The sequence below is a fragment of the Crassostrea angulata genome, chromosome 7, assembly GCF_025612915.1.
Source record: "Crassostrea angulata isolate pt1a10 chromosome 7, ASM2561291v2, whole genome shotgun sequence".
In the NCBI taxonomy this organism is placed as follows: Eukaryota; Metazoa; Mollusca; class Bivalvia; order Ostreida; family Ostreidae; genus Magallana; species Magallana angulata.
This window is the reverse complement of record NC_069117.1, coordinates 37,320,684-37,609,041: the sequence shown is the minus strand read 5'-3', so window position 1 is coordinate 37,609,041 and position 288,358 is coordinate 37,320,684. Positions and strand designations below refer to the sequence as shown.

The following is a 288,358-nucleotide window of genomic DNA, read 5'->3' as shown; positions in this document are numbered from 1 at the left end:
GTGATTCTGGAGAATTAATATTCATTGGATTTATTCGTGTGGATCATCGAAAAGAGTGTCCGAATTGTTTTGCTATGTTTTTGAAAATGGAAAATCGTCATAAAATCTTTGCGGACAATGGAAAAATTATTAGTGAATTCTACAGATGTCCGTTTTGTAAGTGCAGGATCAAGGCACACAGTGATTAAACAGAGAAATATTTCGATTGGAATTTTGTGATGTGTTTTGTGAAAACGTCTGTGTTGAAAAATGGATGAAACTTCTTATTCTTTAATGGATATGGAAATGACAAATTGTGTCAGAACTCCGAAAAGAAGGACACCAGGATTATTTTCTAATTCAGGAAATACAAGTGTGAAACGAAGATTGGAGGATTCATTCGAGGATGAAAATTTGCAACATAGGAAACCTGAGGAGGAGGATTTAACAAACTCAAAATGGAATTTCTCTGTGTTAATATGGATTCTACTATTGACCATTGGATATGTTTTTGTTCTTGGATTGTATCATTATTTTCCGGGATATATGTTTCTGTGCTTGACCAAGGAATTTCTTATTTCCTTTGGAATTGTTACCGTGTGTGCGTTGTTAATAAATGTGATTACGAAAATTTCTACAAATCCAAACAAACCGATAACTACACCAGAAATCTATGGCAATGGAAAAGAACGCAATCTTGGAACACCTTATTCAGGAACTACGCATCAAATTAATGTCAAGCGTACTTTTAAAGGAGATGGAAATGAAATTTGGAGTGAATTCATCCGATATTTTGAAAATGTTGCTGTTCTTAATAACTGGAATTTGGATCACAGAAGACGGATTTTATTTACAACTTTCAGAGGCCAAGCTGAAACATATGCTTATGGATTACCAGAGGAACAGAGAAATGATTATGAAGAACTTGTTAAAGCAATGGACAACAGGTTTGGACATAAGGCAATGAAAGAGAGTTATGTTGCTGAGGCAAAACTTAGAAGGAAGAAAGAAGGTGAATCGTATAGAGATTTTGCCCAATGTCTGGAGGATTTGTATCGACGTGCACATCCTGAGAGCAGAGAGTATGTTCAAGAATGTAGTCTAAAAACATTTCTTGATAACTGTAGTGAAATGGAAAATTTTAGACTTGCAGTTAGACGAACTCGTCCTAAAACTCTACAAGAAGCAGTAACCGCAGCAATGCAAGAGGATTGCATACGGATCAGTGAGAAACAAAACAAAGATCCTAGAATTTTCACAAAGCCTAGAGTTTTCCAGGTTAGCCAATGGAATGATGGAAATAACTATATTGACAACAAAAGATCAGGTGTGAAGAAGACATGTTATAGATGTAATTCTACACAACATCTTATTAGGAATTGTCCTGTCAACAGTAATTTGAAAACAGGCAATGCAGTGGAAGGAGGCACACGATTTGATAAAAAGCAGTTAAACAGCGGGAGACCGAGGCAGTAGGCCGTGCGTTGGTCGCTGATATGAATAGGCCTAGTACAGAACCAATCACTCACAATAATTTGCAAGTAGTTAATAACAGGGCTCATGATGAGGAACCGTGCAATTCTGATTATACGGTGGAAAAGCTCAATGAAAGTAAATATTGTGATGTTGAGAGGAAAACAGAGGTATGTGAAATTTTAATTCCAGGAAGAAAGGAATTTTTGATTAATGGTTTGATTCAGGGAACACCGTTAACATGGAAGATTGACACTGGAGCAAGGAAAACATTTATCACGGAGGAAACGTTTTATAGAATTCCTGTGGATAATAGACCTGTACTAGAGCAAGTGAAAAGTAAATTTTTATCAGCTGATGGACGTAAACTGAAAATTTTGGGAACTGCTAAAATGATTCTTACTTTGAAGGACATTGATATTGAATTTCGTGTATTTGTTGGAGGAGTCACACATGATTTATTAGGAGAAGATTTTATTGTGAAGTTCAAATGTAATTGGAATTATGAACTTTGTGCTTTGAGTTTGGCTTATAATCAAGAAGAAGGCGCATATGTAAATGAAGTTTGTCCAACAAGAAAAATTTATAATTTGGATTCTGTTTCTATTCCTGGAAGACATGAAATTGTTGTGAGATCTGTGCTTAAGAATGCAAATGGAGAAATTGGAATTCCAATGCCGTTGACAGTTTTTGTGAATTCGTATAAACTAGGAGTTGCGAGAACACTTATCGATGCAAAGAATACAGAATTGTACATTCGTCTCTATAATCCAGGAGATCGTGAAATTACTGTACCAAGAAATACTGAAATTGCATTGTTTGTGCCAGTGACATATGTGAGTCAACCATTTTGTGACAAAGATGATGTTGTAGCAGCAATTAGCAAGAGAGATACTCAAGAACTACCAGAGTATTTGAAACCAGTCTATGAAAATGGGATTGTGAATTTAAATTCTCAGGAGTCTGAAAAGTTTAAGGAATTTCTCTATGAAAGGAGAAATGTGTTTGCTGACCCAGATGGAGTTTTGCAGAGAACTAGTGTTGGTGAGCATAGGATTAAGTTGAGTGATGGAATGCCGTTCAAGGAGGCGCCGCGGAGAGTTCCACTATTTAAGAGAGAGATTCTAGATCAAGAAATAGGGAAACTACTTGATCAGGGAATAATTGAGAAATCCAGCAGTCCATGGTCGTCGCAACTTGTTCTTGTACAAAAGAAGGATAAAAGTTGGCGAGTGTGCGTGGATTATCGTAGACTGAATGCAAAGACGATAAAGGATGCATATCCGATTCCTAGGATAGATGATAACCTGGATGCGTTGGCTGGATCAGTTTGGTTTTCGTCATTGGATTTGAATATGGCGTATCACCAAGTGCCTATGTCAAATGAGGACAAGGAGAAAACTGCCTTTGCTACACCAAGAGGAGGGTTATACCAATACAATGTTATGCCCTTTGGATTATGTAATGCTCCAGCGACTTTTCAGAGAATTATTGAGAGAACATTAAGTGGACTACAGTGGAATGTGGCTGTACTTTATCTAGATGATATAATTGTGTATGGGAAGAGTTTTGATGAGCATTTGGAGAATTTGAAGAAGGTGTTAGATAGACTGGATGGAGCTAATTTGAGGCTTAAGGCAAAGAAATGTTCATTTTTTAAGAAAGAAGTGTCATTTCTCGGATATGTTGTTTCTGAGACAGGAATCAAGACAGACCCTGCTAAAACTGAATCAATTGAAAAGATACCAACACCAAACAATGTCACAGAATTGCGAAGTTTTCTTGGATTAGTATCTTATTATAGGAAATATATAAAGGATTTTGCCAGTATTGCAAAATGTTTGCACTCTCTAACGAGCAAAAACAACAAATGGATATGGACAGAGGAGTGTGATCGAGCTTTTGAAGAACTAAAGAGGAAATTACAAAATGCACCAATTCTAGGATATCCAGATATTAATGGTGGAAGTTTTATTCTAGACACAGATGCAAGTAATGAGGCCATAGGATGTGTTCTTTCACAAATTCAGAATGGAAGAGAAAAAGTTATAGCTTATGGAAGTAGAACATTGAGCTCCGCTGAGAAAAACTATTGTGTAACCCGAAAGGAAATGTTGGCAGTGATTTACTTTGTGAAATATTATAAGCATTATTTGTTAGGAAGAGAATTTATCTTGAGAACGGATCACGGATCGTTAACTTGGCTTCATAAATTCAAAGAACCAGATGGACAAATATGCCGATGGTTACAACAATTAGGACCATATAACTTTACAATCATTCATCGGGCAGGAAAACAACATGCAAATGCTGATGCACTTTCAAGATTACCCAAAGAAGGATCAACTGAAGAAATGTGTAAACAGTGTAAAGAAAATCATAAAGACTATGATGGTGATTATGTGACACGTGTGAAAGATCTGCGGGAAAATTCAAATGAGACCAAAATGACAAACGACATCATATGTGATATTTTTCAGCTATTCAATGTGACAAATGAAGAGAAAATTGATTCTGAGCCTGAAGAAGTAACAACTAAGAAAAGGAAACAAAATCGTCCACGTCGCGCAAAACAACGAGAAATACCTGATTTACAACTTACTTATGAGGAAATCCGAAAACAACAAGAAAATGACACAGGGATTGGACCTATTCTTCAATTATTTGAAAAATATGGATCTGAGAATAAACCACCTACTAGTGAAGTGACAAATTTTGACCCCGAGTGCAAATTTTGGTACAACAGATGGGAAATATTGGAAATATATCAACGTGTTTTGTGTATTAAGTGGGTTGAAATTGAAAATGTGAAATTAAGGATTTGTACACCAAAGAATATGCGTGACGTAGTGATGTGGTACCTACATGATTCGCCAGTTTCTGGACATCTTGGAATTCAGAGGATTATTCGAAAAATGAATCAAAGTTCGTATTATTGGCCAAAAATTCGAGAATTTGTGACCGATTATGTGAAATCGTGTCATGTGTGTGAGGAAAGGAAAAACCCACAACGAAAAAAACGAAGCGCTATGGAATCATTTATAACTGGAGGACGTTGGGAAAGAATTGCAGCAGACATCGCTGGACCGTTTCCAAAATCTGAGAGTGGAAATGTGTATATTCTTGTGGTAGCAGATTACTTTACCAAATTTGTGGAAATATTCCCGATTCCAAATATGGAAGCCGAAACTGTAGCCAATGTTATATTCAAAGGATGGATTAAACGTTATGGATGCCCTTATGCTTTGCATACAGATCAAGGCCGACAATTCGAAAGTCAACTTTTTCAAAACTTGTGTTCATTACTTGGAATCCATAAAACACGTACAACTCCGTTTCACCCAAGATCAGATGGAATGGTAGAAAGGTTGAACCGCACAATAAAGGATATGCTGTCAAAATACATTTCATTACATCAGAATGATTGGGACAAATTCATTGATGGAATTTCAATGGCTTACAACAGTACAGTGCATGAAACAACTGGAATAAGTCCATTCAGAATGCTATATGGATCAGAAATGGTGATGCCTGTGAATTTATTCTGTGATCAGGATAACAGTGTCGTAAGTGATCAAATCAACTACCATAAATATGTCCGTGAGTTAAAACATGACTTAGAACAGTGTCATGAAGTTGCGAGGGAAGAAACAAAGAAAAACAGCCAAAATCAGAAGAGGTGTTACGATCTTAATGTGAAAAAAATTAAGTATTGTGTTGGTGATACTGTGTGTCGTTTCCAACCACAACAGATACTAGGAACAAAACTTAAATTGGCAAGAAATTGGAGTGGACCGTGGATAGTGACTAAAAAACTTAGTGATGTGTTATACAGGATTCAACATTCTATTTATTCTAAACCTGTTGTGATTCATGCAGACAATCTGAAACCATTGCAAGTGAATAAAACTGTGTATTTGAAACTTCAGCGTATAATTCGCCAGTGTCCGGAAGGTGATTCTGATGTCATTATTCCAAATTTATATCCCAGTGATGAAGTGGCAGGAGAGAACAATGAAGACCATTCAGACATTAGTAAAAATTCTGAGAGCAAAACCACCTTGCCAGATACAGATAAGATGCAGAAATTACTGTTAGAGAGGAGCAGGGAGGAGAATGATGGACATTTGTCACCACCAAAACAGATGGAACAAAAGAAGACAAGACATGGCAGGATTATAAAAACCCCAACCCGATTCAGAACATAAACATTTGGATATGTACCCACAGAGATGTACCAATGTTTTGAATGTAACATAACTTATAAATACAAAAGGAATTTACAAAGACATTTAGAAGAACGTCATTTTTCGACAAAGAAAATTTTCAAATGTGATATTTGTGGAAGAATTTTCACCAGGAATTCTAATCTTAAAAGACATTTCTTTAATCAACATAGTTTAACAGAAATTTTAGACGATTTAGAAGAGTTTCCCATTGAAACAGGATTAGTTGTAAATTCAACCATGGACTATCCCATCAACAGTGAACTTTATGAGGACATTTCGTCTGATGAAGAATCATTTGACAACGCTGAAGAATTTGTTTCCGAGTGTGAGGAAACATCCAACATTCCAACTTCAGAAATTCCAAAACCCGAAATTCCAACACCAGAAAGTTCAACACCAGAAATTCAAACATCTGAAAAGAAAAATTCGATGACCATTCAATTAATTAAGAAAACAGTGTCATATGAAGACGGAAGAACTGAAGTTGTGAAAGAAATTAACTTTTCTTACACAGAAGAAATGAGGGAAGTTTCTCCATATGAAGTATTTTCAAACTTTTTAAACGACTTTATGGATGAATCGTAAAACGTGCCAATTGTGATTTCTGACTCCATAAACTAATTCCGTAACCGGTTTTTTTTTTGCTTAACCTGTCGACTTACCATGGAGTGACTTCTGTAAATAAACTGTAAACATAATGTGAAGAAAACCAAAATTATGAACTGTAAATATTTGTTCTTATAATGTTTTCGTAGAATTGTTAGATTTTTTTTTCTTTTATTCTTGCTTATTTTATAAATGTATTATTTTTGTTTTTGATTTTTTTACATATTTTTGTATATTGATTTTATGTTTGAAAGGCATATTTTATTCATGCGTATCATTTTTTTTAATTTGCATTTTTCTATTTTGAACGGTGTGCAAAATCTAAGTAGGGGGAAATGTAGCATTATTTTAATACTTTTCTATTTTTTATTTCATTTTATTCAGTAGATTAGTGTGTTTTCATTATTTCATGTGTATCCATTAGCTTAGATTAATTGCTTTGTTAATCCTGACTGTGAACAGGTCATGGGGAGCAGTTAATTGCATTAGGAGGAGAGTGTTAGATAATAGATAGTGTGGGGAGCAAGGGGAGTAGTGATTTATAGTCTTTAGATTTATAGCTTAACCTTAGGAAAGTTCATGGGGAGTAAAGGAGGAGTGAGAGGAGTAATTGGGTATACAGTGGAGCCTCAGATATCCGGACGCCAGATATCCGGACGCTTCACATTCCGGTCGATTTTTATTGGGAACGGAATTTTTACACAATAATTTGTCTCGTTTATCCGGAATTCCGCGTTCCGGATCCGGACGGTCAAATTTTACCACATAATACAGTTTTCCTTTAAATTTTTACCTCATTTAACCGGACGGTCACATTTAAGTGTTCGGGGGCACAAAAGTTTTTTATGCGCAAGTGCAAATTGGTGTTAAAACATCTGACACTGGTTGCTCTTTTAAACAATGCCTTCGTCCGGTAATCGGGGTCACCTGTGTCACGCTATGTACTCGCCCGAGGATATTACGATAACCATGGATGCGACATGTTTAATTGTCGCCATTTAACTTATGAACTGTTATTGTTTGATTAAAATGTCATGAAAATTGTTTAATTTGTGTTTAAAAAAGTCATCTCTTGATTGAATTAAAATTCTATTAATCGTAGTGTGATTAGATCGTTCGTACGCCTATTCATTTTAATACGTAATTGAAATGAAATATTTGATAATTTGAGTTCTGTTTACGATAGTTATTAAGACCGCTTGGGATGTTCAGGGTATCGACATTAATTTTATAGTTGGGGTTCAATTAACAGTGTAATAATAATTTATGCCAAACATGGCGTGGATGAGTGTTCACGCTACTTGTAAATATCGCTTGGGTGCAATTAACTCTATAGAAAGATGGATACGTAAAATTAGCTTGGGTAAGTTCTGTCAATGAAAAAATAGCTTGGACAATTATCAATAAGGGAATATATACAGATTTTCACCCATTTTCAATCATCAAATGTTGAGCAGCTTCAAACATGTCAACACCACCGGCCAAAGAGCGAGACTTGCGATCACCGCTAGCTTGAAGAAAAAGATTTGTCAGAGTAAAGTGGAACACCGACTTTCTTCTCTTCGCTTTGTTATGCGAATGTAATAAAATTATCGGTTTAATACAGTGATTGTTATGTACATGTACATGTACATGTGTTGCCTTGTAGAATGTAGTGCTTGGTTTCCTGTGGAAAAAACATACCTTAAATAATGTTTTTAACAATATTTTGTTTTGTTAATTAAGGAAAAAAATACATTTTTTTGTAGTGCTTATGGCTATCAAATTTAATTGTATAATTAATTTATGAGTTATGTTTCCATAAATATTAAAGGTAAATATCACAATTCAGATATCCGGACGCTTCACCTATCCGGACGATTTGGCCTGGGGACAAAAGTGTCCGGATAAGTGAGGCTCCACTGTATATAGCCGGAATAATTAGAGAGGGTGAGAGAAGTGAGAGTAGAAATGTTTTGATTGTTTAATTGGATTTTAGTGCCTTTCATTCATTTACACGTATTTTGGATTTATTATGTGATTTTCATTTGGATTATATTTTATTCTACTTTTGGATTTTAAATAAACATTTGTATCTTTTTGAATTGCGTTTATCTTAAAGAAGAAATTAATTACTACAAAGATTTACATTACGCTACCAAACATAAGGAAATTATTAAAGTGGATTAATATATAAAGCTCGGAAACGCTACATCCACTAATATGAAAAATGTCCAGATTATCTGTTTTGAAACACCCCCGCTACCGCTTCAGGTTTCAAAACACATCCCAAAATAAAAAGTCTACGGTAATTTTGCATTGCTTCAGTCATTAATAAGCCCGAATGATAACGTTGAAAAATTGCGCGAGGTATCCCGAGAACTTCCGAATGGGGAAAAGATGTAAATATTTACTATTATAAATCTCCGTAAGAAATTTGTTTTCGTTCCTGTGAACTTTTATGAGTGAAAAATGACAATTGTTCAATGAAAATATCTTGGAAATATTCCCTTTTATCGATTTCAACTGTATTTCTTTCACATGTAAGTGTATTTTTATTAAAAATCATCAAAAAGCAATGGAAGCAATAAATTGGGACAGACTATAGTGTAAATAACACTCAATTTATTTATGCCATAACACTTTTAAACAATATGTGTTAAAAATTGGTCTAATAATATAACATATATACACAAGCTAAGATGTATCGAGGTACAGAATTTAGATTGATAGATGTAATGTTTATGCAGTATCTGTATTTAATATAGCGAAATAAACACCAAAGCCAAACATTCAACGAAACAGGGAACATTTAATTAAATATCGTTTTCCGGATCTACTATTATTATTAGATATCAAATAATTCATTGGGATATTGAATGGAAACAAACTCGTGAAAAAATGAAGATTCTAACTAGAATATTGACAATAAAGTAAACAAGCATAATGAATAATAAAATGATTTACTCGTATAATTGATTTGCATTTAAATGATGTACTTAGATTTAAATTAAGGCATATAGTACTCGTATGCTGCTTCGTCACCGTTAACATCGTTGAACAGGTGAGCCAAATGGCTTAAAGGGACTTGGACACGATTTGACTTAAAATTTTCAAATTTTATTTTTCCATTTTCAATGTTTATACTGATAAATATAGAAGTTTATAATACTATGTCAAAAGTTGAAAGTCAAATGTCAAGTTCTAAGCACGATACAGAGTTTATAATTCTTTGTTTTGTAAACAAAGCTCGAATTTTGTCATTTTATCATTTTCATTGTGTTGATGTAAATCTCAATCAAATGTAACTTTCTTTTGTTGATAAGTATTTAAGAGGCAGTCTACCATAGAACCATGCAAATGGCTATCAATGGAAGTATATCGAAATTTCATGAGACTTGGCACAGATATTCATGATAACCTAGCTTGATTATAATGAGAATGATTTTTATTACATTACATCAGTAACTATGGAAACGGATGGCACTTGGGTTTTCCCCTTGTTCTATTTATAGAACTTTTGAAAAATTAGACAGCATACAATTCTTTTTAGTTTACTGGAAATATTACACACTGCAATTGAATGAAACCCGTTTCTTCACATTGTGAAAACCCATAGGTATTCCGAATAATAAGGAATTTAAATTTCTAAACACAATACACAAAGATATGTGGGCCTTAACTTCATGAAAATACTGAAATTTTACCAAAATTGACCTATTTGCACTAAAACTGGCATAACTGCCCAAGAAACGCATCAATTAATATAAAATTTTGTCAGCTTATATGGTCTTTATTTGTCTTTAATCTGGTTGAGGGAATTTGGTTGCAAATGAAATTCAGTGGAAATTTTTGGGGGTGGGTGGATTTGGGAGGGGGTTGGGGTGGACATGGTGCACTTTTATCTAGGGTAAGAAAAATGCTATTACATAATTATTTAGATTTTCCTTGCCAAATAAAACAAGTAGTAATGGAGAATTAAGTAGTCTTAAAAATTAAACACACAAAATTACTATGAATTGCCCTAAGGCGGGGGGGGGGGGGGGGCTGCAATTGAAAGGAAACTTGGACCATTAAGTTTGTCACCTAACAGCGACGCGCAGTGGGTTAGAGGGTGTACTACGAATCTGTAAGTCATGAGTTTGACTCCCGCTCTGGGTTTTTACAATTTTTACCTCTCGAAATATTTTTAAAAGCTCTTTTTTGGTTAAATATTGTAAAATTTGAAAATTTTAAACCGGTGAAAGTATTTCAATCACAATGTACATTAATCCATATTAAAATCGAATTATGTCCCACAGCACCTCAATTTATATAAGCATCCACTTTGACATAAAACTGTTAAAATACAATAACAATTGATTTCATGTTACATGTATTCAAATTTAAATGAATGTACAAATCAAACATTTTTTTTATCATATACATTTGTATTTTTGAGCAGAGTTTACAACATAAGTATATATTGTTAAGATGATATCTGAGAAGAACACAGCAAATAACAATCTTTAACTTAATAAATAACCTGTTTAATATTCATGGATTATTTGTTACAGTTATAAACTTCAAAATGTACATATAACCACCTGATATGAAAAAAAAATCCTGAAAAGCCTACATGTAACACTCATTTATAAGAAATACTTGTAATGAGCCTTTGCTTCAAATGGAGCAAAAAGCAAAGACCAAATTATTGCAGTTATTTTCATGAAATATGAAAAGCCATTGTTTACAAAGCTATGAAATAAAATATGCAATACAACCAAATTTCAACCTACAATGAATACATCGGAAAGAGAATTTTAATTTCAGAAAAAAAGATACAAAATCAGTGAATTGAAATATTCATTATTCAGTTACATACGAAAAAAAGACAGAGATGTGCAATTAATTTAAATTTAGAAAGTTATCATCATCAATTAATACATGTATCCCTATTAGCCAAATAACATCATCAATAATACATGTAGTGCTATTAGTCAAGTAAAATCATCAATTTATACATGTAGCAATAGTGGACAACTATTATCAATTAATACATGTATCACTTTTGGCCAAATAACAACATCAATTCATACATGTAGTGCTATTAGTCAAATAAAATCATTAATTTATACATGTAGCCAACTAAGACATCTATTTTCAATTCATACATTTAACACTGTTAGACAAATACATGTATTACCATCAATTTATACATGTAGCACTAATAACCAAACACCAACAATTCACACATGTAGCACTTATCTTTTAGTCAAATAAAATCATAAATTCATACATGTAGTGCTATTGAACAACCTTTATCATCATTCATACATGTTGCACTAAAAGCTAAATAACATTATTGATTCATACATATAGCACTGATAACCAAACAACATCAATTCATACATGAATCACTATTTGCCAAATAACATCATCAATTTAAACATGTAGCAATTTAAGACAACAATGATCATTAATTCATGTATGTACATGTTTCACTATTGGCCAAATAACATCATTAATTCATGTAGCGCTGTTAGCCAAATACATGTAACCTCATCAATTCATACATGTGGCGCTACTAGTCTAAGAACATCATCAATTCAAACGTATAGCACAATTAGCTAGCCAGGTAACACCATCAATTCACACTAGTGCTATAAGTCAACTTTTATCATCAAATCATTCATAAAGTTTACATCCTCAATTGATACACGTAGCGCTATTGGCCAAATAACAATCAATTCATTCCTGTAGCGCTATTAGTACAAAAACATTATCAATTCATATATGTGTAGTGCTAATAGAGGACTAACATCATCATTCGTACATGAAATGCTATTATAGAACAGACAACATCAATTCATATATTAATTATGTAATGTTTTTAGCAAACTTACATCATCAATTCCTTCTTGTAGCACTATTAGACAAATAAAATTATCAATTCACACATGTAGCACTATTAAATAACTAACATCATTAATTCATACATGTAGAGCTACTAGCCAACATTCATACATGTAGCACTTTTGGCCAAATAACATCATCAATTCATACAAGTGATGTTAGACAACTCTTATCATCAAATCATTAATGAAGTGCTATTATCTAGCTTACATCCTCAATTGATACATGTTCGTCTATTAATGGCCTAAAATAATCAATTTATACCTGTAGCGCTATTAGAAGACTTACGTCATCAACTCATACACATGTAGTGCTATTAGAGGACTAACATTATATAAATAGTGCCTGTTTGGGAGGGTAACAGTTGAAATTGACACCCCAAGGACACCATTGTCAACCGACGCGAAGCAGAGGTTGACAATGGTTTTCGAGTAGTATTTAACATGAAAATATAATAATATGAATTCATGCATGTATCACAATTCTCTTTGAATACTGAAGTTGATCAAGATTCATAGATGGCTGTGATTTTACAGGGGAGTACTTTCCATATGACAATAATTTCACAGCTTCATTTAAGATTTCATGCTCTGTTCTTTCATCTTTGGACTGATCAGACCCCACAGTTTTCTGAGATGACAGAAGATCAAAATCTGAAAATAAATATATACCGGTATATTCATTAAAATATATGTATTCAAAGTATTAGACTAAACTCAGCTGTTGGATACACACATATATGTACCACTATAATACACATGTAAAGCATTGACAGCTTTAATAACAACTATATGACATTTCAGAAAAAATTATGCATTGTAAAATTTACATATGATAATCATTTCAAGTGGCAGCCAATCTTTGAAGGACCTCGATCCCTAAGATGATCACAGTGACTTTTATCTACATTTAGCATTGTCCTTGTGCCTGAATCACATTTAAACTCATTGAACTGTAAAACTGAAATTCAACCATACAGTTCAAGAAACATATATACCACCCATGCGGCAATAATGAAAAGGGTCAAAAAATTCATATTTGGAATATCTATGATAATCTATGATAATAATGCCAAGTATGCGTCATTAATCATCTTGTACATCATGTAATATTTTTTCACTGTTATACCTCTTGGGTTAGAAAAAGATATATCAGCGTCCATTGCTTCAGAATCTGTAGTTCTCTCTAATAAACAGCATATTTCTACAAAAGAGTACATTTAATGTATATCAAATATACCGGTAATGTATATGAAGTCTATATATTAACAAAAATATAGCCAAATCTTATTTCTGATTTTCATACACAATATCTAATGTACATATACAAATATCAATTGGATATCCCAAATGTTGATTAGTTGAACTCTCAATAGACATATTGTAAAATAACTAAATATAAAGTGTAGATGATTAAAGATTTTTAACCATTAAAAGACACTGTTATTATCAGTTAATCTAATGTTGTCCAGCTAAATAAGTTTTTAGCATGAATACAAACTATAATGCTATCTTAATGGGACAAATACATTAACCATTTGAAATTCCCTTTGATTTTTAAGACATTTTTATGCATAAACCTGTTTTTCTCTTAAATACTTAAATGAAAGATCCAGGCCTGGCATGCCCCCCCCCCCCTAAATATCTTTGGACAACATTTGTTCTTACATGTAGTACTCCTCAACTCCTTTGTATTTATATTTTCTGTTTCATATGTAATGTACAACAAAGTTTTATGAGTTGAATACATCATAATAATTCAGTCAATCAATTGTGTAAAAAACACACCTTTCAACTCCTCCTTCAGATCTGTATTAATCTTGACACAGTTTTCTCTCAATGCGTTTTCTGCGAACACCTATTAATGGTAAAATTCCAAACATCTGATCATTCTGATGTGTCCATTATGCATTAATTTCCCCGTAAACGTTGGTTCATTTAACAGAGTTTTTGTTCATAATCAAAACAATAATTTATCAGTGACAACAGGTAAGGAAATTGAGATCAAGCATGGGTTTATAAAAGCACTAATTCATTCCTTGAATAATAAAAATAGGTTTTCAAATTTGTATGAGTATTTCAACAAGTAAATTTTAAGTTTAAAACACTATACCACTATAAAAACTGAACTGTATATCTTTTCCATAGATATCTAATCAAATTGGGAGGGGGGCAGTTTTAATCTGATATTGATGTGCATTTATTTTATGCATACATACATGTAGTTTGTCCTAGCAATATTTACTGGTACACATAAGAGTACTGTTATATAAATATTTTTGGTTTGTTAAGAATTATGTCATTGGGTAAAGGCAATTTTTTCTTACCAGATCAAGTTGGAAAATGTGTGCTCAGCTTCATCCATATCTCTCGGCTTTGAATGAATGCAATTCCACTCGCGATTATGCCAGATTGAGATTGTTTATGTAGTGAATGACAGCATGTTCTCCTTTTCCTTTTCCACTGAATTCCATATTCCTGCCTGTGTTTAGCACATGTACGCCCGCTGAAAATTGACAGCCTCAACCCATGCACACCAGCACGATGATTCTGGTATTTGTACAAAATCTGACTCAGATGTACATTTAAAAAATCTCAAGTGTGCTGAAGTGTTTTTCTTACAATCCTAAAGTATATTATCTGCTTTCTCTTTACAATTTTCACCAAAACTACATTTCAAACCATCCATTTTGTTGACATCTGGCTTTCTCCAATCATTCTTCTTTATCTTCTTTACACGAGAGTTCCACAAAGGGAGATAATTTAATTTGTAAAAATCCCGAATTTAAACACCGGAATATAAGCTTAATATTTATTTGCAACCAAATTCCCATTCAAATATATTTTTTTATGGACAATTCTATTGTTTGAACCAAGAAACTCTAAATTTAAAACGTTTCTTGAGGTTTTATATCCTACTAAGAGAAGTAGTGTGTTTTGGACATTACCTATCTTATTATAATATTTGATCATCTATAGCTTAAAATCAACGAATGAATTAAAAAATATGTGTACACCAAATCAAAGGTATTTGTATCAGATGTTATGTGAATCTGACTCCATGTATGATTAAACTCTATTTAATACTTAAATGACTCTATGAAATTAGCCTTATTCATGCATGAAATTTATTATGAATGATGAGCTAAAAATAGAAATGGTCTTATCTGGGGGATTTCAGTGGTGCAGATAAATTTAACCATGAAAATTTGATAAAATAGACAATATACTTTAGATATATCCAGATAAACTATGAAAATTAATCTACACCCTTCATTATAAAATTTTGATTTTGCATGGTTCTATCGTAGACTGCCTCTTAAGAAGATATTGAATTAGTTTAAATTGTTTTTTACATGTCATTTTGTCGAATAAATTGTAATTCTCTACATTACATTGTTTTGTAAACAACTATAAGACTCGAGCTTTGTTTACATAACTATCAATTCTTACCTCTGTATCTCGCTTGTAACTTGACATTAACTTTTAATATTTTGGTAAATCATTTAAAATGCACCAATAAACCATTTTATACATAAAAAATAAAAATAAAATTTTTGATCTCACATCGTGTCCAAGTCTCTTTAAAGGTGTATCTAGTCAATTGACCCCTTTGATTTACAATACTTTACAGATTTTTAAAAATCGAATTTTATCTTTATTATAGTTGATGAAAAAAAAATACGGAGAGAGAGAGAGAGAGAGAGAGAGAGAGAGAGAGAGAGAGAGAGAGTAAACGTATCCAAAAAATTCCGTTATTTAGTTAGTTTACTTGGTAAAATACACATATACTAGAACTAACAATGCTATCGTAGAAAAACCACTCCGAGGAATTAAGTAACATCCTCGTTATTGCTATCAAAAAAGTAAAACAGATACAAATAATGGAAAAGGGAAAGTTGGTGTCGTCTGCGGGTGGGACAGGAGTTGTTTGGACACTTTTAAAACAACCAATGTTCATTAGATAGTCTATCAACTCGAAATCAGTATTTTAAAAGTACATGTAACAGCATTATCGGTGTATCTATCATCCCACTTATATCCGCTCGGACGGTTTATAGTACAACACAGATATATAAAAGATGCCCAAAACCTCCTCATTTCCAACAAAGTTTGGGCCATGAAGCTTTTTGAAGTGACCGTGATTTTAGCTAGCCTGTTGGCGGTGGGTGAGCCACACGGGTACATGATAGATCCGCCCCAGCGATCCTCCATGTGGAGGGTTGACCCAAAGTTTCCCCATAATTACAACGACATGGAACTTTACTGTGGAGGACGAGAGGTAAAAATCACCCCTGCGGTATTTTCAGGCCAAGGTGCACATGTAATTTATTCTATAACAGGACTTTTATAAACGCAAAAGACCATGTCCGAAAAAACATCTTGAGGATTTATTAAAAAAAAAAACCACATTGATTTACACCCGAAGTCATTCAAGAAGTAGCTTAATTAAAAAAAATTGAATTCTTTGAGTGTTCATCCTCGTAATTTGTTCCATAGAATTTATCTACCAGATGGAGTGTCTTTAACTTTAGCTTTTACTTCCCAGCTACAACATGCACTGCTTTTATTCAACAATTGATGGTGTATTTACATTTCTACATGCATTTCAAAGCGGCTATGGAATGAACTAGATGGTAAATGCGGAACATGTGGAGATCCTTACGATGCAACAGTTCGAGAAAACGAGGCCGGAGGAATCTATGCTACAGGAACGATTGGTCGAACATACACACGTGGACAAATTATTAAGGTATGATACTAATATACTACATGCTTGATTTTTATGACTTGTAGTTTAAAGTGTTCTCTAATGATTGGATACTTAGATTGGTTTTTTTAGTTAATTATGTTTAAAACAACTGGGTCTGCCGTCAAAATGATAAACCAAAATAAATTCTCCATTATTTTCTATCTTGATTCGATGAACTTAAAAACCAATCAGTGATTTTATACAGGTTAAGATAGTATTAACAGCATTCCATCTGGGACACTTTCAATTCAAAATCTGTCCCCATAATAACCCTGCACTACCAGTCTCCAAAGATTGCCTGGACCAGCATCTACTCACTTTGGCGGGATCAGACGAAAACACCTACACACCTGATTACAGCTCGGACGGAGAGTACGAGATAGATCTCCAACTTCCGCCTGATATGGTGTGTTCACAGTGTATTCTTCAGTGGACCTATACCACGGGTAACGAAATTTAATACCCACGTATTCGTGCATTACACGAATACCAAAACCGAGTACTCTTCAGAAAATAATGCCTTTATGCTATAATAAAGTAACTAAAGGCTTGTCAGTTTGCGAGTATATTGAAAGAAAAAATAAATCGCTATTTATATGTAAAATGCATATATTTTGTTCGATTTCGCTTTAGTATTAACATTTGCTGAACTTTTCATATTGTGACTGTTCTTTAGATATCTTAAGAAAAATTAGATTGTGATTTTGTAGGTAACTCTCCAGGATATCTACCGGAAATGTTCGTCAACTGCGCCGATATCGCAATATCCCCCGAAGACAACAACATAATGGAACAAACAACTTTCACGTCATCAACAAGTGACCTAACAACAACAACAACAACAACAACAACAACGCAGGCTGGTATACTGTCCTGCTCCACTGGTATCCTAATGTGTGAAGGACAAAGCCCGGACGATGAACACTTTTGCACCGAGCACTGTCGAAAGTCCACAGCCTCCTGCACACCAATGCGGTGTAAATGTCAGTGTCGACCTATCGAGTGTAAAGCAATTGGTCCTTTCGAGGGTCAAACCGCCATGGATAAGAGTTGTCAAACAACTTGCACCCTGACTTCTGACCTCTGCAGAACGACAAACAGTGAAATTTGTTTTTGCAGTTCAACAGAGTAGTTTTCTTGACGATCACGTGCAATGTAGATTTTTTTTAAACATAGATATTGATGTAATTCGTTATCAAAATATTAGATCTATAAAATCAATTTTGCGAACAAGTACTTGTTACACTTATGAAGTCAACAGAAAATTTATTAATATATGATACGATAACAAAAGGTGATCTTTTTGTTATCGAATACCGAAAAGCAATTATTGATGTGTATGTTATATGCTACTAGAAGGAGGACAAATTGGCTTTAAGTTCATCCAGTTTTCATTAAATCTACTCAGTAAGACGCGTCTTTTCATTTTATTTCTATTAAAACAAATTCTAACCTAAAAAAAAATACAGAAAAGTAAAATTTCCCTATGATGTGAGTATATCTTGATAGAATCATTACAGGTGTACGATACATGTACAATGCCATTTCAAAATATAAACATTCATTAATATGGCACGTACATTAAATCTACATTTATTGTCTCCGAAATAAGTTTCCATACGACAAAAAAGGTATAAGCTTTAGAGAAAACACAATTTTGTTCTCGAATTCTTAAAACATCTTCACGCTAAAGTCCAGAAAATTACAAGTAATCAGGTAATGACCAATGCATTAGAAATACATGTGTATGTTGTCATTCGATAAGTAGAATAAAAAAAAGGGTTATGAAAAGACTATTATAAACGTCTTCAAACTGAAATGAAAGTCGTTAATTAACTGTGAAGTTAATGATGAAAAGGTGAAGTTTTCTGTTTTTAACAATCCCTGGCTATTGAATGGAAGAAAAGAATTTAGATCTCATGTACCCATGTGGCTCACATACCGCCAATAGGCTAGCTATTTTTAAAGAACCCCTCCCACTCCCACCCTCCAAGGAAAAAAACTGCAAACTGGTCTTAGGTATATAAGATTAAATAAGTTATTCTACAAACTCGTGATCAAAGTAAAATACGCGTCGCCATTACAGTTGATCGTGTATCTAACGAAGAGAGGTTACATTCTACTTTTGATTTTTGGCCGATTTAAACTTTAGATATTTTATACATCTTTTATGGTTTTAAAGATAGCAATAATGAAACTTACCATAGAAAACATTATACATGTATAGATTGCATTTTTTGTTGATATCTCTCTCTCTCTCTCTCTCTCTCTCTCTCTCTCTCTCTCTCTCTCTCTCTCTCTCTCTCTCAGTAGTGGTTTACAACGAGTAAACCTTTTTCTTTAGAAAAGTCATTAAAGATGATGGAACGTAACAAACATTGCATTATTAGGTGATATTACCAATAAGTAGTAGATATGCAGATGTATGCCTGTACAGTTTTTTAATGTTTGACTCAATGACTTGTGTGTGATACAATTGCATTATGTCTAAATAAGTTTCACCTTATTGCGTTTGTAGTTTATAACACTGAATTTTGCATTGCAGTAACGGTTACAATAGAAAATCGACATCTGTCGAAAAAAATTTTTTATCAAGAGAGAATTATCATGGACATCATTACGGAAGCCCTGGGAGGACATTGACTTACTTCTTAATTGTTATGAGCCCAGGAAGGACATTTTGACTTACTTCTTTATCAGTATTAATTTTTATTTATTTGTTACATTTTAGGTACAGTAGACGAATTTTTAAATTTAAACATATTTTATTGAATAAATAAAATTGATTGGACAACAGGCATAGCCTATGCATACCCTCTTCTTGTATAATAGGTCATGTTATATAAATTTTTAGAATTATATAGGACACTATACTTATATAACTATCATCATGTATTTAAATAATAACATATTACGTATATTATTTGTGAATTACAGAGCTATAATAATATATGAGGATATACATTATAATATAGTAATACAGTAGACGAATTATGTAGTTAGAATTAAGCTGCATTTACCAATAACAGTCCGGCTGTTATTGTCAAATTTTATCTTTATTGTATACATCATGTAAAATTTGTTCCAAGAGTTTTACAGGATGATAGGGGAACAAAAAATAAAAGTGTTAGTTGCTTGCAACCTCTTTTTTAATTCCATTCAAACGATTCTATGGCTGCATGGTGTTAAACGTTTTATGTATGGAAAAAGTACGTTCGACCAAAGAATAGAGGCGTGGTGTGGAGTTCTTAAGAAGCTTGGGATTCAATGGTGGATTAATTCATTTGAAGATATCGTGGATACTGAGATGTTCGACTTAGACAATTCAGTTGTGAAAGAGTGTCTGCAATTTTCTTCATGTACGTCTTGCAAACTGATTTGGAGAGAATAGCGAATCACAGGAATTATCATGGTCAAGACATCATCTACACATTCTAAAGTTTAACCTCAAAAGTACATCTCAAATGATAAAAAAAGATAATAATCTAAAAAAAAATGAAACGAAGTAAATAAAATATCAGGAAATTATATCAAAAATAAAAATAATTGTACTACACTTTGATGACGAATAGCAAAAGCTGTATTCAATTCGGAGCAAACAAATCAAATGAAATTGAGCTGTTTCATGCCAAAAATTATACATCTTGTCATAGCTCTCATAATGGCGTAAATTTGAATTAACCAAGCGATTTATCTTGATTTATTCATTGTTCTGTGATATTTATGAAAAAAATGTTATCAGATTCCTCTTTCTGAAAATAATAAAGAACTAATACAGTAATTTTCAAAATAAATTAAATGGATATTACATATATATCAATATATATCAAATTTATTTAAAGTCAATCAGGACTCAAGCTATATACTTCTTGTTTCTTGCTTGTACTTATTACTTACTTGTTGTTTTTTAATACTTACTAGTTATTTATTAATTCTTAATACTTACTACCTATTACTTAATACTTGCTTGTTAATTGTTAAATTTTATTTCTTAATTAATTGTTATTACTTATTATTTACTGGTTATTTATTAATTATTAATACTTATTTGTTTTACTTGTTGTTTTATAGTTATTTCTAATTTCATTTTAATTTTTCATCTCTACGACAATCAGCTCCAATATCATGATTAGAAATCCAAATATTTAATTAAGACTTACTTTGCCAGTTTACTATTAACTGATATAAGCATGTGTTTCAACTTGAACCTAAATACTCCTGGTATAGAAGGTCTTTATACCTAAACGTGTGATGACAGTCCAAGTTAATGAGTATTTCAATTTAATTTAATGGCTGTCTGAAAAGTTATAGATATAGGCATATGTATTTTGTATCTTAGAATAAAAATGTTTAAGTAATAATGCATGTATTATTGTGGTTTTTTATGTTTAGAATTTTCAAATACATCTCATTTGGATAACCAAAAAAAAGCATCTTTCCTGTACGAACCAACTAGTAAATGTATGCATAGTAAAAGTATAAATTTTTTGAAAGTACAGCCCATTACAGTTTTACCCAAAATTATGCTTGGAACGATTTTTTACTGGAGGTTGGCTTGGAGTCTAATATCTTTTTTAGTTAATTTACTATGCAAATTTGATATTTTAAATTTTTCTAAAGGGAGGGTAACTTATAATCTTAAACTGTCTTATGGATCTTCAACCTTCTAGATACATGCATGCAAAGTTTAAAAATAACGCTTAAAAAATATTCATGTATGATAACCCCTTTTCTTGGGTATAAAATGTTCTGGGTTGTTTTTTTATCTTTTGACTTTCTAATATTTTTTATCCTTGTTTAAGAACTTTTCAAAATATTCAAATGAATAACTGTTAGTCAGTGTAAATAATCATTCAAGATTTTGTAAAATAAATGCATATACAAGTAAATAAAATTATCATAATATATCATGAGCAGTTGGTTTTTTACATATCAGCTGATTTATAAGCTAGACAAGATCCTGAATGTAGAGCAGTTACTGCTTTTTTACCCTCAGAAAGTCAGCAAATTCAGATTTTTAACAATTTGAAAGAATAATATTAAGATGAATTTGTATTTAACAAAGTGTCCCAGAAAGAAGCCATCTATATATATAAACAAGTCAATACCAAAGACAATACTAGACTGTATTCACATATGTACGGCAATACCAATCCCGAGGTTAAAGTTTAATAAAAAAAATTGAATTTTACCCATTTAAATCTATGTACGCGTAGAGAATATTTTTTTGCCCTCAAAATGAGCAAAAATGAAGACCGGTGTAGTATAAAAAATATTTCAGTTCTCATACAAAATTTTACTGTATTTATTCTAAAATAAAGGTAAAGTTTGTTGGCACATGACAGTGACAGAATTACGGATTGAATTATCAAAACCATATATGTCCCCCTATAAAATTACTTCGATCTCGGGTGCATTTATAAAAAAAAATATTCTTTATATCAATAAAAAGCAATCTTCTTTGCTGGAATTAGTGTTGGTATCAGTGTCCATGTTGAGCGGTACACCACCGCCACGTGTTATTCATTGCTAGAAATTCAAATTTTTTTAATCAAATAATAGTTACATGTTTGTCATAAAAAAATAAGTCATAACAATTAAGAAATAAGTCAATATGTCCTTCCAGGGCTCATAACAATTAAGAAGTAAGTCAATGTCCTCCCAGGGCTTCCGTACATCATTGTTAGCATGTCCCCTTAAACCTGCAACTTAAACTGATCGATAGTCATAGAAGATTTTTGAAAATTCTAAACTTAGAATGGACATGTTTATTCAAATTTAAAATCAGCTACGAAATATCTTTCATTCCATACATAGTTATTTGTGTAAAAAAAAAAATAACCAGTAATAAGTTAAATTCAAATTGTTATTATAAAACTTTCTTTTCTTAAATTGTGAAAAGTTCTGGGGGTTAAAGGGTTAAACTGATTGATAGTCATATTAAGATATTTTGAAAATTCTAAACTCATAATGGACATCTATATTCAAATATTCTTTGGATATATAGATAAAGTAAAAAAAACAAAAAACAAAATAAGGATCTGTCTTTAACACCGTCTTTAACATTGCCATTTGATATGCAGTGTTTCTCAGAAACGACTCTGATAGAAAATAAGTTACATCATTTTTGATAAGCTTGTGTATCATCATTGTAAGTATGCCATTGATCGAATTATTCTACTTTTATAATGGTGATTGTTTTCCAAAAGAGGCACATTGCTAAATGTTCTCCATCCCTCTGTACACTTATAAATTACTGTGCTTTTACAGCGATAATGGTTTTCCAGTGTCAACCTGGGCCCCCTGTGTGTCCGTTGGGACGCAGTGTAAACGATGTCATTGTTCATGAAAACGGGTCTGACGGATAGTGCGTTATCATTGTGGATATTAAAAGAATTACTAATGTTCATTGCTATAAATGACTCTGCTATGATTCCAAATCATTTTTAATTCAAGGTAATTCGTCTTTCTTATTCATGTAGGTCAAACTTTATTCCGATCAACTCCTCGTGATTTTTTTTCTCATAAACACTTTTAAAAAATGCCAAACATAAAAAGAATCTGTATATTACGGAAGCCCTGGGAGGACATTGACTTACCTCTTAATTGTTATGACTTATTTTTTATGACAAACATGTAACTATTATTTGATAAGATTTTTTTAAATTTTTGATAATTGCAATGAATAACACGTGGCGGTGGCGTACCGCTCAACATGGACACCGACACCAACACTAGTTCTAGCAAAGAAGATTGGTTTTTATTGATATAAAGAATTTTTTTTTTAAAATGCACCCGAGATCGAAGTATTTATAGGGGGACATATATGGTTTTGATAATTCAATCCGTAGTTCTGTCACTGTCATGTACCAACAAACTTTACCTTTATTTTAGAATAAATACAGTAAAATTTTGTATGAGAACTGAAATATTTTCTATATTACACCGGCCTTTATTTTTGCTCATTTTGGGGGCAAAAAAATATTCTCTACGCGTACATAGATTTTAATGGGTGAGATTCAAAATTTTTTATTAAGCTTTAACCTCGGGATTGGTATTCCCGTACATATGTGAATAGAGTGTAGTATGGTCTTTGGTATTGACTTGTTTATAAATATAGGTGGCTTCTTTCTGGGGCACTTTGTTAAATACAAATTCATCTTAATATTATTCTTTCAAATTGTTAAAAATCTGAATTTGCTGACTAACTGCTCTACATTCAGGATCTTGTTTAGTTTATAAATCAGCTGATATGTAAAAAACCAATTGCTCATGATATGTCATGATAATTCTATTTACTTGTATATGCATTTATTTTACAAAATCTGGAATAATAATTTATACTGACTAACAGTTATTCATTTGAATATTTTGGAGAGTTCTTAAACAAGGACAAAAAATATTAAAAAGTCAAAAGATAAAAAAAAACAAGAACATTTTTTACCCAAGAAAGGGGTTATCATACATGAATATTTTTTATCGTTGTTTTCAAACTTTGTATGCATGTATCAAAAAGGTTGAAGGTCCAGAAGACAGTTTAAGATTATAAGTTACCCTCCCTTTTGGAAAATTTAAAATATCAAATTTGCATAGTAAATTAACTGAAAAAGACATTAGACTCCACGCCAACCTCCAGTATAAAATTGTTCCAAGCATAATTTTGGGTAAAATTGTAATGGGCTGTACTTTCAAAAATTATATACTTTTACTTGCATACATTTACTAGTTGGCATATACAGGAAAGATGCTTTTTTAAATCCAAATGAGATGTATTTGAAAATTGATTCTAAACATAAAAAACCACAATAATACATGCATTATTTTTTAAACATTTTTATTCTCAGATACAAAATACATATGCCAATATCTATAACTTTTCAGACAGCTATTCAGTTAAATTGAAATACTTATTAACTTGGACTGTCATCACACTTTTAGGTATAAAGACCTTCTTAACCAGGGATATCTAGGTTCAGGTTGAAACACATGCTTATATAGTTAACTGGCAAAACAAGTCTTAATTAAATATTTTGGTTTCTAATCCTAATATTGGAGCTGATTGTCGTAGAGATGAAAAATTAAAATAAAATTAAAAATAACTAGAAAATAACAAAATAAACAAAAATGAATTAAGAATTAAAAAAATAACCAGTAAATAATAAGTATTAACAATTAAGAAATAAAAATGAAAAATTAACAAGCAAGTATTAAGTAATAGGTAGTAAGCATGAAGAATTAATAAATAACCAGTAAGTATTAAAAAACAACAAGTAAGTAATAAGTACAAGCAAGAAACAAAAAGTATATAGATTGACTTTAAATAAATTTGATATAACATCCATTTAATTTATTTTGACAATTACTGTATTGGTTCTTTATTATTTTCAGAAAGAGGAATCTGATAACATTTTTTTCATAAATATCACAGAACAATGAATAAATCAAGAAGTATCGCTTGGTTAATTTAAATATTGCGCCACTATGAGAGCTATGACAAGATGTATAATTTTTGGCATGAAACAGCTCAATTTAATCTGATTTGTTTGCTCCGAATTGAATACAGCTTTTGCTATTCATCATCAAAGTGTAGTACAATTATTTTTGTTTTTAATATAATTTCCTTATATTTTAATTACTTCATTTCATTTTTTGAGATTAGTATCTTTTTTTTATCATTTGATATGTACTCTTGAGGTTAAACTTTAGAATGTGTAGATGATGTCTTGACCCTGATAATTCCTGTGATTCGCTATTCTATCCAAATCAGTTTGCAAGACGTCTATGAAGAAAATTGCAGACACTACTTGATTGTCTGAGTCGAACATCCCAGTATCCACGATATCTTCAAATAAATTAATCCACCAAATGAATCCCAAGCTTCTTAAGAACTCCTCACCACGCCTCTATTCTTTGGTCGAACGTACTTTTTCCATACATAAAACGTTTAACACCATGCAGCCATAGAATCATTTGAATGGAATTGAAAAAAGAGGTTGTAAGCAACTAACACTTTTATTTTCCGTTCCCCTATCAACCCGTAAAACTCTTGGAACAAATTTTACATGATGTATACAATAACGATAAAATTTGACAATAACAGCCGGACAATGTTGCTTAATTCTAACCACATAATTCGTCTACTTTATTACTATATTACAATGTAGATCCTCATATATTATTATAGCTCTGTAATTCACAAATAATATACGTAATATGTTATTATTCAAATACATGATTATAGTTATATAAGTATAGTGTCCTATATAATTATAAAAATTTATGTAACATGACCTATTATACAAGAAGAGGGTATATATAGGCTATGCCTGTTGTCCAATCAAATATGTTTAAATTCAAAATTCGTCTACTGTACCTAAAAAGTAAAAAATAAATAAAAATTAATACTGATTAAGAAGTAAGTCAATATGTCCTTCCTGGGCTCATAACAATTAAGAAGTAAGTCAATGTCGTGTATTATTTTATCCTGACCCGAGTTATCTCCCGCTTCACATGTTTCTGTCGTACATTTAACAGGTTCAGTCCAATCGACCAAATGGGATATAATAGCCTGATTTGGATATAATATCCCAAATGGGATAACACATCGATAACAAATTGAAGTGTAAAAAAAGAAGAAATTCTGTATTTTGCTAAATATCCGCATTAGAATAGATGCAATGTAAGAACTTTTCCTGTAACCGTTCTATTGCAGAGATTGATCCAAAACTTCTTGGGGATCAGTCTTATAAACTTTAGGATTATAGGAAAACTTGTTAACCAAATTAAACGTTGTTGCAATTAATAAACATTAATGCGGATTTATATGAAAAACTACCGAATAAAAAATTCATTTTTTGCACTTTTTGAATTTATATTCCATTTGGGAAATTATATCCTACAACCATTTGCTGTGAAAAAGTTGAATCTTGGTCATTTGAGCTTTTTGGTTAATTTTTGGAATAAACAAGTCAGCTCAAGAAATGTTTGCATTTTGGTCCACATATGTACAAGATGACCGGACAACCCCCTTCAAGATATTTTTAAAATAAAATAAGATAGATCGACCCATCATCCGAAAGCAAACCTACCGGGAGTAACCATTAGTTTTAAAAATATTTAAAAGAACTTTACATTTTAGAGCATGAAATTAAAACTTAAGTAGTTGTTATAGTTGGTTAAGAAATAACAAAAAGTAAGTATTCTCGTAACCTGTCATTTACACGTTTAACTTGAGCCTTTCTGCTTTAATTGAATCATGTTCTGAAGGAGGGTCGATCGTATAAAAAAAGTTCAAGGAACAAGATATCACAGATTAGAAGACAGATGAAATGGTTCTCTAAATATCCCTATTTAATAATTCTGGTATTCATGAAATAGCGCATTAAAACGTGGAATTGCGGATAAATTAAAATTAAATATATGTGTAGAAAGGATGTACATTTTTCGATACGCATACTGGATTCTAGCTGTTGCACTTTCGGTTTTGGATGTGAAAGTGAACAGCAAACCCAATAATATCTAGTGATTGCGCTCTACTATCTGTCCCCGTCGTCACCAACTTTTCTCAAGTTAATTACAAGGCATCCGGTATTTTAAGGTTTTGAGTTGAGAACTGAGTAGGATGATTTGAAAATTTTGGTGACGATTGGGCTAGAATGATATCTTAAAAAAAAGATTTTTTGAATTTACAACTATTTTATTGCAGAATTGAGTTCACAGTGAGATTGTTTTGTTAAGCAAACACTGGTCCCGCAGATGGTCCCGTTATGGCGGAGAAATAGCGATATCAGCGCAGTTTATGAACATTTCTGGTGGAAACCCCGGTGAATTACCTAAATAAACAAAAATAAAACAGTATTAGTTCAGGTCTGCTGAGAGAAATCTGTTAATTAATAAATCAATCAATCGTTATCAAGGAATTTGCCTAAACATTCATACTAGTTTACACCTGTAATATAGTGCCACTGAAGAACACACTGCGTACACTCCATGTTTCGGGGGAGTTGAAGGTCTATATAGTATACCCCTGACTTGGTGGGGTAGAAGAAGTATTGGTTGGTTCCCGCCAGAGTCAGTCGATTTTGATCTAGGCAGGCCTGCGAAACGCGCCGTGTGGGGTTGTTGTGGGGACAGATTTTAAACTGGAAGTAACCTTTATGGTATGCCGTTAATACTATCTTCACCTGTTCAAAATACAATAAAGGATCATGTGTACCTTTTTACAATCCAAAGTTACGTTTACATATTTATGTATATAATTGATCAACTTATCTAAAATATTATCATCTGTAACTTTATGCAATATTAGAGTCATTGCAATATCAATGTGAAGTAGTTAAGGTCTTCCGTTTCCAACGGAAGACCTTATAGTTTTCGTACGATTTCTTCTTATTATTATTTTTTCCACAAATTTTGTGCACGCGATTTCTCGAAAACTATTCGATCGATTTCAATCATTTTTTCACAGAAGATGGGACTTGATGTAATCTTCATACATTTTTGAGATTTTTTCTGTCGTCACTTCCGGTACCGATTTATCGGCCATTTTGCACATTTTCACGACCTATTTTGTGCAGAGCTGATCTCAGAAACTATCAGAGATATGACTATGAAATTTTCAGGATAGGTAGTCTATAGTTTGAAGTTGTGCACTATTATGTTGTTTTACGCCAGTGGTGCCATTTCTTGGAGCTCGCCTGGGCTCGAAAATTGAGTACGAATTTTCATTCAAAATTTTCATACGTTTTCATCTGTATCTTTTTATCAGTTGGTAGTTTGTTAAGACATATATAACAAAAGTAGTAGATAATTAAGCGTTCTTTCCAACAAAATCAAGAAAAAGGGGCTGGCCTCTTAAATTAGGGGCCAAGACACTCGTAAACTCTATTACAAATAACTTAAAAACGATCAAAATTTTGTAATGCAAGATAGAAGCAAAGTTGTTGATTGTAGCAATATTTATCAGGTAAAATCATTTTCACACCCATTTATGACGTAATTAGGGATTTTAAGGGACCAAAGTACTTAAACTTTGATGCAATATATCTTGAGAATGAGACATATTTTGTTAGGCAATGTAGAAAAGAAAATGTTTGCATTGATGATTCTAATCGATTCCACTAATCAAAACTCTAAAGTCTGTCCCCATTAAGGATCTAGAGGGCTGGCCCCTAAAATATTCAATCATTTGTATCTCAAAAATGAACAACAATTTTAGATGGGTGTAAAAACAAAAAAATGTTAGTATTCGTGAGACCTTTCGATTGAACTCAAGAAAAAGGGACTGGCCCCTTAAATGAGGGGCCAAGACACTCGTAAACTGTATTACAGATAACTTGAAAACAATCAAGATTTCAAATATCTTTGGTACCTAGCCTTTTTACAAAATTGATACCAGCGAGATTTTAGTCACTGTAAGTGATTGAGACACAAACTTTTATAAATGATAGACAATCGATTGAAGATATATTTAACGGGTTTTCTTTTGTCAACCGTCACTTCCGGTTCTCACCAGAAGAGTTCAAACAATTTATTTTTTTCACAAGTTTAACTGATTATCTTTGGTGTTTCATCTTCCATGATTAACAGTGGTGTACACTAAACAAATGAATAAAAAAACCTAGTTTTTATTTTCATAAACCTCTTTTGTTCGTCCGTTTTCGGTCTCGAGACAAAAACCTAGATTCACCAAGATCGCAGATTTGGCAGAGAATATCGATATTTCATCGTATCATATGAAAACAAAATCGGGCGGAAGACCTAATCGTTACTCGTAACGAGATCTAGTTGAACTAAACTTTTTTTTATCGAAAGAAAAAAATGAAAAAACTATTTTTCATTATTTTTTTTAAATCTTGGCCTACCTTTATAATATCTCCTCGTTTATATCTTTTACCGATTGCTCCTGTAGCATATATACCTCCAGCCTCGTTTTCACGAACTGGTGCATCGTAAGGATCACTGCATGTTCCACATTTACCACCGAGTTCATTCCATTGTTTCTTCAGAATGAAATAAATTGAACAGTGTAAGTTGAAAAATTGTATATTGAACGTCTGTTTTCGAATTTTAGAATATTGTTATGAAAAATGTTTTACAGTCTTTATGAAAATGATAAAATAAAAAGTTTATCATATGTACTGCGTTGCCACAATTTATACTTGCATTATGATTCTTCAGTTCAATAACGATTTCATGACGATTATCATGAGTCATAAATCGGATCACTTTTAAGATACTAAAAGAGAAAATCATCTGCTCAAAAGTCAACGTAGATATAATTGTTTACCTCTCGTCCTCCGCAGAAGAGTTCCATGTCGTTGTAATTTGGAGTAAACCCTTGATACACCCTCCACATGGAAGATCGCTGTGGTGGATCTATCATGTACCCGTGTGGCTCACCCACCACCAACAGGCTAGCTAAAATCGTGATCAAAGTAAAATACGCCATTACAGTTGATCGGGTATTTGACGAAGAGAGGTTACATTCTCCTTCTTTTATATTGTTTGCATGACGTCAATATTTTTTATGAAGACAGCGGATCTAGGATATAGGAAATTTAGATAGAGAGATAAAATTGAGTTAATGTACTTTTAATCTGAATCAATTTTATCTTTACGTCATAATCATATAGTTTTGTTCCACGCCAAAAGTCGAACAGGAGACCCATGGATTGAAATCAGCAATCAGTGAAGTGTGTCCGATTCCTAAAGTGGATAAACATTTATTGTATGATTTTTTTAACCAGAAAATTAAACAGCGTTTAACGTACTCAGAACTTTAAGGTTTTACAAGTCGTCCGGAAAATACATTCTTTGCAGTGTGAACAAGCCAAAATCATATTCAAAAGCTCCAGAAATAATATTTAAAGCTTTTAAAGAAAAAGTCGCACTGCGTTGTAAAGTATTTGGGTCGCATAGTTTCGGAGCTGATATTTTACATATGTTGTAGATAGGCCGAGAAAAACGTGTCTCAAAATCTTCACCACTATTATTAAAAGAGAAATGACATTTTCCTCCAAAGATTATCATTCATACACTACATTTCTGTAAATTACATCTTATTGCATATTGGAAACATTGAGCGCTGATCCTCTTTCTTACTCCATTGTTAAAATACCCTTAAAGTTTACAATTGATTAAGAAACTTGTTTCTCAACAAAGTATAAAATGATGGAATGCAGCAATAATTTTGCCCACAAGTATTTATGATATAAATTTTATGCCTATAAAGTTCATCATAGTTCTTTTCTATTTTCATTCACTCATTTCAAATATTATGTTTGTTTTTTGTTTGTTTGGTTTTTTTTTTGGGGGGGGGGTGTTTGCACGTGTTTAGTTTTCTGTGTTTTATTTGAGGTATAGCTTTACAGAGGTAAAAACTTTTCCAAGAAAGCAAGAAAGACAATGTCATTTCGATCAACCCGCCTCGAATACGTCCTACAATTGGTTTTCAATTGGATAATTAAATTGCATGTTTGTGCTTGAGAATGAGTTCATATACAGTATTTTGATTAATTTTGTTGTTTAAAAACATTAATTAATAGTGCCTTAATTTAGCGTTAGTCCGTTCGGATTTTAACGTATCCCATAAGAATCTTTCAAAATGACGTCATTCCGACGTCGAAAACAATTTAGCGATTTATTCTTCTTTCCACAGATTGTTACGTGTTCCTTTAATTTCTCTTTGCAGTTGTGCATTTACCCAAGTAATAAATAACCGATCAAAGCGATAAAAAAAAAATAATGCTATATTCAATTAAGTTATTTCTAAAGTCGTTTCAAAGTCGTTAGGTATCTCATTCACAATACCGTAGTATTTAGTTTTACGTCGTATAGACGTTGCATGCCTGCTTAGATGTAGTTTTATAAATGGCATTGTTCATATAAATGAGTCTGACATTTTGTTGCCATCATTGTTGATATTAATCTGTGCATTCATAAATTACTCCCGAATTTAAATCCTCAACCAAAAAAATTTAAGAAAGAGTTATCTTTGTTACTGCAAGAGGAACCGACGCATCCACGAAATAACATCCCCGCGAATGAGCAAAAAGGTCAGAGTCCACGAAAATTGGCCCCCACAAATTTAAATAGTTCAATAGTAAAGGGTTTTTCCAGAAGGTGGTTGGGTTTCTCTTTGGGTGCGGTGTTAAGTATGCCTCTGTTTGTAGTGGATATAACATTGGTTGATATTCATCATCTTTAAGTTCTCTTATAAATAATCAATTTAAAAAAAAAATGAATTCAAGCCATCACTCACATCAAATGGTCATTAAAGTCAAATTCTTGGTCATCTCCAACCTATCAAAAAGAACCATTAGTCAATTTTAGTTCTGTGTAAAATATTTTTCTTTTTTTTTTCTAGTTTTAAAAATATTATGTGTCAAATTTTGTGTCTCCTTTCTTTGTTGTATAATAAACCTATTTTTCTAATACCACTTATTCTAAGGTACAGGAATCATTGTGTAGATTCTTTAAGAAAGCATAAGATTATTTGTAAGACTTGTGTGATGCTAGATACATAACCATTGAAAAAATGCCATAATGGGCATTATTTTTCATTGTTATCTAACGCGACTAGTTACAAATAGCAATTCTTCTAGACTGACTTTTGGTAACTAAACAACCATTTTTGTTATCCCTCGATTTTGTGAACTATATATAGCCATGATCATTTAATGACCTTCTAACAGGACAAATAGCAATTCTTCTAGATTTATCTTTAAAAAAAAAACCAATTTTTTTATCCCTCGATTTTGTGAACTATACCTAGGCTAGCCATGATCATTGAGCGCTCTTGCCTTAATGGGACACGTTAGGGTTGTCTCTCGTAGGGCACTATACACTCAAGTTTTTCATGGTACTTTTCTGGAGCAGATTATTGGGAATTTAATGTGGATAAGAGAACATAATACTCATTTCATTTCTAAAAAAAAACCCAACCTTTTATGAAATGGTACTTTTTAAACTATAAAGTATATTTTTCAAATTTCTGCTAATAATCATAAAAATTGTAGTATCTAATCGGTGGTTTTACAGATCAAAACTAGATGCTGTTCAAAACCAGTTGCACTACGCTGTTGGACAAAATTGTAGAAAAAAACAAGTAAAACTTGTAGTTTTTTCTATTGTATTGAAAAGAAAAGCACTGAACACATTTGATATTATAATGTAATATGTTAAGTTTAATTCTGTTTCTGTATAATGGAATTGTCTATGACCGTAAATAGGTCAGCCCAAATTTTCCAAAAGTGCTGCAAACCTGCAGCTGGATGTAAAAAAAAACCAAAAACGAAGTCTCGCATATGTAATAAAAGAAATAAAGAATAAATAAGAACACAAAAATGCATGTAAGTATAATTGACATAGAATCAATGCGATTATCTGCAAGGCGGAGAAGATCCAGATCAAGATCCAAAGACAAGATCCAGTGGTCCAATTACACCGACAAAGCAAATTACAAGTATCATGAAATCAGTCTTTAGTAAATGAAATGTATAAACCTTTAACACTGTTCACGTCATTAAATCTGTATGTCCCTCAAGCATATACGTGTATCACGTTCGATCAAATTGCCTTAATCGATAAGATAAGGATGTTAATAACTAATATTAACTGTTCCCAGTGTCTTTATCTGTGATAACACTACGTATCGATTTTGTACTGTATAGTCCAATAAATTCAAAAGACGTATTGTTGGGGCGCCAGCTACTTTATATTTTAATTTTTAATCGTACAATTGCTGAAAAATATATAAATATAAGTAAAAGGAATTATTCTTTGAATATTATGAGGTAATATTTCCAAATATAAATATAAGTAAAAGGAATTATTCTTTGAATATTATGAGGTAATATTTCCAAATATAAATATAAGTAAAAGGAATTATTCTTTGAATATTATGAGGTAATATTTTCAAAATTATCACCTCATAATACTTAAAGAATGATTTCTTATTCCTTAATTATGCATGATTATTTCATGCAAAACATTGCACATTACAAAAGGTAGGGAAAAAAAGTTTAGTACCTAGACTAATAATTTTAAATATTAATACGATATACCACCATCTTCTGATTTCTAAGATTTTTTTTATACAGCTCCTAACAAAAAAACGAACTACAATATAATCGCTTTTATGGATGCAGTAAAAACCATTGCAGAAATTTTTGTCATATATGTAACTTGATTTTTTTTCTGCTATTGTTTCTACCTTAAACCGCTTTTATAAAACTTTAAAGAAAATATCTATTGTGTTTATGACATATAACCTTGTAATCAGTGTAGCATAAAATATTTTTAAACGAAATTATGGAACTTATTTATGATATTTTATATAGATTTAGATTACAAGGTCACTTGATGAAAAGGGATGATATTTCCTTGAATTTTGTATTTATGAGTATTTCATACAAATGAAACGGTAGAAATGAACTTGTGAGCTGGTTTAAAACAGAAAAGAAATACATTTAATTAACAGGGTGCTTACATAGTCATTTAATCAACTGGAAAAATCCAGGTTTTTTATCATACATCTGTAAATGTTCGTCGGTGTTCTTCGCAAATAAAGGAGTAAATATTTTACGGGGATTAAAATGTAGTAAATGCGATGTTTTGTCCCCTTGTCCCAGCTGTGTATAGCAAAAACGTTAAATATAGTACGCTTTCGATATTAATACCCATTATATCTATATACTCACAAAAACACCTGTTTCTTATTATCTTGTACAGCAGAAAATTAAAATAAATGGATGTACACATTCAAATATTAACTGCGTAGTAAAATTTGACATTCTAAATCGGCATCTATAATTAAATTTGGGTCTATTCTGGTTGTTTGCTCTGTGAACTATCGAGATGATATCTGTGTAATTTAATTGCCTAAGTAGTTATCAGGGTGTATTGACCACATAGTTCATTCATGCGTAAAAAGAAAATATGGAATACATGTATATACATGTAGTAGTGGGCGTTTTTTGAACTTTGTTGTTGAACTTTGATATCTTGAACACTGATATCTCGAATACTATGGATATGTCGAAGTGATTTGTAAATCCAAACTACTAATTTTTTAAGTATTTTACTCTCGGTATCTCGAATACTTGGATATCTCGAAGTTTTAAACAGTCCCATTTAGTTCGAGATAACGAATTTTGACTTTTCTTTGTTTTTTCTTTCGACTTCTCTACAATTCTTTTTAACATACAATTAAGCAACACAGTTATTTGAGTCCAGGGGTTTAATTTTGTTGAAATGTTATATGTATGAACAAAAAATGAATAATGCAAGACATTTTGTAATTTAGGAAAACTGCCTTTCAAATACAAAAGATGTAATTTTTTCATAGTTATATGCAACAGAAAAACCTGTATAATATTTTGAAACATATAATTTATCATTACATAGCAAATATATATATATATATATATATATATATATATATATATATATATATGTATATATATATATATATATATATATATATATATATATATATATATATATATATAATCACCAGATGGTTTTTAAAATTGTAATCTGTTTGTTGGTGTTTCATACTATATTTACATATACATGCACATTAAAGTTATACAGAATTTTTATTGCATCTTTATGAGAAACATTATACTACTTAAGGGCAAATCGACTTTAAATTCATTGAAATTTTATACTGGTGATATGAGTAATATAAATACAGGTACCTAATGGATACGCCTGTAAGTGTATAGGTACGGCTTTACATGTATTCACTATCAACTATCTTAGTTTCATGTCAATCATGTCATGCCAGGTTTTGATTTTTTGTTTTGAGCCTGAAATGCAATCAAGGTCAAAAACGATTCTGGTACTTTGTAGCGGAATTTATGAACATTGAGTAAACTCCTGAGTCTTTTATTCCTGATGGTTGATTTTTCTTATTGTAATATTTACCTATTTTTAATTTCAAATTTAAATGCTTTAACAGGATATACAGGATGTCCTTGTATAAATTTTGATTTTGTAACCATCCATACATAAGTAATTCTTTGTGTGCTATTATGTTGTATTTTAACATGCATTAAAATCTTATTAAAATCAAATCCAGCACTGCATTATGGATATCGTTACAGAACTACAGTGCTACAATTAGTGATATAACTATGCAAACATCCTTAAGTAGTGTAGAATGATTCTAAATTGTTTAAACTGTTATACCTCGGCCACTTGTACCCAAGAGGGGTTCAAATTTCAACATAGAAATGTATAGGGAAAATGTTTAAAATTCTTCTTCAGCGGAACTACAATGCTACAATTTGTGAGATTACTATGCAAGCATCTCCAGATTGTGTAGATTGTACTAGTAAATTGTTCAAACCACGGCCTCTTAGCTAATACTTAGGGGCCCAAGAGGGGTTCAAAGTTCAACATAGAAATATATATCGGAATGATGCTTTAAAATCTTTTCGGGACGAAAAGTTATACTACGTATGCTATTGTAAACTGTACAAACCATGACCCCAACGCCAATACTTGGGCACCAAGAGGGGTTGAAAGTTCAACATAAAAATATAAAAAGGGAATATGACTTTTAAAAAAATTTCTACTCAAGAACTAATCCTACATTTAGTGTTATAACTTATTAATTGTTAAATTTACCCCAAGGCCAATACTGGGGCCTCTGATGGGGTTCAAAGTTCGATGTAAAAACATATAGGGAAAATGTAAAAATATCTTCTTCACTTGGCTATTGTTTGAACATCTTTTCCTGAAGAAACGCAATGCTACGTTATTTTACTACGTAAACTTTATCGAATGTTCATATCCTCTTACAAGGTCACAATGACCTACAGTCACATTTCCTAATTATTTATAGGTCATTTTCCAAGTTTCATTTCTTTGATAAGTTGATATATTTTTCTTGTGATAATAAGAATTGTCAGTTGATGCATCTTAAAGGGACTTGGACACGATTTGAGATCAAAATATTAATTTTATTTTTTATGTATAAAATAGTTTATTGGTGCATTTTAAACTGATTGACCAAAAATTTTAAATGTTAACGTCAAGTTACAAGCGAGATACAGAGGTAAGAATTGATAGCTATGTAAACAAAGCTCGAGTCTTATAGTTGTTTACAAAAAATGTAATGTAGAGAATTACCATTTTTTAGACAAAATGACATGTAAAAAAATAATTTAAACTAATTCAATACCTTCTTAAAAACTATTATCAACCAAAGAAAGCTACATTAGATTGAAATACAAGAATACAACGATGATGTAAAAAATGACGATATTCGAGCTTTGTTTACAAAACAAAGAATTATAAACTCTGTATCTTGCTTATAACATGATATTTGAGTTTCAAATTTTGACATAGCATTATAAACTTCTATATTTATCCGTATAAACATTGAAAATGGAAAAATAAAATTTGAAAATTTTAAGTCAAATCGTCTCCAAGTCCCTTTAATTCCTAGGATATGATGTCCAAAAAAGTAGGCGTCATTTTTAGGGTTTTTATATTAATTGTTTTATGTGTTGTTAAATCTTGGAAAATAAGATCCGTTTAATGAGGTTAATAACATTCAAGAAAATTCTATATTTAAAAAATAAGAAAGAGGTGCAAATACTTTAGCTCATGTAAGCGATAAGGCCTATGGACCTTTTGTTCATTCGTTTTTATATATTATGATAATAATAAGTTTCTAATATTATCTATTTAGAATCATAATGCAATAAGACGCATGACGTTTTAAACGTTTTCAATTGTATTTCAAATACTTGCAGACCGCTTGCATGTATTTATGATGAATATGATAAATAAACGTTGTAGAAATCTTTTCGAACTATCTTTATGATGGTCCAGATAGTTGTGTATTTTTGATATCAGGAACGTATCAATTTCTAATTACCCGACTTATCAGGCATTCCGCTTCAGATCCTACATCTAATTAAGATGAGTATCACATCTGTAATGGCCAAATGAAGCTAAGGCGGTGAATAATATATAAAGCAGCAGTCTGTCGCTGTCCTCACAATGCCCAACCATGAAGCTCCTGAGTCTGTCAGTGGTTTTAGCTAGCCTGTTGGCGGTGGGTGAGCCACACGGGTACATGATAGAGCCACCCCAGCGATCCTCCATGTGGAGGGTGTATGAAGGGTTTACTCCAAATTACAACGACATGGAACTCTTCTGCGGCGGAGTTGCGGTAAGATTAACATGCTGATTTAATGCCCCAGTGCTACAAAAGTGGTATATTAAGTAGTTTTTATATTACGGTATCTTGAACGGATCCAGAAAATGTTTAAGGGGGGTCCAAGGGATAATTCTTTTGAGTTTTCCAGATAGGGGGGGGGGTCTGGACACCGACTCTCCTCTAGATCGGCGCATGGGTATATCCTACATGTAGCAGGTAAAACTTTGTATACCTTAGTGTCCTAGAGTCCCCATCTACTGAACTTTCTTTACATATAATATGTATCAACGAAATCTTTTATAAGTGAAACATGAAAAAGTTAAATAAAGCTAAATCTTATCTCATAAAAGGGATACCTCTTTTCCCTGCTTGTGGTTAACGGCGGAAATATTTATGATTATAGATTTTGATGTTACATGTTTTGCAAAAGTCAAAATTTGTCTACTGTACCCGAACATTTGCAGTACGCGCAGAAATCCGTTTCAGCAATAAACCGAACACAATTTTCAAGAACTATTTAAAATATAAAACATCGAAATAATCTGCTACTTTTGTTAGAAAAATATACATTCATTTTTACGTAAAATGTGTCATCTTGATAAATTTAGTAATTCTAAGGCCAGGATAAAGCGATTAAGTATGTATATACAATAAATCAAGGTAAACGTGGGAATGATGCGGCGTCTTTAATATATCCGTACCTTGTCAAACACATTCTTGTACTATACAGCCTTCAAAAAATTTCTAATTTTATAACCAAGAATTATAATTATTTTTGCACGTTTCGCATACAAACATGAATAGATAATAGGTTCTTTATACTTTTATGATATATATACTTGTATGATATATATATATACACACATGTATAATACAGTATTTGTCACTTATTTTGATTTTCACCTTATTGTATCTTGTACATGTTTCTCAAAGTGAAATCTCTTTATCAGCAAAAGTCTTATTCGCAATCTGAAAATCGATCAATCACCATCAATTAAATGGATATTTCTGTGCAGAAAGCTTTTGTCTTTTATCATAAATCATAAACGAATTTTGCACGTTCAATGAAGTATTCCTGAATGGTTGATTTAAAGTGGACGAGTTTCCCAACATGGACCAAAATACTAGACTTGAGAATAACCTCCTGTAAAAATTATTGGATGCAGCAACCAAATTATATTTTACGAAATAAACTTTGATTTTTACGCTACTTTCACAAACTTCTATTTCAACTTTGCAAGTATTTACATTTGTAAACAAGTGGCAGTAATAATTTTGAATATTTTTCTCCTTGCTTGTTTCACATGCGTTAGGGTATGTTTTTTTTTATATGAATAAATCAATAGCGTTAGCGGGTTATGTAATTTTTTTGGCAATGATCGCTACCTTCATAACCCGCATGAGTCATCAAAGAAAGCATTTTATTGTTTATATCTTTCTGATAACTAATTATTAAATTGATTGTGAAAGTAAAAAAAAATTAACTAAATTACAGTAACTGTTAGTGAACAGCAGTACGTTAGCTGTGAGTCTTTGAGCCTGACATCATCATCGTTATTTCGTGCAGTGCGCGATTTTTCTTAGGTCGTTGAAGGTTTCGACCAACCGATAAACGGGGGCGTGTCGATTTCAGTCCTGTCAGTTTCTTGTCAGTTTCAGCCTCTGTAGATTTCGACCAATCGGTTGATTTCAGTCTGTCTGTTTCTAAAGAACTGTAAGTTTCCGTAAGAAACAGAGGGAATAATACCCGGTAAATAAAAATAAAAACCTTTGAACAGTACTTACCTTGAAAAAAATGGAGATGAAATACAAATATCAAACGTCAGTGTGCACAATTAGAAAGTAATGTTTTGTTTTAAAAATGCGTTCTCTTTCTTTGAAGAGAAATAATGGGCCAAAAAGCTCAAGAAAACTTACTTGTGCATGGTGTTGAATAATTTTTCATGTCAAATAATAGTACATGACATTTTATTTTAAAAAACGCAATTTTTCTCTTTAGGCTCATTAAATCAGACAATATCCCACTCAAAAACTGAAGTCGCATCTTTCTTATCTTTTCCTGCATAATGTATAGAATTAATTTTGGCTAACAATACTAGTTATCAGACCACTGTTCAAAATGGATCAACAGCAGGTACATGTACCGGTACTTGGCCGGTTTTTTTGGTCTGCGTTTATACACTAACATTATACTCTAAGGAGACTGAATTATCAAATCACCAGATCTATCTCTAAAAATTTGAATATGATATTTTGGACCAATTAAAACTATTATGTAGTAAAGAAAAACTTTAGATTATTTTTTTTCTATTTATTTATCAATTAGAGCTGAATAATTCTAAAAATGGCTTTGACCATTTAGCCCTTTCAAGAAGAGAATGTTTGAAAAGAAATCAGAAATAAAAGCAATCAAGTCTGAGTGCAAACACTTCTGCGTTTTTCTACAAATAGGTCAATATATACGAATTGCTGAAAAAGAGAGAAACGACCAAAAAAAAAAAAAATAAAAAAAATAAAAAAAAATCAGTGTTTGCTACTTCATATAATCATGAGATGTCGAGAGAAACCATGTTTTATTAAGGAAATGAATTTGTTCAATATATAATTTATATAACCGTCTGAATAAATTAACATGAAATTATCGTTAGGATTCTTTATATGTATATCAAAAGCATACTTTGATGATAAAAAAAAAATAAAGCATAGATTTATAATTAAAAGGATCTTTGACGTTTTAATTTATATTTACAAAAAAATAAAGAAATGTTTAAATAATTCAACAATGTTATCTTGAGTGATAAAACATCATAATTTATAAAAAGAAGACCTGTCCCGTTCTTCTCCCGATTTCTACGCTTTACAATTGTTTGGTGTTACACATGTTTATTATACAGGGTTTAGTAATCTCTCCAAAAGGAAAAACAATTTTGATTTATTTTCCTAAAAAGGCCGCAAGCATTTTTTTTTGGTGATATTAATGATGGATATTAAATTATAACGTTTTCATGGCTGTAGATAAGAAGAATAGACAGATAAGTATCTTTAATTATAATTCGCCTCGGATTATGATGGTATCGGAGTCATAAAGATAAAAATCTCCGCTAAACACACGCACCTGTAAATAGAATTCTACACGTAAGCGCTTCGCATGTCAACTGTTTTACGCTAACGGATCTTAGATTTAGAAATTTTATTACCGTTGTCAAAGTTCAACTGAAACTGTGCGGGAAATATCCCGCAAATATGTATTTTTCTCGAAATAAATTTCGAATAAAATTCTTAATTTGCCTAAAATGAGTGCACATCCCCATACTTTCTTTGTGACTAAAATAAAGAAGTATATATATATACTCATGTAGCTATAGATCATAATGAATTATACAGCATTTAGTAACCAGTCAATGAGTAGTTTATAAAACGATTTAAAAAGTAAATAGCCACTTTCAATTAAATAATGCTTAACAATTGCATGGAAAAAAAAACCCTCGGAGGGACAAAAATAAGTATTTTAAAAAGACTAACGTAGAAATGATTAATGAAGAAATTCACATGGTTAAAAATTCTTCTTCGTGTCATTAAGCTGCACAGGGCCGGTGCTATTCCGGTTTCAGTGGTGCTTAACGAATCCATGGGGGGGGGGGGGTGCTAAAATAAGGCGCAGGCATGTAGCATTAGGGGGGTGGGGCAAAGATTTTTCTTAAATTTACATACTGAAAATTTAATGAACATGACGTTGCCCCCCCCCCCCCACTTTTATGGGACCATGTAAAAATTGAATTGAAAATAAGAAATTGAACAGTGAAATTGAAGTTAAAGGAATACTTGTCCCCAAACTAACACCCAGCATATGCCGGTACCCAATTTCATCTGGATGGACTGATACCAATAATGTAGATAAAGTGCCTTGTCTAAGATCACAAAACAACATCTATTGACCACAGCGGGGTTTAAACCAGTGACCTTTTGGTTACTGTCCTAGCGCCTATGACATCTGAGCCATGTGCTCCACGTTTGATTAAATAAAGTACAAGAAGATTTCATTATTTCATTATTTTTTATTCATTGAATATCCCCTCCCTTAATTTATTGACCAATTATATTTTCACTCTAACTTTTCCTCGCTCTTAATTGTTAGAATTGCTTAATTAAACTACACTGTAGTACACCAAAAAATAAATCTTTATAAAAATGCTAGTGGTCGGTTCAAGTTTGAACTTGATCTAATAATAGTTATTGTATGGAATATTTAGTTTTCACAATGTCTACCTTTGATTTGTCAAAATGTAATTCAAATAACTGACATTTTTTTAAAAAGAGTCTTTTGAATTTGTAAAGGAATAATTGTCGATTGTCTAATTTCACAAGACTTTCATATCAGTATTTTTTACACAGAAACAATGGGATGAAATGGATGGGAAATGTGGAACCTGTGGCGATGCATATGATGCAGAAGTTCGTGATAACGAGGCTGGAGGAATCTACGCTACTGGCGTGATTGGACGAAATTACACACGTGGTCAAGTCATCACGGTATTTAAAAAATAAATTAAAAACATTCATGCAGCAGAAAACCTCTAAAGTTTTTGTGGGGAAATAAAATGTCTTTTCTCTCAACTCACATTTTGACACTGAAAAAAAACCCACTCTCATATTTTTCTACACGGGTACCCTTGCTATTGTTTTATTGTGTCATATTTGTATGCTTAAGGCGTCATTCGTTATATGTAAAGTTACGCCAAGTTTGTATTGCCTTAAAAATTATACACATTTCTTTCAATTTTCAATGTTTTTTTAGGATTAAAGAAGTACAAACAATAAATCATTCAAAATCTGGTCCTAGTAATAAACATGTCATGTGTTGGTGTGTTTCGATAATTACGGTTTGCTTTCAGTTTCAAAATAAATCAGAGACACGCAATATCTTTGTTTAATCAGTCATTTATATTCTTGATTCATTGGAGAATGTCCATATTTGTCAGATTACACAGCTCACAAATTGATTTCTACTAAACCGGTCAGCAACGTTAGATACATATAGTAAGATACATTGTACTATAAGATCAATTTAAACACATGTTTAATTTGCTCTCTTTAGGTACAGATTCGGCTAACAGCATCTCATTTAGGAAACTTTCAGTTCAAAATATGCCCCCACAACAACCCAAAAGTACCTGTGACCCAGGAGTGCCTCAACCAACACAAATTGAATTTAGCGGGAACAGACGAGCATCACTTCTATCCCAAAGAAACAGGATATTACGACATAGATCTCCAACTTCCGCCGGACATGGTGTGCTCACAGTGCATTCTTCAATGGCATTACACTGCAGGTAACTGCTCAAACTACACGTATTAAAAATGATGCACGGTGATCATAGATGTACGAATTAATTAACAGATATTTTTAACATTAGAAACGGTTTTTTGTGGAAGTGAGTTTTTTTGGAAGCTGTTCAACGACCTTATTTTATTTCAAAGAGTACATTTACATTTACCGTTAGTTAATGGGCTTTTACTAAATTAGTACATGCATGTTTTAACATTTTATTATTTATTTTAAACAATAAAATTCTTTCTTTGGTGATACATGCGGGATATGAAGGTGGTGACATTGCAGAAAAAATACATAACCTGCGTTAGCGGGTTGTGTAAATGTTTTTTGCAATGGTCGCTACCTTTATAACCCGCATGATCGAGTCATCACAGAAAGCATTTTATTGTTTATATTTAGGCTACATCTTTCTGTTAACAAATTAATAAATTGATTGTAAAAAGTAAGGTAAATTAACTAAATTACTGTTAATGTACATCAGTACGTTAGCTTAAAGGGTCATTCAAATCGTTTCCCGTGGGCCCTTAAGTCTGCCATTTCTACAGAACTATGAATTTAACAACAAGTTTCAGTAAGAAATAGGGGAAATCATTCTCGGTAGATGTAAATATTGATCTATAAAGTGATTTGATTGATGTAGTCATATTTTGTAAAGAACAAAAGAAACATTCTAATTTCATTACTTTCGAATTTGTTGTAAATCTTTTGTTCCAAGTATAAACAAGTCAAAACCGCTTATGCTGATACCCCGTCCCCCTTAAACAAAAACCACGAAAAAACAAAAGATTCATCAAACAAAATTTAACTTTAACTAAAAGAGGTAGACATTTGTTTTATCATATGAAATTTACGTTATAAATAGAGTTTTTTAATCAATTACTTTGGACTCTTCTTAATGTAAATGACATCTACTAGAGATATTTTCACGAGTTTTTGTCGTGATTTGATTTTTTTATCGAAAAAAAAAATGAGTTAAAGTTTCCATGAACCTACAACGACTTTGACATCTTGATTGAATACTTCTCATAAAGGGTCAAACGTAATCCTCAAGATTTATATATAAAATTTGTTAATTTATAATATTAAACACTGTCTGTTTGATTTATCTACTGAAAAGCCATTAATTATCTTCTGTCTGTGCGTAGGAAACACGTGGGGTTGTGCGCCAGACGGGGACTGTTGTCTAGGGTGCGCCTCAAAACAGGAGACCTTCATCAACTGTGCTGACATCGCTATATTTGACGATGGCGGCGTGGCACCGCCCACCTCTGGGCCTTCCACTGGAAATCCCCCAACTCAGGCGCCGACTACGGCACAGCCCACAGAAAGACCGACGACCCAAGCCCCACCGACAGCGGCCCCTACAACTCATAGTCCCACCACACAAAGCCCAACTGATGCCCCCACGACACAGGGCCCATCCACACAGTCACCGACCGACGACTGTGTGCTGATGGAGTGCCCAGTGGGCCTGACCTTGATGTGTGATGGCACAGGAGATCTTGCTGGGGATCTGACTAGGCAGCGATTTTGTAACGACCACTGTCGGCTGCAAACGGCATCGTGCACTACTCAGTTATGCTCGTGTACGTGCAAAAAGATAACCTGCAAGGCTGTTGGTGGCTACGAGGGCTCTCCGACCCACGACGACTGGTGCCAGACGATCTGTACTCAGGATTCGAACCTCTGTCCAGATCACAGGGACCAGTGTCAGTGTACGGAGGACCTGTAAACAGTTGAGATTATGATTGTATATATATATAACCGCTGTCGATATGGTCTCTTCTATAGTTTATTGACTTAAAGGAATTCTTGTTTTCTTTACATGGGTATTATATTCTGTCTTTACTTTACTCTAATAAACAGGAACTGAAAGCGGTGGATTTGTTGAATAACCTCATAGACATAATAAAGTTGAACCATTTTAAACCATTGATTATTTAGGACTGGTGAAACCATTACCACCTGACTATAATTGACGTCCAAAGGAAGCAAGCTTTCGTAATGAGAGAACAAAACACAAATAACTCATCAACCAATGCTAAACATGTTTAACTTCAATGATTATTCTTTTGATTCGTGGGGGTTAATATTATTGGAGATCGCAATTCTTAAAAGCATTTTTGAGAAGACAATTTCGTAGATTTGTTTTCCACGTAAATTTGAAACGGACTGTTTTACCCTTAATTCGGGATGTTAATTTGTAGATACGGAATATCCTCAAAATTCACGAAAAAAAAACTAGGCAGGGCATTAATTTAGCTGACAGTTCAGGCTCCGCCGTCACCAATTTTGTGGATTATTCAACTCAGACCTCAACACAAATCCATAGTAGGAAAGTACATAAATTTGAGGAAGAAACTCTGACTTGAGGCTGAGTATTGACTTGGGGAAAGTTGGTGACAGCGGGGCCGAACTAGCCTGGTTTTGAATATTTCAACTAAATGACCATGAGAAATCCTCGAAAATATCACTTATTAATCAATTTTCGTTATGATTTGCAATTTTCTAATTTCTAAAACTGCAAGGAAATGCGTCATTGAATAAAAAGTATAAAAAGTATATTTTATTGAGGAAAATAATAAATTAATATAACAAAAAGACTGAAATCACACATAGAAAAATCAAAAGCTTCCATAGGAAAAGGCACCAGTCCATATAAAACAATGAAAGCACTAGAGTCAAAGCATATTTACATCATATTAATGCACTCTGAAGTCAATCGGGCTCTTGTTAAGCTGTAATCCCGGGAAAGCGCCCTGTCGTGATTGTTGCTGCTGTTTAGTCTGTCCAGACATTGCAAAGCTAGGATTAAAGACCTGAGTTTTCTGTATAGAGTTTTGATGTGGGTTCCACAGTTGATGGTTCTGTAAATTCAATGACTGTTGGAGTTGTTGTTGTTGGTTTCCTTGTGCCCAGCCTTTTGGTGGTTCGCCCCACTTTTTGGGTTCTTGAATTGGATTCCAGTTTGGCTCTTGCTGGGTATGTTGATCATGAAGCTGATATGGTACATGTTGTTGTTCTTGTGCTGGCGAGTCTAAGACAACAAGAGCTGGTTGGCGAGAGTTGGATGACTGGAGTGAGTTCATGCTAGATAGAGAACTCATAGAATGAACCAGCTGGTGATTTGGAACATCAACACTCCTTGTCTTTTCAAAATGTCCAAAAGGTATATCCAATTCCCTCTGCATCATTGGATTATAATGTGCAGCAGGAGGGGGAGGAACGTAAAGTTGTTGTGGTTGCTGTTGGTGCTGTTGACGTTGTGGTTGCTTTGGACGAGGTTTTACTGTTGCTTCTTCTTCATGCAGCGTTTTCATATACTCCGGCTTGAATGCATCGAGGAGGTTTCTGATCGTGTTTTTCCTAAAGGATTCACTAAATCTATACGCTGGGTTGACGTTTGCCGATATGACTGGTAGATCTTTACGTTGCATTGTATTTGTTCTAGCCGGAGGACTACTTGGATTCACATTGTATGAACTTTGTGTTTCAGTTCGTCTTTTGGTCGTTGGCTTTTGTGTTGTTACAGTTGTTGGTTTTCTAGTTGTCATCGTCGTAGTTGTTGGAGCTTTTGTTGTAGGTTTTGCTGTTGTGCTGGAGGGAGTTGTTACTTTCTGTGTTGTTGATGTCGTCGTTGTTTTGGGTTGTGAAGTTGTGGGCTTTGTAGAGGATTCAGTTGAAGGCATAGTCGTAGCGTTGGTGACTGCGACAGGCTTTTCTGTTTTTGCAGGTGTAAAGGGTGAGTAACCCGTTCTGAACAGAGGCAGAAGACCTCTCCTTGATATTGGTTTCAATGTTTTAAAAGTGGTGGGTGCGGTCATGGGTGTCCCAGTTGTTTCTGTTGTCGCTGTTGTTGTCGTTGATATAGTTGTTGGTGCTGCTGTTGTTGTTATTATGGTTGTGGTGGATGATTGTGTTGTTGCCGTTGGCGTTTCTGGTTGCAAACTAGTTTCTGGTTGGACTCTATTCACGGTGCTTTTTAATAAAGAACAAGAGACGATAAGGTCTTAATTTGGCCCAAAATACATACAAGATTTTGAGTTAAAGATTAACTTCAGAGTTGTTGATTATCATATGACGTCATTATTGTTTACTCTGTGTTTGAATAAAATATTCTTCAACATACTTCTGCAGCCATGAACTAAATTTTGATATAAAAAAGTGCGATACAAATAATGACGTCATGTAATAATACACAAGATATTAGCAAAAAAGAATGTGAGAAATAGTGAATATATTTTGAGCAAAATTGCCTCATTATGGTCTCTACCTCTTTTTTACTGGGGTCGACGTTTCGGAAGCTGCTGTTTCTGAGGCTGTGAATTCATTCGCAACTGTTTCTGGAGGTGCTGTTCCAGTCGTAGACCTTTTCGTCGTTATGGAGGCATTTATCGTACTTGTCTTCTGACTGGATCGTTCGTTCTTCAGTGCGTTTCTTTCACTTTCCGTCAAGAAATTTCTTTGAATTCCTCTTGATCCAAAATCAAATGGAACTTTACCAAAGATTATATCATCCAGAGTTAGGGCTTCTGTCTTTGTCATTTCCTCGAGTCTTTTTGTGTCAATCAGGTCCTTTGGTGGTTCGCTTTCTTTGGGTTCCGTAGAATTATTGGACACTGTTCTCATCGCTTTTCTGAAAGCAGACGACGTCACTTTAAGTTCAATCGGAGAATTAGGCAGAATGGAGGCTGAGGTGGGAGACACAAAACCAGTTGTTGTCGATCTAGAGGAAAACGTGACTGGTCTAGACGAGTATTTCTGAACTAGTGGTACAGACGTTTCTTTCTTGATCTCATAGCTAGTTGATTGTTTCTTGTTACTGCCTTTGTAGTTGAAAATGTCCAGTTTGGGGTCGTTTTGAACTTTGAAAGGGGAGTCCTTCAATAGTGTTGGTACTGTTGGAACTTTAATCTCTAGACTAGCTCCAGCCTCAGTCGTAGTTTTGAAACTAGTCCCAGAGTCTGATTTTGGTTTAAAGACAGCTTCGAAATTTCCAACAGCAGAATATTTTTTGGCCGGGTTATTAATGGGCGAACAGGTGCACTCACACTTCATATTTGAGTTAGGGACGTATGCCAAACCACAAGATGTTAGCGTCGCTGCCAGCAGGAATAGCTTGTATGTCAACCACGCCATTCTAAACGAACGACACCTTCAACAGAGATATACAAAGTAAACCATTTGCAAAAAGACGCTGTTCTAACTCTTGCCTGACATATAAACAAATGAGTTATAAAAATAAAAGAGGATGTCGGGTTTTTTGTGTGTTCCTGAGTAAGTATGTCTTAATGACATCGTGATTGTCCATAAAGAGAACTTTTTTTGGAAAAAAAATACATACTAAGAACATTACAATTAGATTTTTTTTTTTATCAAACTAAAAAAACGATTGATATTAAAGCTGAAAAAATAGTTGGGAATTTTTTTTCTGTAATATTCTTCTATATTTTCAATTTTAAAAATAAACATACCAAAGTACCAAAAATGCGTATCAAATAAAAAGCATCTAATAATAAAACGATATTCTTATTTTTTTTTAAATTTACAATATATTAAATATTGAAGTTTCTCTTCAAATTAGTTAAAGAAAATAAAGTAGTGGAAACCTTAAACTTCGTAAATTGGTCTAGATTTGAGGTTATCTAAGATGTCTTACCTGTTACGTTGAAATCCGTCTGCTCCCTAGCGATCCGAACAGTAAAAGACACTGGGACTCATTTGTCCAATTTGAAATTCATAAAGAGGCCAACTGGGGCACGCAGAAATCCGTCATTGTGTCACCATATCAAAATATTCGTTTGTCATAAGGGAAATTAAAAAAAAGAGTATGTATATGCAGTGATTTAAGGTATGATTGAAATACACTTTGGTCGAGCATCTTATAATGAGGGGGGAGGGAACTAGCGGCCCTTTGGGTCCTCTTTTTGTGTGGTACATAAAGTGTCGTCAGTCTCAAATGATGAGAAAATATTTTGAAATTAATTAAGGCCGAATTTCATTATTAAAAAAAACAAGTTTAGAATTTTTTAAAGTTGAAGTGTCCATGCTAGATGCATGGAAATGAATTTTATTATATGATCACTGACGTCATAGGAGAACCACGATGAAGAAGATATTCAACACTAGAGGGATCCAATTACGGGAACAAAATGTGTATTGTTTTCCTTTTGCGTCCTATGAGAAGGCAATATGTCAAGTCTATTTAAACATTTCATTTTCCAATTTGGGCTTTGTTTTAGTGTAAAGCCAATCTGACAACGCCTACCGCACCACGGGAACGCGGTTTTTGAAATCTTCATTTCATAGACGTTTGCCTTTTACTTCAGCAATTTGCTGATGGGAATTTGGGCTTCTTGAAAGTTTTTGAATTGGAATTTTAAATGAAACCTTAATTGATATTTACGCATTTGTAAATACTAGTATGTATCATTCTAATGGTCTACCTGTGCAGGTTATTTTAATATGTTTTTTAAAATTATGTTTTCATTGATTTATTAATGCATGTTGAATGTATGCGGAAACGACTGCTAATCAGGTATGTAAATTTGTATATAATTTTTCCGCTCCCAGACAAAATTTTCACTACTGTTAGTTTTAAGTGGTCGCTCTAAATTCAGACAAAATGAGAAATAAGACTGGTAATATTTTCTCGGACTCTTTATTGTTTTAAAACATATTTTGAATTAACTATATGATACAATACTGTGGATTTTGATAGTCTATTTCTTTTTCCTATATTCTTTCAAAACATGTTTTCAGTTTCCAATTTGTTCAATCATGATAACTGAAGAATCTGAATGAAATTTTAACTATGTGTTATATTCCGGCAATTCATTTATATAAAGTAGGTTGCTTGTCGAAAATGAAATAGGATCTCTGTGTAGATTTAAAAAAAACAATTGATGAATTAGAATGGATTGGTTGATTCGTTGAAAAGAATACCAAAAATAGCAATCATCGAATTCAAATGATAATACATGTAAGTGCATATCTAAACGGTTCGCATAATATTAGTTTAGAAAATATAACTTTTCGTAACTTTTAGGGTATTTACTGTGTCGCAAATTCATTCCTTAATATTTAAATAATTCATATTTATAAAAAGAAAGTGTTTTCAGTTAATGTTTATTGTGGGCATTATCATATGAATTATCACAGAGGTCTTGTCGTGATTTCATTCACTGTAAATCTACGATCATATCCGTGACATCAATTATTCTAAAAGCCAACTTTTTGAATAAACATCAAAAACTAGTGACCTTTTTCTGAAATATTGAAATTGCACGAAAGAAATTAATGCAACCGGATGTCGTTATACCATTGCACGTTCGCATTTCTCCCCTTCTAACTATATGTTTTTTTGTGTCCATAACGTAAATGTTTTTAATAAAATTGCAAATAATTGTAAAGGACACCATAGTAAGGGGAGAATATATTTGCAAATCGCTGGCCACTGACTTTTAGTATGTTTTGTTACAAGTAAATTATTAATAATGGATTAATTTTTTTTCTTCAAATTATTCAGACTTCTCTCAAAAAAAAATGCATGAATGCCTGATAATGCTCTTAATCACCTCATAAGATAGAAATCTTTGGCACACACCTGTAGTTTTGCCGTGCAAAGTCGTACAGCACTGATCAAACGTCTGCATGTGATAGTTATCGATCAGAAACGCTTACGTCAGGTGACAGTCGAATTAACACGATTGATATTTCATCAATATACTGTCTTTAGTTGATATTAGCTGATTTCTCTAACATAAAAATCTCCACAATTTCAATGGTTGTTTGTTGATTGAATTCTAGTAACATTGAAATAAATAATGGATGACCACTGTGGGGTTTTTTTTATATGTGTGATTGCTTGTAAACCTAATTTTATTGTATATAAAACGGTCTAATAAATCATACAGCCATTAGCAATTAAAAAATACATGGTGAAATGGCTTGAAGATGTTAACCACATCCAACAAATTACATTCTACACGTCCCCTAAGTAAACAAAAATAACTTCCAACGGAGCAAATTAGATTGTCTTTATTTTTTTTACATGAACAAATAACCAATTAAGTTTTGCAAATGGCACCTTGCATGTAATTAGACAGATGACATATTACATGTGAATACGTAATGCTAGGAGTTGTTCCATTGTGCATAATCTTCACAAAAGAGGTTGGTTTCACTAAGTTGACAACCACAGGTAATAAAAACGTACAGCAAATTCTCTTCGAAACGATACACTCTACACAGCTGTTCAAAGTTATTTTAAGACAAAGGTTTCACTAAAGATACAAACAAGTTTAATAGGAATCAAGATTTCTTTATGTATTACAAACCCACATAGGTAAATAACACCAATCGAAGTTTATTTTGAACCATTGAAACACGCGCAACGGAGATTTTGAGATAATTCAATGATGGCGATTGGTCTTTCTCCATCGTTTATTTCCTGTTGTCAAATATTACTTAGGAGTATAAAGTGTACTTTATTACAAGAGCCCATCAAAATATTAGGTGCGCTGTAGAAAAGGTATGATGATAGAAATATATTTGGTAAAATAATCGACTATGTTCAAAATTGTAGTCGAATTTTTTAAAGTCTTGGAATGACCAGCAAATTCGCATCCAACTGTCGTTGTTTTGCCGTTGTTTAATTTTGACGCGAAAGTTTGAACGTGTGTTTCCCTAATCATTTATACTTCACCATTGCAGATTTGTGGTTAAATTATGACACATATTATTCTCTCCTTCTAGCTAATTGCTGCATATAAATTTGAAATAAAAATTAACAACACCGTGGTACACTTATAGCCGGGACTCTCGTAAATTGGCAAAATGGAAAAAAAAATACCGCGAACAAAACTTGTTTCCACAACTTTCAAATTTATTAATTGCTGAGCTAAGATAAATGGTTGTCCTTTTGCCAACTAGATCAATGATAATTTTATTAAAACCGCGGTTAGTTTAAGAATCCATGTGAGTATTATCTGTTAATACACAGTTTTCCTTCGAGTAGTTTGTAGCATATATTCACGTTCAAATCCCACTACAGCGTAAGATTAGCCGGACTTGGGATCCTTGCTATTCTAATTGAGGAAGTGGCGACTGTGGTTTAACGTTGTGGTTCCGCTTATGACACAGTCTGGCAGTTTGGATGAAGCCGGCAAGTCCGAGGACGATATCACATACAGAAATCAACAGTATGATGATTTGGAGAGGCAATGAAATCTCGCCGGAGTCTCGTCGGGTATATGTCTCCGTGAAAATAAAGAGAGCGTTACAACAAGAGGTAACCTTAAAGATGGCGAGAATCCACAGCCGATACACCGTCTTTAACTCATTTCTGCAACAACACATGTTAATAAAGGTAATAGAGACGATGAAGGAAACACAGAACGCTATCCAAACGAAGAACAGCAAAGTTCGAGCGTCCGAGGAAAACTGTATGATTCCTGTTTTCCATATCAAAGCTAACTCTAGCGAGTCAAAACTATAACCAATCCATATTCGGAAAACTAAGCACATTCCCGGACAACATAGTGTGGGGTGCTCCTTGAATTTTTGACTGAAACAAGCGAGTACGGCTCCACAGGCAAAGATGGTGAAATCCGTAGGTTTCTCGAAAAATTCTTTTAGCATGTTGAGAATGATGCTTTCTAAGTGTAGTCCATTTGTCCTACGATGACTGCTATCTAATGCACCTATCAGTCGCGTAAATGTGAGGACGATTTTCACAAATAACGTCCATTACGCAACCTTCTGACAATGTGGGAATGAGAGTTTAGGAATGGTTAACCGAAAATGAGACGACGATAATTGTATCGAATTCTGGCTTTATTGTTAGTAACCTCAAAGTCAGCAAAATCCTGGGTAACGGAACTATAATAAGCATCACGGTTACATGTCGTGTTTAGATTTATAGACTATTGGAACCTTTTGAAAAAGAAGAGATTTGTACCACGACCAAGAAAATTAAGGAATTTTAAAGCTAAAATATATTAGTTATTTATTTCCGACATCAATTAAGGCGGACAAAATATTCAGATTTTTTTACACCCACAATTTAGATATTTTTCTCTCAAGATTTCATTCTTTATTTGAGAAAAGCAATGAGATAAAATGAACAGGAACCCCAGCACTTCGCTTCTTTTTAACTTAATATAATCAAATGGACAAAACAATTTAATATCCCCCCCCCCCCCCCCGGTATAAATACAGTGTAGATATGATAATGGCTCTTCCTTATCTTTGTTAGCCAATGGTTTGTGATCCGCTTCTCTTTCTCTCAACGTAACAAAGACGGTAACTCGTATTCACAATCTAAACATTGTTTGTGTACCAACCCTAACTCCTAAATCAAAAAAAATATATATTATAATGCCTAAACCAAGATATTAAGTTGATTTTAATAGTTTTTACACCAAAAATGTCATTTTGCATGAAAAACTACTTGAGAAAATATAACTCTAGAACACGCGTGTAAGAAGTACAAGGAAACCATTATACGCCATTTCCATATGTGTAATGGCTTTTGTTTTATTTATTTCTTAAAAAAAGAAGTATTCCAAATTCTTTGTTTATGACTTTTAGACCAATGATTAATGGAGGTTTTCTTTACACCTTTTCAATAGTTGATCAAATTATCGAGGTGCGGTTAACCATCACAAAGACAACAAGTGGATCATTTCCTTAACAAACAAAAATCTTTTCCCCTTTTTTTTGTATTACGCTTCGGTCCAATAAACGCTAGCACTTTCCACAACCCTCTCCATTCCATAGAACTAGAACAGAGATCTGTGTACTCTATTGTTGTGGACCTCTTACCTAAACGTTGCAACACAGATGTTGGCCGACATCGCTCTTAAATTCACCATTTATTCCCTCGTAATTCGATAATTAATGACAAGTCCATGACAAGATTAACCAAAGTTTGATTTACGGTTTTACATTAAGTGTAAGGCGTAGATGTTTTAAGATCCACTGAAACTTCAGCAGTAAACTATTTAGTCATGTGAGGCTTAGAGGTAAGAATCCAGGAAATTCTTAGTAGCATGCAGGTGAGAAAAATTAAATCAACAAACGACATTAATTGCCTGAGATGCAGTTACAATTCTTTTCTTCCCATTTTGAACCATCTTAGTTTATTAGCCAAGTTCCACCTTTCTTCCCAAAAACTTTTTTACGAGATATTATACTCGATTCGAAGCAAACCATAAAGACCCCGCTTGAGCATGTGTCCCCTTCGTATATTTTGTATATTTCATAAGTCATGTATTTGAGTGCGTGGTTTTTTTTTTTTTAAATGTCATCTATATTTCGAAAAAAAGAAGAAGAAGAAATGAACAGTGTACATGTATGTACATTCACGGAGGTGGCTTGGTTGCACAAACAAGAAAACATGACACAGTGTACATCGATCAATACAGATTTTTGCCTTTAACGATTTGAAACCTAATTATTCCAAAGTCTTGTGTGAGAGTTGGTCTACAACGAGAGTTAATTAATAAAAGTCTCATTAGAGTTTGATAAAGGTCGTGTTTTTCGGTCACAAACATTCCATTCCGACTTGTTGTACACACATAAATCATCAATAATGAGCACTCCCAGAGGAAAGGAACGCAGAACCGTACTAATGTAAACAGGAGCAGCCCAGAGAACAAGCCAGATCCCAATTAAACATCTTCAGAAGTTATATTCCTTTGTGTGTCCCTACAATATTTAAGGAATAAGGAATCATTCTTTGAGTCCGGTATTATGAGGTGATAAATTCGGTCGGGGGCGTAGACTGGTCAAATCCAATTAAGTCCGAAGGGCTTTATGATAGATTTGACAACGTTCCGACCGAAATATGATATTCAAAGTATGACTCCCAATTACCTATATTTATATTATTTCCAATTTGTACACTTTAAAACAACGTTATTTTAAAACAACTATTTTTATGTAGCACGTGCTATGTATTACTACGCAGCGCAGCCAATGCCGTTTCTCGGTTATGCTATTAGGGCACGCCCATTTTGTGTCACTCGAGTTTTATGAAGTTTTTGGGTTTTAGGGTTAAAAATTGATTAGTATTGTTATCACAGAGAATGACAGTTGAAAATGCAAATATACTTAATCTGTAGTGAAGGGTAAACAACACAGATGTTGACTTGGATTCGGGCATATGATTTGTTGGACCTTAATAGTTTAGTTAACATTGATTCACAGGCACCTGCTTTTAAATAATATTTTTCTCATGATAAAAAAATATACCTTCTACCTGTAATATTATTATAAGGTAGAGGGTATATTTTTTTAAAGAAAAAAAAATTAACATTAAGGGCCTGTGCATTGATTGAATGACAAATGAGAAGATTTCTAGAGAGCACATATATATATGCAGTAACATCTGCGGGTATTTTATACCCTCCATGTGAAGATTCATGAGGCTTCCGGAGAAGACTGATAATTAATGAATTAAAAAGATTTATTCATAATATATTTCCCACGAGCATTGTTCAAAAAAATATTATTTTTCTCGGAAAATAAATCTGCGTATCTTCCGAACTTTCATGGATGATGCAATAAACTATTTATCATGCCGTAATACATACTGTAACCGCTTAAGTAAGTTTTAACAGTTTACCACCTCTAAAAGAGCAACAAGTGAAAAGCTGTCAATGTGACAGCAAACCGGGTTTTCTTTTATGTGAACTGTATCCATAATCCATGTCAATCCTGAATTGATAAACACTACCTACCGTATCCAGTGAAATAATGGTACCCTGGCCTATATGCAATATTTTGCCAAAAAATGACTAGGTTCAAAAGCTGGTACTTTTTCAATAAATTATCAGAAATAAAACTCCTAGCAATATGCACACCTCTAATATATACAATTGATCTGCAAAAGAACAACTTCCTATCTTGAAAACTGTAGGAGGAGTTATCCGTACAATGAGGGTACCCTTTTGGCAGCCGCCCGCCCTCCACTTTCACCATTTTAATAACGGGATTTTTCCATTGGAAAACCCAGTTAAAAACGTACATGTATTTTCCAGTTTCTAAATGCAAAAGTTGAAAGCATACAATAATCAGGAAGTACCTTAATTAACTCGTCCTTTAAGCTCCCAAATATACATAGTCTACTGTATTGACAGTACATGTATTAATTAAAAAAAATAAACCATTACATGTTTGTGTTTAGTTTATTAATAAAAATTGTTTTCATACTCCATACTATAAAAATCATCATCAGATACTTATAATGCAATCAAGATAACCTGAATGTCGTTAAAATGTTCACAGGGTAATCATGTACAAGTATGTATGTACAACATTTTTGTGAAGCAGCCGAGCGATACATGCAACACATGTACACCAATGAACACTATCTACAGATTACTCATTCAAATATACATGTACGAATAAATTATTCACATGGAAAAAAATCTTCTTAGTTAATACAATGTAGATATACATAAAGCAAATACAAAGAACCCAATAAAAGACTTTGTGAAAAAAAAAACCACAAGATAAAAAAACAAAACCAAAGAAACCAAAAAACAAATGCATTATACAAAAAAAGAAAAAGAAAATTTGTTCACCAAAAAAACATGAAAGTTTTGTAGATCAATGAATATAAAAAAAATGTAACTTCAGTCTCATGATGGGTTATGTATGTGACATATGACATAACAGGCAAATAACAGACGTTTTGGTACATAAAGTATTTCTAAAATCTATTTCTAAATTCCATTTGATTTATAGGTCAGCTATAGATAATAAGTACACTGGTAGGTTCCTGTAGAACAGAGCTACTTAGATATGGAAAATACCTTTGGCCCTTGGTTCGCAGTGTATTGCCACTATTGAGTACCATCAAAATCCTGTACGAAAGATCAGGCTGTTTGATAAGTAACAATGTGCAATATTTGACAGATGAAAATGACAGACAACATGCCACAACATTGTCAAATGCCACCATGCATTCCTCAAATGTTACCCAAAGCACTTAATTTTCTTATCTGCATATTTTATTAATATAAGATAAAGTTGATAATTAATAATTGGTTTACCTTGCTTTCTGTAATATCACAAGAAATGAAAGGTATGTTAAAACAATCATGATTTCAAGCAATGGTGTTGGTATGTAGCATGTCATTCTATTGAAAATTGCAAAAAGTGCATTGTTGGAAACCCATGGCCAGTCTCGCATATGGTATTCAAGACTGCATGCCCATGGGTTTCAAATGATGGCAAAAATGATGAATGAAAACCTCTAGAAAAATATCAGTATTACATTTAATAAATAAGGTTAATACAAAAAGATAAACCACACACACACACAAAACCATGCAGTGATAAAGTTGCATTTTATGCATCGTGTGTAGACATTACATTAATTCTTTAGATGAATGGAGTGGTATGAGGAAAGAAAATCTACATGTGTGGAAGCCTCATTTTTACAAACAAAAAATGTCTAATAGGTTCATTTATTAAATTTTTCATCTGTGAATTGTTTCCATTTCTTAACATCAGGCAAACTTTTAAGGACATCAAAAGGAGGCCAAGAGTCAAAAGCACTAGCTGACAGTATATATATATATATCAATTAACAAGACCTGGTAAAAGATTCTTTTAATCATCATTTGACGAAAAACAATACATTAAGAGTTGAACTAGTAGGCAATAAAATGATTAAAAATTCATAAAAGCTTACAAAACATGCATGTACGTCCTTTGGGACTATATAGACTTAGAAAAATATTACCATCTCTTTCTCATGCTGTCATACTAAATGAAATTCATAAATAAAATTCCTGAACATGATGAGTCAAAATATATGATTAATGACAAGAAAACTATAATGCATAAATAAATACACAAACAAAATAATCATCAGTGAAAATAACAAACTACATACTAGTATGTTAATTTTTAATGGATAAGTCTTCATGCATTCTTATTTAATAAATACTATGTCATGCTGCGTTACAATATGATAAGTTTATTTATAAAATGAGATAAACATAAAATTATAGAAAAATTTAAAAATTATCAAAATTTTCAATAAAGACTAAACCTGAAAAAGAATGCGTATGAATTTTTTTTTAGATGTCATTTAGGACAATTCCAAAAAATATGATAAACTGGAATGTACCGAGTAATTCGTGATAGATTCAACTTAACAGGACTGAACTGTAAAATGTTTGACAATTAATTGCCTGCCAAGAGGATTTTATACCAGTAGGTATGAGCTAGTATATACACACGTGTAAATCTAAGAGGGGGGAGGGGGGCTTGGAAAATTCAAATTTCTTAAATTTACATGGTAATATTATCAAAAACATGCCTCAGAACACCGTTCCCCTTACCTGGCAAACTTAAATATCCTTTGACCCCCCCCCCCCCCCCCCAAGAATATTTTCTGTATCTGCACATAATACATGTATTAATTGTGTCAGTGTGTGAGCTAATGGGGGTGGGAGGGTGAGGTATCGTTGATAGGAATAGAAAGGGGAACTCTACATTTATTAATTGAAGTTCAAAACCGTATTTGCTACAGGAAGTTTAAGCAAATGATTAAGATATACTCTAGACTCAATTAGTGATGATTGATCTAAGAAAAGATAGATCCAAGAAAATACATTCCAGTGTGTTATTTGCTTAATTTAGACTGAGGTTACACTTGGTTTTTAATCGGTGAATAACCTTTCGATGTTTATAAATGTAAAACACAAAAAGTAAATGTTCATGTTCATAAATTAACCAATGGTTGTCTGTATTCACTATTTTCTATAATTTTAAAGATATTTAAATGTAGTGTTTATAAAATTCTTGTAATTGGTACAGTATAAAAATATATTCCATACAGCAAATCTCTGCAAATCATGATTACTTAATGAGAGAAAACTTAATATACAATATTAATATGAAATTAATAATGCTGCATAAACTTTAAATTACATAAATGCATTTATCAAGGTTCAAAATACTGATATGGTACACTCGAGCTCATACTGTCACTTCTAGTACTATTCATCAAAAGTGTCATTTTTACTTGTCATTTTCTCAGGCAGCTAAATCTTAAACAGGATCAACTACTTGTTTTCTATTCACATTATGCATTTGAATGATGGAAATATCCCACAAATATACTGAAATAATAAATAAATAAAAATAAAACAGTTACAGACAGAAAAATCATGATTATTTGATTCACACCAAATTTGTAAAACGTATATTAATTAATGGAGCATGGTCACGATTTTGGTCAAATTCTATTTTTCTGTTTTCAGTATTTACAGTGCTTTAAATAAAAATGCATTTGATGATCAAATGAAATTTGAGAGACTCGTAGAGTTATAAGCAAGATAATTCACAACTCACAATTCTTTGTCATGGAAACAAGGCTCATATGCCCTGTTTTTGTTTTTAAGTATAAATAAATAGTTCCTAACATTAAGCACATGCATTTTAGGTCTAAAACTGGAATTTTCACTTCAATATTCAAAATTTAAATAAAAGCTTTGTTTACATAGCAAAGAATTGCAAGCTCTTTAACTTAATTGCTCATAACTCAACGAAAGACACTCAAATTTTGGTTGTGTATAACAAAGCACTGTAAACCTTAAAATCCCCCGTAATAATTTTTTTTTACCGAAATCTTGACATTGCCCTTTGAGAGAAGTTTAGTAAATTTATATGTTTTGATTAAAAAGAAATAACTTAAAGGTACCTGGCAATTAACCATGCATATTTAGTTTTGATATATGGTACTATTTTTTTGTCATGCTGTTTTAATAAACTACATTTACTATTCATGCACACAGTAATGTTAACTAAAAATATGTTATATAAGAATTTATCATAAATACAAAATGAAATTATTATTAAAGATGTCAGAAGACTTTTAACTTTCAGCAGTTAAATATGTCAGCCCATTTTGTCTGTAACATAGAGTGAATTTACAATGTATAAAAAGAATTAAATAAGAAAACTAATTTACATTTTAGTAATACATGTATATAATAGGGTGCACCATTTTTTAGTATCATATAATACCAAATTTTCAGACTATTAGATCAATAATGATCAACAAAGATTGTCTAAACATACATGAATAAATCATACAAATACCGGTAATGCAATGGTTACCGAGAAACGATGAGTCAAAAATTACTACCATTCATAAAAATATATGCATCAGACAATACTTTTCATTCAAGGTCAACAATTGTACATCAATTAAAACTCATACGCTCTTCATTCTAAGACCCTGTGTTTACTGAATGTTGGTATCTGTTCCAAGGTGACCTCATAGTCTCTCAGCCAGCGTTTACCCTCCAGAACCATCCCCTTGAGGTCATCCTTCCACTGACCTTTAGGTAAATATATGTCAATCTTGGTCACCCCCGGGAATACGACGGGGGCCACAAGTAAGTCATTGCCCACCATAAATTCTGTATCAATTACGAGGGCGATGGAATCTATGGGGTCTATCCACCATAACGGCCTTATCACAGGAGAACCTGAAAAAAAAATTACTTAAAAATCATACCGACGTCTACTACCATTAATCTTCATTATGCACATGAAGCTTACAACAGTTATTCTAACAAAATTCATTGTGCTAAACTCTGTTATGTTTAGAAATCAGAGATACTAAATGTAACAAACACCTATTCAAATCCCTATTTATTAAATTGAAGATAAATATTAATTGCAACATGTTTCCTGAATTATTGCATACATATTGATATAAGGTGCATATATATAATGTACACAATTATTACAAATAGAAGATAAAATTCTTACATCATATTGTAATTAACATTGTGAGACAGATTGAGGAAGAATTTTTTCCTCAGTAATTATAGCTTAATATATATGCATTATTTAGTTTTGTTCCACATCGAGATAAAGAAAGACAACTCTTAATATTGTGATAAAAAAATATTCATTAACAAAAAAACCCAGCTATAATTATCTCATTTCAACTGTACCGGTATATGTTAGTGTAATGGGATGGGAGAAAAAATGACAGACCAAATGGGATTCAAACACGGGCCCCCTGAATCTCTAGTCAGGTGCTCTACCAACTGAGCTATCAGGCGCTGGTATTTAAAAATTTGTACCAGTCAGACTGTCACATTCCTCCCCCTTAAATGATCTTCGTACTCCAAGATCACTATAGGCTCTTTCTCCTGGAAGGAGTTGAGCTGTTGGTTATAGGGCTTGGCACAGCACCAGATGTAACGGGATGAGAGAAATAATGGGGGACAAGACTGGGAAATGAACCCAAGCCCGCTAAATCTCTAGTCAAGTTCTTTATGGTCTACCAACTGTGCTATCTAGCTAGCTGGTGCCTGTATTTGAACCAGTCTGACATCACATTAGAAATATACACTAGTATGCCGTTAACCATGCTAAGGATTTCATTTGAGATTTGCATTTATCAGTCATTTTCATAACCAAGTTTAGGAGATTAAATAATAAATCTATTTACAAATTGTAACTTACCATTAGTTTCAGCCTCTTTAGCAGCATTTATCAACAGTTTCTTGATTTCCTGCCTTCTTTTCAAAAGACTCATGGCAATGTTCACAACTTTGGCATCATAGTCCCAAGGAACAAAGGAGAATTTGAGTACAGGCATGAATGTAGCCATCTGTAGCCATCTAATGTAAAGTTCCCGACTTGGAGGAGATGATGTGTTACTGACAACACCACTCCCCCCGACCACATCAGGGATAACAAATGGGTATCCCAGAATTCCAAGTGTCAAGACTGCAGGGATCACACTCTGAAGTCCATTATCAGCCTCCCACTTGGACTCTTTCCTTCCCAACTGCACATACATGGAATGTTTTTGAGATTTATAAGCACAAGTTGTTTGTAAAAGTTGTTTCTCTTGATGCAAATTGCCAATTAAAGACAGCAGGTGTGTGATGTATGCCCCAGGATTTGCAAGCAATTCATGGCTGAGATGATTTGGAGGTAGGTAGTTACTTTCACATGCATATAGCTTTAATCCATCGATGCCATATTCCTTCATCATTGTTGATAATTTGGAGTGAAACCATTTGGAAGCTTCTGGATTTGTTACATCAACAACACCTGCCATTCCATAGTGCCATTTCACAAGAGCTAACTGTTCAGAATTTTTATTTTGCACTAGAAACTCAGATTTTGTGTCGAAATGATTTGAGTCTTTACTAATTAATGGCGTCATAGACATGAGAACCTGATATCCATATTCCCTCATTGTACTGCATACCTGATGTGCATTTGGAAATAAATCAGAATCAATGTCAAAATTACCAAATTCAGAGGAAAACTTGCCATCAAATTCAAAAAAAAGTTTCTTGATAGACAGAGCTTTCCCCATGTCATCCTTGAATTTCTTCACAAATTTAAGTAGAACTCCTTGTGTCATGTTACTTTGAAACCGAGGTATGGAAGACAGAACCGGATATTGTATCAAGTCGAGGCTTGGTTTGTCTTTCGGTGATTCAAAGTGCTTCATCTGCATCATTTCATAAGTCTCTTTCACATTCTTTTTCTTACAAATGGTATATTTCAGTAGATGGTTCCCTCCTGTTGGATATCGCGGGTGATCAGTATTGGTTGTGAAGCACAGGAGATTACTGTTACTAGCATTGAAACTAACAAACAAAGGTACAGAGCTTTCAACTACAATACCCACACCTTTGGAGTTGAACCAAAATCTCTCTACAACATTTCCAAAGACATTGCCTGGTGGCTTGTTGTTTTTCATTTTATACATCAAATCATTTGGAAGGTATGGCTGCAAAGGAATTGAGACATTCATCAATGGCCATTTCTGGTGATAAAATTCACCACCTCCATACCATATGGCGTTCCGTAGAGATATGCAGTCTTGTGGCAGAAAATCACGACTGGTAGGTTTCCAGTGAATTTCATGACATTTATCATCTCCACCAAGAGTTTTCACCTGAAGTATTAAGTTCAAAAAATCTTATTCAAACATACATACCAGTAACATCACTAAAATGCCCTATTAAAGACCAGCCATTTTATTTGCAGCAATATTTTTATAGTAACCACTAACCAGTGCTGATTTTAAAGGATTACTTTGTTTCATGATGTCAAATACCGATATCCTAAAGTGAGCTAAACCATACATTAAGGTAAAATGTGCATATATAAAATCATAAGGTTCATCAGTCCAAAACTAGCGCATGTATCTGTGCACAATAAATACACATTTTTATATCAATTGGTGGCACTGTAGCTCCCTGGTCGTCCATCAGATTTTTTTCAAACTGGGAGCTACAGACCTGCATCTATCACTGAATCTTCACCCTTCAAACGGTCACACTGTAAAACATTATATAAATAGTGCCTGTTTGGGAGGGTAACAGTTGAAATTGACACCCCGAGAAAACCATTGTCAACCGACGCGAAGCGGAGGTTGACAATGGTTTTCGAGGGGTGTCAATTTCAACTGTTATCCTCCCAAACAGGCACTATTTATTTTGTTATACTGAATGTCTTTTTTAAAATTTTTAAGAAAATTTTACTGCTTTTATATAGGAATAACGTGAATTCTACAGCGAACCGTACGCGCATAATTTTCGCGCATGTAACATTTTTTAATGTTACCCGTTGCCAAGTGCGTTGCTAACGCTGAGGGTAATAGTAAATATTATTAACTGCGTCTTAACCAATCAGATTTCAGTATTTAACATGAAAGTATAACAATAAATATTATTATACTTTCATGTAAAAAAATGAAATCTGATTGGTTTAGATGCAGTTGATAATCTGTTCTATTACCCTCAGTGTTAGCAACACACTTAGCAAAGGGTAACACAACGAATTGTTACATGCGTGTAAATTATGCTCGTATGGTTCGCTGTAGAATTCACATCATTTCTATATAAAAGCAATATAAAAATTCTCTAAAATTAAGACATTCAGTATAATAAAATAGATAGTGCCTGTTTGGGGGGATAACAGTTGAAATTGACACCCCTCAAAAACCATTGTCAACCTCCGCTTCGCGTCCGTTGACAATGGTTTCCTTGGGGTGTTAATTTCAACTGTTACCCTCCCAAACAGGCACTATTTATAGCGAGTGAAGCGAGCTCTAAGAACCAGTGTGCGCAGGAAAAAGAACGAGCTAAACCTACAGTTCATCAAACAAAATTTTTTGTCTACGTCCCATAATGCTCTCTAATGTTTTCACCCGTGGTGCTGTGCCAAAAATGGCCGACTTTTATCTTGTAATTTACGGTGTCTTAAGGTTTGAAGACACGTTTAGAGTACTGCATATGCTTTGGCGAGACTCAAGAGATTTGTTAGTTGCTTCCATACCTTCCTATTGAGTCGAGAAACGTAAACAAAGACGAACAAAGTCATGGATGACGTCACAGTGCTCTAGCGCTATATATCCCGCGATAAATTTAGAGGTGGATCAAACATCTGTTATGCATGTACTAGCTATTTCAGTATAGACTGCGATACCTGTCTCATTGACATATGATTTGTTTGGGTTTTTTTTAATATAGAGATTATTTAAATATATACTAGCAAGAGCCATACTTAACTGTCATATCGATGGATTCATTTTTAAGCTAATTGTGCATGCATGTACAGTAGGCAGGTAGTATATGAGTATATCAGTAGGGAGGAAATAAACAATTAGGATATTCTGAACTAAATAAAAAGGAATAAAGAGAAAAAATAAACAGTTAAAAAATTTATGTAGATATTGCATATAGTCAAACCATTAAATTTAAAAGTGGGAAATTACACACCTACAAACAGGAACCGGACTCTCTCTCTCTCTCTCTCTCTCGGGAGAGGGGTAGGAGGTTGCGCTGTATGTATCATGACCATTAAAATTAGTACATTTGCCTCGGCATACTTATTGTAGAGAAATAATCTCTCAAAAATTCTTTGACGTTCGTTGATACCTAAATAACACTATAAGTTGACAATGATGCAAGGTATGTGTAATTCTTGCTGCGCTCGCCAGAACGGTAGCACCGTAAAACATATTATAATGTTACCTCAAGTTCTGTATATCGATGCCATCGCAGACATAAGTAGTTTGGGTTATTTTGATCGGGTCTGCATTCTAAGGCAGCAGTAGATCTCAGTGTCTCTGACAACAGGCCTTGCAGGTATATGTCCTTGTTCTCAATCAACGAGAACATACCAGTAGAAAAGTCATATCGAATATGTCCGATTGTTGCGTCAACTACCCCGTTGGCATACATCGGTGTCACTCTTTTCTTAAACGTCACTGCAATGTACCAAACAATTATCAAAACTATGAAACAAAAGCATCCCACTTTAAGTAGGCGGAGAGTACTTCCCCTTAACTGTCTCATTTTTGGAAGGTTTTGTGTTTATTTAGAGTGCGTCATGGTTATGATCGTAGCTCGGCATTTATCATCTCGGAAATGAAGTATGTGTCGCTAAATTTAAAGTTTTAAAATACCGGAGATCTTTTTCCCGAAATAAGTAATAAAAACACAGAGTTAAATTCATTTATTTAAACTTTATCAAAATAAATCGTGAAAATCTTAGGTACGATATACACAATTAAATAAAATGGCCAAATTTTTAGAAAGCATATAAATACATATAAATAAAAAAACCCACTTTACAATCCGGAAAATATATTTTTCCGTAACTCAAATTGGTATAATAAGATTTATTTCCTGTTTGATTTTTAAGAAGGTCATGGAAAAATGAACAACAATCACAATCCTCCAACAGATCTGGAAAAAGGATTTATTTCTAGATGGAATGACAGATTTAACCAGTATCTCCATAGAAAGGGATGGGTGAAGAACACTCAAGTTAAAAATTACCCCTTAATATTTGTCGTGTACACCTTTGTTGCAGCATATATAGGCAGATCAATTTATAATTGGAACTCTGTGTATAAAGCAAGAAAAGGTGGCAAATCGTCCAAATGAAGCTGTTTAAACTACAAATCGGTCATTATTAGAAAAGTAAGTTAGATAGGATGAATGTATGGATAACCATGGACGTATATACACTACATTAATTGGCAACTATAGTTTGTTCCAAGTTATTGTTTCCATCACTTTTTGATGATTTTTAATAAAAACACACTTAATACCTGTGAAAGAAGTACAGTTGAAATCGATGAAATGGAAAATATCCAAGATATCTTCATTGACAAATTATCCCTTTTCACTCATAAAAGTTTACAGGAATGAAAACAACTTTCTTACGGAGGTTTATAATGGGAAGTGTTTACATATTTTCTCCTTTTGGAAGTACTCGGAACACCTTGTGCAATTTTTTAATGTTATCATCCAGGCTTATCAGTGATTGGGATAAGCATGAGCCCTGCGCCATAGTCGCATTTAATAAAATAATGGCACATCAATGTTAAAAATGTTGCGCCCTGCTGGCGCAAATTATATTATACTGTGGTAGAGTCAGGTATATGGCATTCCTACTAGCTCTGGCTAGCGGGTTAACCCTTTAGCTCGATCGGTAGAGTGCTGGACTGGCTTGCCAGAGAACCCGGGTTCAAACCCCAGCAGAGGCAATAAGTGTCTCTGTTAAATAGTAATACATACTATTACAGTACATACTTTTCAACTTTGAGCTTTCCCCTATAAACGCTTAGAATCTCTTTCGCTACAATTCTTTAATGATCGCTGTTATTTTACAGAATAGAAGTCAAATGTTGTACAGCATGATCATGACTTTGTTTGGTAAAGTGTTTTTGATTGGTTTATACTGTCAGTTTGATATTTAACGTGCCAGGTCTTAATGTAAGCAGCTGCCATCATATCACTGACAAAAAATTCCCCATCCCAAAAAAGAACAATTTTTTCTGATATATAAAAAATCAGATAAAAATGAATGAACAGATAAAGCAAAACAGGTGGCTGAAATAGCGAATGGAGATGCTAACGGTAAGACGGGTGCAACCATACTAAAATTCAACTCAAATTGGATGAAATGAAGAATAAAAACAAAGAATTGAAAATAAATTATGGTTTTCATTGCTAAATTAAAAATATTTTTGGTAGCTTTTTATTCAGTGTCATTCAGTAATTTGACAATTGCAATGAAGTCTTCTATAAACTCATCAAATTTTAACTTGTCATTTTACAATGTCCCATAAAATTTCCATTTGGTGCATTGATTTTGGAAATGTCACATTAACACTGTCTTGGAACATGCCATTGTCACATTTGGCCAATTGCTTATCCCAATCACTGGGCTTATTAATAACTGATACAATGCAAAATCCCTGTAGACTTTCTATTTTGGGATGTGTATTGAAACCTGAAGCGGCAGAGTGGGCGTTTCAAAACAGATAATCTGGACATTTTTCAATTTAGTGGATGAACATAGTTTGGTACAAATGTATTTATTATTATCAAAATATCAAGCAAAAAGTTGTGGAAGCAAAAACTTGGGACAGAGTATGGTAATTAGTATATACGTCCCTGGGATAACATAACACGTAATATGTAAATGGTGTGACCACTAGGCCGAGCACAGATTTTTTTGGTTTGAAACGCAGACAGTAGGATCTGCCTCCCTTCTGCCAAAGTTAAATTAAATGTTGCATGCTCAGTCTCAATTAAGACTTCATGTTTTATGCGTAAAAGTCACCTCTTCGGAAAGAGCTGAAAAATGAATGTGGTTCTGAAAGTTTTTTATTTCTTCTTTCAATGCTTAAATCTATTTCATAATTTGACAAATCTTCTATTTATACTTTATTCAGTAACTAAAAGATCTGTTCCTTGATGAAATGTTTTCATTATTTTACATCTATTAATTTGATAACACATGGGTGAAACTAGTCTTTTCTCCTGATTAAAGCACTGTTGATAACTTACTGTTTTGTAAAGTCAATTGTTTTCATTAAACTTACTCACAGCCCATTGAAAACTTGGAAAGTTATTAATAGAGTTAATGGACAATAAACAATTTAATGAATGAGTTAACTTTACCGAACAAAATAGCAGCCAATATGGCGGCGCCCTTGAGCTGGAAATTTTTTTTTTCAGTTCTGAGTAGCCCTGATTCAACTTTGATTTTTCACTGATTTTTTTATACATTTGTATATACATGTCACCATTAAGACTCGCTTTCCCAGCCTATCGCTGCACTGGTTGTAAACAGATTGGTATCAGGAGAAGACGTACTCAAGAGAAAACGTACCCATGAGAAAACTTACCCATGAGAAAACTTACCCAATCCCTAGGGCATGTTTTCTCTAGGAAAAAACATACCCACGTATCCTAGGAAAATCATAAACATAATGTTAAACAGTTTTAAATAATATCTTACTGCATAAATATAGAGAAATACAGGTATATGGAATTAATAGATATTTGAATTTCATAGAAGTAATTATTTTGTATGAGTCTGTTGAATATATATAAAAGACCTAGACATATTTAATTATTATTACATTAATTATTTACATTCCACATATTTTTTGCTTGTAGTATAGCATTAAATGATTTATTTTTGATGTTGTCTTGTCAATAAGTGCCGTCAGATAAGCAGACAAATTGAATAACGAGTCAAAAAACCATCAGAAAGCACCCATATGTTTCTCCAAAACAATAATTTATCGAAATGGGACAATCTTCATGACATCATTTCTGCATTATGATATCACTGTAGTGATCACCTTTTACACATTTACTTTCATGATGATTTTAAATTTTCTCAACCTTATTTTTACAGCTTTTCATAGAACTTTTATTTTTGGGGTGAGAAATGCATATACATGTAATACCGCATGTAGTCCTTTTATGTTTTTACTGTATTTTTATGTAATTTGATGAATATTTATCTTCAGCTTTGCCTATGGAAAATGAATAAAAAATGGTGTAAAAAGTTAAAGCATTTGATTAAAGATGGTAGATCAACAAAGTTGAAATCATACATTGAGAAGCATGAAATCAATATCCAGCACCTTCAGTACAGCAATGGGAAAACCCCTCTTCATTATTGCTGTAAATATCTGAACTTTAATGGATTTAGGTAACATTTTTATTATCCCTTTACTGAGGCCTTTACTTACAAGAAAATTTCTTTTAGTTTTCAAAATTAAAAAAAAAATATTAATAATTTCATTAAGATAGAGATATCTAATATCTCATTGCCTTAAAATAGAAAAGAGAATGTGGTATGCATAAAATAACTGCATATTCCAGTATATGATTCAGTGCTAGATATTAACAAAACATCAAATGATGTGTTTTTAGTTTATTGGGCATAGATTTCTTGTTTATTTCCCCTAGATTTTTGATTGAGAAGGGGATAGATGTGTCTATTAAAGACGATGATGGAAATACCGCCCTACATATTGCTTTGAAGGAAGCCATTAAGACCCAATCAAGCTCGGAAGTAAATGAAGGTATTCACAATTCTGAATTTTCATATGTAATTTACCCCGTTCATTTGTACATCAATGTATTACACAACCAATTTGTTTAAAAAAATTTTTTCTAATAATGATCATAGGAGATCAATCAATGGTAAAATGACAATGTTGTAAAATTAAATTTTCAGAACTGCAAACGAGCTGTCCAATGGTTTGCATGACACACTGTGGTGTCCAAGTGTCTCTAATCTTTTTGTGCAGCTTTAAGTTTGCTAAAAGTTACCCATAACAGACATAGTAGAATGTGACACATAACCAGAGACAGAGTTTGCAAAAATTATCAAAATTAATTTCATCTCAGATGTATTATTTTAGCATTAAAAACATAACAGAAGTTTAAATATAGCATGAAAGATGTTCATAACCTGAGGATTTTGCCAATCTTGCAGTCCTTGCATAATTAGATGAGGATATAAGCTCACAAAAGTTTACTCTGAAAAATTACTAATATTTATTGTTATACTTTCATGTTAAATACTGAAATCTGATTGGTTTAGACGCAGTTCATAATCTGTTCTATTACCCTCAGCATTAGCAATGCACTTAGCAACGGGTAACATTACGAATTGTTACATGCGCGAAAATCATGCGCGTACGGTTAGCCTTAGAATTCACGTTATTACTATCTAAAAGCAGTGATGTTTTCTTTAAAATTAAGACATTCAGTATAACAAAATAAATAGTGCCTGTTTGGGAGGATAACAGTTGAAATTGACACCCCTCGAAAACCATTGTCAACCTCCACTTCGCGTCCGTTGACAATGGTTTTCTCGGGGTGTCAATTTCAACTGTTACCCTCCCAAACAGGCACTATTTATATAGTGTAATTTCCGTAACCTATGAAATAGAAATTACTAAAAAAGTAAATATTTATTGCATTAATATCCATGTATACTTCCAGTGTACCAGCTGATTATCTTGCCAATCATTGAGAAACGTCCGGAGTCACTGAGATGGAGGAATCACAATGATGTTACATGCCGAGACCTTCTAGATCAACTCAGAGAAAAACAGGAGGAGGAGACGCAGGTAAAAAAAAATAAAATCATATAGAACCTACACAAAGCCACTCCCTGAAAAAACTTTTTTTTTCTATAACCTGAAGGTTATTATTAAATCAAAGTACTGAAGTACTGACGGGAGTTGATTTTATCAATTATTATTTATTTTTAAATCAACTTATCTTGTGTGGCAATTAGTTTCTAGTCTGTTTTTAAATTACGCACTTTTTTATAATATGAAATTTTATTAGACTTTTCCGACAAGAAATTAGAGAAACCCCATATGAATCATGTTGTGTAATATTTAAAGATAGATTTCAAACTATGTATTAGTAATCAAAACAATTCTTAAAATTGTATGGATCTAAGCACTATTGATATCGAACTCTAGTCTCGTTCAACCAGGCGCTCAGCTGTCTCCGTTAATCTCCACCAAGCAGCAGAGCCTCTCTGTTTGTCGGAGATTTACGGAGACAGCCGAGCGTTTGGTTGAACGAGACTATATTAAACTCTGGCGTAGGAATACATGAGACTACAAAAATAGCTAAATTGTTCGTATTATATAAAATCTGACTATTTTCAAAGTGTTTATAGATAAGTTTCCTTGAAAAACAATGCTTCAACATACATTACATCGAATTTTTGTATTATTTTTAAGAACTAGAATTTGTCAGTGGTGATGATTTGTGCTTAGGTCCAAACACTGTTTCACTTTTGGTTTGCCAGAGTAACTGCATAGGAGAGTTGATTAAAGTCATCTCCCAAAAACCAATTAAGCTCTAAGAGAATGGTTTTTTTTGGTAAATGCATGTAAAGTGTTACTTTTCATATATTGTAAATGGGTCAATAAAGTCACAAATAAGGTTCATGTACAATATTTTGTATCATACAAATGAAAATTTAATAATTTTTAGAATGTAATTTATGTAAATGAAGTTATCATTATTACTTTATTTGTATCATTTATTTTTATTTATACATTGTACATGTAAATGAAGTCACCTGTAAATGATGACAATCATTTCTTCAAAAAGTTTGAAATGTCAATGCTATTAATGTCTGCAGACTTCAAGAACTCCAGAGAACTGGGATGATAAACTCGCTGATGAGGTTGAACATGAACATCACTGGGAGTGGGGCAGATACTCGGGGGGTAAGTGTGTGCCAGTGAGAAGAACTCTTTGTATTAACTCAAGAGTTTTTTGAAATTACTAAAATTCTTTATCAAACTATAAACTGAAACTATACACTTAAAAGTACAGGGAATTTTTATTTAAAAAATAACATCCTACATGTTTTTCTTTATATAGGTCTTCAAGATGAAGAAGATTTCACTGAGAGCTATGAAGATTGGTCCAAGAGAATGCAGCAGGAATATCATTGTAAACGGAGGCAACACTCATCATTACCAAGGTCAACAAAGAAAGCAAAGGTCGAAGATGACTTTGAAGCAAAACTTAAAAGAGACCGTGAAAAAATGAGACAAAGGTATGAGGAAAATCAGAAGAAAGCACAGCATAATTTCAAAAGACACAAGAAAGACCGATATGAACGTAAATGGGAGGAGCTAAACGCAAAAGCTGCAGAGAAGCCTTTGTGTTTCCTAGATATTCCGTGGCCTTTTAAAGATAGTGTTAGTGAGTTGGAAGACTTTCTTTTACATGATGTTACAGACAGTGATGTGAGAAAGAAATACTTGCGAGATCAGATGAAAAAATGGCATCCGGACAAATTTGAGCAAAAATTTGGCAATTGTGTTGTTCCATCAGAGAAAGAGCATATATTTTTAAAAGTGAAACAAGTATCCCAACAATTAAATCATCTCTTTGAAAAACTGAAAAATAACTGATCATTGTGTTGGATATTGATTTCTGTTTTATTTTCATGCATGTTCATTTGCGTTTTGAAATAAAATAAATTTAGTATTTATTTGTACATAAATATACATGAACATGAATTTGTTTTCCCATTTGTCAATTTTTCCTGGTTTCATTTAGAAGGTTGGAATAGGATCTGCACTTTTTTCTCTTAACATGCTGAAGTAAGCAATTTTTGCTGAGAATACTATTTTATGTTTACTTTTTTGAATATATTTCCTAATATAAACCTGTGGAATAACACAGATGTTCAATTCTGTATCATGATGTCTTAATGATTACCGTAGCACTTATCATTTGACCAGGGACGTATATACTAACTAAATGTATACGCGTCCCTGATTTGACAGTTGCATTATTGTAAGAAGAAAAACAGTTGATAATTCTGAACAATTTCGTAAATACATGTACAAGTAATAAACAGCAATGTATTAAAAAGTTCAAAAGGATATAAACCTGGATGATACCTGATCAAATCATCTGAGAAGCCCTTGGACTTCACAGAATTTTATCACATGACTAACCAAGTTTATATCGCATTGAACTTTGTAACAGCTAGGATTATTTATATCTTAAGCACAAGAAACACAGTCCTTACTGGGATAATCAGGGTACAATACTATATGTATCTAAGCAGGATGCAAAATGAAATGGAAACTCCATAACTCAGTTAAATGAATGGGTTAGATGAAAAAATGGTTTCAACTGTATAAATATGTTTGGACATCAGTTTGAAATTATTGTCCTCATTTTTAGCTTAGTTTAAGATTATGTAAACAAAATTAAGTATTAGAATTATTGATTGCTGATTAACATATCTATATTCTTGATTTTTATTCATTAATAGTAAAAAAATAAATACTTTAAAAAAATCCGGAATTTACAGCTTTGGTTTTAACTTAATACTCCAACAATAACTTCCGGTTACTATCTAGAAAGGGAAAACAGCAGTGAGCAAAAGATCAATGACAAATTGACAATTGTATTGCATAACATAATGTCAGCGCTTGATATAATAAAGTTTTTGTGATCAGGTTTGTTTGAAGAAATCACGATGAAAGGCAAAAGGAAAGCAAGATGTCTGTCGAGAAAAAAATCGGGTGCGAATGAAAATGATAAGAAGCAGGTGAGGCAAAATGAAGATCATTTCCAAAGCCTGTCTTTGGAAGTTATTTGTCACATTCTTGGATACTTACCTCTGAGATACATACTGAGGATGGATTGCATGAACCATAAACTCAGAAATGCCGTTTCTATGTATTTACGTATACAGAAAGAAATTGACATGTCGGAGAGGGAATTGTATGGATGGATGTGCGACTCCATCACAGATAGTACACTTACAGCGTTTCTAAAGCGCTGCCATGATGTGGAGTATCTATATGGTTTCCACCCGGGTTTTATGACATTAAGACGTCAACGGGGTGTCGATATGCTCACTCTCCCAGGAATCATTGATGCTCTCTCAGAATGCAAAAATCTGAAAGGCATTGAGATTTCAGATATTGCGCTCTTGCATGCAATGATGGACTTTTTTCCACAACTAGAGATTTTAGGAACATTCAAGAATAGAAACGGAACATTTCCTATCAATTTCCTATCATCTCTGACTTTGGCAGAGAATGCAAAGATTACGTCATTGCATCTTAATGGAATTGTACTTGAAAATCTGCCAAAAATGTACAATTTGAGGCATCTTCAGCTTCGTTGGGTACACTTTCATGAGTCCCATCCATTTAATGAGTTTATGGCACCAAAGTTGCAGACATTTGTCATGGCACACTGTTCTGGACCAGCCAGTGCAATAAAGTATGTCCCACTTATTGCAAGTCTTGCAAGTTCCAGGTACCTTTCCAGACTTGAATTACTGCGCGTTCCATTTCTAGGTTAGTTCATATTTTTTATTTTAATTAACTGGATTATCATATGAATGTTTTTTCAATGTACATGTATATGTCCAAGTTCTTGTTGCAACAAAACTGTCCTTCCTAACTTACAATCATGATTCATTTCTGCAATCTTTTTCAGGAGGCTTAATTCATCATGTGGTACAAGATGGATGGCAAATGAATGCCTTTCGTCAGTTGCGCTGTATCAGATTTGGAGGGTGTCGCCATGCCCTTGAAATGGATCTGGGGTTTCTCATTATTACAGCAGCTCAGAAGTAAGTTTTATTAAATTTTTATACCACCATTTCTTTTATAATATTAATAGATTTAATGATTTTGTCTTCAGCGTAATGTTGCTGGCTTTTACTTTGAAATTGATTACCGGTAAATACAAGTATGAAATTGATTCATTAAATCTTGTACATGTATTTGATTACATATATATACTATATAGATGATTATTTTGGCAATGCTTACTTGGTAGTTAATATAACCCTCAAAATTGATAAGATATTTAAATGCCAATTTTTTTTTTTTTGGGGGGGGGGGTGTTTTTTCATGGGCTATATTTCCAAGTCAAGAGTTTCTGATCCTCTCTACATTAACCTTTGACCAAACAGACAAAACATATGTGGGTTTACAGTTGCACCATCTAGTGAGAGTACAATGTACTAATTTTTTAACTTTTGTGACATCTTACTCTGACCAATCAGAAAATACGTATAAAACAGAGAAAACTACAGCAGTATGGCTCTGACGATGAACAAATTGATTATAATATTCAATTTGTTGAAAAGATGGGTTAACTCTGACCTAAAACTGATAGCATTAAGTCAATTACTTTCCAGTCTGTCCTAAATTCATTTGACAGTAGCTCAACATTGATCAATGCACAATAAAACATTCTTGAAACATTTCTTATTGGATCACTCACACTTTATTGAGACCAACAAAGAAACAGGGTTTTTAACCCCATCAAACTCTGCCTATGTGGTCAAGGGTTTTTGTAGAGTGGAGTGGATCAGAAACTCTTGTCCTTGGAAGATGCCATGGGCTAACTTGGCTCAAAATCATCAAGATAAAAGCTATAATTACAATAACCCATATTTGGGGTTCTTGTTACAAGAATTCATTTGAAACAAAAACCATTTGAATTAGTGCAGCATTTAAAAAAAATCATTGAACATAAATCTTGACTACAGACTAGAAGAAATCAGTGTGCAGCCCTCTTTGACTAAGGATAATCTGTTTGTTGCCTTGGTGATGGCTGATGTATCCTTTCCTCTGTTTTCAACTTTACATCTTGGATATGTAGATTCTTTCCCAGCACCAGGTAATTCAACATCTATTACAATTTACTGATAGTTTTTTATTCTCTTTTTCTTTACTCTAGCTGTGATAACTCTAAGTGATTTTATTATGACAATATCAATAATTTTAGTAATGACTGAAATGCATGTTACACAACCAAATTCAGAATGAGACTTTTTGCACCATTATACATGTTATGAGATGTCTTTATTTTTTATTAGATAAATGGGACAATGAGGATTTGATTGTGGAGGGTTTGGCTAGTGTGTCAGAGGCCCCTGCAGTCATCACAGACATCGGCATGAGGGCTGTGGGGGTGTGCTTCCCTCGAATCAAACACATGGACATCTACAACTGTCCACACATTCTGAGACCCACTCAGTGGTTCACTCAGGGTAAGTCAACCCAACTACACACTTGTACAATCAAAGAACAAATACAAATAGCAACATACTTTTCAAGCACATTGTAAAATGGTCTGGTCTTCTTTACTTACCGTAATACAGCTTCTTAAGTACCATATTCACATACATGTATGTCATTGTTTATTTACACATCATAGTAAAAACAACAGGTAAAACAGAAATGTTTTTTTTTGTCTGAAGGGTTGACGTGTTGGGACCAGCTGACTGAATTGTCCATGAAAAGATGTCATGCCCTTAAGCTGGAGGATTTCTGTGAATTCATTCCAACTCTTCCATCTCTACAAACTCTCCATCTGGAGCAAATGTTCAGAGAACCACCAAAAGGATGCTCAAGGTAATGTAATCTGTGTATAAATGTACCCATGTGATTTAAAGACTTACATGATACATGTACATGTAATTTGATTGATGTAGGAAATGATGTCTTACTGTATATACACAGGGTTGGATTGAGTGCTGGCACAGGGATGGGTCTTTCCTCTGCCATGTTGAATCAGCACTACCAGAATGCCCCACCAGCAAATCCTGTAGTCAATAATAACAATGTTCACAATGATGGAGCCAACCAGAATGAGGGAAATGATCCATTAGCCGATCAAAATAATGAATTGGATGGAGCCCAAGCAAATCAAGCCAATCAGAATGACGAGAGGGAAAATCTAATTGTTGACCAAAGTGATGAAGTGGGAGTTGATAATTCTGCTCAAGAGGACATGGCACGGATGGATGTATCGTCAGATGATAAAGTATCTGAGATGAATGAGGAAAACAATTCTAATGAAACGCAGGAAAACAGTGAAGGCAGCCCAGATTTAGATGGAAATAATGAAAGAAAACTGATTACTAATGACTCTAATGGTGACCAAAAGGAATCTGAAGAGGTTGAGACAGTTTCTGTCGGGATGGAGACTGTTGTGTTGTACCCAGGGAAAGAGCGCAAGGAAGAGGAACAGACGTACAAAGGACTAATTATAACGGAGACATCAAACATGGAGCAGGAAACACCCCCAGATCTCAATCCAGTCGTTGACTTAAGTGTTATAAAGCCAGACTTGTCAAATGTGTCTGTTACAAAGTCTGAACATTCAGACAGTGAGGTTGCTTCATCGGTGCCCACTGAGTCAGAGAAAATTCAGGAAATGGAGACAGATTCAAGTAGTCAAGAAACTGTGATATTGAGAGAGAGTGGAGAGGCTCCTGATGTTGTGTCTATTCATGAACCAGAATATTCTTTTACGAAGGAAATCAAAGTTGAAGATGGTGTAAACAGTCCTCAGACTTCGACCACAGCAGAAAGTGGAAACACAGGAACCTCTGCGTCTGTTATACCTGAAACAAGACCAACCAGAAGTTGTGTGAAGCATCAAACAACTCAGAGAGGAATGGAGGAGCATGTAACAAGTTGTGGAAATTCATCACAGGCTTATACAAGCGGTAGTAATGGTACAAGTACTTCAAATCCAAATCTAGCCGAGGGGCCAGCCAAGAGAGCTCTCAGTGATAAGAGTGATACAAGTTCTAGTTCCAAGGTAATGAAGATTGACACTTCACAATGCTCCAAGTGCTCATGCAAAAGAAGTGAAAAACAATATTTACGAAGAAGGAGATCAAAACGTGTAGGAAGTCAAGGGAAGAGGGGATGTACAGCTAAATGTAAATGTGAGTGCCATGATAAGGACCAAACAGAAAAGCCAAGTAAGAATGGAGATCACACTGGTGGTGGTAAACCTGTGTTAGAAAGTAGTGATGGATGCCAACCTCAGGATGGGGAAACACAGGGAGCTGATGGGAGTTGTAAGGTGAAGGAGGAACTGCCCGGGGAGAGGGTCGAAATGGTGGACAAATCTTGTGAGGCCAAACCAGAGGATATCAGACAGTCTTTGTTAAGGGAAGAGAACTCCAACACAATGAGAGGTATGACACAGATGTAGACATATATCAATTAAATATATGATACAGTCTAAATCAATGTATCTGGAAGAATTTACCAAAACAGGAATGGTAAATAATAAAATAAAAGTCAAAGGTTAAAGATAAAGCTATTAAAAATGTCTGTGTATGTCGGTACATGTATTTCAAATTCATAATGAATATGAATTTTTTGGGAAAATTCTTCACTTTTACATGTGTATTATGTTAGGGAAAAGAAAAAAAGGAAGAAGATCATCAGCAAAAAGTACCGAAGCTCCAAAGTGCAACATGAAAGATGAGTGCACAAGCACTGGAGATCCAGTAGTGGAGAAGGATCATATTCAGGTAGCACTTAACCACTGATACATGTCTTAACATGCAAAAACTGATTAAAAAGGGATATTAATTGATATGATATTGTCTTATGTTTTTCAGATTTTGAAAATCAACTCCAACTCATTAGTCTCGCTTTCCCTGAATAATGTTGGAATCACAGGTTTGGTTCTGGACAATTGTCCTAACCTCAGTAAACTCTCAGGTACTGATCAGGACTGTGTTTACTGCTTAGTACTTTTATATTAAATCTGCATTTATGATTACAGTACTACAATAGGTGACATAATCTTACAGACAGAATCGATGTATTATAAAAGTGATGCCTTTTGCATCCATATTGGTTTGCATCATGCCATTTGAAAAATGGGAAACACAACAATTTAGCTTAATGTTTGAAGGTATTTTAAAAATTCTTCACTAAACATTCTTTTAAGAGAAACAATTATCCCTCAAATTTTAAGAAACTTTAACTGAATACTTGAACCATCATGTGTTCTTTTATTGATCAAATTACAGGTCATGCCTGCAGAGTTTTAAAGGATGTGAAACTAAATACAGTCCCAAAAATTAGAAAAGTAGAATTCACCCACTGTGCCAAACTTATAGAGGAGAACCTTGCATATGAAGTTGCCCTGCAGGAAGATACTTTGCCAAATGGTCAGGCCAAGCGATATAACAAAGCTGTATTCTTAAGGCCAATGCATCAGGTGACTACATAAAATTCCCATTGTACTGTGAATATACATATTGTGATATAACATCTTTATCTCAAGAGATGCAAATTGATGAGTACCTAAAAAATTTTCATGATGCTGGGGTTGCTTTCAAAACGCAACATTTTTTGCATCTGTCTGCTATGACATCAAGTTCATGTATTTTTTCAGTGTTGGGTCCATGTAGTAACTGTAAATACCCAGTTCATTGTCAACAGTTTAAGGATAAAGATTAGCACAATTAACATGCAAAACAGTGGATTATTATTTGTTGATTCAATGTAATCTTGCCATAGGGAAAAAAATAGAAATCAAACAATGATTTTATACATCTGTAAAAGTCCAGATAACAATAATTTTGAAATAGGTTATTGCTGATACATTTTTTATAAACCTTGTAGATTGAAAAAGAACTCCTTGAACGTTTGCTCTTCTCCAGTCCTGACATTTTCTCCGATATCTGTGTGATATACGACTACAATGACAAGGCCTGCAGTAGTTCCTACAACCACATGCGGGTGTTTACCTGGGGAGAAATCTTTACACCTATGGCCAGGTAAAATAGTGCCATTATTCCGAGAGTTATCATGGTAAAATAATTGATGAAGAATCAATGAGACAGTCATTGCTGGTAAACTGCCTGATTCATTTATTTCACAGGTGTTCACCTTTCTTTTACAGTGAGCTTATAGATGTCTATGGTTTTCCTGAATGGAGTACGAAAGATTGGAAACCTCAATATCCCTGGGGCCGTGACATATTCAGGATGTATGGTTGGTAAAATTATGTATAAATGAACCTGAACTCAGCTTGTACATGTATTGTGTGGAAGATTCATTTTATTTATTTTCTGAAACAGTGAATCTTTTGTCCAAAGATATACTAATGAAAGCTCTTCTACATCCTTCATTCTTTTTTTATACAAAGGTGATTTGTATTAAATTTGTACTTTGATTGCTTTATACTTGCAGAGAGGAATGGTAATTTGAGTCGTCATGAGATGGTAACAGACATGACTCTGATGAGAATTTTGAAAGAGAGGCCAAGACTCCCAGAAAATCAGATTCACAGATTTGATCACGCTCGTAAGTTAACCTCCATGATTGTTTTTGAATAGGCTTAAAAAAATTTGTCACTCATTTTTGCCTGCAGGCTGTATTTTCTCGAACTATTAAGCAATTGTTCTTAAACATGTACTTGTATTCATCCCCAGTTAAACAAAAGTTGCCACTACATTTTTAGCTCACCTGAGCTGAAAGCTCAAGTGAGCTATTCTGATCACATTTTGTCTGTCGTCCGTCTGTCCATCTGTCCGTCCGTCTGTCCGTAAACTTTTCACATTTTCAACATCTTCTCAAGAACTACTAGGCCAATTTCAACCAAACTTGGCACAAATCATCCTAAGGCAAAGGGGATTCAAAGTTGTGAAAATTAAGGGCCACACCCGTTTTCAAGGGGAGATAATTAGAAATTAATGAAAAATTTCGAGAAATTTTCAAAAATCTTCTTCTCAAGAACCAGAAAGCCAGGAAAGCTGAAACTTGTGTGGAAGCATCCTCAGGTAGTGTAGATTCAAAGTTGTGAAATTCATGACCCCCAGGGGTAGGGTGGGGCCACAATGGGGGGTCGAAGTTTTACATAGGAATATATAGAGTAAATCTTTAAAAATCTTCTTCTCAGAAACTAATCAGCCAGGAAAGCTGAAACTTGTGTGGAAGCATCCTCAGGTAGTGTAGATTCAAAGTTGTGAAAATCATGACCCCTGGGGTTAGGTTGGGGCCACAATGGGGGGGTCGAAGTTTTACATAGGAATATATAGAGTAAATCTTTAAAAATCTTCTTCTCAGAAACTTAACAGCCAGGAAAGCTGAAACTTGTGTGGAAGCATCCTTAGGTAGTGTAGATTCAAAGTTGAGAAATTCATGACCCCCGGGGGTAGGGTGGGGCCACAATGAGGGGTCGAATTTTTACATAGGAATATATAGAGTAAATCTTTAAAAATCTTCTTCTCAGAAACTAATCAGCCAGGAAAGCTGAAACTTGTGGGGAAGCATCCTCAGGTAGTGTAGATTCAAAGTTGTGAAAATCATGACCCCTGGGGTTAGGTTGGGGCCACAATGGGGGGTCGAAGTTTTACATAGGAATATATAGAGTAAATCTTTAAAAATCTTCTTCTCAGAAACTAATCAGCCAGGAAAGCTGAAACTTGTGTGGAAGCATCCTCAAGTAGTGTAGATTCAAAGTTTTGAAAATCATGACCCCTGGGGTTAGGTTGGGGCCACAATGGGGGGTCGAAGTTTTACATAGGAATATATAGAGTAAATCTTTAAAAATCTTCTTCTCAGAAACTAATCAGCCAGGAAAGCTGAAACTTGTGGGAAGTATCCTCAGGTAGTGTAGATTCAAAGTTGAGAAATTCATGACCCCTGGGGGTAGGGTGAGGCCACATAGGGGGGGGGGTGTTAAAGTTTTACATAGGAATAAAGAGTAAATCTTTAAAAAATATTCTTATCAGAAACTAATCAGCAAGATTATTCTTTATAATTGTTAAGACTTTGGCTCCAGGACAATTCTTCGGCCTCACAAAAAGGTTCAGAGTTTGATGTAGCTAAATATCCCATGTATAAACAATTGTAAAGGATCTTTTTGAGAACTGCAATACTCAACATGTGATATGACTATAAAATATACTATAAACTATAAAATTGAAGCAGGCAGCTATTTTTTCATTAGAATCTTTTTGTATTACTGTTTTGGGTTATTGCCCTTGATTTATTGATTCTTGATTATTTTAATTAATGCATCCACTGTTAACCAATTATTGTGATGATAATTTTTATACAATTATAAATATTCAATGTATATAAGTTGTTCTGCATAAGTAGTTTTGGGTTAGGTTGGATTAGTTTGTTTATTTTTGATTTCCAATTTTTAGATACTATGAATTATTTTAGGCCGGCACATATATAGGGACAGTGTCTATTACATTGCAATGAGCGACTGTTTGGGGTTAAACTTGAACAGATATGGAAAGATTGAGGGTGTTGACATCCCTGCTCTATCTATTTTTCTAACCAACGATACAGAATGTGCGGTCATTTCTGCCCTGTATCGCATTAATACGAGTGAGAGGTCATACCTGCTTGTAATGGTGGTGGTTGAGGCGGAGCACTAGTGTATGGTCATCCCTGTTGGTGTTCTGGCCTTTCTAGCGTAAGTGTGCGGCACTCCCTGCGTTAGGTTGAGCTGTTGGCGCAAGTGTGCGGTCATCCCTGCTTGCGTTAACGTTGGTACCTGTTGAGTTGCATAGGTGTGCGGTCATCCCTGCCTGCATAACGTTGAGTCCCTATATATGTGCAGGAGCGGTGATTAAAGTCTGCTCTTGTAAATATTGGCAGCAATCAGGGCTATCCGAGTTCCAAGGGGGAAAAATGGATTTTATTTATACAGGATCTACATGTATTAATGTACATTGTCCAGATTGTATTATGACTCCATTAAGCTGACTTTATCATACCTATTGTTCCTCAGGTGAGCGATGTGGCCCATGGGCCTCTTGTTTTTAATACTAGTCCTTGGATTACATGTTTTGTAAAATTACTCCATTACTTAACCCTTAATACCCCCTCAATAAGTCAACTTTAGCTATTATTAACTCTTGATTCTATATTGGAAGACAACTAACCCCCTCAGATGACAAAAATATCTTTAAATTCAATCATTATTCAACAGATCATACTGGAATGTTTTTATTGTTCAAAATGATAACACCACTTAAATTACTTACTATGTGAAAAATGAAGAGACCGAAATTCTTAATGTTTTGTTGTTTTATTAAGGAGGAATCTATTGTCCCAACACTAAAGGACACTACAGTGCATATACAGCGTTAGATTCAGTCCAGGAGGAGTTAGCCGACAGGTTGTGTGCAGGGATGAAAGTTAAAAGACATAGCTGTGTTTTCTATATCAACTTCAGTGATGTCAATGGAGTTCCAACTTATGATCCAGAATTCTCATAAATGTGGATGTGACTAGAATTTAATACATACAGCTTTGAGAGAGAGAGAGGGAGAGAGAGAGAGAGAGAGAGAGAGATTGGTTAAGACATCAACAGATTTTTAACATGTACTGTAATATTACATCAAATGATCTGAAAACATGCTTTTACTCTTAAAATAAAAATCAAGTTTAATTCCTCACAGAGACTTATTTATTAATTGTTATTGATATTTTGCACATCGTTACTATATATATAAAAGCTCAAATTCTAAAAACCTCAATGAATAATCCAGGTTTACATAAAGAATTACAAAATACTTAACAAAAAACCTTCCTATTTCACTATTTTCATCACATTGCACATTTAAATTCGATCCAATTAACTATTTGTATTGTATTCAGACACAATTGTAGTCAATATTTCTTTTCCAATCAATGATTTTAAATTTATCTACTACATGTGCATACAGTAGGTATCAATATACAAGAGTACCGGTATAACCACAAATTCAAACAAATGAAAACGTTCCCTACATAGTCCCTATATACATGTATACAGTTACTATTTTTTCTCATCACTGATCTTCTCCGTTAGTTCCTGTATGACTTCCCATGCAAATTTCACATCTTTTGACTCTGTCCGTGAAGCACACACAGCAAACCTCAAGAAGAAAGTGTCATTGACTTTGGATGGCACCAGGTGTATACGACGATCATCGTTAATTGTCTTTAATAATCTTTCGTTAACTTCATTTGAACCCTAGAACATGGAGAAATACAGTTATTGTTGATGAGAAAACAAGAAAATCATAACATTGTGGTTATGAAAATGAGAAGCGTCTTAAAGTATTAGATGTAGTAATAAATTCAAGTGCGGTCTCGTGCTTACTTTAATTCTAAAACAGACAAGGCCCAGCACTACTTCTCCAAATATTTCAAATCTCTGGTCAGCTTTTACCAATTCCTCAAACTGGTGAGCAAGTTTAACATCCTTCAAAAGAAAAGTGATTGTATTGTTTACATTATATATAAACAGTCGTTGTATAGGGGATAGAAATGGCCCTGTCATTGTAATGCTAACCTTCCTTATACATTCCTGTAAACCCTTGATTCCAAACAACCGCAAAACAAACCATAACTTCAGTGACCTAAACCTTCGCCCCAGTGGAATGTGCCAATGCTGAAGTCAAATGATATTTAAAGTAAGTTTAGATTTTAAAATGTTCTTTGTGAAATGGATTTTGTAAACAATATATTGGAGTTCCTCTTACTCTGAAATCTGGTATGGCTCCTTGGTTGTCATGTTTGAGGTATAAAGGGTCAACATTGAATGCATCGCTCAAAAGCCGGCTGTCCTTCACCCTGCATCATATAACAAGATGTCTGATCATGTCCAAACACAAAGCCAGAAAAGACTTTTTTAACTGGGTTTTTTTTTCTAAGTATGTTTGGTTGTACTTACCACATGGCAGAGCAGTCAAAGTTGACTTGTAACCATTTATGAGGGTTAAAGTTGAAAGACATTGCATGCTGAAATATTTTTGTTTGTAAAAATCATTAGCTATTTTCTATACCATATACTAAAGCAAAGGATCCAATTGCTATTCAATATTGATATGACATCATCAACAATGTTAACCCTTTTTCATTTCAGTTGATCCCAACAATTTTAAATAGCAATTTTGAAAATGAATTGATCATTTTGTTTATTTAACAGCTTACTTCTACTCCATTTAATAAAGGTCTGAACTCAGGACAAATAAAGGCACTTCCAGCGTATGCTGCGTCAATGTGCATCCAAAGCCCCTCCTTCTCACCTAGAATATAAACATGTTGTGGTAATGTCAATGATGAAAATGATCAAATAATTAGCTGATATGTAATCATGTAACACCATGAAACACTTACAGACTGTCCCCAACTCCAACACATTATCGAATGAACAAACGGACGTTGTCCCGAGTGTAGCACATAACTGTAAAGAGAAATCTGCATTTGTAAAAAATTGTAATGAGGCATCGTAATTACAACTAATGAACTGTTATAAACAGTTATTACACGTAATCATCTGTAACAGATGATCATGAACTTTAATTTTCTTTAAAGGAACGTTGTTACTTGGACTGTTACTTCTAAGTTGATGTTTTGATAAAAAGAAATAATATGAAATTATTGGGAAATTGTTATGTGTAATCAAGTGGTAACTTTTGAAAGAAAATTGTTATAGGTCACAGAGTTGTACACTTTTAGAAGTACAGTTTACTAGATTTACAGTGTACATGTACATGTGAAACATATGTATCATGTACATCATTTTCAATAACTGAACCCCTTGAGTTACATGATATTCCATCATGTGTAATCAGAGTTCTTCTTTTCTGTGGTATGATAATGGTGAAGTTGTGACTTCTTACAAAGAATGGAATCAGCCCAGCCTCTCGGTCTTTCTCTATGGCTCTCTGTAGAGTCTCGCCCCTCAGTGAGAACTTTTCATCAGTCTCCAGCAGGCGTACCTTGACTGCTCCAATCAGCGCTGCCCTTTCCACTGAGCTGTGGGCCTATACAGAATATACACTGTAGTGTAACAGTAAATCTCGTCTTACATGTACCCTCATCACAATTTTATTCTCAGAAAAGCAAGCGTTTGATATTTTAATTATTTGAATTTCATTAATGAATGTTTTATCAATAATAAGTTGCTGTACTCAATTAGTTTTAAAAATAAGCAAATTTTAAACATTCTTTCCCAGAAATGAGACATGATTGTCCTTTCCGAGAAAACTAGAGTTGTTTAGCAGATGAAATCTTAGATTTTTTTCTGATACATTTTTAATTAGGCGTCATTTAAAAAAGCGTTTCCATAATTCTCAAGTTACAATCATTTGACATATGTTTTTATCAATTTGTTTTGACTTTTATCAGAAACTTTCACTTAAAAATTTCGTCAATATTGAGGTGTTGATGGGGTTTGTTCCCGTTTTGCACACATTTGTAAATTAGGTATCGAAAAAATGTGTGCGAAACGGGAATTTGACCAGATGAGATAATTGCTTAATTGCTATAGCCTATATTACAATTCCTGAGAGGGCAATTGACAATAAAATAAATAAAACATATCTATACTCGCAACTGATATTTACATTTATTTTATGTTACAATATTACTTGCATAAAATCACATTTACATAATAATTGACATCCATATTAATGAATTTGATTTTAAACATCAATTTGGTCATGAACAATTTTATTATTTTTTTAAACATGAATGTTGCAAATATGTAGCGCCTTTGCTTAAATTACTGCCAATAGGAAGCACATATTAAAAGTTTGAAGAGAAAATATCATATGTTAATATTTAATTATTGCTTTTGCTGACATAAATGGAGGGAATGCGTCTAGTGAGAACGCTGCTAAATATTTTTCAGTTATGTTGTGGCTTGAATAATCGAAGAAATAGACAAACTGTATAATGATAAATCGGCAATTTTATATGCTTCAAAAACTGTAAAAATTACTTCACAAAACCTTTCAAATGAAGACTTAATTCATGCATTTTCAACCTTTTTCAGATTGAGGTGTATCGCATCAATATTAAATCAAAGTACTGAAGAACCGACGGGAGTTGATTTTGTCGATGTTTATTTATTTTAAAATCAATGATATGTTACTTTGCTTGACAAGTAGTTTCTAATTTGAATTACGCACATTTTTATAATATGAATTTTTGGACTTTTTTTCGACAAGAATGTCGAGAAACCCCCATTTGAATCATGTTAAATAATATTTTATAAAGATAAAATTAATTCAATCAAACTATGTATCAGTAATACAAATATTTCTCGAAAAATGTATGGATCCAAGCAATATTGAACTCTAGTCTCGTTCAACCAAACGCACGGCTGACACCGTAAATCTCCGACAAGGATTTACGGAGACAGCCGAGCGTCGAGTTGAACGAGACTATATTGAACTCTGGCGTAGGAATACATACGACTACAAAAAATATTTATAAAACAGAACAAAATATCTATATTCTTCTTCTTCTATCGTTAAGGCGCTGATAAAACACACGTAACAATCCAGGTAAAATCTTTGACCGAAAGCAGACTATAATTGCTATCACAACACAAATCACGCCTATTGTTCTATACCCAATTATCAAATGTGTGCAAAACGGGAACACACCGTTGATGGAAAGATATATTTTTTTAATTGTCTGGTGTCAAATGTAGGTATGGTTTGTATTTACATCTACCGAGTATGATTCCCTTACGGAAACTTATAGTTCAATTATATATCTATAGAAAGTCTATACGCCCCGTTTATCGATTGGTCGAAACCTAAAGCGTCAGAAAAACACGGACTGCACGAAATAATCAGGATGATGTCGGACTCAAATTCCTAAAGGAGACGATTTGGCCGTTTCTTTTAGCTAACGTACTGATGTATATTAACAGTAGTTAAGTGAATTTTACTTACTTTTTACAATCAATTTATTAATTTTTTAAAAGAAATATGTAAATATAAACAATAAAATGCTTTCTTTGAAGATTCATTCGGATTATGAAGTACGTAGCGATCATTGCTGTAAAAAAATACAAAAACGGCATTTTTCTTGTATCATATCAATTTGTAAATCAATTTTAAACTGTGATTTTGATATAAAATATTTTTCAGTAAATCTAATAAAATAAAATTTTTAAATTTTACAAACTGACCTGAGCGGAGCAGTAAGCTACCATCTTGCTTATGATGCCTTCATCAGGTGAGTGGCTGAACTTGTCACCGAGAATTTGATGTAAGCGCTGTGTTCTGGCTGACAGGAGAGCCACCAATGTTGCCTCACTGGCTGTTCCCTGTACATATACACCATAACAGTTCATATTAAAAACCGCCGTTCTCTGATCCCCTTACTCTGGTCTAAATTGCTTTATACAATTTTGAAATTATACTAAGGTTACCCATTGTCGTACCATATGAGATTTTGCCACTAGAAAATAATATTCATGTATCCATGGATTTTTGTTAAAGAGGGTTCTTCTTTTGGTCATGTATACTCATAGTCTGTGTTCTGTCGTCAAGGTTTCAAGACTTGATATGTCGACTATAATTATCCTTTTTGCCGTGAAAGGACGAAAACTATATTGACCTTGACATTTAACACCATAGAGTGTAAAAATACTGCACGCTGAGTATATGGTGACCTTGACATGTGACCTTTGAATTTGAAAAGAAATTAATAGGTTCTTCAATTTTCCACCAAAAACCCGTGTACCAAAATAATATAATTGTCCCCCATTTTAAATTTGTTTTCACCTGACCTACAAGGTGTGGACAGATGGACAGAATCACACACAGACAGAGGCACAGAGCCATACTACAATATATCCGTCTATTGATGGCCGTATAAAATTTAAAAAAAACACTTTATGCCCAACGCCCGACCTGTATGACCCCGCCGCCGTGACCTTCACTGGAATGGAGGAAACAGTCTGGGAGCTCAAGCATTTTAGCCAGCCAGTCCAAAACCACCATCTCTAACTCTGTACAGGCTGGACTGGAAGCCTAGAAATACCCATCACATGCAGTAAGCATTAAACCGAGTAACAAAATGTATACAATTTCTTTCAGTTCATTTGTGCTTATCGTAATATTTTAAGCGAGGCCATTGACTGAAAAAAATGAAAAGGTCTTTACCCACGAAAATCCGATACATCCAATAGCGTCTGAGAGAATGTCGGCTACGATGGCTGGGTAGGAGTTAGCAGTGGGGAAGTACGCGTGGAACTGTGGGGAATGCCAGTGAGTTACCTTCAAAATCCAAAGATTTACAGTCAACACTTTAAAAAAGAGTGACTTTTATAAAGTGGTACAGCAAAACCCGGTTAACCCGAATGTTAAGAGACCATATATACACTGTACTAAGAAAACTCCCTTCATCTTACCCCAGGCATGATAACCCGTTCTATGTCCTTCATGACGTCAGGCCATTGCTCAGCTTCATCCGGGGCCTTGTCCGGGATTAGTTCCTTTAGATAACCGGGGGAAACATCGGGAAACGGCTTCCGGTCCCGGATGTTTTCCAGATAATCTGCTACATAGTCCACCATCTGCTTTCCAAAGCGTCGGAATTCTTCTGCGTCCATCTCTGGTGGCCTAGGATAAACAATAAAATTCTCGTTTCTAGAATAAATGATACAAAACTCGTCTCTAAAAAAACTTCTTCATTTTAAAACGTAGAAGATATACATCTAAATTTAAACTTTATTCGGGTCTGAGTTACACAATTAGCCGTAGTGCAGTGTAGCTTGACTTACAGTTTTTTTTTTGTTCGTTTCTCCGTATTCTTCCAAATAACAATTTCCTGTGCTTTCCCTGGCTTGATTTCCTGGGTTGATTCACTGGCTTGATTCTCTGAGTTCTAGGGATCTAATCAATGGCCAACAATTTATCATCCACTACAAATTGCAGAAAAGCATCCCCATTTATTTTTACATTAAACAGTCTTTGATTTGTAAGCGCATAGTGAAATCCAATATATAGCGAAATATCGATAGATGAAATCCGTCAATGCTGTTGGTGCTAATGTCAACACGACAAAAGTCAGGAAAGTGTGTGAAAAATCTGAACAGAACCCGTGAACAATACTGAACGTGAATGGACCTTCATTCCCGCATATTGTCCCGGGTTGACGTGTTTTAGTGACTTTCCTATGTATTGATCCCTGTTAATACCGTACAATAAATCTGATTAATATGTCGCCAACGTTTATTTTTTTTTCTTTCCCTTTTCTCTGTTTTTGTAATTAGTCTTCATTTTGATGTAGAAGTACTTTATTTCTAGTTACGTTTTCTTCCTATTTGCATTCGCTGATTCCGCGACTGTTGAGAGCGCGCTTTTGTTTTGGAAGGTTTGATCAATTAAACAAGCCTCGAAATGTCAGATTGATCGATAAGTACGAGAGGTTCTAATAGCTTTTTCTATGAATAACAATTAGTTTTGTGTCGCTGTCCGCTGCAACTGTGGTCAATCTAAAAGCTGTTCCGATTTTATACGGAACAAGAGGCCCAGGGGCCACATAGCTCACCTGAGCAACAATTGCCTTAATTCTGATCAAATTAGCATTACAGTATCAAACTATCTTGACAACTAATTACAGTAGATCTTGCTAAAGAAATTGAAAATCTACCAATTTTCATCCACCTCTTTTTTGTGGTAAATACCAAGCCCCTTTTGTTGTTGCACCTGTAAGAAGATTTTTCTCTATTCCTATATACCCCCCCCCCATTTCGTGGCCCCACTTTTCTCTAGGGAATCATGGTTTCATCAAACTTAAATCTGCCTACTCTGTGCTTTTACTTAAGTACTGAGTTTTGGACCGAAAACTTTCCCAGAATATTTTTAAAGATTTTCTCTATATATTCCTATGTAAAAATTCAAACCGCCATCACGGCCCCGCCCTTCCACTAGGGACTGTGATTTTGCAAACTTGAATTTACACTACCCGAGGATGCCTCTACACAAGTTTAAGCTTTTCTGGCCAAATAGTTTTTAAAAAGAAGATTTTTAAAGATTTTCTCTATATTTTCCGATGTAAAACTTGATCCCCCATTGTGGCCTCACCCTACCCCTCGACTATTATTTAAACAAACTTGAATCTATACGGTCTGGGGATGCTTCCACTCAAATTTGGGCTTTCCTGGCCTAATAGTTTTGTGAAGAAGATTTTTAGATTTTCTCTATATATAAAAATTATCCCCCATTGTAGCCCCGCCCTACCCCCAGGGACCATGATTTGAACAAACTTGAATCTACATAATCTGAGGATGGTTACACGCCAATTTGAGCTTTCTTGGCCAAATAGTTTTTAAAAGAATTTTTTTTAAAAATTTTCTCTATATATTCCTGTATAAAAATTTATCCCCATATTGTGGCCCCATCTACCCCCGGGGACCATGATTTGAACAAATTTGAATCTACACTATCTGAGGATGCTCCCAATTTAATTTGAGCTTTCCTGGCCTAATAGTTTTTGAGAAGAAGATTTTTAAAGATTTTCTCTATATATTCCTATGTAAAACTTGATCCCCCTCTTGTGGCCCCTCCCTACCCCCGGGGACCATGATTTGAACAAACTTCAATCTACACTACCTGACGATGCCTCCAAGTTTAAGCTATTCAGGCCTAATAGTTTTTGAGATGATTTTTGAAAAATACCAACACATTTTCAATAATTCTCAATTATCTCCCCTTCATTTGAACAAACTTGAATCCCGTTCACCTTGTGGTGCTTTGTGCCAAATTTGGTTGAAATCTGCCCAGAGGTTCTTGAGAAGAAGATGAAAATGTGAAAAGTTTACGACGACGACGACGACAACGACAGACAACGGACAAATTGTGATCAGAAAATCGTTTAACCCCCGCATAAGCCCTTGTTATTTTATCATCGTTTGACTCGAAAACGTTCAATGAAATTAGACTATAATAAATCCAATTGATTGCATATTTACAGAAACAGAACAATGAAGTTAATCGCTGTTCTCAAATTAGCACGTTAAAAGTAAAAAATGAAAACTTACATTTGTTATCCTCTATATATCTCTAGCTTGCAGAGTTACAACATGTAGAATCCTCAAGATGCTGTCTTTATATATACTAGACTGTATTTACATCTACCAAGTATTATTCCCTCTATTTCTTACGGAAACTTATAGTTAATCCATATTGAAATCTGCACGCCCCGTTTATTGATTGGGCGAAATCTACAGCGGCTGAAACTGACAAGAAAGTGACAGGACCAAACTTGACACGCCCAGTTTATCGATTGGTCGAGACCTACAAACTACCTAGGAAAAATCACGGACTGCATGAAATAATCATGACAACATCAGACTCAAAGTCTCACCGGAGACGATTTGGCTGTTTCTTTTAGTTAACGTACTTACGTACATTAACAGTAATTTAGTGAATTTTACTTACTTTTCATAATCAATTTATCAATTGGCTAAAAGAAAGATGTTAATATAAACAATAAAATGCTTTCTTTGATGATTCATTCGTGTAATGAAGGTAGCGATCATTGCAGAAAAAATTTATGTATTTTTTCTGCAATGTCGCTACTTTCATATCCCGAATGAATCACCAAAGAAAGCAATTTATTGTTTAATTGACCCGTGCGTGCACGGGTGGACATTGCATATGGTATCGGACATTTACGAAATACTGAGATACATCCACACACCGTATTGTTGACATTTACAAAACCAAGCTTTTAAGCCTACAATAATGCTATTAATTTCACTTCACTTTGCTTAGTTAGAATAATCTATAACTGTGTCTCGGGACAGGTCTCGCCACATTTAAAATGCCTCCCATATACCCGTAATGTAGCAAAAAATTGCAGAATCGCTCCAAAACAATTTTGGAGAAAATTAATGAAGCTGCATTGAAAATAACAGTCAAATTATTTATAACAAACCATTTTGAGGCTGTAAATACCTTTCATATGAAGAATTGAACACTTATTCACCACCGTTTTTTACTCGAATTTACACACCATGTTGACATTCTGAACTCTCGGGATTTTTAATATTAAATGAACTGAGTTAGAGTTATCTCCGGTATTTCATTTGATGAACAAAATGTATGACAAATTTTCAATGAAAATTTACACGTATTTGTAATATCGTTTCTGCGTTTATCCATGGACATGTGATATTGTGGAAACATAAACTAAAGAGCCTCTTGTGATTTAGCGTGAATGTATACACATGCGCAAGGAGTCCGGTCAAGTCGTACACAGACCAACTCGTATACAGGTCAACTCGTATACAGAAATTTCCGTATAAACAACCAAAAATCAGCTCGTATACAAAAATTCCCGTTTAATGTATGATTTTTACAGATCAAAGTGTGAATTTTACACTTTAAAGAGTGGATTTTACACTTTAAAGTGTAAGTTTTACAGATTAAAGTGTAAAATTTACAGATTGAAGTGTAAAATTTACAGATTGAAGTGTAAAATTTACAGATTAATGTGTGAATTTTACACTTTAAAGTTTGAATTTTACCAATTAAAGTGTGAATTTTACCGATTAAAGTGTGAATTTTACACTTTAAAGTGTAAATTTTACAGATTAAAGTGTGAATTTTACACTTTTAAGTGTGAATTTCACAGATTTAAGTGTAGATTTACACTTTACAGTGTAAATTTTACAGATTAATGTATGATTATTACAGATTAAAGTGTAAAATTTACAGATTAAAGTGTGAATTTTAGACTTTTAAGTGTGAATTTTACAGATTAAAGTGTAAATTTTACAGATTAAAGTGTGAATTTTACACTTTAAAGTGTAAATTTTACAGATTAAAGTGTGAGTTTTACAGATTAAAGTGGAAAATTTTCAGATTAAAGGGTAAATTTTACACTTTAAAGTGTGAATTTTACAGATTAACGTTTAAATTTTACAGATTAAAGTGTAAAATTTACACTTTAAAGTGTAGAAAAAAAATGTGAAGTGTATATTTGGCATTAATACACTTCCGTATAGTATAGCTGTTTCATCAAATTAACATATTATCTATTTTTCATTGCAATGCGTAATTTTCAACTAGTTTAGATTCATGATTTCCATGAATTCAATAGCTACGTCATGTAGCTCTTATTTAATACCTTTGGGACTTGAGGAGCGGGCAATATTAATTCAGAACATTTAAACAATAAAGTGCTTTCTTTGGGGATTCATGCGGGATATGAAGGTAGCGACATTTCAGGGAAAAAAAATTCCACGATCAGCCAGCGGGTTATGGAATGGTTTCTGCAATGATCAAAACTTGTACTTAAGTGGTTTTCTTATATTTAAAGCCTTATTTGTGGTGACAACGTCTTACTATTCATATTTAGACACCCCATTTGGTGTCTTTTGTTGTCCACAGTCGTTTTGTCGGTCGTCAGAGTTTGAACATTTGAAATCAGCTTTTTTTCGTAAACTACGTGAACTAGTAAGTTTTACGTACGTGGCTATAATTTTTAAACAGCTTTGTGTGTAGCATCTGTAGGGAAGAGGAATATAAAGAAGATTTGAGGGGGGGGGGGCACAAATGCCCATTCGGTTTAATCGAAAAAAAAAATAACAATATCAAATTTAATATTTTTTCCAACTAAACATACTTGATAATGTTATTATACAAGTTTACAACATTGGTAATCACAAATTACAAAGCACATCGAGAGGAGGCATAACCTTTATGAGGCATCACATTTATGAGACCATATTTATCATATCATATGAAAATCATACTTTATGATCTTGGATATTCATGGATACTGTTTTGACATAATATCGTACATCATATGTTAAAAATTGTATAACAATCATATGTTCTTATCATACAATATTATAAGATACAATGTTTATCGATACAATAATATAAAATATGATATTGCATCCTATGCTACTTACAATATATATCATTTAATACCATATATTTACATTCTACTGTGTTTTTCCATTAAATTCCGTGATGTTTAAATGCCTCTAAATGCAACAAGTAGTCAAAGGTCAAATTGACGAGTTTTATTATGACGTCACAAACGTTGAACGCTGTAAACTGCAACGTCACAAGCGAAAATCAAAGTTCACGCTTGTGGCTGTTACTGTGGCTCTTCCATTAATGTTAACTTACCCTTAGGATAAGATCGGAATTTTAAGGTATAATTCACATTTGCAGACAAGGCAAGAAGTTAAAAAATGTAAATATAAGCATTAAATCATGATTTTTTTTAAGTATACACTCTCATAACTGCCGCGGTGTGTGCATACAAATTTTCATAACGCGCTAACGCGCGTTATACTCAATTTGTATGCACACACCGCGGCAGTTATGAGAGTGTATACTTCAAAAAATCATGATTCAATGCTATAATAATGTGTAATAAATAATGATGCAACATGATATTGTAACATATAATATGACATTGTATCGTGTAATACATTATTGTATTTAATCACACAATACAATGTCATAATATCAAGTATATTATATAAACCAATATTCATATTATACAATATCATATAATATGATACGATGTTATATATTGCAATGTAATATTCAACAATATCTTTCGATTAAATAATATATAATACAATATCATATCACACAATATTTACATGTATAATAATATACAATACTATATATAACAATATCTTAATACAATATCATATCACAATGTAAAAAAAATTGATACAATATCATATCGTATTATATAACTTTTTATAATATAATATGATATTATATTGTATCATATATGAAATCATAGTGTGTCATTTCATAGAATACTATATCATAGGAATCTAAATCATGTTATATCATTAAACAACACATCTATCAGGCAGGTTTGAGTGAGGTAGGAGATTTTTTTAGCATCCTTGAAAATGGAGATCAGGCTCTGCATCTGCATCTGAAGCTACCTCTGCCTTTCATTCCTATTACAGTTTAATCAATTATGCAAGCAATTATCTATAAAACATGTGACCTGTTCCAAAAAAATTAAACATCATCCAGCATCCGAAACCAATGGCTCAGATTCAGCATTCAAGCATGTCAGGTGCACCTGTATCATAAGACGCACTATCCATGTAATTAAGTTTGGTGAAGTTAAATAAACCTATTCCAAGTAATTAATACATATTTATGGGATATAAATCGATGTTATGATACATGCAAATATACATATTTTCAATAATTTAGAAAAAAATTTATCAGATTTGTTGATATTTTAATTCTATAGTATCTTATCTATCCTCATATAGGCGTTTACACGCCTTACTAGTATATACCAATCTGAGAGGTTCGTATGCAAAACGGAAAGTATACTTTAAGATAAATCAAATACTTTATAGTAATTTACAGTTGTATTAAATAATTGATATTTTAAAAGAGAAAAAATTTAAATTAAAAACTAAATTTTATTCAAGATTTCAAAGATATAGGAATTTATCACAAAAATATCAGTTTAGTTAATTGTGGTTAAGTTCTGAGCCAGCTTTTAAAAAAAAAACATCTTGTAATTATCGTTTTGACATCATACCAAAACGCTTTGTCATTAGCAAAACTGTTAAGATTTTCGTTCCATTGAGGTACTATATAGAACACCAGTTACTGAATTTTTATTGTCCCAACGCATATATTGTCTTAATACATGTAGATAATGGATCATGTCTGTATATGTAAATATATTCACAATATTTTGAATCAAATAAGTCAATACAGTATAAAGATATTATCAATATACTAGTAATCCATATACAGTGTCATGTATATTGCGATCAATTAATTCGAACACTTTCCATAGGTGGGACTACGCCACTGTAAATACTATTTTAGGAAAAGAATGCGGTGTGCAGAGATTGATTTCTTTTTTTAAATGTATACTTCACTATTTGCTTTAAAAATAGAAACCACACATTTTAGTTTCAAGTTATGACTAGCTAATTAACTCTCACCCCTTACCCACGAAAAGCTTATAAATGCGTGCATTTAAAAAAACCAGTTCTCCGCTGTCTTAGCTATATTAAGTAGTTTCTTGTGTTATGTTCTATAAAAATCTTTTTAATCTTTAAAAATTCAGTTATGGACAGCATCCTCTGTAAAACTCGTACACTTCATGTAGATCCGCTCTATTTACATAAATGATTCAAGCTCAGGTCTTGGCGATTACAAAGCTCAAATTCATCCCGGTTCAAATTTTGGATTTTTAAGGCTTATTTTTACTGATAATTCATTAATAAATTAATTGATTAATCAACACTAAGAATTTTATATATTAGCATAGATATCTCAGTTTTAATGAGGGATTTTAAAGCAAAGTCATTATATCAACGGAATGTACAATTGCATATACGAGAACATGTTTAAGCCATTTGTGTAAAACATGATTTAATATACAAAAATGTTGTCAAAGATTAACACTTTTTTCTCTGTCTTGTTTACGAGATGATTTTTTGCATACGAAATGACATGTGACCGCGCGCGTTTTGCACACATTTGATAATTGGGTATAGAACAATAGGTGTGATTTGTGTTGTGATAGCAATTATAGTCTGCTTTCGGTCAAATATTTTACCTGGATTTTTACCTGTGTTTAATCAGCGCCTTAACGATAGAACAAGAAGAATATAGATATTTTGTTCTGTTTTATAAATATTTTTTGTAGTCGTATGTATTCCTACGCCAGAGTTCAATATAGTCTCGTTCAACTCGACGCTCGGCTGTCTCCGTAAATCCTTGTCGGAGATTTACGGTGTCAGCCATGCGTTTGGTTGAACGTTCAATATTTCTTGGATTCATACATTTTTCGAGAAATATTTCTATTACTGATACATAGTTTGATTGAATTAATTTTATCCTTAAAAATTATTTAACGCGATTCAAATGGGGGTTTCTCGACATTCTTGTCGAAAAAGTCCAAAAATTCATATTATAAAAAAGTGCGTAATTCAAATTAGAAACTACATGTACTTGTCAAGCAAAGTAACATATCATTGATTTTAAAATAAATAAACATCGACAAAATCAACTCCCGTCAGTTCTTCAGTACTTTGATTTAATATTGATGCGATATACCTCAATCTGAAAAAGGTTGAAAATGCATGAATTAAGGTAGCTCCATACTCGTAAAATTCTCTGAGGAAAGTTGAAAAACCGAACTGATTTCGACTTAATAGACTTAAATGTCATCAATTGTTAGAAAAAATAAACATGTCATCGCACTTTTTGAGATGCCAGATAAACATACACTAATGCATATTTTAGCATTAGAGAAATGTATTTTTTTTTGTTAGAAGTAAAATCTTGTAGGCAGAAATTTGTTTTTCTTGTTTAATTTTAATGTCAACTTTATCAGAAAACTAAAATTACAAAAATATTTGAAAATTAATCGTTGGAATAAAAAAAACTATAGCATTTAGACATACAACTGAGAGAAAAGTCAGAAAACGAGTTATTTCCCATTTGCATAGATAAAATATATAAAAATTTGGAAATTTAGTATAAAATTAAGTGCGAAAATATCTTGAACCTATCAATAATTCTAATTACATCCATGTGATAATATTCACATAAAATAAATAAAACTATCTTGCACAATTTTTAAAGAATTCAAAGTTTTACAAAAAAGTGTGACATCACAGAACACTGGAACTACTTTAAGTCTTCATTTGATGGGTTTTGTGAAGTAATCTTTACAGTTTTTGAAGCATATAAAATTGCCGATTTATCATTATACAGTTTGTCTTTTTCTTCGATTATTCAAGCCACAACATAAATGAAAAATATTTAGCAGCGTTCTCACTAGACGCATTTCTTCCATTTATGTCAGCAAAAGCAATAATTAAATATTATTATTAACATATGATATTTTATCTTCAAACTTTTCAAATGTGCTTCCTATAGGCAGTAATTTAAGCAAAGGCGCTACATATTTGCAATATTCATGTTTAAAAAAATAATAAAATTGTTCATGACCAAATTGATGTTTAAAATCAAATTCATTAATATGGATGTCAATTATTATGCAAATGTGATTTTATGCAAGTAATATTGTAACATAAAATAAATGTAAATATCAGTTGCAATTATAGATATGTTTTATTTATTTTATTGTCAATTGCCCTCGCAGGAATTGTAATATAGACTATAGCAATTAAGCAATTATCTCACTTGGTCAAATTCCCGTTTCGCACACATTTTTTCGATACCTAATTTACAAATGTGTGCAAAACGGGAACAAACCCGCGCGCGTTGCTTCTCCAACACGCCACCTGGCGTTTATTTTTGTGCGTCCGCTTGTTTTATGTTTATGTCTGTTCGTTTTGCATTTATGTATGTTGGTCAGGCTTGGGGTAATGCTAAATGTAATGGTAATGCATTGCAATGCATTACATGTTTTCAAAGTAATGCTAGTAATGTGTAATGCCACAAAATTAGCATTACAAGTAATGGTAATGTAATTAATTACTTTCCAAAATCTAGTGTAATGCTGGTATTACATGGCATTACTTTGCATTACTATGCTTATTTATGCATGTTCACTTTTTAAAATGTGATAATTAAATGATTAGTTGAAATTGAATTTGATTAAATTCATTTTTAAAGAAGAAAGAAATAATTCTTGAGATTAAAATGTTTTAATTGTATTATTAAAAAAGATTTATAAAAATTCATTTTTGAATTGTTAATACATGTATTACTAAATATAACAGCACAATTTCATAACATTTTTAAGAGTATTGTTATTAAGAGGTTTTAATCATTTAAACAATTTACTCCAATTAGTTTGCACTTCAATAAGAAATGTGTCAACAACACACTATGCCCCCAGGATAATCTAAGTATCAAAACAATCTATTGTTATAAGAAGTGCTAAACACCCCAATCCCCTTCCCTTCGCTATGTCTCAATAGAATAAGAGACAGACATGCACCTTTAAAAGCAAAATGAATGCACTGTCCATCCATGATGAAAATAAATATCACTTCCAATATTATAACCCATTTGAAAATAATTTTACTTACTTATTTCTCTCTCTCTCTCTCTCCTCTCTCTCTCTCTCTCTCTCTCTAGTATACTAAGTACACTGTACATTAGTTTGTACTGATAGAAAATACAAGATTCATGTATTTTTTCTATTATTGCACTTAATATATCCTAAGATAAAGATCGTCAAACAGTGCTTTTTAGTCAAAGCTTCGACTGCCCCTGTAAAACATTTATTTAGTATAGCTGGGAAGATTTTCAAACTAACAGGATGCATTTAAAAGATGAACCCTTTGAAACTTCGATCATAAAGTGCAACAGCAATCTTTTGTCTAAAGAGTCCTCAGTAGAAAGAAATACGATTAAAACAGCGTATCTTAAGAAATATAAATGGGAAAAACCATCTGTTAATGAATCTATACAATTCAGTGTCCAAAATTATAAAGATTTGTGTAATCTTGGGGAAATATCTCTATTTAGCTTTTAATAACCACAACATTATTCCATAAATTTCTTTTTGTTATGCATGTAATTCTGTGTCTCTATTTCGTATCCTACATTGTATCATGCCAAATGTCTATAAATATCATTTTACTTATGTAATACGTATGTTGTTCATAATGCCACAAGATGATTATATATTGAGCAAATAAAGAATGACTCTTGTATATATAGTCATTGAATTTGAACCTGATACTGAGCATGAACCTGTAGATATGTTAAAGAGTGTTTTATATTTGAAACATTTGCAAAAACTTTTTATTAGCTTTGCTTTTTTAAAACAAAGTAATGGTAATGGTAATGCATTACTTTACTCATGTAATGGTAATGTAATGCATTACTTCAAGAAAATCAAGTAATGGTAATGGTAATTTAATGCCCAAATTCATGAAGTAATGGTAATGTAATGCATTACTTTACAATGTAATTCGCCCCAAGCCTGATGTTGGTTTTACTTTTTGTTTGTTTGATTTGTATAAAGACACCTTTGGTTGATTTTATGTATATTTAAATTGCAAAGAAGCTAGACTGTTGGTTTGGCATTTATAGTCATTGATGATATTATTTCGCATTGTTGAATTTAAATTACCATTGATTTTGTAAAAATGTATTTTTTGCCCTTTCCGCTGCCCATACATTTAACGTTAAAGTATCAGCATGTAATGTTGAAGTATCAGCATGTAATGTTAAAGTATCAGGAAATTCAAGTATCAGCATGTATTGAAAATTATCAACATAAGGCAGTTAAGGCGTACCATATTAGATGTCCTACGGACCCGGTTAAATATCGTCTACAAAGACCTGAGAGTAACATGGTCACGGTACATTGTAAGATTATTCTCTCTCTCTCTGTGTTGGAACAAGCTAGGTTAAATGTAAGCCCCCATTTGTAACATTCATTCAACACACTGACAATAGAACAAACATGACAGCCTAGAAATGTGTGTTAATTTAGCGACAAGGTGTGAACTGTGTATTCACAAGACAATATCTCAGTCGGGGTTTGACAACTGTATAAAAACATCTCTTTATTTTAAATGGCGGATTAGCTACTGTTGTCCGAAATCGTAACAGTGTGCATATTGTATACAATTCATACATAACCACCTTACCTGGATTAGCTCGTGCTGTCCGGCGTGGCTTTTAATCTGTCATGTGATATTTTTACGGCATTTAAAATGGTGGCTAACATAGGACACGACAAAATTAATTAAACTGTTTAACTGAATTCCTCGAACCCGCAGAGTGGGTTCAATGGATTCAAAAAGCATACTTTGTTATACCCCGTGTTGATGCTGAGATACAGAACACACTTCTATGCTCAAAGTGTGTGCGTTCGATTGAGTGTGGTCAACAATTGTCGATAGTTTTATTCTGCATCACAAAAAAAATTTCTAGCAATATAGGAGAAGTGTAGATAGAATGTTCTATCGTTAAAATGACAGATGACCTACTGACCATGTTACACAGCCTGGTCACGGTAAGATTATTCTGCTGAAAACAGTTTTATCTTTTTAGGTCACCTGAGTCACTCTGATGCCTATTGCTATTCGTCCGTCGCCTGTTAACAATTGTACATTTCTAAATTCTTCTTGAATACTACAAGGCAAACTGTTTACCAATTTTGCTCTAACTGAGTGATAATGAACTTTATCTATTTTACAACGATTTTGATATAAAACAAATTCTACAACTTAGCGCGAAGGGTTCAATTAATATTTTGTTTTAAAGCATCTACTCTGGGATGAGACGAGGAATCTAAATTGTGAAATTCGTGATCTTGCCAGCCCGGAGCTTCGTGCGCGGGGCCAAATAGATATCTACAAAAATGCCACCTCTTCTCTACTCCAACTCAATCTTTCAAAGAAAAGAGTATCTAATGAAAATATTTTTTACATCTGATTTTACATTCATTGGTGTCTTCTGTGTACTTTTGCTGTTGACTTTTCGTTGGTTATTTCAACATCAAGATGCTTTCTTTGGTGATTCATACGGGGTATATTTACATTCAGTATATATCTTGTTGGAAGTAATCACGGTTTAGAATATCAACTGTTTTTATACACAGAGTTCAACATGTATATATTCATTTCTCGATGCAGGTTTCCTGAACTTTTGACAAATCAGTGGTTACAGACACCATTATAAACTCAGAAACTGGGTTTCGAAAATCATTTTGCAACAGGTACCTGTATATTTTTACTTTCCGCTCAAACACGGGTGTGGGCAAAATAATAGGGGAAAGGCACTGTACCCATTACTGGTAATGTACATCAGTACGGTAGCTAAAAGAAACAGCCAAATCGTCTCCTATGGGAATTCGAGTATGACATCATCATGATTATTTCGTGAGGTCCGTGATATTTGTAAGATTGTTGTAGGTTTCGACCAATCAATAAATGGGGCGTGTAGATTTCAGTCCTGGCAGTTTATATTTGAATATCTACTCCTAATAAAAAAAGATTTTTTTCTCCACAATGATTCTAGATCTGGCATTATTTTTTTTTGTCATGGAAGCTAACTTAATAACATTTTAATATGGCTGTAATATGTTTTATATCCCTGAATAAGAGCGTAAATAATGGCTTTAGAGCGGCGATAAACAATATTTCATACAAAACAGACATCAGTATGAAAATATAAATATAAGCACTGAATGCTTATTTTTGGATGTCGTCGGTCCTATGACAAACGCGCGGTATTCAATTTGTCTGCACCGCTTGGTGTGTCATAGAACCGATAACATCCAAAAATAAGCATTCAATACTTAAACAATTAGTTCTTTGGTGATTCATGCTTAACCCGCGTTAGTATTACTTTAGGCCAAACACATAGTAAATTCTTAAAGTTCTAGTTCTCATAAGGCCTTTAAAAAAATTGCGTGTTTAGGGTAACACTGATGAAAAAATTAGGTTAGGTAGGTAGGGATTTTTTTTTTATTTTATCATATTTTTTTCTGCATGAATCCTATGGATCTTTGTTTGTGTCGTATTTAAAAACGGATTTTCTAATAGAAATAATATAAAATTCACAATCGGATGAAAACAGACATCTAAAAATGGTAGGATCGGGGCATTCTTGTAGGTTAGGTCGGGTTACCCTAAACACACAACTTTTTTTTTTTAGGCCTAATGTATCGTGTTTGAACAAAAAGTTTCACAGTCGTTGTCCTTGCAGTATGAGTTATGAACGATTTTTAAAAAAAAAAAAAATCAGTTTACATTCTATAATACGATACATATGCATGTTCTTTATACGCGTATATTTACAACCAGGGACATATTAGCATTTATTGAAAGTCTCGCGTGACAAGATTTCAGAGGTCGCAAATATTTTGACTCTTTGCGACAAATAATGCACGTCACCTTAGTTTTTCCAACAGAAATAACAGGAAAAGTGATGTTTGCACATGTAGATGTAGAAAGATTTTTACGAGGCGTTCGAAAACTACAATCATTCACTGTACAACTGAATTCTTTTCCGTATTAACAGCTGCATCCTTTGTGTAAGGGAACGTACCTGATGCCGAAATGGCAAGGGGACGGTAACTCTAACTAACCCACTTCTTCCTGCATTGTTGGCTTAAAATGTCACCTATGCACACGTTCTTTGCAAAGAACAAACTGCATCTACTTTGCAGTACTTCTTGTTAAAATATTCAAAGCGATTGTACCTGTAGTTAGAAATTACATCACATTATTAAAATATATTTTAATGGGAATAGATTCAGTTTGAAATTGAAAACATAATAATTGAACATCTGTGCCATGTTATTTTCTTCCTAAGTTGTAGTTACATATTATATCACCAGGCTGAAGCTAGCAGCCACTAACAGCAGCCACTAAGCCCATAGAAGCTAGCAGCCAATAAGGAAATTCATCAAAGTACTGAGAGTACTCGAACAGAAAAATTATATTTCACTTAATTATCGACATATTTTAATTAATATCAAAATGATTAATGCTCAATAATTTTTACGAGCATTGACGACTTCCAAAGCAGTAAAGCTCGCCTGGATAAGAGTTATAAATGCTTCTATGTTGGATAGAAATGAAATACGTCAATACGGGTCATAAGTTATGAAAATAATGTTATCCTAAGTGTAGACTTATTGATACAAATAAAAAAAACTATATGCATCGTATAAAGTGATATAAAAGAAATGATAAATTAAAGTAAATTAAAAGCATAAAACGATACAAATACAATGAAAACCCAAAGCCAACTCAGTGTGGCAAGATGACTTGTGTACATCGAAGTAGAACATGTGCGTGTTTAAAAATTTATCCTCCGGCCTTTTTACTCCCCCGGAAACAACATTAACGAAATTTAAAAAGACATCGTATTATTACGAATATGAGACAGTAGAACACCCAGCATTGTGATTTTATTCTCATCAGAAAATTGTAATATGTCGCAGTCAAAAACAGCGAAAATCATCAGGTAAAATTGGGATTATTTTGTCTCGGCCATGTTTTGACGTGAACCTTCGAATACAACAATGACAATGAAAAGGGTCGGTTTAGCTCACCCGAACTTTGTCATATTTAAGCATTTCACATTGATATGGGGGTTAAAAGTGGTCCATTATCTTCCTTAACTTTGAAGTGTGCATCAAACGAATAACAGGGTAGTGTAGGGGGCATATGGGGGTATCATTTCCCGGTCTCAGATTTGGGCTTTAGGGGTACCACCAAGTGGCTCCCATGGGTTCTGGCTCATTTCAGGGATTTATATCTCACTTGAGATTGACCACAAGAACTTGCAAACACTTGGATTAAGTAGAGGACCTCAAGAGGTATTCATAATAAGCGTTAGAGGGCACCTATGACCCCTACAGGGGTTCGGTTAGCTCACCCGAACTTTGTCATATTCTAGCATTTCACATTGATATGGGGGTTAAAAGTGGTCCATTATCTTCCTTACCCTGTTGTTCGTTTGATGCATACTTCAAAGATAAGGAAAATAATGGACCACTTTTAACCCCTATATCATTGTGAAATGCTAAAATAAGACAAAGTTCGGTTAGCTAACTGAACCCTTGTAGGGGTCATAGGTGCCCTCTAACACCTATTATGAATATCTCCTGAGATCCTCTACCTTAGCCAAGTGTTTCCAAGTTCTTGTGGTTCATCTCAAGTGAGATATAAACTTCTGAAATGAGCCAGAACCCCTGGAGCCACCTGGTGGTACCCCTACAGCCCAAAATTGAGACCGGATAATAATAGCCCTATATGCCCCCTTCACTACCCTGTTATCCGTTTGATGCACACTTCAAAGATAAAAGAGATATTGGCCCACTTTTAACCCCTATATCATTGTAAAATGCTAAAATAATACAAAGTTCGGGTGAGCTAACTGAACCCTTGTAGGGGTCATAGGTGCCCTCTAACACCTATTATGAATATCTCCTGAGATCCTCTACCTTAGCCAAGTGTTTCCAAGTTCTTGTGGTTCATCTCAAGTGAGATATAAACTTCTGAAATGAGCCAGAACCCCTGGAGCCACCTGGTGGTACCCCTACAGCCCAAAATTGAGACCGGATAATAATAGCCCTATATGCCCCCTTCACTACCCTGTTATCCGTTTGATGCACACTTCAAAGATAAAAGAGATATTGGCCCACTTTTAACCCCTATATCATTGTATAATGCTAAAATAATACAAAGTTCGGTTAGCTAACTGAACCCTTGTAGGGGTCATAGGTGCCCTCTAACACCTATTATGAATATCTCCTGAGGTCCTCTACCTTAGCCAAGTGTTCGCAAGTTCTTGTGGTTAATCTCAAGTGAGATATAAACCCCTGAAATGAGCCAGAACCCCTGGGAGCCACTTGGTGGTACCCCTACAGCCCAAAATTGAGACCGGATAATAATAGCCCTATATGCCCCCTACACTACCCTGTTGTTCGTTTGATGCACACTTCAAAGAAAAGGAAAATAATGGACCACTTTTAACCCCTATATCATTGTGAAATGTTAAAATAAGACAAAGTTCGGGTGAGCTAAATGAACACTTGTAGGGGTCATAGGTGCCCTCTAATACTTATTATGAATACCTCCTGAGGTCCTCTACCTTATCCAAGTGTTTGCAAGTTCTTGTTGTTAATCTCAAGTGAGATATAAACCCCTGAAATGAGCCAGAACCCCTGGGAGCCACTTGGTGGTACCCCTACAGCCCAAAATTGAGACCGGATAATAATAGCCCTATATGCCCCCTACACTACCCTGTTGTTCGTTTGATGCACACTTCAAAGATAAGGAAAATAATGGACCACTTTTAACCCCTATATCATTGTGAAATGCTAAAATAAGGCAAAGTTTGGTTAGCTAACTGAACCCTTGTAGAGGTCATAGGTGCCCTCTAACACCTATTATGAATATCTCCTGAGATCCTCTACCTTAGCCAAGTGTTTCCAAGTTCTTGTGGTTCATCTCAAGTGAGATATAAACTTCTGAAATGAGCCAGAACCCCTGGAGCCACCTGGTGGTACCCCTACAGCCCAAAATTGAGACCGGATAATAATAGCCCTGTATGCCCCCTTCACTACCCTGTTATCCGTTTGATGCACACTTCAAAGATAAAAGAGATATTGGCCCACTTTTAACCCCTATATCATTGTAAAATGCTAAAATAATACAAAGTTTGGTTAGCTAACTGAACCCTTGTAGGGGTCATAGGTGCCCTCTAACACCTATTATGAATATCTCCTGAGGTCCTCTACCTTAGCCAAGTGTTTGCAAGTTCTTGTGGTTAATCTCAAGTGAGATATAAACCCCTGAAATGAGCCAGAACCCCTGGGAGCCACTTGGTGGTACCCCTACAGCCCAAAATTGAGACCGGATAATAATAGCCCTATATGCCCCCTACACTACCCTGTTGTTCGTTTGATGCACACTTCAAAGAAAAGGAAAATAATGGACCACTTTTAACCCCTATATCATTGTGAAATGTTAAAATAAGACAAAGTTCGGGTGAGCTAAATGAACACTTGTAGGGGTCATAGGTGCCCTCTAATACTTATTATGAATACCTCCTGAGGTCCTCTACCTTATCCAAGTGTTTGCAAGTTCTTGTTGTTAATCTCAAGTGAGATATAAACCCCTGAAATGAGCCAGAACCCCTGGGAGCCACTTGGTGGTACCCCTACAGCCCAAAATTGAGACCGGGTAATAATAGCCCCATAGGTCCCCTACACTACCCTGTTATCCGTTTGATGCACACTTCAAAGATAAAAGAGATAATGGCCCGCCTTTCGCCCTATATCATTGTGAAATGCTAAAATATGACAAAGTTCGGGTGAGCTAACTGAACCCTTGTAGGGGTCATAGGTGCCCTCTAATACTTATTATGAATACCTCCTGAGGTCCTCTACCTTATCCAAGTGTTTGCAAGTTCTTGTGGTTAATCTCAAGTGAGATATAAACCCCTGAAATGAGCCAGAACCCCTGGGAGCCACTTGGTGGTACCCCTACAGCCCAAAATTGAGACCGGATAATAATAGCCCTATATGCCCCCTACACTACCCTGTTGTTCGTTTGATGCACACTTCAAAGATAAGGAAAATAATGGACCACTTTTAACCCCTATATCATTGTGAAATGCTAAAATAAGACAAAGTTCGGTTAGCTAACTGAACCCTTGTAGGGGTCATAGGTGCCCTCTAACACCTGTATGGATATCTCCTGAGGTCCTCTACCTTAGCCAAGTGTTTCCAAGTTCTTGTGGTTTATCTCAAGTGAGATATAAACTTCTGAAATGAGCCAGAACCCCTGGAGCCACCTGGTGGTACCCCTACAGCCCAAAATTGAGACCGGATAATAATAGCCCTAAATGCCCCCTTCACTACCCTGTTATCCGTTTGATGTACACTTCAAAGATAAAAGAGATATTGGCCCACTTTTAACCCCTATATCATTGTAAAATGCTAAAATAATACAAAGTTCGGGTGAGCTAACTGAACCCTTGTAGGGGTCATAGGTGCCCTCTAACACCTATTATGAATATCTCCTGAGATCCTCTACCTTAGCCAAGTGTTTCCAAGTTCTTGTGGTTCATCTCAAGTGAGATATAAACTTCTGAAATGAGCCAGAACCCCTGGAGCCACCTGGTGGTACCCCTACAGCCCAAAATTGAGACCGGATAATAATAGCCCTATATGCCCCCTTCACTACCCTGTTATCCGTTTGATGCACACTTCAAAGATAAAAGAGATATTGGCCCACTTTTAACCCCTATATCATTGTAAAATGCTAAAATAATACAAAGTTCGGTTAGCTAACTGAACCCTTGTAGGGGTCATAGGTGCCCTCTAACACCTATTATGAATATCTCCTGAGATCCTCTACCTTAGCCAAGTGTTTGCAAGTTCTTGTGGTTAATCTCAAGTGAGATATAAACCCCTGAAATGAGCCAGAACCCCTGGGAGCCACTTGGTGGTACCCCTACAGCCCAAAATTGAGACCGGGAAATAATAGCACCATAGGTCCCCTACACTACCCTGTTATCCGTTTGATGCACACTTCAAAGATAAAAGAGAAAATGGCCCGCCTTTCGCCCTATATCATTGTGAAATGCTAAAATATGACAAAGTTCGGGTGAGCTAACTGAACCCTTGTAGGGGTCATAGGTGCCCTCTAACACTTATTATGAATACCTTCTGAGATCCTCTACCTTAGCCAAGTGTTTGCAAGTTCTTGTGGTTAATCTCAAGTGAGATATAAACCCCTGAAATGAGCCAGAACCCCTGGGAGCCACTTGGTGGTACCCCTACAGCCCAAAATTGAGACCGGATAATAATAGCCCTATATGCCCCCTACACTACCCTGTTGTTCGTTTGATGCACACTTCAAAGATAAGGAAAATAATGGACCACTTTTAACCCCTATATCATTGTGAAATGTTAAAATAAGACAAAGTTCGGGTGAGCTAAATGAACACTTGTAATGGTCATAGGTGCCCTCTTATACTTATTATGAATACCTCCTGAGGTCCTCTACCTTAGCCAAGTGTTTGCAAGTTCTTGTTGTTAATCTCAAGTGAGATATAAACCCCTGAAATGAGCCAGAACCCCTGGGAGCCACTTGGTGGTACCCCTACAGCCCAAAATTGAGACCGGGAAATAATAGCCCCATAGGTCCCCTACACTACCCTGTTATCCGTTTGATGCACACTTCAAAGATAAAAGAGATAATGGCCCGCCTTTCGCCCTATATCATTGTGAAATGCTAAAATATGACAAAGTTCGGGTGAGCTAACTGAACCCTTGTAGGGGTCATAGGTGCCCTCTAATACTTATTATGAATACCTCCTGAGGTCCTCTACCTTATCCAAGTGTTTGCAAGTTCTTGTTGTTAATCTCAAGTGAGATATAAACCCCTGAAATGAGCCAGAACCCCTGGGAGCCACTTGGTGGTACCCCTACAGCCCAAAATTGAGACCGGATAATAATAGCCCTATATGCCCCCTACACTACCCTGTTGTTCGTTTGATGCACACTTCAAAGAAAAGGAAAATAATGGACCACTTTTAACCCCTATATCATTGTGAAATGCTAAAAGATGACAAAGTTCGGGTGAGCTAACTGAACCCTTGTAGGGGTCATAGGTGCCCTCTAATACTTATTATGAATACCTCCTGAGGTCCTCTACCTTAGCCAAGTGTTTGCAAGTTCTTGTTGTTAATCTCAAGTGAGATATAAACCCCTGAAATGAGCCAGAACCCCTGGGAGCCACTTGGTGGTACCCCTACAGCCCAAAATTGAGACCGGGAAATAATAGCCCCATAGGTCCCCTACACTACCCTGTTATCCGTTTGATGCACACTTCAAAGATAAAAGAGATAATGGCCCGCCTTTCGCCCTATATCATTGTGAAATGCTAAAATATGACAAAGTTCGGGTGAGCTAACTGAACCCTTGTAGGGGTCATAGGTGCCCTCTAATACTTATTATGAATACCTCCTGAGGTCCTCTACCTTAGCCAAGTGTTTGCAAGTTCTTGTTGTTAATCTCAAGTGAGATATAAACCCCTGAAATGAGCCAGAACCCCTGGGAGCCACTTGGTGGTACCCCTACAGCCCAAAATTGAGACCGGAAAATAATAGCCCTATATGCCCCCTACACTACCCTGTTGTTCGTTTGATGCACACTTCAAAGATAAGGAAAGTAATGGACCACTTTTAACCCCTATATCATTGTGAAATGCTAAAATATGACAAAGTTCGGGTGAGCTAAACCGACCCTTTACATTGTTATTGTTATATTTTTTGAAGGTTCACGTCAAAACATGGCTGAGACAAATTAATCCCAATTAAACCTGATGATTTTTGCTGTTGTTTACTGCGACATATGATAGTTTTTTATGAGAATAAAATCACCATGCTGGGTGTTCTATTGTCTCATATTCGGAATAATACGATGTCTTTTTAATTTTCGATTGATGTTGTTTCGGGAGGAGTGAAAAGGCCAGAAGATAAATTTTTTAAACACGCACATGTTCAGCTTCGATGTAAACAAATGATCTTGCCACACTGGATTGGCTTGGAGTTTTTATTGTATTTGTATTGTTTTATGCCTTTTAATTTAATTTAATTTATCATGTCTTTTATTACATAATACGTTTGCATATCACTTTATACAATGCATATAATTTTTCTATTTGTATCAATAAGACTACACTTAGGATAACATTATTTTTCTTAACTTATGACCCGTGTAGACGTATTTCATTTCTATCCAACAAAGACGCGTTTATAACTCTTATCCAGGCGAGCTTTACTGCTTCGGAAGTCGTCAATGCTCGTACAAATTATTGAGTATTAATCATTTTGATATTAATTAAAATATGTCGATAACTAAGTAAAATATAATTTTCTGTTCGAGTACTCTCAGTACTTTGATGAATTTCCGTATTGGCTGCTAGCTTCTACGGGCTTAGTGGCTGCTGTTAGTGGCTGCTAGCTTCAGCCTGGTTATTATATCACCCTAATGAATCACCCAAAAGGTTAACGTTTCTTCAAATCATGCACTTTTAAAATTATAAAGCATCCAATACTGTATATATAGTACAGTCATGTTCTGCAACAGATGTACTAACAATATCTTAGTTTGGTCTTGCCTCGATCTCCATTGTCGCAAACAACGTCCATGCACACAAAATATTATGCAGCATCCTCTATCATCTTGAGAGTTATACCTAATTGAGAGATTCTCTTTTTCGAACACGCTTGCAAAGCGTACAGGAGCAAAGTCCTGTAATATGGCTCTCACCTGAGTGAACATTTTTGGGTTTTGCGCTGTTGTTTTGTAGAGACTTTTTAATTAAGGTAACAGTATTACGAAAATACGAGGAAATACGAAACCGTAGATTTCTGTTCGCAGCATATGACTTACTGAAAAATTGCCTAAAATAACTAAAAGAGAAAATAGCCATAATGATAACTAAATTATTGAAACTAATGTACATCAGTACGTTGGATAAAAGAAAGAGCCAAGTCATCTTATGTGGGAGTTTGAGTCTAACATATCACGATTTTTTCGGCAGACTGTGATTTTTCTTAGGTCAATGTAGGTTTCGACTGATCGATAAACTGGTTAGAACTGGATCGTGTCGATTTCAGTCATGTCAATTTCCATAGAGCTTTGAGATGTAATTATATAATATAATTGTTGTGATGTGTAGTTTTAAGCCTAAAAAGTATGATTGTACTGTTTGATATATATACTGCACGAGCCGGAGGAGGAGGAGGCGAAATTGTTAGTATTATACTGATGTGCCTTGCTAAGTAGCCGTGACACATTGATTCTAGTCCCAAAACTATAATTCTCAGAAAAGCAAGCGTCTGTTATTTTAATTTATCAGTTGGTTTTGATTGATTATTTATTCAACAATTTGCTGCACAATCACAAAAACACATACACAAAAAACTTGAAATAAAAAAAAGAAATAAAAAACTCCAACTTTACTCTTCTGTACTATTCCAAGAGACTTCCCGCATATTATATGTAATTACCGGATATAAATTGATGTTATGTTAAATATATATTGTTTTAAACGATTTTTAAAGAGACTACACGTATCAAATTTGTTGATACATCTTTTTTTTCTCAGTATTTTATTCCTACTAATAGTCATTTTACACATTTTTTACCATTGTTTCTGTGGTATACTGATGAGGCATGAACAGTATAGATTTATAGCTTGTCGATTGCCTGTAAGTTCTGTTGTCTATAGTCAATGAACAACAAAGTCCAGAAAAACAAGGCGTTCGGTATTTCAAAACATTTGATTAAGGTGGAATAACACATCATAACAAAATGGCTGACCGCTGATCGAAACGACATTTCGTTTTATTAAAAGGATTTTATGGACTGAAACATGTAACTTACTCCATAGCCGAATGGATAAAACGTCGTACTTTTGATCCGTACATCCCTTGTTCGAATCCTGCAGGGGCTTGGTTAAGGCACTATATATATACATATATATAATATGTAAACGGTGTGACCGTTAGACCGAGCGCAGATTTAAGACGGTGCAGTTTGATTTTTGTAGAATAAAATTTATTTGAAACGCACACAGTAGGATCCGCCTGTTTGCCTATTCAAATCATTAGCCGAAGTTTAACTAAACGTCGCGTGCTCAGTCTACATTATGACGTCATATTTTAGACGTAAAACGTTCAAGTTTTGTCTTCGGAAATAGCCGAAGAGAGTTACGTTATTCCGAACTTTTATTTTATTTCTTCTTTCATTGTCCATCAATTTAATTCATATGAATGCCGCTGTAATAAAATTAAATACTTTATTCGGTATCTAAAAGATCAGTTAATTGACCTTAATATTTTATTTTCCATCTGATAATTTGATAAGACATACATAGAACAAGTCGTGTTTCTTGATTAAAGCACTATTGAAAATTATCTGGTTTCCCTTTTAATTTCTTTTAATTCGAATTACCTTCTATTGAAACACTGGAACGTATTTAATCGAGTTTAGGGGCAACAAACATCGATAAGTACCGATCAATCAATGATCAAACTAACTTTTTAAAAACATAATGGCTGCCAAGATGGCGGCGCCCAGGGCTGGAAGAAATTTTTTTTTGGCCTTAGTACCCCTGATTCAACTTTCACTTTTCACTGATTTTCTTATATATACGTGTTACCATTAATCCTCGCTTCGCGAGGCGGGCTTCGCCCGCCTCTCGCTGCGCTCGGTATAACTAAATATTAGGTGTATATTTCTTTTTATTAGAACCATTTTAACAAGAACTTGGACTTTCGGTTGGATGTAGCTATCGATTTCTTGCTTCAAAACAAGTTGAAAATGACGCGGCATCAAGCGAAATATGCACCACCGATTGCGTAGACTTAGCTCAAAAGCAAGACAAATCTTGTTGATTTCAAAGAATAATGGCTGATTGGCTGACAATGAAATAGACAGACCTACGTCACATTGCTGTTTGACACATCTACCCAAAGTCCAATCTCTTGTTAAAATGGTTCTAATAAACAAATTAAAGTTAAATTTTGTATAAACGTTCCTGATGTTTTTAAATTCGAATGTATATTAGGTTTTGTTAATCATTATGTAATACCGAGCGCAGCGAGAGGCGGGCGAAGCCCGCCTCGCGAAGCGAGGATTAATGGTAACACGTATATATAAGAAAATCAGTGAAAAATGAAAGTTGAATCAGGGATACTAAGGCCAAAAAAAATTTCTTACAGCCCTGGGCGCCGCCATCTTGGCAGCCATTTTGTTTTTAAAAAGTTAGTTCGATCATTGATTGATCAGTGCTTATCGATGTTTGTTGTCCCTAAACTCGATTAAATAAGTTCCAGTGTTTCAATAGAAGGTAATTCGAATTAAAAGAAATTCAAAAGGAAACCAGATAATTTTCAATAGTGCTTCAATCAAGAAACACGACATGTTCTATGTATGTGTTATCAAATTATCAGATGGAAAATAAAAACATTAAGGTCAAGGAACTGATCTTTTAGATGCCGAATAAAGTATTTAATTTTTTTACAGCGGCATTCATATGAATTAAATTGATAAACAATGAAAGAAGAAATAAAAAAATAGTTCGAAATGACGTTACTCTCTTCGGCTATTTCCGAGGACAAAACTTGAACGTTTTACGTCTGAAATATGACGTCACAATGTAGACTGAGCACGCGACGTTTAGTAAAACTTTGGCTAATGATTTGAGTAGGCAACCCTACTGTGTGCGTTTCAAATAAAATTTATTCTACAAAAATCAAACTGCACTGTGTTAAATCTGCGCTCGGTCCAACGGTCACACCGTATATATATTATTTTATTTATACCGAGCGCAGCGAGAGGCGGGCGAAGCCCGCCTCGCGAAGCGAGGATTAATGGTAACACGTATATAAATGAAAATCAGTGAAAAATGAAAGTTGAATCAGGGGTACTAAGGCCAAAAAAAATTTCTTCCAGCCCTGGGCGCCGCCATATTGGCAGCCATTTTGTTTTTAAAAAGTTAGTTCGATCATTGATTGACTGGTACTTATCGATGTTTATTGCCCCTGAACTTGGTTAAGTAAGTTCCAATGTTTCATTAGAAGGTAATTTGAATTAAAAGAAATTAAAAAGGAAACCAGATAAGTTTCAATAGTGGTTCAATCAAGAAACACGACTTGTTCTATGTATGTCTTATCAAATTATCAGATGGAAAATAAAAACATTAACGTCAAGGAATTAACTGATCTTTTAGATACTTAATAAAATATTTAATTTCATTACAGCGGCATTCATATGAATTTAATTGATGAACAATGAAAGAAGAAATTAAAAAGAGTTCGGAATCACGTAACTCTCTTCGGCTATTTCCGAAGACAAAACTTGAACGTTTTACGTCTGAAATATGACGTCATAATGTAGACTGAGCACGCGACGTTTAGTTAAACTTTGGCTATTGTTAATGATATGTGTAGGCAACCAGGCGGATCCTACTGTATGCGTTTCAAATAAATTTTGTTCTACAAAAATCAAACTCCACTGTGTTAAATCTGCGCTCGGTCCAACGGTCACACCGTTTACATATTAATATAAAGTCTGTTCAACTCACGATGAACTCCATTACGTCTGTGAAATATTGAAAGGTTCCACTCTATTCAAATGTGACCCCAAGCATCTGTGGGCTGTATAGCGGATTCGGCACATCTAAATTCAAAAAGATTGGAAACTCTTTACAATCCAAAAATTTTTAAGATAGTATATATAATACATATGGGCCTATGTGTCTTTGAAAATATATTTTACTATATAAGGATATTTGCGTTTTTCCGATTGAGAGTGGAATACTTGTCTTGTTGTTGTTGTTTTTTTTTTTGTTTTTTTTTTGGTTTTAAATGAAAATCTACTAAATATTACTTGCTACAATAATTAATATGCATTGACTGACTTTTCATTTGCCTGTCTTAAAAAAAATCCGGAAATATCTTGTTCAACGAATGGTCTAGATATTATGCTACTTCCTGTCAAGTTAAATGCGCGGGCATGTTTAAACTTCCTTAGTTACGTAATAGTATTGCTATAGAGAAGCTGCGTTTTCGTGACTCTCAAAGATTGATAGTTTGTGAATACTATCAATCTTTGCCTTCGCCCGTCGATTCGTCGAAAGTGTCCGGTGCTTGTGTGTGGTTATACATTGTTCAATTGGAACAGTTTATCAACAGTAAATTTATTTTTATTCTTTAATTAATCCCAGAAACTTGAAAGGCCGTATTTGGATATCTTGGAAATCATCGTGTCCAAAGATGAAGGACACTACGATTGTGACATGTGAAGTCCTGCCCAAGCGTGAACCGATTGTAGTAAATCGGGACGTTTGGTACAGCTTCATGAGCAAAGAGGATGCCGACCCTCAGGCCTGCTGGCTTGAGAGGAAGCGGCAAGAGAGAATGAAAGTAAGTTTTTGCTTATAATATGAACGTAATGTTTTACATGTATTTACAGTTGTTAACAATTAATGGAAATAATTTTTTTTTCATATTTGAAAATCATTTTATTTAAGACTGAAAAAGCTGACCCAGGAGCTTCTACATCTAGAATTTCTACACCTACAAATTCCTCCTCTGGGTCTGTGGTCTTGGACTCCTTGAAATTGAGATATATTCAGCAGAAGGGTAGGGGTTTTTGTATTTTACTTTGTATAGATTTATTGGGTCTGGTTAGTGTTTACTTGGCATATAAAAAGTTTGCTTTCCCTCTCTGACTAAATGACAAAAAAGTTACAAAGCTTTAACTAAAATATTTTTATTAAGACTCATTTCTTTTTGTTATTAGAAATGCAGTTGTTATAGCAAATATATTTTCTAATGGAATAAAGTAGTAAAAAATTAAGTTGTTTAGTCGGCTTTTATTAAATAAAAACAACTTTAAACACTGGATTCAGGATATTAATTAAATTTATTGAAGGTTAGTGGGGGGGGGGCTATTAAAGGATTTTCCTTTAAGATCATTAAATATTTACAGAAATACATTCATTTTTAATTTAATTATTCTCAATTTATAAATCATTTTGAAACTTTTATGAAGGTATCATTTAATTGAGAAATGTATTTATACAATAGTGAACAGAAACCAAAACCAGACACCTTCTCCACCAAGTTCAGTTTCTCCACCAAGTTCAGTGTCATCAGAGGATGAGGTCCCCAGAAACCTTAAAACTGTCTCAGATGATGAGGTTCCCAGAAACCTTAAGAAATCGTCTTCCAGGGCTGAAAATGAAACTGAGAGAGCACCACTCTCAGGCCATATACAGGCATCTAAAAGCAAGCACTATGCCAATATCGGCCAATATTTGAATGAAATCTACGACAAAGAACAGATTTGTGACATTTCATTCAAACTGGGCAACATTATTTACCCGGTGCATAAGGTCGTCCTTGCTAGTCAGAGTCCTTTGTTTGAGAAGTTGTTGAACAGCAAGGACTTTACCCAGCCACCCATCAGACCTAGGCAAATTAGGGTTACTGGTGTTTCGGATGAGGCTATGAAAATATTCCTAAATTGCATTTATTCTGGTGATATCAATCTCAGAAATCCTGATTGTCTGCATGAGGTACTTGATCTCTCTCGGATGTTCGAAGTGCAGCAAATCACACAGATTTGTTTGCAGAAAATCTCTCTGAGTCACCAAGACATGCTTGAACTATTGCAAAAGATGAGGAGGCGTAAAGATGTTCAACTTTGTGACATTCTGATGGATGCGATAGCCAAAAATTTTATGGAGATAAGGAACAGTTCCTCTTTCTACGGCTTAGATGTTGACACCATTTGTATGCTTTTGTCAAATGAAAGGCTTGATGCAAATTCAGAGATGGACATTTTTGAGAGCGCTGTAAGTTGGCTTCACCATCCTGGGGATCGAATGAAGAACCTGGAGAGAGTGATGGATACCGTGAGGTTCTCACACCTATCAAGCCAGCAATTGATGGAATGCTTCGTTAAATGTCCTGCCCTTAAGCAGAGCCCCTATTGTGTTGGCTTGATCACTATGGCTAACTGGTAAGTACATCTGCATGTACTCTTCAATCTTACCTTACTTTTTATATATGAAACAGATAAATCATAGGATTATAGCTTGAAATTAAACAATGAGCATAATCAAATCTAATACCAACATTTATTTGCGACAACTTTATTTCTCGATTTACCAAAGTCAAACTGGTTTGCTGCTAATAATTTTTGCGACAGAGATCATCTGCTCTTTTTTGTTGTAAAAAAATGACAGTGCATTAAAGAATATTTGAATTCAATGCATCTTTTATACGTTGTTGTAGGGTTCAAACCTCCATCAGCCTCAATCAGCAAGATCCTCTGAATCTGGAGATTCAAGAACCTAGGAGCCTTGCCAACAGTGGAGGGAGTGTTGAACAGTATCTAAAGGTGCATGAATAGTTATGTTTCGTTATAACATATGAGTACAGTGTACCGAATTGTTTTTCCTTTTACATTAATTTATGCTGTGTTTTTTAATTAAGTATTTTTATACAGTATTATAAGCAGGTATTACTGGTAGTTAGGTTTACTTCCACACAAAAGATCAGAATTCATGTTTCTATAAATTATAAACGGCTGAATTGACAGCATGATCAGGTTTGCTCCATATGTGCAGCAAATCATGCTTAGATAGATTGATCATCAGTTGATCTGTACATAAAGTATCACCAAAGGTAAGTACATTAATTATGTTAAAAACTCACCCCAAAACTGGAATGAATTAATGGAATGACTATTTATTATAAACCACCTTGAAATTCATTTGATTGCCCTTTTTTGACTTGCAATATTTATAAACTTTATTTCTTTTCAACATTGCATGCATGCATGAGAATTAATATGATTACATGTAATATGATGCCCAGAATTTTATGAAATACACCCTCTTACACAAATTACATAATTATTCATTAGCTGACTTGGAAAAAACAAAAACTTCTTGGAGAGGTGACCTAATATCATTATAAATATATTTGATATGTCATTTCCTTTTTACATGATGCATTTTTATGTTTCAAGGAGATCATGAGAACAAAATTTTCTTTGAGAGGTGGCCTAATATCATAAATATATTTGATATAACAGTATCATTTTCTTTTTACACGATCCATTCTTATGTTTCAAGGAGAGAACAAAAACTTCTTTGAGAGGTGGCCTAATATTAGAAATATATATATGATATAGCTCGATCTAGCTATGTCAACATTTCAGTGCAACATTCCACTCTATGTCTGCTCCACATTCTGACCTATTCCTTTTCTGTCTTTCTTCTTTCTGTTGCCCCTACAGACACACTGTAGCTCTGAGTTCAAGGAACCCGATGTCACTTATGACATTGTTCTAATGACTGAAGATGCTGTCGAGGATTTTAATCGTCATGCCTGTTCCCGAAGTCAAAGCTCATCCACCATTTCAGCACCTTGTGTCAAGCAATACAGGGAATCAAAATGTAATATTTTATTGTCAACATACTATCAAAATTAAAAAGAAATTGATGTGAAAATGATATAAAAAGGAGGATAAAACAGTATTAAAAAGTATATTTTTCCAGGCTCATCATAAGGAAAATTGACTTGTTTTAATTCAGTAAAATTCCTTACATGTAAAAATTAAGACATCTTGGGATAAAGTAATTTTGTTTCCTAATAATAAGTAAGATTATTTATATTTTAACTTTTATTATTATGCCCCCTTCGAAGAAGGGAGGGCATATTGCCGCTGTCCGTTGATCGGTCGGTCTGTCGGTCCACCAACAGTTTCCGTTCATTTTCTTTACAGAGGATGAACATATTGAAACGAAATTTGGTATACAGGTTTATTATGATAGTATCTAGGTCAAGTTCGATATTGGGTATGATCGAGCAATTTTCGACAGAGTTATGGTCCTTGGACGTAGAAAAATTCCAGTTATTTGCAGTTTCCGCTCATTTTCCCTGCAGAGGATGAACATATTGAAATAAAATTTGGTATACACTAGGTTTATCATGATAATATCTAGGTCAAGTTCGATGTTGGGTGAGAAGCAATTTTTGACAGAGTTATGGCTCTTGGATGTAGAAGAATTACAGTTATTAAAAGCAGCAGTTTCTGCTCATTTTCATTTCAGAGGAGTGCACATATTGATATGAAATTTGGTATACAGGTTTATCTAAATAATATCTAGGTCAAGTTTGATTTTGGTATGATAGAGCAGTTTTCAACAGAGTTATACCCCTTGGACTTAAAAAAATTCCAAATATTTGCAGTTTCCGCTCATTTTCTTTGTGGATATTTCCAAGGGGTGGGGCATAAGTGTTTTACAAACATCTCTTGTTTAATATTTAGAGTTTAACAAATGATGGGTGAAATATTAATTTGTATCAAATCAATTACAAGTGTAGGAATCAAATCTTAAAAATATTAATTACCTCAAGTGATCAAGAATATATCCCAAGAAAAAGTTCCATAAATTCACTGTATAAATATGCCACAAAGGAGCAGGAATATGCCCAACAATAAAACATTTTCCTTACAATGAACATCACAATTTAGGCTCCAAGATGAACATTCAAAATATCCCGGATAATATGCAACTCAACTTCCTGTTATGCAGTAATCTTAATTCTTAGAGGTCAGTTTATTTGGCAGAGGCCAAAGAATTCCATTTAACTGCATGCTTCTGAAAATAAATGGTATTTTACTGGGAAACAGTAACATTGAAGTTTAAGTTAAATGGAAAACTGCATGGTGTTTCTCTGAGAGTTGCAGCTATATATAGGCCTTTGAAAATGCAGTCATCTGAAAACTGCTTTTTGACTGGTAGGTCTATATTAAATACTGGTCAGATGAAGACACAAGAAAAATAAATGCACAATCAACGGTATTTCAATGAAAACTGGAAAATCAATGAAAGTTCAATGGAATTTCAATGGGAAAAAGCCAGTTCTTTTCTCTAAGGGTTAATACTTCATTCATTAATTATCCAACTATATTATAATAGTTACTTGTTAGCGAGTTTTAATTACTGTATAGGTGTTTAATTACCTTGGTAACAATTAATGTACTATTTAGGTATATCTTTTAAAATAGCTATTTTATTTGTTTAATGGGTTCATCTTTATGTCACCTTTATTCACTTGATGTATAGTTGCAGGCAAAAGGTCATAGACAGTTGGATACTTTCTAATTTAAGTTGATCAAGGTTTAAACTATAAACCTTATCAAAGTGCACGCATGAATGCTCCTTAATTTTAGACACTTCAAATATTTATTTAGAAGATGTTATTATATTATGGTCTGTCCCAGGGACAGAGTATAGCGCTAGATTAAGCTTCTGTACAAAGAATTTCATTATCAATGTGGAAATTGATATCTTAAAGTTCTGATGTTGAAATATTAATATTAATCACTCAGCTAGATATTCAGGTACACAGAGCTAGGGACTTGCTTCATAATTATATGTACATATGATGACCCTATAGTTTATTATTTTGTAATAATTATTATTGAACTTGCTTAAAACAGCTCATTATATGGTCATAAATTACATATATACCTAGGGTCTATGATGAACGACAACCTGCATTGGGATCAAAATCATACCAAACCAAGCTTAACTGGACTACAAAGCATGGATTGTATGATGGGGAGGAAACCAAAGCAAAAAGATGTTTCCATAGTAGAGGGGAAAAGCAACGACTGTGTCAAACATGTTAAAAAGAAAAGGAGTAGACGATATAAAAAACAGGACCTCTCTGATGGTAGTAAAGAGAATACCAGAAAGGCGATGGTGTGGGGAGGAGACCAGTGGTACATGGTTGGTAAGGAGATACAGTTCTACCTCATTATATAGAATGCCAGTAACTCTTTAGTCTTAATATCATGGACATCTGGAAGGAATTTGGAAGTTCTATCCTAGCTGTGTTTCCCTGTGTGTTTTTTTTAAACTTTAATATGTTTTTAATCTGTGGATATCTTAAAAAATATTATCCTTCCCTTTGATTAACAGTATACAGTTGTTGACGGGGGTCGAGGGCAACAGTTGATCTGTCGGACCGGTTCGCAAACTGTTGCCCAAGGCCGAAGGCCGCGGGCAACAGTTTGCGAGCCGGTCCGACAGATCAACTGTTGCCCGAGACACAGTCAACAACTGTTTTGTTATACCCCTTCTAATCAATAACACGTTTTCGCGGAATGTGACGTCACCGGTCAACAGTCTTTTTTAACAGTCAATTTTAACAGTTCCAATCTAACAGTTCCAGTCCAACAGTCAAAATGTTGGACTTTTTTTCGTATAGAGTTATATAGTAACTGTTTTACAGGGGTATAACAATTCAAAATATTAATGAAGCTTGACTTATGCAATGCTTTTAGTTTTTCATGTCATCAATATAATAAACTAATTAAGGACATGTTTTCTTTCATTCTTTTCTGTGTCTAATTACTTTTTTTTAACTTGACCATATCTTTTAAACTTTAAAATGGAGACTTAAAGTCTTAAATGAAAAAAGTCACTGTTAGAGGTCTATCAAGATTGTAGTAGTAGATAGATCAAGGTGGTCGAATTTCCACAGGACTTTGACAGGGTATGGGGCAAAGCATATCACAAAATCAGCAAAAATTGCAGTTGACCAAAATAATTTTCATTTTGAAGAGAATTATACAGTCAAACTGTTCTATCTCGAACTAGATGGGACTGTTTAAAAGCTTCGAGATATATGAGTATTCGAGATATTGAGGGTTAAAATTTTTAAAAAATAAGTTGTTGGGACTTACAAATCACTTTGACATATCCATTGTATTCGAGGTATCAGTGTTCAATTAGATATTGAAGTTCAACTATATTTTTCAAATCAAATTGTAGGTGGAGCCAGGGACAAAGATTCGGAGTGTCCCTCCCCCACCAATAAAGTATTGGTGTACTCATACAAGACTAAAGAGTGGAGACCAGTGGCTCCATTGAATGTTGCCAGGATGGAGCATTCCCTTTGTGAAGTAGATGGCTATATATTTGCTATTGGTGGAATAGGTGAAGGCAATCGGTATGTACCAGTATGTCTTCACAATTTTCAGGACAAAAAGAGATAAAATATTGATCAAAATTGATGGAAAGAAGTTTGGATGATAACTTTTATTATTATTTTATAATTATTTTCATATATTTAACATCAATTCAGCTTGCTTTCATCGGTGGAGTGTTATAATCCTAGAACCAATTGTTGGTTCTATGTGAAGGCACTCCCTGAGCCCAGGGCTGCTGCCTCTTCCTCGGCTGAGGGGGGCAATGTTTGTCTGAAAGGGGGATACAGTGCAATAAAGAATGGGCAGCCCTCCAGTTCTTTTGAGAACAAAGTTGAATTATTCTACAATATGGAAACCAATAAGTAAGTAAAGAAGTCATAACTAGCTCATCAAAACTGTTCTTGTCTGATAAGACTTGTCTGCCTTAATTGTCAATGACTTTTTGTAAATGATGTACCGGTAAATAATGTGAGAATTTTTTCACATTTTTCTTCCTTTTTGTATTTATTTTAAGTTTTAATTGTGATCAAATCCAGTTTCTCATTTATTCACTGGATTAGTTATACTAAACAGTATTTGTAATTCATAAATGTACATTATGATGATATAGTAATCTTTTCATATCTTTTTGTTTTCAGGTGGTTAAGAAAATACTGAGGCCCATCCATCAAACTGAAATCTTTTCTGAAGTTTTTTTTATTCTTTAAGGACAAATTTAAAATCTGAACTTGATCAAATTTAAATCTTTATTATCAGTGTAATATTTTTTTAATTGGATATTTTAGAAACATTGATGTAAAATGGGGCAAAAGTAATTAAACTGTATGCAACTGTTGGCATTCAATTTTTTTTTCTTTGAATTTATTTTATAAGTTTGCATGTAATGAGTATGAACATTCCAGGCTTTGGAATAGTGCCCACAATGTGGGGGCTTAATTGCTATGGCCAAATGGTCAATACTTGTACTCTTATTGGTCAATATAGCTTACTTTTCAAAAATATTCAAATTGTGATTGTTTTGTGTCTGTTTTAAAAGATAATTGATCTAATAACATTTTTCCGTAACTATTTAAAAAATCTATTTGAAATAATTTTAATGGAATAAAAGTATAAACATGCAGTGATTTTAAAGCCTTTTTTTAAAAACCTTGCTTTAGGGTCCAAAAATCAACAAGATCCTCTGAATCTGGAGGCTTCCAAGCACAGGAACATAGATCTCAGTCACGAACCAAATGTTCAACAATATCTTGGTATATCTTCCAATTAAATGTACATGAATGAGTCTTCAAGATACTTCAGTAATTAATTCTGTTCTTTTCAAAAACATTGCAAAAATTGGTCTACTGCTGGGAAAGAAACTATATGTTTCAATTAAAGTTTATTTTAGAATGAGATTCTGGAATTCTATAATTACATATAATATGATACAGAACTAGGGAAAAGGATCTAAGTGATTTTAATTAATTTGATCTTTAATAAATAATTTAAAGGCCGATATGAATATTATTATCAAGCCTAGTTACATATTACATGTAATTGATTAATTTGTATTGTATTGTATTGTATTGTTTATTGGCTTAATTCAAATGAATTATAAGCTGTTGAAACATATGTACATAATTATAAATATATAATGCTACACTCTATCCAATCAAAATCAAACAATTCGCTATTGACGTTAAACAATATTCTAAAAAAATATTATTCATACATGTACATTCATAGGAGGAGAGACCCTATAAATCAATAAATCAAATGATCATAATAATGATAATAATGATAATAATAGTAATATTAATAATAATAGTGATAGTAATAATACATCAGTTGGATGTACTAGTTATCCGACATCCCGTTTTTTACCTGCCTCACGCAGAAACATTGCGAGATGGCACAATTGTTTGCGATTATGAATGGCAAGGAGTTGAACTAACTTAAACATTGAAGGACGAGACCAGTAATATTTTTTTAAATACAATACCCGTAGACTTTTATAAAATGGACAGATAAGTATGAAATGGAATTCATCCTCGACTTCACCTAAATTACAATATTTACAGATACGCATCGATCTGACAGTTCCATTATAACGGCCTTGCTCTACCAAAAGCATATGCGATGACAGTCTATATTTTGTTAAAAGGACAACAAGGTTTTCCGGAATATTTTTACTCAAATAAAATTGTAACGAAAAAGTGTCAGGCAGATACTTGTACAATAAACATTTAGAGGATGACTCGAAAAATGCGTCTCTTTCCTGAATAAAAAAATCAGACAACCTCTGCTTTACAATTTTTAAGAAAACATTAGTGTTAGCCACATTTTGTGAAAGCCAGACTTCATGCATACCCAGAGATACTAATAATTCTCTGACATTAAAACACCATGTATTTGGTATCAACTGTGAGACCATTTCCTCATATACATTGCGTAATATACAATTTTCTGTTTTAATCAATTTCAACCAATACTTAATGATACGCAATTTACGTATAATACTCATAGGTAGACGACCTAACTCTGAATAAACCATAAAGTTTGACGTACATTTTTTAACTTTCAAAATTCTTTTACAAAAATTTGTGTGAACTCGTTCTATTTCATCACCAGAATGAAAACCCCATATCTCGGAGCCATAGTTAAGAACGCTAGATACATAGGTGTCAAAAATGCTTAATTTAGTCTCAATATTTAAATAAGTTTCATTACATAGTTTTAGAATACCAAACATACATTTCCTACCCTGCATTGCAATTGTTTTCTGTGTAACATTAAAATTCCCATTAAAATTCAAATTGATTCCTAAATAATTGAAACAATTAACAACCTCAACATGCTTTTGGTCATAGGTCCAAAAATCATTTTTACACATTCTACCCGCATGTCGAAAAACAACTATTTTTGTTTTATCTGTGTTCACACCAATATTCCAATCATTACTAAATTGATACAATTGGTTCAACATACCCTGTAGACTCTCCCTTGAATTAGCTATTAACACAGTATCATCAGCATACATTAAAAGAAAAAGCGAAAGGTCTCTGAAGTCAACAGGTTCACAACAACTTCGAATAAAATCCATTTCAAAATCATTAATATATAATGAAAAAAGAAAAGGCGACAAAGCCTCTCCTTGCATAAGTCCAGTTGTTCACGAAAAATAATTTGACAGTTCAGACTTATATCTGACACATGATTTTAACTCACAATAAATATGCTTAATAATACTTAACAACTTTCCCGTGACTCCATTTGTAGCAAGTTTGTATAATAACTTGTTTCTATTCACACTATCAAACGCTTTTCTGTAATCAACAAAACAACAATATAATTTCTTTTTCTTTTTCAAATATAAAGATACTAAACTAGTAAGTGCAAAAATGGCATCTGTGGTACTATGACCTGGCTTAAACCCAAACTGCGCATCGCTTATGATACCATTGTCGTCAGACCAGCGAAGTAATCTATAGTTCAACACTGTGGTAAATATTTTTGCCAGATTACTAACAAGAGTTATTCCCCTGTAATTGTTAACATCATTGGTGTTACCTTTTTTAAGAAGTGGAATTATTACACCTATAGACCAGCTCCTTGGGAAAGTACCTGCATCCAAAATTTTATTAAAAAGTCTAACTAAAACTGGTAAAAAAAAACTCTTTAAATTTAACAAAATATTCATTTAACAGGTGATCTGTTCCGGCAGCTTTACCACATTTTAATTTTTTTAATACTGAAAGTAATTCCTCCTCATCTATGGCTTTATCTAATTCACTAAAAACAGTATCAGTACTCCTCTGCTCAAAAAATGGACTTTCAATGTCTACAATATTTTCATCTACATTACAAACACTCTTAAAATATTGATAAAAAGCATCTAAATCTAAAGAGCTTTTAATTGTTTTTCTTTTCTTGAAAATCTTGTAAAACTGTTTTGGATTGTGCTTTCTTAAATAGTTGAGTTTATTACCTTCGTGTCTGACAAACCTATTTCTAGTTCTAAGTACATGCTTTTTGTAGACACGTTTGTTTTCACATAAAGTGATACGATTTTGAACAGACCTTTCCCAATTAAAAATACGTAAGGAGCTTTTATAAACTTTACGGAGTTCTTTACACTTGTCATCGAACCATGGCTTATTACTACTGGAAGACTTAATGTCAATAGACGAACCACCTAAAAAGTTGGATACACTACAAAAAGGCATAAAAACACTGTTTAATATACTAGTGAAATTATTTACAACCTGATCTATACTAAGGATCCCACAGTCCATTTTTTCAAAAAGACTGTAAAAAACAGACACTTTACTGTGTAAGATAGATTTTATGGACTCAAAAGCTTCCTCATTCCATCTGTACACACTGCCTGCCGTTACATTACTACAGAAAATGTTATGATTGTCATAGCGTTGGTAGTTTTTAACATTATGAATACACACTTCAACTGGAGCGTGGTCTGACCATTCATTAAAATCTTTAACAGTAAAACTCTCGATGGCATCAAAATCATCCTTACCAACTAAAACATAATCTATGACACTCGAACCTAAATGGTTAAAAAATGTATATTTGCCCCGCGTGTCCCCGGAAACCCTGCCATTACATATTCTAAGACCAGAGGCTCGACATAATTCGAGTAATTTACGACCAAAATTATTGACATGTTTGTCTTCCGATCTACGTGAACAAGTATAATCCTTATCATATGACAAAAATGCAGGCATGTTATTTAACAAATTGTTAGCCAAAATATCATATTCAACATAATCTTTTGATTCACCCACACGACTATTAAAATCTCCAGCTAATATGATAACACCCATATCACTGTACTTCGCAATATCGCATAATAGAGTGTCAAAAAGGTCAATATCATAAGTAGTATAGAATACACTGTTTTCATGTGCAATGTGAACAAAACAAATATAAACGTCATTTTTATATATTGTAATATGATGATTAGATTCTATTTTGAATGACTTTATTATGATGGAAAATTCAACATTCGATTTACCATGTAGGTAGTTATACCAAATATATATTAATAAATGTATTCAATTCAACAGATATCATGATTATTGTAAAAGAATTCTTACCTTAAATTTGATCAAAATAGGTTAATCATGCACAACATGTGGGGATCAAGAGGGGTCCCATGCATTGAAAAAGTAAAACTTATTCATTTCACACACGAAAAAAAATAAATATTTCCCCTAGAGCCCCCCCCCCCCCCCCCGGGGGGGGGGGGGGGCTAGCAAAATTCGTAATCCTCGCAATGCCAACAGTCTATTTTTTCAGTACCAAAAAGCAAATTCAGTTTATTAAAAAAAAATAAGGATGACATTTTATTTGCAATGTTTGCAGCTATTTCTCAATGTAAAACGCCTTAGGATCGTTCGTACGTTTAACTTCCAATTTTTCGATTGCGAAAAAGACACGCTGTATATTTATTACAGCGCAAAATTTTACATGATAAATATATGAAAGATAATTCTATTTGCGGTAATTGTCGTTTTCATACATGTAATAAAAATGTATTTAGTTGGGGTTTTTTTCTTTGAGTGTCCTTAATATGCCTATAGGAAAGAAATATTTGATTTCATTGTATACTTTACTTGGACATACAAAATCCATAACTCTAGACGGTTTGATCCCGTTTTGCACACATTTGTAAATTAGGTATCAAAAAATGTGTGCGAAGCGGGAATTTGACCAGGTGAGAAAATTGCTTAATTGCTATAGTCTATATTACAATTCCTGCGAGGGCAATTGACAATAAAATAAATAAAACATATCTACTCGCAACTGATATTTCCATTTATTTTATGTTACAATATTACTTGCATAAAATCACATTTACATCATAATTGACATCCATATTAATGAATTTGATTTTTAACATCAATTTGGTCATGAGCCATCTTCTTATTTTTTTTTTAACATGAATATTGCAAAAATGTTGAATATGTAGCGCCTTTGCTTAAATTACTGCCTATAGGAAGTACATGTACAAGTTAAAAGTTTGAAGAGAAAATATCATATGTTAATTAATATTTAATTTTTTTTTTGCTGACATAAATGGAGGAAATGCGTCTAGTGAAAACGCTGCTAAATATTTATCGCATGAATATTAAAAAATTATTTTTGTCATAATTTTGATGTATTTAACCTCTGATTTGAAAAACTAGAATGTGACCCGCCATATACTAAAGCGGTTCTGTCAGAAGAACTACCGTCAAGGTCGCTACTTCAAAGATTGAAATATTTTGTGATAAAGATCTGTTTCTTTCATAATATTCTTTTTGTTGATACCAAACAATCAATGATAAACATGCGTTTTACATAATTTGGCAATTGCAACTCATTTGTAAAAAGAGACACGGCCGGCCGGGTACCCCATATGGGTATAGTCAACTAAGGCTGTTTAAAATTAATTCTACGTTTAACGTAACCCGCGCGCGTAGGTTTCGGCGAAAAAACAAACAAATCCGGATTTGAAAAAGTCGTTCCGGTTTGGGTTTTCATTTAGCGACTGAATTCTACATCCTGTATGAGAGAAAAACATGCTCAAAGACAGCATTGAGGTATTCAGTTTTCACATTACGAAGAACATGAGAGTCTACGCCACTATTAAAGTAAAAAAACCCAACAATTATGGGTCAGACAAACACATGATCGTTGTTGAACGATGAAGTTGGCAGTAAAAATCTTATTTCGAGATTGTTTAATGTCGGTTGTCAAGTCACAGAGCCTGAACCATGCTGAACCAACTTCCGCCCCAAAAGGCAAAAACGAGGTTTGTTGTATATATTTATTTAAGTGATCCATCAACAAGTGAAATGACTACCCATCTTATTTACCAAAAACTCAGAATGTGTACGGTTAAGTTATTTTTGCATTTTTTTAAGAAGGGAAAAGCTTAAGCAATTTCTTACCACCGCTTTACTGGAAAGATATAAAAAGAGTTTAAAAAATTATACCTTTATCCATAGACTTCAATATTAGCTCCAAGATGTGATAAAGTTTTTCCTTTTTAACTTTTGTTCAATTTCAAAGGTGAATGACCCAATAAAATCATACAAAGATTTCAGTGTTCGAACTACCAATATTTGGTTTGAAATATAATAATTGTGGATGTATATACCTTGAAGTGAAGCAATGCATAAAGTCAGCATAATATACTGATTTAGATAAGAGTTTTGACACGATAATGACTGCAAATCCCTTTCATTTGAAATGTATCTACATTTTTAATAACATGTTCAGGAATAATAATTCATTCTTTCACAATATATAATAGGAAAAAACTAACAGGAGGCCCAACTAAAGTGGAAGAATGGAGAGAAGTGGAATACCTTTGTAGGGTGGCAGTTATTTCAAGAACCCTGTCTTGAGTTCTTAGAAGAAGGTACAGTGAATCTTACAACACAACTCTGATATGTTAAATTTTAAAATGTGTCATTATGAAAATGTATGAAATAATATCATTATTTTGATTGTAGATAATCTGTGAATCACATGTGTTGTGCAACATTTTCCCTGAAAAGAAAAAGTGTTCCCTTTGGTTGCTATGTTGATGTAAATCCATTTGATGTACCACTTGATGTGCTTGCAAGTCACTCCACTTCTCGTCCAGTATACATGATGTACCCACAGAAAGGATATAAACATAAATTACACAAAAGTAAATGCTTTGAAAATGCAAAAATTAACATGGACTGAATCTTACCATATGTATTATATGACAGTGTTGATGTATTGATAACTGAATGGGTGACTTTCATTAAATACACACTTGTTTGAAATTTTTGTTTGTTTATTTTTTTCCTCCCTCCCTCGTAGGTTTTAAATTTTCATGTTACGTTAAACGTAGAATTAATTTTAAACAGCCTAATGCATTTCAATAGGCGGTAATGTTAACGTTATGGTTTATAGCTCCGGTCCTAATTTTCGTTCAGCAACGAGGGACCTCTTGAATGAAAGCTCATCAAATTGTCTCTTTCCTGTTAAAATTTCGTGGCTTGAAGTCAGATTCGTTTTCCGGCAAAATGCGTCTGAATTGAAAAACTCTGAAAATGAAAGTAAAAGTAGAGAATTTCTCAGTTTTGGGAAGGGTGTACTAGTCTGGTACCCGCCCCCGCCACTGCGTTTTCACTCCCAAAACGAAGTGAAAACGCAGTGGCGGGGGTGTACATCAAACGATTTCAATTCTTTTCTTCAAATGATAATTCAATTTTGACACTTGTTTTTAAAATTACAAATCATCTTTTCTGACATGTGTCAAGCATTCTGATTTAAAATGCCCCAATAAATGTATATATACACTCTGCAAGTATTGGGACTATTTTGCTTAAAGGCACTACTTTGTTCTACCGATTCTAAAAATAGTTAGAGGGATATACCCATATACTGTCCATGTAGGTTTCCCCTTCATCATGTGTATAATATCCATTGAATCAGCTTTGAATTAGCTTGGGACCAACAATTTTCCCCCAATTCATTTGGTTTTATATTTAAGGTATATGGACGCGGAAATTGAAGACTTTTTAAATATACAAATACAAATACAAATACAAATATTTTATTGGCACAGACACAATTACAATAATTGGCAAAGGCCCAATGAATATATAAGAACATCATTGTATGTTTACAATAGTTGCATGTACAGTATATATATTTTTACTGATCTATATAGATCAGTTTAACATTTCCTTAGACTAATTGACATCTGTGTTCAAAGCAGTCATTAATGAATTTAACAGTAATATTTAAAATAGTATGTATTTCACTATTTAAACATACATGTAAAATGTATCTTTCTTTGTCCAAGTTATTGGCAATATTTATTTTACTTATCTTATAAAAATTACTAAAATAATTGTTCCTTAGATGAGAATAGGCTTTACATTGAAAAAGAAAATGAGTTTCATCTTCAATTGCACCAGTTTTACAAGCATTACAATATCTTTCATTCCTAATTGTGGCATTATATCTACCACTTTCTATTGCAAGTTTATGTGCACTTAATCTTATTCTACTAATAGAGGATCTCTCAGATCTTTTCCTGAGTATATCAACATAAGGACTTCTTTTTCTCATATATAATTTTTGAAAAAATGAAAGTTTTTCTGAACTAAAAATTTTTGATGATTATCAATATTTTATCAAGTGAAAAAAATGGTGATAGTAATTAGTTATAAAACAGAACAAAATATCTATATTCTTCTTGTTCTATCGTTAAGGCGCTGATAAAACACAGGTAAAAATCCAGGCAAAATCTTTGACCGAAAGCAGACTATAATTGCTATCACAACACAAATCACACCTATTGTTCTATACCCGATTATCAAATGTGTGCAAAACGGGAACACACCCTCTAGACCTACTAATATCTTGCAATAATATTTTTTATGAACCTTATCCAAAAACCGTAACCTCCTCAAGCATTACAAATTTATGGCTCAGATTCAGCACCCCAGCTTGTGGAGTGCAAGGGTTAGTATCACCAGATGCAACATCCATCCGAGTTTGTTATTGAAAGATAGAACCAATGATTATTTATAATCACGTATGGCCATCAAAGGGCAACGGCTTATAAACTATAACTTGCTCCATAAACCCTTAACCCCAATATTCAGCAGCATTGCATTCGTAAAATATAGGACGTAAAATTCATACAAGTTTGTTGAAAATACCGATAAGCTATGTAGATATGGCCATCTTGGGGCACCATTCCCTGCTCAAAAACCCCGAGCTAAATTACTTCTAGCATCTAAAATTAAGTAACACAGATTCTGTAAACATTTAGGTCCGCCGTTGCGCTAAAAAGGTCTGTATTTAAAAAAAAGGTCCGCCTTATATCCAGGGTACAATTTCATATATATTTATTATAATTTTGATTCTTTTGGTACGAAATGTGTGGTATTATTTTGTAATTCGTTTTAATAATTAAAGGAGAATAATCATTTTATTTTACAAGGTTAGTTTTTTAAAAAGCTAAGAAAGCCAGCCAGCGGAATTATTCTCTTTTGAGAAGTGTCTGCCCACTTCTCAAAAGAGAGTACCAGCGGAATATTAATTTTCAGGTCTGGAGTGAATAGACTTTCTGTTTATATATACTGTTTCCAGAACAATCATAACAGCTAGGCGGGTGCACAATTAGTCTGCATACTTATTTTATAACTGTATACATGTGTGAGGAGACAATTAAGCGTGTAACGGTATATCCTTTTTAAAGTAATCTGCAGCAACTGTGCATGTTGTATCTTTGGGAGTTGATTTTAATCAACTCTCCTATGCAGTTACTCTGACAAACCGAAAGTTAAACAGTGTTTGGACCAAAGCACAAATCATCGCCGCTGACAAGAATTAGTTCTTGAGAATACGATTGATAAATTCGAAATAATATATGCTAAAGCATTGTTTTTTAAGGAAACATACTTTTAATGCCTTGAAAATAGTCTGATTTAAAATGGTACGAACAATTTAGATATTTTTCGTAGTTTTATGTATTCTTATGCCAGAGTTTAATATAGTCTCGTTCAACTGGACGCTCGGCTGTCTCCGTAATTCTCCGACAAGCAGCCGAGCGTTTGGTTGAACGAGACGAGAGTTCAATATTGCAATCGCAACTTCTCGGGCCTTTCCGGCAAGTAGTTCTGCCACCACCGTCCACGTAATTGTCTGATAATTATGTTGACTTGTCATATCTTTATGTCGACTAATCACTTATTCACGTGTTTAAATAATTCAACACTTAAACGTTTCCATGCCCAATTCAGGCCATCCAGTTGACCCACAGGGGCATCGTATCCGCTCTACACTCTATGACATATATATAAATAATACATTATTATTATTTATATATATGTCATAAAGTGTAGAGCGGATACGATGCCCCTGTGGTTGACCTGATATTTTCTGACATAAATCGACATAAGAATCGATCTGACAAGTCGATATTATCAACCTTTAAGACCAAACACTTTTAAATTTTGTGAATTATTGTCTATACTTTAAAATTTTGAATCAGTCTGTCCTCCTTGAACATTTGTACTTTTTTCTCATATTTTTTTCTCGCTAATTTGTACTGTACATGTACCTCTGATTCTATACATACATTTGTGTGTATATATATATATATATATATATATATATATATATATATATATATATATATATATATATATATATATATATATATATATATATATATATATATATATATATATATATATATATATATATATATTTGTGTGTGTGTGTGTACCTCATGTACCGTCATGTTGACGGTTTGAGTGAAATAAATTGAATTGAATTGAAGTCATAATCATTATTTGACATATTGACATAGTTATCTGGCAAGTCGACGCAATTATTTGACAAGACAACATAGCATAAGTTCGTTGAACAATAGATAATTATGTTAACTTCAATGTCCGATATTTATGTTAACTTGTCAGATCTCTATGTCAACTCAATAGATAAATATTTAGATCTTTAGGTCGACTTGTCAGATATTATGATTAGAAGTAAATGGCAATTAGTGGAGCTAACACGCTTTGGCAACAGAATATTGAATACTAGTCAATATATGGTTTCCATACAAAGCGAGTTATCTAGCATGGGTCTAAAATATTTGTTTGACGAAAAACTTGTTCAAACCAATGTAAAACCTACAAGATAATTGAGTGTAGAATATTAGATATTTATAAACGAAGTTTGATGTCATCTTTTTCGACATCTCCGAAGAGTAGTTTATATCAGCACCTTGTGGCTAATTTTTGTTTGCAAACTTATCTTAGGAGACCGATTAATTATACTTCAAAAAAATTATAAGTATTTTTCGAACTTCATCACACTCTTTAAATATTATAAAAGGTCGACACAACAAGGTGCCAAGAAATGAAAGATTTTGCAATCATTGTAATAAAAAAGATTTAGAAGATGAGTTCCACTATATACTCATATGTCCTTTTTACGCTGAATTACGAAAGAAATATATAAAGAGTTTTGATTACAAAAAACCAAGTGTTTTTAAGCTAGCTAAACTTTTAAGTGTTAACAATACAAAGGAACTCAATAATTTAGGAAAATATTTGTTTAGCGCTTCCAAAATGATACTACAGATTAAGCTACTTAGCATACATTTATGTCCATTCATATCTTAAGATATGTACATGATTATTATTTGTATTCCGATGAGTTGTAAAGCTCAAGGATAATAAATTGAATTGAAAAAAAAAATGAATTGAATATGATTATTTCAGACCAGTCAGCATAAATACCTGACAAGTTGACATAAATATCTGACAAGTGGTGGCAGATCTATACCGCGCACCTATGTATTATTTTTTGAGAAGAGAACGGGCATAGCCTGGCTATGCCTGTCCACTTCTCAAAAGAGAATACTATGCCACCATACACATGGGTGCCTTTTTGATATTTTTTTTTATGAAACATATATCAGAAAATTATATGTTTTATGCTCTAAAAAAATGGGATTTTTTTTTTTTACATTTTCGTATATGAAAAATAAGTGCCATTTTCTGATATCAAGCTTTCGAATTTTTAAATTACCTTTTCAATTCTATGACATGTTGTGATAACAAACAGTGTTCAAATTCAAAAGCCCAAAAGTCCAAGGAATTATACAAAACAGGAGCAGGGCTAACCTTTAAAAATATAGAGGAAGGATCAGGTGCCATGGAGGAGTGAGCCGACCTGTCACACTCGCCGTGTGCTCTTTGTCTTCTGTGGTATATTTTATTTCAAGTTAACTGGGATATATCGAGTCGACATAAGTATGGAAGTAACAATTGTTAATTGATAATTCCGTCGTCGATAAACCTGAATGTTGAGTTGAAGGCCACATGCAGTGAGTGATTTATTTTTTTCACGCACAAGTTTTATATGTCTGCTAAAAATGGGACGCAGTTGGTACCCCTGGGAATTCCAACAGATTGTCAGAAGACATGATTTCCAAAAAAAAAAACTACTTAGATGTTGTCTACCAAAAACTCAAGCACCTTTTTAATATCCACTTCAGAGTTCTTGTGTGCGCACAATCCGAATGGCTTTTAACAAAATAGATTTTCAAATGACCGGTGATAAGGTAAGTAAATTTACGTGATCCATTTTTATTGAAAAAGGAGTTATAAATGATGTTAAAAAGCCTGGACTTCAATTTATCGTGGAAGATGGTTGTATAAAATGTCGAAAAGTCGTAATTTTTTATTCTATTGATTTTGGTATAATTTTTGGAATTTCAAGTTTTCTAAAAGTTATATAAAATTCATTGGTTATTTTTTAATAATTAAGAATTTATATTCATGTTTTTTTCCCATAAGTGCTTGATAATTCTTGTCATATTCAGTGAAAGCACAACAAAGTTAAGTATCAAACGAAGAAACTTAACTAGTCATCTGTTGTATGAATGATATGAGGATCGAAATAACTAAAACACAACGTCGAAAAGTCGAATTACCCAAATCTACCTAAATAAGCTAAGATGTGATATAAATGTGTCAAAGTAATGTTCTATAGATCAATGGTCGACGATGACGCTTAATTTACACATAACTAACAATCATCTTTAAATAATGAAAAATTTATTAATTATTTAAGATTAACAACAATTTTCATCATGTTTTATAGTTGCACAGGAAATTTAACCCTGTAGCATAAAATATTAATTCTGTTCATTGCAACACTATCTCAGTCATATGTCGAACAAAAATCATTTTAATATTGATTTCAAGGGTCAATAAGCTTTAAAATGCGAAATAGGTCTCTATCTCCGGTCCTGTAGGGCTTTTTGGGTTATTTGGTGGATCTGACAGTTAAAAAGAAACTTCCGGTTCCTTGCGAGGTAGAAGGTTATGATAAACAGATGTTTATAAAAGGCCTAATGCTTTGTTGATATACATCAAGTTAGTTTTATTCTGCAGATAGTTACCAATGAAAATTGTACAAATCATTTTCATAGGATAAAGACGTTAAAAGAAGGAGAAATTCCACGTTCAAACGTAGATTCCGTATCTACATGTTTTGGCAAGATATGACACACCAGGAGTAAAAAGTCAGAAAACACAGATATAGTGTTTAAATTCCGAACTGGAGGCTATCACTGTTTAAATAAACTATGTCGACGACAGTGGATCGAGGTACGGCAATGGATCATGGCCATCTTCTAGAAAAAGAAACAGAAGCCAGACTAAAATTTGAAAAGGCTTGTCAACAAATAGCTCTGTTGGATCAAAAGATCAAAGACTTGGAAGTTAGGTACAAAAGAGCCGTGAAGAATAAGAAGAACTCTTTCAGATACAACTTGAGATTAAGGCTTTCTGTTGTAACTGGAGTCAAAATGATGTATCACCACCATGCCAGTACAAAGGCAGAAGAGTTGACACGAATAAGGAGACAGATAAACAACTCCATTCAAAGTTCAGAAGCCACTCGAGACAGAGAATCAAGAGAGACCCTGGACTTTGCTCCTGTACGTTTGCGTGCTCGAGAAAGAGAAGCAAGATCAAACCACAGCCGAGCCAGTACATCTGTGGCGGAGGCCTGTACTCATCATAGTGGAGGATGTTGAATACATGGGATAGTGCTTCATTGGAAATTATGCTAACCCAGCAACTTAAAAAGACGGTGGAAATTTAATGTAGTGAAATTGCCTTATTTGTAATGTTTGTTTTTGTTAGTATATAACTTACAATTTATCATTTGTATATCAACAAATAATTGAAAATTGTTATGGATTAGTGTATTCGTAGCATTGGTGTTATGATAAAAAATGGTTCAAAGATATGTAATACACATTTGGTAACATTATGCATGCAAAGGAATGGTAAACTGTTGTTATTAAAGGACTATATATGGTATGGGCCTAAAATGACCCCCTTAAAGTATTATCATTATTTTACTGTAATTCTTTGTTTCTTTGTACAGAAATATATGTGATGTTTTAACTTAATGTTCATTTTGATTCAAGTGCCCACAATTTAGAAATACGGCATTGTAAAGACAGCCTTTTCCCGCCATTTTTGCATTTTAGCATAAAAAAGCTTGTTTTCAAGAGGTTTTTCTCTCAGGAAACAAAGAGCGCATGCTTGAACCAACAAAATATTTTAATCAGAGATGTATCTAGCCAAGACTAATAAGTGACAAAAAAGTTGTCCTGGTTCAAGCATGCGCTTTATATTTCCCATTCGTAAAAAGATGAGAAAAATGTCAATTTCGACTGATTTTGATTAAATTTTTGAAATAGCATCACTTCTGACGTCATATACTTCAAGTGAGTGCAAATAAATCAAACAAATATGTGAAAAATATATTTTATATGAACTCTTCTAAATTATAACATAACATTTTATTGTAACCGAAACATTTAAAAAATGGTGAATTATGGGGGCCAAATTTAACTCTTATCATATATAGTTCTTTTACTGTTTGATTTGACTGAATTAAGTGTTTGCCGAGAGAGAGAGAGAGAGAGAGAGAGAGAGAGAGTGCAGGAGTTCTCTAGAGTTTTGATCACATCCTTATAATTATTGAAATTTTGCATGTTAATAGATTTAAATTAAAATTTAGATGTTATAATGTATAATAGATACAGTTTTTCCTCTTTCGTTGATTTACCTATTACCGAGATGTACAACTGGAATATTCTCGGATTGATTACCTATACGGTATAGTCTTTTTTTGTTTAATTTTGCTACAACTATGATATCCATATACATACATGTAAGGTTATTGGTACATGTTATTGTATATGAATCTTATTTTAACTTTTGAATTTGTTGTTTTATTGGTATTTTTCATGTTTTCAGGTATGGTATAATATGAATTCATATTTTGCTTGAAAACAATGGTGATTTTATTTTTGTCTATATAATTTTCTCTCTTTTTAAAAATTTAAAAATCAAATTTATGAGAACATTTTAATACCATTTTTGACTGAATGATCAAACTTACAGTATTTACATTATTCAGTTGTTGGTCACATTAATTCAATAAAGCTCAGTAAGGATGACAAGTGTTGATTTCTGTCTTGAAAATTATGTGTTAGAATGTATGTAAAGCTGAACAGGACTGGGTTATAAACCCTATAATTTTTTAAAACCAAATTGCACACCTGAAACTCATTGATTGACTTGGAAGAGTTCCTGGCTTTGTATTACATTTTCCACCATTATTTCTTGTTAATGTACATTTTCCCTTTGACGGATATTAAATGCATTGACTTGCATATTTGATGCTATTTTCTCCTGGCTTGGAATTAGTGCATAGATAATCCATCAAGACTGAGTAACATGACAATATAATTATATAAATAGTGCCTGTTTGGGAGGGTAAGAGTTGAAATTGACACCCCGAGAAAGCCATTGTCAACCGACTCGAAGCGGCGGTTGACAATGGTTTTCAAGGGGTGTCATTTTTAGCTCTTACTCTCCCAAACAGGCACTATTTGTTTTATTATACTGAATGTCTAAATTCTAAAGAAAACTTTACGGAATAACGTGAATTCTATGGCGAACCATACGCGCATAATTTGCCCGCATGTAACAATTCGTTGTGTTACCCGTTGCCAAGTGTGTTGCTAACGCTGAGGGTAATAGAACGGATTATCAACTGCGTCTTAACCAATCAGATTTCAGTATTTAACATGAAAGTATAATAATGTAAAATGTACTTCCACACATTCAAGCGAGACCTGTACAGCAAAATTCTTTGAAGAGATCTGCTGCTCATAAAGTTGATATATATAAGGATAGCAACATAGAAGGAGAAACATTCCATGTTCAGTACATGAGTAGATTAACAATTTAGAAATCTTCATATTACAGTAAAACATGCTTATAACGAAGTCCCAGGGACGTTCAATTTTACTTCGTTATATGCGTAATTCGTTATATCCATCAAGTTTACAACATGTAATAAAGTCATGAAAATTACTTCGTCGTAAGCGTCAATTCATTATTAGTGTGTTCGTTATAACCGTGTTTTACTGTACTACTGAGAAAGACAGGTCCTAAAGTGGTATACTTCCTATTGAAATAAATAATAAAATTGAGTATAATTTTGTACAAGAGAATAACTGTCAATGTGACAGCAAACCAGGTTTTCTTTTGAACTATGAACAGTGTATACCAATATCCATTTGTCAACCCTGAATTGATAAACACTACATGTGCATAACCAGGGAAATGGGGTACACAATAGGCTAATATGCAATATTTTGCTAAAAATGACTAAGACTGTCAAATATCAAAATGCTGCAAGTACTAAGAACATCTCTGTACGTACAAATTCTTTGGAGAAAATGTGAGAAGTTTATGCCAACATTGAACAAAGAGGTATGGCCATTTCGTATATGAATTCGCCTTAAATACATTGTATACCGCTTTTGCAAACATTGGGCATTTTCAATATAAAACAATATTAGTTTAAGTATATTCAAAGTAAAGCAAATTACACAATTACCATGTTAAAGGAGTCTCAATTGTACGTCTTGCACAACATCATTAAAATCCTCTGGTTTTGTAAAGGATATATAGGAAAATATGTGACTTAATAAAAATTGGATCTTAGACTCTTTGAACCACTTTAATCCAAAGAAATCCGACTAAAATTAAGTTGTACAGGTATGTAGTAAATGTTTACATTAAATTACTTTAACATGGTCTTTGCACTAAAAATTGGACAAATATTTCAATGAGTGACTTTTCTTAAACTATGATGTATATATAGCCATATATATATATATTAAAAAGACACCCTATGATTGTGTTAGCGTAGCCTAGTGGTAACACATAGGTCTTTTTGATTTTGCTGTCGCTGGATCTATTCCACCAAGTAGTAAGTATTTTTTTCTTTAAATTTTTCTTTTAAATAAGTTGCATCTAATCTGGCAGATTTTTTTTAAAACAAGAGGCACATGGGCCACATCGCTCACCTGAACAACAGTTCCTTGTAACATTCTATTTCCTAGCATATGTTATTTTTATTTTAAACTTTGAACCCCTTTCTGGGGCCCCAGTATTGGTCCAGGGGTCTTGGGGCCCCAGTATTAGTTCGGGGGTCACGGTTTTACCAATTTAGAATCTACAATAGCCAATGATGCTCACATCTCACAAACTGTTGCAATGTAGTTCTTGAGAAGAAGATTTTTAAACATGTTCCCTATATATTTCTATGTTAATTTTGAACCCCTTCTTGGGCCCCAATATTAGTCTGGGGGTCACGGCTTCCACAATTTAGAAACTTTACAATTTGAGAATGCTTGCATAGTAATCTCACAAATTGCAGCATTGTAGTTCTCCTCCATTAGATTTTTAAACATGTTCCCTCCTATCTTTTTATGTGAAACATTGAACCCATTCTCCTGGAGCCCCAGTATTAGATCGCTTCTATAATTTAAATTTTTCATTATTTGAGGATCCAAGTAAAGTAATCTCACAAAAAATGACATTGTAGTTCTCGAGAAGATTTTTTAAAAACATGTTTCCTATATATTTCTATGTTAAACTTTGAACCCCTCTTGATGCCCCAGTATTAGTCATGATTTTAACACTTTAGAATCTACAATTGCCAAGGATGTATACATAGTAATATCCCAAACTGTTGCAATGTAGTTCTTGAGAAGAAGATTTTTAAACATTTTTCATATATATGTTAAACTTTGAACCCCGCCTGGGGGCCCAGTTTTTGCCAGGGGGTCACAATTTTAACAATTTAGAATCTTCACTATACATACAAGCTTATGTATAAACATTGGCATTTCTGGTGCAGTGGTTCTTGAGAAGAAGATTTTAAAACATTTATCATATTTATTTCTATGTTAATCTTTGAACCCCGTTTGGAGCCCCAGTTTTGGTCCGGGGGTCACGATTTTTATAATTTAGAATCTTCACTATATATACAAGCTTTTGTGTAAATATTGGCATTTCTGGTGCAGTGGTTCTTGAGAAGAAGATTTTTAAACATTTTTCCAATGTATTTCCATGTTAAATTTTGAACCCCACCTGGGGCCCCAGTTTTGGTCCGGGGGTCACGATTTTTACAATTTAGAATCTTCACTATATATACAAGCTTTTTTGTAAACATTGGCATTTCTGGTGCAGTGGTTCTTGAGAAGAAGATTTTAAAACATTTATCATATTTATTTCTATGTTAATCTTTGAACCCCGTTTGGAGCCCCAGTTTTGGTCCGGGGGTCACGATTTTTATAATTTAGAATCTTCACTATATATACAAGCTTTTGTGTAAATATTGGCATTTCTGGTGCAGTGGTTCTTGAGAAGAAGATTTTTAAACATTTTTCCAATGTATTTCCATGTTAAATTTTGAACCCCACCTGGGGCCCCAGTTTTGGTCCGGGGGTCACGATTTTTACAATTTAGAATCTTCACTATATATACAAGCTTTTTTGTAAATATTGGCATTTCTGGTGCAGTGGTTCTTGAGAAGAAGATTTTTAAACATTTTTCCAATGTATTTCCATGTTAAATTTTGAACCCCGCCTGGGGCCCCAGTTTTGGTCCGGGGGTCACGATTTTTACAATTTAGAATCTTCACTATATATACAAGCTTTTTTGCAAATATTGGCATTTCTGGTGCAGTGGTTCTTGAGAAGAAGATTTTTAAACATTTTTCCAATGTATTTCCATGTTAAATTTTGAACCCCGCCTGGGGCCCCAGTTTTGGTCCAGGGGTCACGATTTTTACAATTTAGAATCTTCACTTTATATACAAGCTTTTGTGTAAATATTGGCATTTCTGGTGCAGTGGTTCTTGAGAAGAAGATTTTTAAACATTTTTCCAATGTATTTCCATGTTAAATTTTGAACCCCGCCTGGGGCCCCAGTTTTGGTCCGGGGGTCACGATTTTTACAATTTAGAATCTTCACTATATATACAAGCTTTTGTGTAAATATTGGCATTTCTGGTGCAGTGGTTCTTGAGAAGAAGATTTTTAAACATTTTTCCAATGTATTTCCATGTTAAATTTTGAACCCCGCCTGGGGCCCCAGTTTTGGTCCGGGGGTCACGATTTTTACAATTTAGAATCTTAACTATATATACATGCTTTTTTGTAAAAATTGGCATTTCTGGTGCAGTGGTTCTTGAGAAGAAGATTTTTAAAGACATGCACCCTATTTTCACTGTTTCGTAATTATCTCCCCTTTAAAAAGGGTTGAACCCTTTATTTTAACAATTTAGAATCCCCTTTTCATAAGGATGCTTTGTACCAAGTTTGGTTAAATTTGGCCCAGAGGTTTTTGAGAAGAAGTCAAAAATGTGAAAAGTTTACAGACAGACGAACGGACAGACAGACGGACGGACGACGGACAACAGGTGATCAGAAAGGCTCACTTGAACCTTCGGTTCAGGTGAGCTAAAAACTCTCGTTTTATTTTGAGTAAAAATACACCCAATATAAACAGACTTTTCCCAAGTCATGTATTTAGTTTACATTTAACGGCCATTACATTCATTGAATTTTGCTGGAAATTACCACAGTTTAGAATAACATCCGTTTTTGTATACAGAGTTCTACATGTATATATTCATTTCTTGATGCAGGTTTTTTTGAATTTTTGACACAAATTCAGTGGTTACACAGACACCATTTTAAAATCAGTACCTGGGTTTTAAAAATCATATTGCGACAGGTACCTGTACCTATTTTTAGTAAACGGTACTTTTTACTCAAACACGGGTGTAAGCAAAATCATGAGGGGAAAACGCTATACCTCTGCTGATCAGAAAAGCTCACTTGAGCCTTCAGCTCAAGTAATCTTTAAAAAATTAAAAGTTTTTCAGAATATTCAACAACTTTATTAACAATGTACAGCTTTGCTAGCTGAATGCAACAAGGCAAGTGTAACAAAATAATACATCTAGTAATGTACCGGGGTATTTGAAAAAATGCCTAAGAACTAAAATCAGATATAATCAGCATTGAACAGGTACTAGCTGTCTTCTGGGGTTAACGACAAATTACTTGTAGATCTTCATCCTACCCAATAAGGTTTATTGCAGACAAAATTACAGAATTTACACAAATTTTATAGAGGAAACAAAATTAACAAGCAATTACAAGCATATACAGGTGGACTAGCAACATCTCCAGTATCTCTCTGCATGATTGTTTCTTTTCACATGCACGTCCAAGGAGCTCGATATTAAACATAGATCTACATCTACAGTTAACAGGTATATGTTATCACAGTTTGGATTAGTTGGTCAATTTATGAGTGAAGCACCAAACACAGTTAAAATACAAACACAAATTAGACCTCTCTTTACAAAATCATTACTATGTATATACATGTAATACAGTGGTGTAGCCTCCTTTACACAACAACGAATATGAATAGTCTTTTTTTTTGTGTTTTGTTTGTTGTTGATAAAGAATTTTTTGCGTTTTGTTTGTTGTTGATAAAGAAAACATTTCAGAAACTATACACTAATTCTAATTGAATTGAGTAAATTTTCAACAACTGGTATACCCAATTACATATACATGTAGTATTACATAAGAGACAGAATAACAAGTACCAGCTGCATGATATGTACTTAATAATACTAAGTGTTTAACAATATGATATCTGAAAATCTGTACCTCAATACGTGTTTACAACAAATTACAGAATACCGTTTTCAATTAAAAATTTCTTGATCGATTGCTTAATAGGGTATACAATTTGGTCTGTCAGGTAACACAATAGGTCTGAATCTAGATAATGAACTTACTGATCAAGCATAACAATAAAGTAAGTTTTATTTCTTCAAAAATGTCTTGAATTTCATTTTTTAAAAATATATTCCAACCTATTTTGAACAGAATTCAGTGCTGGCCAGCTGAAAATTCTTTTCAAAAGACTATACATAGATTAGCTAACAATAGATGAGAGTGCTGTAGATGTTTTTTGGGGTTTTTTTTTTATGTGCAATATGATTGGGTTGAATATACCATAATAATGTAAACTTGAGTACCCACATGACCTAGAATCAGACCTGATATTAAAGTGATGAAATTATATTACTTGGCAGACCCAAATGTTTAAGCAATCCTGCAATCAATTGAAAAATCTCCTGGTATTCTGGAATTTGTTGTTACAGGAACATTGCTGTTGACATTCACCAGATATTTCACTAAAGTGCATATTCACATCTTCAATGGTTTTGGACACAAAATGAAGAGTATAATTAGCACCATGCAAATGAACACGTGTGACCTCATTATGAGATAAAATTAATATTGCTTAATACTAGGCCAATGTTATACATACCATGATGATGACAAAAGATATAAACAAGCAAATTTACAATTAAAAGTCACTGGCAACAACAACCAAAAATTGACTTTCATAAATTACAACACCCAAGTACAAAATAGTATCAAATCAATTTTTTACCTGAAAAGTCAAAAACAGTTGATAATAACTCCTATATAATAGGACAAATCAGACAAAATTTTCACAAAAACCTCAAAAAAAAGAAAAACAAACCCTAAAATATTCAACACAAGTACTACATGTATAAACATCAAACACACCAACACGAACACAGCTCCTCTCTCTCCCTCTCTCTCTCTCTCTCAAAACATATTTACAAGTACAGCTGTATGACTGGTATTGGTCATTATGATCTTGCAAATGATATGTAGCAGAGTAAACCAACACAACTCTTCTACACATTCTTCAAAACATCAGACAGTCTTCTAAAGTTTCATCCTTGTATGATTTTCATTTGCTCATGAATTTTGTGAATCATTTTATCTAGGTGATCCAAGCCATCTTTAAGCATTTGTCTACAAACACAAGTAGATTCTTAAAAGCATGTAAGAATTCATATTTGTGGAATGTATGATACAGCAAACTTATCTAGATAATTATGTAAAAATATGAATACAGTAAAAATCGGTTATAGAAAAATCCTAGGGATAAATGGATTTACTTCATTATATCTGTAATTCATATAACGAATTCATAGTAATAACTATAGCGATTTCACTATATACATGTTTTCTATCACCAGACTACAATTTTTGTTAATTGAGGCTTAGAATGAAAATACATTTTTTCGATACCTTAAATTATCTGATTGTAAATTTAAGAATTTTAATATGACAATTATGGTAGTGCAAACTATTTAAACTTTAAAGATATTCGTTATGAAAATGTTAAATTTCTCATTCTTTACCTCTACGGGACCCAAAATCAGTTCGCTGTAACCGTAAATTTGTTATATCCCAATTGGTTATAACCATGAAATTTTGGAAAGATTTGTTAAGAATTTTACCAGGGACTCAAAAAAACTTCGCTATATCTGAGATTTCCCTATGTCCATGTACAATGTACGTACTAAACAAGTTTTAATGTATAATGTTTTAATAAAATTAGTTTTTACTACAATAATGAAATTTAACTATTGTTTAATTTTTGTTTAAACACTTCATTCTTAAGGTATTTCATAAATTTCTGAAAAGGGCTTTGCAATAATAAAGTGTAATTAAACTTAATAAAAACTTAAATTATTCAATACCTTTTGCTTTCTATTCCAAATAATGCCTGCAAATTAGTCACTTCCAATTCACCATCCTTTGCCTGAACCACAAAGAGTAGAAATCAAGTAAAATGCATCAAAATAGAGATGTACATGAATCTTAAGTCAAATCAGCTATGCATATACATGTATTAAGGTTAGACTATCAAACTAATGACAACACTGAAAGGCTTCTTGTTTTAATAATACCAGTAATTGGTAAATTATACACAAAACCATGATCTTTTGCTAATCTTACCTTTAGATTTAATCTGATATAGAAACTATTCAACTGAACACACAGCCCATGAACAAGGGCTGCTTTCTCCAGGATTTCCTTGGGACTGAATCGCAATGCCCTGTAAAGTGACATGCAAACATTTACCAGGTACTCATGGCTATATTACAAGATAACGAGTGAAACTGAAAATAACAACCTAAATATCAATAACACTGATCTAAGACTTGGTTCAATTTTTTAAGAATGACATTAATGGTGACTGTGATCTTTAAAATAAATCATGTATTTTAACTTTGAGATCTTGAATACCACACTGTCTCTTTGTGCCTTTTAAAACTATTTGAATTCTTGTGAATCTCATATTTTTTATGTACCACTGAGTTCAATATAAAAAGGGTCTGACTTAATACATGTAGATGGATGAATCAATAAATTGAGCCAAATACTCTCTGTCAAAGCTAACTTACTGTTCATATTCGTATCTGATTGCATCCAGTGCTGGAATGAGTTTTTGGAACACAAGGGACATTTTTTCAAGTTGCTCAGGATCAGTACTGCAATTTCTCCTTCTGTTTTCGATCACCCTTTGAAAATCCTCACTGTAAAACAATTTGTCATAAACTTACTTGCACATGTTACACATGTATTGTATTTATAGCTATCGTATTAGTAATGCAGAAAATGTCCTGATAATAACGCAAATTTCTCCTTACCAACAAAAATACACCACTTCCCAGATATTGGTTAGTTTAGATTCCACATCCTCAACACTTAATTGGTCCACATTGTTTTTATTTTTGTCCATACACATCTGTAGATATTGCAAAATTATTACACAATGTCTGTTCATACAAGATACATGTAACAACCTTACATGTGAATAAATGCAAAAAACCCAAAATTTGTTCTTTCATTCTGTGGGTGCAAGAAACACAAAAACCAAAATTACAAATCAAGAAAGAAAGGTCTCTAAAAACAAAGTTTAAAGGACTCTGGAAAGATTATTTACTTTTATATTAATGCATGTAATTCTCAATGATAACCTTTGTCTTGATGTCAGTCTGCTTTGGCTTTCCTTTCAGATAGTCTTCAATGCTGTTAACCTTGACCCCTCCAGTTTTAAGGTCACGACAGAGTTCTTCACATTTCTTCATTCCAAATAAAGCCTCAGCAACTTTCAGATCATTCCTAAAGAAAAATTTGTTTACATTGATGCAAGTTAAATGAAATCTACATTTCATAAATCTACATTTCATACTACATGTAATAATCTATAGCTAAAAAATAATGCATTAAAAATGATCCAGTAACAAGATATCTGTGAGCCAATGCTCACTAGTGATACCCCCGCTCTGATGTGAATATGCAAAATAAGCAAAGTCGACATTTAACAGAAAGCTGGCATCCGATTGGTACAGAAATATATCCCACAATATGGCATGCCTAAACAAATAGTGTGTTAAAATTTCAAGCATCTGCGATAAACAGTTGCTTAGAAATCTTTGAGGAAAATTTGTTTGGAAATTTTGGCTAAAAAAAAACAAAGTACTCATTTAACAGGAAATTGACATCCGATTGGTACAAAAATATATCCCACGATACGGCATGCCTTAACAAACACTGTGTAAAAATTTCAAGCATCTGCGATAAATAGCTGCTGAGAAATCTTTGACGAAAATTTGTTTGAAAATTTTGGTTAAAAAATAAACAAAGTCATTATTTCACAGGAAGTTTGACGTCCGATTGATACAAAAATATATCCCACAATATGGCATGCCTATACAAATAGTGTGTTAAAATTTCAAGCATCTGCGATAAATAGTTGCTGAGAAATCTTTGACGGAAATTTGTTTGAAAATTTTGGCTAAAAATAAACAAAGTCGTCATTTAACAGGAAGTTGATGCCCAATTGGTACAAAAATACATCCCACGATACGGCATGCCTTAACAAACACTGTGTAAAAATTTCAAGCATCTGCGATAAATAGCTGCTGAGAAATCTGGGACGAAAATTTGTTTGAAAATTTTGGCTAAAAATAAACAGTCATTATTTCACAGGAAGTTTGACGTCCGATTGGTACAAAAATATATACCACGATATGGCATGCCTATACAAATAGTGTGTACAAATTCCAAGCATCTGCGATAAACAGTTGCTGAGAAATCTGGGACGAAAATTTGTTTGAAAATTTTGGTTAAAAAATAAGCAAAGTCGACATTTAACAGGAAGTTTGACGTCCGATTGGTACAAAAATATATCCCACAATATGGCATGCCTATACAAATAGTGTGTTAAAATTTCAAGCATCTGCGATAAATAGCTGCTGAGAAATCTTTGACGGAAATTTGTTTGAAAATTTTGGCTAAAAATAAACAAAGTAGCATTTAACAGGAAGTTGACCTCCGATTGGAACAAAAATATATCCCACGATATGGCATGCCTATAAAAATACTGTGTAAAAATTTCAAGCATCTGCGATAAACAGTTGCTGAGAATTCTTTGACGAAAATTTGTTTGAAAATTTTGGTTAAAAAATAAGTAAAGTCGTCATTTAACAGGAAGTTGGCGTCTGATTGGTACAAAAATATATCCCACGATATGGCATGCCTTAACAAACACTGTGTTAAATTTTCAAGCATCTGCGATAAATAGTTGCTGAGATAAATGCTACAGAAATTTTTGTTACGGACGGACAGACAGACAGACAGACAGACGGACGGACAGACAGACACACAAGGGTAAAACAGTATACCCCCTCTCCTTCGGAGCGGGGGTATAAAAAGCACATGAACAATATTTGTTCATTTTCCAAACCCAAATGTTTTCTTGGAACACATGTACCTACTAATATCTTTTTAAGGTCTAGATTATTTGATGAAAGGAGTATACAGGTTTCTGGAGATACAAGGTAAACACCATGTCAATTCTCCAAAACTGATTTCGAAATTAAATGAAATGGCAAGAAATATTTGTATTTTCTACATACATGTACAAAGTAGTTAACTTATAGCCATTAAGTAAAGGAAAACATATTATGACCTTGTATTAATTGAAATTGTACAATTACATATAAAAGTTATCAAACAATTTTGAAGTAAAATGCATACTACTTGTACCTCCAAACCCTTCCTAAGAATGAGCACACATATAATATTTACATTTTCCAGTGTTTTTGTTTGTAATAACATATGCATTAATTTTGAAATGCATAGTTGCATTCATCAATGACTTCTTTAACATTTAATTGTACAATTACATGTGCTGAAAAAATTTATAAATATTAGTAGTAAGGAATTGTTCTTTAATTATTTAAATATTATGAGGTGACTTAATACAGTCAGGCTTGATCAAATCTATCATTAAGCCCTTCAGGTTTTATTGGTTTTGATTACCCTCACTGTAATTGATTGCCTCATAATACTGAAAGAATTATGGCATTCCTTATTCCTTAAATAAATTATAACTTACTTGTTGTGTTTATTGCATTCCTCCAATAATCCCAGACAGTCATTCAGCAAGTACAGGAGGATTTCTATGCTCACCTGAAAATCTGTTATTTAAAAAAATAAACATGTTAGTAATTTTTAAACCACATTTTTTCAACTTTCTATGTATGTACAACTTGGCATCTACATTAAAAATGTACTTCAGGTTCACTTACGAGTTACAGGTTTAAATCTAGCACAGAGTCTGTCCACGACGCTCACTAAACTTCTCTCGTAGATCTGACCAAAGACTGCAATCCAATGCCTGATGGGAGGAAAAATAAGCTTGATAATAACACCCCAATTCAAAATGACTTAAAATGCATCTTCATTTACGTGCATTTCTAAAACAGCATTTCACATCTGTAAGACAGTGGTTTAGTTTTAATATCTTTCATTTAAAAATACTTTTGCATACATTTATCTGCCAGGCCTGATGCATAACCACTAGTCTAGCTTACACAAATGTACATTTTAACTTCAGTATTGCAATACAATCTTCTACAATTCTGACAGTCATATACAATTGTGTGTGTTGTTTTCATCATATCTAAACTTTCATATCACCATACAGATCCATTATGTACATCTGTACTTACATATCAAAAGAGAGAACAGTAAATCTTTACAAAATACCATTTAAAAAATGCCGGTAAATCTTACTTCTTAAAGCATTCCAAGACATCAGAGAGTGTCCATGGAGGCTTCCTTAAGACAATCTCCATCCTATAAACACATTGCAAATATGTTGTGGTTAAAGTAAACAGCTAAAATTTTTTAAGCTTTCAGAATCACAATCATACTGGGTACAAGAGGAGGGAACATATCTAGATAAATACCGTAATAGATTTATATATCTATTAGATATTATATATCATCTAGATAAATATCTAGATTTCACGGTTTCCATACAAGCAAGATTATGACATGGTTGATAGGTCTGATACAGACATGACTGGCCATCATGGACTCTGCTGGTACTCACCAGATGTCATCATACGCTGCCTTCATTTCTGTCTCCAACACACTGGACAGGGCATCCTTCAGCCACATCTTTAACTTGCAGAGCATTTCATCCAACTACAAAGAGGTGCCACATGTATGTAAATTTACTATCAACATGTTGTATAGAAATATCAAATAGTGATTACATTTCATCCAGCTACAGAGATACCATGTAAATGTGGTTTAACTAATAAACAGATTACATACATGTAGATATACCAAACAAATTGTGTTTTCTATTTATTCAACTACAGAGGAATATCATGGTTTACCATTAACACATTATATATAAGCAGAAGTACCAATGAAATACATGTATAGGAAAATAGCTGCAAACAAATCAATATTGCTTTGCTTAGAGACAAGGTACCGGGGTAACAAAAACCCATTGGTCAAAATTAATTCTAAGGCTTACTGCCATGACTAATAATATTTTGTAAAGATAACTGAACAACCGTATGAATGCTTGTACAGGACTTACTATCTTGTTGTTCTTGTTGGAATGTTGAGTGGGTTGCTGACTTACCAGATGACTGTGATTATCAGGGGGAACATCAACAGGACAACTTGCACCAGCTTTCGACGGCTTCTCTAGGGATTCTTTATGGACTAAGGCTATGGAAATTTAAAACAGTTTGCTATAAATGAATTATGAACAAAATAAAAATTGCAAATTGCACTGCAGTTTGTAGTTGATTATTATATTTTTCTGAACTGCAATTACCATTACTTGACTAGATTTTCAGTATCAAAACTTACTCTGTTCAATCTTGTAGGGACGTTTTGTCTGCAGACATTTTATTCCATTTAATAAACGCTAAAACAGAAAACACAAAAAAGATACAACTATAATACCTGTAGTAAATGTATTAAACTTCAAAACCACAATTATGGTTTTTTTTTCTTTTATAAAGCTCTTTTTCTCTGAAATACTTACAAATCTGTCAAAAGCAGTAATCTTGCACACCCTTGCTTTGTTCAGAAGGTTTTTATCATTACTGAGCAGAATCACAGTGGAATTTAGACCTACAATGTACATGCATGTTCAAAATAAGTCGAAAGAAAGAAATCGGCAAAGTGTATATATATAAACCTAAAATATGTATGAACTTTATATTGTACATGTATCAGGTCTATACACTTACATGCAAATAGAAATTTTAATTCTCAAATAAGTGTAAAAAAGTAAAAGATGATACACATTAAGATAAGAGCTTACGGTTTTTCTGGCACTGCATACAAGTTTGCAGAATTCTATCATCACTGCACTCAGCTTGGAATTCTTTAGATGCTGCAGATGCCTACATTAATTCAGATACATATACTTACATGCACAAAACGACAGCATATCATGAGGGTATATTAACATCATAAAATCTAAGGATTAAAGTACAGATTTTCATTTCAAAGGGAATGCTTTCACTGATTCATGTTTCCTTACCTGTGCTGCACCTTGACCTATCACTCTCTGGTGGTTGTCTTGGAAACACTGATATATGTATCCAACTGCTTCACGAGCACATTTACCAATCTTCATGGACTACACATTCAAAAATGAAATTAATAAAAAATCTCTTAAGGATTAATAAACTGAGTACCAGAGTAATTAATGGCAGCTATGCTTTAAACTAAATAAAAAATTAGAAGTTTATGTACCATTGTAGCAGCTGAAGACTTGTTAGATTTTAAAGCATCTAACTCCTGCATCACAACCCAAGGTATGACTAGCACTGGAAGACCGAAATCTGTGGAAAAAATTAACAAAACATACTAAATAAGATATATGCTCTATATAGAAATATCAATGTTTAAGGAAATACATGTAGCTCACCCAGAATAAATGGTGGCTCACCGTTTCATTCATAAAACAAAAATATAACATTATGCAGGGAAATCTGCGTCCCCTTTTTATTTTCACCCCTTTCAGCAATGTTGTTAGAACGCAAATTTAAAATGGGGAATTACTTAACAGGTTATAAATAACTGTGTAAATTAGAAAGAATTTTAATTTTTATCTGTGTCTGCATTGGCATATTCAAGAAAGGGCAAAAACGTTTGCAAGTGATGAAGTGTCAAAACCTAGGGGCAAAAATAACACTGAAAAGACTAATCTTTAATATCAAATTTAACAAGAAATCTGTGAGCCAATGCTCACTAGTGATACCCCCGCTCTGATGTGAATATGCAAAATAAGCAAAGTCGACATTTAACAGAAAGCTGGCATCCGATTGGTACAGAAATATATCCAACAATATGGCATGCCTAAACAAATAGTGTGTTAAAATTTCAAGCATCTGCGATAAATAGCTGCTGAGAAATCTTTGACGAAAATTTGTTTGAAAATTTTGGCTAAAATAAACAAAGTACTCATTTAACAGGAAGATGACGTCCGATTGGTACAAAAATATATCCCACAATATGGCATGCCTTAACAAACACTGTGTAAAAATTTCAAGCATCTGCGATAAATAGCTGCTGAGAAATCTTTGAGGAAAATTTGTTTGAAAATTTTGGCAAAAAATAAACAAAGTCATCATTTAACAGGAAGTTGACGTCCGATTGATACAAAAATATATCCCACAATATGGCATGCCTAAACAAATAGTGTGTTAAAATTTCAAGCATCTGCGATAAATTGTTGCTGAGAATTCTTTGACGGAAATTTGTTTGAAAATTTTTGCTAAAAATAAACAAAGTCGTCATTTAACAGGAAGTTGACGTCTGATTGGTACAAAAATATATCCCACGATATGGCATGCCTATACAAATACTGTGTAAAAATTTCGAGTATCTGAGATAAACAGTTGCTGAAAAATCTTTGACGAAAATTTGTTTGAAATTTTTGGTTAAAAAATAAGCAAAGTCGTCCTTTAACAGGAAGTTGACATCCGATTGATACAAAAATATATCCCACAATATGGCATGCCTTAACAAACGCTGTGTTAAAATTTCAAGCATCTGCGATAAATAGTTGCTGAGATAAATGCGACAGAAATTTTTGTTACGGACGGACAGACAGACGGACGGACAGACAGACACACAAGGGTAAAACAGTATACCCCCTCTCCTTCGGAGCGGGGGTATAATAAGTGAAAACTTTCCAAAAATAACCAATGCAGCTGCATTGATCTGATTCAGCGATGCCCGAGAAGCAAAGTATTATATTTGTTTGGTGTTGTGTTTACTGCTGAAGAAGTCAACAAAAGAGATTAACACTAACAGTTGAAAGAAAATTACTCTTAAAGAAAAAACATAGTGTATATTTCTGTACACCAACTTTTAATTGTGAGAGAAATTTTTGCTAGGTTTGCGAGAGCCTTGTCGTCGCGAATGTTACTCCCCATGAAAAGGCCCTAAACATCTCTGATTTGTTATTTTCCAGAAAACCTACATCTTGATCACAAAAATGAGTTGCCATGAGCCAAAGGTCTTCAAAACTTTGCAAAATAAATTCGCCCCGGATAAAATTTGGTATGCAGTAATTTTGTCATGTTATTCTGAAATAAAATCACTCACTTTCAAAGCAGTGGTCTCTAAGATCCTCCACAAATGCCAGGTTACTTATGAAGACATTTGTGTCAACAACTATGTATAAATCCTACAAAAGAAAATAATTCAGATACACATATCTTTGTAAACCATGACGAGATATACAAAGTTTAAAGTAGAAAGAAGATTTTTTTAAAATCCTCTTAGTTCTCATCAAGCTATGAAAGCCATTGATCTGAATTCTGTAGTTAAAATAAATTCATTTTTCAGCAATTAATACACAACTATATACCTGGTAATGAAAAACTTCAGTGTTTTAACACTTTCACAAATAAAATGTTAAACTCAGTTGAATAAAGGTGAATGTACTTGGACCTAATACAGGATTTACACAATATTTTTGAGTTATGAAAATGAGCTTGATGGACTTTTGTTTCATCAAACTATAAACATTGCCGATATTTCTTTTATTTGTTACATGTAATAAAAAGAATCATTTTGATTATCAGTCATGAAAGTAACACTTAATATGCACATATACATGAATATACATATGTAATTCTTGATTGGAGATGATATTAACTTTTGGGAATCTTTACTTTATCATCGAAGTCCCTCTGATACAATGACTTGATACTAAGTATTACCTGATCTACGTTATGAATATGCTCTGGTTGGTCGGTTGTAAAGACTTGGGTAAGCTGTCCTATGACCTCATCTGGACATTTCTTCACGGAGTCTCGAACCTCCCTCAGCTGCAATGATATTAATAGAAAGGGCCAATTATAAACAATAAACTCATTTAATAAGTTTTCATTTGTTGCTGTCAATAAAATAATGTATTGCCATGATTTATAACAAACTCAACATATTGCATCTTGTGTTGGAAGTAAAGTTCTATACATGTACTAACATATGATACTACATCTATTTATCAATTATACACTACAAACATCATTCATTGACTAATTATCATCAATGTTCTTAACTAAACTAACTTGACCATTAACAGGTCAAATTTACATCCATTATATAAAGAAATGTACCACAATATCTGACACGTCCATTTCTTCAATCTGTCGTTCCTCCTCTTTATTAAGGACCTGCTGAACCTCGTCGATTTCCATGCTTATTTCTTCTCGTCGATTGTGATGGATTGGGACGGGATTTTCATGCACTCCTGCAATCAAAACTTCATGCTGCATCACATCATGTAAATGTTCCGTAAGTTCTTAAAATATTTGAAGTAGTTGCCCTTTGAAATCACTTTTAAATTAGAGTAGTTACCCTTTGAATTGACATCACATTGTTGTGTCTGGAGAATAATAAATATTTGCTCAAACCTCTCATCATTTAGTTTTTCTCAAACATATATGGGAGTAAAGAAGATTTTTTTAAGATTAGATAAATTTTCACTACATGGCCATATTGGCTCCACCCTAGGGCCTGAACCCCTGTCCCAGAGGTCATGATTGTCACAATTTAGGTAGAGGACTTCATGGACATCATAACCAGGCATATAGTTTTTCACAAATTTATATGGTAGGCCTAGTAAAGAAGAAGATTTTCTAAGATTTAATAGTTATACATTTTCATTATATGGCCATATTAGCCCCATCCTAGGGCCTGAACACCTGTTCCAGAGTTCATGATTCAACAATTTAGGTAGAGGGCTTCATGGACATTATAACCAGTATTTTCCCAGCATGAAGATTTTTGAAAAATTGGCCTTTTTTGCATATTTGGCCCCACCTATGAGACATTATGATTTTCACAACATAGATTTGCTTCACACCAAATGCTAACGATTGGTCTTGCATTTTTCAAGGAGTTAAAAATGTTAAAGCACGATTCACAACAGGGGATAAAGACCAATAGCAATAAGTAACTCGCATGCATGTATCATTCAATGGTGCAATAACAATTACACCAGATTGTTTATCAACAGAGGCATGTACTCGTAAATTGAGGATTTACCAACTGTTTACCGCTCCCAGTCTATCACCTTTTGAATGAATTTAATCTATATGTAACATTTCAGATTATTCTTATTTTTTGAATACACTGAGCATTAAAACGTTCTTCCAACTTGTCAATATCAATGTCTACAGAGGCTGCCATTTACGAGGTACGTATATAGTACAACATCTTTGTGAGAATCGGTGCAGATCAGAAAACCTTGGCTAGCGAAGATGAAGAATCCCTAAGATACCCAAAAGAACATACCGGTATTCATAATAAAGTAATTGAACTACATATGTATACCTTTCCATGGATTGACAATAGCTTTTTTTACAGGGCCATCATTTTTTATTGTCATAGTAATGCCACTTATATTGCTTGTATCTCCCAAAGACAGGAATCCGCTATCATTGGAGTGAAGCATCACTCTACGACTGCTCCTATCCAGAATGAGATTTCCAGCATCTTCTGAATCCTGATCTAGACCTGGATCCAAGATCTCTCCGAGAGAATCTGATGGTACTTCATCCGACTCCAGGTGATTAATCCAGGACTGAATATCCTCGCGTTTCTTGAGGTCACCTAACAGTAAATTGTCTGGGTCTGGGGATGATTCCCTGGGGGAGAGATTAAAGGTGTCCACAGCTGATGATGGAGATGATGCCAATTTTTTTACAACTTTTCTTGAATCTGAGAAATCTGATATTTCTGAAGTTTTCTGTCGTTTAGTGGTTTTACTGCAGTAACTACTGTTAGTAAATGATTCTGCATTTCTTTTCAAATTTGAATGTATGGCTGATGAATGAGATGAAAGCTTTTCTGGAGAAGGTCCAATCCTTTTTTGAAGTCCCTGTGTTAAACCCTCCCCAGATTTAGTCAAATTATCATCATTTGTGGAGATTTTTTTTCTACTTGGTGTTTGTACATCAGAAGGTGATCCATAAGTCTTCACTTTGACGCTATCACTGGAGTGAGGTTGATCACATTTACCAATAGACAATTCTTTCTGTTTGAGTAGCTCAGGTGTCTGACACACAACTGGCTGTGAAGTAACTCTGCACTGATTGCTTCCTTGTCTGGTACCAAGTTTGATATTTTTCTCATGTTGATTAACAACGCTATTTCCTGAACGTAAACTTTCTGAGCCAAACCTCAGTGACTGAACTGAACTAGAAGTATTAGCTCTTTCATGTGGCTGATGTTCTAAATCTAGGCTATCCTCCTCATCACTGTCCTGTGTGGGAGAAAACTGACCTTCCTGAACATCTGTGTGTGGTTCCAGCAGATGAAGCCTTGTCTCTGGTTTTGATTTACTACTCCCAACAGGTTTATTGACATATCGATTTCCGGGTGGCTTCTGTAAAAAAAAAAGTCATTCAGATTCAATAAAGTTTTGTTAACTTACTAGGTTAGTCAAACCGATCAACTTATAATGTACTGAAGACAAAGTGCTGCTACTAAATGACAATGAAGAATGTACTACTGGTACCAGTACATATCATTTTAGGTACTGAATAAAACTACTAATCATATTACCATAAGGTTCCCACAACTTTCTTTAGAACCAAATTGGTGTTACATGTATTAGATAAAGCTTGCTTAGAGTTAAACCCTTGAAAAATTTTATATGCATATTTTGAGCATTAATTTATCAACCCATTGAACTCTTACATCAAAATTTTGCTAATTCATACTTCAAATGGACAATTTTCATTTATCAAGTTTAAGTTCAGTTTATATACTCAAACCAAATAATTTGGTACAAGAGGAACATATATATTTGGAATAAACAAAAAACAAATCATAAGAAGTATACATACATAGCCATGCAGGATAGAAAAAGATAAGTGAAAAATAAATTTACAACAGAAATCACATTTGTATGACATTTTGGATATAAAGGAGGCTATCTCTCCAATTACTAGAGGGTCATTGAGTTTACAGACCAATACATTTGGATAGAGTGCTTTATACAATGAGCACACGGTGATCTATATTACTTACTAAATATGGTTTGAGAACCTCTGGGACTTCCCAAGTGGAAACTCCTGTCAATGTGTTGAAGTAGTAGACTCTTTGATACGACTTAGATTGCTTCACCACCCATCCACTAGGCAGTTCTTGCTTTTCATGTTTTTTGTAACTCATTTTACATAATGAAGATGGAATTGATCTGAAAAAAAATATTCCACAAAATTAATAATTTCATTAAAATCAATCCTTCTGAGACAAAAAAACACTGATTTGATTTCAATTTCAAAAGTAGACAGGGCCTAATTAAACAGGTGTTATTTACCTCGAGTGACTAGGAAAATATACTGTGTATAAATCAATTGGTTCAAATTTCAATTACAAATAAATTAAAATCATATTTTATTTGAGTATTTTTCTTGATATTACTTATAATTTGTTTTAGGAAAAATTATAATTATTATTTGGATTGTCACCACTATGCAGAACTTTAAAAGGAGAATTTTAAAATTTGCTTTTTTTATATTATCTCTGAATTTTTATAACTAGCTGGTATTATATATACATGTAGTTGATGTAATGTTATTCTGTCAGAGTCTGGACAAATCATCTTCAATTATTCTCGAGGTAATGGGTGTACTTTAAACTGATTTCCTTACATAACTAAACTTTACCATTTTAAACTATTTGATATTTATTACAGTGATTGCCTGTGTACGTTGAATAAGATGGTATAATAATGTCTATTGGTTTAACCATCTGACATGATAATGTTCAAGTCAACGAGAGTCGAGAACGTACGGTTGATATATTCTTTGAGGAAATTTGGGATGGTTTTTATGTCATGAACAGATGAAAGAATAATGACATAAGCTTGTACTTCTTCTACAGAAATGTTTCTTTTTTTTCTCTGAGCAATTAAACTGTTAAATTCTCTCTGAGGGTCTTATTCATTTCCAAAAACTAGTTTGTTTCTATGTATGAAACTTTGCATACATTTCACTTCATGAAACAATCATGCAGTGTTACATACCGAATTATTTACAATGTTCATTAATTATATTCAATTGCAAAGAAATAAAAAAAAAACTATGAAATAATTGTACTAAATAAAAGGAGGAGGATGCCCATAAGTATACTGAACTGTTAATTGCTACATACAAACCCAGTCTTGGTGTCCAACTGACACACTTTGCAATTTATTTAATCTGTCAATCAGGGCTTAGGCTAATGTTTCTTGTTTGATTGACATTATTGATCTCAATTTCAATTTTAGCAGAGATAACCCGATTCTGGGGAAATCTGAATATCATATAAGAAATGACAACTAAACGGGATTAAACCCACAAGAGCATGTCAGTGTGAAATGGTGTAATGTGCCCACTGCCCAACCTGAGTATATATCATTACTGGAATAATTTACCTTCAAACAGATCTATAGAGTCATTTTTTCAAAAAATTCCATTTATTAACCTTTATTTTTCCATTGTAACATGACATAATAACCAGTCAGTTAATTAAAATTTAGTTTATTACCAGAAGAACCCGGTACTGTACACATGGACTGAGTATCAACCACTGATATTTTCTTTTTCTAAAGTCAGACTACCATTGAAAGCAATAAAAATACATCATAAATAACAATCATATGCAAATAAACCAATGCAAGCGACGATGCAGTGTTGAAAATGTATGGCAGATAGAAAATTCTCACCAATGCAGCAAAGAAATAATTCTAACAGCCGATAAATGCATATTGGCGAGTAACGTTGTTGATGCAGGTTTTTCTTGCCAGAAACTGTATTTAACAGCAATGATTTCTACAATTCAATATAAAAAACCTTACAGATTTATTTCAAGCAAAACCTCATGTCATGGTATTTCAATGTCAAAATACGTAAACAATTACATAGTGATTAAAAATGAAAAAAAAATATATACATTTTACGACATTCACTTGAACAGTGCTAACCCGACCTAATTTAAAATAAATTGATTATTATAGATATAACGTAAATATTTAGATACAACTGACTATAAATATAAAGAAAGTATAAAAAGAAGAAAATATATAAAGGGAAAAATATATTGAGCAATTTTTTTCATTGTTGTTTAGCATTGTTTAGCTCTAATCGATCGGGATCAAAGTTTCAATGTTTACACGTTCAACTTCCGATTTACTGGAAGAAGAATCTCTGATATATTTACCTATCGAAATGACATTATTATGATTATAGTGGTAGTGCATGTTTATTTAAAATTGAAACAATGTTTGAAGGAACACCCCGTCAAAACCAAATGTCAGTGATCTCGGGATTTGATGAATACAGCAATGGAAAAGATTACAAGAAGAGGCAGTCAATAATTCGAGTTGGTAACTTAGGACAACTTTGATAGTATATATGAAAAAAACGTTGATTGCATGTCATATAGTTTGAAAAAAAGTGTCGACGAATTAGTCTTCAATTTAATTATCTCCCTTACTAAATGATTTCAGAAGCTAATACCTGTCAGCACTTTTTTTTTAATTTAAGCTTGGTTGAGCAGTTTAAACCCAGGCTACTGATTTTGGTTTTAATACAGAGGCTTACATAGTTTTTTCTTACTTTTTGACAACCCCTGTTCTATGAATAAAAATGGGAGAAATCAGAACTAAAAATTGCTATCTCACCTTTTCGTTTATCTCATTTTAATCCTTCACGGTATTGTAATCTACAGGTATCTATAGATCAGGAAAGGTCATATATTTCAGAATTATCTGCAAAATACATGCACCCAAAGTTATGGAATCAAGTGATGTGGTATCCAAACTGTCAAACAGATTTATAATCAATGAGTAGCAATGTTTTTTATATTCATGATATTTGTAGGATAATTTTATATGATTGATATACATGATATAATTGTTTTTATCAGTGGCATATATACACCAAGCTTTAAGATATTAGCAGAGATTTAAAACATTTATTTTATAATTTTCTTTATTCATATAAATAATCAAATCTGACTGTCCTTGTCATTTTTTTTTTTTTTTGTGTACATGCATCCTAGTAAATACTTATTATGATACATAATCATGTACTAATGTAAACTTTTTATCTATGTAATTGCAGTACGTAAAATGTTCTTAAAAAGGTACGCCTAAGGGTTCAAATTATACTTTCTGCTGTACACATCTAAATTTTTACTAATGATCTCTTGAACTTTCATTCTCAAGTAAAGAACTCCTATTTCATTCTCAGAACTTAAAATTTTTCATATTTTAATATTGATAGAGAGCAGCCTAAATAGCACCTTAACCTGGGATTTGAAATGACGGGACATTTACTTAATAACTGACCCTGCGTAATGCTTTATTGTTTTCAATGGTCATCAAGTTATCACTTAGATATTAGGAGGGTTAATTTAAACTGTATTAAATTCTCTAAAGAAGTATTTTAATGCCTGAAAATGCCCTTTATTTATGTTAAAATTCTTTGTGTTGTCAATACTTGTTTAGTTACGACAAAATACTTGAACAATAAAGTCATGTACATGCTTTAATTAGTCAATCAAGGTTACAGTTTGTGTAAATTTATTTCCTAGTATACTTACTGATACTTATCGGTACATGTAATTTAGTTTACATTTATAGAATAACATTCACCACAGAAATTGAGGTTTATTTATTTTGATCAAAGCAATGAAATCCTGAAACAGAGCAATTTTATGAGGTATTCTGGTGTTAGAATGATGAAAAATCCATATTTTCATGAATGTTTAATTTTATTAACATAGGTATTGTACTGGCAGTTAGACCATAAAACTTAAACAGTACATATATATGTATTACATGTACATTAAAAATTTTTGATATCTTTTTTCTTAAAAATATCTGATTCTCCTGACCAACATTATTGTGATATTCGAAGTATGCCAGATAATTATATATATGACAAGCTCCTGACCAGTAAAAATATGAAACTTTTCAGTTATGAATTGTGCTTTAAGGTATTAAGAACATTTGCTATATATTTGACTGAAAATTTCAGGTTTGGAAGAGACTCTCAAGCTTACAAAGAAGTGTGATATGTTTTGTATTATTACTGGGAGGAATCAGTGCATTATACTTAGTGACCTCAGTCCGGCAATTGCACGGAGGAAGGTGGGGACATGCTGGGCCCAGTGACCTGCGTGATTTCCTGGACAGCGACGAGAGACAGAAAATGGAACGTGAGAAACGAGAGTACATTCAGCAGGTGAAACAAAAACTTGCTAAACAGCAAGTCGGTGATATCGTTGTAAGAATTTAAGAACTATCTCCTGTTATTGCTTTAATTAGAATTTACATAGAGTTTAGGAAATGTGCTCCTTTTCCTGCATTCTTATTTTATTTTTTGGCATTGTAGAAAAAGAACGAAGAAATGATCAGGCGGGAGAGGAAAGGACCTCCATCAGGGATGAAGGCCGGTAAAGTAGACCAAGGACTGGATAGAGATCAACCTCCAGTGGAAGATAAAGGACAACCAGTAAGGGACGAGAGATTTCCCAATGGGAACGAAGATGAGGATAATGGAAAAGATGACAGTGTTGATGGAAATCTTGTAAGAGACAAAATCTTAATTCAAACTTGTCCCCTCTTCGAACCAACTTTATTTTGTTTCACTTTGGCAAATTAACAGATGAGCTAGCTGGAATTGGCAATAAACTGGAATTAAGGCAATGCAAACAATTTTTTATGTTTCGTATTTTTCAGAATTTACCTCCAAAATCTGCAGGTGATGATCTCATTGTGGATCAGATGAGCAATGAGCCTTATGACTACTTTAACGGTATGTACATCTACTAAAAAAGCAGCTAATAAACTAATGAATTATCATCCCCTCTCTGTTTTACTGTAAAAAGTAATCAAACTACACCAAGCAATTAATAAATATTAATTTGTCTCTGTAACTTTAAGCAAAGAGAGAGTACACAGAACAACAAAAGGCAGTTCAAGATGCTTTTAAATTTGCGTGGAAGGAATATAAGAAGTATGCATGGGGCCATGATGAGTATCACCCAATCAGCAAGACCCACTCGGAGTGGTTTGGAGTGGGTCTAACCATTGTAGATTCCATTGATACTGCCATCATTATGGGGCTCAAAGATGGTAAGTCAAAACAGCATCTGATTGTAATGCAGAGCACTTGCCCCAGAAATGAAGATTTAGGGAACTATTGTTATACATGTAATTTGAGGTTGATTTTATTTTCAGAGTATTTAGAAGCAAGGGAGTGGGTTGACAAGTCCTTAACCTTTGACAAAGATAAAGATGTCAACTTATTTGAGATCACAATCCGAGCACTGGGTGGACTTCTCTCTGCCTATCACCTAACAAATGATGACGTCTTTAAAGAGAAAGCAGTAAGTTTTCAAACCTTTTTATCATGTTTTTAACATGATTTACATGTAATAGGAGTTCTCTGCTTGCATAAGTAATTAAAAACCTGGTCATGGTAAAAATGGCAAAAAGACCTGGATAGACAGGGAAAAGAATGGGCATACAAGACTCCTGAGGAATGTAAGAATGCAGATGTTTTCTGGTAATTGTTACATAATGTTGTTTTGTAGAGAGACCTAGGGAATCGGCTTCTGCCATGCTTTAAATCTCCATCAAATGTTCCATTCTCTGACGTGAACTTAAGGACCGGCCATGCCCATCCCCCGAGGTGGGGCCCAGACAGCAGTACATCAGAGGTCACAACCATTCAGCTGGAGTTCCGAGATCTCAGCAGGGTCACCAATGACGACCGATACGAGGTCTGATAATCATCAGTCGATTTAATGAAATATGTTACTTTTTCATTTAATTTCCTTCTTGTTTCTGATATTTTCATCGATCTTTTGAGTGATCAAGTTGGGTCATTTCTAAATGGCCTACTTAGGTTATGACATAATGGCTTTGTAATGTTCAAAGAAAAACAGAAAAAATGAGATCTAGGTTTGTATACATTTAAATTAAACAAGCAGTGGCATATACTTTAACTTAATGGTTCCTTGTTCTCAAGTTGTAAAAATACTATGAAACAAAACAAGATTACTGGTACCCTATACAGATCAGATTTATAAATACAAATGAGATTTGATACATATTAAATGATGGTTTATTTCACATGTTTTGCAGCATGCAGTTAACGTAGTTTCTGAGCACGTTCACAACCTACCAAAGAAAGACGGATTGGTGCCAATATTCATAAATGCCAATACAGGATCCTTCCGAAGTTCAGCCACCATAACTTTTGGTGCTCGGGGAGACAGTTATTATGAGTATCTGCTGAAACAGTGGATACAGACAGGGAAAAAGAAGGAGTAGTAAGTACATGTAATTTGAAAAAGAAATTTTATAGAAACATAAACTGTAAGTGTGGATGATTTATTAAAAATTGTTTTCATCATAGATAGCGTGGTCCTGCGCATAAGTAAAAACATGTATTAAAATAAACTTCAAAATAAAACATGCATGGTTATAATTGTTTTTTGCACAGCATAAGTTACATGTCTTGGTGTCATAAATAGTTAATTCATTTTTATTTCCATACCCTTTGTCTTAAAGCTGAACATTGCTCATAAATAGGCATCATCACACCGATACCTGGTATATAAACCATTCTATTTCATTACACCCGATTGCACACCTGAAATTCGTGGCCGACGTGTAGTATTCCTTAGTGGTCTTCCGATTTTATGCATTTATTTCTTATTCTATGTGCATAATCTGTTTGTAAATAATGCATTGACCAATTTATTTGATGTAAGAATTCTCCTGGATTGAAAAAAGTGCGTAAAATTTGATAATTTCATCGCGACTGAGTAACACAGCGAGACGAGATGTATGTCCACACAGGTGAGACCTCTACAGCAAAGTACTTTGGACTGTTTAGAGGTCTGTGCCTTATATTGGGGTTGTAGGGACAGTCGTGATGAAAGAGAAATATGGCTGATAGTTTATATTTATGAGCGGTGTTTAGCTGTAAAGGAAACAAAAATCTGACTAAACAAATTATAATACATGTACTTTTGATTCATAGGGATTTTGTAAACAATGTTACATGTATTAATAGATGTTTGAACATTTGTTTACAGTTTGAAACAGGACTATATGGCTGCAATAGAAGGCATTAAGACTCATTTACTGAAAGAGTCGGAGCCGAGTAAGCTTCTGTACATTGGAGAGCTCCTCGGAGGAAGATCTTTTAGTCCCAAAATGGTGAGTATTATGTACTGTGATGTCACGTAATTGCATGTTTTTAAACATGAACTATCACCTGAATTTAAAATATTAATTATATATAAAATGAAAAAAAGGTAACAAATCTTGTACCAGTACTTTGTGAACTCATGAAATTATGGTATGTGTCCTTGAAGATTAGAAACTTTTATGATAAAAAAATTATTTTCCTTTGCAAAATCATGGGTTTATCAGTTTAAATCACTGTTTTCTGACATATCTCTCTTTGATATTTTCAATTTTGAAAAATGCCTAGTACTCACTTTATGTAGATATTTATTTTGATGGTTTTGTTCCGCATGGGCTGTTCAACTGTTCTTTGGATCATTCAACATTTGGAGCATATGTTCACTCCCCTTTGCCTAATTTTGCTCATACTTCTCCCACAACTCATACTTCTCCCACAAAGTGTCTTTGATTAAAGGGTGTGCATTAACCTTAAACCAAGGCTTTATGTCTAAGATTAAGGTCATAGAAGAATCATGTGTGAAATCTTTGTCTTTCTTTCACTGACTCTCCTTGGCCTAGTATCACTCATAATTCATCAAGATAGTCCAGGTTATATCAGTCCTCGTTAAAATTTTTGTCCAGACTATGTGTTCTCTCCCTTTATATGTCCTATCTGGCTCCTACTTCTCATAAAGAGTGCTTGTGGGTGATAGGTTTTCAGTGATCTTGATCCCTGTTTCTAGATCATTACCTCTTTCTCCTTGGCTAAACCTACTCAGATTCAACCTAAAGACTAGGTCAGCAGTCTTTGCGCTTAACTTTTTTTACTACAAGCCCATAGGGCAAGTGAGGTTACAAAATCTGGTAGCCCAAACAAAATTTTATTAGCCCAAATCAAGAACAATAAAAACAACTTGACAAAAAATGACTTATCATATTAAATTATATGATAATAATATTTAGTTATCCTTTTTATTCAAAAAATTACCTTTCACAATTCATGATTTTTTTTATCTTTGATATGTTGTAGCCAGTGATAATAAGAAATTTCTAAACTGAATTCATGATTATTTCAAATTCTGCATGTTAAAAGCAGAAATGGGTCAATAAATATCTGATTCCTGATTATCAACTCATCTCAGTACTTTGATTCAACACGTTGTCAATGATAGACTGGCATGCCTGCCAGACTGGCAATGCATGATATCGTAGGATAGAGACAAAGGACCAGTATGTTTCAATGACAAAGAAATAAGAGCTATTTGCATTATATCGCCCATTATCAATTCACGTTTGTACTCAAAATCCACTCCAAGAGATCCGATGATAGAAAGGGTCTTCTCGCTTCGCGAGCTGGGTTTTTCTAAAAATAGATTTTATGCTTAACATTGAACAAGGTTTTCCCCGTGTAAGTTGTTGAATTCATGGGCGGCGATTGAACAAAAACTACTTTGATTTGTTTTATTTTGTAAACATCAAGAAAAACTTAAGAAATATATGTGTAAAAAAAGATAAGATTGTTTAAGCATTTCAAATTGACAATCACGCAAACAAAAGAGGTTAATGCATGCACTATTTTCATTAGCGCATGAATAATGTAGTGCAAAATATTCGCAGAAACAGCTATGATAACAAGGATCACTCGCGAAGCGAGCCGACTCAAAAATGGTATCATAATTTCAATTACCGCCGGAAACAACATACTAGCCCATCGGGCATGCGCGAAAATAATATTTGGTAGCCCGATCCTGATTTTACTAGCCTCGGTCATCGGGCTACCGCTTAATTTCGAAGACTGGGTCAGATGTTTGAAGTCACTTTGAACTAAATTAGTTCCAAGTCAACTGCCAATGCAAGTCTCCTATGTCTTAGGTTAAGGTCAAAGGAAAGTTTCCAAAAATGCTTTCCCTCCTACCGTCCTTTATCTTGTGGGGCCCTTTGAGATGGAGGCCATCTTTAATTAATGGTTCTTAGTTATATATTTTATATGATCCAATTTATTGACAGTATATTAATTGCATAAAACTTTCAATAGAAGCTTAAAGATTTAAACTCTTAAGAAAGGCATTAACACACCCACAACTCTGCATGCATGTATTTTTCTTCATTTTTTTTTAGGATCATCTTGTATGTTTTATGCCTGGCACTATGGCTTTGGGCTATCAGAATGGCCTGCCAAAAGATCATATGGAAATTGCTACTAGATTGACCAGAACTTGTTATGAAATGTACAACAAGATGCCTACCAAACTCAGTCCAGAAATTGTCTACTTCAATCAAGCTCCAGGATCCAGTGATGATCTCATTGTAAAAGTAAGTACTATGTCTACAATATATTGCATGATGTTTAAAATGTTTGTCCTATAATTTATTTTATTACCTCTTAGACTTCATGATTGACAAATTACCAGTAAATAGTATTATTAATAAATCACTGAATAAGTACTGAAGAACTGACAAGAGTTGATTTTGTCGATGTTTATTTATTTTAAAATCAATGATATGTTATTTTGCATGAAAAGTACATGTAGTTTCTAATTTGAATTACGCACATTTTTATATTATGAATTTTGGGACTTTTTCGATTAGAATGTCAAGAAACCCCCATATGAATCATGTTAAATAATAATTAAAGATAAAATTAATTCAATCAAACTATGTATCATTAATAGAAATATTTCTCAAAAATTTTATGGATCCAAGCTATATTGAACTCTAGTCTCGTTCAACCAAACACTCGGCTGACATCGTAAATCTCCGACAAGGATTTATGGAGACAGCCGAGCGTCGAGTTGAACGAAACATTATTGAAATCTGGTGTAGGAATACATACAACAACAAAAAATATTTAAACTGTTCGTACCATTTAAAATCTGACTATTTTCAAGGTATTTATAAATAAGTTTCCTTGAAAAACAATGCTTTAGCATACATTACATCGAATTTATCAATTATTTTCAAGAACTAAGTCTTGTCAGCAGCAATGATTTGTGCTGAGGTCCAAACTCTGTTTCACTTTCGGTTTGTCTGAGTAACTGCATAGGAGAGTTGATTAAAATCAACTCCCCAAAAATGAGAGTTTTTAAATTCTTTATAATTAAATGCCAACATTTTAAAACATGAACATTTTTATATTTTCATCAAAATGTACAAAGATAGAAATTGTTTTATACCCCCCGCAAACGAAGTTTGGGGGGTATATAGGAATCACCTTGTCCGTCTGTCCGTCCGTCTGTCTGTGCAATCGTGTCCGGTCCATATCTTTCTTATGGAGAAACATTGGAAGTTCTTACTAAACACAAAGATTGCTTATGACATAAGGGTGTGTCATGACCTTGACCCAAGGTCATTCGGGCAAGGTCAAGGTCACTTGTAGAAAAAATACAAAATTCGTGTCCATCCCATATCTTTCTTATGGAGAATTATTGGAAGTTCTTACTTCACACAAAGATTGCTTATGACCTAAGAGTGTGTCATGACCTTGACCCAACATCATTTGGGCAAGGTCAAGGTCACTGGCATAACAAGTGCAAAATTTGTGTCCGGTCCATATCTTTCTTATGGAGAAACATTGGAAGTTCTTACTTCACACAAAATTGCTTATGACCTAAGGGTGTATCATGACCTTGATACAAGGTCATTTGGGCAAGGTCAAGGTCATTGGGAAAAATAGTGCAAAATTTGTGTCCGGTTATTATCTTTCTTATGGAGAAGCATTGAATGTTTTATCTTCACACAAATATTGCTTAGGACCAAAGGGTGTGTCATGATTTTGACCCAAGGTCATTTGGGCAAGGTCAAGGTCACTGGCAGAAAAAGTGCAAAATTCCTGTGCGGTCATTATCTTTCTTATGGAGAAGCATTAAATGTTCGTACTTCACACAAATTTTGCTTTTGACCAACAGTTTTAAAAAATAGGGCAGTTGTTATTTATAGAAAATGGACGGTGAAATAGATTCATCCAATATTTTCTATAATTGGAAAAATACACCCATTATGATTTTTATCTTTGTGGGGGGTATCAATTGTGAGCTTGCTCACAGTACCTCTAGTTTTTATTACTGGTCCAGTATATGTAGACTTTACCAAAAGAACTGCATATACATGCACATTTACAGAGATCATCTTATTCATATACTGCACAGCTTATAAGTAAGAGATGGGAACTGTTTTCGCTACATTCAAGTAATTTCTCTTTTCTTTCAGCCTTTGGATTCCCACAACCTGCTTCGGCCAGAGACTGTGGAGAGCTTGTTCTACATGTATCGCTTCACCAAGGACAAAAAGTACAGAGAATGGGGCTGGCAAATCTTCAGGGCTTTTATGAAATACACAAAAATAGACGGTGGATTCTCTTCTATCAATAATGTGAAAAGTCCAAGTAATCCAGGGTTCAAAGACAAACTAGAGAGCTTTTTCCTGGCAGAGACTCTCAAATATTTATTCCTGTTATTTAGTGACGACCCCCAACTCATTCCACTGGACAAGTACGTGTTTAATAGCGAGGCTCATCCACTGCCAATTTACACCGAGTGATCAGTGTGCGCTGTCTGTCAGTTAGTGTGTCAGTATGTCATAATGTGGTTAGCGCGAGTGTCAGTACATGGGTGTGTTCGTGTTTAGATATATATTGATTTATGTATGAACAGAATGAGTGTTTTATATGGCTTAGCCAATGTGATATGCAATGAGGACATAATTAAGTTACCCTGAATTTGCTCACTATGATTACAAGTAGAAATGTTTCAACAATGATTGCCAATTTGTTCAGTGTATCATTTAGATTTGTTCATTTGTTTATGAATTTTGTTGTAAATCTTCTTTAGTTCTATATATTATTACTTTCAATTGGATGGATTTTTTTTAACAAGTGTTTTGTATTGCTAATATTTTGTTTTTGTAAAAACACAGAGAAGTTATTACAATTTTATATAATACAGTTGCATGTTTTCCATCTTTGCTAGTCAAGTGGCAGATTCATAATTTTCATCTCAAGAGAAAAGAATAACGAACCAGACACTTGGTTTATAAGCAAAGATGCATGTTTTCATACTTGTGAAAAAATATATACATGTAAAACATCAACTATTACCTCTAAGAGTTATTTTTCTACAAAATGTAACTTTAGGACAGCATTGTAGTGATGGTCTGCTTGGTATGGCCCACTAGAGTTCTGTGATACAGCTTGAGGAGTTGTTTACCTGTGTATAAAATTGTTGTCTTATACATTTATTCCTGCAATAGGACAGTTGTGTAACAAACGATACAAACAGTCAAGATTTCTGTGTGTATGTGTGTGTGTGTGAATGTGATATGTGCAATGGAGTTCAGTACATGTATAACAAAACAGCATTAAACTAATCATCATGCTTTATGTACAGTAGATTTGAACGTTCTGTTATCCCTCCCCCCTTCCCCTCTATTTATGATCTAATACAAGTTCTTCACATTCCTAGTCAGCTCTCTGTGGCGGTTGTTGGTGTATGGGTATATAATTCAGCATCCTTTCTACACTAAAGGTCTCCCTCATTCTACTGTTCACGTTTTTGTTAGTTTTATACATGTATTTATATACATGACCTTATGTTTGTGTAGTGACATGCATGTGTAATGTCAATGCCTTTTAAGTTGTCTTAATTTAAAGTTACTAGAAAAGTTAAAACCAAGATATATTCACTCACATACCTACATATCTGTTTAAGCTTCTGCATTGGACCAGACTCATGCAACAGCTAAAAAAGTTGCATGTTTACAAATGGGCATCTTCATTGTGGATTACAAGTATTTATCACATTTAAAAAAGTGCACTGCAATCATATGTGTGTCCAGTTTTCACTTGTTCTCTGTTAATTATTTCATATTGACTAAGTCTCTGAATCAACTACTCACCATAGTATATTTCATTTACAGTGTACTAGTAGTTAAATGAGTAAGAAGAGAAATCCATTTTTTTCTGATTAAGATACATAAACTGACCATGTGCAAAATACACTGCATAGTACGTGATATGAGCTCGAGTATAATCAGCGTCTCATTGTTAACTATATATTTGAAGAGAGCTACATGTATTTGTGTTCTTTCTGTTAGAAACAACCAGGTGTGCTTATTTTTTACAGCTTACATTGCAATTACATGCACAATGTATATTTTATATCAACCTTCATATGACTAAATGTAATGTGTATTTCTGGGTTGGTTTTTTTTTCATTGCCAGACCAAACAATTCTATTTTGAATAAATAAATGGTATAAACACTTATCATTTGGCTGTCTCAAAGTTTGTTACATAGTAAAGAAACGGGTGCTTTCAAATTGATTCATTTATAAGTGGAAACAAACTGTACAAATACTAAATCATTCATAAAAAAAATAGTTGTTTTCATAGCATAATATTTCAATTATTTTATATAACATACATTGTAAGTTTTATGTTTACACAATTCATTAAGACATTTATTACAAGCATAAATTCTCTGCAAGTTACAACTACCGGTAGTATTTCGTTTAACTTACTAGTGCATGTTAAATTATTGTCATATTTTAGATCATTTGTGAAAAAGTGAGTACATTAGTCTTAAGATTTTAAAAATGTTGTATTAATTAACAAATGAAGTTTGTGAGGAACAACAGTATTCATCATAGTTATTTAACTATCATTAAAAATGTGATAAAGTCAAAACAATTTTTGTGTGTGCATCTTTGCTGCTTATTTTTATTACACCGGGCCCACAGAGGTGAAGGTGGGAATGTAGCAGGAATGACAACTCTGGACAGAGAATGATGGGACACTTCTGGATAGAAAATGATGTGTCAATATAAAAGCTAGGGCCAACCTTTCACATTATCAAGATGTTAAACTGTGGCCAACAATGTTTGATGTCTGTGAAGTACCCGACATCAAGTAAACAGTATTTTCCTATCAACATTTTCAATGTTTGATAACAAAATTCATATACAGGCAACAAGAATGAAATGTCCCCGTATATTTACATTTTTTTGTGCCTTTGTCTGTGATAACGCTACATGTATAAATCGATTTTGTAACAAAGTCCAATGAATTCAAATGACGAGTTGTTGGGGCGCAACCCGCCTGCATAATGATGCTAATATGTAATCGTTCAATTGCTGAAAATTACATACTCGTATTTACCAGTATGTAATTTTCAGCATTTACTGGTATGTAATTTTCAGCAATTGCATGATTAAATGTTAGCATAAGCTTCTTTATTTTTACCTTAAGAATCTTTTTAAGGACTAAACTGTAGATGGTATAGAGCTATATAAAGACCGTGGGTTTGATATGAGGAAAGACAGCTCTTTACTTACACTGGAGTAACAGGTGCGAGATTTCTTAATGTTTTATTCCTCCTTTGTGAGAAAGGGTACATATCATTTTGTTTTGCACTTCTGATGCAGAGGGAGTGAATACATCTCTATTGACTTTCATGTCATATGAGATCAAAGGTCTAATAGAACCCTACATAAAGGGGCATAAAAACAACATAAAATAATGCAGTCTTACACATTTACTTATCATAGATAATGAAACAATATTGAATGTATATTATTGAGATATCCACCAAGAAATAAGCCAGTCTGACTTCAGTGTCGCAATAAATATGATGGTGTTGAAAAGTTAGCTGGTGCCAGAGGGTCTGTAAAAGAAGAAAGAAGGCAGATGGTTAGGACTCTGTCATAAAATGTTTTCAAGTTTTAAATGCAGATATTATTTGTTGTATCTGGAAACAGCATCCGTATTTTGTAAACGTATACAAAGACTTGATCTGAATTCCGATTTGATATACCTGGCTTTTACTACACACAAGGTCATTGTACACACAGGTGTGTGAAAACTCCAGGCTCTGATTCTTTCCTCCAGTTCCTTGATGTAGGCAGTTTAATCACTTTTCGCTGATTGTTATTACAGATGTAAGCATATGCTATAGGGGTCATAAATTACTAACAAAAAAATCAGACTTACTTGGCCCATTCCACATTAAGAATGAGATGATCATATCCAAAACCAGACACACCAGCAATAGCTCTTGCAGCATCTTCCCTTCTGTGGAAGTTGATAAAGGCAAATCCCTACAAAGCATTGGAAAAGCAAGGGGAATGAGAATAAATATTATTTACCATACAAAAAAATTTAATGAGTTTATTTTTAAGTCAAGTGTTCTTATACATCAATTACAGATAAGTTGACAAACCTTAGACTGGCCAGTATTTTTATCTTTTGCCAAGTAGATTCTCTGAATGGGTCCAAATGGTCGGAACAATTCCTGCAGGTCGGACTCTCTAGTATCTTCAGACAGGTTGGTAACACGGATGGTGGCCGACTCATCTACAGAAAGCATCAGCAAAAATTTAAATTCAAGTTTACAAAATTCAAGTCAACATTTCAAATCATTCATTAGGGTATGACAGTGCATTGTAAATTATAAAGTCATCTGATAGACTGACCCCTTTTAGAGGACATGGTTTCCCCGCGGCCTTTGTTGACCCCATCTCGGAGACTCGGGGGCACATATTTGCCAGATGTCTTGGTGGGGGCAGGGGCAGTAGGTCCTTGACTTGTTGGTGGTCCTGGTGCATCTCCAACAGGCGGCTTCTCTCCATCTTGGAGCTTCTCCTAGAAAATGAAAAACAAAGCATGCATCAGTATCACTTTCATATATACTGATATAAAAAAAATCATTAAAGGAACATTATTCAAAATCTTTATAAATAGTGGTAGTCACGGGTTATTTCTTGGACCAGGAGGCGGGGAATTCCCCCACCTATAATGACGTAATTACCTGGCTATATATATTGCATTTTAAATTTGATAAAAATTAAAGTGATATGTAACTAAAAACCAGTCTGTGACTCTGTTTATCTTAGTAATAATCAAAACTGCTGAAAAATCCAAAAGTTAACAAAGTTCTACTTTTCTTAAGTTTTACCTGAAGAGGTCCAAGAGTGTCCTTGTAGGGACATTTTGTAGTCCAGTGATCGCCTTTACAGATACGACAGGATACCAGTTTTTGGCTCTTCAACTTCAGTAATGGGTCATCTTCTTGTTCTTGTACTTCCTGGAAAAGATTATAATTATATATACATTAACAGACATGACTACTACATATATGAGACCCAGCTAGAGTACAGGTGGAGTAGATGAAAGAAAGAAGAAAGCCTACAGAGAGTTCAGTGGCCTTGTGTTCTACCTCGCTCTAGAAAAATACGGTAGATAATTGTCCAACAGCAATATGTTATTTAATAGTGATTTTTCTACAGCCAATTTGAATGTAGGTCCTAAAATATGTACATATGCAATTTTGACTCTTTCCCCTTGCAAAAGAAGTAGATTTTTTTCCAACCAAACCTGTTTTCCCCTCATAAAATTTTTCAGCCAAAGAAAACCCAACAAAAAAGAAAAAAATTATGATTCTCAGGATAAAAAGATTTTTAAAAATACATGTATAGTGTACAGTTACAATGTACAATAGATACAATCATGTAGAATTAAAAAAAGAATCAACATGCATTTCACATTGTAGCTTAAAAAAATCAGCAAAGGACTATATTTGATATGGTCAAAAATCTGCCCCAATTTTAACAAATTTTTAAATGGTATCATAAATAAATCAAATCCTCATAAAACATTATACTGAGGATGTCCATCACTTTAATCTTGATATAAGTCATTAATTGCCCATTAGCTGTTTTTCTATGACGTCACCAAAATGGGCCAATGCCGGCAATTTTGCAAACAAATGAAAATATTGTCCTTTTTTTTCAGATTTTGCCTTCGGAAGCATAAAACGCAGGTCTGTTCAAGTAAATGAATTTTACATATTTTTGTTTGTATGGTTACAAATACACATCATATTTAAAAATGGCACTTGAGCAAGCATGCGCTCGATGTTACCCAGTTAAAAAACTAACAGAAAACACCCATATTTTGCTTCAAAACATTAGTTTATCAAAATAAGACGATATTCATTATGTCATTTCTACATTATGACATCACTTTGGCGATCACCTTTTAAACACTTACTATTAATATGATTTCAACCATCTTCATCCATATTTTTAAAGCTTGTTATACATGTAGAACTTTAATTGTGGGGGGGAAGGGATGTATAATACTGCACATAGTCCTTTGTATGATTTATGAAAAAAAAGTACTTAGATTTACACATATTTACCTCCTTGTTGTGAATAAACTGCATGTTGATTTCCTCCACTTGAACAATAGTATTAGCTGGATTTGGACCAGGTGGATCTCTCTCTGCGGCTCCGAATTTCCTCCATGTCTATAGAAGTTTTTTTTCCAGATATTAATTTAACTTCAAAAACTAGACTGTTTGCTCACCTTAGTCCAATTGTTACACTAGCATATGTTGTATATGCATAAGTTAAATAAATCAAAACAAATTTTTCATACGAACTTGCTTTGTCAACTCTTGAGATGTGATATGGAACAAGTTAACATTTGAATGAAGAAAATTCTTTTGTTTAATTTCACATGGATATTTCTGTGAGGTGTTAATCAAAAGCATGTGAATTCATAATAACAAACAGCCATTACAACATTATCAATAACTATTTTCACAGATAATCAATACACACACAATGCCTGACATAGTCAACTATAGATATTTAACTACATATTTTTCAATTCTCAGATAAAAATAGTGCAAAAATGTTATAAAATTACCTTTCTCTTTGCTATGCTTTTGGGCACCTTTCTCTTTTCTACTCTGTATGTTTTAATGACCTGTGGAGTGTAAGATATTCATATTTTAGTTGAGGAAGAATACTTATCCTTGTCAGGTTATAGTACTTTAATAGTAATTAACTTGTACATGGCCATCATGGCACATATATTGTAATCAACACTACATTTCGAGTCAGTAATTTGCAAAACATTGAAAGAATTTGATTAGCTTAGGATCAGTGGACAGTACCTTGACCATTTTGTTTTCCTCGTTATACTTGAATTCTGTGACAACTTTAATGCCCTTTTCTTCATCATACTGCTCTGATGATGGAGGAAGAACTCCTTAAACCACAAAATATTAAAATGAGTATAAACTGATGAGCATGACCCTTTATTCACATTAAGGTTAACTTGCATTTGATCAGCTTAATCCATGCAATAAACTGGTACACTCAATACATCTTTTGAAATTTCAAAAAGCCCCTGTCAGTAGCTTTCGCAACATTTTCAGACAAAGCATTTTAACTATATTTAATATTGTTATACCCCTGTAAAACAGTTACTATATAACTCTATACGAAAAAAAGTCCAGCATTTTGACTGTTGGACTGGAACTGTTGGATTGGAACTGTTAAAATCGTCTGTAAACATTTCTTCGAACACGTTCCCCTGATTTACCTTGCCTTTTTGGTCAAAAGTCTTGGTGCGTACAATGTTTTATAGGGCTTGACTAGTACCAATCAGAAATTTCCTAAAAATTTTCCAATTTTGGACTCGAAATTCCCAATTTACAAAAAAAGTTTTCAAAATTTCCAAGTAAGACTGAACATAATAGTAAATAATTTCAAGAACTCTAGAAAAAGAAGCATTGTGCTTTTATTAGTATTTAAATAAATCATAGAAATCATTAAATTTCTTTATAATCGATTAAAACAAATTTTCCTAATTTTCCCGTTTTTCACTATAATTCCCAATATTAAAAGAGCCCCAGTCCTAAATTGATGGGAAAAAAAACACTGGCATATTATACAACCGAAGTATGTTTTTAATGCCAAAAGTAGGGGGGTGCACATTATATACAACTATTTTCGTCAAATTGCTGTTATAAAAATTGTCAAATTCCCTCCCCCACCCCTCAAAAAAATATCTTCCTACCTATCTACCTTATCTTGAATAAATTATTCAATATTTTGAAAAAAAAACACATAGCTTTTATTTCAGTATATACTTCTGATATTACAGTATTTTTACAATACTGCAGACTATGTTTGTTTTATAATGTAATATTCATTTATTTACATTGTTTCACATGTTTACATTCTGTTTTTCACAATATGCCGGCATGCCACATAATTATGTCGATATATATCTACCGACCGCACAATATGTCCACTTACCATCCTCCACCTGTTCAACTTGTTCAGCCCAACTAATTGGTTTTGAGCTAAAAGTACAATGAAATGTATATAAATGTTAAATATAACGATACAAAACGATAACAACGGTCATTTTAATGTTCTTGAAAAATTTTAGAGAGACATACTCGTCTATGGAGGGCATGGTTGCTGAATGACTTCCGGTAAAAAATAGTTAATTCTTACGATAATTAATATTTCGATTAAGGTGAAAAACGTATATTATTTACAAATGGGGCTTTTAAAGATTCAAAGATGCGTATTAAAAAATGCTGCAATGATTATACACCTATTCTCCGTAATTTTTTGGGCAACGCGAGGAAATGATTTAGTACAACTTAATATAAAAATTTCAAGATGGCAGCTCCCTTGCAACATTTTTCCTTACAAGATTGTAAAAGTAAGAGAATTCTTCATTTTTCATGCTTGATAGAATATTTAAACTCATTTAAACTATATTTTACGAAAAGATTATAACCGGTTTTATTTTTTTTGTTTTTCATTGTAGCTGTGATCATAACATTTAAATAATGTAAATAGCAAAATTAAAGACAAAACAATAATAAGGATGGTGGGATTTTTTATAAGGACTGTCACAGATACAGTACCGATCAGACCCAACCTAACAGAAAGTAAACCCCAACTAAACTCTGGGTTTACTCTGGGTTAACTAGAGTGGACCCAGAATAAACCCAGAGTGGACACAGAGAGTAAACCCCGGTCAGAAGTATACCCCGAAAGCAGACGCTACATGTGTATTCGGAATATACAAGGGGCAGGGATCACAGGCAGTAAGATGATAAGATAAAATACAAGTCTGCCTCACACTTCAGTGCTTATAGTTGACTCCAAAAGCTATTCTCGAGTAAACCCAAAGTAAACCCAAAGTAAACTCCGAGTGGACCCAAATTTTCTAAAAGTAAACCAAGAAAGTAAACCCGGGTTTAGTTGGGGTTTACTCTGGTGTTAGGTTGGCTCTGATCTGTACTGTTCTGCATTTTAGTATAAAACCGGTTCCTTTTGAATTCATTTAATGGAAATTAAGGTTTAGCTTATTCTCTGAAATTTTTCTCTGCTAGTAAGTCTTTAGAGTTTCCTTTGAATATTCATATTTTTGTTTCTAAATTGAGGAAATATGATGAGATGTGCAGTTACAGTGAAGTACAAAAAGGTTATTCTCTTTCGAGAAGTGGACAGGCATAGCCTACACCCATGTGGATGTAGGCTTTGCCTGTCCACTTCTCAAAAGAGAATACAAAAAGGTTTAATGTAATTCATTTTGAATTAAAGTTTGATGTGTGAATGGTGTGATTGTTGGGCCGAGCACAGACCATTTGGTATAAACACAGTACAAATTAGAGAAAACAAAATTTGTTTGAAATGCACATTTTTCTATCTGCGATTGCATACCTGTTAACCCTTCCGCATTGCGCGGGAGACTCCCGCAAAACGGCTTAAAAATCTAAGATCTCCCGCATCCAACCTATCTCCCGCGCGGGAGACAATTTTCTCCCATAATCGTATTTGTCTTCCCCATACCCCCCCCCCCCCCTCCCAATTTTGAATCTTTACATGCAAATTTCAACAACCACTGCGGGTTTTTCTCTGATTTTGAGTGAAAAAAGCTGCTGTGTAGCTTGAATATATCAAAATCCATCAAAGTACTGTCTACCATGATCATAGTATGACATGTAATAGTCCAGTTTACTTTTTACGATTACTTCCGGTTTTGACTTAAATCAGTTACGTATTTAGTAATGCATAAAAATAAGTGAAAGCTTAAAACATCTGTAACACCAAAGAAAACAATACACAGCCAGTGGTGTCACTTAACAGGTGCACAGGTAAAGCACCCAAGCCACGTGCAGTGAGTCGTGACTAATTCTGTCTGGACAGCACGGTCTGTAAAAATCAAAGTGAGTTTGGAACACTGAGTGTTTATACAAGGTACCGATAAAAGTGAAGCTCGAGAAAAAAGTGTAAAAGCATTTCACAACAGTTTTTAAAGTTTATAGTACCGGTACTATGAATTACAGGGATGCTATAGACATTACAACAGAGATCATTTTTAAATGATACTGGAGAAATACATGTTGTTTTGTGAATTAAAAATCTATCCTAGATATAAGGCAAAAAATAATTTTAATGGTATTTTCTTAACTGGGTTTCACTGCATATTCAAAATACGCAAAATAAATTTTCTGTGTTTACCCTAGATGTCAGCATGCAGTGATGGTTCAATACTCAACAATAAGAAGACTTGATATAAAAAGTGGCACTATTGACTTCTTGTATTGTACTATGCAAACAAATTAATAGTTTTCTGAACACAACACAAGTTGTAATTGCACACTGGTGTTCATAGAAATAATAAAATTTAAAATGATTGCAAATGCATTAATTACAATGGTAAAATAAGGTATCTAACAGTATTTCACGTGAAAAAACGTCGTTTACGCAAAATCTCCCCCTTAGCCAAGTTGGTAAGGGGGAGATTCTCCCACATAGCAGCTTCGAAAGGTTAACAGGTATGGATTGTAGTTGAAGCATAAGCTTAATTTGAACTAAATGTTGGGTTCTCAGTCTACGATCATGACATCATATTTCCTATGAAAAACAAGTTTTGTTTTTTGAAAATCTTATCCAGAGAAAGATGATGAAAAAATTTGTTCTTCTTTCTGTAGAGAACCTCAGAAATACACTAAGGATAGAGGTTGCACACAAGTGACTATGCAGTATGATTGCATATTAAGTTTATTGTCATTTGATAAAGGCACATGGCAATCAAGTTCACATGGCAATCCAATTAAGGTTCATCTTTGCTTGCCCAGGATTTCTAATCTGCTTTTCTCCTCAAAGATAATCGTGCAGATCAAAAACTATTGCAAAGATGACCAAGTTACCATAATGTAAAAATGCTACATGTAACTGGTATTAGGAAACACCAGAGTATGAACTTACTAGAAGATAGAAATCTGTCAAATACATGTACTAAACTGATCAATAGATAATTGATAAATCCAAGTTATATGAGTTCTTAAGACATGATATTTTTTTTTTATCTTACTACATAGTTACATGTATATAGTTATATTTAGAAACATCAAAGGTGCATATTTTGTATATATAAGATATGTGATCAAGTCTCCAAAACAGTTGCAATGTGGTATTACCAGGTATATATTTGTTTAGATTTTTGGACTTCTTACATGTATCTATAGGGTAAATAGAAATTTTTGTATTTTTGTAGATGCGCTTAGTGACATACTTGATGCACTAAAAGAGGGAGAAAACTTTCAACGCTTAGAAGAAGCCAAGCAATCGGCTGGAAATGACATGTTGCGAACAATGCAGATTGTGTTCCCTGTGGCCACTAACATCCAGATGGAAGTTATCGAGAGATATGGTTTCCCATCCGATGGAGAAGGTGATTATTTTCTGATACAACAGTTAGACTAGCTGCAATATGTACAGTGTTGAACACTTTTGATGAAAAATTATCTATCAAGCTGTCAACATTATTTAAGTACTCTTCCCATTTGCCACTAATTATGAATGTTATGAAAATTCTCTATCTAGGAAAATTGATACATGTATATAAAATTAATTAAAGAACGCTATCCATTGTTAATATAGAGTTCGATCCTCTTTATTATGTTTGATATGCTGGATATTTGCTCTGTGGCTTATTAAGATAATTTTATTAATATACCGGTAATATCCAAGTGTGACAAATTTGTTGCAAGACACTTTATTTTTGCCAGACTTTAAAAAACATGTCTAATAATGATAATAGTAATACATGTATTCCAAGAAATTATCAATGATTAAATTCAGATCCTAAAATGCTTCCGTTTAATGGTATGTTGCTACAAGGATTAGATGCTTGTAGCAACATATCATTTAAACAGGAACATTGAGGATCTAAATTTAATGAAATAAGGAAATGATAAAACCAATAATGATTTAATTTCAGATTTTCTCTCAAAACCAGTGCATAACGAGCAAATACTTAATACATGTATGTTTAATTTTGATTTAGGAATCATTCGGTTTACCCAGGCAGTGAAAATGTATGAGAAGCAAGATGAGGAAATCCATCAGCTAAACCAAAGTCTGAAAACTCTCCTCATTCCCTCTGTGACAGTTATACCCAGTGGACCAGAACAGCATAATGGATCCTGACAAGCAAGCCAACCCATTCATCCAATAATCACACCATGTTGTAACACCATGAGGAAGAGATATGGTGTCATAGGCTGAGCAAATTCCAATGTTATCTTTAAAGATAGATATACATGTAGCTTCAAATTTTATTATGGTATCAAGCCTGGTATTTAGCATTTGTGTGTTTGCCTTAGTAGCTCTATGCGTATGTGTCTCATAGCATTTATGTATATATTTTTTATATTTTTTTTTTTTGGGGGGGGGGGGGGGGGGTGGGGGGTGGGGGGGATTGCTGTTTTAAAAAATTACTCCTGTACACATACAATACATTACCTATTATTTTGGTAGGGTGTCATCGAAGGGATGTGACTCATAAGTTAAGGTGTTAAGGGAGGGACACCAAATTATTTTAAAGAAACAATGCTGTTTATATACATGTACCGGCATGTCACGCATCTTATGCATGTACATATGACAGAAGCATATAGTGTTTGCCATGCTGTCTTCTGTCAGTCAATCAAGCTTTAATTTAAGCTCAGTGTTTTGTTAAGTTTCAAGGAAATTGTTCATTATTTTTTCATCAAACTTCATACAAAGGTACAATTCAGTTGTCATAATTTTCTGACCTTGACGTCCCTGTGAGTTTAATTGGTAATCAACTTTCCTTAAAACCGTCAGCCAATATTTCTCATTTTTCATTTAGCTCAGCATCCAAGAAACTTTTTTTTTGAAACTCAAAATAATTATCCTACTGGTATGACTTTACTATTCATTTTGCATATATCTTTTTCTTGAAAATTATTCAAGATGATTTTACCTAACTTAAATAAATGATATAAAATATGAAAATATTATTTCTTCAGTTACCATGTTTTTCTGTCAACTAGGACTTCTGAAAAGATACATGTTTTTTCATGTTGAAGTATTAATGTACCATTAGGCTAGCACTCAAGTACTATGGGCAAATTTTATTGTTTATTATTGATTTTTAAAATATCAAATTTTTTAGGGTATCAGGTAATCAAAGTTTTTGAGTTTGTAAAACAATGCAATTCATTAAAATTAAGTTTCATGTACATGTATTTTGACACCAATAGACCTTAAAATTTGAATTCTTTTAATTAGTTATTTAAGATTCTGCATTTAAAACTGTATTTTATGAAATACTGATTATGATTAAAGATTGTATTTTATAACTTTTTGGAAGTTATCGATTATAACAGAGCAACAGACAGATTACCATAGGTGTTGAAACCATCTACAAATTCCATTGCCCCTGGAAGGTTACCTATAAGTATATGTGAATACTGATAATAGCCATTCACAAGTATGGCAGTCGAAAATCTTCTCTGAACATTAATATTATATGAAATTGAATATTTTTCAACATGGAGATATGATTAGGATAATTTGTATTTTTATGAAAGACATTTGGAGAAAATATGCAAGCAAAATATTAAATATTGTACATATACAACATAATTATACAACTTATATGACATAAGTTATATATACATCACAGTACATGTATATCTCATATGACATAAGCTATATGTCCCAAACACCGTAGAAGAATAATAGAGTGAAATGGCTAATCAGGAATTTGTTTATGTGTGTTCGGTAAGGAGACAATACAGAGATACATGTATTTTTGAATATCTGGGCAATTCCTATTCAAGTATGTTTTTTGGCATTTGAAATTAAATTTTTTTTCATAATTATCATGCATTGAAAAGTCTTTGCATATCTTTTCGTTGGGTTTGCAACAACTTAAGCAAGTTTTTACATGTATTTTAATTATATATTTTAATTTCCATATACATGTATTTTTTTTAATAAGAGACAAACTACGAGGGTTGTCCCAAAATAATGTAGACAGGACACATAATTTATAATCTGTTCACTGCAATTTCATTAGACTTCTATGATTTCTTCACTGACCCTTTGGCAAACAATACTGAAAATTCAGGCGGCGCAATGTGCGACGTCGAAATTTCCAGTTTTACGTTGTTGCTAAACCCTCCACATCGTTTGTGATAACATTTACGTTTTATTACCGAAAATGTCTTAGAAAAAATAATATCTTTGAACATGTACCCTGAGTGCACATTCAACATTTAGAACCATTTTAACAAGAGCTTGGACTTTGGGTATCTATGTCGAACAGCAATGTGACGTAGGCCTGTCTATTTCATTGCTGGCCACTCGGCCATTGCTCTTTGAAATCAACCAGATTTGTCTGGCTTTTGAGCTAAGACTATGCAATCGGTGCATATTTCGCTTGAAACAGTGTCATTTTAAACTTGTTTTGACGCAATAAATACATAGCTTCGTCCAACCAAAAGTCCAAGGCCTTGTTAAAATGGTTCTATTTCTAGTTTTTTGTTTGTTTTTTTTTAATATTTCCTTAGTACAAACGATTTGTCGGCTCCAAACTTGTTGTCTAACGTCCGTCTTGCCGAAATGTGTCGTTCAGCATTTTGACGTCCATTGATATCGTTCGGGGTTTCTTTTCACCACTTATTGTCATCATACTTATTCAAATATTTTAAATGTTGTTAACTACTTATTCACAAAACGCATTTCTAATCGATTTTGTTAATTTCATTTACTTCCAAAGCCGCTTAGGATTTATTTCATGGTCTTTACAGAATTGTATCAGTCACTGCTGCGCCACCTTAAACGCTGACATCGTCATTTTATTGCTAGTTAACTTTTCGACTTGTCACAAAACGCGCTATAAAATAAAATAAAAAAAGTTTTGTAATAGCCAAAACATTTTCTGAGTAAATAATAGAATTATTATCAAATATCAATGTATCTTTTATTTGATTTTTTTTTCATTCAAAAAGTACTTTTCCTCGCAATTTTCTTTTCATTATGTTGATTTTAACTTTTTGTTTTTGACATTGAGCCGCATGTCGAATTTCTGATCTAACATTCTTTCATTTCACTTTAATCTCAAACAATATTTAAAACATTATTTGAATGCAAATTTCTTGAACCCTTTGTGGCACAAATTTCATCTTCCTTTGTCTTCGATTAACTGAATAACTCCACTTGTCTACGCTATTTTGGGACAACCCTCGTATACTAGTAACGGTATGTAGATAAAGACTGTGTTTAATACTGTTGGTGAAAGAGTTAAATGGAAAATTAATTTGAATGGTTATACGGAGAGCAATCTTTCAATAAGCTAATGAATCGCATAGGCTTACTGATTGATGGCCTACTCATTGAATTTTTCTTGTTCTAATGAATAATTTATGCTCCAATCCGATAAGACCCTTTACACTTTCGCGGAGGAAATATCACCAATCCCATTCATGCTTACGCACACATCTATCAATGAAAGAAAAAGTGAGCAAGCTCACATACCCCGCACTCCCCATCAATTGACAATGCTACGCATAATGCACTGAAGGGAACACATTAAAATTCCCAGAAAAATAACGGAATCAGAAATTCCTGGTAATATGCACATCTATACACAAATACCGATAACGTTTTTATAAATTCTGTGCAGCGGTTTAAGAGGAGATGCACTTACTAAAAAAATGGGCCGGGGCTGACAGCTAAAAAACATTATACCCCTCACAACTTTGTTGCATTGGGTATAACAATGGCATGTCATCGATCATAATGTGACAGTCATTTCGTACCTTCAAAAACTAACTCTAGTGTTGCTCTCTCAATGGTGAATTGAAAATAATTTTAGGTATTGATGAAAAAGAGAAAAGTTCCTCATGGCTCTCGTTCAGTAATCTGAGACTGGCCCTGGATTCCTCACAATGAGTAGGCATGCATAAAACCCAAAAAGAAGATGGGTGAATAAAGGGTGTAAAATGCCTATACACGGACAGATAAGATACTAGAAAGTTAAAATATCAATAAATCTGATATTTTTACAAAAAATTATTCAAAGCAATATATATTTATCATATCATCAATTTTTAACCTTTAAATATGTTCAATAATCGGAATATGTTGACTCAAACAGGCATAATTTTATATGTATCAAAACCTCCAAATAGTGTCGTTTTTTAGAACTTCTCAAGGCCTTTAATTTTCTTTTACAGAGTGATCTGTGCTCCATATTTTCCTCATAGTCTAAATATAAGGTTTATTAATGGAAAACAACCTGATTTCAATCAACAAAAACGTGGAGAGGTGACCCATTATACATTAAAAATATCATTTTGTATCCCAACATTTGAACGTTTTGAAAACGTAAATTCGTGGCAAGTGTCACACATAGTATTTAAATAAACACATTACTTCGTTGTGTTTGAAATCATGGCTCAGTGGTTAGGACACCAGACATAAGCTAACCTTATATAACCAGGGTTTTTATGTTGTGGGTTCGATAACACCAAAATTTCAGGCAATATGGTTTTCTTATAGTTTGTAACATTAAAAACTGAATATTCAAAAAATTTAAGCTTTTGCAAACTTGTATTATAATATATTTGAATAAATTTAATTGAAAAAAAAACTAAATTCAAAATTGAATTTCACGACTAAAACGAATGAGCATTTGCGCTATCTTATACCCCATCATCTTTTGCATGAGGGAGGTATGATGAACAAGATTGCCAGGAGGATACAAGGCTTGCATGCATTCTTGGTATCTTTACTATATAAAAAATTGGGCGCGCAAGATTGTAATTTTGCAGGAATCATCAACACGAATCAATTGGGATTTAATTAAACAATAAAATGCTTTCTTTTGTGATTCATTCGGGATAGCATTAGCGGGTTATGTATTTTTTTTCTGCAATGATCGATACATCTTTTTTTTTTTAACTATAATGTGATAAATTGATTATAAGCTGCAATAATGTAGCCCTCTCCGATTTTTATATCTGATGTTTACTGAAGAGCAGCTAATTGATTATGAAAAGTTAGTAAAATCTTATAAATTGATGTTAATGTACATAAGTACGTTAGCTAAAAGAAATAGCCAAATCGTCTCCTGTGAGACTTTGAGTCAGACATCATCGATGATTATTTCGTACAATCCGTAATTTTTCTTAGTTCGCTTTAGGCTTCGAACAATCGATAAACGGGGCGTGTTAATTTCAGTTTCTTGTAAGTTACAGCCGCTGTAGATTTCGATCGATCGATAAACGGGGCGTGTAGATTTCAGTCTGGCTGTTTCTATAGAGCTATGAATTCACTATAAGTTTCCATAAGAAATAGAGGGAATATACTTGGTAGACGTGAATATAAAGTAGTGTTTGAAACAACATTGTCATATCTTTGGGTTTTGTTTTTTTATCCTCCAAAAAATATTTTGAAAAAGTACATAATTAGCCATTTCTGAATCTTCTCTCCATCTTTCTTTAAAAAGCGACATTTTTAAATGTTGACATACGTCATTTTTACACGTTTCAAATTTGTGGAGAGAAGGCCCAGAAACATCAAATCATTTAAAAGCAGCTGTAAATAAGAAGGATTTTGCATAAATTCCGACTTTTTGCTATATTTAGACCCATATTATGATAAACTTGTGACTTTTTGCATTTCGAACATTTTCCACCCATTCCATATCGAACAGAGACCAAATAATGATTATTATTCGAAAAATGTGGAAAATTGATGAAATTTTAAATCATCTTGTGCGCCCAGATTCCTTTCGAATCTACACTTTCTTTAAGAAGTTTGAATTTACCAATGGCACTGGACACCCCTACCCCTTCCTAGGTGTTTGTATAATTACATGTAAAAAAGTAGTTATATACCCTAAGTTAGTTTTTCTTTTTCTTGTCAATGGAAGTATTACAACCAACAAAATATGAAAAATGACAAAATTAAAAGAAAATTAAATTTTAGAATTTTAATAACATCCATCATAAACATGTACATTTACATTCAAAACAACAATTTCACTTGTACATGGATTTCATCCATCAAACTTGTTCAGAGAAACTCTCATTTCAACCACTCAGCACTTACACTAGCACACTATCATCAATAAATAGAGCAGAAAGATCCATATTACTATGATGCAAGTTGCAAGGAATAAGGTTGCATCATCTCCCATGTTGCTAATTTTCCTTTCCATGCTCTCTCCACACCTCTGCCAGAAGAAACAGCTATACAATGGTACATCATGTCAAACTCAAGAAACTAAAATCTGCTGTGGAATACATGATGATTTGGTAAAAAAAATAATTATGCTACATGAGCTTTTATTCTACAATACAAGCACTCATCCAAAAGGAAATGACATGCCCCTTAATTTTATAAACAGAATTTCTACTTATACTTAAAAACTTTCTTGTGGCCCCAAAATTGTTATCAGTGTTTTATGCTGACTACATTTTAGAAAACGGAGAGAAGATATATAAATTGATAGCACTTAACTGAAAGACAAAACATTCATTAAATTTGTCAAAGGACCCCTGATTGATAATGAATGAAAAAAAACTAATGAATTAATGAGAAACTGTCTTTATAACTCGTCCTTCTCATCAGCACCCTCTTCTCCTGATGGGGGAGGGGCACCACCTGCTCCCTGATAAAGTTTGGTCATAATAGGCTGCACAATCTCTTCTAACTCTTTCTTTTGTGCTTTTAAGTCTTCTACTTCAGCATCAGCATTAGATTCCATCCACTTAATTTTCTCATCCACAGCTTCTTCAATTGTCTTTTTATCCTCATCACTCAATTTTCCTCCCAATTTTTCTTTGTCTCCTATCTGATTTTTAAGAGAATATGCATAGCTTTCGAGTTCATTTTTGGCTTCAACCTTCTCCTTCACTTTCTTGTCATCATCAGCAAACTTCTCAGCATCATTGATCATTCTTTCGATGTCTTCTGGTGAGAGTCTGTTGTTGTCGTTCTGGATAACAATGTGGTTCTTGGTTCCTGTTCCTTTGTCCTCAGCTGTAACCTTCAAGATACCGTTTACATCGATCTCAAATGTAACCTCAATCTGTGGGACTCCTCTAGGTGCTGGGGGAATTCCTGTCAGGTCAAACTTTCCGAGCAAGTGGTTATCCTTGGTCATTGGACGTTCTCCTTCAAAGACCTGGATGGTCACAGTTGGTTGGTTATCAGCAGCTGTGGAGAAGATCTGAGATTTCTTGGTGGGGATAACAGTGTTACGAGGGATGAGTTTGGTCATGACACCGCCAACAGTCTCGATACCCATGGTCAAGGGGTTAACATCCAACAGCAGAAGGTCACCAGTGTCTTCCTCTCCACTCAACACTCCAGCTTGTACAGCAGCTCCATAAGCAACAGCCTCATCAGGGTTGACTCCACGGTTTGGCTCCTGCACAAAAAATATCAAACATCAGTTATGTCATTCAACTGTATACTGAATATTTCTAATGATTCAGTTATTACACAAACATTATCAAATATTGTTAATGTCATCTAAGTGTGCACATGAATACTAATATCAAAAATATGTTAAATATGGACTGAATCTTTACTTACTTTTCCATTGAAGAAGTCTTTGACAAGCTGTTGGACCTTAGGGATTCTAGTGGAGCCTCCAACTAATACAATTTCATCAATTTCTTCTTTTTTCAAGTCAGCGTCTTCCAAGACCTGTTTCACTGGTTTCATTGTGGATCTGAATAAGTCCTGCAATACAAAATTTTGTTTAAATATAAGTCCCCTATAGCAGTATTTATCTTCAATATTCTGAATTTGAAGAAAAAATTTCTAATAAAATTTGCCATGAAAATGGCAAGAACAACTTACCATGTTGAGTTCCTCAAATCTGGCACGGGTTAATGTTTCTGAGAAATCTTCTCCATCAAACAGGGATTCAATTTCAATCTTGGCCTGATGCTGGGAGGAAAGAGCTCTCTTGGCTTTCTCCACTTCACGACGGAGTTTCTGAACAGCACGGTTGTCCTTCCTAGAATATTAAGATTAATATCCGTTAGATCAAGTAACATTCAAAAAACTAACATTGAATTCCTATGACTGTAAATCAATGTGCAATATATATACCTGATGTCTTTGCCCTTCTTCTTCTTGTACAGCTTGATGAAGTGCTCCATAACTCTCTGATCAAAGTCCTCTCCTCCCAAGTGAGTGTCACCATTTGTAGCAACAACCTCAAACACTCCATTATCAATGGTCAGCAGAGAGACATCGAAGGTACCGCCACCAAGATCAAAGACCAGGATGTTCTTCTCTCCTTCCTTCTTGTCCAAACCATAAGCAATAGCAGCTGCAGTTCTGAAGAAGACATAATCATGTACCAATGTAATTAAAAATTAAAACTTGCAATTTAAAGTTAAGTTCAATCATTTTATTCCAAATTTGCATCAATTTGCAACATACAAGACTTTTATACTTACGGCTCGTTGATAATTCTCATGACATTGAGACCAGCAATGGTTCCAGCATCCTTTGTGGCCTGACGCTGGGCATCATTGAAGTAGGCAGGGACAGTGATTACAGCATTGTTGATCTTTTTGCCCAAGAATCCTTCAGCAATTTCCCTCATCTTTCCAAGAACCATGGCAGAAACTTCTTCAGGAGCAAAGACTTTCTCCTCACCGTTAGCCTCGACACTGATGTGTGGTTTTCCATTCTTGTTGATGACTTTGAAAGGATAGTACTGAATGTCCTTCTGAACAGATTTGTCATCCCAGGTGCGACCAATCAAACGTTTGACATCAAAAATGGTGTTTTCAGGGTTGGAGGTCAGCTGATTTTTAGCAGCATCTCCAATCAATCGTTCATTGTCTGCTGTGAAGGCAACATAGGATGGGGTGATACGGTTTCCTTGGTCATTGGCAATGATTTCTACTCGTCCATTTTTGAATACACCAACACTGAAAATACACACATAAAATATTTAGGATAGAGAAAACAATCATTGGTCCTGGCATAATTATATGCAATAATTAACCTCTATAGTAAAAGAATCGCATCACACAGGATTGCTAAAGGTACGTGTTACACAACTGTACAAAGCCCCAAGCAATAGTTATGTAACCACTAACCACTTCCTCCTTCTAATCATCCCGCAATTCTTCTTCTGAATTAATTGATCTGCCTAAAAATTTTCCTACCAAGCTGTCACTTAATGCGGCTACTTACCATGAATATGTGGTTCCCAAATCAATTCCAATTACTGTCCCAATACTTTCTTTGTCTTTTTTCTTCTCACCCTCATCATCATCAGCTCTGGACCATGATACCAACAAAATGGCCAAACCAAGAAACAGTAACTTTCTCATTTCTGCAAGAGAGCAAACATAAACATGATTAAACAACTCCACATAGGAACCCAGAAATACGACTGAGCATATGGCTCTTCTGTTACCAGTTTTCAGTTGATTGATGATGTTGTAAGATTCTTTAAAGAATATTAGATATTAATTGATCAAATTTGAAGAAAAAAACTAATACTCCATCACATGAACTTTATTTATTGTAGTTTAGAAACATAAATGGCATATTCTACCTTTTAAAACAAGATACTGCGCATGCAGGTAAAAAAATAACAATAACCCGTTTTTTATAACAAGAGTAGTCGTCTGTTCCCATATAAATGAATATGTTTTATTAACAATTCAACCTCACAATTTCCTTCAAAATTTAATTATATTCAATAAATCTTATGTAGAGAAAACGCCGGTAGAATACCGGCATATTCAGTACAAGCTGTTAAGTACATGTATTTCTTCATTAGTATACGCTAGAAAATCTTGATATCATTGAATAAATACTTACTCTTTAACGCTGAAATATCCTCTGTTTAGTTTCTTCAAAATTTCAGACTTATTTCTTTTCCACCTGTCATATAAAATGCCTATTACTTATACGCGTGTACAGTCACTGGTACACGGCCAATCGTGTCCAAATTTGATTGGATATCGTAATATATTCTCTGCAATTTCATTGGACAATACTCTCATTCATATCTCAAGGACACGTAGCTCGACAAATTACGCGAAATTTCGAGAATGAACGAGAAATGTCTATGAAAATAGATTTCGTCAATATTGTGCGCTCCTATGTTCAATAAGATATCTGACGCGAAATTACATTCTTTTTATTTTTTTTCTAAAGACACTCTGAACATGTTGCACATAAGATGTTTCGATTTCATATATTTCCACACCAAACCACTTTTGTAAACTAGTTTTTAGCAAGCAAAAGCAGTAAACAAAATTATATTTGATATAAAATGCATTGATATCAGATAAGCTCTAATCAGTAAGTTAAAAGAAAAAGGAAAGAAATAACTAAGAACAACGTACTTTTATCCTTAGTACCAAGGCGCATGCCCAAACTAGCACGTGTTACTCCCTGCTTGGAATGAAAGGTGTTGGACAAGGTGGACATGGACATTGGAGAAGACGCAGAAAATACTATTCAGTAGGCACAGGCAGAAGTATAGGAAAGGCAAGTTAAATTGAATTAGAGAAAGATGAAACGAGATATATTGTATTGGAGACCATAATAATCAAGGTTTACTGTAAGTTAACGTTTTGTCTCTGACAATTTTCATAAGTTTTCAGCTTGACCAAGTTGATGTATAAAATTGAGCAAAAAAGTACGTGTTAGACCTAAATTGTGGATGAATGCAAGAACAATATTTTTTCATCAACACAATTTACATTAATTTTGTTGTACTTGATAAAATGGGGGTTGGGGGTAACCACGTGCTCACCGTTGAAGGCGGGAAGTGTTCAAGAGTTGCAATGTCGTGTTACAGATAGTGTTTTGGGATGAAAGCCTTATAATACTGAATTTTATGATGTGCATGTATTATTAGCTCTATCTGATGGACACTTGATTAATGTATTTTGGTCTAAAGATATTTTTACTATAGTGCTATATTGTAATGTCCAATAATCTTTTGTTGCAGGAAATAGCTATTGGACTGTGGGCAGTACATGTATTAAAAAGGTAATATGGAATTATTTGAAAATTTTGTTTCCCTTTATCATAGAGTTACATAAAAAAAAAACTTGTGAGAATTTATCAGCAGTGATGATGAAAATCATTTCTCCATTCGCGGTTTCCACCAGAGGTTTTCCGATGATGGATTAATCCTTCCTTGGATGTCTGAACTGCTTTGAAAATTCTCATATTTTTGATAACCAAAGCGCCTGTGTCACTCTGCTAAATTAATATGGAAATTTTTTAAGTTTGCTTTCTTGAAAAAAAAATTTTATTACCAGTATTTCTGTTGATTGCCCCATGTATGAATATAGGCCAAGAAATGACATTGTATGTTGGGCTTACCTGCGACAGTGGCTCATTTGAGCAATTCTTATCATATTTGTGTACAGTCTTGAAGCATTGTTCTAAAAATGTCCACTTTCCATCCTCTTTAGAACATTGTTAAGGGTATTAAGTTGATTAGATGGAAACCTATGCTTTCAGAAGGAGATGATCACAAGTTGGTGAACTCCTCCCAAGAAAACTTAAACTTCAACATGAAAGGTCTTGATAATAACTGATTATGAAACTAGTTTTACATGGAAAAAATCTGAAAGTACTAAGAAAATTCTTAAAAGTAAACTTTTTTTGGTCATATTTGTATAGTTTAGAATTTTGAAGACTTGTCCTATATTAGTGGAATTAAAATCAGCAAGTCAATCAGTGCCTGGGAAGGACAAACAACTGGTTGGGCCAATAATTGTAGATTGGGCATAATTAGGTGGACATAAAACAAATTGCAGCTTTCATATTAATTTGTGTACATGTTTTATTTTTTCTAAATTTATACTGAAATGATGAAATTCTTGTGGGAATCTCTCTGAATAGAATGAAGAGATTTAAAACAAGTATCTGATTTTCTTTCTAACAGCCCTGCCAAAATTTTGAAGAATTTATTCTATTTTAATGTGTTAATTTTCATTTGTTTTAGATTGAAAGTTGATTGGTAATGTAGTTCAGATAATGATGCAGCTATTGGTAAGTATTGGTAATTGGATTTATGAATCTTTGGCAATCAGAGAACGGGCAGTGGTGATGAAAATCTTTTCTCCATTCGCGGTTTCCACCAGAGGTACTCCGATGATGGACTAATCCTTCCTTGGATGTCTGAACTGCCTTTTAGACAATATGTTATCTTTTTGAATTTTGAATATGAAATTGTAAGCTTATTATGTTAATTTTATAGTAAAATCATTAACTTGTTACATTTTCATAAACATGAACTTGAATGTCATTAATAATCGACCTAACAGATTTACTATCGAGGAAAAAGATGATGATTTTTCAGTTAACCCTGTCTATAAAAGTTCAAAGTAACAGGTTACTTCAGCTTGTGTTTTTTCTTAGTTAAATAAACTGTTATAAAATTGTAATATTTAAAGTAGTTAATTTCCTGTTTGTCTTTTAAGCACTCTTTATTTTTTAAAAGCTTTTTTTTTTTAAGTTTAGCCTCCTATTGGGTACATTTTGTGTAAAGTGTGTGATGACTAGTTTATCTGAGCTCCTGAAGAATAAACTGCGGATATCTGATGCTTGCCACAAAATGTGTAAAGTTTACCAAGTTTAAATTCCCATGAGACTAACAATCAATAAGCTTAAAATGAATTTTGTTAGATCCATTCAGGGGAAGGGTGGGGGGCTTCAAAAGTAAGCATAACTTGCATTTTTATAAATTCAGAAGCACTGCTAATGATTTTTTGTATCATTTTCCTGCTAATGAAATTATATGAATTGATTCTTGGTGCTCTGGTTTCATACTGCTACATACAGACAGATATTTTTTTTAAGTGATTTCAAATTTTATAAAATAGTGACCATTTATATTGAATGCACGGAATATGATGAAAATTTTACGACCTCTCCGAAATAAAATGAGGAGGATTTTATTCTGAAACTGTGCTTTGAATATATAAAGGTATCATTCCATAAAATGATTGTAAAGTGTATCTATTGTCTTGTAGTATAAATCATATGACCTGATATGAGGTAACGATGTATTTATCGAACTTCATGTTTGCTTACAAGTAATTTAACAAGATAGCCCTGAACAAATTTTTATTATTAAGTCATGAATATTATCCCTCCAGAAGAACTATGCAACTTTAAAAGACATATACCAGTATTTTTACTATTGATAGATAACTTTGCAATAAATTATGTAAAACTCTATGGGTAGACTTTTGCATCACAGGATGATTCCAAAATTTTATGTGAGCACAAAGAATATAAATGTAACGTTCACATTTTATTTTTAAAAATTGAACATGGATGTTGATATTGTAGACTCAGTAGATGATGATGATGTTTTACTCTTGAACTTTCTCTCTGATGTCTGTGAGGAAGATTTTCTGCCTGATACTGAGGCAAATATCAAACATACTTGTGGTCTTTTTAAGAAATTGAGTTTGTGTTTTTCAAGGAATCATTCTTCTCTAGCTATTTATGGCCCACTTGTTCAAACACCTGAACCCACCTGAATATTCACATAACATCAGGATTGTACATTAATGGCCATGGTTTGAGATGATGTACTCCCACTATGCCTCAATATTTTAAGGCTTTAAAAAGGGGATTGCTTTATGTTAAACAGTAGTTGTGTACCCGATGTTGTCTGTTAAGTCAGTGACAAACATAGCTTATGATAAAAAGCAAATTATATGTTATTTAATTTTTTATCAGTATTGCATGTAATTTCGCAATGTTGGATGGCTTGCAGTGATGAAATGAAGATATAAATGTAGATAAGGGACATATGATTTTCTATGATATTATCTTCTATCTGATGCACTGCCATCCAATGTCTTAAATTTACATGTAGATATGAGCTTTAATTTCTATATACATGTATATCATTCGTATTTTATAATTTTTTTCAGGAAAATTGACCAAAAATTCCAGCATAAAAGCCAGAGGTTAAGAAATTTAGGAGTCTTTTAGTAATGAAATGCTGTAGACTTCAATTTTCTTTTATCTCTGATGAAAAAATCAACTACCCGGTACTGCCATTCTGAAAATAATTTACCTGGTGTGCTTGCAAAGAAAATGTTGTGTCTCTCTACACATATATCAACAATTTTGACTGAATTTCCTGTGAGCAGCTGCATATATGTAGCAGACAAGCTACTAGCATACGGGAAAATTGAGGTGAAAGTCCTGAAGAGCTACAGTTCTTCGCTTAAAGAAGAGTGTTGCAAATCTATAACTCTTCTATTTTTCGGAAAACTTATATGCTCTCATTCATTTGTTTTTGAGAAAAACTAAATGCATAAATATAATGTTCATGAATCCCTCTACCGAATTTGAAATTTATGTGTCGGGGTTCAGGCCGTTGGATGGGCAAATATGGCCATATACCAAGTGAAAATTTGTTCAATCTTAGAAAATCCCAATCCTCTACTTCCATAGCATAAAGGGAGATAAACTGAATGCATGGTTTTCATGAAGCATTCTACCTAAATTGTGAAAGTCATAACCCCTGTTTTCGGTGTTGATGCCCTTATGTAGGGCTAATATGGCCACATAGTTGAATAAGTTGATTAAGATGAAGATTAGATAATGCAGCTTCAATCACATTCACTTTGAAATAACAAAACACAATATTTTGGAGCGAAAACCCTTGGCTTCTATTTTATCAAAATATAGTGTTTTCCTTCAGCATCCGATGTTGTCTCACAGTCTGTCAGTCTATGATAACACAACAGATCAAATGCAAAGCACTCTGATACAAATATAGGTGATATATTTAATTAATGACTAAATCACTTGATATGATGAAATGTTCAAAAAGCATTTGTTTATTAAAGAATAAAATATTAACACTTAATTGGCACATTGTTTTAATCGATTGGTTGGATGTGATCTATAGTACAGTGTGTTTTATTTGGAACATCCCCTTTTCCATATTGATGTTAAAGAATAAAAGCGTGAGGAACTTTTGGGAGCGTCTCAGATCATGGATTATACTACAAGCTCCTCAACTGTCGATGCTTTATGAGGTGTGTGTGTATATACCGTATATCGGCCGCGAAAGTTAGTCAGTTGCTTTCCAATGGAGACATTCGGGTTGCTCGGACTTCTAAATGATGAATTACACAATGTAGTAAAGTGTTAGTAAAAATGAATAAGTGAAACTACAATTAAAATATGAAATATAATTTATTCTTGGATAGAATTTCCCATGTATCCGCAGTATCTTGCACAGACAGTGTTTTGCTGTCTTGCTTCAGATGCGCATCAAACAATGTCAAATAAGTGTGTCGTTCATACAGAGTGAATAATGTTTGCATCTTTTATCCGTTAATAATTACATCTACTAAGTATGATTCCCTCATTTTCTTACGAAATTAAGATGCACAGCCGAAAAGTTTTTTTTCATCATTAAGATGTTATCTATTTTTCATACGTTAAAAATGAAATGAAATAAAAAAGAAGTACCGGTATTTAGATGGTATCCTTGCATTTTACGGAGTTAACGGGTTATGTGAATTTTTCCTGCAATGATCGCTACCTTCATAACCCGCATGAATCATCAAAGAAAGCATTTTATTGTTTATATTATCATCTTTAACTAATTAATAAACTGATTATGAAAAGTTAGTAAAATCCACTAAATTACTGATGATGTACAAAAGTACGTTAGCTAAAAGAAACAGCCAAATCGTCTCCTGTGAGACTTGGAGTCTGGCATCGTCATGATTATTTCGTGCAGTCCGGGATTTTACCAAGGTCGCCAATCGATAAACAGGGGGGGGGGGGGGGGGGGGGGGGGGGGGGGGCTTGTATGCTTCTAAATCCAACTTTTCAATCTTTCAACATCAATTTAGGAACAATAGTCTTTCCTGTGAGAAAAAGTGGGGGGCTGAACCCTCTTTCATTCTATGTTTCTAATGGTTAGGTATAACTTTGCTAAAAAAGTGGGGGGGCTAAGCCCCCCCCTAGCCCCCCCCCCCCCCCCCGGGGTTCCGACGCCTATGACATAAACCACTATATGAATTAATATCATTTAATTTGAATTATTTAATTTCATGATTTGAACGAAAGTCTTGTAAAATACACTTTACACTGTATCGCATTAAACGAATTAACAAATTTCTGGTATCTTATCTACGAAACTACGATTCTTTATGTGGTATAATAAACATGGTCTCACTGCATGGTCATATGGGTGGTGCTTCGTCTTGGCGAGTTTTTTAGTCAAGAAAACTTATACCCAATACGTTTTATTAGCATTCTTTGAACTCTCAATACAACTTTATCGTTTAATAGAATTTTGACTGAAAGAACTTCAAAGTCACTGCATACTCTTTTTATCAAAGGCACCATGTGGGTGAAATATGAGCCAGATTGGAGCAAAGAGAGAGCAGATATGCTCCTGTCAAGGATTTTTTATTTAATTATGCTATGACCTTCACATTTAACCTTGAAAATTGGTTTAAGGTCGCTACACACCCTTTACTCAAAAGTTCTGTTTATGTGAAGTATGAGCCAAATAGGGCTTAGTGGAAAGTATATATGCACTGAAAAAAAGGATTTATGCCTGGTCCAACATGACCTTGACCCACAAACTTCATTCAAGGTCACTGCACACACTGTGTAGTATGAGCCAGATTGGACCATGGCGAGAGAAGATTAGCCCCTGACGAGGATTTTATATACTATTCTGCTAGGACCTTAATCTTGGACCTAAAACATGGTTCAAGGTCACTGCACACCATTTACCCAAAGCCACTCTGGGGGTGAAGTATGAGCCAGATTTGGCCAATATGATAATAGGCAGGAATCTGGGCACACAAAGAGAGTGAAAATTTCATCAATTAATTTTGAATATTTTTCGATTTATAACCGTTATTTGGTTTCTATTGGACGTGGAATGAGTGGAAAAATTTTTGAAATGCAAAAAGTTTTTATCATAATATGGGTCTTAATACAGCAACACGATGCAATTCATGCAAAATCCTAGTACTTATTTACAACTGTTTTTAAATGATTTTGTTGTGTCTGGGTCTTCTCTCCACAAATTTGAAACGTGTAAAGATAACATATTTCAACATTAAAATGTCGCTTTTTAAAAAAAGATGGAGAGATGACTAATTATGTAATTTTTCAAATTATTTTTTAAAGGATAAAAAACAAAGTCCATTGATATGTCGACAATGTTGTTTCAAACAGTACTTTATAGAGCATATTGTCAAGTCTCGCATGGCTCAGTGGTTTCGTCCTGGTTTAGTGAATACAAACGTGCAGTGTTTTGGGGTCAAATCAAACTGGTGGTCTTTTTAAAAAAATTTAAACTTATTTTTGTTTTAAATGTTTATTATTATAACATAATGTTGAATTATAATATACCGGTATATTTTAATTTGTCGTTATTGATTTCTAGATCTGCTGTATAAACACTATTTTTTTTCTTATTACTAGTTTTTTAGGATATACTCAATATAACCTCATTAAAATATGTTTGCATTAACATTTTTAGCTCACCTGAGCCAAAGGCTCAAGTGAGCTTTTCTGATCACAATTTGTCCGTTGTCTGTCGTTGTCGTCGTTGTCGTTGTTAACTTTTCACATTTTCATCTTCTTCTCAAGAACCACTGGACAGATTTCAACCAAATTTGGCACAAAGCACCACTAGGTCAAGGGGATTCAAGTTTGTTCAAATGAAGTGCCACGCCCTTTTTAAAGGGGAGATAATTGAGAATTATTAAAAATTTGTTGGTATTTTTCAAAAATCTTCTTCTCAAAAACTATTCAGCCGGAAAAGCTTAAACTTGTGTGGAGGCATCCTCAGGTAGTGTAGATTCACGTTTGTTCAAATCATGGTCCCCGGGGGTAGGGAGGGGCCACAAGAGGGAGATCAAGTTTTACATAGGAATATATAGAGAAAATCTTTAAAAATCTTCTTCTCAAAAACTATTAGGCCAGAAAAGCTCAAATTTAAATGGAAGCATCCTCAGGAAGTGTAGATTCACGTTTGTTCAAATCATGGTCCCCGGGGGTAGGGTGGGGCCACAATTGGGGGATCAAGTTTTACATAGGAATATATAGAGAAAATCTTTAAGAATCTTCTTCTCAAAAACTATTAGGCCAGAAAAGCTCAAATTAAATTGGAAGCATGCTCAGGAAATGCAGATTTAAGTTTGTTCAATCATGGTCCCCGGGGGTAGGATGGGGCCACAATTGGGGGATCAAGTTTTACATAGGAATATAAAGAGAAAATCTTTAAGAATCTTCTTCTCAAAAACTATTAGGCCAGAAAAGCTCAAATTAAATTGGAAGCATGCTCAGGAAATGCAGATTTAAGTTTGTTCAAATCATGGTCCCCGGGGGTAGGATGGGGCCACAATTGGGGGATCAAGTTTTACATAGGAATATATAGAGAAAATCTTTTAAGAATCTTCTTCTCAAAAACTATTAGGCCAGAAAAGCTCAAATTAAATTGGAAGCATGCTCAGGAAATGCAGATTTAAGTTTGTTCAATCATGGTCCCCGGGGGTAGGATGGGGCCACAATTGGGGGATCAAGTTTTACATAGGAATATAAAGAGAAAATCTTTAAGAATCTTCTTCTCAAAAACTATTAGGCCAGAAAAGCTCAAATTAAATTGGAAGCATGCTCAGGAAATGCAGATTTAAGTTTGTTCAATCAAGGTCCCCGGGGGTAGGATGGGGCCACAATAGGGGGATCAAGTTTTAAATAGGAATATATAGAGAAAATCTTTAAAAATCCTCTTCTCAAAAACAATTTGGCCAGAAAAGCTCAAATTAAAATGGAAGCATCCTCAGGTAGTGTAGATTTAAGTCTGTTCAAATCATGATCCCCGGGGGTAGGGTAGGGCCACAATTGGGGGATCAGGTTTTACATAGGAATATAAATAGAGAAAATCTTTAAAAATCTTCTTCTCAAAAACTACTAGGCCAGGAAAGCTCAAATTAAAATGGAAGCATCCTCAGGTAGTGTAGATTCACGTTTCTTCAAATCATAGTCCCCGGGGGTAGGGTGGGGCCACAATTGGGGGATCAATTTTTACATAAGAGTATATAGAGAAAATCTTTTAAAAAATTTCTTTTAATAACTTTTTGGCCAAGAAATCTAAAATTTGCGTGTAACCATCCTCAGATGATGTAGATTCACGTTTCTTCAAATCATGGTCCCTGGGGGTAGGGAGGGGCCACAAGAGGGAGATCAAGTTTTACATAGGAATATATAGAGAAAAACTTTAAAAATCTTCTTCTCAAAAACTATTAGGCCAGAAAAGCTCAAATTTAAATGGAAGCATGCTCAGGAAATGCAGATTTAAGTTTGTTCAAATCATGGTCCCCGGGGATAGGATGGGGCCACAATTGGGGGATCAAGTTTTACATAGGAATATATAGAGAAAATCTTTAAGAATCTTCTTCTCAAAAACTATTAGGCCAGAAAAGCTCAAATTAAATTGGAAGCATGCTCAGGAAATGCAGATTTAAGTTTGTTCAAATCATGGTCCCCGGGGGTAGGATGGGGCCACAATTGGGGGATCAAGTTTTACATAGGAATATAAATAGAGAAAATCTTTAAAAATCTTCTTCTCAAAAACTACTAGGCCAGGAAAGCTCAACTTTGAGTGGAAGCATTCGCAGGTAGTGTAGATTCAAGTTTGTTTAAATCAAGGTCCCCGGGGGTAGGGTGGGGCCACAATAGGGGGATCAAGTTTTAAATAGGAATATATAGAGAAAATCTTTAAAAATCCTCTTCTCAAAAACAATTTGGCCAGAAAAGCTCAAATTAAAATGGAAGCATCCTCAGGTAGTGTAGATTTAAGTCTGTTCAAATCATGATCCCCGGGGGTAGGGTAGGGCCACAATTGGGGGATCAGGTTTTACATAGGAATATAAATAGAGAAAATCTTTAAAAATCTTCTTCTCAAAAACTTACATAGGAATATAAATAGAGAAAATCTTTAAAAATCTTCTTCTCAAAAACTACTAGGCCAGGAAAGCTCAAATTAAAATGGAAGCATCCTCAGGTAGTGTAGATTCACGTTTCTTCAAATCATAGTCCCCGGGGGTAGGGTGGGGCCACAATTGGGGGATCAATTTTTACATAAGAGTATATAGAGAAAATCTTTTAAAAAATTTCTTTTAATAACTTTTTGGCCAAGAAATCTAAAATTTGCGTGTAACCATCCTCAGATGATGTAGATTCACGTTTCTTCAAATCATGGTCCCTGGGGGTAGGGCGGGGCCACAATGGGGGATACATTTTTATATATAGAGAAAATCTTTAAAAGTCTTCTTCTCAAAAGTATTAGGCCAGGAAAGCCCAAATTTGATTGGAGGCATCCCCAGATCATATAGATTCAAGTTTGTTTAAATAATAGTCCAGGGGTAGGGTGAGGCCACAATGGGGATGAAATTTTACTTAGGAATATATAGAGAAAATCTTTCAAAATCTTCTTTTTAAAGATTATTTGGCCAGAAAAGCTTAAACTTTTGTAGAGGCATCCTCCGGTAGTGTAAATTCAAGTTTGCAAAATCACTAGTGGTAGGGCGGGACCATGATGGCGGTTTGAATTTTTACATAGGAATATATAGAGAAAATCTTTAAAAATATTCTGGGAAAGTTTTTGGTCCAAAACTCAGTACTTAGTTTGAAAGCACAGGTTATGAGATTAAAGGTAGATTTAAGTTTGATGAAACCATGATTCCCTAGAGAATAGTGGGGCCACGGAATGGGGGGGGGGGGGGGTATATAGGAATAGAGAAAAATCTTAGAGGTACAACAACAAAATGGGCTTGGTATTTACGAAAAAATAAGAGGTGGATAAAAATTGGCAGATTTTCAATTTTTTTTTTAGCAAGATCTACTGTACTCAGTTGTCAAGATATTTTGATACTGTAATGCTAATTTGATCAGATTGTTGCTCAGGTGAGCGATGTGGCCCCTGGGCCTCTTGTTAATATACATGTAACTAGTTATTGGTTTACCTGTCATTGCCATTTTTTGAGAGCTTGTGAGTTTTTTAATAACCGGAATAGCCATGTACTTCGACTCTCAACATAATATATTTTTGTTGAAACCTGTACATAGCCTTTCGAGGTTATAGACATTTAAATCCCAATTAATTCGTGTTGAGGATTCCTGCAAACTTACAATCTTGTGCGCTCACTTTCTTTATGAAGATGAACTCGAGGTGTTCAAGATCTGTTAATGGCACATGACGATATTTTATGGCATGGGATCGTAATTAACTTTGGCACAGGGAATGTAAACCGTCATAATTTCATAAGTGTCTTTTTGATTTCAATGCTGTCATAGAGGGAATGTTTAGCAGAGATGCTCTCATTTTTCCTTCAGTGACCTTGTCTTAGATAAATCACAAGTAATCAATTCTTACCAAATAATTTCAATTTATTTCTAAAAAATTACAATGAAATGAATTGTTTATACATAAGTAGAAAATGTCTCTCTCTATGCCATCAGATAACCCCTGAAATAGAAAAATGTAAAACATTGAGAGTCAAACAATTTATGGCTGACATATACAGATTTAATGTCTAAAATTTAAAGATATGTATTCACCATTAATGGCACCCCTTTTTAAGGGGGATGTGTGGCCATCTTGTACATTTGAGGATAAGAATGTAAACATTTCTTGAACTTGCTTTGAACAGGACATAGCCCTTTTAATCACTCAAAACAGCTGTCGAACTACACAGCTAAATAATTATTTCGAAGATTTAAAAATCTGAAAAAATATGAAGGGGTTTCATTGATGTTCTCTCTACAACCATTTGTTGAGAAAAAGTTGTCCTGTTCTTGTATGCATACTTTTCAAACAAAATGGCATGTAGGACTTTATATTTATTGCCTTTATATCTTTTGGCAATATTTATTGGCCAGTTTATGGCAGAAACAAGCCAATTCAAGAAATGTTTACGTTCTTATCCTCAAATATACAGGATGGCGGCACATCCCCCTTAATATACAAATGAGGCACCTTCCCAAAATAGCTACAGTACTTTAACTTTCTGTATCAGTATGTTATACATCTTTTATAAAACACACATTGATATTACCAACTAAGAAATACTTAAATGTGTATCAATGCAATTACAAGCACTAAAACGTTTTTGCCCAGAGCAAAACAAAAGTTAGTACAACTTACGGTAATTTCATCCTCATGAACACTCTGCACATAAAGAAAGAGATAAGAATGGATATAAATCCCACTGAGATGAGAAGAATTCGGTTTAGGCGAGGCATGGAATGGTTTGTTCTGTCCAGTATAACAAATCCAAGTCCACCAATTGTAAAAAGAAAACTGGAAGCCAATCCTTCCATAATGTATTGACCATTAACTCTGTATGGCATAAAGGCAACCTGGAAAACAAATCAACATTTTTCAGTGTATCATGGTATGATACCATGGTAACAACTACTAATTTAAGCATATTTTATACTTTTGAATAGTTTAACAGAAATGTTTGCTCAGCATTAAAAAAGAATGAGTTGATGTATTTTTCTTACTGGCTTTGAATTTCCCCTTTCATCTGTTGTAGATCCAATACTTGGAGGTTCCACAATCACATCATAAATGATTCCTGTAGGAAGAAAATTCCTTTTAAAAATCAATTCAATTAATTAAGTATAAAATCACAATATTTTCAAAGCCGTGTTGTCAAAGTTTTATCTTTATTATTTCAATCATTATATGCATCCCTTTTTTAAATTCTAAAATAATTGAAAAACTTGTTTTCGATGTTAAAAAGTTAAATCAATAAACTGATTAGAAGAAATTTATACCAACAGAAACGGATAACTAGAAAATACACCAAGTCTTTGGAATTTTATTACCAACATGTTTCACTTGAAGATGCTAATTTTTGTAAAAATGACATTTTAACATTGTATAAGACTATAAGTACCATCTACCAGTTTTATCTTAATCATACTTTAGGTATATACCTCTGATGCCTCTAGTGCTATGACAATTAAAAAGAATGTGTTATGAGTGTTGATATATTGTTAATTTAGTTAATACACTACTTCTATAACTTCTGCCTACCTACTATGTATTATGCCAATACAGACAAGAATAATTATTTTTGCAGGTTTAAAATAATAAACCTTAACTGATGCTAAGGAATACTTAAATCTTGTTTTGAAATGACCCTTTTTTACAGATTTATAAGAAAAAAAACACAACGAGATATTGTTTGAAAAACAACACATATGATAATATATATAGATCTTTACTCTTAAATAAATTGGCTTGAGAATGACAATTCACAAATGTCAATCAGCATAATAATAATAGTGTAGTGTTTTAAATGTATAATGTATGGTCTATGCCTAAGATGTAATTGAGGTTGATAATAGAGAGGTTTAGTTTTAATGTAGCTAATTGCAAATGTTTGGCACAACCCCTCGTTTTTTTTAATAAAAATTTAAGGGCCGTTGCACCAATTGAGCATTGAAAATTTAATTCTCAGATCCATTCAACACTGATTATGGTACTGAGTAGGTAGTCACGTAGTATAATACACGCCCTTTAAGCCAGGCTTTGGAAAATAGTTATACCTGGCAGGTGCATGTCTACCGGCGCCGCGCGGCGGCATACACTTATGCTGACGAGTTAAAAAACCTTACCTCCAGTAACCAAGAAATACGAAAACAGGACCATGGAAAACATGACCATTGCAGACGGTTGTTTCACCCATCCTGGTCGCTTTAATTTAAGGTTTGGAACTTCCAAAACCGTAAATGGAATACTGAATATAGCTTCCATGTTGTGATGTGGCAAAACCGGAAATATTGAAATGAAAGTTGGACGTTTACGATAAGTCGTACGTAAAACGCCATACCTCCCTCTTTTTTCCTTTTTCAGGTCCAGCGATTGATTATGATTTTAAAATAAAAACAAAAATTCTAATATTTTTGTTCTTTCTAAAATAAAAACCAACCAAAAAAAAAAATACCAAAGCAAAAAAAAAAAAAATTAATGTGCTTGGAAGAATGCCGGAGAAGAAAATGTTCCCAGAAGAAGGGGGTGTTACTTATTCATTTATTTTAATCTCAACATCATTGTACAATGGTACAAGTACTAACTAATAAACATCGCATGCGCGTGATAAATATAAACTTTGACTCGTCATAAATACAAGTATGAAGTATGGAGGTTCTAAACCGGGGAGCATTTCGGCATACTTTCCAAAGAAAACAGTGCTGTCGTCGTGGCACTGAACTGAAAACGAAAAAATATATGATCGTTTTGTACCAGACATTATTGATTCAAAACTAATACATGTAGCATTTTTATTTTGATATTTTTTTTTCTAATAAAAATTGAACGCGTTTTTGTTGCAATGAATTACAGCTATAAGAGAGTGATGGAGTACATTTCCAATTTCATGTCGATTGCAACAAGCACAGAATCTAATATTTACCCAATATATCTTCTACTTCAATTGGTAGTTGATAATAAGTTCGAAATCTACAAAAGTAATTGCATTTCTTTTTTGTTAATTATGTCTTAAATGATTCTCAAAATCTGATTTTTCCTCGCTAATTTATAATTTATTCTTATAATTTAAAGCTTGAATTTATCAATTAAAGTAAGTTTTAATTTCCGCTATTTTGTATGTATCGACTCGTTGATCAATCCAAATATTAGACTGTCCACAATTATTCTTTCAAACCAATTTATTAAGCCCCCCCCCCCCCCCATTTCTTTATTCCTACAAATTATGCCTAAATAATAGATTTTTGTATACTTTCCTACGAATATTCTCGTCCAATATAAAAACCATGCGTGGTTTTATTTGAATTTCTATGGATATTTACCAAATTCACCATACATCATTTAATCTGGAACTGATTGTTTTAAATGGAGTAAAAGTTGACAAAATTTGAATTAAATCCTTTCTATAATTGCAATGTTTGAAAAATTCCCATCCACACAACACAATTCACATCTACACAATAGTATGGGCTAGAAATTTTTGTCAAAAAAATCTATTTGACATGCTTTGCATTGTAAGGTTATGGAATCTCCTTTTTAACACTTTATATAATGCTTTTTCGGCTAATTTCTGTATTGCATTCTTAGAAGATCCTCTTCTGCTAAATACGATTCCCATATACTAGTAGTTAAAATCGGTATCAACTTCAATTAGTTTTCCATTATTTTTATCTATATGTTTTCTTTCCGCCTACCTCTGCTAGATATTAATATGTTAGATTTATCGATATTCATTATCAGGTTTCATTTCATGCAATAAGTATGAAAACAATCTAATTGTCCATGCAAATTTTCAGGAGTTTCTGCGAACAGCACAACGTCGTATTCATAAAAATAGTAAACAATTAAAAAAGAAATATTCAACTTATTTCAAACAAGTCATATAAAATTTGGTAAACTCTGAACATAAGATGCATTTGCAAAAATTCATGCAAATCATTAAGGTACATGAAGAATAAGAAAGCTGGCGTATTTTTGTCTGGTCTTACTTCGTTTTCACATTTGAAAGAAATAAAAGTTTCATTATTATATACAATTAGCGAATTAATAAGTAAAGGATTTAGGCAAAGTAATTAAAATAGATATATCACACCCCTAGGAGAAACAAATCCCTTTCTATAGTTGGTAAAAAAAATAAAACTAAGGTATATATTTTCAACTGGAAACCAAACTAAAAACCGCTGTGGAGGATACCAGCATCGATGATATAAAAAAAATGAAACTGAATTATATTCACGTATTTAATCGGTTTTTCAGTTTAATGTACAAACCCCCAAAAATTTACAAATACATTGAACACACATTATGTTTTTATTAATGCATTTCACAATGTGTATACTCGCGGTAGTACGATGCAACGCCACCCCCGCGGACGATCACGACCCTCGCGTTTTGACAGGCAAACCTGAGGTAAAGCACATCATAATTTTTTAGTGTTTTTGTTAGACGTTACCAGATTAAATGCTCCGCAATTTTATTATTGTATGTGCATGCCTTATAGATGCATTTGATTTCTTTGATTGAACGGAACTGTAATATCGCATTGAATAACATGTGTATTGTTTTCTTGTTTATCGATTGTGTATAGATACACCGTGTGTTATGCAACTGTTGTTCGGGTCAAAACAATTATCTTAATATTCATTACATCGAGATAGAAAGAACACACTAGATCACACCCTTTTTGACAGGGTTATTGCCCTTATACAGATAAGTATACAGTAATTGATATGCAATCAATCAATACAGCTTTACCCGTGTTCCCAACAAATAACTCGGCACGACCTTAGCTGGACCAGTTACAATCCATGAACTCAAAAGGTAGTGCAGGGAATTTCGGATGCTCTTTCTGCAATATAATTCTTCGTTAAAATTAAGTAAGCAAGACTGATAACATTCTATGACAAGTTGTGACAAATAATGAATGAATGGATGATTTAATTAATTAATTAATGCAAACAATCACTGCAACAATATCTAATATTTTGTTTTCAGAGTCCAGATATAACTAGTGAAATGGAGAAATTTTTAGTTCTTCTTGTGCTTTTATTCGTTGGAATAAGCCACCACGGCGTCAGTGGAAACCGAGGTAAGAGAGAGAGAGAGAGAGAGAGAGAGAGAGAGAGAGAGAGAGAGAGAGAGAGAGATTAAGTCGTTCATTACTTACGTTCCAAAGTATATTTTATATGATTTGTAAGAGTACGGATTTTATATATAAGGCGTTTCTATGATAACCGTGTAATTAATATGAAACGTGTATTTAGTTTACAATGTAGAAAGCAGTTTTGATCTCTTACATGCAAAAGGATAAAGAGGAGAAACTTAAATTAATGTAGAAATGATGTCATTTTGTTAATTAAACAAATAAATATAATATATTGTTTGATACATATTTCTTCAGCTTAAATTTACAACGATACTTACTTTCAAAGCATTAGGTTTCTTCGTTACACGTACAGGGTTGTAGATAAATAACAGGTATACAGGGGAAATAACAAATACTATTTTAAGGGCATCTGTTATGTTTTCATCCAAAAACCTGATATCGTTGACAAATGAAAATGCAATAATATGTTTATGAATATGATAAAAGATTATAGCGGAAAACTAGTCAAAGGATTATCATTCTTTCCAGGAATTTTTATCAAACCATAAAAGGAATGAAAATTATTTTCTTTTTATCGGTCATCTATTACAATTAAAAGAAAAGTTAAAAATATGAATAAAATTGACAGAATACCCATATAGAAATATTTTAGTGAATTAAACAAAGCTACAAAAGCGTATAATATATTATTCGTTTCCTAGGAGGAGCTCTCTTTGCCTTTCGAGACTTTAGTTCAGCTAGAGACCATAGTTTATGGGTTCTTCCCTCGGCGCCACAGAGCGGGGCAATAGTCGCCGGCGACTTACTTCTGGTGCCCCTGATTCCGATAGATCGCCGGAACTCTCCGTCCAACTCCCGCCCCCGCCGGACCGCGAGCCCGACCTTCCCAAGTGCTTTCCACCTCCTTCAGGATTTTATACGGTCAACGACAGGACAGTTTGAACATTAAAACTTTTGATTTAATTGTAAAATTTACCCATAAAACTATTTGTACGAATTATACTTTCGGGCATGCATCTTTGTTTGTGTTGTTGAGTGATAATTTCAAATAAACAAAGTAAAAACCGTATTTGTCGGCTTTTGTTTTCCTCGAAGTTATTAACTTCACGGCGGTGATTATAAATTGGCTTCTTTTATGACGTAGCAGCCAATGGCCGTTCTGGTCATTTCTTATTCCTCGGAATGTTGTCATCATGTATATGTTAGGCGTGTTATCACCGACAATGGCCTTTCGTTCATTCACCAAACGATTCCAAGAATTTGCTCCAAGTTCATTATATATACATGCCAAAGTATTCAGCAGAAAAAATGGCCGCCTTCTTAACCATAAAACATCAACCTAAAGTCCTCGTACACTATATTAAACATACAATCATGTATTTATTTGTCTAGATTTCAGGATATTAAAAATCAATCCCTCAGCACCATATAAACATCAACAATAAAAAAAAAATCTTACATCTGAAAATCAACACTTATTAATAATGTCCATTTCAATGTTGAAAAGATGCGATGTCCTAACCATTCTTTGAAGAACTGCTCCAGTTAGAGACACATTAGTATAAGTGGATTTCAGTCTCCTGATAGATGGATTTCAAAATCTGGAATGATACTACCCCGAGAGTCACGTGATCACATTTTCTGAATATCCAATGTCGTGTAGACGTGATGAGAACTGTTGGAATTGTTTGTGTCGGTTTTGTATTCGTACACTGGGTTGCTAGTTCCCATAGTTCCATTCAAAGTTCCGTTGCTGTGATCCTTCCCATTGGAGAGGTCTTTCTCGTCTATCTTCTCGGCATTAGATGGATTTAGCTGTACATTTGGAGCGTTAACAAACTTTGCGTGAGCAAACATACCCGATCGTCTGCAAGAGAAAATATATAATCTGCAAATGTGTATAAGGTAGAAATGGTTAAAAAAAAAATAAATTAATATACGAGATTGTTTTTACATATTATAGTAGGTCTAAATCTTCGTGTTTATTCATGCTGTCCGACTACTTTGGAACTGTTTTGGTGAAATATGAAATTTTGTGCTAGGCCTATAATGGTACATGAATATATTATCATTTATGCATGTGATATTGAAATATGGTATTTAAAATTCAGAACAACCCCAATAATAACGTAACAAACCACGGTTTTCAGAGAGATTTGATGTGAATCACTTGTTGGTAACCGACATTGAGTTTATGGCAAAGTTGTGTTTAATTTGGGTGTTTTAAAAAGTTATTCCGTTTTTGAAACAAAAACAAACAAGATGTATGTAATTATGTTTGTACCTCTTGTATAATACAAGGATTATAACGACAATGGCGGCGAGAAGGACGAAGATGACCGCTCCCAGGATCCCCCCGAGGGCCGCCCTGTCTAGTTCACGAGACTCTGTGGAGAAATCGGCCCTAGCGGGACCGTAAGGTTCACCTGTGAAAAGTACAGATAGCGTTATTTTAAGTGCACTGTCCTAGAAAAAAACCGTCACAGAACATAACGAAGCTGACGAGGTCAAAGTATGTAACAAATCAGAAACGGCTGGCAGACTTAGGCAAGCACATGCATTATTAATAAACATACATGTACATGACTATGTATCAACACGATACGGTCTCGTCACATGAATGCATTCATACTGAACAATTGACTTCAAAGACCACATAGCAGTAAATAATCTTGAAATGTTATAAATGTTCATTCTGATTTTTTTAAAATTTCAACTACTTATTCATATTCCTTTTATTAGGTAAAATCCGTGATGTGCATGCAGAGTGATGCACGTCTTTGTCGAACAATAAGTTATTGATAGACATCAAAAAGATACAAGATTTCACATTTCTTCCGTTAATATGCACATTAAATAAGACATTTTGTTAATTTTTTCAGTAATCACGTATGCAGGTCATTGCATTATGGGGCTGTGGTATCATTCTAGATGAAAAGCATGCAATATTTGATGTAAATAATGGCTAAGAAACAATTCTAACTATACTAGAAGTTGCATGTTTTAGTTTCCCAATCAGAACTAAACTTGTACTCACAGAGTTTTTCCATGCGAACACCCCAGTCTCCATTGTAGCTACAGTGTAACTCTTGGTTCGCCATTGCTGGGATGTAACCTTGGGAACAGTGATACTTGCACGTGGTTCCTAGGTAACCGCTGCACTCCACGTCAAACCCCCCATTTGGAACAGTCTGGTTACACTTCTTGACTGAAGCATGAATTCAAATCTTGTGCAAAATGACAAATATTTACACAATGTTTAACAAGTTTTCTTAATTGCTGTCTTATTACATTTTTCAAATTAAAAATAAATGTAATTGCACCTTTTCAGTTAAACAAACCTAAGTTTGAAGAATGAACTTTTATAGAAAAAAAAATATCATTGTATCTTAGATAGTTTGTATTTTAACTACTGTGGTTTCATTAATATTCAAGGGTATCAATTTTCGTGGATAAAGTGAAAATCACAGTTTCAAGGATACATAAATTCATGGCCAATGTCCTATCAATATAAAATGTTGATAAAAATTGCACTTCAATGAACATTTAATTTCATGGATCAACTTAACAACGAAATCCACGAAAACTGGTATTCAACGAATATTGATGAAACCACAGTATCAATATCAAGGATGTAGATCTTAACTATATCATTGCACAATAATTTTATAATCATATTTTTTGAGCTGTTCAATCTAGAAGTTTCGATCAATTGTTATTTTCGATAATTGAGGATACTTCCTAACCTTGGAACCATAATAATCTGTATACCGTGAATAACACTGATTCACAGATCAACAATTTGATACACTTTTAATCAATTAACTATAGATTTAAACTTGACTTCTATATTTATATCCAACCCAGGAAATATACAAGGAAATATAGGATAACCAACAACGTAGCACGTATTTTCCTGGAATTGAGTGACCTCATTTACTCTGGGTAACATATTTGCATTTACGCATATATAGAAGAAACTATTTATAATTCAGGACTGTTAACTAAGCTAAAACCGTTCGTGGAAACCAACATGCTTTCCTTTCGCAGTGTTGACCACATAAATCTAAAGACTAAGGACTCACCCCCTTTACACGTTCTGCCATCTTTCTCCAATAGAACTCCTTCCTCACAAGCACACGTCCGACCGAACGGAGTTGGTAAACAAAACGTACTACACAGACCATTATTTACGGCACATTTTTCGTTAACTGAAAACAATAGCAATGGCAAATATTAAGAAAGAGACCAATTACAAAGTCTTGAACGGAGGGATTTATCAATATATCGACCAATTTTGATAGATCCTATTTATTTGGAAGGGAGGGGGTATTAACCTTTGATAATATTTTACATACCTGGCATGGGGTCTCCTGGATATATGTCCAATGTTTCCAAACGTCCGAATTCCGGCGTTTCACTCATCCAAGAAGAAATAGTTCCCGTCTCTTTGTTCACTTTAGTGATGAACCTGTAATTATATATAAATTAGTTACATTTTTTGACATAAGTTAATTACAGTAGTGTAAAATAAAATAAAAATATATTCTATTCGGTATTTTTTCACTAAGAAATGTGTTGTATATCTTACTGCCTGTTCACAGCAGTGTAGTACAAATGGGATCCAAATATTGCAATATGCATAATATCTGCACGAGGATCATGGGTCAGTTCCCCTCGGTTGGTGCCGTCCAAACCAATATAATTGATTGTATTCATGTAACTATCAGACCAGTATAACTTATCACCTGAAATATAAAAAGGATGTGCTTAACATCGGGGGAACTTTTGAAACTCGCCGTAGAATTGGGTTTTGGTTTAAAATCACAAATTAATTTGTTAAGATTTTCATATCCAATGGGTAACACTCACCTTGGTAGTCAACAGTTAAACCGGTGGGGCTAAACAAATTGGAGGACACGAAGAAAGACCGACTGTCGCCATCCATGGCGCCTCGCCCTATATAAGCCGTGTACTGGGCACCTCCCTTGTCAATCCAGTAAAGCCATCTACAGCAAAGACAACACTAAGAATGTATCCAGAAAAATGATGGAGAAAAGAAATTATCGCTATTATCTTGAAGACATCTGTGTGCCATTCATGTATTCATAACTGAATTGACTTTTATTCACACTAAATAATGAACCACATGATCTTGGAATCTGTACATTTGTAGCATAAATTCTCAACACTCAATTCCATACCCTTTCTGGGGGTGCAGCGCGATGGTTTTGACCACTTCTAGCTGAGAGATCACCACTTTGTTCTGCTCACTCTTTGGTCGTACAACCGCGATATGTGACGTCACTCCCTTCATAAAATCAAAAGTGGTGGCGGCGTAGTAGATATTTCCCGTGGATGAGTCAACCTGAATGGAACCGGGAATGTATGACCCTGAAAGTTACAAAAAAGACAATTCATTAGGTTTTCAGCATGTCTTAAACTATCAACTCCTCACTTTAACACGTATCAATACCTTTCAGTAGAATATACATGCTCCTCCACCCCAACCCCCCAAAAACCAAAATCAAAACAAAACAAACACCCTTACCCCTCCCATCTGTTTTACTTTTCCAGGTGTGACTGACCTGTGTTAAAGACGACTGTTTTATTTTTGCCCCAGATCGTGCTCTCCAGAATCTGGTATCGCTGGAAGTCTGTCCAGTACACGCGGTGACGTTTAGCGTCGTACGCAGCGCTCATTGGGTAGTTAGGCGGCGGAAGATCCACTGCCGTCACTTCGGCATTATTTAGAGAGACCTGATAGAGTATTCCATGAGTGTAGTCCACCGTCAAGGCAAAGTCCTCCATAATTGGAACTGTAAATAAACAAACGAAAATGCAAGTTAACAATACCATGTGCAAACTTCAATGAGTGGATTCCATTAAGACCCTGCTTTTATCGATATAAAAAGAACAACTAAATCTCCCTTACTACTTGAACAATTGAGTCCGTCTGATTTGAGTGTGTATCCAAACCCACAGCGACATTTCTTCTTTCCTGTGTCTACGGTACATATATGTTCGCATCCTCCATTATTGACCATGCAAGGAGCTGAGAAATTACAAGTAATTTAAATAATTTTAATTTTCAACCTTACAAGTAACAAGCAAGAAACTTTTTTTTTAAAATATAGATTCACGTTCTTATACTCACATTTCTCTATCAGTTGAATGCTTTTATCAAACACTGCAATGTCCAAAATTTTCTGAACGTTTGTTAGATTTAAAGAACCCTGCATAGCTTTCGTGTGGATGTTGAGTGTTCGAACAGAATTCTTGATATTAGTAACGAGAGCATAATCCTGTAAGGACAAAAAAAGCTCAATGAACATCATTCTGAACGTTAGTGAGAGGAACCACAGTGTTGTAGTAAAGCGTCTGTAAAACTTACCTTATATACAACAACCTTGCTGTCGCTTCCTACGGAATTCAAAGCTAACAGGCTACTCCCGTCTGGAAGTATACTTTTGAGCTCCCCTTTATCAATGAAGAATAGCCTGCAAAATTCAGATAGTATTTTACCGAAATAATTTATGTCAGTCAGCAGTAAACATATATGTCAGATATAATTGTCAAAGTACATGGTGGTACTCTGGTGGTACTCTGATTTCTGTGGTTAGGTGCGTACATACTTTCTGTATGAATAATCATAAAATAATCCAGATGGGCTATGGAGTGTGGCTTTCTCCGCTATTCTCCATCGTTTCATTCCGTCAAAGCTCCCGCCCTCAATACTGTATTGTCCGTTTTTATTTGATATCCAGTACAATGACCTAAAATATCGAAATTCATCATAGCTTTAAGTCTTCTTCTTTTTAAAGTTCTTCATTCTTTAACCTTCTTCCAACAAAAAATGAGTTACATAAATGGCCTATATGCACTTATTTTATCTCATATTAGAAAACGTATCGTTCTTTTTTCTTTTTTAAAATAAACATATTTATCAAGGTGTTGCCAAAGCTGAATAGTTTCGGTGAACACTAAATCGTACAATATCTCTTAACTAATGAACAGATTCGTATTTACTACAGAATCGTCACGTGTAACCGTTTTTCCTCTTATTAAGAAATCATCTATTTGAGTGATGAATGTCAACTGTCATGTTATGACATGCAAGGAGTGTACAATGGCAAATCATCGACTCATTTAGATTAGGGAATGTGACAGTTGATGCTTCGCTCGACTGACCAAATTGCTTTTAGATATAAATGAATTAGATGATCTAGTTTCTTTGTCCTACATTGAAGTCTGAAGTGTGAACAGAATAAAAACGTCCATCTTAAATCTTCCGGTCAAATTATTTTTTGTGTCGTCCATTAATATATATATATATATAGAGAGAGAGAGAGAGAGAGAGAGAGAGAGAGAGAGAGAGAGAGAGAGAGAGAGAGAGAGAGAGAGAGAGAGAGGTGGGGGTTTGGTTATCTTCATACTCACGAGTTATGTGGGTTAATTGTAAGGTATGTGGGGCGATCAAGGCCCCAGAAAATGGTGGCTTCTTGTCGGACGTTGTCTGCTGTAGTAGTAACCTTAACTTTCCCGGAGTCGTCCTCTGACCAGTATACATCATCATTGACCCAATCGTACACAAGTCCTACAAACCAACGCCAAACCATTGAACAATTCTAAACTTCTAAAATTTAAATTAAACTTTGGAGAAAAAAGAAAGTGTAAATTAATGAAAAGGAGCAAAATTTTAAATTGCACATATAAATCAACTTACACAATACAGTGGTTTTAAATAAATTTTTCTAGGGGAAAACATAAAACGTATAATGAGATTCTTAGAAAACAACATATTTATACCAGATACTGAGGATGTAGTTGCTATGATGGAAGTGACATTGAGTACAATGTCGTGTTTCTGGATCCTCCTGCTTACGTCGTCCGTGAAATAAATCTTGTTCTGGTTGGCGTCGACAGCTAGGTGAGTGATATTGTGTTTCCAGGAAAGGAAGCACCGGGCATCGCTTTCATGACCCGTAATCACCCGGATGTCCAGCATGCACAAGTCTGTACCATTGGCTACCAAGAGCCCTTTACCATACAATGTATGAGAGACTGAAATGAAACAATGTAAAGTTGGGATTATACTACAGACAGGCTGACCACAAATTTTTTCCTAATCGCGATGTTATAAATTATTAAAATGATAATAACAAACATACGATTAATCATTTTTCTTGTTTCACGCGTTACAAGACCTGATTTACCTTTACAGCTTTTACCGTCCCTGTCAAGTTCTTGTCCTTCTTTGCAAAGACATTTAGCACCAGTCGGGGTATTTGCGCAAAATTGGCTGCAACCTTTCTTTTCGCATTCGTCTGAAAAAGAAAGATATTCTTTAATTAGCTTTCATATCATGGAAATTTTTTGAAATTATGATCATCTATCAAAAAAATGTTGCATAATATTTGTACATTATAGTATCTTAATCGTGTGGTAGATTTTAAGAGGTGACGTACGGGGAACTCTTTTCTGTAGGTCTTTGTCGTACACCTCCACACTCCACGGCTGCTGAGTCGCAAAAGTGGTTGACCACACCACGGAACCGCTCCTTTTGTCCAGACACAAAACCTCATTCTCCTGAAACTTTGTTAGGCACACCACATCCTAAAATAAGATATCAAACAAACAATTTAAATTACATATTGTTTTTTTCTCCATGAAGTTGAAGTTTGATGGATCGAGATTCAATACATCTATCATTTGAAGTGAATACTTAAGATTTCCCATACATATATTTTTTGATGGATTTTAATTTGGGTTTCTTCCCCAAAAGTAAAAGTTGCCAGACCTTGTACAGAGTGAGTCCACTCATCATGATGTAGATATTGGTGGAGCGCCGCACCAGTCGTCTGTCGGTGCCGTCATATTTAGCCGTTTCTAGAGCATTCCTGCCGATGTCTATCCAGTAGATCCTTTCTTCCTCTGTATCCACCACTATGTCAGGGACTTTTGAAACCGAGGTAATGATGGTCTTCCGGTTTTCGCCGGCCAGATCGGCACGCTCTATAACCGTATTGGCACCATGCTCAGCAACAAACAAATATCTTAAAAAAATAGATCAAACATTCTTAATTATTTTTACAATAACTGAAAATCTCGAAGCATTTCGATAACCAGATTTCGCTCACTTACCCTTTAATAGGGTCCAAACTCAAAGCTAGCGGGGACCAGAGTCCATCATGCATGATAATTTTGTACATAGTCTTATCCTCGGTATCGACAGGTTGTACACCAATCCAGTTGTAATAGTCATCTGTCCAATAGATGTTCCGAGAAAGCCAATCGAACGCTATCTGGGATGTAGCGGAGTGCGACACCCCCTTATGCATGAGGGTCACGTTTCTTTCAGTATCATTCATCCAGATGTTGAAATGGTGCATCTTGTAGAGACTCTGGGACAGACCATCCAGAACATACATGGAATGATTCCATGGGTCACACGCCATACTAAGAACGTCCGTACGACCGAAGAAATACAAAAACCGGTGACCTGATTTGTCATCCGTCGTGTCTTTAGAGTTCACAAAGTTGTCTACCCTGCCGGGGAATGTGACTATCTCACTGACATGATCGGGGAGTAAGGAGACCACCAGTCCGCGGTCCTCTTCTGCAAATGTATATACATGATATCACTAGATTTAAAAACTTATAGCATGCTAACTTTTCATTTGTCAGTTCATTTGTCAGTGTTACTAGCGAATCTCAGAGAGAGAGAGAGAGAGAGAGAGAGAGAGAGAGAGAGAGAGAGAGTTCTTAATACTAAAACTCGGGTCATTCATGAAGCAACACTTGGATTTTCTACTACTTGAAGTACTGCCTGACTTCTCGCGCCTTATAATGATGACATACACGTGTATGTTCAAGTAGCATGTATAAGTAGCCCTATTGTTAAAACAAGTCAAGTGTATTTAAGATATGAACTGGCTCATTCATGAAAGCTAGATACATGTAATTTAAACTTTGTAAAACATAGATTTGATATGCATGTAGTACAATACTTGATGCATCATTCTACTGTAATGTTTGATGGGACTTGTGTTATGTTAAATAAATATATTCAATGTGCAGTTTTTATTCAATTTACTATGAATTTACTATGAATTAATTATATAACTCTATACAATCAACTTTACATCGTAATTTTTTAATGAGTAAATTGATTTGAATGATGTTTCAAAATGATGCATGTCTTGCATGATTGAAGTACAAAAAAATAAAATTAGCCTTTGTTTTATTGTACGCATTAAACAACTTATACTTTTTTATCACTTTAGCACATTTCGCGTTTCCAATTACATGTGCGTGGTATACAGTCTCTTCAAAAGAAAATTTCAAATAAATTTTATCTTTTTATCAAAGAATGCAATGCTGATCTAATTACCAAAAATAGCCCCGGGGACACTAAGAAAACCAACTCAAAGAAAAATAGATAGCGTTATCGATAGCAAGTATGTTATCAAATCAATGATTTGTGCAGTTGGCTTTACACGATAGGCAAATATTTACATGTGTTTTCACGTTTGTTTTGTGTGTAAATGCAAATAAGAAAGATCCCCAAGGTTGTGTATATGTTATCCCTCCAAGGTCTAATGACATTCTTTTGAACGTGTCAGACTGGAATGAACTAACGTCTTAACATTCAGAAACTAATAGGACAATAAGAACTGAACTACAAGACTGACATAACATTTGTGTGAAAAAAGTCAATATTTCCATGGCTGACCTTTTTAAAACAACTACAGACTTGCAGATTTTTGGATATTTTTGCAAATCACGACTATTGGAATAAATTTCACAGAAGCCTTCAAAGAAAATGATTTTAATTTGATAAAGTCACAGACTTTGTTGTGTGGTCATGACTGAATTTGAATGGCTACAATCTGTTAATCCGTGCAAACAATTAATAAATTAACGGAAAAGCGAACAGTGGCATACTGGTTAAGTAAGGCCAGTGGGCATTAGTTCATCGCCAATCATACATGAAGGTTCTGTCCTCATTTACATAAAAATGCTCTCGACAAAATATGCTGCACGAAATTGAAGTCAAACGACCTGCTAGCAAAAGTGCTGGATATACATTCAGGGCATTTATGTGAGAATAAAGATATATATATCGTCAAATCCCTAGTTACTTATTTCGACCAAACTTCATGGTTTTATCTATAAATAACATTAACTGTCCATAGAAGTATACACTGAACGTCATTTAAATTATGTCTTCATATTTTGAAGTCACGACTGTTTCTTACCATTCAGAATTAAAATTTAATGCAAATATTATACATGTACTTCTGAACTATTTTCACACGCTGCTATTAGTCTTTTCTAGACTAAGTAAACCTATCTTAAAGAAATGGGGTAGGGGGGAGGGGTGAAAGATTCAACAATCCGAAAGAAAAGTCATATTGGGTTAATTGATCAGAAAGAGAGGTATATATTCCCTGAGGCTACCATCAGCTATATTGAAAGGTTAAAAATTCGCTTTGTCCAGTTTCAGTCGAATGACTGTGAATTCAATGCTCAAATACCTTGACCATTGAAAAGAGAATTATTGTCAAAAACGCTAGGCTAGAAAATGAACAGGGGACGAAAATGTCTGTAAATGCTGACATTTGATGGTGGTCGTCTATGATTTTGCACACAGATCTTAAAAATTTTTACAAGTATATTAACGAAGATAAATTGCGACTTATATCATTACGTAATCCTATCATCTAATTTGCACATTGCTTGAGATCTTTCCGTTCTTTATATGAGGCAGTGCCCCAACAGAACGATCACCGTATCAACAGAAGTCTACTATTGGATAACATCGTATCCCTGGGCATAAACACAACTTTTACGGCTAATACCAAAATACTAGGTTGTGGAGTACAGAGCAGACGATCCAATCAAATTCACTTCTAAAACCCAAGAAAACACAGTTTTTAAAATTCCATTTTTTTTTTAAAAGAAGAGTTAAAACTTAGCATGCATAATATGCAGAATGCAGAAAGTTGTATTAAAATTAACATCACGATCGCAAATTAGAGTAAGGAAGTAGTGGCTAATGTTTTGCGGACAAGACAGGTGTGTTATGATCACTCAGTAATAAATGTCAATCATCTGTCAATCAGGACAATAATCATCCAGGTAAAAAAAAAGTATTAAAGGAAAAGTATTAAGTTTCTCTTTTTGAGGATAAAAAGTTCTACAGGTAGGTTAAAAAAAAATACTTTTTTTAATAAAGAAAAAAGAAAAAGAAAAGAGAAAATTAGCCAAAATTACCTTGACATGTGACAGCGATCAGCAAACCAGCAAAGTGAAAAAGAATCTTCCAAATCAATGCCATTTTCCTCTCAAGCATATTTTTTTTATTCTTTAAAATAAACGGTCCTCGACTCCCCCTTTCTTAAATCCGAATCATCCAAGGTCCGTTCTCCGAGTGACCGTTCCGCTTCCTTTTTTTAATGAAATAGCATAGCTCCCCTATGTACCTATGCAATATAACGAACCTTTCCACGGATGAATGCTTTTTTCGGAAGATTTTTATCAATCGTCCTTCTGGCCGTTTCGCCAAAACACGAAAACCAGCGTCATCTTAAACAGTTAGAATACGAACAAAAAAAAACATTTGCATATGTCACTGTTTCAAAACGTCGTGGTAATAAATGAGCGAAAATTTGTTTATCCGACCGGGCAAAACATGATGACGGGTTTATGACATAATGAACTGACACCTCGCTTGTGTGATTTTAAAAATGCGACCTCTACGGCGGTTTTCATTAATTTACAGTGTCTTGAGAGGTCCCGAGTGATCATCTTGGTGAATGAAGGGATGAAAACAAACACTTGTTAGGTTATGTCAATCAAACGCATATCAAGGACGCTTACAGAAGCAGCATACTTCTTGTCTTACATTGTTTCTATTCTGGCAATGCGCGTGTGTCATGTAAATATTAAAGTTCAAAGGTGTTTCATTTCGGACAATGTGTGTATTATATGATGTTTTTTTATTAACGTGTAATATGACATAAATTATGTTTTTTTAGCTGTATGAATAAGCGTCTTATTTAACGACAATGTATCCATACAACAATGTCCAGGAGTTCCTCCTTATATCTACTGGACTATGATTCCCTGTAAATCACAACAACACAGGTGCGCACACATTTTCTGAGAAATAATAACAACAGAAAATTGTGCAAATGACTTTTTTCTTATAAATATAAAAACGAGACTTTTCGTAGTAAATGCCTGACCAGTAAATAGACGAAGAATCGACTTATCCATATTTTGTCTAAAGACGGATATGGCTTAAGGGTTGGCTTAAGATGGCTTCAATTACCCAGTGGCGCGCCAAGCCTATTGAGAATGTAAGATAATCATGTTGTTAAGCCAATTATCTTTGCGTTACGTGTTCATTTTGCTTTGCATGATTGTGTTTCTAAAATTCCATGGCTTCTTATCTTTATATATATCAAACGATGTGAGAACGTTTGTTTTTCTCCATGGTTTGCCCGCGTGCCTGCGTTTCGCGTTTCAAAATGCGTTAATTACTTTTTGGACAAATTCAACGCACTTTGAAAAAAAAAATAAAATAATTTCAAAGTGAGTTAATATCGATATATTAACGCACGTTAAAAAAAAATTGTGCAGGGTTTGGTCGAAATAAATTGAGTCAACAGCAAACTGGAGAAATTGTAAAATAATGAGAAAAGGGATAAGCTTTGCTGATTACAATTATTTCATTAACGGTCTGACCACTAATGCAACTTTATATCATTAGTGGATACTGTATCATTAGAGGTTGCTACACAGCTCATTTTCTCATTATCACTGTACTTTATTAACAGCAAAGCTTACCCCTTTTTGTCGTTATTTTACAATTTCTCCAGTTTGCTTTTTATCATACATTAAGGAAAGAAAAATAAAGTGTAGAGGGCCTTCTTCACATGTAATTTTGAATGATGTGTTATAGTAGTAACTGTATTGTTTATTTGGTTGCCCCCCCCCCCCCCCCCCCCGTTCTCCAAGACATTGATAAAACATATTCATTAGTGTGTGCAAATCGCCATACTATCAACTTATTAATAAGTCGGATCCCAGAATTTGCAATTGCGTGGACCCTGAGGTCCACGCAGAAAATTAATAAGCGAGGTTAAACCGGATGCTATGGAGAAAATTCAGCCTGCGCATGAGCTAGCCTGGTTCCTGTGCGTAATCACTCGGAACTACTCGGATGTCTCGCGCACTCGAATGTTTGTATGGAGCGTAGCGGAATCAGCCGAGGATTGCCGATTGGTGCGTAATGGGTAGCTCAGGGAACCAGGCTAGCACAGTTTTATCTGAATCGGGATCGGGATTCCATGCCATATGCACATGTATGTAAGTTCAAAGGCGCTGTAATTGTAAAGTTGTCGGTAAACAGAAACAAAGTATTCCTTTTAAAGAAATGATTGGCATGTGATATAAACTGTCAGTATTATGAAATAAGTTAAGGTTATGCCGAAACTACAACATGCATCAAATAGCATAATTTGCAATGTTTTGTTATTTTCTGAATACACTATAGCTGAATTTTACTTTTATAGAAGGCGCGGCTAGAGTACTTCCCGATTAAAATTATTTAAGCATTTAAGTATGAGTGAATAATTATGTGACTGTATATAATAAATTTTTGTCACTGTATTAAAGTTTAAATCTCAAGAAAAATGCATCAAAATATGAAATGATTTACACAAAGCTGTCACTGCAAAGTTAACAAAGGTAGTGCGAAGCGTAATGTGCGCAAATAGTAGAATTCGCCGAATGCCTTATACTATACATGCAATCTTCATTAACATAGATCATAATTATTTTAGAAGTATGAACCTTTTAAATTCTGAGATTAAAAGTCAACTATACATATACATAATACAACGTACAAATTTAGTAGTTAAAAGCAGGGGGCTAGAGTTGGTAGAATCTGTGATAATTTTAAGGCTTTCACGTCTTCGTTGAAAACACATGCAAATGGTCCACGTATTGCAGTCCTTTTTTAAAGGACAGCAACTTGTTTATACATAAATGAGTAATTTTTTCACATTACGTTGCCACAGAGCTTATATGAACGTTCGTTATTTGTTTTTAGACAAGCAGTCTAAACAAAGTACTCCATTATTATACAATATTGTTAAAAGGTTCTGTTAAATCTGAATGTTGTTGTACACAAATAACATTGGAGAGGCTACTTAATGTATACGATCAATTTTGTTTAATACTTGCTTACATTTACAAGGAAGAAATATTTGTCTATGAAAGGACATTGAAGAATCTAAAATAGACTCGATAGGGTCAAGATAAACCATGGATTAATGAAAAAAAAAGATTAGCGCAATTTAAAGAGGTTGCTATGGTAATAAAGTGTACAAGATAGAACAATTATGTGACGTACATGTACATGTATATTGTACACAGGCGTGATGTCAAGGATTCTCAAATACACATGTACTCCACAACACTCTACTCTTGTTTACATAACAAGATACGAGTAGATCATAATAATTATTACATTATGTACAAATATTACAGATAGTTTTTATTTTTACTGACTATCATACACCGGCGTTTTAGAGCTACAATTTCTTTTTCTCATTTAGTTATCAATGATTCTTTTAAACAAAACAAAAAGCATTCATTTCCATTAACATCAAAATGATGCAATTACTTTCACTTCATTAACGACTTGTGCTTTTTCACATGATGGTCATTTTCAATTAATCATTTTGACATAGATAATGAATCACATCTAATTAAGACCATGTGAGCAAATTAATTAAGCATGTAAAGTTAACTTGTCTAATTAGATTTGGTAGATTTTGATGAGTTACTTTCATGGGCGACAAAAGGAGTTTTTAAAACTTTACGCTTTACCGCACAACATATTTTCGAAATAGGTAAGAGACGAAACAGTGAGTGGGATAATTCAATAATGGACGGCATCAATTACGAAAAGAAATTTACAGACTAAATTTCAAAGCAAGAGCCAGCGATCCCAAACAATGAACGGTTTGATTTTAATGGAAGACGTTCATAATATAATTGATGTCGTTCATCATTGAGATAGTCGATGTGCTTTTCTTCTTGTTACCAAATACCCAAAATACACAACAGACTTATTCTTTGGCATTGAAAACAACCCAAGTTTGTGTTCGTCAATTTTTCACAATGTCTATAAGACCAATCCACACTTTACATAAGTTATGACCCTTTGGCCGCCATCTTTGGGAAACCCCCCCCCCCCATAGATTTCTCACAGTAGCCTATGTAGTTTATAGGTTTATAACTTTGTCATTTGACATTAAAAATCCGTTTCCCGTCTGTATTTTGATTGCCCGAGGATGGGGCAACACACATATTGAATGAATAAATTAAGTTCCAAACGATTTCATCACAGGACACCCAAATACTTGGTTGCATAAAGAAGGAAAATTATTTTTTTCTCTTTTAACCTTTGGGTTGAGCCTGCAAAGGGAAACAACTTTTGCAAAGTGTGGAATGGACTGATTAAATTAAAATTACATACTTATGTACTGTACTGCATACAGTAGTCAGGTATGTAATATCAATTAATTTTATTTATAGCCGTCACTATGATAACTACTTACATAATAATTCTTTCCTTTTCGCTTTGTACATTTTATTCTATTCTTTTTACCGCCATTCTTATCCATGAACTAGAACATTTAACAGTAAATCACATTTGTCATTTCCAAAAACTAAATTATTTCCAAATTAGGTTAACTACCGAAATTTAAGAAGAACTTTTTGAAATACACAAATTAACATTCAATAATTAGCATGCTTGAATCGATTAGTTTGCACACAACACAGCCGAATAATTATGTCAGCGGCTCAGCACTAAGGTGGTATTTTTGGCACCCGTTAAACAAGCAGTTCCTAAGAAAATCAAATGTGTAAAAATCAAATGTGTTAACATTGTGGTAAGAGTTTATTATTTCATATTTACATGTACATCCATTAAGTATGATTCCCTCTATTTCTTATGGAAATTAATTGTAATTCACAGCTCTATATAGAAACTGACAGGACTGAAATCCGCAAGGTCCATATCCAGCATAAAACACCAAATGGCCATTTTGTTGTTAAAATATTTACATTCACTATATATTTTATCCTACATTTCTCAAACAGATCGATTGTAATTTACAGCGCTATAGAAACTAAAAGGGCTGAAATATACACGATCCAGTTCTAACCTTTTTATCGATTGGTCGAAACCTTTAGTAGCCATGAAAGAAAATCACGGACTGCACGAATTAATCATGATGATGCCAGAATCAAATACTTGGCTATTTCTTTCAACGTACTGATGTACATCAACAATAATTTACTTACTTTTACCTACTTTTTATGATAAAATTAATAATTTGCAAGGAACACATAAATATAAATAATAAAGTGCTATCTTTGACGATTCATGCGGACTATATGAAGGTAGCGATCATTGAAGGAAAATATTTACATAACCCGCTAACTTTTGTTATGCATTTTTTTTTGCAATGTCTTCATATCCCACATGAATCACCAAAGAAGTTTAAACAACTTCTTTTTTCATTTGTCTTGTGGAATATTAATCTTTACCAATAAAAATCCAGTAGGTAAATAATTCCCTAAAATGTGATTTTCCAATATGATAATATGTTTTTTATACGAGATTAAATTACTAGTACTTCATAGCTGTGAAATTCGAAAACAATTCAAACGGAATTGAAAACCAAGTATGAAATTAAATTTCCTTTAGAAAAACTACCTGTTTGAAATAAATGCATTAAAAACCTGTTGGGGAGTTCAGAAATTGTTTTAGAGATATTCTACAGGAAAATTATTTCCCCTTTAGCAAATGTAACTTTCCCATGAGATATTTTTAAAATTTTGATACCCCATCTGTCTTGTAAGAAACACTAAAAGCAAAGTGGTTATATATTTTTTTAGCAATGTACTTTCATATGACATAAATGGACTTTAAGGAAACTGTGCATTAACTAATAATGTTCATGCATTCAAATTATTGGCATAGATATACATGTATTATGCACGATTTTCAATTTTGACCTGCTCTTTTTAAACCATATTAAACTAGAATATTAATATTTTCCAGTGTTTATGTAGGTGATAAAACTTACACGATAATTGACATGTGGCCTGAACTGGGCGTGTTTAATAGCATCAGGTGACTGTTTTGCGCTACAACATGGTTATACACAGTTTGCACGACATGGAAACATGATGTGTTTAGTGACGTACACTGGTGGGGGACCAGGGGGTTTGCATAATTACACATAATGGAATTAGCGTAAAAATTCGGTTAATTTAACCATGATGAATTATTTGATCAATACTGTAATGTAAATATAAGTAATAAGAATCGTTCTTTGACTTGTTTACGGGGAATAAAACACTTTACAGGTCACTTAAAAACCACATCTAAATATGTCGAGTTCGGTAATGAATGGCCAGGTAGAGTGTCAGATATGCCTGATTTTGTGTCTATAAACTCCATAGGTTCTAGATACCCTGTATCGCTGGGACTCTGTGGGTATATCCCAGCCGGTGAAGAGTTAGACTCATGAACAGGTTCACATTCATTTTGTCTTGAATCATCAAATGTGGATGATTCAGGTTGAGTTATAGGTTCACAGCTATTCTGCAGCGAATCAGGAAATTCAGGACAGCCATCTTTTGTAACGTCTAAGTAAAAATTATAACTTGAACACGTTGGAGCAAAACTTGCATCAGTGTCGCCAGATTTTGGACTGCTGTAATTGGGCTCGTTTCGGTTTGCAATAATTTCGTACTTTTTTGTCACTATGGAAACATGTTCGTCTTCTATTTCGTCGTAAATATCTGCAATATCGTAAAGACTGGCGTTATTCCTTCCGTTTTTGCGTTCCGGTACGCTCTTTTGTTTCTGACACTTGCTATGAAGTTGAATGCCTATTATCAAAACGAGAAAAAAACATACAAGGCTTCCGACGATAATTATGACGGACGTCTGTGAGGCATGATCTGGGGGAACGCCCGTAGAACCAGGCATTGGAGTTGCCTCTGGAGACGGTAGAGCCAGGTATGTAGAACTGAACGATCCGGCAGTCCACATTTTGGTGGTGGATTTTAGCAATGAGGAAGACCGTTCCGCCATCATGCGTCGAGTTTTCGTAGTTTCTGTTGTAGAACTTATCGTTGACTGTATTGACTGTTCCGATGTCTGTGCTGTAGTCTGCATTGTTGATTCTGTGTTTATATAGATGTGCATATACTTATAAAAATATACATGCTTAGTCAATATACAGTAATAAGTTATGTTGTATCATAATGTTTCCTGCAAGCATTGTACCTATGTATATTCAATGTTCTACTGTTTCGGCATATTTGTTAAAAACTTGTAAACAAGATAAATATACCATATATAAATAGTAGGCAGCGAAATATTCGCTATTTCTGATTTTCCTGTATCTAAATTTTATAAGTGTCTTAGAGAACCTATCATTGGAAATGGTCATTGATTTGATTGATTTGATTTGAACATATTTTATTGTATATATTTATTAGATACAATGATGTTCATTCGATAGCATGAAAAAATCCAAAGATTTATCGTATAAAACGCTCCCTCTAGCTTGTTAGGTTTAAATACACGGTTGAAAATAAAAAGTCTACGGGGATTTTGCATTGCAAGCGAGATGATAGTACCCGGATGATAATGTTGAAAAAATTGTGCGAGGTATTCCGTGTGACTTCGGAATCGAGAAAAGATGTCAACATTTCCCACTCTAAATCTACGTAAGAAATCTGTTTTCGTTCCTGTGATTTTTTTCGATTGAAATACGATAATATATCAATAAAGATATTTTGGATCTAGGATATTTTCCTTTTAATCGATTTCAATTGCTTTTCTTTTACAGATATAAGCTTCTTCTTTTTTAAAATTAAAAATAGCCCCAATATGCTGCAAAAATATCTTGGGACAGACTGTCCATGTGAATCACCTACCTGGACATCCATGCACGTTGTGACATAGGTGTTGTAAACAATTACAGGTAAATCGGCACAAATATCCATAAGACGGATAGGTGCACGGTGTACAATATCTTCCAAAATAACCTTCCAAGCATTCTGTAAGAGTGGTCAAAAAAGATCAACGATATATGTTCAAGAATTAATTAGGTACCACTAATCTTTGCTAACTTGCAGATATTATTAGAATAGCAGTGAATTTTAGCAGAGTATATTACACTGCAGTTTGTTTTAAGAAAGAAAGACTTTCAAACTCGACTTGCTAGTTACTATAGTATGACAAAACACTAGTTACTTGTTATTCTGAAAATGTTATAAATCATGGTAAGAATAGGATTGCTGTCTTACCCTCGCACGTTCCATTTATACGATGATAATGACTGCAACATACGGGATTTCCTCTACAAATGAACAAAATCGTTATATTACATTTAATGGGTTGAAGGTTTGAAGAGAATTGCTCGTTTTTCAGTAGCTTTGTACCGTTTGAATGTTATTTCTAACCAATTGTTGCCCAAAAAATGTTTCCTCGTGCATCAACATTTTAAACAAAATGTTCACTACTAGGTCCGTATAAACAAAATACAACTCAAACAATCCTTTGTTAAAGGCGTTAAAATTTGTTGGACAGAGACGCCAAGCCTTGGAGGAATATATAAATACGAAAAGGAAATGTTCGGATGGATTAAAAGTATGGCTGGTATAATATTGATGACCAGGAAGGGACTCAACATGGAATTCATAGATCATATTTGAATTAAATTCATTATAAAAAATTTAAATATCTTCTGAGGAACAAAGAGGCTTAGTCTGTTAATCGCAAAAGTTTCAATTATGACCCTTGGAGCCCTTACGATCTTGAGAGAAATGCCATTCTTTTGGAATTGAGCGCTTGAATGAATATTTAAGAATAGAAGCTTTAAGTAAATGGCATGAAAAATATCTTTGTCTCATCCAACCTTGTGAACAGAGGACCACGACCGAGGGTGGCGGAATTGTATTAATTTTTTTAGTGCAAAATGAAAGATATTGTCTGAAAATAATTTGCACAAAAAATTAAGTGTTTAATCAAATCATCAAGGAAATCCAAATTGGGGATGGGTTCAAAAGTAACATAGATGCAATATTGAAGGACTTCTATAGAAATTGGAAACTAATTCAGAAAAATTAGTAAAATCATAAATGAAGTCATTTTACAGTATAAATGCAATGACCCCTCAATTCAAATGTTACTAAATAAACTTCAATATTAACTTGGAAGGAAGCTACATGCAGCATGAAGAAGCACCAAGTTTATTCATACCAGAAGCAATCGCGACACATTTTGGAGGGGGGGGGGGGGGTTCTTAAAAATCTTTATTTAGTACACTTTTATCTTTACCTTAAACTATAGTGTTTTAGAGTTAACATAGCTGGGAAAGGGGCGGGGGTGTTAAAAAAAATCTTCAAGTTGATTTTGTGCGGTTAATCTTTTACTGGATATAAATATTTTCAAAGCTGTCACAAGTTTTCATCAATAAACGACAAGCGAGAGTTTAGAAGGGTCTACAATACTTATAGGGTTTAGAATCTAGAACAGATATAAAACCTACAATGCTTTACTGTTTTGTTGCAATATGGAAACAAACAAACCAGAACACTGGCTAGGATTTGTCAAAGGTTTTCACATTAATTTGTATGTGTATATGATAATGTGAGTCAATTAATATGTAAATTCCTCGTGCTGCAATTTGAATCACTATACAAATGCTTATGAATAAGTTTTCTTGTTTATTGCTTTATAGTGCAGCAGTTTAGAAATTGTATCGTGAAATCATATGATTCATTAACAGTTGGAATTAGATCTCATAAATACAAGAAAGTTTTTTTTTCCAATGTATCTGATTTAAGGTTAAGTCATGAATCTTCTGCTTCAATTGATTTTTAAGTCAATAATTAAAAACATGAATATTTGCATTTAAAATACATTGTATTCATGCATTGTATTCATGCTATGCTATTATCATGTTTTGTGCATAAAGTATAGTGTACACTTAATGGTAACAGAAAAGTACAATATCTATCCATACTGTCTTTGAAATATAAACATAAAACTATTTGTATATATATATTTCCCGGTAAATACAATATTGTTTCCTTAAAATTAAGTGAAATCACTGAACTATTTTAAACAAATGTGAATAAAGTTATATATGAATAAGCAAAAGAGTAATGAAACTCACGCTTTGTAACCACACACGCCGTTTTTGGTGTTCATTTTTACTGAAATGCGGAACTATTTTAAATCAATGCATTCTATATGTACTATTATTAAATAATTTCAATATTTATGCACACAGGCACTTGACAATGTTTTTACGCATATGCTGCTTTGCCGATGATACTTCCAGGTTGTAGACCATCTAATTTCCTGATTACATGTATAAAAATACAACGTTTTTGAAATACATCATAATCAATAGAAAATGTATTAAAGACATTAATTTATTATACAAATTTTATTATATAATTTTTGTAGTCCAGCTAAACTGGAGATTGAAGTAGTGTCCTTTTTTTTTTAATTACATACTTAGTAATATATATACTAGTATATATATATATATATATATATATATATATATATATATATATATATATATATATATATATATATTATATATATATATTATATATATATTATATATATATATATATATATATATATATATATATATATATATATATATATATATATATATATAACACGAAATTAACCGCTGTGTATTATAAAAGGATCACAATAAAGTTGCAGTAAAATTTTCATAAAAACATTAAACGCTTTAACTTGATGGGCTGATATTTGTATAATTGAATGTACATGAGTTATATTAAATGAATAGTTCTGATGATGATAATTCATGGAAATTCCTTGTATTAAACAATTCATCGAGAAGAGCTATCATCTCTGATTATTGTATGTTTTGATGAGGTAATTGAACATCTTTATAGGCTAAGCGGTTTTTAAAAAAATATCCAATTTTCTGATTGGTGATAATTGTAATAGTGACATTTTTGTTTATTTTCCAAAAATGATTAAATATACACAAATCAAGAAAACAAGTTCATGAACTTACATTTATTATAATATCAAGCAATAGCACAAAATAAGTATGTTTACATTTATTATCACAAAAATATTATAATTTATGTACATGTAATTAGTCAAACTCATTTGAAAACTTCGAATATAAGAATCATAAATAAAGATTTAAAGATCATCACAACGAATACCAGCATTCGGTGACATTCCTATCCAGTATTTTGTACCTGATCGTCCGTTATCAGTAAATAAGCAGTTCACCATGTAAGGATGTGACGTGTGCATAAAGTACCTTGAACTGCAAATTTTATCAAGTACTGGTAATTTAAAATAACTTACATAATCAGTTTTGTCCTGTTTGCTTCAGTTTTTATTGTTATTCTACATCGAGATAATTTTCTTTTTGTATGTTTTGCTCTTCATTAACCAGACTTGAATCCACTTTCTGAAAAGCTTCCTTTGGATTATTTTCACCAGTCTCTTCCTGCATTTCATTTCTTGGTGGCGATGCTACAAGATCTGTGTAACCATTACACAGTTTGGCTACTGGATCAATGTACAAATTATCTTGGCTCTGGGTAGGGCTATGACAAATATTACCATCCCTTGTTGTCTTTGAATAAACGCAGGTTGGAGCGAGGTTTTTATTAGGTTTGTCAAATTTTGGACTGATGTTGGAAGAAGTCGAGCTCTCTGCATCATTCTGATTTGCAACAACATCGTACTTATCTGAGACCATTGAGACATGACCGTCTTCAATGTGGTTGTAGACATCTTCCATTTCGTAGAGGTTATAAGATTTTCACCAATTTTTCGCCTAGATGCGTTTTTCCGTTTCAGAAATTTGCTGTGGATTTGGATGCCTAGTATGAAAATGAGAAAGGAACATACAAGACCCCCGACGATGATAATGACAGACGTCTGTGACGTATGCTTTGGGGGAACGCCCGTAGAACCAGGCATTGGAGTGGCCTCTAGAGACGTCAGAGCCAGGTATGTAGAACTGAACGATCCGGCAGTCCCCGTTTTGGTGTTGGTTTTTAGCATTGAGGAAGACCGTTTTGTCATCACGAGTCGAGGTTCTGTTGTTGCTATTGTTGTTAGTATCGTTGGCTGTACTGACTGTTCAGATTTCTGTGCTGTAGACTGATTTGTTGATTCTGTGTATGCACAAATGTGATAAATAAACTCTTTGCATTGAAGCATTAGAATTAAAATTAGATCGGAAGACCGAAAATCAAATCAGATGAAAAAAGTATATGCCAGAAAAGAAAATGTATAGATTTTTTTATGTGACGTTTCTTTAAAACCAGTATAATAATTTATGCCGATTTAAAGCATTTACTGGGTTTTTGTATAAAATATATGACCAGTCTTTTTTATCGCTTAAATTTTAAAATGGGTTTCATGTCTAGATTAAGCATGCCTGTTTGCCTTTTCTGTATTTCCAATACATATCCCTGACATTTTCTGAATTAGATATCATTACTGAATAAATTTGACATTCAAAATCACCTTTGGTTAGTGTAATTTGTCCATTCATTGACTACTCATACGGCACAACTAACAAAAAGTTCACACAAACCATAGAAAATGCATTTAAGTCCTTCTCTAGACCATTGAAAGCAATATTTGTTTTAAGAAAGAAAGATGTGAAAATAAACAAAAAATGCTATCTTTGATGATTTATGCGGGCTGTGAAGGTCTAACGATCATTGCAGAAACCGCGTTAGTGCCATGCCCACATGAATCACCAAAAGAAGGTGTAATAGAAATTCAAATCCTCTGTGAATCGTTTCAATATAAGACACCGTACTTATAAGATAAAAAGGAATGATTTAGTATATTTTTGAAACATAATTTCATTGTTCTACGACAAATAAATCGATAAATGCTTTCAAATATTAATATGGGTTTTCTGGAACTTTTATTAACCAGTATTTTAAAAAAAAATGTTTGGGAAATTTTTCATTTCTGTATGTAAAAAGGAAGATCTGAACACTTTTGGGATAGTTTGATTAGATAATGGTATTGTAATTATGCATTTATTGTCATTTGACAACAATTTTTAAAAGACAAATCAGAACAACAAAAACTTGATATGTAAAAGAATTAAGAGAATATATCCGTAATGAACAAGAAATCATGTGAGAATTTGATATTTTAAAGGTTAACAAAAGGTTGTGTTTTAACACACCCATTGTCAGGTTGTAAAAAGTTTACAAGAAATCTGTTTTGCAAACAACGTGAGAGTAACAAGTGACGGTGTTGTAAAATTAAGCGTTGTGGTCCAAGAATCTCCGAATGAAAAAAAATTGTCAGATTTAATTTTTTTTCTTGTTAAATTCTCCGGGTATAGAGAAAATAGTAAACTCCCTGGACTTTTACTGTCAAAATCACTTGCTCTTCGCTGATAGGTGTATGTATGTGTATATTTAAATGGGCTTGGTCACGATTTGGGTCAAGTTCTATTTTTCTGTTTTTTATTATTTAAAATGCTTTAAGAATGCATTTTTAATGATCAAATGAAATTTGAGAGTCATTCGTAGAGTTATTAGCAGGATACAGGGCTTGCAATTCTTTGTTGTGTAAACAAGGCTCGTTTCCTGTTTTTGTTTACATATGTTTAATATACCAATAAAAAACGTTTTAAATCTTTTTATTCATTTTAAGCCAAAATAAACAGTTCCTAATGTTTAACATATTCATTTTATGTCTAAGAAAGGAATTTTCACTTCAACATTCAAAATGTAAACAAACGCTTTGTTTACATAGCAAAGAATTTCAAACTCTGTAACTCACTTATAACTCAACGAATGACACTCAAATTATGGTTGCCTATTAAAACTGCCTTAATGAAGCATTGTAAATATTAAAATTGGAAAAATTAAAATTGGAAAAATAATTTTTGACCAAAATCGTGACCATGCCCCTTTAAGATATTATTTCTTACCTGTACATATTCCGTCTTTTAGATGGTAATATGTGCAGCACACAGGCTTATCACTAAAAGAAAATATAAACAATACTTCCTGTACATTGAGCAGTACTAGTTAATTAAACATCACCTTCTCGAATTGAATAATATGCTTAAATCATTTTCATTACTTTTTTTTCTTAGATGTTTTTGTTTGATATCACTACATGAATTTCAATTTCTTATATATTATTATACAATTATTATTTTTTTGGTAGTATTTAAAATTGCAATTTCGGTACTTTTAATTGTAACCGACTAAGCATTACTTGAACTACGAATTAGTTTTAAAGTTGCTCGACATTGAGGTCAAAATTGGAACAAAAATGAAAAACGACACTTTAAAATCTTTTTTAGAACAGTAAGATAAAAACAAATTATATGGATTGTTCCTTATAAAACTATTTCATGAACACAATTGTTTATTTGGTTGAGCAAAAAATTATTTGTGGAATATGAATATTCATTTTGAATCTGAAAAGGATTATAAGACCCCAAATGAAAGTTAACGTATTTGAATGGAATTTAAATATAAATATATACAACTTACTTTTTGTAAGAACAGACGCCTATTTTGACGGTCATTTTTGAAATCTAGTCTAGATCTCTAAGTATATCAGCCCAAAAATAAAAGATGTGAACAAAAGTGAATATTGAATACTCTGTTGACTATGTGTTTAATTTCCGTTTGTTGTCATAGGAAGTTTACGTAAGCTGATGCTGCCAAGCAGATAGAAGACCGTTCAACTTCCCTGTAAATGCATTTAGAAAAGGCATGCACACGTATGTTGAAATTATGATTACAAATCTTAATTCTACGTTTACTCTAATTGTTGGTAATCAAGCTTGTTTGATTTTACTAAGAGCGGGGCGCTTTAAATACTTTAATACAGATTTTTAATGTGTTTTTGCAATAAAAAATTACATCAAATTGGACAGATTGAACGTCCCATGAGACAGCTTTCTGGCAGATTGGTTCGTATATCCGTTGTTTACAAGCGAGAAAGCATCCTAAACATGTAGTTACATTATGCATTTGTATAATGATCAACCCAAATTTGAGCGTCAGTCGTAGAATTATAAGCAAGATACAGAACTTACAACTTTTTGTTATGTAAACAAAATTCGTGCCTTGTTTTTGTATACATTCGTATGGTTCAATATACCGTTATTTTAGTAAATAAGTTTTTTAATGCTGATTTTCCCATTTGCTAGTTATTAGCGTTTGTCACATTAATTTAAGGTCTGAATCTGGAATTTTCTTTTTAAAATTTAAATTGTAAACAAAAACATGACCTGGACTTTGTATAAATCAAAAAGATGCATTAGCTCTGTGTCTCGTTTATAAGTCAACGAATGACATTCAAATTTTGGTTGAATAGTAAATTTTTCTGTAAATGTTGAGAAATGACCATCTTGAAAATTGACTCTTTCTATTTTACTAAAGTAACAGGTTTAAGATGAAATACATGGAATATCCCTTTAAGCGGATACAGGAGATTCCACTGTTTGACACATGTTGCATTGGAATTATAGTCATCTGTTTTACCTCACCTAATCTCTTCGTGTCTGCTGGTACATAAGGCCCGGATACACTGCCTCCACCTGTCCCTGTCTTTGGCTGCTGTCCTCGCTGACAGACTGACAGGACCATGCTGTTGAATAATCTTACTTTAGTTTGAATGGAAAACTGACGAGCTTCAGATTTTAGCTCACCTGAATTTAATCGCTTCTGATAAACCAAGAAATGTTTTATTAACACCAATCCCATTAAAACTAGCCATTTGAAATCTTTTTCATACATTTACTTCTTTTGTTTTTATCCAACTTAAACAAAGTGAGAACTCGGAAACTCTATTGCATAAATGTATGTAGTTGGGCAGTTTCCTTTAAACAAAGCAGAGAAACATACCACACATGCTTTCAATCAATGTATCCACCTGAAGATATCTTTCATTTTATGTTCATGTATTTTGAAAGTACTACTCTTAGTTACTACATGTATGTAAATGATTATAACACAAATGTATGAAAACTATAACGCATGTGCTCTTAGGAAAACAAGAACGCAACACAAAATAATTTACTTTCATTTTATGTCAAACACACAAGAAAGACATAGAAACACCTGAAAAAAAAAACAAATTTAGTAAATAGTTATCAAAAAAGAGATAAAAAGTAAACACCCCAGTTACTGTTTATATGAGAAATAAACCCAATAATGATCGACCAACTGCATAAAAATCAAAAAGACAGTTCGTACTTTAAATGACATAATCATCACATGAATCACCGCTAAACCTGCTGCCATCTCAAAAAACTTTACAAAAAGACTTTTTACTCATGTTTCGTGGTTTACATTACACTATACTGTAGACTCATTTTTATGATTGTGGGTAGTCAAAATTTTCCCGGTCCGTGGGGACGTAATTTCGTTGGTAGTGTGATCGCAATAATTTCACTAAATATTAAACAAATAATTGCGTATAGGTTCGTGGGGATAAAAATTCGTGGGCAAGGGTTACCCATGAAAGGAACGTACACTGCTCCCCCCACGAACAATAATGAATCCACAGTACCATTAGTTCTAGTTATTGAAAAAATGTCTTAATCAAACTATACTTAGAGTTAGAGTTTGTAAGTAAATATAATTTATTGCAACTACATATGATATACATATACTACTGTTTTGTACCATTCAGGAATCTATGTGTGTTTGTGTATGGTTCTGCGATTTAAACATTATCATAAATCTTAAAATTGTGCCTCATTTGCATTGTAGAATACATACAAAATATTCACTAATGAACTACTTGAAGATAACCATCTCTATGTATGCTATGTCCTTCATCAAATACCTCTTCATCAATTTCCTGATATGCCCCTCTTGAATTGTTGTCTGCATGTTCCCCATGCACTTGATCATCTGGCGGTGTACCTACCACCTCTGTATAGGCATTGTTCTTTTTGCTGGTCACTGGGTCCACGTAGGCATTGTCTGGGTTCCCAGTTGGTCCTTGATGTACGACATCTAAATACTCTGTGTGATGTTCAGTAATTACTTGACTTGAATCAGAATTTGTATCGTTGTCCATTCGAGATGGAAGTATCGGTGGCAAAACATTTGCTTCAATTTTTAAAGTACCACTATCTCCTTTACTACGTTGAACAACTGAAGACTGAGACTTAATTTTGTCGTATCTGGAAGTATATCCCAGCATGCCAGACTCGTTGATATCGACATACGTTTCTTCCTCTATCATGTTTGATGAACCCTGATTACGATTACTGTAAACTTTTTCTGTCCGACGCTTTTTCAATTTCTCGTGAATCTGGTTGACTATTATTATGATTAAGAACAAAGATAACACTGACCCTGTAATAATGATAACACGGGTGGTACTAGAGTCTCCACCCCCGAGGGTAGGTCCGGTCCCAGTCGTGGTGGATAAGATACTTACTTTGGGTGTAAATTTGGTATTACCCTTTGTTATTTTTTCTATATTAGCTTGAGCTGAACTCTGTAAAAAAGTATCTGACACTTCAGTGGTGGATAATGAAGTTTTCTCCTCGTCGATGTTTGATTTAGTTGTTGTTTGGCTGGTGGGTGCTGTAAAGTATAATGGCAGTTTCTCTTACTCAAATTTGAAATTATAAATGTGAACAAGAAAACTATCATGGGATGTGGTTCTATATAATTTGAATAAATAGTTTAGATAGTTAAGATTTTGACCAAATTTCAACCCATCGTCGTATGCAGTCATGCGTTTACAAAATACCGATATCTGTGTAAAACTAGAATGAATAATTTCTGATGCATACAATTTATCACTTATGTATATAACTTACTTGTGGTAATACTTCTACAGCCGTGTAAAGTGTGACACTCTTCATCAGGCCCACAATTACATTTGAGACCACAGTTTTCTCCATAATGTTGATTTGGGCATGCGGTGGAACAATTATCTCCGTAAGTTCCAGGAGGACATGCTGTAATAGAACAGAAAGGTCATTAAAACCTTGTTGCCTTCTGCAACTAAATACTCCATAATAAAAAGAAATAACGCGATTAAAATATTTTGTTTTAATTTAATATAAGAGAGTATAAAACACCAGCGCATGTTCCGTTGATTAGATGGAAGTTGGTGCAGCATTCGCCCCTGAAAAATAAAATTTTATGAACATTAATTCCTAAATGACGCCAAATTTATTTACCACTTACTTATACATTTATTACACACTCAGCACTGAAACTAGGTACCCGCTATGGTTGTCATACTGATAATTCTTTAATGAAATATGAGTCAATTTGCTGCAACATATATGACACCGAAGGTTTTGGTTATATTTTAGTCAGTGCTTTATTAGCATTTTGCATTCTTCAATATTTTTGCATTACAGATTTGTGTTTGCAATGAATGAAGATATTCTATATCGGTAAGAACATGCCACACAATATCCCTGTACATACCGTTCGTTTACACAGGATCCTTTACTTGTCGTTTCTGCATTTAAGGATATAATTAATAGAATGAGACATTTGTTTTTACATCTCCAGAAATTATGCAGTTTCGTTGGTAAAAAATCATCCATTTTAGTTATTTCCTTGATTAAAATATATTTTCCCAAATGGATTTCATTTCCGTATAAATATATTCTTCCATGAAAAGGGAATGGTTTAATTATTATAACTTCCTACTTTCATCACCCGGAAGATATGAATAAATCATTATACAATTTTCCACAGTATTCCTTTTCATTGAATAAATTAATTAAATAGTATTATTAGATACATTGTTCGTATATTTTTTTTATCAATTACAACTTTATAACAATTACAACTAATGTGAGATTCAATATAATATCGATCACTTACAAACTCAACAAGAACAAACTCATCGGACTTGGACTTGACATTGAGCTGATATGTCACGATACCATGTAAATATTCCTCAGGCCTCAATGAGCACACGAGAACTCATTTCATATACAATAATTATACTTTAAGCAAATTCAATGATATCGAAAACATTTGCCTTTATACTACTGAGAAAGAAAACAAAGGTAGTGACAGTTCTTCACCGGTATTCAATGGAGTAATTCGATCGACCTTTTATTTAAGTAGCTAATGACGTATATAATCTCACACAAAAGGGGATTATATTTAAATACTGGTTTTTATAACACCAGTGTAAGTTGCACATTATCACTTTGTCGTGGCATAAGGTTTTCCAAAAAGAGCTAATAAAACGATGCTGCTTGAAATAGTTTAAAACTAGCGTTTGTGCAAACATGTCATGTTTTAGTACAAGCGGTTTGGTAAACTGTAGTATGTCTTTTTATATCCGTACAGTATTGAGTTAATACATGTATGCCCAATTCTCCAACAATAGCATCAACAATCGTAGAAAATATGTACAACAATTATTCAACAAATGATTTACAATAAGTTATAACGCTTACTTTCCTCCACTGTTTGCACATTCAGTTTTGACGACGAACCTCATTTGGAAACAGGAACTGTAGAAAAGCAAAGTAAACCACATTCCAGTTAAAATAGTTGATACTTGAATAAACACAATGTAAATTGTCTTTCTTCACATTCTAAAGCCGGGATGCCTAGTTATCATATTAGCCATTGCTCTGATTATAAACTATGCATATACAAGAGCTTAACATGTACATGGCGGAAATACTCTTGGAAACAATTACAATCTGATATACTCTATCAATCAGAAAATATGTTAAAAACTACATATAGAAATTCTTCTCGAAAGCTGTACTTGCAAAATTTTCTTTTGATGATGACAGTAAATCTATTTTAGTATCAATAATCATGGTGGCTCCTTGATCATGGAGTTCGTTGGTTCCCCTCATCTCCTCAACGAGTCATAAAACTTGAGAGTTTATTCATGTCTATAAGAAGACCCTAGAGTATACGTTCACAAGACTTTAAAAATGACAATTCAAAAAAATTTACTACGAATTTAATTTTTACGATTTGAGAGTACTCACCAGTGTATCTATACACAATGAAAAATAATATGAATTTTCTGGTCGCAAATATCCGTAAACCAGTGGATTTATGAATCAGGGTCGCAATTTACTGAATTCTTTTACCTTTATTATGATAGAAAGACACACAAAATAAAACACAGTCCTTTATTATTATTATTATTATAGAAACGTTAATTTAGATTTTAGAGTTCAATACTTTACTTGAACAAGAATATTTTGTTGACTTTGAATGACGCCCCACAGCATAGCATATAACAGCAATAATTTGTTATGAATATTTTTTTTTTTTTAATTTTTAATCATTTTATTCAATTTCGTACATGTAGTTTATATAAATATATATATATCTAAATCATACAAAATAAATTGAAAAAAAAACACACAAAAAACCATGTATCTCACAATCTTATAACAATTGTGTTACATTTTCAATCACATCAATTCTTAAGTCACATGAATATTTATGAATATTTAACCAATCGCCATTTTGTTATTTTGTTTAAAACTACAATGAAATACCACTATTCATATAATATTATGTCGTATAATAAAAGTGATTTTAACCGTGGTTTAACCGACAAGAATTCTATCGTATTACATTCACAAAATGTAATTTCTGTTCTTATTATGGAATTCTAAGGGTTTTCTTCTTAAGTAAAGTTAGTCTTTGAATAAAATTTTTAATAAGTGTGTCTGAATTTGAGATTGCCGGGTCCAAGGGTATAATTCAAGTTGTATATATTCCGAAACAGAATAAACACTATCTGTTAATAATTATGGATTATCAAATTTTGTCATCTTTAATTGATTTGAGGGTATTCCATTTCTTTATGACAATAGATAAAAGAAGTTGAACTTGAGTGATAGACCTGTGAACAAATCACCGACATTCTATTAAATTATTATTTTGGAATCATCAAGCGATGAATATAACAGGAAGATTTGTTTTATTGCTGTCGGGAAAAAAAAACAGAAAAAAACAACCCACACTATCTGAGTTTTATTTCCTGAACAATAGCATATCTATTATAATTTGACCTAGATAATTATCAACGCATTGCGTGTAAAGGAAGCAACATAACCAAAGCAAAAATATATATTTAGTACTAATTGATGATACAAAATATAATTAATAAATCCTATCTATTTCAGATAAAGGTATTTATACATAATAATTATTTTAATTGCGTCATGTAACGAATCAAATTAATGCGTATAACACTTTTTGGTAAAATAATCATGTACATAGCCATTAAAAAAAGTACTTTCCGTTAAAGAGATAATGATCGACATTTTCGGTGTACATTAGGGTTCTTTCAAATAAAATCTTTATTTGGATTTGTATATACTGCAATTCACACATTTTTCTGACTCTCATCAATTTCACACTTATGATAAAATTTTCTTTATCTAATCAAGATGACTGCAGACTATTCGACCTTTATCAATGCTTCATGAATATTCTTTAGGCTAGTAAAAAATGGTTTATTTATATTCATCTAAAAACTTGAGATGTGTTTAAGATAGAAACTATAATAAATGTGCCCAAAATTTCTACTCAACCTGATAGCAGCAAGTGATGGGTGAAAGTGTCTCTATTAACAGCGTAGTTAACTTCCGTGATCCCTGGATTTGATTCTAGTAGAAAACTTGAAAATTACGTCTAAATTTTACGGAAACACTACACAACAAATCTAGTTTATCAATTATTGTTGTTTAGTTAATTATAAACGATTACTATACAGTTATTTGAAAGTTCATCCTCTTTTATTACTTTTTAAGTACAACATTTCTGCGACCGCTTTTTTTTCTTAGGAACAACAATGTTTAAAACAACAGTTTATAAATTTATTTCTCCTAAATACTTAAGTGTCATTAATAACATCATTTTGTTGCTGTAATACTAAATGACGACAGAATATGATAAACTCCAGTGAAATACAAATGTAGATGATTTTGGTTGTATTATTTCAATACATCGCTTTCACCATCAGCACTGTTGTCGACAGCCAAACACTGAACAACAGTACTCCTTTCTGATGAACAACACCAGAAGCCGAGGAGTGAGAGGTTGATGATTGTATCATCTCTGTTGTCATACTATAATTGGTCGTGAATGACGTCGGTGCAACAGATGTTGGTTGACTAGAAGTCGGATGATTTGGAAAACATCCGTACTTGGCGTCCAGTATGGCCGTGCCTGATGTGCTAATTTTACAAGTTGAATAACGAACTGAGTTGTTTATTAAGAAAACCATGGTAACTTCCTCCCCCGGTTTACCTCTGATTCCTACCCGCATATTGATTTCGGCGTGTACGATGTTAGTCACTCTACCAGGGGATATTGGGACCCATTTAACTGTTTCTCCAAATATTGTTATAGATGTTCCATTTCTGTAAAGACGTGAAGTAGCTAATTGTAAGCGTGATTAACATGATGGTATTGTTCAGAATGATATATCAGGTATAGACCAACTTACAGGCCAGTTTCGGGTGCACTGAAGTAGTACAAACAAAACCTGTCCTGTGTACAGTTGCTCAGAACCAGTGGATGGTCATCATCGAACTGTTGCCTCATTTCGGGAGATCCAAAAGGAAATACAAGTGATGACTTCAGCTGCAAAGAGTCCCCAACAATAATTATGTTTATCTCTGTAAAAAAAACAGTGGCATACGGGTATTCCCATATACATTTTCTAAAAACTGCAATAATGTAGACTTCCACAAATTAGTTTAAATACCGATATTTAATTCATTAAACTCTTGCCGAGATTTAAAAAAAAAACAACATTACGCTGTCTGGAAAACCCGTGTCTGAGAATTTGACCGTGTATGGAGAGGATAAGTTGGCTGCCATTAAGATACCGAAGTCCCGACGTCTGTCGGAGACAATAGTGGTGTAGGAAGTCCACACCTCTCCGTCAGGTCCACTGGATGAAGGTATTGCAGCCTACAAATAAATGTTTGAAGAAAGGTACAATGCAATAGATCGCTGGATGAAGGTATTGCATCCTACAAATAAATGTTTGAAGAAAAGTACAATGCAATAGATCGCTGGAAGACGGTATTGCAGCCTACAAATAAATGATTGAAGAAAGGTACAATGCAATAGATCGGTTGATGACGGTAATACATGTTTAAAGCAATATACAAATCATTTTTTGAATTCTTGACGTTTGATTGGAATCTATGTTGTAGAGTAACAGCACTTCGAAGCTGCATCTAACCGTTTTATATTTAAAAAAATATTATTGTCAAACTTTTTTCTTTAGTAACTTTATGTTTTCTTTCGAATTTGGAGAACACTATAATTTACACTTGAAGTTCGGTATGTTTAGTAGTTAGTACAAAGACAAAAATTAGTAAAAGTCATTTGACCCCAAGATTTTCTTAGCTCATAAAATGTGCACATTGCGCTGAGCAACCACGTATATTAGTAAGTACTAATTCCAACACTGACTATGGTTTTGATCCATACACGTTTAAAGGTTTATCGCTTTTTTTCAGTCAATGTCTATGGCCTACCTTTATTATCTGTTTGTCAATGGCGGTAGCTGGGTGTGAGGGTTTTAGAAGACGTCCGTTCCCATCACAGCTCATCATCATCAGGAGGACATCCGTGTCATTTATCTTATCCCCGGGTCCCACTGGGCCCGTGCTGAGGGTGGCCACTAGAGCTTCTAGTAAAGGATAAGGCTCCCGAGTGTCTGAGAGAGAAATATACATAACTTTGAATATGAAAGACAACACAAATTGTTTTATGGGGAAAATGCAAATGTGGTTGTAATTTCTTTGCATGTACATTGTATGATTGTTATTGAAAGATTGGCTATATATTATCTATTACACATATGTTAAATTATCTATATTTTATTTTCTTTCACTTATTTTTGTTTTAAAGAAATTCAATAGTACATGTAGATCTTTATTTAAAAACAATAAAATGGTTGCTCTGCACGTTTACAGGGGATGTGAGGATTGCGATTTGATTTCTTGTACACGATTTATTTACACCGATTTCAATTTTTCTCGAATTAAATGATTTTGAAATCATCTCTTCTTCTATACCTAAAATAAAATGTGAATATTTGAGGAGTTATTAAACTTAATTTTTATAAATGATAAAAAAATATTCCATTTGTTCATCCAATATAACCATTTCATATAATTATATAATTTGGTAATACATCTTTGCTCTACCAACCAAAAGAATAAACAAGAATAATAATGGACTTTTACGTGCACAACTTATTACACATAGCTGTTACTCCATTTCAGTCATTTCTGACGACTTATGACCGATGATGCGCACGAAGTTCTGTTGTATAGGATACTTTTGAGCGCTTGTCAAAGTTTTTCTTGATCATTATTTTTTCTATGTCATCTTTAAACATTTAAAAAAGAATATGCCGATTATTTCTGAGAATGTCGGACTATGTCGTGATTAACAAGGTTTTGGCTATCTAGAACATTTGGGAGGGGGGGGGGGGTTGCTGTAGATTGCTGATGGACCAGAGCCATTTTTTAAGAAGTTTGGTTATTGTAAATAAAGACCAGTCTCTGAACTGGTCATCCCTTTTACCTGGGTATAATGGGTTGCCGGGTTGTCTCTCTGTTGTCCAAAATGTGTCTTTTGATGGTGCCAAATTAAGAGCAGACGCTAGTATGGACGACATCCCTATCCGCCATTGTTCCGGTTCCAAATGGTAGTCTTGACTCACTCTTGCCTGTAATGAGTATCTAATGAATACTGTTACGTCCTGATCTACTAGTATATGTTTGTTCATTATTTTTCAACACAAAATGTAAAATACCTTCCATTTCCATACAAACTAGAGATTTTGCGATCACACACATCAAGCAATAATTATCTACCTTAACAAATGCAAAATAGGAAGAACTGCTTTGAAAAAAACCTAATTGGCGTTTACAGTCACGGTCTATATTCATTATCACTATCTGATTAAAAAAAGCAACGTCTTATTGCATGGTAAAGTCAAATGATGCCATGTTCTTGATACCACTCTAGTAAATGGGTATCAAAATAGGTTTCTTGTTCAAGATTTCAAAAAAAGTCGTAACAAATGTCGGATTAGTTTTGCATCGTTTTGCCTCATTTTTTACAGCTATATAGAAACCTTTTTAAACCATGAAGCTATACCTCTTTCTAAACAAGAGCCAAAAATATCAAAGTCAAGCTATTTTAAAATTAAATTTGGATCATTTTTATGATCAATAAAAATTATTAAGGAGAGCTAACGGGTTCCGTACTAGTACATGTAGGTATGCAACAAGAGAGAGAGAGTACTGGAGAGACTGTCCTTCCCATTTCTTGGGTGCGTCACAAATTTTCCCTTAACATGTCTGTTTTGTTAATAGTCCCTCAGTAGATCTAAACCGTCTTGGAGATGGATCTCACACAAAGGTTTACAGATAAAAAAAAAGATTTTCAAAGATTGTTTCATTTTATGTACAGTGTACAGTTATGTTGTCATGTTGGTTTGTATTTTTAAAACACCCACCAAACAATTCAGTTGTTGCACTGTAAATTAATCAATCTTTTCGGGTAGTAAATCCCAAACCAACTAATAATACCCAATTGGGTAACTGATTTTATAAAGCTCCTCAAGTGTGGTACATTTAGTGAGATAGTGCCCGTTACCTGTGTAATGGCGGGTAGTGTGTAACTCATCAGAGCGTGGCGTGGGAGGGACATACACAGCTGAATGGTCAGATTCAGTTGCTCCGCAGCCTCCCCCATACTCCTCATCCACCGCTCCCCCAAGAATAGGTCCGTCTGAAGAGCGGCCAGACCTAAAGTCTGGATGTCCAACCAATCCTAGTATACAGTTAATATGTAGAATCTAATGTATTAAATACATGTAGGTAAAAGGCTTGGTTAAACCAAAATAGTATCTCTTTGTTTGTTCGTTTTAAAAAGAAATTTTAAAAACAATGGTGCGCCGTTATTTTGCAAAAAATAATTATGAATAATTTATCTTTCAAATTTAAAACTTAAGATTGAAATTTATTTGAGTGAAATTAAGCGTTCTTATTGTCGTGCAATCTCTAAAATATGACTACAAACAACTTACTTGTTCGTAAACACTTAAACCCCAGCTTTTAGAATTTCTAAATAATGTCGGCCAAAAACTCTGCAAAATCCAAAGCATGTAATTAAGAGTGTTTTTCTTTTGGTTATGATAACATGTTTTCTTGATATTCTTTTAAAATACCAAAAAAATTGATAAGTAATGAATTTACTTCATCATCGGGTAGTGCTAAAATTGATTCTACGACGAAGGTGAAGTTGCCATTGTTTTGTTTGGCATAGGTCGTGTCACGTCCCCTTCAACAGAAATACAAAGCCTACATATAGCTATGTCACAGTGACAATAAATCATGAAATTTTAGGATATGTTTTTAGATAATATGTAATTAAGTCGAAACTTACCAATATCTGTTGTGGGCAACTAATGGAAGACCGGTTTTCTTATTCAGAAAACTGAAATACAACTTAATGTCACTTGCTATTTACATAAGTAATGATTTGAGTAATTTTGTGTGGTGATTCCATATATTTATCAAACTAAAAAAAACCCACTAAATACCTGATGCCATTTGGAAATATATCTTGTCTGGCTTCCCATGTTTTAACGGAATTCTGAAACCCTTTGTAATACCACCAAGAATCAATCTGCATGTATCTAAAACAGTGAGAAATTGGTTCGTGTGCAATATCAATATGTCACTTTTATGTTTAAGTGAAGCAAAAATGATTTATCTCCGTGCATGGAGAAGTATTTAAATAGACTGAAAAAAATTATGATCGTTGGAAGCATTACCGATTGCAACAGGTTTACTTTAAAAGGAACATTTCTAGTTTTGAGAAGGCGAGGCTTTAGTTCTTTTACCCAAACTGTTTTATTTATTGTGTAAATGTATATCATCATGTAGCTTAACTAATTGACTAGAGCATGAATGCCTGGCCCCTACCTTTTCTCTTTTTTTTTTCTAGATTTCTGATTGACCCCCCTCCCTACTTTTTCGGGAGTTCGTAAAAAATTCTAGATTACATGTGTAGTAAATAAACAAAATACCATTGAAATTGAAGTTTTAGATAGTACGAATTACCCCTCCCCCTCCCACTGATAAGGATTTTAAAGGTTTGCAGATAAGGTATCTTTATGCTTGTCAAGATAGATATCGAATACCACCCCCCTCCCCCCCCCCCTACACACACATACACTTTAAATAAAAACGTTGCTTAGAACCTGAACATAAAATTAAGATAGCTGGTCTTAGGTCATTAAGATTGATTTTTTTAAGGAAAAATTTCCTATGGGGTATTTTTAAAAAATTCAAAAGATTAACTATAACAAAAATGTTTCAAATTAGATAAATACATTTATGTTCATGTCGATTTTATTTGGATTCCTCTCCAACTTAGTAATTTGAACATTGCATTTTGAGCTTTATTTGGATTACCCATATGGGAGATTGACAGACTCGCTGTAGGTTTGGACATCAATAAGAGTGTTTTGAAAAGTTTTGTTGGTTCCGTCAGCATTTGCCTCTGTGTGGTAGTAGTAGTAGGCACCTGTAAGTTAAAATGCTAACTTCAGCACAAACCTTCTGCTTGACCAAGAACATCAATATTACTAAAATTCACTTTAAATACATAATACATTTCCAATGTCAATGGCAAGTTCTGCGGTGTTTTTCCAGCCTCTGCAGAAAAGGCCCGAAAAGTTGCGATTGTTTCTACGCTTTTACTTGAGACTATTTTCAATTTCTTTTTATCTAATTGAGCAATCTGTACAGTGTCAATCATCGTGCAATTGTATCCTACCGTTATCGGTCCAGTAGCCCAGGTAACTAAGGGAGACGTCCTGGGACTGGTAATGCTTCCTTCTCTCTTTTGTTTTGTACAGGAGTTCAAGAAACCTTCCGTATTCAGAAAACGCCTGATAAATACAAACAGTTCTTATTTAAATACATGTACTTTATAAAAAATGTACTTCAAAAGCATATAAACTCTGCCTTACTTTTCATAGCATTTCTCAATACCGAGTATTGGAAATCAAGAGAACGACAAAATGACTGAGCTTCTAATTGAAAATGATGATTAAAGGAATTCTTATAATGAAACAGATTGTATGTGATGGCTGATACTGATCTTGGAACAAATAATCCATTGACCCCATCTCTAATTCTGTTCTGAATTTCGATTAAATTTTTGGCGTGAATGTTTGACGAAACGGTATTACTTTTGTTGAAACGGGACTTGTAAGGAATAATCCATGCGCCGATCTACAAGGGGGGGGGGGGGGGTGAAAAATGAAATTTTTATTAAATTTACATAGTAAAATTATCGCATATATGCCTCAGACCCCCTGGCAAATACAAATATCCATTTGATGATTTTGGGAATAATCACATCCCCCTGGATTATGGGAAAATGTTTATTTTCCTAGGTATGATTTTTTTGGAGTCATAGGTAGACTATGCCCCCCCCCCCCCCTTGTCAAGATTTCTGATGATTAGTGTAGCCTCCCCCCCCCCCCCCCCCACTTTAAATTTGCTTCCGATGCCACTGCTTCGGACCCCCCCCCCCCCCCTTCCCCGGGGAAAAATATTCTGAACCTGCGCATGTAATCTACCCGGTTGAAAGGAATTATCTATTTGGTTGTAAAGAATAATTTACCTGGTTGTAAGGAAATTACCTACCTGGTTGATTCCCGGAGCGGCAACTGCAACAACTCTTACTGAGTAACCTGCTGGAATCTGATCTACCCCTCCCATGACTCCCCAGTTAACAGTCCCTCCCGGCGATTGGTCGTGCCACATAGAAATAGCCATAAAGTTGTCGGACGGAGAAATAAGTACGGTATTTCCATCAGAATCGAACACGGCCAGTGGTCCACCTTTTATACCGTCTGTCATCTTGGGGGTGTTCGAATCAAAACTGAGGAGAACAAAAAATAGCATTCTCAATTCTGATATCAAAAACATGGGAAAAAATCAATCGAAAAAAAAAGATCAATGCTCAATTTAAATATCAATCTCATAACCATGACAAAAATAATAGAATTTACAGGCCAATTTGTTTATCGAAATCTCCAACCATTTTGCCTCCCAGATTGAGATAACCCAGAGTTGTGGATGTGTTTTGAACTTGGAAACTTGGAAACCCAGCCGAAGTTTGATTGAAGCATCTCAGGAAGGTCCCGGTCGGGGGGTAAGATACAGGTGGGCAATCAACGGAGCGTGTCCCGTTCATCCCATCTACATAGAGCTAATGGAATCTTGTTCGTTACATTCTCTTTACAGATACCTAATGCTCTACAACTTGAATACGTTCTTGTAAATGAAATATCATTAATCTCACCATTTCAAAGGTAATGAAAGGTTTCGGAGTAAAATCTTTGATCCACGCCTCGACTTTGTTTCCAAGGTCAGGTACGACAAAATTGAACTTCGTGAAGGTATAACGACCCAGCAGATGGTCGGTGCTCGAACCTCGCTCGGTCGAGTTGAGTGTGAGATTTGTTCTTTCATAAGTAGTGCCATTTGAGATTACAAAAAATCTTTGACTTGTTAGAAATGTAATGTTCTTTATGGAAAGTCTGTATTGTCCGTCAGAGAATGTTTTTACCCTGAAGTCGAGCTGTCCTGTAAGGAGTAAGAGCATACCTGTGCCTTGAGACGCAAAAACCCACTATACACTTGTGATCATGAAAGTTTGCTTTCGTCCAAAAAGAAAAATAGAACTGTAAATAGCAACACAAAAAATGTGCACCAAAATTGGTTTATAGCGAATTTTACGGAGAATTTTTTTTCTCGACGTAACCATAATTAGTTACTAAATAGTCAGATGACAGTACTTTATAAATAGTGCCTGTTTGGGAGGGTAACAGTTGAAATTGACACCCCGAGAAAACCACTGTTAACCGACGCGAAGCGGAGGTTGACAATGGTTTTCGAGGGGTGTCAATTTCAACTGTTATCCTCCCAAACAGGCACTATTTATTTTGTTATACTGAATGTCTTAATTTTAAGAAAATTTTACTGCTTTTATATAGGAATAACGTGAATTCTACAGCGAACCGTACGCGCATAATTTTCGCGAATGTAACAATTTTTATTGTTATACTTTCATGTTAAATACTGAAATCTGATTGGTTAAGACGCAGTTAATAATATTTACTATTACCCTCAGCGTTAGCAACGCACTTGACAACGGGTAACATTAAAAAATGTTACATGCGCGAAAATTATGCGCGTACGGTTCGCTGTAGAATTCACGTTATTCCTATATAAAAGCAGTAAAATTTTCTTAAAAATTTAAAAAAAGACATTCAGTATGACAAAATAAATAGTGCCTGTTTGGGAGGATAACAGTTGAAATTGACACCCCTCGAAAACCATTGTCAACCTCCGCTTCGCGTCGGTTGACAATGGTTTTCTTGGGGTGTCAATTTCAACTGTTACCCTCCCAAACAGGCACTATTTATATAATGTTACCCGTTGCTAAGTGCGTTGCTAACGCTGAGGGTAATAGAAAGGATTATGAACTGCGTCTTAACCAATCAGATTTCAGTATTTAACATGAAAGTATAACAATTAAAACTATCATAGGTCATAAAATCAAAACCACTGGCATTTTACAAAAAATGTCATATTGATATAATTTTTTCATCTCTAAATTCTAAAAAATGGAGCATATATGTTTGAGTATTTTATATATACTTGTGAATCTTAAAATTGCCCAATAAAATTTGCCATGAAAAATACTCGTTATAGGAATTGTAAAATACATTAAAATCTTGCAGGTATCTTTAAATTGTTCGTTATAGCCGTAAATTCGTTATAGATTTGTTGTCTTAACATGGTCAATTATTTTTAGTGATGAAAGTATGTAGCCGTGTTCGTTTTATAGGGCTGTTTTTCAATACTAAGTTTTGAAGAGCTTAGCCGGGACATGATTAAGTCAGAGAATTCGCTTAAACCGTAAAATCACTATTACCTGGTATAATATCCATGTTTTTGCAGCAATACTGAACGGTAATTCATCACCGCAAGAGTTATCTCTCTTATCAAAGAAAGGAACCTTTCGCATTAAATAATTTTTATATTGAACAGCATATTTACCAAGTAAAAAAATCTATGAACCATAATGACAATTCAAATTGTCATACATGTAATTGTTTGTTTGCTTGCGCAAATGATGTCTAAACAATCCTCAATTAATTAATTTATAATTATATCACTTATAAAAGGGGACATATTTTTTTCAAAAGTTAAATTAGTTCAATTTTATTACATACCCGATGCATGTTCCTTAGGAGCTGTCATGCAGAAATATATGTGACACAGAAATACTGCGACGGAGAGATGGAGGGCGGCCATGTTTGACAGCCACACCGTATCTTGACTTGCGTTTAGATATTTATCTCATGTTAAGCAAACACAGAAAGATAAACTTTAAACATTTCTCAACCACGTTGATACTCAAATTTATTTGACAGCAGTTCAAAATAATATTATCTTTAAATAAGTCGCTTCATTCTCACAATTTAATTAATAAAACTCAGAGATTGTCAGAATAATCAGATATAATCACCAAAATGGTTCTAAAGATCACGGATTCAACTGTTAGCACTACTATTAAAAAGATTAAAAAGATAATCACCAAAATGGTTCTATAGATCACGGATTCAACTGTTAGCACTACTATTAAAACGATGTAACAATTCACATCAAGTAAAGCAAGTTTCATATCTTCAGCTGCTCACTTCGACTTTTCGACTCACTGTCTTTCTGACTTACAGTTCGGAGCAACGAGAACTCTTTCTGACTTAGCGTCCGCAGTGACGTCATAGATTTATAAAACATTGAGATGATCTCATCTTCGTTTTCGTTTTCAAAGCGCAGCCGACATCGCTGGGACACTGGACGAGCCTCGCGCTCACAGGCGTTGGTGACGTTCGTGAGTACGAACTCCTGGTACGGACGGGTGCTGTTTCTGACGTTAGTGGCAATAGTCGGCGTCATCAGCCGTCTGTTTATTTCACTTAATTGTCTACGCGAGACTGGTCTGGATATCGTGTTGAGTTCGCAGTCCGCACACAGGTCCTTCAGCTGACGGCGGTGCTCCCGGGGGCATATGTCTCGTTTGAGTTTACAGCTGGTCGTGGGCCTTGAAACCCGTGCCACGATGTCATCCGCCTGTTGCCTAGTTACCAGCCGGAAAGCAGGTGCACGCGGAATTTCGATGTCGTACTCCTGGTTGTATTCGAGGTACTTGTCTAGAAATCTCCTGAAAGTGCGGTTTTGGTCCTCACGTGCTCGTGCAACGGGGTCCAATATATGCTTAAATCCAGGTTTTCTGAGTCGTATTTCTGTTGGAAGTCCACTGTACAAATGCCTGATATTGCTGTCCAATATCCGTTGATGGGTAGTACTAAAAGCCATTATTAAAAAATACTTCTAAGCATGTTACATTAAAATAATATGACTGAAACCTGCACTCCAGTAGCTGGTTATAAAATGACGAAATTAAATGAATCGTACACCGTATTAAATGCTTATCACTCTGTACATAAATGCTGCCTGATAAATACACCACAGCCCAAGCAGTAGTTGGATACCATTGTTTTCATTTCTTTTGCCTTTCAGTTGATATCGCTCATTTTGTTTCTGATAAGAAAATACTCTAAAAGAAAATGTCAACGGCGTTTGGGTTTTAACATACTTAAGAAAAGAAATTAGCGCATTTAGGAAATTCGTGGACCAAGTCTTATTTAATATGATATAAGGTGACGTTAGTTCCTTTTTAAAATGTCCAGACAGGAAACAGTGATTTTTTTGGAAGGGGGGGGGGGGGGTGCTAAAGATTTCCGGATATACCTCCTACTCCTGACAACCAGGTAAAGCTAATCAACGAATATCTTTGAAATACGAAAGCAACTTTTCTACAAGTGGTATATATTGAAGTGTTTTAAATTAATAAACGGAATTCTGGTAAAAATGTTCAAAAAATTTATTAATTAATTACATGTATGACGGTTGACAGAGGTCATAAAAATTGTAATAGAGGAGGAGGAATGACCACAAGTAGACTTGAACCCAGGACCCTTCAGTTCTAAAAACCAATGCTCTACCGACTGAGCGAAGCGGTTAACCCACCAGCTAGTGCTAGTAGGAGTTGTTCATATAGGACTATCACGCATTATTATGCCTTCTGTCAGTTTGTCACTATATATTCAATACTCATCTATTTTCGCATAGTATCAAAGGATTTATACAGCGTAAGCATACTATGCCGAAATAGAGCACGACAAATATTTTCCAGCTTGAAGCCCAACACGTTACCGCTACGCTATACTCGCCGTTATTATACCTAACGGTATTTATATATATAAAACGTAGATATACATGACTGGCATCAAGCAATTAAAATTTTTCCAAAAACACTTTATTATTGGCGGTAATTTTAAAGTTTAAGTTTCTTATAAACTTTTGAACAATTGATTGATTGATTGAACATTTTTCAAAGAAATTATTCATGAGAATCACAAAAACGCTTTTTTGAATGACGCTTGATAAAGATTGTACAAGAAAAAAATTCAATGAGATTTCGTCTGCTAAACATTTCGAGTTTTCTTGGTAAGGCCAAACGTTTCTCATATCTTGAAATGAACATAAACCGTTGTTGACTTTTTATTGTACAACAACTTGTTGATTAAATAAACAATCAAATCAATTGATTAATTTGAAAAAAACAAAAACAACAAACAATTGCTTTTCAAATGATTATTTTTAGGGACTTGTCAACACTCGAACGTCACAGCTACTGATAACAAAGCACGCCAGTATATTCAACAGTCGGCATAATAGCGAGCGCAGCGAGGCGGCGCGAAGCGCCGCTCGCGTAGCGAGCTCCATAGACAACGTGTACGAACGGAGGAAATTCGAGTTGAAATCTGCACATTGTTCAAAGAAAATTTTATGAGGCCACGTGAAAACGTTCTACTATCCCAGTGATCCTTTGCGGTGCATAGCAACATGGCGGAACAGGAAGCGTTTTTAAGGAAAATTCTTACCTGTAAATCGCATACATCATTTTCATTTAACAATAAAAAATCCTTTTAAAAACATTTAAAGTAAATAACACATATGCTTACGTAAAAACTGCACCTATGACGTCATTTCCTTCCCCGAATTTGTCCGACAATTTACGAAAACTGTCGAGCGCAAAAAGTTAAGTATGACGTCACAGTGATCTCGCATTTTATATTCCCGCGATACATTTAGCCCTCTGACTGCGGCAGGGACATATATGTCCTTTTACCGCTGGCTGCGAGAGGGACATATATGTCCTTCACGACGTCATGAACGTAAAGTCATTTCTCCCTTTCATTTTCAATAGATTATATATCATTTTTACTCGATTTTTACTACATAGATTGATTTTAATTTTTAGAAACATCAACCTTTTGTTATAGTTAATAAAAATTATCGAATTTTTTTGCAAAAATTTTGAAAATACGCTTAAGATACAGTAACTCGCGACGATTTAATGTCGTAAGTTATGAGTGTTTAAGCAATAAGAGTTGCAATTTTCATGTTGATATTTTTTTTTACGAGAATATCTTATTTTCTACTAAAATGACATAAAAATATCATGGTTTTTAAATTTTGTGTGTGAAAAGGCCGTTAAGAAGCTTTTGAGCATAACTGATTTATTGTCGTCCTGTACAAAAATTGATTTGCTATATATTCCTTAGAAGAGAAATCTTTCCTCTGACAAAAATGAATGGATTTTTTTCAAACCGTATTTATCATAAAAGTTTACATGTAAGTTATATATGCACTAGCAGCTGTTTACAGCAAAATAAAATTCTAAAAAATGCAGCTCGTATTGCTTTAACTTTATTGCGGTTATCATCTCCGAGACTCATGCAGCCTTAAATGTGGATTATATCAAACAAATGTGAAATAAAAATAAAGACTGGTTTGAGCTGATATATATTTGCAACTTTGAGCTTCTTGCGATTCTCGTGAAACGGAGTCGCACGAAAATAAGAAAGTTTAAAGTATATCATACCTATACATTTCGTTCTCCTTTTCAATTATCCCGGTTATGAGTATGAAAACATTATACAAACCAAGAAAAAAAAATAAAAAATGAATTATTCAGTCGTCATTACCTTTCCAACCCCCCCCCCCCCCCATCCCGTATCTTCATCAGAATAAAAAAACAATAAATGATACATGCAGTTTCTCGTAAGAGTACATTATAATTTTATTATTACGCAAATTACCGATATCTGAATGCACACCATGAAACAAAATGCAGAGTATGGTTTTCCATGTTGACTAGCGGTATTTGCAAGTCATCAGATCGTTTTCAGATATATGGACTCTGTAGTGCCGTACTCGAAGTTTCCCTATCTAAGATTTTTTAAAAGTACATGTATGTATCTGAAACCCTGGTAGAAGTCTGATATAAATTTTGCGAGAATCAATTGTAAGAACTGAATGAACTACCAAACTATCACGATGAATTTGCAGTCTAATAGTACCTGAAGTTTTGAAGGGAATGGAGAAATCGATCCATCATCGATTCTTTCTGACATGAATTATGTCTTGTAGAAATTTTCAAACATACTAACCATATATACAAACACATGTATTATTGAGGGTCGTCTTGGCCGTCATGCAATGATTTTGTGATGGTTTATTTGTACGTAGATACTCCTACCTGTACACATACTCGAACAATTATGTACATTCATCCACTTTTGATATAAAGCACAACTTTCAAAATTAATTTGAAATTTTTTGAGAAAAAAATTATTTTAAGAGGGGGGAGGTGTCATTAAATCTACGTATTCTTTTTTAAATATTACTTTAGTAAAAAATTAAACGACTATCATCATTTTGACCGTATATATAAAGCACGCTAGGCTCCCTTGAATACACAATAAATGCTTACAAATTCTCACTGGAAATGTACTCATTTAATTTGTAGCAGTGGTGTTTTTTTAACAAATGTCAACAAAGTAAAAACAAAATCAAGGTATTGATTTACTACGAATATAATTTATTTCTTGAAAGGTTTACTTTCACAATTGATCACATACGTTGATGTTTGAAATGTGATTAACATTTTGCAAGCAACTTCTTCAATTACATAATTACCATATAAAGGACATCATTATATGTGCTAATGCTATACCTATTATACTAGTCCAGTGCTTAACCCTAAGATTTAAAAAATAACTAACGAAAATGCATCTTTAAATTCGATAATAAACATCTACAAATATTTAAATTACATATACACATGTAGTTGGAAATTAAAGTATTCCGGTGTGTTTAATGTCGTAGTTTACGTACAATATAATTTTTGAACCTAATAGAAGGGCAATGCAAGTTTTCATCATGACATCAAACGATCGTGGTGCATGAAACAGCCATAGCAAGCACACATGAAAGACGTATTTCATGTAGAAAAAAACCCAACAATTTTAAGTAAATCTGAGACTTAATTAGATTGTCTTAAAAAAACAAAGACGAGCTGACAAATCGCTATTAGTAGATACTTTATATACTATATATACACGGCGAAATAAGATATAACTATGTTTCGAAACATTTGATTTTAAAGGGGTTTTTAGCCAGATATCAGACACTATATCCTTTAACAAGATTAAATAAGCCCGTATTTTTCACAGTATAACACTACATGCATAAGTCCAGTAAAATTAAGAAATTATCAAGAATAAAGATTTAAACTTGGAAAAAGCTACATTTGCATACTGTGTAACAGTTGCATAAATGTAATTAAAAGGAAAGGATGTACATAAAAAATGCACAATGCCAAAGAAATGATATGGACGGTAAACAATTGATATATTCTAATAAATTAAGGGGCTGCGAATTCTCTCTCTCTCTCTCTCTCTTTTTCCCTTTCGCTCTCGCTGTCTCTCTGTCTGTCTGTCTGTCTGTCTCTCTCTCTCTCTCTCTCTCAGAATTTTCTCTGAATGGGGAATCGTAGTTGTAGACCCTTATTGTTTTTGTGATCTGAATCTGTCTCTGATGAGATGCAGCCATGCGAAATTCTAAGACTGATATGTAATGCACTTTGATATATATATATATATATATATATATATATATATATATATATATATATATATATATATATATATATATATATATATATATATATATATATATATATACATGTAACCCCCCCCCCCCCCTCTTCTAAAAAACTCATACAAAGACAAATTGGTTGATACAACAAGAAATGATATCGTATTTAGTATATTTTCTAAGAATCTTTTGTTTACATGCTTGAGAATATCTCATTATTGTTCTTCAACAAATGTATAAAGATACATCTAAAATACTTTGTCAAAGACAAAAATGCCTCATCAAAAACATACAGTTATTATACATGTATAAACATATTATGTTCTTGTATATAAAAGACAGTTGCCTTATAATCTATTCATAGTTTTCGGTAAAGATTATCGGGTTCACTGCGCAGACTTATTACATGTACGAAACGATCTGTGTTGATACTGTATATAAAGTATATATATATATATATATATATATATATATATATATATATATATATATATATATATATATATATATATATATATAAAGTCCCATATTGAAGCTATGCTATGGTAATAGAAAACAGCTACACATATGTCCACGCTTTTCAATACAATTATTGATGAACATTTTTTTTAAACCTAAATATCCATCAAAAACAATTTTAAATCTATCTAGTTATGTTCATCTAAATACAAGAATCAAATAGAAAACACCAGAATCCGAAGATTTCCACCGCTAATATGAAACGTACGAAACCATGAAGCATTGGGCTTAAATTTTGATAAAACGTAAAGTGAATAGTTTTTAGGGATGTTTGATTATTTTTCTATATATATTTGTTTAAAATATCGCAGCATACATGTAATTCCCATGCAAAAGACTAAAACTGAGCTATCAATATGTTTTTAGTCAATATTAATCTTGTGAACAAGCTTGTCCGACAAATTGCCAGATGATGATGGCCTCATATACTAAGTAGATCCAACAACGTGTCGGAAGTCGTAAGTCAAAAACCAAAAAGGTGAAGAAATCAAATTTCAAAAAGCTGTTTATCTACGCTAGGCACTGTGCTTCTTCCCAAGTCAAAGGTTTCTGATCCGCTCTGCCTCTTTGTGAGAAGCGGATCGAGCGGATCAGAAACCCTTGACTTTGAAAGATGGGCACTGTGTTCTGTTAAGGTAATGGTTTGTGGCTTACGTTGGATTCATTCTAAGAAAATGCACCCAAGTTTATACATGATATTTCATTCACGTTCATAGTCTTTTTTATCAATAAATTCAAAAGATTTTGTCCGTCCGATTTTAGAACTAATAATGGTCAAATTTCTTTATTTTAAACTGCCGATTGAATAAAGTTGCAAAAATTTATCAAAATCTTCATCATATTTGGGGATTGGAGAACGTTTGGGAGTGATACATGTATATCCTAAAAATATTCAATTATAATGTTGCAGTTATGATATCAATCGGTACTTGTAATTTTCAAGCAATTTCAAACAATACACTCCAAATAAGATTTGATAATTTGGTCCGATTCCGCTACTTTAAAGGAAAGAATAATTCAATTTTCAATTGTGCTACACGATACCTTTTTAAATTAAAAAAATATTTTTTGACTATAACCAAATATCTTATCAAACACAAAGTTTTATTTTCTAACAATATAAAAACGGTCCGCTCTATATGTAATGATCACAGTGACTATTGAAAAACTGTTTCTTCTTGTGCTCGCGTTCTCTGTTGTAAACGGTATACTCTGACCAGTTACAATGTATTATTCACCACGTGATTTCTAAGTCAATGTAACGTGTGATTATAGTACCGCTACCCTAATTTTAGACCACTCGTCACATTATAAGTTCCACCCTTTATGCATATTTATGAATCTTCTCTTTTATCAAAGGCAGACAAGTCTACATCCCAGATATTTGCAGACCAGTAAGAGGGAAAAAAAAGATTTGATTTATTGCAACACAGTTTAAAACCATTATGACAATAAATTTCTATAGCAATTTCACCAAACTTTTTAAAAAAGAATTAACGGAACAAGAATGACCGAAAAAGGGCCCAAAATGCGGCGATCAGCCCAGTCATCCTTTTCTGATCTTCTTTTAATTGTAACCTAATACTACTTTTATTAAATTTGAAAATACTGTAAGTTTATATAATTATTAAGCCTCATGCATTTATGATCTTTTATTATTATGTATCAAACATATGTTGCTTCTGCTTCTGGGCATCTGCAATAAATCCAAGGATACAGTCATGAAATCTTGGGAAAATTAGTGGAAAAGACAAGTAAAAAAATTACGGCTTTGAAATCCGCACTTGGAAATAGAACGCGCACTTGTTATATTCCTTGAACTTTGAGAAAATCCCGCGTAAAAACGTCAAAAACTTGTGACGTCGTTTTTAATGTCGCAGTGACGTAAAGTTTTCTGTTCAATAACGTCGCAGCCAGAGGGTTAGAGGTGGATCAAGCATCTGTACTGAATGTAACGTGTAGGAAGTACACAGTAGGGAGTCATCGTTAATACTGATACTGCGCTCACTATTAACGTGGACTCTTTGGCTGATTAGTTTTGTTTTGATGTTTTTTTTTTGCTCAGTAAATACACATGCAAGTTCCATACTAAATTTATTGTCACATTGATCCAATCATTGTATACGTTAGGTAGGTGACAAAAAATTATAAAAAAAAAAAAAGTCTAATCATTATTAGATCTACGTGTAGCCACGTCATTTTGTAATGAATAAATAAAAGAAAAAAATTAAACTGTTAAAATATCTACATGTATTTGTTATAGTTGCATATGTGGTCAAACCTTTCAATGATATTGGATATCACACACTAAAAAAAGGGGGAGGGCACATGTCTACAACGCTTATATGGCGTACAAAAATAAAAAGATTAAAAACAAAATTGATGTCACAGAGGAAAATTAAAACACCGGTAACAACAAGGAACAAAATGAGAAATAACACAGACACACAATTTATTGATTTTAATGATCATTATTAAAAGGTAAAGAAGAGATAAAAAATAAATAAATAAGTGTATAAACCTAGTAAGGGACCATTGGAATAAAAGTTTGATATCTTCCGGTTCCTTGCGGTGGTAAAAGTTTTCGAGACAAAGCCGGCAAAGTTTTATGGTTTGGCAATGATGACAGATCTATGTGTGACTCCTTCTGCGCTCGCCCCAACGATCACACCGTAAAACATATTAATAACAATAGTGTTGTGTTGTGCATGTACTATGCCTAAATAGTAGTCAGGGTTTGATACATAGTGCACTCGCCGGAGGCGAGTGCACTATGTATCAAACCCTTACTACTATTTAGGCATAGTACATGCACAACACAACACTATTATATAAATAATTGAAATCTCAAATCAATCAATTTTCAGAAGAAGATACATGTATGGGTACTATTTCTATTACAAAAGTTTAACCGTGCAAAGAAGTAATGTGGTCCTCTGAACAAGTTAGTTTGAAAGATGAAGGGAACAGGAGACCGGATAGGTAATTAGAAAGAAAGAATCAGCTATATAAAGGAATTCAGTCGTTCAGGATTACTCCCGATTTATGAGAATCGTGTTTATGATTTCTGTCTGTTGGGTTCTTGTTCATTCTTTTGAATATATTTGCTTATTGGGTGAATATGAACAGTTTTGTTGGATCCTGGCAATCAATATAAATGCTCATCCTCGAACGCCAGAGGATATTTCATCATTGATTTATAATTCGTTATAAAGTATTATAGAAGACAAGGCACTGGCAAATTAGAGTGTGTGGTAAAACACTGCTGACAACAACATAGATACTTCTATCTGAGATTGTATAATCTTCGGAACAATGAAAACGGTAAGATGATTTGATTTAAACAAAAAAACCCAAAACATAAATAGTCATTTATTATGTTTTATATTGTTTTTGTATCATTAATTGATGACATTAAGATTTTAATTACTAATTATTGTTTTTATACAAGGAATACTTTTTTCATTTTGTTTATTTGAATTGATATTTTGATAAATAGTTCAGATAAAATGATGAAAATTGTAATCTTTTGATCACTTTTAATAAACACTGATGAAAATTAATTATTCAAAATTTTGTTTAATACTGGAGAGGGGGGGGGGTTGTCACACAGAAATATAGTATTGATATATCATAGATTCACGTATGCAGAATTTTTTTTTTTTTTACCGAAAAATTTAGGATATATATTTATCTCTTGCAGAAACAAAGAGTTTAGGTTCCGAATCTCTCCCGGGTTCAAATTTCGTGTTCTTTTACAATAATTATTATAGGGCATCATCTTCAATGGGACCCTAATTACAGCAATCTTGTTTTATTACTGGCCGTCAAAAGCCGGTCGGTTTTCGTTGAGTAGCCGCGTGTCTATTCGGAGCTATTATAAACTATTCTCGTCGAAACATACATCCAGGATTTAAAAATCGTTTGGTTGAACGAGGCTGATTATAAACACGTTATTTTAAAATAATAATAATAATGATAATAATAATAATAATAATAATAATAATAGATATTCATGTTATAATTAAATAGATGGCATTAGTGTTTCTAATGCATTATAACAATTTCAAAATTAGAAATCATTGATAAATTAAGACGATTTGTCTTTCCATGCGTACAGAATAATTAATCATGTTGATATTTGAAATGATCTAACATCAGATTTTCAATGAATACTTATCATATTGATTGCTTGGGCCTTTTTGAAATAAAATTAAAATCGACTTGACAATCAAACAAGGAACTTACGTGTTTTACTTGACGTCATATTGCAGTCCAGTCATGTGACAACCACAACAACAATTAATTCGGCGATTTTCACCAAAGTATTTCACCAAAGTTTTCGTCAGTATTTTTCCCTGTGGCAAGATCTTTAATAATGTCTGATGTCTTTTAAAGGTGCATATGCCGTTTTTAACGATGCTTTTCTATGTTAGAAATTGACCCAAGCTTTGTCAGTGTGGTGATCTGTATTAAAAAAAATAAAACTGTAATACTAGTAAATGCGCAAGGTTAATCATTGGTTTTAATTGAATGTTCTTTTTTTAAGTAAGGAAAAATGAAAATATTCTTTCATGAACGATTCACGTAAGTGTTTATTAGTTAAGAATACCTCTTTACCTTGAAAAAAAAAAAAAGAATTGTTCCCTCAAAACTACGAAAGAGTCATTAATAAACCTATGGACCACCATTTTAATTCACACCTGATCTGACAATAAAAAAAAAGAACGTTAGTATTACCACTTCCGGGGGCCTCTCGACTCAAAACATTTAATAGTGTCTCTGTTTTTCTTTCTATTTGTCTACATGATGAATATCTAAATCAGGGATATTTACTGACCGGGTCGGTCAGTAAATAAACTAATTAGGAATTATATTCAACACTTTTAAATGCGTTTGAACTAATAAGATTGTATAAATTGCGGAGAGTTTCTAACTTATGTAAATCACCAAACTGACAAAGTTGGGGTCGGGTTTCTTATGGAACGCCAAATTAACATATATTCAAATATTTGTACCTATCTTCAATTAATTGTACCTATCTTTAAATCATTTGAAGATAGGTACAATTGAATTAAAGATAGGTACAATTGAATTGAAGATAGGTGTAAATAATTATACCTATCTCTAAATAATTTTACCTAGATACAAATGAATTATACCTAGGTACAAATGAATTATACCTAGGTACAAATGAATTATACCTATCTCTAATTCATTTGAAGATAGGTAAAATTCATTTAAAGATAGGTACAATTGATTTGAAGATAGGTTCAATTCAGACATATCTACAAAGGATTTGAAGATAGGTACAATTCAATTATACCTAGGGTCAATTCGTTTTGTGTATTGTTGAAAATAATGAACGCTCCCTTGAAGACATTTCAACATGGAGGGAAACGAGGGAAGCACCAACAACGAAGATGAAAGAAGAAATATATATGTGTGTGCAATATATTTGCAAAAGGCATCATTTACTTATTAAAATATACATGTATATCAATAAAAAAGCCAAAAACATGTATACCCGAATACCCCAAAAGTGACGGAGTTAGGGTAATGACGTAGTTAGGGTCACTATATATACCTAAATAAAAAAACTGGCTTTATTTTTTTCCATAATTTTATCAAAGAATGTATAATTCAGTTGATAATCACTCTATTTATTAAAGCGGTAACAATTATTAAGAGTTTTTGTTTGTTTTAAGGCTCAATCTTTCGAAAAGTTGACAAAATCATATATATTGCCTATTTTATCATCCCGATCCCGATTTTATTTCTAAGTCACCTTTCTTCAATCTTTTTTTTTAATTTTTATTATTTATAGATATATAAAGGTGTTAAGCAGTAATGTCACCTCTGATTTTTCTTTTATAGATCTTTAGGACATCCATTTTTTATTATTATCTCGTGTATCGAATGACTTTATTAAGTAATTTATAAGTTGTGACGTAACGGAAATGACGTAATATACAGAGAGTATTCATTATTGCCAATATTTTAGTAATTGAAGATAGGTTCAATTCAATTGTACCTATCTTTAATTCAATTGTACCTATCTTTAATTCAATTGTACCTATCTTCAATTCATTGCATTTGTACCTATCTTCAAATCAATTGTACCTACATGTATCTTCAAATGAATTAAAGATAGGTATAATTGAATTGTACCTATCTCTAATTCAATTTGAAGATAGGTACAATTGAATTAGAGATAGGTACAATTGAATTGAAGATAGGTATAATTGAATTGAAGATAGGTACAATTATTTGAAGATAGGTACAAATATTTGAATATATGTTAATTTGGCGTTCCATAGTTTCTTACATACAAAAAACAGCGGTAAAAAAGAAACGGCATATATGCCTTTCATGAATAAATATGGCTGTTCATGTAAATAAAAAAAAGTCACTGAGAGGTGTGATCTGTCAGAATCTCCAAGTCTCCGTGGCTTCTTGTCCGTTCTTTAAATCCTAGCCTTTTAGATGTTGAGTTAATCTTTTATTGATAGCCAATCAATATTTGCCGAGTATGATCATTAATCGATATGGAAAACAAACTGATATGTTATTAAATATTCTACTAATCTTACCTCTTCAAAGGTCCTCTGGTTTTTATACATTTTGCATAGTTTAGAGTGGAAAAAAACCAACATGCATGCCTCCATTTATGCGAAACAATCATACATCAAAATATGTTTAGCGGATTTCCTAATTTCAGGAGAGAAAAAAAATGTTCTCAAAAAAAAAGAATATCATTGCACTTTAATATCATGGAAATAATGGCACTAGATAATGATTTTTCCCCGAAAAACAATTAAACGCTAGTATGTGAACATTGAGGATGAATTTTCCAGTATAAATTCAGGAACTGAATTGGCAATAGGATCATTTATCATTGATAGTTATCTTTGTAATCTGATGTCCGTCGAAATGAGACATGAATTCTTACAAAACATGAAATTCCCATATTTTTCTCTACAGATTATGGAACATTACATGTCACAGGTTTTCATCTCCCTTTGTCTTGGTAAGAGCCCATGCCATAATCATTTCACAATATCCATCATACTTCTAGAACTTTAATGCATTTAATTGATTTCAAATCATTGGCGATATTCCGCCTTTTACAACCACCCGTTGAGCATCCGTTTCTAAGGTATCTTTGTATGTTTAGGCTTTCAGGTTGGCGTTAAAGCTCTCTCATTGGAACCGACGGAGTCAACTATTTTCAATGTGAATGGTAAGGCGATAATATTACAAAAATTATTTATAAATCTGCACATATTTGTTATGGATTACAAATAAAAAATATATGTACTCTCATTTATATAGCACTTCAAACATCACCTAATCTTAATAATTCTTATATCATTGTTTTTCTTAAAACGGTTCATTGCATATCATTAAGACCATCCGAAAAAAATCATTAATTAAAAATATTCTTCAAGCATATTTCAGTGAGGAGAGGATTGTTGATTTTACGATCATCATGTCAAACAGCACATGGATGGAGGCACAAAGCACCTGTCTCTCGAGGAACGGATCCCTGTGGGGCGAAGATAACACGGATCTGTTCCTGTACATACGAATTCTTGCTCACCAAAAAACCTCCTGGTATGTCCTATGGAGTTTCTTTTGTACTTATTCATATCAGAATTATTGCTCGTCGAAATTGTGCCTTGTGCTTTTTATTCCATACAAGTTTTCAATGTTTTTATATAATGGCTTATCTTAACATCTTATGAGTATAAATTTTAGTTCTAAGACTTATAAACAAATTTTTGCTTTGCAAAAATGTGACACAAAGTTTAGAGATAACCTTTTCAAAACAATTGTATATATAATAGCGGAAAAAAGAAACTATGCATTATTTAATATATGAAAAAACATTTAAAAATTTCAATGAACAAATTTTATTTTTTTGTAATACTGTTAACACATGTATTCGTAACAACATCTCATAAAACATTAATGTCAACGTCGAATAACGTCAATTTCAGCACACTCGAAAGTCACTGTTATTTGAAATTGAATTAACAAAATTAATAACGCGTATGACCACCATTTGCGTTCACGCAAGCTTGACAGCGACGCCTCATTGATGCCACTTAAGTGTTCAGAAATGCTTGAGGGATGTTGTTCCAGATGTTGGTTAAAGCCTGGCCTAAATAAGCCAATGCCACTGGCTGATTTGGTAAACGGCGTAAACGTCTTTCCATTTCATCCCAGACGTGCTCGATCGGCGACAAATCGAGGGAATCAGCTTGCCAAGGCAATTCTGTTGAACAAAGAAGTCCCTGACTACACGTGCAACGTGTGGCCTTGCGTTGTCTTGCTGCAGAGTGATGTGATTTTGATGTCTCTGTATGAAGGGTATCACATGACGCTGAATAATTTCATCTCGATAGCGTACGCCGGTGAGATTTCCATTGACAATTTGTAGAGGGGTCCTTCCACGTGCTGATATTCCACCCCACACCATAACGATACCTCCACCAAATTGTCGACTTTGCACAACACAAGCGTCCTGGTAACGCTCCCGAACGCGACGATACAAACTACAACGGCCGTCACTGCTATCCAAATGAAATCTGGATTCATCAGTGAACAGAATATTGGCCCAGTCCTGTATTCTGAATCGCAGATGTCGTGTGCACCACGCTAGTCTGGCGATACGATGACGTTGAAGGAGTACTAGGCGCACCGCTGGACGTCTTGGTCTGATGTTTTGCTCGCACAGACGATTACGCAGAGTTCTTGGACTAATTGGTCGAAGCCCTGGAATGCTTACGGGCAGTCAAACTTGCTGTCTGGACACGATTTCTCAGATGCACAAGTCTAATGTGGTTGTCCTGTTGACGTGACGTCACACGAGGTCGCCAAGAGCGCGGTCGATCCTGAGTGTTGCCCGATTGATGTAAATGTCTCCATAATGACTGGATGGTGTTCTGATGAACTCCAAAGTGTCTTGCTACAGTATTTTGTGCCATTCCAGCTTGCAGCATCCCAACAACACGATTACGTTGGTTTTCGTTGAGGCGTGGCATGAAATAGGGGTAAATTTTGTTGAAACTAAAGTGATTTCCTTTACAAAAAAAGTTTAAACAAATCCTTTACAGTTCTTATTCCAAACAGTATTGGCCCGTAAAACTTGTGCGTACAAATTCTTCAATAAACAACAGGTGCTCACTAACCATGAAAAAGTCCCTGCACCCGGACGGTTACCATCCGATATTGTCAAAAACATTACCATTATCGATTGTTTAAATCTTATAAATACAAACAATAGATATAGAAAAATTATACTAAATTTTATAATGCACAGTTTCTTTTTTCCGCTAGTATATGTAGATTCACTCGATTAGAGCAGCTATCAAAATTTGTTAAGAGCTTTGTGAAGAGCTTTTTTTACCCTCTGATTTAAAAGGTGTTTCATTGAAACGTTCATGCAATCAGTTGAACTGATGCCTATGGGTAAAACAGAAATCAGTAAGGATAACAATCTTAGTTATATTTCTTCCGATGAATCAGAAAAGGACAATTCAGTTTCTTCTCTTCAGAATAACAATATTGAACTTTGTACTCTATTTTCTAAGGCCTGAAGGCAGTCACATTTGGTTGAACAGAGTACGGAAAGCAAACAGCACCGTATGGACAAACGACAGGGAGTGTGGGACCGGCAGGTCCATAACGGAACACGTGCATGGCAACGACATCAACTCTACTCAATGTCTGGCCCTTAACATGACGTCACCAAATGACGTACAACATCTTCTGTTTGCAGCACCCTGTGAAGATCAAATGAAGTTTGTCTGCATCCTATTCAAAGGCAACGTTTCTGGTAATTTGTTTGCAAGTTGCTTATGATTGTGTTTTCTCAAATCCCTACTCATTTCTAGTAAATTCATTTTTAAATTATTATTTTTTACAGATAATGATGGTTATGATATCTTTCCTGCACGTGTCTTGTATCCTAGAAACCACACATGGAGCTTACCTGGTATTTCCAGAGAAAGTTGTCTTCGACTTCTGTTCTGGAATTTTACATGCTTTGCAGCCGAGTTTGATGCTGATTTCTCGAAATGCTCATTATTTTGTCCACCATTGCTGTTACTCCCAGAATCCATGGAGTTACAATGGTCGACATCCAATATAACATCGGTTGTCAAGACTTCCTCAAACAGTAAGTTGCACGTTTATATATATTTTGAATTTTTTCTGTTTTTTTTTTCTTCAAAAAAGAACATGATAACACAAATCGAACTGAATCTGTTTAAAGATGTATGATAATAGCACTTTTCTAAATATTTCGCCCATTGTTGTTACCTTTTTCTAAAAATAGATATACCTGGCGCGATAAAAGGGATCGCTTTTCTTTTAAAGGGGCATGGTCACGATTTTGGTCATAATTTATTTTTCAGTTTTTATTATTTACAATGCTTTATGAATGCATTTCTAATGATCAAATGAAATTTGGGTGCCCGTCGATGAGTTTTAAGCAAGATACAGGGCTCACAATTCTTCGTCATGTAAACAAGGCTCGTGCCCTGTTTTTGTTTACATAGGTTCAATATACCAGTAAAAAATCTTTTTCAAGATGATTTGTCTATAATCTTATTCATTTAAAGCATAAATAAACAGTTCCTATCGATTAACACATTCCTTTTAGGTCTAAAACTGGAATTTTCACTTCAACGTTCAAAATGTAAACAAAAGCTTTACAGTAAGCTCTGTAACTCGCTTATAACTCGACAAATGACACTCAAACTTTGGTTGCCTATTAAAAATGCCTTACTGAAGCATTTAAACATTAAAATCCAAAAAATTATTTTTGACCAAAATCGTGATCATGCCCCTTTTAAGGTATATATTCGACCATTCCATTGCCATTAAAGCAAAAATGAGCATTGAAATACAAATACAAGGAAATATCTTCCTATCAACAAATATTCCTATATATGATCAATTTTACATGTAATCCTTAAAAATAAACAGAGTGTACATCATACTTGAAGAAATCTGTCCCTACAATAAATTAAACAAGACCAAATCATACAAAAACTTATTTCGAAATGCATAAATATTGAACAACTCTTGCACAATTATATATATATATATATATATATATATATATATATATATATATATATATATATATATATATATTGTGCATTTATTGATCTTCAATTGAATTTGTATTTAATCCAACATCACCTCTGACATGTGTAAAAATTACTCAAACACATATATGGCGGAACTGTCATGGCTTTTTATTCATATCAACATTCACAGTTAACATGCCACTTGCATGTTCATACTCTATGCGCCGATCTTACCACTTGTAAGCTTTTGGCAGCATAGCATTCACAAATTATTCATTCAACAAACCATATCAGAGCTGGGGGACCTGGAGACAACAGTATCCCTCAGCAAATGGTTATATGTCAAAATTGCGCAAACACTCTCATCAATGTATTTGTCCTCATCACCACAACCATGGATTTCTTTTCAAACTTTTTAAACGCCATGACGATATCTGGAATTGAAAAATAATACACAGCAGCAAAAAGTATCTGAATAGCTATGCAAAACATACAAAACAAGGTATATAGATGCTCAAACCAACCATAATATCTAGGGGAGGGGTGGGAGGGAATTTCTGTGTTCACTCGGCCGAGGATTAAAATGAAAAGGCCAAGAGCGCATGCTCAGGAATAAATAAAGTATCAGTCATGATGTATAGAAAAAAAAATTCCGGAAAAATTTGATATTTTGTTAGATTTAAATTACATAATTTATTCTCAATAACTGTATTTATCTGTAAGGGATAAATTTGATTATCTAAAATGAGTTTCCACTTTTTATCCTCATGCTTCTCTTTCAAATAAAATTGATATCTATTCACCACGCACAGGAATTGATTCAGCGACTGTAAAATCATAAGCAACTGTGTGTTAGGACGCACATACAACGGCATTTCACCTTGTCTTTGTAATGCGTGTACATTCAGCTCAATTTATCTATTTAGAATTCACTAAATTGATATATTTTTAGATTTTAAAGACGATATTTTTAAACTAACAAGAATTGAATCTATAAGTACAATGTATACTACATTATATCTCAAACATTCCTTTATGTTCCCTTTTTTTGTTTTAAATGCATTGTATTCATCACCTCTTTCCATACACTTCTCACAAATCATATACATGTGTTACATTAAAAGATTTCTAAACTTATTTATAACAATCAAACATTTAATGTAACACATGTACTAGTAGAATTTATCAATGTCGTTTAAGAAAATACTATTGATATTAATTTATCATTGATATTGCTTAGTAATAGATATACCAGTGCCTGGTATTAACGTTTCTCTAGAGGCATTTTACCATATCTGATGTTTGGTAAAGCACTATATTGTAGATTTAGTTTTCTCTTCCAACTAAGCTTAGTCTAACAGTTAATCATATGGTCAGCCAAATTATTAATGTCAGATTTCGTGTTACAAGCTAATTACAGAGATCGATCATAAATATATTACTGTTAAAAAAAAGAATTTAAGGCATATGAATGACAATAAAACCCCAGGTAACATTTTCTTTTTTCAGTTTTTATGGAGTTCGACATTGAGAATTCGCCAGCAGGGCACTTCCCTTGTGAAAACACTACAATAAATACCCCAGAACCTACTGGAGTCAGTACTGTTAGCAGTAGTCAACCAGTCACCCACTCCGATACGGCGACACAGTTAGCTGAAGAAACCACAATATTTACATCTAAGATTTCTACATCAACAGACTTTACCATCGAATATGAGCTATCTACTTCAGAGAAGTATGACACCTCAATAAAAACAACCATAGGGCCCACGGCGGACATCTCCCACACAAACGGGGATACAGAAGTATCCACCGAGGAACATACAACTGTAATTCCAACAACTTCATTTGAAAAAACTACACTGCAACCAGCAATTGGAAACATAAAGTCTTTAACAACGAATATCAATGAAGATACTCCAATTTCATCGACATACACCACAACAACTGCGGAAAGAACTGTCTCTACAACCTTGGACTCAACAGTTAGTCAAACCACTACATCTACTTCGTCTGCTGAAACAACCACACATTCAGTAACATTCGTCAACACTGTGGCAGATTTGCAGGAATCCATAACCTCGGCGACGACTACCACAAATGCAATCACATCAGCAGTGGAGACCAGGGCACCTGCCACAGATTCCATGACCTCGCGCTCCTCTACAAATAGTCCTCAAACAACAAATCTATTGTTTACATCAAGGACGTGTGCACCTTGTGTGTGTAGTAACTATACAGTAACTGATAAAACAAACGAACAAATTTTGAAGGAAATTCTAGAAATCAAGAAACATCTTACGGTAAAAAAGTCGACACTGTCCTCGTACACCCGCCAGAAGATATCCGCCCCAGATGGTCGCTGGTCGTCTGCGGCGCTGGGATCCGTGGGGGTTGTGATCATTGTTTCAGCTTCCGTTTTGGTGATACTGAGTGACATTCAATACGTTTCAAAAGCAATAAAGGTGTGGAAGAAAAGGCTAGAACAATACAGGTATTATCTTCGTTACAATGATTTTGATAAACCTTATATTTATGATATTTCATATGTTTATAATAGTTTTCGGTTCACTTTTCGTTTTTTTTTAGATCATCCAGGAATCACGAACCTTGAAGAAATGACACGTGATTTTAGACCAACTGAAACAGACTTCTGCAAGTCAGAGTTGAGTTGACGTATACTGTAAAACACGTGTTATGTGTCTTAAGTTTTTCGATATTTAGTGATTGTTGCATTGTTAATTGCTTTGCGTAAAATTCCAAAAGCTGATGTGATATTATAATTCCAGGAATCTAAGCTTCTAAGGACATACCTTGGTTTTATTAATACTCGTTGAATACCAATTTTGAGAATTTCGTTTTTCAAATTTAAATGTTCACCAAAGTGCAATATCTGATATCATATTGGTATATGCTATTGATAGGATGATTGACATGTCTTTAGAAATTTCCTATTCACAAAATGCATGAAAAATAATGCCTACGAAAATCAAATAAAACCACTGTGACAGTTCGAGCAAATAGGCAGAGAAATAGTTTTGGAATTAACCTTTATATTCAGTACAATATAATTTTCTACAATTTTGATATGGGTGATATTCATTTCTGAAATAAATATGATAAATTTTCTTACTTTGGATGAATCAGCAGTATGACATTAACTTTTTGTATGACATACATTTTTTTAGTATATGTATGTTCATGCACATAAAATCACGGAGATCAATTGTTAGAAAACATCTTTTCTTAAGATCTTTATGAATGTATTGTCCTTCGGCAAAAAATCTCACATTGTGAAGGTAGGGGCCATTCTAATGGTAATAAGATTGAATTTAACTTTGTAGACTGATCTTGGTTTTCATCAATGAATCAGGGTGATTCTTTACCAACAACTCAGTCTTTTTAAAAAAAGATGTTTTCATTGATTGTACTGCTGTTTTTCAATAAGAACGGGTGTTATGTTTGTAAAGCAGAAGATTATAAATCAAGTAGAAAAACAGTTCTTCAATCAATTACTTTTACATTACAAATGACATGTAATAAATCGCTGAATATAAATTTTGCTGCAAACGTAGCGCGTTATTTTGACGGTTTAATTTGCATATTGCTTAAATCATTGAAACATTTTACATGTGCTGGTGCTATTATTTCAAGTACCTTTTTTTGCAATACAATATTGGTGTTGAAAAATTTATTTTATTATTTTAAGCTAGTCTTTTCAGTCATCGTCAGCCGAAATAAGACTACTTAAATGGACGCGGTTAAGGGGAATGTGCGGTCATCTTGTACATGTGAGGATAAGAATGTAAACATTCTTTCAACTGGCTTGTTTCTGCCCGAAACTGGCAAAATTGTTGCCAAAAGATATAAAAGCAACTAGACGCGGTCGCGATCTCGCTGCGAGCAACGAGAGGTTTTCCGTTTGAATACACCTTTAAAAAGCTATCAAGACAGTTTCTTTCATTTCTTAACACCTTCTCAAATTCCAATAAGCCTCTCTAAGGATTTCAACAGACAAAAATGATTAAAATCCATCATTTCAGAGACAACATTTTGAATCAAAGCACAATTAATGAAAATCAAAGTACCGAAGAACTGACGGGAGTTGATTTTGTCGATGTTTATTTATTTTAGAATCAATGATATGTTATTTGACATGACAAGTACATGTATACGTAGTTTCTAATTTGAATTACACATATTTTTATAATATGAAATTTTGAACTTTTTCGACTAGAATGTCGAGAAACTTCCATATTAATCATGTTAAATAATATTTAAAGATAAAATTAATTCAATCTAACTATGTATCAGTGGTAGAAATATTTCTCGAAAATTGTGTGGATCCAAGCAATTATTTTATATTGAACTCTAGTCTCGTTCAACCAAACGCTCGGCTGACACCGTAAATCTCCGACAAGGGTTTACGGAGACAGCCGAGCGTCGAGTTGAACGAGACTATATTGAACTCTGGCGTAGGAATACATACGACTACAAAAAATATTTAAATTGTTCGTACCATTTAAAATCTGACTATTTTTAAGGTATTTGTAAATAATTTTCGTTTAAGACAAATGCTTTAGCATACATTACATCGAATTCATCAATTATTTTCAAGAACTAAGTCTTGTCAGGAGCAATGATTTGTGCTGAGGTCCAAACACTGTTTCACTTTCGGTTTGTCCGCGTGACTGCATAGGAGAGTTGATTAAAAATCAACTCCCAAAAAGAGTCGGCACTCGGAGATTGAACCCAGGTCGCCTGTACAAAAGTCTACCACTCTAAAGTGGATCGATTTTTGAACAAAAATACATATTATGCATTAATTGAAGCGTCTGTATCGTTATATGGCAGAAAAAAATATTTAAAAACAGGAAAGGTTGTAAAATAAATCTTACTGCTTTCTTCCGGTGACAATGGGAAGTGACGGCGGACGTTCGGATGTGCGAAATGCATTGCAGCTGAAGAATAACAATTATCACAAAAAATTTGATAGAGAGAGAGAGAAGCTATCATTTCTATTCTTGAAATAACGCTACTGGCACTGTACCAGTTATCGGCTAAAATTTAATGTTTTCTTTTCGTATTTTCTTGTTTCTTGATATTTTTGGATAAAACTTGCCATACTTTAAATAATGAACTCCTTATTTATCAATCTGTTAGTTTATATCATTTTTAGAACCGCAAACATCTTGTTTTGTGATTTTTATCAGGCCCCGAATTTGCCGAGTTTTTACGATCTACTGTACCAGTTATCGGCTTCGTGATAATAACATAGTAAAATCCATGTACATGTTGATTTTATACTCTGCTAAATGAAATTTGAATTATGTCCCTTGTGGGGTCAGAATAAAGTAGTCGGGGTTGTGATACATTATAAACAAAACTCATAAAATTATTCGTTTATTATCATACGGTAATGCAGCAAATCGTAGACTATTCAATACATAAATGTGCAATCAGGCGTTCAACTGCGCTACGAATCTCTCGGAAATTAATGAACTCCTTTTGTTTATACATGTTATGTGTATTGATATTATATGTCAAATCAAAGAAGGGATATAATAACGTATCACAAAGAGGTAATATTCTATTTTTAACTTATTACGTCATTTTCCCCACTGCTGAAAGTGCAAAGATGTAAAATCAGCGGTAAACAATGATCGTTTACTTTAAGCTCATGTATAAAATATATTCAAGAAAGTTTTCAAGCAAACCTAATTTTCTTTATTCGAAAAAGACGACTGAATTAAAAAAAATCTTGGATTGTCCCGTGCTATAAACCCGAACTCTCAGTTTAGCCGATAACTGGTCTTAGCCGATAACTGGTACAGTACCAGTAGAAAAAAAAAAAAAGAAAGATATTTTTTGGTTGAGTCTCAAACAGAATGACATACAGACGAGCAAATGGACAGAGCTAAATTTATGTTCCCCATTCAGAGTAAAAGCGGGGGACAATATACAACATGGAAACAGTTAATCACGTGATGCATTCGAACTAATGAACCTTCGAACTACTGGGCCTTCGGACAAATGAACCTTTGGACTACTGGATCATGACCGCTTGCCTTTACTCATATTTACATCTGCCAAGTATTATTTCCTCTATTTCAGACAGGAACTTAGTTAATTCATAGCTCATTAGAAACAGCCAGACTGAAAGCTACTGAAATCCACACGCCCCATTTATCGATTAGTCGAAATCTACAGCGGCTGATACTGACAGGACTGAAATTTGAAATTAACACGCCGTGTTTATCGATTGATCGAAACCTTCAGCGACTTAAGAAAAATCACGGACTGCACGAAATAATGATGACGTCAGACTCAGTGTCTCACAGGAGACGCTTTGGCTGTCTCTTTTACTAACATTACATTAACAGTAATTTTGTGAATTTTACTAACTTTTCATAATCAATTTAGTAATTAGTTAAAATAAACATGTTGATATATAAACAATGAAATGCTTTCGTTGATGATTTATGTGGGTTATGAAGGTAGCGATGATTGCAGAAAATTTTTTACATAACCCGCTAACGCGGGCGCGGGTTATGTATTTTTTTCTGCAGTGTCGCTAACTTTATATTCCGAATGAAACACCAAAGAAGACATTTCATTGTTTAATTAAGCCACAATATGGCGATTTCAACCCATTGTGAAACTGTTAATATCATCGCCTATAGATCTACATGGGTATTAATAGCTTTAGTCTACTGACCGGCCGGCCCAAATTCGAATACAAAAGTACAAAGTGTAGAAAAGTAGTAACATCTAGTTAGTATCATGGATATGGTGTTTTTCCTTTGTATATAAAGTGTGCAATAACTACAGATACACCGATGGGCGGAGCTTTAAAAACTTTGCGTGTAAATAAGTTACTGAACACCAAGGTAATTTCAACTTTTGTATCTGATTTTCACAATCTTTTTTTTTAAATAAATAAAGACAATACTCTTTTCACTTAAAATAAAAATGGGTCTTTAATATACACTGATAAACGCATAGTCTTCAAGTTCAACTACTTGGAACATTCAGTAAAATAATTCATCAACTAAAATCACCACAAATGGAACGATTGTCACTACTGAATAAGAAACTAAAATATCAGGTAACAAAACAATTTTTTTTTTTACTTGTCAACTAAATTGAAAGACAAAAGTTTATCGGCAAGCGATGTTTTTTTTTTTTAAAAATCGAGACAATTTAATACTGTTAAACTTTTCTGTCTTCAAGGCTCATCTGTTCCAAATCAATTGTTAATTCTATTATTTTACGTCACACGTCGTATGTGAAAAATTAGGGGGGAACGAATATTTTTTTAACATTATTTGAAACAGGTTCAACTCCATCCATCCCTTCCCCTGCCCAACACAGTTACAATGTAGGTTGCAATTGTTTAACTGTGTTTTAACAACAACAAAAAATCAGCTTTTAGAACCCTGACTCAATATTTCCTCAATATTTTTAATAAAACCCTAAAAAGAACTGATATAATACACATCTTTAAAACCAACTAACAAATGTAGGTTCAACTGCACATTTGTTTTATTGACTTAGAAACCTATAAAAATAGTGTTTCTCGAACAAATTTCTTCTTGAACTGTCTGCCATACATGAAGCATCACCATTTCCAATATCACCAATGTTTTCACGACCGCTTCTTTCATCATTTCTGCCATTTAAGTCACTTTCGATACCATTTCCTTAATCTCCCCCATTTCCCCCATTTCCACCATCTCCACCATTTCCACCATCTCCACCAGTTCCACCATCTCCACCAGTTCAACCATCTCCACCATTTCCACCGCCATTTCCGCCACCGTTTCCATCAGCTGCGTTGACAACACAATATCCAGGGGGGTCGGTTTCATTTTCTACAAACTTACATATTGCATTTCCATTTTCATCTACTTCCGCCTCGCAAGCTTCTCTGTCTGCCAAAAACCTGGCGCATCTCACACAGGCCGCGGGATCTTCTGTTGTTTCCGCACAAATGTACTCAATAACCGTCTCCAATTCTAGAAAGATATATTTTGCCGAATTTCATGTACATGTATATTGATAACAAGCGCTTACTTTTATAATTTAGTTTCTCCACCTGTAATTTAACCCAATTATTTTTATATTGCTTTCTTCAAACACACCCCCCCCCCGAAAGAGACGTGGCTCGATTTTGATTCCCCTGCGACTTTAAGCGGATGTAGTGTGGAGGAGTGTGGTGGGGGCGGACTTCCAGACCCCTCGTCCTGAAATAAGCAAGGTTATTACATTCACATAATAAACGAAAAATAAATAGGCATCAGTAAGGGTAAAAAAGATGTTAATGCAAAACGAACAAGTAATTTTTAAAAAATTCAAAACTGACCAGCTTAAAACAAAATCTCTTTTGCAAATCATCAAACACCGATGCAAAACAAACAACCACCGATGCAAAACCAAAGTCATGCACTGAATTAACACTAGATGGCGTGCGAAAAGGTATCAAAAGAAACCGTACCCTGGAGAGGGTAAGGCTAAAAGTGGACCTCTTTAAAAAAATAAATCTGGATCTGTGCAGGTGTGAGTTATATTATATTAAAGGGTCCCCCCCCAAAAAAAAAAAAAAAAAAACAAAAAAAAAAAACAAAACAAAAAAAAAACAAAAAAAAACAACAACAAAACAAAAAAAACAAAAAAAAAAAAAACAAGACAAAACAAAAAAAAACTCTTAAAATATTCAAATAATGAAAATGTAGTTGTATACCTGAATATCTAATAAAGCAGTTAATTGTTTTACATTTTAAAAGGATTACGTTTACTCAAAATGACAAAATATTCCACTGATGATAATGAGAAACCATCTATTGTGTTATATTCCTTTTATTGTACTATTGTAAAAACAATTTAACATTGCGTAGACAAGATAAATAATTCTGCAAAAGCGCCACTTCATCATTAAATTACACCGGAACTCGAAACAAACAGCTAACAAACGAACACACCCTACCTTCCGCATGTTAAGCAAACTAGCGCCTCGTCATATCTATATACATGTATGAGTATTCTATTCACAGTATAAAAAGAAATATGTCTCAAAAGCAGCAATGTCGCCCCACTTGTTAAGAGAGATACGCTTACCTTTTTCTTTCCTGAAACATCGCTCTTTAATGTATATTAGCATGGTTTCCAGATCGCCTATTTTCTCATTACAATCTCTTTGAACTTTTTGAATCCTAGCGCCCATTATCGTAGCTGTAGCTGAACAATTAAAAAAAAATATATATATACATATATATATATATATATATATATATATATATATATATATATATATATATATATATATATATATATATATATATATATATATATTATATACACTTTGATTTTCAAGTTTCAAGAATCATAAAAAAACATTTGACTATATCATCCTGTATGTGCTTCAGACAGTTTAAAAAGAAAGAAAAAAAACAGATAAATAAAAAAAAACCTGAGAGAGAGAGAGAGAGAGAGAGAGAGAGAGAGAGAGAGAGAGAGAGAGAGAGAGAGAGAGAGAGAGAGAGAGAATTTATTCAACTTACCTGCAAGAGACAGAACGGTAATCGAACCGACAGCTACAAGCCCCCCACCAGCAAGGTTTGATTGGGGCCGGGGAGGGGGTCCAATAAGGGGGCCAAGAGGGTCATTTTTCCCGTAAACAACAACCAGGACTGTTGCAATTGCCAGCAGTAGAAGTCTCATAATAACCAATGTCTGTGAATAGAGCAATTGTCATATCACTGAAATAATACTATGATTAATAGCATGCACAAAGACACGATTTGAGCGATTAATAAAATATCTGATTTCTCTTTACATTTTGATGTAAGGTTTCCATTTTCAATGCTTGACCAAAATTTTCAATTTCAATTTCAAGCTACAAACAGATTACAGAGTTCAGAATTTGTTTGTCGTGAAAACAAAGCTCGCACCATACTGTAAAGAAATAAACACACCTCTTAAACAAAATTTCCCCTGACAAAGTAAATAATTTCATTGTGCTCTTAAAAAAATTATAAACAGAACAAACAATGAATAAACATTTTACCAATATAACACTGATGTAAACGAAAGCAAGGCTTGAGCTTTGTTTTATTGTTGAAGCCATTGAAATGCAAACTTAACCGTTGAATACCTTAAAAAGAGTAGATAGATACATTAAAAAGAAAAAATAAAATTTGAAATTTTATGCTCAAATCATGTTTCTTTAATATACAATTGTACTGATAAATTGTGCTTTTTCGTAGTGTAGTTTAAATTTTCTCTAACATAAAATTTCTTCATAATTGTGCTATTTATATCTTTATATCTATATTTAAGATATATATTGTGCTATTCAATTAGAATCTAAATAAAAAGGTAGCGTTTCTAGTATAAACAATTAATGTCTCGATCATTTCATAAAACAAGGTTCACAAAATTAAAAACAAAACAAAAACAAAAAGGGTGTATGAATGAAAGGTAAATGTAGGGAAAAATAAACAAGAGAATAATGATAGAAATAATCTAATAGAGGAATAAATTAAATATCGGGTTATTGAAAAGAATATCAAGCTCTTTTCGTAGGGAAATATTTTTTTAGTGCGAATAAATTTTCGCAATATAACGCGAAGTAACTTCTTTCGCGAATAAACACATAACTTTCGCGAATAAACGCGAAACTTTAAAATAAATATTGTCATTTCATAAGACAACCTTTATAAAGAAAAATGGTTCATAACACGTTAATTCGCGAAAGTTTCGCTTTATTCGCGAAAGCTACATGTACATGCTTATTCGCGAAAGTTTCGCCGAATTGTTTTTTTTTACCAACGAAAATGAGATCAATGGGCTTTCGTTTACAAAGAGTTTGATTTTTTTATCACCTTTTCTTTTGGGCATCTTTATTTCGCCTATCTTCTTTATCGACAAATGAAGGAATAACAAAAAAATGGTGATACCTTTAAATTCGAAACTTTCAACTTTCATGCATCGCCTTTTTATTTTTTGATGAAGAGGCAAAAAAAAAAATACCACGTCGAAATTCACATAATTTATGTATACTAAGCAAAACATTCTAGTTCTTTAAAAAAAATTGAATACAATTTTCAATTTGAATTAGAATTATGGTTGGGCAAATGTTGATATATTATTTTCTATAATACTGCGCCCATGAGAAGTGACACGAATTTTATCACATTACTTTTAGATTAAGCCTTTTAAGTATAGAATAGCTATATTACATACCTGTATACGTGGTCCTCAGGTTAGAGTTTGATCAATCATCTTATATATACCCGCTGGTTCTTCCCAAAACTGTCGTGTTATTTTTAGTAAGCAAATAAATTTCATTGCCCCTGTACAAGGTATAATCCTGTTTTCTACTGGCTTATGGATGCTTGTGGAAAATTTTCTGTTTTATTGACAGCTTCGTAGCCTACATGTAGTAGTGTATATGAATAATACATTGGCTTATACTTGGACGGTAAAGGGTTGTCTTCTGTGATTAAGGGCAATTCACTCTGAAGTTTAATCCTTAAAGAAAAAAAATAAACGTATGTCATATATTTATCATATTTTGGCATTAAACTTGCATATATATGGGCATTGTTATTTTTATAAGACAATTGCGTAAATATTTTAGAACATTTTCACTGTTTTAAATGTGGTTTTTTGTTTCAATTTTTTTTTACCAAAAATTAAAAATACATTGAGTCAAATGAAAATAACTCTTTAAAATAAATCTTGAGTATCTATATTTGATATTGATGGGGAAACAAAAGTATTCCAATTAAAAGTCACGGTCCTCAGGGGAAATATAATTTTATGAAAATAATGGAAAAAGTTAGTTAGTTCGAAGTAGAAACCCCAGGGTTTCAAAAAAAATGGGGCGAAAGAATGGGTCAAAAGCTGAAAAAACTAAAATGTAAAATAATTCCTTTTTTCGTTCATTTGACTTTTTGTTTGATAGATGTTTCTAATGTTTAAGTCAGGACCATTAGAAGGATACAATGTACTTATCTTTGAAGGAAGCAGCAGTAGTATCCCATGACCCATATAACTTTCTTACATCCTGTAAATCTTAGTATTTGTTAATGTAGGAACAATAGAAAAAGTGAACAGTAACAATAAGCTACAAGCAAACTTATATGTAACAGTATTAAAACACCTTATATATGAGGCATAAGACTCTGACTTCCATGCTTGGTCCGTGCCTGTTTTAACAATAATGGTAAGTCAATGTAGGCCCCAGCCCATATCTTTTCGCGGATGGCTATGGGCACTTGACTTCCTATGGGGTCACCATATTGATGCTCATCTCAGCGGCGGGTCGACTAACTTGCACCTGTTCCCCAGTAATGAGACCCCCAATACACTGATTCTCCACGACAGAGCCTACACTCGACTGATTAAATGCAGAATTTTGAACAAACAATACATCAGGACTAAAATTAATGGCTGTACCTGTGGCTGCGGTGCCCACACTTTGGTCCGTTTGTAACTGACCCTGAGGACGAGACTCTACTGTCGCTTTGGCGATCCGATGACGGCTGTGGAATGACCTGTGGTGCTGAAGGTAGATGATTCAGGCTGACGTTGAGCGTGTCCCCTCCGCTCCGATGCAGGAGCGCATGATGCATCACTGGTCTAGCTCACAGCCGATGTAGCCTCGATAATCCTTCGGCTCGGCGTTCTAATTCGTTTCGCCGGGTTCCCCCGTACGTTTTGGTTGCCTTTCTTGTACTTTTTAGGAGGCATTTGACTTGATGGCGACCGATATTATTAAATTCTGGAATTCTAACTAGCAGTGAGAAAAAAGCTTGTGTTTTATATATCTTACATGTATACTACTGTATAGTTGACGCCTTTCCATTTTTGCTTAAAAAGGTCAAACCAGACTTTAATTTATGTCGCGGAAATTTGTCTCATATTGTTTATTAAGAATTGGATACAACTTTCAATTTAAATTAGAATTAGGGTGATGGATATATTATTTCTATAAAACTGTGCCCTTGAGAACCATTGCGTGACATTATTTTTGGATTAACCCTTGTAAATATAGAATAACTACATTACATACACGTATCCGTGGCCCTCAGGTGAGAGTTTGATCAATCATTCTATGTTCCTTCTGGTCCATTTTGGGAACGCAGTGTTTATTTTCGTTATGCTAATAAATTGCTTCGCCCATGTACAGAGTATTCTGTTCTTTTATTGGCTTACGGAGTTTGGATACACCGAAAAAAATGTGTTTTATTGAAGCATCATAGCCACGTAGTGTGTGTATTCTCAGGTATGATATACATGTATGAGTAACACAGCGTTTCAAGCAGTGCTTGATTTTCCTTCAATCAATATCTTATTTTCCAAATAAACAAGCATCCTGTGAGTATTTCATAAGCAATATGTATGTCCCTTATACCGGCACCGATTAGTATTGGAAAAAGAGTCGTTTGAATTATATAGCATTTTTTTTCCAAAATAATTCATGTACAATTAGACATCAAAGATATCCGTACACAAGTACTCTCAATACTTTGATTCATCATATGTAGCGCTTTTACGTAGCATCCGGTTGCATGGTATTTTTAGTTACATGTCATTAAGCTTTTACAAAAAACTACTTAGTAGCCCCAATGTATATTTAGTTTGGCCGTTTCACCGAATATAGCAAAAACATGCTTTGTATTAATTTATCATCTATCACGACTTTTGTAATGACACGGCGGGATCAATAGTCCAATCCACACTTTGCAAAAGTTGCTCCCCTTTGCGGGGTCAACCCAAAGGTCAAAAGGAAAAAAAATAACTTTTTGCTTTTTTTGTGCAACCAAACATTTGGGCGTACTGTGAAGAAATCTCTTGGAATTTAATTTATTCCTTCAATATGTGGGTTGCCCCAACAGCGGAAACGGATTTTTAAAGGGGCATGGTCCCGATTTTGGTCAAATTTTATTTTTCTGTTTTTTTTTTTTATTTACAATGCTTTATGAATGCATTTCTAATGATCAAGTGAAATTTGGATGGCCGTCGATGAGTTTTAAGAGAGATACATGGCTCACAATTATTCGTTATGTAAACAAGGCTCGTGCCCTGTTTTTGTTTACATAGGTTAAATATACCAATAAAAAAATCCTTTTCAAGATGATTTGTCAAAATTCTTATTCATTTTAAGCATAAATATTAATCAGTTCCTAACGATTAACACAGTCATTCATTTTAAGTCTATAACTGGAATTTCACTTCAACATCTAAAATGTAAACAAAAGCTTTGTTTACATAGCGAGGAATTGTAAGCTCTGTAACTCGCTTATAACTCAACAAATGTCACTCAAATTTTGATTGCCTATTAAAAATGCCTTACTGAAGCATTATAAGCATTAAAATCGAAAAAATAATTTTTGACAAAAATCGTGACCATGCCCCTTTAAAGTCAAATGACAAAGTTACAACCATCTAAACTACAAGGGCTACTGTGAGAAATCTATGGGTTTTTCCCCTAGATGGCGGCCAAGGGACATAACTTTTGATACTTAATCCCAGTGGTTTGTACTTCTTGTGACCAAACTCAAGTGAGATATAAACTCCTGAAATGGGCCCGAACCCCTGGGAGCCACTTGGTGGTACCCCTACAGCCCAAATTGGAAACCGGGAAATCATAGCCCTATAGGTCTCTTACTCTGCCCATGTATCCGTTTGATGCACACTTCAAAGATAAAGGGGATCATGGACCACTATTCACCCCTATATCATTGTGAAATGCTAAAAAAATCCCAAAGTTCGGGTGAGCTAAATACTAGTAGTCTTCTGTATATATCTGAGCAATTGTTTTTTGAAAGTTCACGTCAAAACATGGCTGACACAAAATAAAACCAAACTCACCTTTGGAATTCTGTTGTTTTGGTTTGCGACAGTAGAATATTTTTAATGAGAATAAAATCACAATGTAAGTTGTCTGATCATCCAAATTTTTGAATAATACCATGACGTTTTTAGTTTTCGATGCATGTTATTTCCGGAGTAATGGAAACAGACTCGGGGATCAGTTTTTATTAATAAGCATACGTAGACAGATACCAATATTAAATTGAATTTCATTATACACAAACGCGTTTATATTTCTTATCCAGGCGAGCTTTACTAAAAGTAGATGTTGTCATGGACCCCTACCAAATACATTCGAGGTATTTTTTCCGCTGGCCCGCGAAGTTACGAGTGAATAAGAACTCAATGAAGGTCATTACCATATACATTGTACTCAGGCACGTAGCATCAGGGGGGCCAGGGGGGCTGCCACACCCCCCCCCCCCCCCCCCCCCCACACACACTTTTTCCCACAGCCACTAAATTTTTAAAAGTTACATATAAAAAATTGAATTATCATGGAGTTGGCCCACCCACTTTGTTGGAGGATGTAAAAAATTGAACTGAAAATAAGGAAATTAGGATTGAAATTGAAGTTATATACTATGCCAGCGTAAGTGCGTAAGTGCGTCTTTTTACCAAAAGTGACCCAAATGAACCCAAATAGTCCCAAACATGATGAAGAAAAAAAAGTTTAGACGACTCGTTTTTCGTAACTAATTATGTTTGTACTTGTAAAAAAAATCTTACCTTATTTATTATCAATTCATAGCTCTATCGACACTGACAGAACTGAAATCTACACGTCCTGCTAAACGAAATGTCGAAACTGGATTATGGCTGCTGTTAGTGGCTGTTAGCTTCAGCCTGGTTCTATATCAATCTGATTAAAATACACATATTTCTACATACAGCGTAAAGTTTTCACGGCGACGAAAGACAGAGTTTTATCTAATATTTCAATAAGAGTTATCCCTCTTTGCATACCACTCTTCCGTGTGTCGGGGGGGGGGGTATTTATCTAACCTGTAGTTAAAAAAAATATCCATAGAACTTTTTTTTTATCTACGAGCTAATCATCTAATCATTTATTAGGTGCTTGTATGTTGTAATAACGATATGAACTATTTCCATACTTGCAACTCGTTTACAACTTTTTAGACTTGCCATATCAGTCCTATTTTACACATTATGTAATCTTAATATTTTGACAACATTCATAACAATATAAACTACATGTACTACATTTTTTCGACATTGTAAAAAAAACCGATAAAAGTACAAAACATACGTACAGGCGTCCAATCAATTTTTTTTTTAATCCTCATGTACATAGAATAAAGTACATGTAATATAAACAGACGAAAAAGCCAGTTCAACATTTTCATATCAACTAGATGATACCCCGCGTACTTTTCACATTATTATAATACAATGCTCAATATGTCAAATCATTTTTTTTTTTCATTTTTGTACATACTTTGTCCAAATTTTTCTGAATCTTTTAAAATTGAAATAAAAAATAAACTGCATTGTTGGATATTTAGGGGAGCGGACAGGGATGAAAAATCTAAACTGAAATGGATAATATACACGTGTACATGTACGTGGCCTTAATCCGGTTTGTTGCAGCTGACTTGAAAAAAAAATGAACTTTTAATTCTAAATGTATTTATTTCAAACCAGTGAATAGGTACTTCGTGTATCTCTCTCTAATTTGGTTCTTTAGGCCAATTTTCAATACAATTTCTAATACTGTCGCAAATTATTATTTCAGATAAAAGAAAAACAATTTAGGGGGGGGCATCCCCATTAAACTTTCCCGTTTTATGCATACATCATTTATGCATAGAATATATATCCCAAGAAGTTGCGTTTGACAGTAAATAGACGTAGAATACAATTAGCTGTTCATTAATATCTTAAAGCTGCTTGGTCCGATTTTATATCAAATTTTATGCACGCTTTTAAACGATGGCTATGCTTAGTATATGTATAATAATAGACATTGCAGTAGTTTTACCCGTCAATTATGCGAAATTTCAATGAAGAAAAATACGTACAAAATTTGCTAACAAAACAAACGACATTAAAAGGTACCGCGTTATTTCGCCTCATGTTGAATTTCACCCCTGACGACGAGACGGGTAATGTTGTATTACGACATTGACATCGCTTTAAATAAAGGTCGAAATGATCAGACAAATTACAAATAAACATGTGTACGTTTTGTTCGCTAATATTTCCAAAATCTGCTTTCTTTACAATCGATGCATAGCATGCGGGTTGAATAACCCCAATCATTCGGGGGACGAAACCAAGCGGTTTCCTTTTCTAAACATTCCCGTGATGCATTTTGGTTTGTTTTTTCGTTTGCCCAAAGAGAAATTATTTTTATTTACTTTGAATATTTCTAACTTTGAAAGGAAACTGATTCTGCTTGTGTAAATAGGAGAAAGTCCATAACTTTCTAAGACAAATGATTTGTATGGAAAAAATTTTGATACTGTAATTACAAATAAAATCGGACCAAGCAGCTTTAAGTTTTACAACCAATCTGTCGTGGTATGAAAATGAATGAAATTAAAACACGCTAGATTATGCATTGTTATCCATTTGCATGCATTTTTAATCCAAGGTTGTCAGTTATGAGTGATCACAGTTTTGGATATCTGGCCCCTTAAAACTCCTAATCATGGAACGCATGGGGAAGAATTTAAAATCTATTGTTGAATAAATGTGAGCTTATTCATTTTGCTTCTTAGACATATAACTAAATATTTTTCAGTAAAGTGTTATGGAAGAAATACTTCAGAGCCTGTTTTGCCCCTAAATTGAAGGACCAGCCCCTTTTCCTGATTTCAAAAGAAAGGTATTTTGATATTTAACATATTTTGTTCAACAAGTTTTTTGGATATTCGTTACCGTCCCGTTCTTTAGCTATCTGCTAAAGAACGTTTAGTGGGCCGACCCTTTATCTCCTTATTGGGGCCAATTAACGAACTTTTGATGGCTTTTCAAAATAGTTGTCCTTTTTGAGATATAAGTGATCAAAGTTTTGAAATGTTGGCCCCTTAAAACCCTTAATTGCGTGACGTATGTGTAGGATGAACATTTTTGCTTCTTTAATATATTACAAAATATTTCTCAGTAAAGGTCTATGGAAGAATTACTTCAGAGCCCTTTCGGCCCTTAGATTGAAGAGCCAGGCCCCTTTTCTTGATTTCAAATGAAAGGTCTTTTGATATTAAACATATTTTGCTCAACAAGTGTTAAGAAATTGGCTAACGTTTTTTAGCTATATGGGATAGAATATTTTTGGGACCGACCCCTAATCTCCATATCGGAGCCATATACCGAAATTTTGATAGTTGAATATGGCTTAGAGCATCATTTTAAACATCAATTATTCTATATATTCTACATTGCTTTTCAAAATATGTCCTTTTTGAGATATAAGTGATCAAAATTTTGGATTTTGCAACAAAATTTTTCAACAAGTGTTGAGATATACGGGAAAGAACGTTTAAGGGACCGACCCTTTATCTCATTATCGGGGCCATATAACGAACTTTTGATGGCTGAATATTGTTTAGAGCATCATTCTAAACATCTATTATTCTATATTGCCTTACAAAATATTTGTCCTGAAGTTTTGGATTTCTGGCCCCTTAAAACCCTTAATTACGTAACGAATGATAAAGTTTTTATAATGTATAAATTCATATGTGTAGGATGAACATTTTTGCTTCTTAAACAAAATATTTATCTTCTTAAACAAAATATTTCTCAGCAGAGTGCTATGGAAGAAACACTTCAAAGCGCTTTTGGCCTTTAATTTGAGGGACCAGCACCTTTTTTTATATATCAAACCAAAGCTCTTGTAAATATAGATTTTATGATTTACATATTTTACTAGATTATT

At 33.6% G+C, this 288,358-nt stretch overlaps 22 protein-coding genes, 3 long non-coding RNA genes and 1 pseudogene across 32 annotated transcripts; 11 read left to right on the top strand and 15 right to left on the bottom strand.

Moving 5' to 3' along the window:
• Window positions 1-10,974: 10,974 nt before the first annotated feature.
• Window positions 10,975-15,101, bottom strand: LOC128157063 (uncharacterized). 2 transcript variants are annotated; one of them, XR_008239791.1, is made up of 5 exons: window positions 14,783-15,101; window positions 14,488-14,666; window positions 13,949-14,018; window positions 13,290-13,364; window positions 10,975-12,814 (listed from the first exon to the last, which is right to left on the bottom strand). It is a non-coding gene; the product is annotated as an uncharacterized LOC128157063 (long non-coding RNA). The 2 variants fall into 2 exon arrangements; XR_008239790.1 differs by having other exon boundaries at window positions 14,488-15,083.
• A 1,688-nt stretch (window positions 15,102-16,789) lies between these two features.
• LOC128191519 (uncharacterized) lies at window positions 16,790-18,134 on the top strand. The gene is made up of 3 exons (XM_052863622.1): window positions 16,790-16,913; window positions 17,119-17,359; window positions 17,624-18,134. The coding sequence occupies exons 2-3, from the start codon at window positions 17,317-17,319 to the stop codon at window positions 18,043-18,045; spliced, it is 465 nt and encodes a 154-aa protein (XP_052719582.1). The 5' UTR covers window positions 16,790-16,913; window positions 17,119-17,316; the 3' UTR covers window positions 18,046-18,134.
• Window positions 18,135-27,614: 9,480 nt separating this feature from the next.
• On the bottom strand, window positions 27,615-30,363 carry LOC128157137 (uncharacterized). The gene is made up of 4 exons (XM_052819546.1): window positions 30,202-30,363; window positions 29,777-29,914; window positions 27,862-28,096; window positions 27,615-27,745 (listed from the first exon to the last, which is right to left on the bottom strand). The coding sequence occupies exons 1-4, from the start codon at window positions 30,361-30,363 to the stop codon at window positions 27,678-27,680; spliced, it is 603 nt and encodes a 200-aa protein (XP_052675506.1). The 3' UTR covers window positions 27,615-27,677.
• A 7,552-nt stretch (window positions 30,364-37,915) lies between these two features.
• On the top strand, window positions 37,916-45,301 carry LOC128155589 (uncharacterized). Its single transcript, XM_052817366.1, has 4 exons — window positions 37,916-38,106; window positions 42,487-42,624; window positions 43,190-43,424; window positions 44,572-45,301. The coding sequence occupies exons 1-4, from the start codon at window positions 37,945-37,947 to the stop codon at window positions 45,156-45,158; spliced, it is 1,122 nt and encodes a 373-aa protein (XP_052673326.1). The 5' UTR covers window positions 37,916-37,944; the 3' UTR covers window positions 45,159-45,301.
• Window positions 45,302-45,972: 671 nt separating this feature from the next.
• Window positions 45,973-49,245, bottom strand: LOC128157477 (proteoglycan 4-like). 2 transcript variants are annotated; one of them, XM_052820037.1, is made up of 3 exons: window positions 49,086-49,245; window positions 47,700-48,581; window positions 45,973-47,404 (listed from the first exon to the last, which is right to left on the bottom strand). In XM_052820037.1, the coding sequence occupies exons 2-3, from the start codon at window positions 48,563-48,565 to the stop codon at window positions 46,129-46,131; spliced, it is 2,142 nt and encodes a 713-aa protein (XP_052675997.1). In that variant the 5' UTR covers window positions 48,566-48,581; window positions 49,086-49,245; the 3' UTR covers window positions 45,973-46,128. The 2 variants fall into 2 exon arrangements, with proteins under 2 accessions (XP_052675997.1, XP_052675999.1); XM_052820039.1 differs by lacking the exon at window positions 49,086-49,245 and having other exon boundaries at window positions 47,700-48,883.
• A 10,600-nt stretch (window positions 49,246-59,845) lies between these two features.
• LOC128191680 (myogenesis-regulating glycosidase-like) lies at window positions 59,846-65,940 on the bottom strand. The gene is made up of 3 exons (XM_052863870.1): window positions 65,476-65,940; window positions 61,937-63,392; window positions 59,846-60,945 (listed from the first exon to the last, which is right to left on the bottom strand). Exons 1-3 carry the CDS (start codon window positions 65,797-65,799, stop codon window positions 60,680-60,682), a joined length of 2,046 nt encoding a protein of 681 aa, XP_052719830.1. The 5' UTR covers window positions 65,800-65,940; the 3' UTR covers window positions 59,846-60,679.
• Window positions 65,941-66,123: 183 nt separating this feature from the next.
• LOC128191682 (NF-kappa-B inhibitor-like protein 1) lies at window positions 66,124-72,827 on the top strand. The gene is made up of 6 exons (XM_052863874.1): window positions 66,124-66,429; window positions 69,282-69,466; window positions 69,727-69,842; window positions 70,771-70,898; window positions 71,936-72,023; window positions 72,181-72,827. Exons 2-6 carry the CDS (start codon window positions 69,297-69,299, stop codon window positions 72,717-72,719), a joined length of 1,041 nt encoding a protein of 346 aa, XP_052719834.1. The 5' UTR covers window positions 66,124-66,429; window positions 69,282-69,296; the 3' UTR covers window positions 72,720-72,827.
• An 830-nt stretch (window positions 72,828-73,657) lies between these two features.
• On the top strand, window positions 73,658-83,496 carry LOC128191678 (F-box only protein 38-like). Its single transcript, XM_052863867.1, has 13 exons — window positions 73,658-74,633; window positions 74,776-74,911; window positions 75,839-75,969; window positions 76,169-76,342; window positions 76,553-76,706; window positions 76,815-78,286; window positions 78,513-78,628; window positions 78,719-78,821; window positions 79,136-79,326; window positions 79,734-79,888; window positions 80,014-80,105; window positions 80,304-80,417; window positions 83,172-83,496. Exons 1-13 carry the CDS (start codon window positions 73,802-73,804, stop codon window positions 83,351-83,353), a joined length of 3,852 nt encoding a protein of 1,283 aa, XP_052719827.1. The 5' UTR covers window positions 73,658-73,801; the 3' UTR covers window positions 83,354-83,496.
• Window positions 83,497-83,526: 30 nt separating this feature from the next.
• Window positions 83,527-101,633, bottom strand: LOC128191681 (aromatic-L-amino-acid decarboxylase-like). Of its 3 annotated transcripts, XM_052863873.1 has the most exons (14): window positions 101,485-101,632; window positions 89,653-89,793; window positions 89,281-89,491; window positions 89,033-89,146; window positions 88,781-88,900; window positions 88,054-88,191; window positions 85,748-85,891; window positions 85,242-85,308; window positions 85,056-85,150; window positions 84,796-84,863; window positions 84,605-84,695; window positions 84,415-84,513; window positions 84,223-84,324; window positions 83,534-84,093 (listed from the first exon to the last, which is right to left on the bottom strand). In XM_052863873.1, exons 3-14 carry the CDS (start codon window positions 89,479-89,481, stop codon window positions 83,896-83,898), a joined length of 1,437 nt encoding a protein of 478 aa, XP_052719833.1. In that variant the 5' UTR covers window positions 89,482-89,491; window positions 89,653-89,793; window positions 101,485-101,632; the 3' UTR covers window positions 83,534-83,895. The 3 variants fall into 3 exon arrangements, with proteins under 3 accessions (XP_052719831.1, XP_052719832.1, XP_052719833.1); XM_052863871.1 differs by having other exon boundaries at window positions 83,527-84,093; window positions 84,223-84,513; window positions 101,485-101,633; XM_052863872.1 differs by lacking the exon at window positions 101,485-101,632 and adding an exon at window positions 91,915-91,932 and having other exon boundaries at window positions 83,527-84,093; window positions 84,223-84,513.
• Window positions 101,634-116,002: 14,369 nt separating this feature from the next.
• Window positions 116,003-124,015, top strand: LOC128191679 (kelch-like protein 3). The gene is made up of 9 exons (XM_052863869.1): window positions 116,003-116,305; window positions 116,413-116,524; window positions 116,972-117,908; window positions 118,184-118,289; window positions 119,193-119,352; window positions 121,442-121,702; window positions 122,746-122,923; window positions 123,059-123,265; window positions 123,542-124,015. Exons 1-9 carry the CDS (start codon window positions 116,156-116,158, stop codon window positions 123,558-123,560), a joined length of 2,130 nt encoding a protein of 709 aa, XP_052719829.1. The 5' UTR covers window positions 116,003-116,155; the 3' UTR covers window positions 123,561-124,015.
• A 5,366-nt stretch (window positions 124,016-129,381) lies between these two features.
• LOC128156431 (uncharacterized) lies at window positions 129,382-130,792 on the top strand. The gene is made up of 3 exons (XR_008239719.1): window positions 129,382-129,699; window positions 130,204-130,311; window positions 130,406-130,792. It is a non-coding gene; the product is annotated as an uncharacterized LOC128156431 (long non-coding RNA).
• Window positions 130,793-136,731: 5,939 nt separating this feature from the next.
• LOC128157102 (uncharacterized) lies at window positions 136,732-139,066 on the top strand. The gene has a single exon (XM_052819477.1). It carries the CDS (start codon window positions 137,050-137,052, stop codon window positions 137,500-137,502), a length of 453 nt encoding a protein of 150 aa, XP_052675437.1. The 5' UTR covers window positions 136,732-137,049; the 3' UTR covers window positions 137,503-139,066.
• A 5,092-nt stretch (window positions 139,067-144,158) lies between these two features.
• LOC128191892 (transcriptional protein SWT1-like) lies at window positions 144,159-160,455 on the bottom strand. Its single transcript, XM_052864257.1, has 22 exons — window positions 160,331-160,455; window positions 158,650-158,818; window positions 156,949-158,002; window positions 155,730-155,863; window positions 155,331-155,438; window positions 154,711-154,792; window positions 152,851-152,939; window positions 152,636-152,734; window positions 152,414-152,495; window positions 152,132-152,220; window positions 151,954-152,011; window positions 151,721-151,809; window positions 151,175-151,269; window positions 150,853-150,915; window positions 150,366-150,454; window positions 150,173-150,254; window positions 147,747-147,891; window positions 147,417-147,514; window positions 147,171-147,302; window positions 146,722-146,821; window positions 146,463-146,524; window positions 144,159-145,728 (listed from the first exon to the last, which is right to left on the bottom strand). The coding sequence occupies exons 2-22, from the start codon at window positions 158,791-158,793 to the stop codon at window positions 145,647-145,649; spliced, it is 2,976 nt and encodes a 991-aa protein (XP_052720217.1). The 5' UTR covers window positions 158,794-158,818; window positions 160,331-160,455; the 3' UTR covers window positions 144,159-145,646.
• A 308-nt stretch (window positions 160,456-160,763) lies between these two features.
• LOC128191893 (endoplasmic reticulum mannosyl-oligosaccharide 1,2-alpha-mannosidase-like) lies at window positions 160,764-172,497 on the top strand. Of its 2 annotated transcripts, none has more exons than XM_052864259.1 (11): window positions 160,764-160,986; window positions 162,648-162,854; window positions 163,005-163,199; window positions 163,352-163,427; window positions 163,556-163,747; window positions 163,853-164,001; window positions 164,209-164,397; window positions 164,762-164,949; window positions 165,721-165,844; window positions 167,933-168,127; window positions 170,021-172,497. In XM_052864259.1, the coding sequence occupies exons 1-11, from the start codon at window positions 160,885-160,887 to the stop codon at window positions 170,348-170,350; spliced, it is 1,947 nt and encodes a 648-aa protein (XP_052720219.1). In that variant the 5' UTR covers window positions 160,764-160,884; the 3' UTR covers window positions 170,351-172,497. The 2 variants fall into 2 exon arrangements, with proteins under 2 accessions (XP_052720219.1, XP_052720218.1); XM_052864258.1 differs by having other exon boundaries at window positions 162,648-162,896.
• Window positions 172,498-173,326: 829 nt separating this feature from the next.
• LOC128191894 (eukaryotic translation initiation factor 3 subunit G-like) lies at window positions 173,327-178,132 on the bottom strand. Its single transcript, XM_052864260.1, has 10 exons — window positions 178,062-178,132; window positions 177,916-177,962; window positions 176,766-176,860; window positions 176,516-176,575; window positions 176,004-176,111; window positions 174,759-174,887; window positions 174,277-174,445; window positions 174,024-174,157; window positions 173,795-173,901; window positions 173,327-173,468 (listed from the first exon to the last, which is right to left on the bottom strand). The coding sequence occupies exons 1-10, from the start codon at window positions 178,076-178,078 to the stop codon at window positions 173,450-173,452; spliced, it is 885 nt and encodes a 294-aa protein (XP_052720220.1). The 5' UTR covers window positions 178,079-178,132; the 3' UTR covers window positions 173,327-173,449.
• Window positions 178,133-178,260: 128 nt separating this feature from the next.
• On the top strand, window positions 178,261-182,339 carry LOC128191895 (protein C10-like). Its single transcript, XM_052864261.1, has 3 exons — window positions 178,261-178,333; window positions 181,184-181,360; window positions 181,976-182,339. The coding sequence occupies exons 1-3, from the start codon at window positions 178,291-178,293 to the stop codon at window positions 182,116-182,118; spliced, it is 363 nt and encodes a 120-aa protein (XP_052720221.1). The 5' UTR covers window positions 178,261-178,290; the 3' UTR covers window positions 182,119-182,339.
• Window positions 182,340-187,924: 5,585 nt separating this feature from the next.
• LOC128192997 (endoplasmic reticulum chaperone BiP) lies at window positions 187,925-191,964 on the bottom strand. Its single transcript, XM_052866150.1, has 7 exons — window positions 191,812-191,964; window positions 191,176-191,317; window positions 190,428-190,907; window positions 190,075-190,305; window positions 189,820-189,979; window positions 189,550-189,699; window positions 187,925-189,382 (listed from the first exon to the last, which is right to left on the bottom strand). The coding sequence occupies exons 2-7, from the start codon at window positions 191,313-191,315 to the stop codon at window positions 188,558-188,560; spliced, it is 1,986 nt and encodes a 661-aa protein (XP_052722110.1). The 5' UTR covers window positions 191,316-191,317; window positions 191,812-191,964; the 3' UTR covers window positions 187,925-188,557.
• A 461-nt stretch (window positions 191,965-192,425) lies between these two features.
• On the top strand, window positions 192,426-196,846 carry LOC128192998 (uncharacterized). Its single transcript, XR_008244582.1, has 3 exons — window positions 192,426-192,559; window positions 192,953-194,007; window positions 195,906-196,846. It is a non-coding gene; the product is annotated as an uncharacterized LOC128192998 (long non-coding RNA).
• A 6,548-nt stretch (window positions 196,847-203,394) lies between these two features.
• Window positions 203,395-205,831, bottom strand: LOC128155708 (oligosaccharyltransferase complex subunit OSTC-like). The gene is made up of 4 exons (XM_052817555.1): window positions 205,657-205,831; window positions 204,535-204,608; window positions 204,173-204,387; window positions 203,395-203,494 (listed from the first exon to the last, which is right to left on the bottom strand). The coding sequence occupies exons 1-4, from the start codon at window positions 205,793-205,795 to the stop codon at window positions 203,476-203,478; spliced, it is 447 nt and encodes a 148-aa protein (XP_052673515.1). The 5' UTR covers window positions 205,796-205,831; the 3' UTR covers window positions 203,395-203,475.
• A 4,154-nt stretch (window positions 205,832-209,985) lies between these two features.
• On the bottom strand, window positions 209,986-221,381 carry LOC128156934 (prolow-density lipoprotein receptor-related protein 1-like). The gene is made up of 20 exons (XM_052819273.1): window positions 220,914-221,381; window positions 217,779-218,253; window positions 217,435-217,690; window positions 217,103-217,250; window positions 216,851-216,961; window positions 216,444-216,698; window positions 216,075-216,231; window positions 215,270-215,410; window positions 215,029-215,134; window positions 214,792-214,939; window positions 214,570-214,689; window positions 214,223-214,453; window positions 213,839-214,028; window positions 213,507-213,643; window positions 213,226-213,382; window positions 212,993-213,105; window positions 212,720-212,845; window positions 211,672-211,842; window positions 210,919-211,060; window positions 209,986-210,501 (listed from the first exon to the last, which is right to left on the bottom strand). Exons 1-20 carry the CDS (start codon window positions 220,990-220,992, stop codon window positions 210,267-210,269), a joined length of 3,498 nt encoding a protein of 1,165 aa, XP_052675233.1. The 5' UTR covers window positions 220,993-221,381; the 3' UTR covers window positions 209,986-210,266.
• A 3,916-nt stretch (window positions 221,382-225,297) lies between these two features.
• Window positions 225,298-229,067, bottom strand: LOC128191322 (uncharacterized). The gene is made up of 3 exons (XM_052863398.1): window positions 229,061-229,067; window positions 228,681-228,803; window positions 225,298-227,921 (listed from the first exon to the last, which is right to left on the bottom strand). The coding sequence occupies exons 1-3, from the start codon at window positions 229,065-229,067 to the stop codon at window positions 227,098-227,100; spliced, it is 954 nt and encodes a 317-aa protein (XP_052719358.1). The 3' UTR covers window positions 225,298-227,097.
• A 2,745-nt stretch (window positions 229,068-231,812) lies between these two features.
• LOC128156282 (uncharacterized) lies at window positions 231,813-235,793 on the bottom strand (annotated as a pseudogene).
• Window positions 235,794-236,864: 1,071 nt separating this feature from the next.
• Window positions 236,865-240,373, bottom strand: LOC128156028 (uncharacterized). 2 transcript variants are annotated; one of them, XM_052817986.1, is made up of 4 exons: window positions 240,224-240,373; window positions 238,874-238,920; window positions 238,610-238,750; window positions 236,865-238,370 (listed from the first exon to the last, which is right to left on the bottom strand). In XM_052817986.1, exons 1-4 carry the CDS (start codon window positions 240,304-240,306, stop codon window positions 237,562-237,564), a joined length of 1,080 nt encoding a protein of 359 aa, XP_052673946.1. In that variant the 5' UTR covers window positions 240,307-240,373; the 3' UTR covers window positions 236,865-237,561. The 2 variants fall into 2 exon arrangements, with proteins under 2 accessions (XP_052673946.1, XP_052673945.1); XM_052817985.1 differs by lacking the exon at window positions 240,224-240,373 and adding an exon at window positions 239,232-239,484.
• Window positions 240,374-241,055: 682 nt separating this feature from the next.
• Window positions 241,056-252,229, bottom strand: LOC128156606 (uncharacterized). The gene is made up of 16 exons (XM_052818801.1): window positions 252,109-252,229; window positions 250,170-250,453; window positions 249,877-250,076; window positions 249,509-249,746; window positions 248,631-248,745; window positions 248,267-248,378; window positions 247,390-247,485; window positions 247,233-247,283; window positions 247,043-247,127; window positions 246,874-246,933; window positions 246,441-246,617; window positions 245,361-245,505; window positions 244,304-244,485; window positions 243,573-243,728; window positions 243,259-243,395; window positions 241,056-243,172 (listed from the first exon to the last, which is right to left on the bottom strand). Exons 1-16 carry the CDS (start codon window positions 252,188-252,190, stop codon window positions 242,749-242,751), a joined length of 2,544 nt encoding a protein of 847 aa, XP_052674761.1. The 5' UTR covers window positions 252,191-252,229; the 3' UTR covers window positions 241,056-242,748.
• Window positions 252,230-261,512: 9,283 nt separating this feature from the next.
• On the top strand, window positions 261,513-272,704 carry LOC128191510 (mucin-5AC-like). 2 transcript variants are annotated; one of them, XM_052863612.1, is made up of 8 exons: window positions 261,513-261,790; window positions 265,451-265,496; window positions 265,644-265,709; window positions 265,918-266,083; window positions 268,066-268,310; window positions 268,401-268,652; window positions 271,081-272,065; window positions 272,161-272,704. In XM_052863612.1, the coding sequence occupies exons 1-8, from the start codon at window positions 261,782-261,784 to the stop codon at window positions 272,183-272,185; spliced, it is 1,794 nt and encodes a 597-aa protein (XP_052719572.1). In that variant the 5' UTR covers window positions 261,513-261,781; the 3' UTR covers window positions 272,186-272,704. The 2 variants fall into 2 exon arrangements, with proteins under 2 accessions (XP_052719572.1, XP_052719573.1); XM_052863613.1 differs by lacking the exon at window positions 265,451-265,496.
• Window positions 272,705-277,037: 4,333 nt separating this feature from the next.
• LOC128157258 (uncharacterized) lies at window positions 277,038-281,002 on the bottom strand. Its single transcript, XM_052819716.1, has 4 exons — window positions 280,816-281,002; window positions 279,132-279,303; window positions 278,689-278,808; window positions 277,038-277,589 (listed from the first exon to the last, which is right to left on the bottom strand). The coding sequence occupies exons 2-4, from the start codon at window positions 279,289-279,291 to the stop codon at window positions 277,354-277,356; spliced, it is 516 nt and encodes a 171-aa protein (XP_052675676.1). The 5' UTR covers window positions 279,292-279,303; window positions 280,816-281,002; the 3' UTR covers window positions 277,038-277,353.
• Between the last annotated feature and the right edge of the window lie 7,356 nt (window positions 281,003-288,358).

Excerpts from the sequence above, each read along its gene's own strand:
- LOC128191519 (XM_052863622.1), top strand. The coding sequence starts at position 17,317 with ATGGTGTGTTCACAGTGTATTCTTCAGTGGACCTATACCACGG. Across the intron at positions 17,360-17,623 it reads TCAGTGGACCTATACCACGG|GTAACTCTCCAGGATATCTA; the intron begins GTAACGAAATTT and ends GTGATTTTGTAG.
- LOC128157137 (XM_052819546.1), bottom strand. The coding sequence starts at position 30,363 with ATGGCGTATTTTACTTTGATCACGATTTTAGCTAGCCTGTTGGTGGTG. Across the intron at positions 28,097-29,776 it reads AACGAGGAGATATTATAAAG|GTGAAGATAGTATTAACGGC; the intron begins GTAGGCCAAGAT and ends TATTTTGAACAG. Across the intron at positions 27,746-27,861 it reads TCAGTGGCACTATATTACAG|GTAATTCACCGGGGTTTCCA; the intron begins GTGTAAACTAGT and ends TTGTTTATTTAG.
- LOC128155589 (XM_052817366.1), top strand. The coding sequence starts at position 37,945 with ATGAAGCTCCTGAGTCTGTCAGTGGTTTTAGCTAGCCTGTTGGCGGTG. Across the intron at positions 38,107-42,486 it reads TCTTCTGCGGCGGAGTTGCG|AAACAATGGGATGAAATGGA; the intron begins GTAAGATTAACA and ends TTTTTTACACAG. Across the intron at positions 42,625-43,189 it reads CACGTGGTCAAGTCATCACG|GTACAGATTCGGCTAACAGC; the intron begins GTATTTAAAAAA and ends TGCTCTCTTTAG.
- LOC128157477 (XM_052820037.1), bottom strand. The coding sequence starts at position 48,565 with ATGGCGTGGTTGACATACAAGCTATTCCTGCTGGCAGCGACGCTAACA. Across the intron at positions 47,405-47,699 it reads TCGACCCCAGTAAAAAAGAG|CACCGTGAATAGAGTCCAAC; the intron begins GTAGAGACCATA and ends TTTATTAAAAAG.
- LOC128191680 (XM_052863870.1), bottom strand. The coding sequence starts at position 65,799 with ATGAGACAGTTAAGGGGAAGTACTCTCCGCCTACTTAAAGTGGGATGC. Across the intron at positions 63,393-65,475 it reads ATCGATATACAGAACTTGAG|GTGAAAACTCTTGGTGGAGA; the intron begins GTAACATTATAA and ends TTAATACTTCAG. Across the intron at positions 60,946-61,936 it reads TAAAGAGGCTGAAACTAATG|GTTCTCCTGTGATAAGGCCG; the intron begins GTAAGTTACAAT and ends TTTTTTTTTCAG.
- LOC128191682 (XM_052863874.1), top strand. The coding sequence starts at position 69,297 with ATGAATAAAAAATGGTGTAAAAAGTTAAAGCATTTGATTAAAGATGGT. Across the intron at positions 69,843-70,770 it reads AAGCTCGGAAGTAAATGAAG|TGTACCAGCTGATTATCTTG; the intron begins GTATTCACAATT and ends GTATACTTCCAG. Across the intron at positions 70,899-71,935 it reads AACAGGAGGAGGAGACGCAG|ACTTCAAGAACTCCAGAGAA; the intron begins GTAAAAAAAAAT and ends TAATGTCTGCAG.
- LOC128191678 (XM_052863867.1), top strand. The coding sequence starts at position 73,802 with ATGAAAGGCAAAAGGAAAGCAAGATGTCTGTCGAGAAAAAAATCGGGT. Across the intron at positions 74,634-74,775 it reads ACTGCGCGTTCCATTTCTAG|GAGGCTTAATTCATCATGTG; the intron begins GTTAGTTCATAT and ends AATCTTTTTCAG. Across the intron at positions 78,822-79,135 it reads TAACCTCAGTAAACTCTCAG|GTCATGCCTGCAGAGTTTTA; the intron begins GTACTGATCAGG and ends ATCAAATTACAG.
- LOC128191681 (XM_052863871.1), bottom strand. The coding sequence starts at position 89,481 with ATGGACGCAGAAGAATTCCGACGCTTTGGAAAGCAGATGGTGGACTAT. Across the intron at positions 85,151-85,241 it reads GTTGGAGTTGGGGACAGTCT|GTGAGAAGGAGGGGCTTTGG; the intron begins GTAAGTGTTTCA and ends TTTATATTCTAG. Across the intron at positions 84,864-85,055 it reads CTTTATTAAATGGAGTAGAA|CATGCAATGTCTTTCAACTT; the intron begins GTAAGCTGTTAA and ends AAAATATTTCAG.
- LOC128191679 (XM_052863869.1), top strand. The coding sequence starts at position 116,156 with ATGAAGGACACTACGATTGTGACATGTGAAGTCCTGCCCAAGCGTGAA. Across the intron at positions 117,909-118,183 it reads TTGATCACTATGGCTAACTG|GGTTCAAACCTCCATCAGCC; the intron begins GTAAGTACATCT and ends ACGTTGTTGTAG. Across the intron at positions 121,703-122,745 it reads AGACCAGTGGTACATGGTTG|GTGGAGCCAGGGACAAAGAT; the intron begins GTAAGGAGATAC and ends ATCAAATTGTAG.
- LOC128157102 (XM_052819477.1), top strand. The coding sequence starts at position 137,050 with ATGTCGACGACAGTGGATCGAGGTACGGCAATGGATCATGGCCATCTT.
- LOC128191892 (XM_052864257.1), bottom strand. The coding sequence starts at position 158,793 with ATGAGTTACAAAAAACATGAAAAGCAAGAACTGCCTAGTGGATGGGTG. Across the intron at positions 152,012-152,131 it reads TTACTGCTTTTGACAGATTT|CGTTTATTAAATGGAATAAA; the intron begins GTAAGTATTTCA and ends TTTCTGTTTTAG. Across the intron at positions 151,810-151,953 it reads TCCCTACAAGATTGAACAGA|CCTTAGTCCATAAAGAATCC; the intron begins GTAAGTTTTGAT and ends AAATTTCCATAG.
- LOC128191893 (XM_052864258.1), top strand. The coding sequence starts at position 160,885 with ATGTTTGAAGGAACACCCCGTCAAAACCAAATGTCAGTGATCTCGGGA. Across the intron at positions 163,428-163,555 it reads GCCTTATGACTACTTTAACG|CAAAGAGAGAGTACACAGAA; the intron begins GTATGTACATCT and ends TGTAACTTTAAG. Across the intron at positions 163,748-163,852 it reads CATTATGGGGCTCAAAGATG|AGTATTTAGAAGCAAGGGAG; the intron begins GTAAGTCAAAAC and ends TTTTATTTTCAG.
- LOC128191894 (XM_052864260.1), bottom strand. Across the intron at positions 176,861-177,915 it reads AGTTGAACAGGTGGAGGATG|GAGTTCTTCCTCCATCATCA; the intron begins GTAAGTGGACAT and ends TTGTGGTTTAAG. Across the intron at positions 174,446-174,758 it reads ACACTCTTGGACCTCTTCAG|GAGAAGCTCCAAGATGGAGA; the intron begins GTAAAACTTAAG and ends TTCATTTTCTAG.
- LOC128191895 (XM_052864261.1), top strand. The coding sequence starts at position 178,291 with ATGGCAGCTCCCTTGCAACATTTTTCCTTACAAGATTGTAAAA. Across the intron at positions 178,334-181,183 it reads TTCCTTACAAGATTGTAAAA|ATGCGCTTAGTGACATACTT; the intron begins GTAAGAGAATTC and ends GTATTTTTGTAG. Across the intron at positions 181,361-181,975 it reads TTTCCCATCCGATGGAGAAG|GAATCATTCGGTTTACCCAG; the intron begins GTGATTATTTTC and ends ATTTTGATTTAG.
- LOC128192997 (XM_052866150.1), bottom strand. The coding sequence starts at position 191,315 with ATGAGAAAGTTACTGTTTCTTGGTTTGGCCATTTTGTTGGTATCATGG. Across the intron at positions 190,908-191,175 it reads TTGGGAACCACATATTCATG|TGTTGGTGTATTCAAAAATG; the intron begins GTAAGTAGCCGC and ends GTGTATTTTCAG. Across the intron at positions 190,306-190,427 it reads ATGAGAATTATCAACGAGCC|AACTGCAGCTGCTATTGCTT; the intron begins GTAAGTATAAAA and ends TGTCTTCTTCAG.
- LOC128155708 (XM_052817555.1), bottom strand. The coding sequence starts at position 205,795 with ATGGAAGCTATATTCAGTATTCCATTTACGGTTTTGGAAGTTCCAAAC. Across the intron at positions 204,609-205,656 it reads GTATTTCTTGGTTACTGGAG|GAATCATTTATGATGTGATT; the intron begins GTAAGGTTTTTT and ends TTCTTCCTACAG. Across the intron at positions 204,388-204,534 it reads AAAGGGGAAATTCAAAGCCA|GTTGCCTTTATGCCATACAG; the intron begins GTAAGAAAAATA and ends TTTGTTTTCCAG.
- LOC128156934 (XM_052819273.1), bottom strand. The coding sequence starts at position 220,992 with ATGCTTGAGAGGAAAATGGCATTGATTTGGAAGATTCTTTTTCACTTT. Across the intron at positions 217,251-217,434 it reads GTGGACTCACTCTGTACAAG|GATGTGGTGTGCCTAACAAA; the intron begins GTCTGGCAACTT and ends ATCTTATTTTAG. Across the intron at positions 216,962-217,102 it reads CCTACAGAAAAGAGTTCCCC|ACGAATGCGAAAAGAAAGGT; the intron begins GTACGTCACCTC and ends TTTCTTTTTCAG.
- LOC128191322 (XM_052863398.1), bottom strand. Across the intron at positions 227,922-228,680 it reads CAACGTGCATGGATGTCCAG|AATCAACAATGCAGACTACA; the intron begins GTAGGTGATTCA and ends ATATAAACACAG.
- LOC128156028 (XM_052817985.1), bottom strand. The coding sequence starts at position 239,353 with ATGGATGATTTTTTACCAACGAAACTGCATAATTTCTGGAGATGTAAA. Across the intron at positions 238,921-239,231 it reads GGATCCTGTGTAAACGAACG|GGGCGAATGCTGCACCAACT; the intron begins GTATGTACAGGG and ends TTTATTTTTCAG. Across the intron at positions 238,751-238,873 it reads AATCAACGGAACATGCGCTG|CATGTCCTCCTGGAACTTAC; the intron begins GTGTTTTATACT and ends GTTCTATTACAG.
- LOC128156606 (XM_052818801.1), bottom strand. The coding sequence starts at position 252,190 with ATGGCCGCCCTCCATCTCTCCGTCGCAGTATTTCTGTGTCACATATAT. Across the intron at positions 247,284-247,389 it reads ATATTTCCAAATGGCATCAG|TTTTCTGAATAAGAAAACCG; the intron begins GTATTTAGTGGG and ends GTTGTATTTCAG. Across the intron at positions 247,128-247,232 it reads GTTGCCCACAACAGATATTG|GGGACGTGACACGACCTATG; the intron begins GTAAGTTTCGAC and ends TTTCTGTTGAAG.
- LOC128191510 (XM_052863612.1), top strand. Across the intron at positions 268,311-268,400 it reads ATTCAAAGGCAACGTTTCTG|ATAATGATGGTTATGATATC; the intron begins GTAATTTGTTTG and ends TATTTTTTACAG. Across the intron at positions 268,653-271,080 it reads TGTCAAGACTTCCTCAAACA|TTTTTATGGAGTTCGACATT; the intron begins GTAAGTTGCACG and ends TTCTTTTTTCAG.
- LOC128157258 (XM_052819716.1), bottom strand. The coding sequence starts at position 279,291 with ATGAGACTTCTACTGCTGGCAATTGCAACAGTCCTGGTTGTTGTTTAC. Across the intron at positions 278,809-279,131 it reads TACCGTTCTGTCTCTTGCAG|CTACAGCTACGATAATGGGC; the intron begins GTAAGTTGAATA and ends TTAATTGTTCAG. Across the intron at positions 277,590-278,688 it reads ATGTTTCAGGAAAGAAAAAG|AATTGGAGACGGTTATTGAG; the intron begins GTAAGCGTATCT and ends ATATCTTTCTAG.